The sequence below is a fragment of the Acanthochromis polyacanthus genome, chromosome 23 (assembly GCF_021347895.1).
Source record: "Acanthochromis polyacanthus isolate Apoly-LR-REF ecotype Palm Island chromosome 23, KAUST_Apoly_ChrSc, whole genome shotgun sequence".
In the NCBI taxonomy this organism is placed as follows: domain Eukaryota; kingdom Metazoa; phylum Chordata; class Actinopteri; family Pomacentridae; genus Acanthochromis; species Acanthochromis polyacanthus.
Window position 1 is genome coordinate 858,253 of NC_067135.1, and position 209,036 is coordinate 1,067,288.

Below are 209,036 nucleotides of genomic sequence, written 5' to 3' on the forward strand. Positions count from 1 at the left end.
TATATATGTCAGTACAATTGTGTCCCACCAGTGGCGTGATCATGGATGTGTCCAGGCAGCAGCTGACCTCTGCCTCGTAATTAGCCTGAAGACCAGCTATAAAGATAAACATAGATATTATCATTATCATCAACATATGGTGCATGTGTTTAACCTTTAAGCTATGTAGGGATGCAAATGTAGTCGAAGCTAAGTAGCTAAGCTAATGCTAACGTGTTCAGTGTTCAGAATCAAAACATCTCTAAAAATTACCTGTTTTCTCAAACGTAGTCGCCGTTCCCTGTGACAACCATGAAGACAGATAATCACAGAAGAGCTCATCTGAAGAGCAAATGTCCAATAAGGTTCCTGTTTTTGTTTGCCATGTCCTTCCAGGGCTCAGTAGGAAAAAGTCTGAATATATGGAATGAAACTTTGAGTAGATGGAATGAAAATCTGAACATTCTATATTCCGACTTTCATTCCATATTTTCCGACTTTCATTCAATATATATCGACTTTCATTATATATATATCGACTTTCATTATATATATATCAACTTTCATTATATATATATCTCAACTTTCATTATATATATATCGACTTTCATTATATATATATCAACTTTCATTATATATATATATCGACTTTCATTATATATATATCAAGTTTCATTATATATATAATTTCCTAAACGGCATGCCATATACACGTATATATGTGTATATATATATATATATATATATATATAGTGTCTTCGGTGCATCAGGTTTAGTCCAAGTGTCCAGCTCTGACCAGGCGTGCTGTAGTTCCGGTGGCCTCCAGCAGGGGGCGGCTGTCCTCAGTGGTCATCCGCGGGTAGCTCCGCCTCTAAAGCCCCCACCTCCTCCTTCTCCTCCTCCTCCTCCTCCTCCTCCTCCCGCTCCAACTCTCCGGAGTTTGTCCATCGCCGCGTCCGCGCAAACAAACCGTCTTTTCTCCGGATCTATCGCCTCCTTCGAAGCCGAACCTCCACCGTGTCCGTGTTGGACTTTTACCGGAGCGACAGTCATTCCCGGCAGCAGCTCACGGAACCGGACCGTGCCGGAGGAGGAACAGGGCGTCCCGTCGAAGTCACCATGGAAGTTCCTGGTATGCAGGTAAGACGAAGGTGGACGAGCCGACATTTTACCGGGTTCCAGCTCCACTTGTGGCCCGCAGGCAGCGGACCGAGACGGGTTCGGGTCCCTGGAGGAGGCGGTGTTGGGCTCCGGGCCTCTGGTGTTTGTTTTACCGGGTAGAGTTGCTGTTTGGATCTGGAAGTTTATGTGGAGTTTACGGTCCTTTACACCGGCTATAAAGCCCTAAACTCAGCCTTAATGTGTGCAAATCACCCGTAATGTTTTTAACGGCTGCAGGTTGACTTAGTGTTTGGATCTGAGGTATTTAAATGTGTTTAAATGTCTTTTTTAGTTTTAGAGTGATAAATGTTCGGACTGTGGTGCTCCAAATTGGTTCTCTGTTGTCTATGTGTCTTTAACTGTCTTTTATGTTCACATATTGGCTGATAATGAGACATAACTGCTAGAAATGGAGTTTAAATTGACTAAATCATGTTTTTATGGCTTCAGATGTCCATATATTCTTCATATACTTCAGTACTTTAAAATGGGGTTGTTGTCACTTTATGGTGTTTAAATCTCCTTAGATGTCCACATATTCCCCTTATAGTCGTTTACAGTTTGATTTTTGTGTTTAAGAATAAGCTTAAAGTCACTTTATAGTGTTTATATGTCTGTAGGTGTTCTACGACATTCACATAATCAGTTATAATGTGATTTAGGGACTTTACAGTCAGTTTACAGTGACTTTATTGGTCTTTTTCCTTCTTAGATGTCCATATATTGTTCTTGTAGTACTGAGAAATTTGCTCAGAATGAGCAGGAATATGTTTGGAGGAGCACGGTGGTGGCAGTATCATACTCTGGTTTTGTTTTGGGGCCAGTGGAACCGGTGTTTCTGGCAAAGTGAATGCAGTAATGTGATTTGATGACTTTACATTGAGTTTGCTATGAATTTATTGGTGGTGATCTCTCCTTAGACATACATATATTCTACTTATAGCGGACAGTAGTGTGACTTTGGACTTTGAATTGCGTTTAAGTCACTTTATAGTGTTTATTTCTGGAAAAATGTGATTTAGTGACTTTTTGTTGAGTTTACAGTGATTGTATCGTTAATTTTTCTTTAGGTTTCCATGTATTCTTCTTATAGTGGACAAAAGTGTGACTTTGGTCCTTTGAATTGAGTTTAAGTCACTTTGTAGGTGTTCTACGACGTTCACATAATGACCTATAATGTGATTTAGTGACTTCACATTACGTTTACAATGACTTTATTAGTGTTTGTGTCTCCTCAGCTGTCTATATATTCTTCTTCTAACAGACAATAGTGTGACTTTAGTACTTTAAATTGAGTTTCCATCAGTTCTATGTTGTTTATGTGTCTTTTATATTTAGATATTGGCTCATAATGTGACACAGCTGCTACAAACTGAGTTTACATTGACTTTATAGTGTTTATCTGTCTTCAGACGTCCATGTGTGACTTTGGTCCTTTAAATTGAGTTTAAAGTCCCTTTATAGTGTTTATATTTCTGTAAGTGTCCTCTAACGTTCACATAATGAATTAAAATGTGATTTAGTGACTTCATGTTGAGTTTCCAGTGACTCTGTAGTGTTTGTTTATCTTTGTTGTCCTTGCTGTGACACCGCTGGGAATTTCTAGTGTTTCTATCTGTTCGGATGTCCTATAATGCTCATATGATGCATTCTAATGTGTTGGTGTCATGTGTTCAGATATATTATTCCTGTAGTGGCTGAAGCAGTGACTCCAGGTTGGTTTTATTGTGACTTTATGGTGTTTATGTCTCATAAGGTGTCCTGTAATATTTACATAATGAATTATAATGTCATTTAGCTACTTCAAATGGTCATTTTATAGTGTTTATATATAATCAGACGGCAATATATATTTCATTTAGTGACTTATGTTGTGACTTTACTGCTGTAAATTGAATTTGCACAGCTTTTTTTGGTGTTTATCTCATTGAATATCTACTTATTGTTCCTTCAGTGGTTTATCTTGTGGCTTTGGTGCTTTATTTTGGCGTTCATTTATAGATTGTTTGTCTATTTAAGTGTCCTATGATGTCCTCTAATGTGACAGAGCTACTCTGAGTTTTACTGTCACTTTATGGTATGTGTTCTGTCTTCAGGGACCTTTTATTGTTCTGTAAATTCTGTAAACTGGAGTGACTTTATAGTGGTTGTTTCTCTAAGAGTGTCCCATAACGAGCTGTAATGTGCTGTAGCTGCTCCACATGGGCTCCACCTGTGTAATATGTCCAAATGAAGCTAGACAAGTCAGAAAGGAGCTAAACATTGTTCGGAATGTCTCAAACTGCTCCAAAGGTTTACAACACAAAAGGTTTTCCAGAATAACTCCAGAATTGGTCCAAAATGGCTCAGAAATGGTCCAAACTTACACAAACTCTTCCTGAACATGACTCGTGAGCCTGCAGTGTCTGTCTGTGGTTCATAAAAGTTTATTTCTGATGGTTTATTTTGGTCTTTAAATGTGGCTGTAGACTGAGCTGCTCTCTGCTCACTTTATACTAAGTTATCTCTTATTTTACTCCTACTTGTTGTTTCCTCTCTTCAGACACCTTTTACAGACTTTTTCTTACCTGAACTCTTACGTAAAGTTGCGATGGTGACTCACTGGGTCTTCATGGGTTATTTTTAGCTCAGTCTTTATCTACCTAATTATATGGGTTACGGATAAGAAACCAGGTGTGTCACAAACCTATTTTATGTTGTGTGTTGCTCAGCAGCATTGGTTGGTTTTTTATGGGACCACATGTGGTTCACCTGTGGACTGTTTTACCTGGTTTAGCTCCTGGTCTGGCTCCTGGTCTGGCTCCTGGTCTGACTCCTGGTCTGACTCCTGGTCTGACTCCTGGTCTGACTCCTGGTCTGACTCCTGGTTTAGCTCCTGGTCTGACTCCTGGTCTGACTCCTGGTCTGACTCCTGGTCTGACTCCTGGTCTGACTCCTGGTCTGACTCCTGGTTTAGCTCCTGGTCTGACTCCTGGTCTGACTCCTGGTCTGACTCCTGGTCTGACTCCTGGTCTGACTCCTGGTCTGACTCCTGGTCTGGCTCCTGGTCTGACTCCTGGTCTGACTCCTGGTCTGGCTCCTGGTCTGACTCCTGGTCTGACTCCTGGTCTGGCTCCTGGTCTGACTCCTGGTCTGACTCCTGGTCTGGCTCCTGGTCTGACTCCTGGTCTGACTCCTGGTTTAGCTCCTGGTCTGACTCCTGGTCTGACTCCTGGTCTGACTCCTGGTCTGACTCCTGGTCTGACTCCTGGTCTGGCTCCTGGTCTGACTCCTGGTCTGACTCCTGGTTTAGCTCCTGGTCTGGCTCCTGGTCTGGCTCCTGGTCTGACTCCTGGTCTGACTCCTGGTCTGACTCCTGGTCTGACTCCTGGTCTGACTCCTGGTCTGACTCCTGGTCTGACTCCTGGTTTAGCTCCTGGTCTGACTCCTGGTCTGACTCCTGGTCTGACTCCTGGTCTGACTCCTGGTCTGACTCCTGGTCTGGCTCCTGGTCTGACTCCTGGTCTGACTCCTGGTCTGGCTCCTGGTCTGACTCCTGGTCTGACTCCTGGTCTGGCTCCTGGTCTGACTCCTGGTCTGACTCCTGGTCTGGCTCCTGGTCTGACTCCTGGTCTGACTCCTGGTTTAGCTCCTGGTCTGACTCCTGGTCTGACTCCTGGTCTGACTCCTGGTCTGACTCCTGGTCTGACTCCTGGTCTGACTCCTGGTCTGGCTCCTGGTCTGACTCCTGGTCTGACTCCTGGTTTAGCTCCTGGTCTGGCTCCTGGTCTGGCTCCTGGTCTGACTCCTGGTCTGACTCCTGGTCTGACTCCTGGTCTGACTCCTGGTCTGACTCCTGGTTTAGCTCCTGGTCTGACTCCTGGTCTGACTCCTGGTCTGACTCCTGGTCTGACTCCTGGTCTGACTCCTGGTCTGACTCCTGGTTTAGCTCCTGGTCTGACTCCTGGTCTGACTCCTGGTCTGACTCCTGGTCTGACTCCTGGTCTGACTCCTGGTCTGACTCCTGGTCTGGCTCCTGGTCTGACTCCTGGTCTGACTCCTGGTCTGGCTCCTGGTCTGACTCCTGGTCTGACTCCTGGTCTGACTCCTGGTCTGACTCCTGGTCTGGCTCCTGGTCTGACTCCTGGTCTGACTCCTGGTCTGACTCCTGGTCTGACTCCTGGTCTGACTCCTGGTCTGACTCCTGGTTTAGCTCCTGGTCTGACTCCTGGTCTGACTCCTGGTCTGACTCCTGGTCTGGCTCCTGGTCTGACTCCTGGTCTGGCTCCTGGTCTGACTCCTGGTCTGACTCCTGGTCTGACTCCTGGTCTGACTCCTGGTTTAGCTCCTGGTCTAGCTCCTGGTCTGACTCCTGGTCTGACTCCTGGTCTGACTCCTGGTTTAGCTCCTGGTCTGACTCCTGGTCTGACTCCTGGTCTGACTCCTGGTCTGACTCCTGGTCTAGCTCCTGGTCTAGCTCCTGGTCTAGCTCCTGGTCTAGCTCCTGGTCTAAGTCCTGGTCTAAGTCCTGGTCTAAGTCCTGGTCTAAGTCCTGGTCTAAGTCCTGGTCTAAGTCCTGGTCTAAGTCCTGGTCTAAGTCCTGGTCTAGCTCCTGGTCTAGCTCCTGGTCTAGCTCCTGGTCTGACTCCTGGTCTAGCTCCTGGTCTCGCTCCTGGTCTCGCTCCTGGTCTCGCTCCTGGTCTAGCTCCTGGTCTGACTCCTGGTCTAGCTCCTGGTCTAGCTCCTGGTCTAGCTCCTGGTCTGACTCCTGGTCTGACTCCTGGTCTGGCTCCTGGTCTGACTCCTGGTCTGACTCCTGGTCTGGCTCCTGGTCTAGCTCCTGGTCTAGCTCCTGGTCTAAGTCCTGGTCTAAGTCCTGGTCTAAGTCCTGGTCAAGCTCCTGGTCAAGCTCCTGGTCTAGCTCCTGGTTTAGCTCCTGGTTTAGCTCCTGGTCTAGCTCCTGGTTTAGCTCCTGGTTTAGCTCCTGGTTTAGCTCCTGGTCTAGCTCCTGGTCTAGCTCCTGGTCTAGCTCCTGGTCTAAGTCCTGGTCTAAGTCCTGGTCTAAGTCCTGGTCTAAGTCCTGGTCTAAGTCCTGGTCTAAGTCCTGGTCTAAGTCCTGGTCTAGCTCCTGGTCTAGCTCCTGGTCTAGCTCCTGGTCTAGCTCCTGGTCTAGCTCCTGGTCTAGCTCCTGGTCTAAGTCCTGGTCTAAGTCCTGGTCTAAGTCCTGGTCTAAGTCCTGGTCTAAGTCCTGGTCTAAGTCCTGGTCTAAGTCCTGGTCTAAGTCCTGGTCTAAGTCCTGGTCTAAGTCCTGGTCTAAGTCCTGGTCTAAGTCCTGGTCTAGCTCCTGATAGACTGAGCCAGTTGTTGAAGGTAAATCGGTGTTTGTCTGCCGATGGAAAAGGTGTGTTCCAGCCTCCTGTTAGGCCGGCTTTCAGGTGTGTCTACCTGTGCGACTGGCTCGCTCTGCCTGCCCTGTTCGGCTCAGGTGGGCGGGGTGGAAGTGATGTCACCACAGGTTAAGTCAACACACCTGAGAGCAGCAGGGAGGAGGATGAATGCTGGGGTGTGTTCTGATGTATTAACACATGATTTTAAACTCAATCATCCAATCAGTCTTATGAATCCAGTTACCGGAATATAAAAGCAGCTTTATCACTTTGGAAACTAGAATTAGAGCGCAGAAGAGTGAGGAATTATTCCGTTTAAACTCCACACATGTGAGAAAAGATCCCAAAGGTGTCCCACAGTGGTCCAAAACGACTCAAAATGGTCCAGAATGACAGAAACCTTTGCTGAATATGACTCCAAACGTTCCAATACACTTTAGAGCCAACTTTGAGCATCAACATTATGGGATGCATCGTAGTTAGAACAGTGAAACTGCAGTGTTTTAAGCTCTTTCATTGTCAATGAAAGGAGCATTTTTAACCACAGAAGATACCAGGATCATCTGATAGACACGATTCACTCTGGAGTAAAAGTCTTCTCTAATATAGGTTTGGTTGTCAAATTACACTGGAAAAGTTGTCAAACATAGAACAGGTTTAGGATGGATTTAAACTGATCTGGTGTCAGTTTTTACCAGAACTCTGATGTTTCTCCTAAATGTTATGTTTTGGAGTATTTTTTCTTCTCAGCAGGTTATTGTTCTTTGTATTTAATCTGTAAATCGCTCTAGAAGGTGAAGACTTTGTCAGTCTTCTATCAGAGGAGCCAAACGGAACTCAAAGAAGAGTAAATATTGCTTCTATTCTTATCTTGTGGCCAGAAGCACGACTACATGAGCCCTAATGTTGTCTGCTAAATGTGTTGACATTAACAAGTTTGTCCTATCAGCTTCAACAGCGATAGTTTATCAGGGTGTTTAGTATTTGTTCAGGAAAGCTCAACGTCCTTACAGGTAGTTTTATGCATTAGCTTCATATTATATTCATATAAAAGTAAGAAAAGAGCACAAATAAAGAGATGGTCCAGAATGACTGATGACTGTGAGCGTCCAGGTTTTCCTGTGTTATCAGTAGTTGTGAAACCGTGATGTGATATCAGGCAGCTGACGGCTTTGTGCTTCATGACTGATGCTGTCACCGGATTTCACATCCTTTTTCACACTGTTACATAATGCAGACTGGAAAAAAACAAAACAAATCAGTCTTGATGTCATTTTGAAACCACTCCATCATTACACAAGTTTCCCAGCTGATTCCCTGATTTACGAGGATTTCACGGATGATAACTTCGTTGTTCAAACATTCGCTGCTGCTCGTTGTCGTATCGCCTCTGTCAGGGTTTCCCTCAACGACGAGCAAAAACACACAAACCACATTCAGCTGTGTCAGAGCAAAGATTAAGGAATACAGGAGTCACAGTTTCATAGACGGGTTAGTAGGGTTAGTAGAGTTAGTAGAGTTAATGTTTGTGGGGTTAGGCCTGGTAGGGTTAGTAGAGTTAGTAGAGTTAATGTTTGTGGGGTTAGGCCTGGTAGGGTTAGTAGAGTTAGTAGAGTTAATGTTTGTGGGGTTAGGCCTGGTAGGGTTAGTAGGGTTAGTAGAGTTAATGTTTGTGGGGTTAGGCCTGGTAGGGTTAGTAGAGTTAGTAGAGTTAATGTTTGTGGGGTTAGGCCTGGTAGGGTTAGTAGGGTTAGTAGAGTTAGTAAAGTTAATGTTTGTGGGGTTAGGCCTGGTAGGGTTAGTAGAGTTAGTAGGGTTAATGTTTGTGGGGTTAGGCCTGGTAGGGTTAGTAGGGTTAGTAGAGTTAGTAAAGTTAATGTTTGTGGGGTTGGGGTTAGTAGAGTTAGGATTTTTCAGTAAGTTGGTTAGCATGATTATGGTGTTTAGTAGGGATTTGGTGTTTAAAATATCATAAAATCGTCATAAATATCCTAAGAAGTCCAAAATGATGTCATGAAATTCCACTTCTGATCTTGAAGGCGATTGAAACGTTAAGATTTCCAGTTTGCTAACTTGGAAAAACTCCTGTGAAAAGCAGCAACAATCACAGATGAGAGGGTGGAAAATGTAGATTATTGCTTCAGAAATGACTGCCTGATTATCAGAAATGCTCCAGATTACTGTTTCAGGAGGGATCTCCTTTCTGAACATGGATCTTCACGCTGTGCCACACAGGTCAGGATGAGGCTAAATGCTGCTGTTCAGCCTGTTTGGATCGATCACGACGGTGATTGATCACAGGTGTGGCACAATGTTGGGATGGAAAGAAAGTCATTGAGTTTGTTTAAAGCTGGAAAGCTCAACTTTGAGAGTCTGATTATATTATCAATAAGATATCGAAATATCTAAAAACTGGAACTTTGTCTGGTCAGACTCTAACCATCAGATTCTACTGATGTTGGAGCCTCAGCAGCTGGAGACCAAAGACTGGATTTTAGTGCAAACATGGATTGGATCCATTCAATCACTTGGATCCTCTGTGGGACTTTAAATTCTGCAGATATTGAACCCTTCAGTGGTTTATTTTTCTTTTTAAGGGTTAAAATACAGAAAGAGTCTCAGCAGTAACCGTGACACAGACTTCTGTGGTGGTTCATCACCTCCAAGCACAGTTCATGGATTCCACAGTGTTTTAAGACAACATTCTGCTTACGTTGCTGCTTCACAGACTAAACGACGTCTGCTGTCCTTTTTGGATCAGAAACCCTCGTTAGCATGCTAGCGCGCTAACATAAGATGGTGGAAACGGTATCCATAACACCTGTAAACCTTATCAGGATCAGAGGGGGCGTTGGTCAGATTTCCGTCAGTCGTTATCCAGATGATAACGTCTGACGTCTTTTCCAGCTGATCCATGCACTGAGAGGCTTTTATGGCTGGATGTGTTGGTGGCTTTCTGGGAAACTTCAGACGGGTTTCCTCCGTCAGAAATGCGTTTTATTGACGCCTGCTGGCTGGTTTTAGTTTTACTTTTGGTTTCTTGGAGGTCAGTGGAGACTTTAGCTGTGATGGTTTAATTTAACAGAAAGACGACGAAGCAGAAAATATTGACGACCGATTAGTGATCGGTTTTACTGTTTGAAGCTCGTCCTTCATTAGTTCACTTATTAATGGGAATAAATCCAATAATCAATAATCACTAGCATCCCGAGTTATCAGTTACAAATATCGATGTTGATTATGTCAACTTATCGAGTTGGTTCTAAAAAAACAGAGAAATATTACATTTTTCACTTTTTTGCTGTTTGTTTTAAAAGAATCATATTTTCTCTGTTTTGTTAAATTACTAATAATTAATAAAATCACAGGTTAAAGTACTCATTTCCATTTTAATAGTCAAAAATGTAAATACATCTGTTTTCTATTTGACCGTTTGCTCTTTAATGACTGTAGTAAAATGAACAAAACATGTTTAACAAATATTTTACTGTTTGTGAGAAAAAATGTATGTTAATAATAATAGTCCCAATATTTATTTCTTATTTTACAGATTCTTCCTGTTTTTTTTAAATTACAGATAATATCTGGAGAAATAACTGGAAAAAAGTATTAATTTACAGAATGAAAGTAAAAATACTAAATATCTAAAAATATCAATATTTACCAAATATTTGCTGTTATTTAAAAGACAATATATTTAAATTAAAGACTCAAAAATAGTAAAGAATTTTTAATGTTATTTTCCTGATTTTTTCCCTGTTTTGTTTAATTATAGATCATTTATATTAATACAATTTATTTAGAAATCATGTTTATTAAAATTTGATATTATATATATATAAAATAACAGAGAAATGTCTTAATTTACATGTGAACTGTAAAAAGTAACATCCACATCAGAATCACTATTTTACAACATTTAACTATTTTTACTGCATTAAATTCAGCAAGAAAATAAAAGATGTTTAAAGATAGCTGAACAGTTCCGTATTTGTTTGGTAAATGACACATCAGAGCTTATTAAATAAACACTAAACTGTATTCATTTACCCTTTAACTGTTAAATACCCCAGAAGGTGTAAAACTGTCAATAAATCCAAAATAAGCAGTGTCGCTGTATTTAATGGTCTGTCTTTATTTTCTCGATCGTTTTTGCACGTTGCTGTCGTCCATGTGTAACTGTTGTTTCTGGCAGCTTGTTGTCAGAGCTTCAGTGTGTTTAGCAGTATTTTAGTTGTGTCTTTGTTGTGTTTTAGTTGTGTAGTCGACTCTGTGAGCCACGAGCTGAAGGAAAGCAGAACGTCTGGAGTCCAGCAGGAATCCTCACATTCACACAAAGCTTTTCTCTGATTCTGATGGATCCTCCTCCTTCAGACTGAAAGTGTTCCTGGGCGCCTCTGACTTCTTTCAGTCGTGTGACTCAGTGTTTCTGTGAATCACAGCAGAACGGTTTTACTCTCCTCTGTTCGCTGGTTTACATTTTCCACCCCAGAACATGTAAACAGAGAGGCTCAGATCACACCTAAAGGCCACGGAATTATGAAATAAAAGAGGAGTGACAGAAATGACTCGATGATGACAAAGGAGACTGGTGGATTTTAGCTTCTTTATTGTGATAATTCTGCTGTTTTTCTTTCTTACATAAAAGAAAATCCCATTTTCAGAGTGTCAGTGTTTCTTTTTCAGACCAAACAATGAATGAATTAAAAATAATCCTCAGATAAACACTAATTAAAGCAGTCTGTAGTTGCAGGTGCAGCTGTTGTAAAACTAGTGCAGCTTATCTTGTAAATGTGGAGGAACATCCCAGTTTGTTTCCTTTATGCATCAGTTCAGACAGAATTCTGGGATGATGTGGAGCTCTGGATGAATTTAAAATGTTTTCACACCTAGAATTCTTGTATTTTCACCTGAAAAAGTGGAATATTTTCAAAGGTTGGTGCTATAGTGGCCCCATAAAGTTCCTCCAGATGTACATCTATTGATGGATCCATATTTCTACTAAAATTAATATTGTCCTTAATGACTTGAAGCGTGTCCGAAATGTCTCAAAAGTCTCCAGAAATTAATCAGAGATGCTCAAAATGAATGCAAGTAATGCTGACAATGATTAAAAATGTCCAACATGTGTCTTAAAATTGTTCAGATTTGCTCCAAATCTGCCCAGAACAACTCAAAATGTGTCTGGAGTCGCTCAGAATTCACTGATGGCTTCATGGCTCCACTGAGGACCGCAGAGTTTGTAGTTTTTTACTACATTTTTAAATGAGCCACATAGGTTGAAATAATTCTCATGAAATGTTTTGATTTTCTGTATTTTTTGGTTAATTTTCCTGACAGAGCTGCAGGTCACACAGGATTAGTTCAGGGACTGTTGGAGAGACGAGAATCTGATGAATTTTTCTGTTTTTACAGTTTCTGATAAACGGTTTTATTTTGGAGGTTTAGCATGCATTTTAATCCTCCTATTAGGATAATATCTGATAAATGTGGCTTCTTCTATGTGATTAGGGGATAAAAATAGTTTTGCAGGAAATCAGGAAACGTGTTCTTCAGAGTCTGAGCTCAGCTTTAGGTTTTGGCTCCAGAATAAATAAAATGTGTTGTTTTGGAAAAAAGTTCTCATGAGGAACGATTCAGAGGTCAGTTTGTGTTTCCTCCATGAGCAGCTGTGACCTCTGACCTCACACACACACACACACACACACACACACACACACACACTTTCCAGAGCTTCGTCCAACTTTCTGCTCCGTGTTGCGTTCACTGACCTCTGAATCTGAATGGTAAAACTCAGGTGTGTTTGAGTCCACCTGGAATACTGAATGATGTAATCATCCCGTCCGTACGTCAGCTCAGAGCTGGAAGCTGCTTACAGGAAGTAGGATGTCAAAATAAAAATTAAAATAATAAATCATTGAACAGCTTTTTCCAGTTTTATTACAAATCACAGAATTATTTTATTTTGTTGCCCCTCATTGCACTGCTGCACTTTAAATCACTATTTACTTGTTTATATTTGTTTAATACGTGTTTTATGTCGTTGTTTGTTGTTTTTATTGGAAGTGCCACCAAAGTTTTGTTGCAGAAATGCAGACAATAAATATCTTGGATATTTTAATTTACTAGTTAATTCTACAAAAACCGGCTAAAATATGTAAATAATGTCCACATCAAAAATCTGTAGATTTTTTTACAAATAGCATTTTTTGTCAAATAATCCTTTTTCTACTAAAACGTCTAGTTCTTTTATAGATATTTGAAATGTGAGAAAAATATGTTTAAGGATTTAAAAAATGTGAAATATTTCTCTTGTTTTTCTGATTTTTCATTAAAATCACAGAAAAATGCTTTAATTGATGTTAATTTTTAAACAACAAAAACTGTAAATAAAATCTGTAACAAAAACTTTACTGTTAATTTCTGTATTTAATTCTGCAGAAATGTTGTTTTACAGGTTTTTGTCATCATTAAAAAGAAAGATTATGTTTATAAGGATGTAAAAATAGTCACTGAAGCTTTTAACTCTAAAAAAATTTAAATGGTAAAAGTAATAATTTCTGCATTAACTGTACAAAATCAGACAGTGTTCACCTCAAACGTCTGTATTTCTACAAATAACATTCGACTTTTCTGGACTTAAACTGGCAAAACCTTTTCTGACTTTCCAGGTGTATGTTTTCACATATTCTGGAGGTCTCAGTGTATTTTCTGGCCTCCTTGCAGCTCTTTTTTATTATTTTCTTTGCATTTATGGAGTTTAAATGAGAGCATGCGTGTAGCTTTATCCCGCAGCTTTTTGATGTTTTTTCTTGAGAAATGAGCCTCAGAACAGTTTCTGATCAGCGCAGCCTCAAACTTTCTGCTTTTTGCTCCAGATTTGATCTTAATCTGTGATTTCTGAGCCTTTCTGCCGCTGCCTTTGGTTCAGTCGTGCAGGACCAGTTCCTCTTTTACCGCTTATTTTAACGTTCGCTCTTTTCTCAGACTTCACATCAGAACTTCTGCTTCTGACAGACGGCAGTCCTCATCCTGTAACGTTCTGTAGACCGGATTTTAAGTCAGTTTGGTGTCTCCTTTCTGTCGCTTTGTTTCGTTTGTTGTTTTGTTTCTCGTTTCTGTCGTTTTGTGTCTCGTTTGTTTTTGTGTCTCATTTTTGTCAACATCTTGGTCAGGTTTTCCTTAAACTAATTCCACCTTAAGTGAATCAGCTTTTCTTGGTTTCATATTTAAAGAATCCTTTAATAAAACCTTCAGAGCATCAACTTCTTGGCGATAAATCAGGAAAATTCACATTTCCAGATGTGTTCATTTCTTTCCTCCAGATGAATTATTTTGCAGCTGTTGTTGTTTTTTATTGAATTATTTCCTACTTTCTGTTTGTTTGTTTACTTCCTGCAGAACCAGAATCAGTAACAATGGATGGATATTTACCTTTGCTGATTCGTTAAAGCTGAAGGTCAGAGCGTTTCTGTTGCCGTCCGTCGGTGTTTACAGGGTAAATAAAACCCACGACTTTATCTGAGACAAACACCGACGTCTGTCTGGAAACATTTGATCCACATTTATAATATTAGAAAAGTTCATGGAAACAGAAAACACCTTTTAACTGCAGCTTTAGTCACTGAGCTGCTGCTTCCACATGTTTGCTTTGTTTCTTCTTCTGCTCCATTAAGTACAGCCTTGTGTCCCCACAGCGCCACCTAGCCGTTAACAGAACTAACGACAGTAAATCACACAATGAACTTGTATTTACCTCAAAGTTCAGTGACTGAATCCCGTTTTCCTGTAAACAAACGGAGCAGTTTCTAGTTTCCTGATTCATTTTCAGCCAATAAACTGAAACATTGCATCAAATATAAAAACTCTGAGCAGAAACCAAACCTGGATCTTCAATTTGTCGTGTTTTTGTAAAACTTTTCCCAGATTAAAGCAGAAAATAATCCGATTGTTCAGACTGCAGTTTGTGTTCAGATGTGAATAATTTGAGATGAAGGTGATCTTTGATGATAAATCCTGTGATTAAATGAAGCCTAAAATATCAAATTAAAGCTCTAAAACTGATCTATTAAAGCAGCATAAGTGACATTGTTCTCTGCCTCCTTATTGAGCAGTTTTACAGTTAAATCTCTGATTTGTAGTTTTTTCTTATTCTGAGGTTCAGTCTAACGGTGGGCTTCATGAATCCTTCACTGCTGCAGAAATAAACCAACGTTAGCTCTGGTTGATGTTTAACTTCCCCTTTTATTACTCTTTAACGCCACGTTATCAGTCTGGGAGTTAAAATAAGAATTTCTGCCCAGTAATCTATAAATCTGATGTTTATATTTGAAGAAGGAACACGTCTGGATGCTGCCAGGATTCTATGTACACTGCTCAAAACATTAAAGGAACACTTTGAAAATCCGTCATATTTCAATGTGGGGAAAACAAACTGGATCTTAGCATTGATATGGACTGGATAATGTGTTAGGAATGAAAAGTGCCACATTGTTTGATGGGATGAAAATGATCAACCCCCCAGGAGGACTAAATTCAAGACACCCCAAATCAAAGTGAAAAACTGATGTGGCAGGCTGGTCCATCTTTCTGAAATTCCTTGGCAGCAGCTCACAATGGTATTCAGTAGTTTGTATGGCCTCCATGTGCTTGTATGCAGACTGACGATGTCGGGACAAGCTCTGAATGAGACGATGGATGGTGTCCTGGGGTATCTCCTCCCAGAACTGGACCAGGGCATCGCTGAGCTCCTGGACAGTCTGAGGAGCAACCTGATGGTGTCTGATGGAACAAAACATGTTTGATCAGAGACATTCACACCAGTGGTCTGCTGGAGGTCATTTTGTAGAGCTATTGCAGTGCTCATCCTGGTCCTCCGTGCACAAAGGAGCAGATACCTGTCCTGCTGATGGGTTGAGGACCTTCTACAGCCCTGTCCAGCTCTCCCAGACTAACTGTCTGTCTCCTGGAATCTCCTCCATGCTCTTGAGAATGTGCTGGGAGACACAGCAAACCTTCTGGTGATGGCACACATTGATGTTTCATCCTGGAGGAGTTGGACTGTCTGTGGAACCTCTGTAGGGTCCAGGTATCGCCTCATGCTACCAGAAGTGACTCTGACCCTAGCCAAATGCAAAACTAGTGAAAAACAGTCAGAAAACATCAGGAAGGAAAAAACATCAGTGGCCTTCACCTGTAAACTCATTCCTGTTTTGGGGGTTGTCTCATTGTTACCCCTCTAGTGCATCTGTTGTTAATTTTATGAACACCAAAGCAGCTGAAGCTGACTAAAAACCTCCTCAGTTACTTACTTGACCAGATCAGTATCCCACATGTTTGACTAACTTGATGCAATACTTAGATTAAAAAGTGTTCCTTTAATTGTTTTGAGCAGTGTATTTATTTCAGGATTAATCCCTGAAAATCAACCACAATCTGATTATTTGTAGTAAAGTTTGTATTTATTTAACTAAACTTGCTTCTAAAATCCCCTTTTCATGATCGTAGCGAACAGTTTCCTGACTTTTCTTGATGAAATGTTGATTTACTGCTGTTTTTTTGCCTTTTCTCTGTCATTTTATGGTCTCTCTGCTGTTTTTCTGCTTGTTGTGATCTTTTGTCGTGTTTCTGCGTCACATTTAAACTTTCATTCCTCTTTGCTCGTTCTGTTTCAGACTCGGTAAAGTTTTACAGTGTTGCAGCTGCTGGTGAATCCAGATGTTGAGCAGCAGCGTTTGCTTTTATTGGGTGTGGTGTTTCTGTGGTTCTTCTGTTCTGTTTTTAGCCCTCACAACAAACAAGCTTTACAGACGATCTGTTAGACGACTCAAAGTATCCTTCTCTTCTTTCACAAAGTACACCTGAAAGAGTCTGTTCAACTACACACAGTAACAAGAAGGTTTATTTATACCAGGGGTGTCCAACATGAGGCCCGTGGTCCAAAAGTGGTCCTCCAGAGGGTCCAATCCGGTCCTCAAAGTGTAAAAATTACAGAGAAGACATTAACTGCAGATTGTAAATTAGTAAAACGATAAATTTAAAATCATTTCTAGACCATGACAAGTTGTTTGGATCATAAAGTAAAATACTAGATGTTTCTCCTCCTAAACGTCATGGTTCTATCTGCTGGACTGATGAAGTTCTGAGGATCAGAAATGATGAAAAAGTCCCTTAAAAAGTGATAAAATTACTGCTAACTCTGTAAGTATTCATAGTGTGGAGGTAAAACTGAATTAAATCAGTAAAGTTATTGCAGATAAAGATAAATTTGATGTGAATCTTCATGAATCTTGGTATTTTTATGACGTCAACACTAAAACTTCCACTTTTTTCTTTTTTTAACACCAAACAAATAATAAAAATTCACCATTAGTCCCATGAAACGTGTTTTATTTTGAAGTCAGAACAACGAGGCTGATTTAATTTAAACGTCATTCGATGTTTAGTCATCTTAAAGGCAGAAACTGTAAAAACAGCAGTAAAACTCTGGTTTATGAACTCTTTAAAGCGTCTGTGTTCCTGTTGAATGCAGCTTTGAGCTTCAGCAGCAGTGAGTCCTCAGATAATAACTGTTCAGTTCCTGTTATCTCTAACCGTCAGGTTTCCTTCTGCCTTCATGGCTCACTGTGTTACTGTGTTACTGCCTTCGACTCAGTAAATCGTCAGGCCCTTTGGCTGGTTCTGAAAAATACATCCGGGTGCTGAGACTGCTGCGTGACAGTATGTCTGCCACGGTACTCAGTGGCAGTGGAGACGAAACGGAACCCTTTAGAGTTGACACTGGAGTCAAACAGGGATGTGTCATCGCTCCAACACTATTCTCCATGTGCGTTGCAGCCATCCTCCATCTTACAAGCCAACGTCTGCCCCAGGGAGTCAAAATCATGTTCAGAACCGACGGCCAACTTTTCAACATCAACCGATTTAGAGCTAAAGGTCAAACCACCACCGTATCCGTCATGGAGCTGCAGTATGCAGACGACAATGCTCTCGTAGCCCTTTCAGAAGAGGACCTTCAGTGCATCTTGTCTGCTTTTGCCAAAGCATACAAACGGCTTGGTCTGGCCGTCAATATAAAAGAGACACAAATACTCCACCAACCACCACCAAACTGCAGCACACCTGCAAACATATCTCCAAACATCTTCAGTAACATCCAACTGGAAAATGTGGACCACTTCCCATACCTTGGCAGCCTCCTCTCATCAAAGGTTGTCATCGATGATGAAATACACCAACACCTCTGCTTTTATTTTGAAACGCACAGGAAACATGTACAGGAAGTGATCAAACACACTTCACACTCACGGTCCTGACAACATAAGACTAAACCAAACTGAGTAGTCTGACGGAACCACAAAAACACTACGAACCCTGGAACACCAACATAAACCACAGTAATGACATTTAAACTCCCATGATGCATTGCAACACAACAGTTCAGTCAGAGACCGACTCTACGGCTTTATTCATTGTTTTTTGTCTCGCTTGTGTCGTTAGTCCATTGTTTTGTCGCTTTGTGTCTCATTTTTGTAGTATTTTGTCTTGTTTTTGTTGTCTTACTTTTGTTGTTTGTTGGTTTCTTGAACTCCATGCAGTAATGTTGCTAGCAGAGAGCATGCTGGGAGTTTCTCTGGTACGGGGCACCATGACACGGACTTGTGTGGTGGTCAATGACCTGATCAGTTCTCTTGGTGTCCACGGACGATGATGATTTAATAAAGTTGCTTCATGGTTTACATTACAGTCTGTTGGTACAAACGTCTTCATGTATAAGCCTCATTTGTTTTAACGATGAATTGATTATTGATTGGTCAGGAGGCCGGCTGTTGGATGAGACAGTGAGTCATTTCAGAAAGGAAAGGTGTGAAGCTTTTGGATTCACAAAACAATATTCAGACACGATTTTTATGTAAATAATGTGAGACTAAAGCTAACGTTGGTCTCTGTTAGCTGAGTTTTCACAGAAGCTAAAACATGAAGTTATTTTTGGCTCTTTTTGTCCTGTATATACTTATATGGAAGAAAAATGTCCATTTAGTTAATTTTTGATAAGTTTTCCAACATCAGTGTCCTCATAAATAAATGTTTGAATGTTTTTCCCGGTATCAACAATAATGACCTCGTCTAGTGGCTATAAATGGATTTCTGTCTGATTTAATGCTCAGCTGTTCAGATAATTAAATCTTCTGTGTGACTGTAAAATCTTACCGACTCTTCTCCTCCCTCAGAGTTCTCAGATTGATCCAGAAGAGTTGTTCACCAAACTGGATCGGATTGGAAAAGGATCTTTTGGAGAGGTGGGCGTCATTTTTCACGTTTACTACGAACCCTGGCTGGTTTTTAGGGTTTTTACTGGATTTACTGAAGCTACAGTCCAAGTTTAGCTCGAGAATTTCACTCTTCTTCTTCCAGTTTAGTCCAGTTCTTTCATTTCTTTCCCTTATTCCTGCGTTCATCTTGTTATCTCACGTCTTCGGCTGTCGTCAGGTGTTTAAAGGCATCGATAATCGCACCCAGAGCGTCGTGGCCATAAAGACGATCGACCTGGAGGAGGCGGAGGATGAGATCGAGGACATCCAGCAGGAGATCACGGTGCTCAGCCAGTGTGACAGTCCCTACATCACCAAGTACTACGGGTCCTACCTGAAGGTCAGAGATGGAAGCTTTCACTATGACTCAGGAAATGCAGGGGCTGATGGGAAATGTAGGAGAAATGTTGTTCTTACTGAGTCTGAGTGGTTTAGTGCAGCATTTTGGCTTTTTTCTCATATTAAACATTACATTACAAGTATTTTTTTTCATTTCCTGCTTCTTTATTGATCTGGTTCTTGGTCCTTTAGGGCAGCAAACTGTGGATCATCATGGAGTATCTTGGAGGAGGATCAGCGCTCGACTTGGTGAGTCTTTAACCAGGTTTTAACTGTTTTAACTTTAACACTTTGTGACATTTGTTTAAAATAAAGTGAAGAGTTGAATCTGTCAGAGGGTTTAACTTTTATTCTTACAGAGTTCAGCTGGAGTTTAGTCTTTATGATGGTATAATTCTGCTTTATTTGGTGGATTTTCACTCTTACAAAAGTTTATGTCCAAATAAATCAACTACAGTTCCAGAAGTATCAGTTTTTGGAGGTTTTCTGAGGAAGCTTGAGTCTCGGTGATGCTTTAGTTCAGGAGAAATGATTTAAAGAGTCACATAAATGAGAACATCTCCCAGTTTCCTGTTGAGTCTTGTCTGGAGTTCAACAGAACTGGGAGTTCCTGCAGCCTCCGGCTCTCTGAGATCGTCATGACCTGACGTGTGCTTTTACACGTGTGTGTTTCTACACGCGTGTGTCTGTGCAGCTGCGAGCCGGTCCGTTCGACGAGTCTCAGATCGCCACCATGCTGAAGGAGATCCTGAAGGGACTGGACTATCTGCACTCTGAGAAGAAGATCCACAGAGACATCAAAGGTGAGGACTATCAGAGAGCATTATGGGAGTTTATGTAGCAACGGTCACCATGACAACGACTAACGGGTTGTTCGTGAGTTTAACAGTCATTGAATAACCTTAATATTCTTCACCTGTAGATTATAGTTTTAGTTTTTAACTTGTGTGTTGTTAGCTGCTGTTGTTGCCGCGGTTCATCCATTAAAATGTGAAATATGTGAGAAAGAAAGAAGCAGAATGCGTAAATGTTGTTTGTCTGCAGCTGCCAACGTCCTGCTGTCGGAGCACGGTCAGGTCAAACTGGCCGACTTCGGAGTGGCCGGTCAGCTGACGGACACTCAGATCAAGAGGGAAACCTTCGTAGGAACGCCGTTCTGGATGGCGCCAGAGGTCATCCAGCAGTCAGCCTACGACTCCAAGGTGGGTGGCTGCAGATGTTCACCCCTTCACAGACACTTTAGAGTCAGAAACAGACTCAGAAAGGTCCACTACTGAGGACTAAACATCACACGAGAGTTTAAATACAGCAAGTCTGAAGAACTCCAATTCAAACTGTAAATTAGACTTGGAACCACTTAATGTGACAGAAAAGAATTCTATGAGCATTTTAACTGTTTGGAAGTCTTCTGACAGCTCAGTCCTTGTATCATTTCCCACGGATGAAATCTTTCATGAAAAATTACTTTGCGGTGAGGACAGGCGTGTGTTGGCATATGTGCATTACAAAATGACAAGAAATGGGACAAAAACAACCAGAACCAGACAGAAAATGTCCAAAAACGTTGCAAAATTAAATTAAAAAAACATCTTCCAGAAAAGTCTGTCTGGTTTCTTCTGAAGCTCCTACGACTAGCAGGTGGTGTAGGAAGAACGTTCTCTCATCATTTTGGACCATTTCTGAGTCTTTTTGACCAATTCTTGAGTCATTCTGGGAAACCTTTTGTTGTTTTTGAAAGCTTTGGAGCCAGTCTGGATCAGTTTGAGGCATTTGGAACAATGTTTAGCTCCTTTCTGACCTTTGCAGCTTTCATTCTGGACAAATTCTGAGACATTTTGGACAATTGTTGAGTAGCTTGCTTGAGCAGTGTAGGAAGAACGTTGTCACATCGGCTCTGGTTGGAGGTCATTAATGGTAACAGAAGTCTTTGTCATGGTGGCCTCTTGCTAGCTAAACCCCCACAATGCTCTCTGCTTGTCAAATAAATGGATATGAGTGAGAAATCAGAGCTTGATGTTACATAATTTTCTATTTATAAGCTTCCTGCTGTGCCAGAAACAATACTGCACCCTTCTGTATTTATATCCAGAAAGCAGAAGCTGACTTTTGTCCACTTCTGTCTGTTGGGTAACATCAGCGTTTACGAGCTGCTGGGTGGAACAGCAGACTCTGATTTAGTCCTGTCATCACTGTTTTCTCCACATCTGCTCATTAAAAGCCCCCCAGGTCTGTAAATTACCCCTCATGACTCTGGGATTCCCCCTGCTGCTTCACACCGCCGTGTTGCCGTAGCGACCGGATCCACGTGGATTTGTTGTCGGCTTTGAGGTCGTTTGCATGATTTCCACCGTCGTCTGCCTTCTATTTGCATCTGATGTGGAGCTTTGTGACGGTGAGCCTCCAGGTGTGGGCTTTAGGGCTTCCCTCGTCTTCCTCTCTGCTGGAGCTTCAGACATTCACAGTATTAATGCTGCACCTGCTGCAGTCAGAGGACGGCTTAATGCCCGCTAACAAAGTCAACAAAGCTCCTTTATGGAGTTGCATAACGAGGCAATGTGCTTTTGTTTTAACTGGCCTGCAGAAGGTGTGTTTTCCATCAGGGCGTGTCGGCTTCATGAGGTTTGATTCATGTTGGCTCACAACCAGCCAGCAGCAAATTAAAGGATCATTTATACCAGGATCAGCTGATACACATTCATCCTACTGTGGTAAAAATAGTCTTTATTAAGGGCGTATTTTAAGACTTCAAATGCTGCAGTTCTGCTGTTCAGACTACGATACATCCCATAATATCGATCCTCAAAGTTGGCTCTACAATGCACTGCAAAATTTGGAGTCACATTCAGGAAAGGTTTCTGTCATTTTGGACCATTTTTGAGTCATTTTTTTAAACATTTTGGACCATTTTTAAAACATTTTGGACCAATTCTTGAGTCATTCTGGGAAACATTTAGATGTTTTGGAAAGCTTTGGAGCCAGTTTGGAGAAGTTTGAGGCCTTTTCAACAATATTTAGCTTCTTTCTGATTTCTTTAGCTTTAATTTTGGACAAATTATGAGACATTTTGGACAATTGTTGAGTAGTTTTGGCCAAATTGAAACACACTGAAGATGAAAGTCAAAGTTCTCTAAAGTAACATTTCTGCAGGACAACTTTAGTAAATTTCAACCACTGCAGTTTTAGCCTGTAAATATCTTAAATTTCCACGATTGATTATTGTATTTATCGTGTAATTTGTGACTAATTGGACACTTGTATCGAGTTTAAAGTCCTTCATTAAGGAGGCAGGTGGAGCAACATGTTGGAGGTTTCTGCTTTCAGTCTTTCTAAAGGGAAGGAAGCCGAAGCGTAACTTGTTGAAATAGTGGAGACGGTTTGCAGACACCAACAGTTACGTAACCGGAGAACAAACGAAGAAAACACGACCGTCCTGCTGCAGTTTGTTCTTCCTGTTTCATCCAACGATCATCTCAACATCGAGACTCAAACAGCTCGTCCTGGTCTGGAGGTTTAGTTCTTCAACTTTATATCTGGTGAATCTTCACCACTTTGGAATTAAACGTTTAAATACTGCAGCATCCTGATGGAGAAAAAGTAACGGCACATTAAAAACACTCATTTATGAACTTATTTCATCCACCTTTAAAAAACATAAAAACTCTGAGTTTCTAGCTTCTTAAATGTCACTCATTCCATATAAAATTAACCAAGTGTTCTCAACCCATTGTTAATCTATGGCAACTTTAGTAGATCTGATGAACTTTAAAATGTTTAAAAGTGAGAGGACCAACTCCCTGTTGGTGTGAAAGAGCAAAGACACTCTAATTAACATCATATGATAGATTCCAGATGTTGAATATTTGTATGTTCAATTTACCGACATTTTCAAATCATTTTGTGTCCATTTGATGCAGATATTTGCATGGGTATGTCCATCCAATTACAGAAAACACCAAGTCTCTGTTGACATGACTCTACACGAGCAGAAACTGCTTCAGCTTACATGTAAAGACACATTTATGACTAAACCTGCTTCACTTTGACATTAAAGAGTCTTTTTTGGTAAATTCTTGTCAAGAAAGCCTAATTTGATTGATGTTAAGACACAACAAAGGGGAAAACTTCCTGTTTGTGGTCTTATTGAATGTTTTATGAGTCAAACTGTTTCTGGGCTGAGACTTTCAAACCCCCAACATGCTACACTCCTGTTCTACACGACGTCAAGACGAGCTGGTTTTGTTTCCGTTGTGTAAAGTTTGCGCCACTGGAGGTTTTGGTGGGATTGTGTGTTGCTATTGCTGCCATATGGTGGATGTGTAACGGAGTTAAACAGTAATGTGACCTGAGCAGATGGTTGGACAGATACCGTCTGGTCTGTAGCTCAGAGAAGACCAGGAGACATCCAAGCAGGTGGACAGATGGTCAAACAAAAACACAACTTTCTACCAAACACCTCACTCTACTCAGCCATAATCGGACGTCATTTGATCGATTGGTTATATATTCTGAATCAGCGACATGATGAGAATTAACAGTGGAATTTTCAGGTTTTTATCTTTAATAGTTCCTCAGATATTGTTGTTCAAACAGAATCAGATTTCAGTGTGAGAAAAACCTGCTGAAAGTGGGTTGATGTGCAGTTTTAAGAGTTGAATGAAGAAAATATTTTTAGAAAATTCATTAAGTGCAACTTCAACTCATTTTAGAGCAACTTCGACTCCTTTAGAGCAACTTTAACCAATATAGAGCAACTTTAATTAATATAGAGCAACTACAAGTGTGACTTTTCATCATTAACATTAAATTGTCTGGATGATCCCAGACTTTAGAACGATATTGTACATCTTTATAAATATCCATATTTTTAAAACAATCTGTTGAAACCTAGACGTTCCAGCAGAAATAGTTCTAAAAAACTGCTGATTTGAGATGGAATGACCCCAGAATTAAACCCAATCTTCCGTTTGTCTTCCCTCCAGGCCGACATTTGGTCTCTGGGCATCACGGCCATCGAACTCGCCAAAGGAGAACCTCCAAACTCCGACATGCATCCAATGAGAGTCCTCTTCCACATCCCCAAATCTCCTCCTCCCACGCTGACCGGGGATTTCTCCAAGAGCTTCAAGGAGTTCACCGAGTCCTGCCTCAACAAAGACCCCGCCTTCGTAAGACAAACGCTCTCAGTCTGCTGTGATAGTAGCACTGTTTTATACTTTACTTTAGGATGTATTTCTATTTAATGCAGCCTTATACTTCACTACAGTCGAGGGGAAATATTGTACTTTTACTCCACTACACTGATGTCACTGCTGTATACAGTCATGGAAAAAAATGATCAGACCATCCTTGTTTTCTTCAGTTTCTTGTTCATTTTAATGCCTGCTACCACTAAAGGTTTATTACCTGAAGAATACAATGAACAGGACTTTAAATGCAGCTGATTCCATCATACTTTATGTCCTGTCTGACCTGCTTCAGCTTCATTGTATTCCAGGCTCTATAAGAGGACATTTCAAAGGTCTAGAATGGTTTCCTGCTGACATTCAAGCCACAGAACAACTCAGAAGCTGTCAGCTCTCACATAACACCTAAAACTAAAGAATTATGTGAAGCCACAAAGGCAGCCATCATGAGTGAGAGACAGGTAGAGAAAAAACTGAAGATCTCCAAGACAGCCGTTCATTACACCAAGAAAACCAAACCCAGCATGGTTCTACCAAACTGCTGGCTGGTCAGGAAACGTCTTTCTACCACCAGATGACCGTCACTCATCTGTTCCTTCAGGAATCATCCTCAGACCTCCAGGAACCTTAAAATGAGTGGACACTGTGGAGAAATGGGACTTGTTCTTCAAGGACAGTTGGAAAGTGACTTGTTGAAGCTGGTCTGAAGTCCCACAGGGCAGGAAGAAGCCCTTCATCAAGGAAAGGCAAAGGAAAGCCCGGTTACTCTTTGCTGGGATCACAAGGATTGGACTGTTGATGACTGGGCTAAGGTTCTCTTCAGGGATGGATCCAGTTTTCAGCTGATGTTCACTCCAGACAACTTACTGGTTAGGAGGAAGCCTGGAGAAGCTCCAAACCAGACTGTCTGCCCCTACAGTAAAACATGGGGGTGGATCAGGGACCATCTGGGGTAGTTCCAGTCTGGGTGGAACAGGGAGAACGCAGTTCTGTGAAACGACAAAAACGAGACACAAAATCAAGAAAACGAGACACAAAATGACAAAAATGAGACACAAACCGACGTGACTGAAACAGACAAAAAAGAAAACATGGAATCCTAGAAGCTGTTTTGTCAGAACAATGCCATAGCTACTGATGGAAGAACTGAAGGGATTTCATGCAAAATGTCTCATATCAGCTCTGAAATTAAACTCTTATCAGATATTTTTGTTGTTGTCATTATACTTGTCCTGTAGTGGTACCAGGCATTAAAATGAACCAGAAAATGAAGAAAACGAGGCTGGTCTAATTAAGAATAGTGCAAAAATATTGTCCAGGTGCAGTTTTAAGTCAGTTTCAAGAACAGATTTTCACTTTTGTTTTTGCTTTAAACATTTCAAGCATAAAACCTCAATATCTAGTTGAACACTGGGGTGTTCTTACTTTAATTTCAGTCGTTCTAATGTTGTTTTTGAGTTTTTCTTTCGTGTTTTTCATGTTCAGGAGCTTCTGTGGTTATAGCTGCATGTTGCTGCCCCCTGGTGGATGCTGAGGATTCTGGTTTTAACCCAGCTGCTGTTCTCTGTTTTAAAAAGCTGTAAATATTGTGGTGGTTTCAGACATCTGCAGTGCAAACCCGGTTTTGTTTTATTCTTTTCCTCTGCAGCGTCCGACAGCCAAAGAGCTCCTGAAACACAAGTTCATCGTGAAACACTGCAAGAAGACGTCGTACCTGAGCGAGCTGATCGACAGGTTCAGGAGGTGGAAGCAGGAAGGACACAGCGACAGCAGCTCCGACGACTCTGAAGGGTAAATCACTGCTTTAGCTCCAGCAGCAGCTTGGTTTTTATCTTTGTTTCACGTGTTCATGGAGAAACGATGTGTTTGTGTGAAGCGAGTCCAGCAACAAGGAGAACAGCGAGTCTCCAGAGTGGTCCTTCACCACCGTCAGGAAGAAGAAGCCGGACGGACGGAACGCCCTCAACGGAGTGGTCAGTACCGATACGTACGGATTTAAGAAGATTCATGTGGAAGCAGTAAATGATGGAGTTATTCTTTCTGTCCAGGGTCAGGATCAGCTGAGTAAATCTGCCAGTCTGACTACAGTCATCTCTCCTGTCTTCACTGAGGTTAGTACTTAGTTATTTTGCTTACATCTGTCTGTCTGTCCATCTGACAAAATCCACTTTTTCCTCTTTCAAAAAAAACAGACACAAAATGACTGTCAAAAGATGCAAAAGAACAAAAATGCCACACTAAATGGCCATAAAGAGATGCAAAATGACCGATAAAACAACCAAAACGTGGCACAAAATAACTGAAAATCGATGCAAAACAACAAATATGACACACAACAACCAAAAATAAGACAGAAAATGATCAAAATAGGACACAAAATGACTGCCAAGAGATGCAAAACAACCAAAAATGCTCAAAAAAATACAGAAAAAAGCACAAAACAATCAAAATGAGATGCAAACCAACAAAACCAAGTTTTAAAACACAGGGTTCCCACGGTCCTTGAAAATTCTGAAAAGTCCTGGAATTTAGTTTTCAATTTTCAGTGGGAACCCTGAAAACAATCAAAATGACATGAAATTTAACAAAATTAAATGTAATTTACCGCAAAGAGACACAAATAAGACACAGAATATCCATCCATCCAATGAGCAGCCTTGGAGGAGGACTAATAAAAGTGTTCAACTGGAGTTCACACATGCTGACGCTTATTTATGACAGTGTTCTTTATTAAAAAATATAGTTTTTTTAGTTTACTTTTTTGTACCAAGTTTGTGGTATTTTCTTGAAAATTTCATCCATGTACAGCAGAAAGTTGCCTCCAAGCTGTGTCATTTTTAATGTTTTATGACCATCAGTGACTCTGGTACATTATTGTAGTTTTATGACAGCTTTCTCCAGTCAGACCTAAGCTAAGCTAACAAGCTGCTAGCTGTAGTTTCGCACAGCCATACAGAGTTTATTTGACATTTTTTATCTTCTTCTTCTGTAGTTGAAACAGCAACACAAGGAGCACTCTGAGCAGCGATTGGCCATCGAGGAGTTGGAACGCAACATCCGATTGGCTGAAGAAGTGTGTCCAGGCATCACGGACAGGATGGTCAAACACATCATTGCCAGGTACCAGAAGTACGTCTGTCCTTCTCAAATGTCTAATTCATGGCGGCACTTCTGTTCTTTATTTAGTTTTCTTTTTCAACAAATCAGAAACTAAACTCGACAACATCTGAGTCCGTATACTCATCAGGTTATTTAGCTGTTAGCTTCCTACCTTCGTATTCTTTAGTTTTTAGGTCTGGTTGAAGAAATTTCACTCTTAGTTCTTGGAAGTTTGCTGTAGTGGGGCTTTTCTTTCAGCATACGGTAGGCTGAACAACACAGAGCATGAGTCTGTGGCGGTAAGTGAAAATGCCAAAAACACGACGTTCTTGGTTTACGACCAACTTTATTCCACCGCCATGTTCCACACCGGGTAAAACAACAAAAACGAGATCTCGCAGACTCCCACGGTAACACATTACCTTGCACAGGAAGTCAACAGTAAGAAGACCCAGAACATCTGGAGAGTTCACATTTTATAGGGAGGGGGCCGGATGTAGATACAAGAAAGAATGGTGGTTAAATTGGAGAGACACAAAATGACAAAAACCAGACACAAAACAAAAACCAGACACAAAATGACCAATAGGGCCTATGAACCAGGTCAGGTTTGGGACTACTCTTGAAAACAGTCTTCTTCCATCAGCTGGAAAACTCTTTCTTGCCTCAATAACTGGATTTTCCAAAGAATGAAAGGTTGTTGAATCAAGAGGTCTGACAAACAGTTAGAAACAGCAAAGGTGAATAGAGGTTCATTTGGGTACTAATCAGTAGCAGAGGGTAGGATGAAAAAAAACAAAAGGTGACCGAATCATGGAGTCCAGCAAACAATTTGGAATAGCAAAGGTGTGACAAGGAAAGGTAAGAGGAGGCAGTTACACATACTGAAAGATGGAAGAACAGTGGATAACTGGGAAATTGAACGGAGGAGTTCTGTTTTTGTTTGTTTGGTTCTGATGCAGGACATTTGTTTCCTCCTCGTCCTTTGTTTACCAAATGTCTCTCCTGTTTGTCTCGCTGCTCCTCAGATTTACAACAAACTGAAGGACGGTCGGTGGACAGACGAAGCAGAGACTGTGTCTCCGTACGGCTGCTGGACGATGGAAGGAGGAGATTTGCTGTGCGATGCCTCCTCGCTGTACACACATCTCCACACACACACTACTAATGTAATATATATACGCAATATTATATATAAATATATATTCACTGCTGCTGGTTGAAAACCTTTTTCTCCATCGGAACTTTTGAAATAACAATCTGAGTAGTTTTTTTTAGGTTGTGAACTTCTCTCCCTTTCCTTTTTGAATGACTTCTTCTTGAGCTTGAATGTGTTAAACTAAAGCAGACTGACCTCAGTCTGTCAGGACCATCATGTGCCTTAACTCCTTTTGCTATCAGTGATTTTCTACCAGAATGCCTTGCTGTTTTTCGTAGAGATTTTGTCAGAAGTGTAATTCCAGAGGAGGTTCTCGTCCATCAGCAGTGGTTTGTTTTGTGTCCAGACTTGCTTTGAGTCTGTAGATGTTCTATGTTTGTTCAGTAGCACTTGAGACAGATTATATGCCAATATTACAATGTTGTCTTCAGTAATGCTTTTAGATTACAGTTCCCTGTTTGCAGAATTCAGTCAACATCAGTTTCATTCCTTGAACTGAGTGGAGATTCTTCAGCTTTCCTCAGATATCCGCAGCATCCTTCAACATTCAACTGTAAACTCGTACAAACCTAAGAATTACTGAAACTATTTTATGTCCAGTGAAAACTAATGAACTTTAAGGAAGACACCGGGTTCGTGCCATCATTTCTGGAAGCTAACAGACCTTAGCTGGACAAGGCGGCTAGTATCTTGCTAATCAGTGAGCTAGCTAGCTGTTGTTGTCGTAACCACTCAAAGTAATTAGCAAAGTTTAAGTTTGCAAGTTAGGAAAAACATTTACAATATTTATTATTACTTGAATAATTCAAACAAAAAACTTCCTGAGAATAAAATCCCCAGACCCTACCCAGGCTAGGTAGCTAGTAGCTTGCTAATCAGTGAGCTAGCTAGCTGTTGTTGTAGCCACCCAAATAATAAGTAAAATTTACGTTTGCATTTTTTTTTTTTACAAATGTACAGTCCTTGCTAACAAAATGACACTCTGCAACACATTAGCTTAGCTTAGTTTAGCATAAAGACTGGACACTTGTCAGGCTATTTAGCTATTAGCTTGCTAGCTAGAAAGCAAGCTTGCTGTTGCTACCCAAAGAAAATTATTAGTTTAAGTTAGCAAATTAGGACTAATTTACAGTCTCTATTGTTAAATTACATTGTACAGCATGTTAGCTTAGCATAAAGACTGGATGCAGCGTCTTCAGGGTCGTTGCAGGTTTCAAATGTAATCAAAAACTACAGATTAGTGGGACCAGTAAAATATTATGACAACAAACTTTCACAGTTCCTGGACTAAAGTACCTGAACCGTACCTGTCTAGGCAGCTATTAGCTTGCTAACCAATAAGCTAAATAGCTATTGTTGTAGCCGTAAACAAGAATGGGAGAAATCTTGACTTTGCTTTGGGGTCTTTCATTGATTTCTGGGATTTTCTGCTGCAGTTTTTGGGTATATTAAGATTTCAGTGATGGAAAGAGCTGCAAGTAAAACACAAATATCTTTTCCAACACACGTCAAGTTTGGGAAGACGTTAACACCCAGATTCTGTGTAAGCGCATGAAGGAGCTGTAATCAGAGGTATTACTGACAGTTTGTACCAAAGACACTATAAAACTTGGTCACTGTATAGTTTTGTCTTTTTATATATCATAAGGGATACGACAACGCTTGTTGAGGGGGGAAATGTAAAAATTAAAGATGTAAGATTTTACAGTAACATACTCTTTTTGTAGCGGGACTTAGAGTTTTATGAATAAATATTTAAGTTTGATTGAAAAACTTGTTTTTTCACCTGTGTTTTTTTTTGTTTTCTTAAAACAAATGTCTTGTTTTTGTTTTGTTTTAAACCATGTTGTACTTTATTAATTTGAACACGGTTATCTTGTTATTTGTACTTCTTTATTGACAAATTCAACTGTATTCACATTTCTTTCCCTACAGAATTCATTATTTATATAAAGTTAACAATACATTATTTCACTACACCACTTAGAAAGACATCCGATAAGTTCTCCGACTCTACGAAGGCCTCACACCCACACATGAAGACTTAATATTTGAGCCTTAAAAATGCTGTTTTCAACAGTGGTGAAGCTCATTCCATCATTTTCACTAATTGGACAAACAGGGCTTAAAAATGAACACATTTATCACAGCTTGGGTTTTATTTTTATAGCTTCAACGTTGGTGTGGTGAGATGATTTAGAATGTGGTGATAAACAAAAGCAAACAGAAGATCAGAGCGTTTGTTACCAAGTAGACGATCTAAGCAGGTTAAATGTCATTTTATTTGTCGGTAAAACTTGAGATGAACATGTCTGACATGTTGCTGATATTCCAATGAGCGAGCTAGCTCGTTAGCTTGGATTCTGTCTGGAAACTCTCATATTTGGCTAATTTTTGTCTTCTAGTTTCTCATAGGTCCGATTGCTCAGGTTTTTGTGTTTGTTTCCTTGTGTTGTGATCAGAGCAAGTACTTTGGAGAGTAGTTTACTGTCGTAACTGATCAACTGGATATCGAAAGCTACAAAACCCTGACAGTTCTGTACAACCAGTGAGGCATTCCTACCTCAGGTAATGGTTTTGATCCTGACCAGCAGACTTGGTAAATGTAAGATTCCAACACTCAGGAGCAGTCAGCTAACTGGTTAGACTAAGAACTGATCGATATCGTGATGCACGGAACGGCTTTGGTTACATTTTTGCCAGAGAGCTGATTTACGGCGACAATCGTGTTGAATCGACAAATGGAGCTCCGACGTACGTTGAGGACCCGCTGTACATCAGGATATCTTCTAAGCTGACCACCACGGACTAGACAAGTAGAATTAACAACAACCAAGTACCCGAAGTGTGTGACTGCAGAACAATATAATCGCGGCCAATGGCTGGAGTCGAGTCCATCATAGAAACCATCCAGTGGGTGCACTTACCTCTCTTTACCCCTGAATCTCCTTCTGAGACTTGGAATCTAACACCAACCAAACGGCCTTCGATCCAAGCTCCCTTAGTGTAAAAAATAAGTTTTTGGTGTATCAACAGCTCAAGATTTGGTTTATTTTAACTTTTACGCTCAGCTTGAAGGCTAACACATGAACTTATAAGTATTAATTTCCAGAAGTTTGAAAGCTTGCACCTGTAATGTGGTGACTAACAGCAGCCATTTATCAGAATTTGAGGTTTTTGTTAAAACAAGGCAAAAAAAATACATTTCATCTGCCAGTACATGTCTGAACAACACATTTATCACATCTGCTGCCTTGACTACAGCCTGCAGTGGATGGTTTTAAACCATCCTGTAAGTTCTGACTGTGATCACACCATGAACCCTCGTAAAGTTTCTTGTATAACATGTTTTTGTCTTTATCTACAGTGTGACTTCAGTTCTCTTCGCTGGTCCTTTCGTCTCCTCCCCTTCGCTCCTTTCCTTCTTCTCCTCTTCACTCTTGAACTCTGGTTTTGTCGCCTCCTTCGCTGCTCTGTTCGCCGCCTCTTCCTCCTCCCCCTCTTCCTCCTCGTCCAGTTGGAGGCTCCCAGAAGAAAACCTCATCCTGCCGAGTCCGGCGGACCGTACCACCTTCCCCAGCTGGGGGGGTGGGCAGTAGTACGGATAGAAAACCTCCGGGTCCGAGTCGCTGTAGCTTCCCGTGCTGCCGCCGATCATGCAGAGCGAAGTGGGCCGTTCAGGTAGAGGGGAGGAGTTTAGTGGGAGGTAGGTGGGTCTGGAGGGGCGGGTCAGGTGGGGGTAGTAACCGAGGGGACGGAACTCAGAGGCGGGGTTAAAAGCGGGGTTTGAACCCCTGGAGAGCTGGAACTTGACGTCTGGTTGGCTGGCGACACGGCGAGGCAGCCCTGGAAGGAAGTTGGAATCGTCGCTGTAATGCCCCGCCTCTGTGTGTCCGACGCCCAATAGCCTTGCTCCGTTGCTACCCGGCTGGTAGACCCGAGCCAATCCCAGCCCGCCTGATCCGGAGGGGCGGAGGTTCCTCCTGATGGGGGAAAGAGATGGCGAATTGTGGCCAAACAGGTGGAAAGATGGCCGCGGCAGGCCGTCTGTCGTCACATAATCCCGCCTCCTTGCATGTGGGAAACGCTCCAGTGAGGAAACGGCAACGTAGTCCGTCAGGTAAGGGTGTCGGCTGAGCGGAGAGGCACCGGCGAACGGGAAGGATGGCAGGACAGGGTGGTACTGGTAGGCGGGGCTGTTGGGGTACAGAAGAACCAGCTGTTGGGCGGCGTCTGGATGCGGCTGTGGGTTGGGCCGACGTCTGGACCGGTTACCGTAGACACCGGCTAACCTTTGGGCTTGTCGCTGCGCCCCGATCCGTCCCACCCGTACATCCTCCATTAAAGACGTGGAGGCAGATCTGGTCTTTGGCGAGGGCGTTGATTGGTGGAAAGATGGAGAGATGGGCGTGACCTGAGAGAGGGGGCGGGACCTCTGATTGACCTCTACAGATGATTGGCTGCGTTTAGCCCCTCTGGCGGTGATTTCGATGTCGTTGTCGTCTCGGTGATGTGGATCCAACACGTCCTGACTGCGGACCGCCAGACCTCGAGTCGACCGGGGGAACGGGTGGGCGTGGTCGTACAACTGAGGAGGAAAGAACCAACGTTTAGAGTCTTTACCTCTTAGTGAGGTTTCAGAACTCAAACTATAATAGTTTTTACCTGTTTGGAGACATCGGTGAGGAGATCAGGGGAGGATCGACAATGTCTGGGGTCAAAGTCGGACTGACAGTAAGTCCTGAATGGGCAGAGAGGAAAAAACAGACCAGATGATGAGAACATGGGTTTGACATTTAGCATCCTGTTGGTGGATCAGTGCACAATGAGGTCTATTACAGGTTGTATTTTCAGCAGTTTGAAGGCCAATTCAAGCTTCAGTATCTGTTCTTCCACTGTGTCCTCTCTTTGTTTTGGTTTTTAAATGAATTCTCACCTCTCGAAGTGCAACGGCTTCTTCTCCCCTGATCCCAAACACTCCAGCAGCTGTTTCTGGGTCCGACCGCTGCCACAAAATCACATTTAATAGTCTTTATTATCAGGTATACAAATACAGTGTTTGACTACAAGACAACACTGGAATTACTCACTGGATCATTCCATATAAAGCAACCAAATCTGAATAAATTCAGCCTGACCTCCTCAGAATCAGCCAATGTTCAATCTGCAGTACATTTAATGAAGCTATGCAAAGTTTGACCTTCATACTATGAATGTTATCAGAGTTAAAGGACAGTTTCATCATTTCTGAGCCCTAAATTCCTTCTGTGACAAAATCATTTTCCAATAACAAACCTAATCATCTTTATTAGTGACTAATAGATGGTTAGAGGTGGACATACTGAATGTGGTTCATTGTCACTAATTTGGAGTTGATGGCAAAAAGATTCAGCAAAGTGTTACATTTTTAGTAAACGGAAAGACCCAAAGAGATTGTTCTCTGTAGGTTCTGAGTGTTTACATTTAAAATGTTTAGAGAACAAGAAAATCTTCACAAACATACAGATATCTAAAGTAGAGACACAACAAAATGTTAATATGGGCTGTAATACAGGTTTGTTGACATCATTCTGGACCTTTTCTGGAGTTTATCTGCCGGTGTTCCCTAAAGTTCATAGTCTGACCCAGTAGGGAGGATTAGCTCTAAGTGACCACATCTGGCTGCTCTCTGCTACGGTTATTTACTGCAGGTTTGTAGAGATGTTTGTATTTTCAGTCAGACTGGACCTATAGATGTTTCCCTGACTCAGTACAGATTGAGATGAGGATTAATCCTGGGTTTGTGTTGTACCTGTATCTGAAGCTGGAGCCTTTACAGGACAGCAGGGTTTTGGGTATGGCCTTTGGTTCCTCAGAGAGCCTGAAGAAGGCGTGATACTCGACACACATCTTCCAGAAGGACTTACAGACGTCACGGCTGGCCATGGCGAACTCCAGAGTGTCCTTACAGGACGGCTGCATGGACACGAGACAACTCTTCAGACATCAGGGTTACATTCAACAGAAAAACTCCTCTGACTGGTCAACACGTGGATCCTTCTGGTACCAAGACTTCACCCATTTACTTCCTGCAAGTTGCAACTTTTTTCATCACTTTTTCACAGTTAGAACAACAAGCACCCTTTCTGTTGATCCAGTCTGAAGACAACATGGAGATACTGGTTCAGGTTCTCACCCCGACTTGGTCGTGCAGCTTGATGAGGAAATGTTTGCGTTTGAAGCTCAGTTTGCGGATCTTGGCCCAGCTGAACGTGTTGATTTTTGTGTTTCCCTGAAAAACAGAAAATTAATCAGTGACTGGCCGGACAGTCTAACGGTCCATCAACAGCCTGGAGTTTAACAGGGAACACATTCTAACTCTTGTAGGAGTTCTGTGGAAACTTCAGGGATCATCTTTATCAATCCTCCATCAGATGCTTTGAAGCTTCATGTCAGTCCACTGGATATTATCTGAGATTCAGGCTATGTTCTGAACCATAAACTTGATCTTTCTACTTTAAGTTTGTACTACAGATGCCCATACAAACTACTTAATGTTACACAACAAGTGTAGGTTTGTGATTTAGTGATTAGAATTGTATTTAACAGTCACGGTTTAAACCGTTGAAAGGGCCGATAATGTGACGGTTGTTGTAAATGTTGGAGCCATGTTGCTCCTGATCAGCACTAATCCAGCCGTTATGTCCGTGTCGACGTTTACGCCTCTTTGTATAAAAGTGTGTTTTCTTTAAAAACTCTTGATCTTGCACCTGGAAGACCAGAACTCCAGAGTGTGTGACGGCCAGGTTGATCCTCATTCCTTCCCCGTCGTGAGCAGGATGCGGTCGGATGCCGTACATGTCCAGCTTCCTGGCCACCTCCAGCAGGTGGATGTCCGAGTCTGCCGGAGAAACTCCTCTATGGAGAAGACAATCAGTCACAAGCAGGACTTTCATCTTAGTGCTTCGGGGACAGAGAACCTTTTTCAACCTTCACTGACTTTGGGTGCAGCTCTTGACTTTCTGTATTTACACTATTTACAGCTGAACTTCCACAGATCCACACTGTACATTAAGATCTTGATGCTTTGTCTCCTACCGGTGTTTCTTGTGGAGCTTGATGATCTTGTGATCCAGATATTCCTGGTTGGGGACGTAGTGCTTCATCTCCAGGTGGTGACAGTCCAGCTCCTCGTCATAATCCCCTAACTCTGCTGTAAGACACAAGTACGAACGCAAACACACACTTTATTCCTCAAACCGTGCACCCAACCCTCACTTCAGTATAATTAGGTTGATTTTTCTTTGACTGTATGTAGACTATGTGGACCACTTTTGGGTCATTTTGCACCAATTCTTGAGTTATTCTGGGAAAGCTTTTGCTGTTTTGGAAAGTTTATGTGGAAATTAGCGCTGTAAAGAATGTTTTTTCTGCTCTTTGTGCTCAGAAATATACATAAATAAAAAAATTCTCAAATGCCTCACCACTAAATGACACCTGAACATGTTAGATACATAAACAGTGAGCTTACACTGCAGGATGTGAGAAACCAGCAGGGCGGCGCTGTTGTCGTTACAGGTCAGACTGCCATTAGACAAGTCCTGCTTTATCTGTAAGGCAAAAAGATACCTGCACACACAACACAGTTACACACCTGTAGGTATCAGACAGAGGCTGTAATATAAACATTATGGGATGGATTTCACCTGGTGAGGCCTCGCTTCAGCTGTCCGGGGTCTGGTGGGAAGAATTTTACTATAAACCTGAAGAACAGATCACTGGTGTCTGATGGAGAGGAAAAAGAAAAGGAGGACAGTGACTGGATGTCAGACTGACGTCCACAGTGGTGGAGAATGGTCTGACTACACCTCGTTATCAAAACAAATCAATAAAAACAGTGAAAAATGCATAATCAAAGATCTGAGAGCTGAAAAAGGTAATCCAGCATGGACAGACTGATGTCCACATGCTGCAGAATGGTCTGACTGCACCTCATCATAGAAATAAAAATAATATTAAAAACGTGAAAAGATGCAGAATCAAAGACAGAAGAGTAGAAAAAGGTCAAAATGATGGTAAATGTCTAATAATGTCTGGTCAGGCTGTAGAATGGTCTCACTACACCTCATTATTAAATCCTGGTTATTTTGCAGCAGCAGGGATCTGACAGAGCTTACTTTGGGGGAAATTCTGCTTTAGCCACTAAAATTCCAAATTCAGATACACTTTTTACAGTGTACAGTTTGCCATAATTTAAATAATTGTCATGCAAACTGTTAACTTATTAAACATGAATCTTGTGAGACTGAAGTGGCGATTTAGTTGTAAATTCAATAATGGAGATTTATTTCTGCTGAGAACCTCTACACACCTACATGTGCTTATTGAGTGGAGTTTTTCTTCATGAGCAGAGAAATGAAACTTACATTTGATCTGTTTGACCAGCGGCTTCAGCAGCTCCAACCAAACCTGCAACAGAAACACGTTCAGGCTTCCAGCAGACACTAGAACCTCCGTTATATCTGCGTCTCGGCGTTTCTTACGTAGTTTCCGCTGTGGTGTCTGAACTCCAGGCCGAAGTATTCCTTCTCCAGCAGCTTCAGGTGGCCACACACTTTGTTGAAGAAGTCGCCTCCTAAAACCTTTTGCTGCAGAGAGAATTAAAGTGGAGGTTCGTTAGAGGAATAATGGGATTTTTTAATTGAGAGGCTCTTAAAAGTGAAGTCTGAGGATTCTCAGGGGACTCTGAGGAAATGTGCTGCAGCTCAGTTCCTTTATCCACCAGAACTTTGCACAATTAAGGACGATGCGGTGACGTTATAGCCGGTACGGGTAGAAAAAGCTGGATGGATGTGGTCTAAAACAGGAACGTAGCGGTGGGTTTTTTATGAGCAAAAAGAAGCTACAAACTAGATTTTACACCTCATTGAGCTCTCAGATGCATTGCAGTGAATTAAAATACATTTCTGGGACATTTTTTCAATGCAAGCTCATTTTTACCTTCATACTATGAATATTTTCAGTTTAGACCCTTGAGGTACACAGACTTGGGTCCAGATTTATTGCTAATGAACTGGATGGAGTTTCTCCATCATTTCTGCCTTATCTCTTCATTTTGGACCGTTTTTGGGTCACTGTAGACCACTTTTTTGTAGTTTTGGACTACTTTTGAGTCATTTTAGGTCACTTTTATGTCATTTTGGACCAGTTTTTGGTTTTATAGCGTTCATTCTGGACAAATGAGACATTTTGAACAATTGTTCAGTAGTTTTGGCCAAACTGAAACAGAAACACATCCAGGGTACCAATGATTGTTTGTAGGACTGTATGACATTAAACTGCTGCAATTTAAGGAATACTTAACATATAAATCTACATTTTAACCAACATCTGTATAAATATCTGTGATACAGAAATCTCAGCATTTCAGCGATAGTTTACCAAAACATTTTAACATTTAATACATAGACGGATGTTGGAGGTATCTGTGATTAAGTTCATAATTCAGCTGCAGATATTAGTCATTTTTGCTGATATATCTTTTTTTTGCTTTATCTATTTAAAGATTATTTTCTTTTTTTCAACCATAATTTAAAAAAGGAGCAAAAAGGAAAGAAACTAGCAGAATACGTTCCATTTTACTGTCACTGTTGGTGATTTTTCTTTAGTTGTGACTCATTTCCGGTAAAGTTGAGCAGCTTAAATCCATCCTGATCTCTCTGACTGGATGCGTTTCTGCTGCTTCTCCTCCTTTGCTGTCAGGTCTTTAATTACTGTGATGCTGTTTGTTCGTCTCTGCAGATCCAGCAGGTTTTTTTGTGTTTCTGTCTGCTAGCCGGTGTTTAGCGCCCGGCGGGTCGCTGGACGTCCTTCATTAACTCGTCACCGTGAGCAGCTGTGACCGATTATCAGCCGAACACGAGGATAACTGATAATTACTGGAACAAGCGAACGCCTCCAGAACACAGAGACGAATAAACTTTCCAGCTGGATGGTAGTTCATCTGTGGAACACTTAGCTTAGCATTTAGCATGTCGTAGCCTGAAGGACAGACCGAGGCTGTTAGAGAAACAGATTCTCAGTCATCCATGTCACAGTGACGGTAGGAGCTTCAGTAGAAACCTACTGGACTTCTCTGGTAGCTTCTTGAAGACGTTCCACCTCTCATCTTGGATGTGAGGTGGAAGATCTTCTACCAGAGAAGTCCCCAAGAGAGTCAGAAGTCCAGTTGAACCTCTTAAACCTCTTGTAGATTCTCTTTCTGTTTTCCTCTGTTTCTACCTCTCATTAAAGATGAATTTATTCAGCATTTGCAATTTTAAAACTCTAACATTAGCATTTAATAACAGAAACTGGTCTATTTTCACCACTGAAGAAGAGCAATCGTCAATTTACTTATTATAGATTTATCTTTAAATAACAGGAAAATGTCCTTTTTTGATTTAATTCCTCAACACTGTTCATTTATTTTAAAAGTCCAGTTTTTATTTAGTATTAAATTGCAGACTTGCATCGTTTTTCTCCTTAGATACGCCATTAAAAATAGGAACTGTCCATTTTTATTTTACTGAAATCTCCATTTAAATGCAGAAAATGTCTTGTTAGTTCTTTGATTTATGCTGAGTTGTCATCACTCTATTTTACCTCCATTTTTTATCGAGTTAAAGTTGCATTAAAAGTCCTGTACAGTCTTGATATTTTTAGTGTAGCACTACTTTAACTATTTCTGAAACATTCCAACCTCCAGTCATTTCTCCTTCAAATAAACCGTAGATCTGTCTGTAGATCTGTACGTTCTTGGCTCCTACATGGACTTTACGTCTACACCGTCTGCTTTTCTTTGCCTGCCTGCTGTGGATCATTAATTGGAGTTTTGCCCTGAAGGTTGGAGGATCGGGGTCAGATCAGAGAACCTCATTCTTGTTCCTACTTTTGTCTTTGTGAGGACCGTCGCTGACATAATGGACTCTGTAGGCCTTTGAGCTTTGGTTACACTCGTTTGGAGGACATCCACAGCTGGACTTGGCTTCATCTGGCCAAGAACCCAACCATGAACCCTTAAACCAAACTAAATGTTCTTCCATGTTCTAGTACCTCCTGCTCTAACTGCCACATGGGTTTAGTCAGTAACTCCCTCATTGCCCTCCTCGTTACCAGATAATCTACGGGTTTATTTCTGCCCTCGTCCCTCGTCCATCCTTTTCCTTTCTTTCCACCTTCGTCTCTGTTGCCTTCCTCTTGTAAAGATGCTGCGAATGTCCTGGAGGCTGCTGGGAAACTGAAAGTGGAGCTGCTTTGCTAACACAATACTGGAAAACACACACACACACACACACACACACACACACACACTCTGAAAGTCTTCCTTCAGATTGCTGCCTGGAAGGCGCCGTCACCATGTTGACCTGGATCGTGGAGCACATGGCCGTTCATAGACAGCAGCTGTTTACACACATCTGGAAAACATCTGGTTCATTCATTTAACGTCCTGCAACGAGTACGGAGCCGATAATCGCTGTATAATGTTCAGCACTGAGTGAGATCTGATCAGTCATGTTCATGTGTTGCTAAGAAACGACTCTTTGGTGAGAAAATCAAACGGTAAACACAAACTGTTGGAGCTGGAAAGTTGTTCAGTATTCAGCAAAGTTTGCTTCGTTTTTATCGGACAAATCCAAATTTTAGAAAGAACTACGTGACTGGAATGTGATGAAGAAATCGCACACCGTCCTGGATGATCTACGCTGAGTTTCTGTGGCTTATCAGTGAATAATTTGGGCTGTTATTTCTTAAAAGCAGCATAAAATACTCATCAGAGTCTTGTAATTACTTGTTTTGTTTGAGGAAAGGATGTAAATCTGAAGATTTTTAGTCAAAGTAAGAAAATGAGCACATTTGATGCCTGAATGAGTGAATTTTGGGGGTTTTAATCAGAATATTTCAATAAATCTGGTATAAATAATATGATGAGCTGTACTCTTTTTGAGGAATGAAAGCTAAACTTACAGTAATGTTCTACACATTGTGGCATTTTTCCATTAAAAAAACTGCTGGAATCAGGAAATGCATTTGTTAGAGAAAAAATATGTTAAAAAAACATTTTTTTTCCTGAGTCACTCATTTAGATGATTCAGTGTTAAATAAACGACTTTTTAAAATACATTTACATTGTACACTGTAAAAAAATGCTCGTAAATTTTATCGTAAATATCTGTAAATTCTAAAACATTTTGATCCGGCTGTTTATTTGTTACATGTACAATTATTTAGTTTATGTACAACATTCAATACTGTCATTTTTTCATTTATTGCTAAAATAAAATGTTTTTTCACAATTAAATGTCCAAACTGTTGTGTTGATAATGGAAACATGTTGTAATATTTCTCACATTTCTGCATTTATTACATGTAACATTTACAGTTTGTAGTTCTGTTACAGTAACGGCCGTGTGCTTTAATATTTAAGACTAGATCAACAACATCAATACATTTCTTTACCGTAAATGAAGAAAAATGTTTTCCTGTCGTTTTACAGTGAGGTTCTGTGACCACAGCTGCTGCATAAATAACAGCTTATTTTTACAGTGTAAATAACTGGTGGTGAGTAGTTTTACAGTGTTTGAGGTGAGCTGGTGTAGAAGATTTACCCCTGTAGAATTAAGACATGTTAATGAGTCATTTTAAGGATTATTTTAATGTTAAAGCACCTAAATACACTAAAAAAGGGAAACTACATCAACTAAAGTGCAACATGGATTTTAAATTGTAATACTGGCGAAATATTCAACACTTATTTTACTGGTGTTACGATAAAATAATGTAATTTACATACAGATATACAGAAAAATAGATGTAGGTTTAGTTCAACAAACATGTCAGCTTTTAGTTTTTTAGTGTACATCTGCTCTGTCAGCTAAAAAGTCGGTTTATTTCTGACAGTTACTTTGGTAAAAGCTTCATTATTCTCATAATTCAGATGTTAACAGCATCTCCAAAGCATCATAAAATAAAATAAAAACAGTGTTTGTGCTGTGAGATGAACGTTCAGTCTGGCTGTTAAATGATGGTTTAAAGCTGTCTGGGTTTGAGTTAAAGCTCAAATATTGGACTGAAAAATCCACTGAGAGTAAAGACAGAAAGAAAAATATAACAGAATAAAGTCTAAAAATAGGAAATCTACACAAAGCAGCTGTAAAATAATGCAGATAAATGAGGAACCTGTGGATGTAAACGCACCGTGCGCCTCCAATCCGTGCGTAAAATGGATATTATCATTATTATTATTATTATTGTGACTCACCTCCACCTCGAACGTGCGCTCGCTGTCGTCCAGGAAGACGACCCGCAGCCGGAGCTTGGTCTCCTTGGAGACCCGGGACTTTACCGGGAGGCTCCCGAGTCTCCGCCGGTGTCGGTCCCCCATCGGTCGGTGTGTCTGCCTCAAGACCGCTCCGTTCAATCCATCTTCCACCACAGTTAAATCCTCGTCCTCTCCTCCGTTACCGTCATCCTCCTCTTCCTGTCCGGTTCTCCGCGCGCTCTCCCGGTGCGTAAAATGGCACGTTGACGTTGTTTCCTGAACGATCAGCTTCTGTCCTCAGTCATCAGTGGGTGTGTGGTGCTTCAGGATTTCATTTTTTAAAAATATTCCACCTCTGGTTGATCTTTTATCGTCTTAATATTTTATAATATTCCGTTTATTTCTGTGAATTAGGTTCATATTTTATTTTTTTTAAAAGATCAACCAAATCTTTAAAAAGTTCTGATTCTTCATCTACAGTAACTTTAATTTATTTAATGAAGCAAAGTTTGAACTTCATAATATGCATATTTCCAGATGTCCAGGACCTTCCAGTCCACAGAGGGTCCAGATGAAGTTCTGAGGATCAGAAATGATCAGAAATCTGATCCTCAGAACTTCATCAGTCCAGCAGATAGAACCAGGACATTTAGGAGGAGAAACACGTCCGAGTTCTGGTAAAAAAACTGCAACTAATAATTTAAAAAGCTGGAAAATCACCAAAAGAAGAGACCAAACTGACAAAAAAGGGGCCAAAGGTACCACAAAGAAACACAAAATCAGCACGAAAACAGGTGAATATACCACAAGGAGACACAAAATGTCTAATGAAAGATGCAAAATCACCACAGAAAGACCTGTTTCTGTTTCAGTTTGGCCAAAACTAGTCAACTATTGTCCACAATGTCTCTTTGTCCAGAATGAAAGCAGAAAAAGTCAGAAAGGAGCTAAACATTGTTCTAAATGCCTCAGACTGATCCAGACGCTCCAAAGCTTTCCAGAACAACAAAAGGTTTCCAGAATGACTCAAGAATATTGTGGACATGATTCGTTTTCTCTGGTTTTGTGTCATTTTGGGCAATTTTTGGGTCACATAGAGAAGTTTTAGTCTTTTTAGACCACAATTGAGGGAAAACTGAAAATAATTTTCCAGCATGAACATTTTCTGAAAGGCTCCTCTTCATTTGAGTCGTTCTTTGTGATCATTTTGGACACATTTTCTGTCCTTTTAAAGATTTCTTTGTCATTTTAGACAAGAACTGAATCATTTCTTGACAAGTTTTTTGTCATGTTGCACACATTTTGAGTCATTCTGGACAAATCTGGACCAAAGTTTAGTCATCTTGGAGTGTGTGTCCGTGTGTGTGTGTGTGTGTCTCCTCTGTATGAATAATATGAATTTCACGGTGGCTGGACGCTTTTAGAGAACTGACCTGTCCTAAAGTAGGCTAGTAGTGCAGCGCCTGCAGCACGGAGCAGCGCTACAACACACACACACACACACACACACACACACACACACACACACACACACACACACACACACACACACACACACACACACACACACACACACACTTTCTGTTTTCCTCTTTTTCCTTCTATGATTCTCACACAAACACCAACAGTAATGATACTAATGATAGCAGCAGTATAACTGAGTACATTTACTTCAGTATATTTGAAGTATCTACTTGAGTATTTCCATTTTGCTGTATTTTACTCAGTTACTCTTTTACTTTTACTGTATTCTGATATTTTTATTTACTTTACAAATAAAGAAGAACATAAACAAATATATAAAATCAGATTTATTGACCCACTAAAGGAGGATTTTCAGTGTAATATAGGTTAAGAATGCATAAAATAACAGTATTTATAGTAACAGGGCGAAAACCATTTGCACTGAGTGAAGATGTACAGAGTAATTTAAAAGTGTAACAGATATGAAACCTTTTCAAATATTAATTTTCATGCAGAAATGTGAAAGCGTTCATGTTTTCAGCTTCCTATCATTTACTCACATTTATAAATAATTAAATGTAGAATGATTTGTGTGTAGCTCCAATAACCTGACAGCCAACAGACAGAACAAAACATGTAAATAACAACAATAAACATGTAAATAATAATGATAAACATGTAAATAACAACAATAAACATGTAAATAATAATGATAAACATGTAAATAACAATGATAGATAAACATGTAAATAACAATGATTAATAAACATGTAAGTAACAATAATAAACATGTAAATAACAACAATAAACATGTAAATAACAATGATAAATAAACATGTAAGTAACAACAATAAACATGTAAATAACAATGATAAATAAACATGTAAGTAACAATGATAAACATGTAAATAACAATGATAAACATGTAAATAACAATGACAAACATGTAAATGACAATGATAGATAAACATGTAAGTAACAATGATAAACATGTAAATAACAATGATAAACATGTAAATAACAATGACAAACATGTAAATAACAATGATAGATAAACATGTAAGTAACAATGATAAACATGTAAATAACAATGACAGATAAACATGTAAATAACAATTATAAACATGTAAATAACAATAATAAACATGTAAATAATCATAAACACATAAATAACAATGATAAACATGTAAATAACAATGACAGATAAACATGTAAATAACAATAATAAACATGTAAATAACAATAATAAACATGTAAATAATCATAAACATGTAAATAACAATAATAAACATGTAAATAACAATGATAAACATGTAAATAACAATGATAGATAAACATGTAAATAACAATTATAAACATGTAAATAACAATAATAAACATGTAAATAATCATAAACATGTAAATAACAATAATAAACATGTAAATAACAATGATAGATAAACATGTAAGTAACAATTATAAACATGTAAATAACAATGATAGATAAACATGTAAATAACAATTATAAACATGTAAATAACAATAATAAACATGTAAATAATCATAAACATGTAAATAACAATAATAAACATGTAAATAACAATGATAGATAAACATGTAAGTAACAATAATAAACATGTAAGTAACAATAATAAACATGTAAGTAACAATGATAAACATGTAAATAACAATGATAGATAAACATGTAAGTAACAATGATAAACATGTAAATAACAATGATAAACATGTAAATAACAATGACAAACATGTAAATAACAATGATAGATAAACATGTAAGTAACAATGATAAACATGTAAATAACAATGATAAACATGTAAATAACAATGACAAACATGTAAATAACAATGATAGATAAACATGTAAGTAACAATGATAAACATGTAAATAACAATGACAGATAAACATGTAAATAACAATTATAAACATGTAAATAACAATAATAAACATGTAAATAATCATAAACACATAAATAACAATGATAAACATGTAAATAACAATGACAGATAAACATGTAAATAACAATAATAAACATGTAAATAACAATAATAAACATGTAAATAATCATAAACATGTAAATAACAATAATAAACATGTAAATAACAATGATAAACATGTAAATAACAATGATAGATAAACATGTAAATAACAATTATAAACATGTAAATAACAATAATAAACATGTAAATAATCATAAACATGTAAATAACAATAATAAACATGTAAATAACAATGATAGATAAACATGTAAGTAACAATTATAAACATGTAAATAACAATGATAGATAAACATGTAAATAACAATTATAAACATGTAAATAACAATAATAAACATGTAAATAATCATAAACATGTAAATAACAATAATAAACATGTAAATAACAATGATAGATAAACATGTAAGTAACAATAATAAACATGTAAGTAACAATAATAAACATGTAAGTAACAATGATAAACATGTAAATAACAATGATAGATAAACATGTAAGTAACAATTATAAACATGTAAATAACAATGATAGATAAACATGTAAATAACAATAATAAACATGTAAATAATCATAAACATGTAAATAACAATAATAAACATGTAAATAACAATGATAGATAAACATGTAAGTAACAATAATAAACATGTAAGTAACAATAATAAACATGTAAGTAACAATGATAAACATGTAAATAACAATGATAGATAAACATGTAAATAACAATGATAGATAAACATGTAAATAACAATAATAAACATGTAAATAACAACAATAAACATGTAAATAATAATGATAAACATGTAAATAACAACAATAAACATGTAAATAACAATGATAAACATGTAAATAACAACAATAAACATGTAAATAATAATGATAAATAAACATGTAAGTAACAACAATAAACATGTAAATAACAATGATAAATAAACATGTAAGTAACAACAATAAACATGTAAATAACAATGATAAATAAACATGTAAGTAACAATGATAAACATGTAAATAACAATGATAAACATGTAAATAACAATGATAAACATGTAAATAACAATGATAAACATGTAAATAACAATGACAAACATGTAAATAATAATGATAAACATGTAAATAATAATGATAAACATGTAAATAACAATGATAGATAAACATGTAAATAACAATGATTAATAAACATGTAACAATAATAAACATGTAAATAACAACAATAAACATGTAAATAACAATGATAAATAAACATGTAAGTAACAACAATAAACATGTAAATAACAATGATAAATAAACATGTAAGTAACAATGATAAACATGTAAGTAACAACAATAAACATGTAAATAACAATGATAAATAAACATGTAAGTAACAATGATAAACATGTAAATAACAATGATAAACATGTAAATAACAACAATAAACATGTAAATAACAATGATAAATAAACATGTAAGTAACAATGATAAACATGTAAATAACAATGATAAACATGTAAATAACAATGATAGATAAACATGTAAATAACAATGATTAATAAACATGTAAGTAACAATAATAAACATGTAAATAACAACAATAAACATGTAAATAACAATGATAAATAAACATGTAAGTAACAACAATAAACATGTAAATAACAATGATAAATAAACATGTAAGTAACAATGATAAACATGTAAATAACAATGATAAACATGTAAATAACAATGACAAACATGTAAATAACAATGATAGATAAACATGTAAGTAACAATGATAAACATGTAAATAACAATGATAAACATGTAAATAACAATAATAAACATGTAAATAATCATAAACATGTAAATAACAATAATAAACATGTAAATAACAATGATAGATAAACATGTAAGTAACAATAATAAACATGTAAGTAAAAATAATAAACATGTAAATAACAATGACAAACATGTAAATAACAATGATAGATAAACATGTAAGTAACAATGATAAACATGTAAATAACAATGATAAACATGTAAATAACAATAATAAACATGTAAATAATCATAAACATGTAAATAACAATAATAAACATGTAAATAACAATGATAGATAAACATGTAAGTAACAATAATAAACATGTAAGTAAAAATAATAAACATGTAAGTAACAATAATAAACATGTAAATAACAACAATAAACATGTAAATAACAATGATAAATAAACATGTAAGTAACAACAATAAACATGTAAATAACAATGATAAATAAACATGTAAGTAACAATGATAAACATGTAAGTAACAACAATAAACATGTAAATAACAATGATAAATAAACATGTAAGTAACAATGATAAACATGTAAATAACAATGATAAACATGTAAATAACAACAATAAACATGTAAATAACAATGATAAATAAACATGTAAGTAACAATGATAAACATGTAAATAACAATGATAAACATGTAAATAACAATGATAGATAAACATGTAAATAACAATGATTAATAAACATGTAAGTAACAATAATAAACATGTAAATAACAACAATAAACATGTAAATAACAATGATAAATAAACATGTAAGTAACAACAATAAACATGTAAATAACAATGATAAATAAACATGTAAGTAACAATGATAAACATGTAAATAACAATGATAAACATGTAAATAACAATGACAAACATGTAAATAACAATGATAGATAAACATGTAAGTAACAATGATAAACATGTAAATAACAATGATAAACATGTAAATAACAATAATAAACATGTAAATAATCATAAACATGTAAATAACAATAATAAACATGTAAATAACAATGATAGATAAACATGTAAGTAACAATAATAAACATGTAAGTAAAAATAATAAACATGTAAGTAACAATGATAAACATGTAAATAACAATGATAGATAAACATGTAAATAACAATGATAGATAAACATGTAAATAACAATAATAAACATGTAAATAACAACAATAAACATGTAAATAATAATGATAAACATGTAAATAACAACAATAAACATGTAAATAACAATAATAAACATGTAAATAATCATAAACATGTAAATAACAATAATAAACATGTAAATAACAATGATAGATAAACATGTAAGTAACAATAATAAACATGTAAGTAACAATAATAAACATGTAAGTAACAATGATAAACATGTAAATAACAATGATAGATAAACATGTAAGTAACAATGATAAACATGTAAATAACAATGATAGATAAACATGTAAGTAACAATGATAAACATGTAAATAACAATGACAAACATGTAAATAACAATGATAAACATGTAAATAACAATGACAAACATGTAAATAACAATGACAGATAAACATGTAAATAACAATGATAGATAAACATGTAAATAACAATGATAAACATGTAAATAATAATGATAAACATGTAAATAACAATGATAGATAAACATGTAAGTAACAATAATAAACATGTAAATAATCATAAACATGTAAATAACAATAATAAACATGTAAATAACAATGATAGATAAACATGTAAGTAACAATAATAAACATGTAAGTAACAATAATAAACATGTAAGTAACAATGATAAACATGTAAATAACAATGATAGATAAACATGTAAATAACAATGATAGATAAACATGTAAATAACAATAATAAACATGTAAATAACAACAATAAACATGTAAATAATAATGATAAACATGTAAATAACAACAATAAACATGTAAATAACAATGATAAACATGTAAATAACAACAATAAACATGTAAATAATAATGATAAACATGTAAATAACAACAATAAACATGTAAATAATAATGATAAACATGTAAATAACAATGATAGATAAACATGTAAATAACAATGATAAATAAACATGTAAGTAACAATAATAAACATGTAAATAACAATAATAAACATGTAAAAAACAATGATAAACACATAAATAACAATGATAAACATGTAAATAACAATGACAGATAAACATGTAAATAACAATAATAAACACATAAATAACAATGATAAACATGTAAATAACAATGATAGATAAACATGTAAATAACAATAATAAACATGTAAATAACAATAATAAACATGTAAATAACAATGATAGATAAACATGTAAATAACAATAAACACGTAAATAACAATAATAATAAACACGTAAATGACAATAATAAATCAACATGTAAATAACTAATAAATAAACACGTAAATAACAATAATAAACATGTAAATACGCCGTAAATGTGGGAAACATTTCTCCGGATTTTCGATGCTCTGACATTATTATTAACCGTAAAAACAAAAAAACAAGTAAAACTGCCACAATGAATTCTATTCCCTCTACCATTTAAATGCACACTGTTAGATAAATTATTTACTGATTTAGACAAACGTTTTAAGTTTCTAACATATTATTGTGTGTAATTTAAATCAACTTCCTCCTTTAGTTGATTTAAACTAAATTCAATGTTGTAAGTTAATTAAATTCACTCAATACATTTATTTTTCTTTTTCCTGAACTTTAAAAATGTGTGTTTCTGCTCAAGTTTATTAAAAAATAACTACAATCCACTGACTGTGGAGGAAAAGATCGTTGCTGTTTGAACATCATTTCAGTAAAAAGATTGATGTAAACTTTGAATCTTGAGCCTAAATATTCATTTGTAGAGATCAGGACAATAAAGCACAATCCAGTCTGTAATGCAGAGTTTATATTCTACTCATCAGATCATTTGGAATGAATGGAGATCTGCTTTGAGCTTCGTGAGTAAAGATGATGTTTGGAGGATCAGATCCATGAACAGGACGCTGAGAAAAGAGTTGTAAGCAGACAGCAGAGAGGGGAACGGTTTAAGTTTGGACCCGTTCACACCAGCAGATGGAGATAAAGACCTGGAGATGATCTGAGGCAGCTCATGATCACATCCACGAAATCTGATCAACACACTTTAACTGGAACCACAGAGGACCAAAACTCTGACCTTTAAGCATCTAAACCAGCTCGACACGCTGATTTAATGATTCACAGAGAATCACAGCAGGACGCCTCCTTTCACTGCAGCTTTCCTGTGAGATAATATCAATATTCCAGGAACAATGACATGAGAATAAATGTAATGCTCAGTTTAATAACGGTGAGATGCAAGTATAGTACATTACTAAAATAAAAATAAAAAGAGTGGAGAACAGTGAAGGGAATTTGCACCACATTTTACAGAACATTTTCTAAAACTCTTCTGCATTCTGTGTATTTTCTTTACATATTGTAAATATTTTATGACCTCACTCCCAGTTTTCAGTGTGTTTTAGTTCTTCAGTGAATAGATTGTGTGCTGTAAGTGTTCTTTGTTTGCTGGTAGATGTGGGTTCCTCGCTGTAACCTTTAAACCAGAACCAGAACCCTCCGTCCTGAACCCAAACGTCCTCACTGGGATGGTTTTAAAGCAACAGAATGAGCTCACAAACATGTAAAAGCTGCTCACACACACCAGTAAAGCCGAGCAGGTATTGTGATCCTGCCTCCAGTCGCCATCTGCTCACTCACTCTTCATGTTTCCATCCTTCCTCACCCGTCTCACTTTCCCTCTCACACCTCACCTGTCTGACACTCCAGCATCTGGCGTCTTTATGCTGCTGCTTCCCTCCTGAGACCCCAACGCTCTTCACTGCAGCAGCAGTTTTAGCTGCAGTTTTAGCTGCAGTTTCAGCCGTGCAGCAGCGCAGGGAAACATGCAGCTCATGGTTTAAAACATCTAAACACACCTGGAAGGAAATAAAAACCAAGCCAGCTTCATGATGAGTGTTCAGTTTAAGTCTTTACCCCTCAGTTCAATAATTAGGTCAACAGAAGATTTAATTCTAACATGTTTTACTGCTTTGGATAATTGTTTCCCAGCTAAAGTAGCTCCAGCTCCTTCAGTTATGATGCTACATGAAGTCTATCACAGCTGGAAACCATTTCCTTTTAAAGATTAAAGATAATTTGTATAAAGTTTCACTTCATGATGCTGCCTCCACCGTGCTTCACATCATGATGCTGCCACCACCGTGCTTCACTTCATGATGCTGCCACCACCGTGCTTCACTTCATGATGCTGCCTCCACCGTGCTTCACATCATGATGCTGCCTCCACCGTGCTTCACTTCATGATGCTGCCTCCACCGTGCTTCACATCATGATGCTGCCTCCACCGTGCTTCACATCATGATGCTGCCTCCACCGTGCTTCACATCATGATGCTGCCTCCACCGTGCTTCTCATCATGATGCTGCCTCCACCGTGCTTCACATCATGATGCTGCCTCCACCGTGCTTCACATCATGATGCTGCCTCCACCGTGCTTCTCATCATGATGCTGCCTCCACCGTGCTTCACATCATGATGCTGCCTCCACCGTGCTTCACATCATGATGCTGCCTCCACCGTGCTTCACATCATGATGCTGCCTCCACTGTGCTTCACATCATGATGCTGCCTCCACCATGCTTCATCATGATGCTGCCTCCACTGTGCTTCACATCATGATGCTGCCTCCACTGTGCTTCACATCATGATGCTGCCTCCACCATGCTTCATCATGATGCTGCCTCCACCATGCTTCATCATGATGCTGCCTCCACTGTGCTTCACATCATGATGCTGCCACCACCGTGCTTCACATCATGATGCTGCCACCACCGTGCTTCACATCATGATGCTGCCTCCACTGTGCTTCACATCATGATGCTGCCTCCACCATGCTTCATCATGATGCTGCCTCCACCATGCTTCATCATGATGCTGCCTCCACCATGCTTCATCATGATGCTGCCTCCACCATGCTTCATCATGATGCTGCCTCCACCATGCTTCATCATGATGCTGCCTCCACCATGCTTCATCATGATGCTGCCTCCACCGTGCTTCACATCATGATGCTGCCACCACCGTGCTTCATAATGATGTTGCCACCACCATACTTCATATCATGAACATCATGGAGAAAAAAATCTCCAGTCTGAAGTGTCAGACCAAAAACCTTCTTCCAGGTGACTTTAGAGTCTCTCACATGTCTCCTGGTGAACTCTAGTCCAGATGTGACTGGTGAAGAACAGATTGTAGTTGTTTTCTGAACAATCCCTTCCATCTAAGTCACTGAACAACAAACAGGATCAGGACATCCTTTTACTGCAGGATAGAGAGAGTTTAAAGATGTGGCGGTTTAAAGGTCAGAAGAAGAACAAATGTAGAAATGCAGAAGTTAACATCCGTGTTTGACCTGTGAGGGAAAATCCAACATGCAGTGTGTTGATAAAGAGACAGAATGTGGAAAAACCAGGATCTGCTCTCACTTGTCCTGATTTGAAGCAGTCTGATGAAGGATCTGCTGGAAACAGGCGGCAGGTGGAAGCGATTAGAGCCTCATGGAAAGTCAAACAGTGTTCCAACCAGTCAGTAAACTCCACCCGCCTGCTCCGCCCTGCTGCTCAAATCAAACACCAGCTTCACTTCTTGTGAGCTTTTATCACATCAGGAGTGTTTTAATATTTCATAACGTCCATGCTGGTGTGAGCGACGCCTTCATGTGACGGTTTTCATCCAAAAGTGGAAGAAAATCAGCGTTTTGTTGAAGGAATGGATGCAGTGACGTGATTTTACAGATGAAAACACGATGATGGTAATGAGTGTAAGGGTCAGACTGTGGGAAACTAGAGATGGAGTGATAATGAGAGAACAGTGATTGGATCAGTGATGGATGGATCTCATCTCTAATCAACATAATGGAACCGTGATTGAAAGAACAGCTGATGTGGGAAAACTGACACAAAGATTCTATCAGCTAGAAAAACACACAATAAACACAACAAACACAACGAAGCAGAAACAGACCGTCTGTACCTCTGTTTGTTCTTTCTTCTGGATTTTTACTTCTTTGAGTCGTCATTCCTTCTTTCATTTTTTCCTTTCAGTGTTTTTCTTAATTTATTGATTTATGTCTTTGGTTTTTCAGTTTTCTTTCTTTCTTTTTTGAACATTTTTCCCTCTAAATATTCTTCTTTGAAATAAATAAATATACACACTGATATTAACAGTAAATAAAACAGAGTCTCACAGGTCACAACTTAAATGTCATTTTAGTTTTTTCTTCTTTTCAAACTCTTTATTTTGTCCTTTCAGATCCAGATGTGCAGCAAAGTCTCAGTCCAACATCTGTCTGGCTCAGACAGTGTGGAGGTTTAAAGATGAGACTGAGGACAACACGGATCCTGATCAGGTGAGTTTAATAACACGTAAAACACGCTAACCTGAACCTGTAGCTGCTACTGAGAACACACGGAAAACACACAACAGTCTGTTTGTGTTGAGACGTTTTAGTGCAAGAATATTTTGTAGGAAGGCTTTAATAAAGCTTCAAGTCATGATGCTGGGAGTGATCAGGAGAATAAAGTACTCTGTTTGAGGACTTTAAGGATCACTCTGACTCTAAAGCCTCTCAGATGAGACAGAGCAAAATGATAAAAATGAGACACAGAATGACAAATACGAGACACAGAATGATAAAAATGAGACACAACATGATAAAAATGAGACACAAAATGATAAAAATGTGATGCAAAATGATAAAAATGAGACACAAAATGACAAAAATGAAACACAAAATGATAAAAACGAAACACAAAATGACAAAAACGAAACAAAATGATAAAAACGAGACACAAAATGACAAAAACGAAACACAACATGATAAAAATGAGACACAAAATGACAAAAATGAGACAATTTATAATACACAAAATGACAAAAATGAGACACAAAATGACAAAAACAGGACACTTAAACTATTCAAAGACGCCACAGAAGCTCTGATTCACTCAAACTCCTGGATCTTGATGGAAACACACATTTCAGCCAGCAAGTGATGGAACACTTTCCAGCAGTTTGTGTGAAATCTGACTTTGTTCTGCATGTCGGAGCTAAACGTGTGGAAGAATTCCCATTTTCTGGCTGTGAAATCGTCCTGTAGGATTCCTCTAACGGGCTTATTCCTCATCCACAGATTAGCCTCCTCCTGTCAGCTTCCAGAGGCAGAGAAAGGGAATAATCTCAGAGTGTGAATTAAATCACATGTTCTGCGGCTGTAATTAGGGATTTTTAATCTATGTTCTGGGTGTGAAATAGGGCGCTCTAAACTCCTAACTGGCTTATAACTGCTCTCTGCTGTGTCAAAGGAAAATCCTGTTTTCTGCCCTCAGAATGAAAAGATTCTACCTCTTCAGTTAATGTCATTTTCTGTCCTTTCTGCTGCGGCTCTAAATGATTCATAGAGGACTGAAATCCACCACAGAGTCCCATCACTCTCTGGAAGTTTACAGGTTTATTTAACGTAGAGAGTATTTGTTGATTTGTTTGGCAAATGACAAAAACGAGACACAATATGACATAAGAGGCACGAAATAACCACTAAAATACAAAACTGATCCCAAGGAGACTCAAAACGACAAAAAGAAGACACAAAATGACAAAAACAAGTCACAAAATGACAAAAGTTGCACCATTCCACCAAAGTTAACAGGTTTGTTTGACGTAGAGATTGTTTGCTGGTTTGTTTGTAAAATCTTTCCAGGGTCAAAATCTGCTTTAAGCAAACGTTATCTAATTCCTCAAAACAATAAAGAAAGATGAAGTTTGAAGATGTTGTGGAGCAGCAAGGCATCATGGGAGTTGTTGTCTTCACCACTAATGGAGATGAAAATCTTTCTGACTCCAGCAGAAGTCATGTTTAATGTCACAGTTATTCTCACATACACTGCTCAAAAAAATTAAAGGAACACTTTGAAAATCCATCATATTTCAATACGGGGAAAAACAAACTGGATATTTACATTGATATGGACTGGATAATGTGTTAGGAATGAAAAGTGCCACATTGTTTGATGGGAATGAAAATGATCAACCCCCCAGGAGGGTTAAATTCAAGACACCCCAAATCAAAGTGAAAAACTGATGTGGCAGGCTGGTCCATCTTTCTGAAATTCCTTGGCAGCAACTCAAAATGGTATTCAGTAGTTTGTATGGCCTCCATGTGCTTGTATGCAGACTGACGATGTCAGGACAAGCTCTGAATGAGACGATGGATGGTGTCCTGGGGTATCTCCTCCCAGAACTGGACCAGGGCATCACTGAGCTCCTGGACAGTCTGAGGAGCAACCTGATGGTGTCTGATGGAACAAAACATAATGTTCCAAAGGTGTTCTATTGGATTCAGGTCAGGTGAGCGTGGGGGCCAGCTAATGGTATCAGTTCCTTCATCCTCCAGGAACTGCATGAGTTCTCTTACCACATAAGACTGGGCATTGTCTACACCAGAAGGAATCCAGGACCACTGCACCAATGTAGGGTCTGACAATGGGTCAAAGGATTTCATCCTGATACCTAAAGGCAGTCAGAATGCCATTGTCCAGCCTGTAGAGGTCTGTGTCCCTCCATGGATATGCCTCCTCAGACCATCACTGACCCACCACCAAACCAGTCATGCTGAACAATGTTACAGGCAGCATAACGTTCTCCACGGCTTCTCCAGACCCTTTCATGTCTGTCACATGCGCTCAGGGTGAACCTGCTCTCATCTGTGAAAAGCACAGGGCACCAGTGGTGGATCTGCAGATTCCTGTGTTCTATGGCAAATGCCAGCCGAGCTCCACGGTGCCGGTCAGCGAGCACAGCGGCCACTAGAGGACGCTGGGCCCTCAGACCACTCTCATTACATCTCTTTCTGATTGTTTGATCAGAGACATTCACACCAGTGGTCTACTGGAGCTCATTTTGTAGAGCTATTGCAGTGCTCATCCTGGTCCTCCTTGCACAAAGGAGCAGATACCTGTCCTGCTGATGGGTTGAGGACCTTCTACAGTCCTGTCCAGCTCTCCCAGACTAACTGTCTGTCTCCTGGAATCTCCTCCATGCTCTTGAGAATGTGCTGGGAGACACAGCAAACCTTCTGGCAATGGCACGCATTGATGTTTCATCCTGGAGGAGTTGGACTGTCTGTGGAACCTCTGTAGGGTCCAGGTATCGCCTCATGCTACCAGAAGTGACTCTGACCCTAGCCAAATGCAAAACTAGTGGAAAACAGTCAGAAAACATCAGGAAGGAAAAAACATCAGTGGCCTTCACCTGTAAACTCATTCCTGTTTTGGGGGGTGTCTCATTGTTACCCCTCTAGTGCATCTGTTGTTAATTTTATGAACACCAAAGCAGCTGAAGCTGACTAAAAACCTCCTCAGTTACTTATTTGACCAGATCAGTATCCCACATGTTTGACTAACTTGATGCAATACTTAGATTAAAAGGTGTTCCTTTAATTTTTTTGAGCAGTGTATTTATGTAATGTCAATTCTTTGTAATAAATTAGCTGCAAATAATGTTAACTAGCATCGTGTTAACTGTTAACTTCTGTATATTCATGTCCTGTCACAATGTCCTGATCAAATAGCCACAGTTAAAGTTAGCTAGTACAATGTTAGCTGCTAACATATGTATATACACAAAATGACATTTAATTCTAATGAAAAAGCCGCAAATAATGTTGGCTAACGTGTTGTTAATTGCTAAATTAGCATTAAATGAGTTGACTACCCATACCGCTAATGTAGCTAACGACACCATTACAGACAATAAAATAGAAATTTATTTGGGTTTCTACATTTCAGATAATGTAAGATTAATTCATTAACTGCTCCTCATAATTTAAGGAATAAAAAAACTAAGACATGCATGGCAGCAAATGCAGATCAGCTGTAGTTCCTGGTTGTTCCACCAGGTGGAGCCTCTTCCTGTTTCATCCTGTCGAGGCCAGAGGAGGTTAAAGCAGAGAGCATTGTGGGAGTTTAGCAGCACCGGACACCTTGACAAAGACTTCTGTTCTAATTAATGACGTCCAGTCAGAGCTCCCATCATGAAGTCTTGTTCTCATCTATTAAGACTCTTACAGATCAGAAGAACTGTAGGTTTGGGCCTCATTTTTAAGTTTTGCTTTTAAAGTTGTTGTTTTGTGTCTAATATTGTTCGTTTTGTTTGACATTTTAGTAATTTTATGTTTTTTGTGGTCATTATGTGTCTCATCTTGGTAGTTTTTTTGTCTAATTTTTAAGGTTTTACATCTTTTTTTGGAGCTTTACATCTCTTTAAAGTCGTTTTGTATTTAATTTTTGTAGTTTTGTGCCTCATTCTTAAGGTTTTACATCTTTTTGTTGTTTTTTGTGTCTTTATGGTCATTGTGTGTCGCTTTTTGGTTGTTCTGTGCGCCATTTTAGCAATTTAGTTCCTTATTTTGGTTGTTTGGTTGTTTAATGACTCCCGGCCAACGCTGACATCAGTGAGACAGCCAACAGCATTTTATAGCAAGAAGCATGCTTTAGCTACAAATGATAATTGTTCAATCTGCATAGAAATAATACTCACTTGACCTGCTTTGTTGTGACGATGAATAGATTATTAATTGATAATTCTGTCGACTGTTGGGAAACAGTTCAGTAACTGAGCATAGAAAATATCTCGCATTGATCTGGTAGTTTTTAGGAATGTTAATGTTTCATATTAGACCTTTAAAGTTTCACTATTTCAGCTTCTTCCTGTGTTTCGCGGTTCTGTTTTCCATTTAATAATCAGTCACTTTGAAAACGTTGTGATTCTGAGGCAGATTCTGCATTTCCAATTTATAATGGTGTTAATGAGTGTTTATCTGCTACAGACACCAGAGATAATTACATCCTCTTCACTCTGAATCTAAATATGTGTGTCAGATCTGTGAGCTCAGATTTTTTGGCGATTCTGCGCTCGCCGCTTTAGGGCAGGTGGAAACCATGGCCCAAATCATTTCTGCCCACCCAGTTTGGGGGAAACTAGGCCAGTTGGACGGAGAGCAGCCGATCTGGCGTCGCTGCCAGTATTTTATCCTCCACACCGACACAGAGAGGCGTCCACACCAAGCTCATCTTTGAAGGTTTAACAATCGTACGACAATCAAAAACCTCTATTCCCCTGCTCGCAACGCAACACGGAAACAAATGTTTTTACATTAAATCCACTCTGCAGGTTTTTACAGAACGTTTTTGGAGATCTCTGCCTTTTAATCTCTGCTGTTGTCAAAGCGAAACCCTTCAACCAGCGCTTCACACCCACTTCCATTTCCTCAGTGTGAAATGGGCTCTCCAGTCGTCTTAACTGGCTTACGGCCGTCCTCCTCTGTTTCAAACACAAATCCTATTTTCAGCTTTCATCGTTGGAGAACAGACATGAGGATGTCTCTGTTTCAGTAACTCGTTTAGCCTCACACTCTCAGCCTGTTGCTGCAGCTGCATTTGGAGACAAATCCCTTTTTCTGCTTTGCCCTCTCAGACAAAAAGCACTCGTCTCATTTCCTAACGCCGCCTGTTGCTGCAGATAAAAGACACTTTGTGGGTGTGTGTGTGTGAGGCCTTTGTGCTCGCTCTTTTCGTTTTCGTTTCACCTCCTTCCTTCCTCTTTTCCTGCTTCTTTCGGCTTTTTCCAAGAACAAATTTTGGGACAAAGTCACTGAAAACAGGTGAACACAGCTTCAGGTTTCTGGGAGCTATTCTTACCGGTTACCAGGACGAATACAGACAGACTGGAACCAGATGAAAAGTCTTCACCGTCTTTTTGCTTTCTAACACTGAATAAGAATCAATTTCATTTAGTTTTTTTCACAAGAATTTACAAAAAAGACAAAAACAAAGTGTAAAATCAGTAATCAGTCCTATAAAGTGATCTATTTTAATGCAGCCAGTCGGTGTTAGAAATCACACAGTTAGTGAAATAAAGATCATCTGAGAGCAGTGAAGGCGTCTCACTGATTGTAGTTTAAAGACTGCTGTACCTGGAAGCTCCAGCCTCTGGTGGATCAGAACACCTGAGTTTAACTACACCATGAAGACTGAAGAACAATCCAAGAAACTCTGAGGAAAAGGTTAAAGAAAAGCAGAAGTCAGGGGATGATACAAGAACATTGGTCTGTTCTTCACCAGTCAAAGCTTCAGGGAGACAAAGAGAAAGACTCTGTTGGAGAAAGCTCCAATTAAATCTGGACTAGAGTTCACCAGAAGACATGTGGAGACTCTGAAGACACCTGGAAGAAGGTTCTTTGGTCTGAGGAGACCAGGATGGAGCTTTATGTCCAACACTGACCTGACCACATATTGTTTATGGCAGACACCAAAACTTACATCAGCATCATGATATGAAGCATGGTGGAGGCAGCATCATGATGTGAAGCACGGTGGAGGCAGGATCATGATGCAGCATGGTGGAGGCAGCATCATGATGTGAAGCACGGTGGAGGCAGCATCATGATGTGAAGCACGGTGGAGGCAGCATCATGATGTGAAGCACGGTGGAGGCAGCATCATGATGTGAAGCATGGTGGAGGCAGGATCATGATGTGAAGCACGGTGGAGGCAGGATCATGATGTGAAGCATGGTGGAGGCAGCATCATGATGTGAAGCATGGTGGAGGCAGCATCATGATGTGAAGCACGGTGGAGGCAGCATCATGATGTGAAGCACGGTGGAGGCAGCATCATGATGTGAAGCATGGTGGAGGCAGGATCATGATGTGAAGCACGGTGGAGGCAGCATCATGATGTGAAGCATGGTGGAGGCAGGATCATGATGCAGCATGGTGGAGGCAGCATCATGATGTGAAGCACGGTGGAGGCAGCATCATGATGTGAAGCATGGTGGAGGCAGGATCATGATGCAGCATGGTGAAGGCAGCATCATGATGTGAAGCACGGTGGAGGCAGCATCATGATGAAGCATGGTGGAGGCAGGATCATGATGTGAAGCACGGTGGAGGCAGCATCATGATGTGAAGCACGGTGGAGGCAGCATCATGATGAAGCATGGTGGTGGCAGCATCATGATGAAGCATGGTGGAGGCAGCATCATGATGTGAAGCACGGTGGAGGCAGCATCATGATGTGAAGCACGGTGGTGGCAGCATCATGATGTGAAGCACGGTGGAGGCAGCATCATGATGAAGCATGGTGGTGGCAGCATCATGATGAAGCATGGTGGAGGCAGCATCATGATGTGAAGCACGGTGGAGGCAGCATCATGATGTGAAGCACGGTGGAGGCAGCATCATGATGAAGCATGGTGGAGGCAGCATCATGATGAAGCATGGTGGAGGCAGCATCATGATGTGAAGCACGGTGGAGGCAGCATCATGGTGTGAAGCACGGTGGAGGCAGCATCATGGTGTGAAGCACGGTGGAGGCAGCATCATGGTGTGAAGCACGGTGGAGGCAGCATCATGATGTGAAGCACGGTGGAGGCAGCATCATGGTGTGAAGCACGGTGGAGGCAGCATCATGATGTGAAGCACGGTGGAGGCAGCATCATGGTGTGAAGAGGAAGTGATGAGGAAGATGAACTTTTAGTCGTTTGGCTTCGTTCAGCTTCGTGTCACTTTTAGCTGTGTGCGATTCTTAAAGATGCAAAGTGTGTGTCTTTGCTTTTTACTCGGCATCTTAATGACGCCGCTGCTGAATCAGCAAATCAGTGATGGAAGGAGAGAGGATGAAAGATGGAGGAGAGAGGATGAAAGATGGAGGAGAGGATGAGAAGATGGCTCAGAGAGGACAGATGATCAGGAAGACACAGAATTCTAAATGAAGGATATTTGGTGGTTTTCAGCCACTCTGATGCGTGTTTGGTGTAAAACTCCCCGTTGATTCGGTTCTTTGTGCATTTTCGTTGCATGTTCTGTATGCACAGTTGCACACCGTGTGTGTGTGTGTGTGTGTGTGTGTGTGTGTGTGTGTGTGTGTGTGTGTGTGTAAACAATAGAGTTGATTAGGCGTTGCGTGGCAGTGACAGCGCTGAGGGGAGATGATTAATGATGCTCTGTTTAATGTGATTAGTCCATTAATACCTCCTGTGATGGCTCAGACTGGCTACCACTGGGAAAAGGTCAGCACACACACACACACACACACACACACACACACACACTGCGGCGGATCATTAAGGAGGTCAAAGGAAGGGGTGCTGCTGTAGTTTTCTCTCAAAGATTCTTCGTCGATTTTTACGCTCACCTCAAACTGGTTCCAGAAAGATTTTTTTTACTCTAAATAGATGCACAAAAACCAAATTACACAAAATCAACCAAAATTGGAGACAAAACGACCGAAAAGAGACGAGATTGAACGACGATGTAAATGACTATAATATTTTCTAGGTTGAATGATGTCCTGAAAGTTGGAAAATGACTCTTAGATGTGATGCTTGTCCTGTTTCCTCATTAAGTCTGGATGATAATAAGTGTACAGACGTGGCTGCAGACTGAGCGTCCTCCACCTCCCTCTGCTGCCTTTGTTCCTCTACATTCTTCCATCCAGGTGAAATTCCAGAGCAGAGTGTGTGAAAGAGAAAACCCCTCAAAAATCACATGTTTCTGCTTCTTCCTGGCAGCGTGGAGGAGGAAACGCCACCGCTCTGCCAGCCGTCTCCATGGAGATCAGAGTGTTTATCGACAGAAACCTGCACAACGCCGACACCTGCAGGAAAACAGGTTTGATTTGCAGCTTTTATTTGCGTCAGCGCATTTTTATGTGAGTGTGTGTCCACCTGCATGTTCATCGAAGTGATACTGTGATTCAAAGTACTGAACTAAACGAGGCACAAAACACGACAAAGATGGAGAAAGGGAACAAAATGGGACTTTAAGTGACCGAAATATGGTGTAAAACAACCACAAAGAGACAGAAAATTATGAAGAAGAAGGCAAAAAAAAAGAGCAAAAGCAGATGTGGAGTAACCAAAATAATCACAGAGTCGTTATACAACTAAGACAAAATATTACCATAAAGACCCACAAAATAACCACAATTACCAAAAAGTAACCTAAATGAAACACAGACAACCATAAAGGCATGAAAAACTAAAAAAAAGGAGACACTAAATGATTAAAATATGTTGTAAAAGAGACACTGAACTACCAAAATGAGGCACAAAAAGAGCAAAAGCAGATGCAGACCGACCAAAATGAGACACGGAACAACTACAGAGACAATGAGCTGACCAAAACTAAATCTGACATCAAGTAAATGACATGTAAAATATAAAAAATGCGGCACGAAACGACCACAAAGACGTAAAAATGGACCAGAATAAGACAACCCAACCGAGACATAAAATTACCATAAAGAGACACAAAATGACACAAAACCACCTAAACGAGGCACGTAATGACCAAACTAAGCTACCAAATGTGACTTTCCCTGTTATCAGTGCGTTTGTTGGGTCTCTCAGCATAAAACCAGTGAACTAATCATCTGTTAAAGTGATCAATCGCATCCAGTACCGGTTTGGGTTCTTTTCTGCGGTCCAGCTGAGAGCGTGAGCGTTAATCGAACCGCCTGAGTTAATATGTTGTTCTCATTCTCTATTAGGCGCCGCTGACAGCTGATGATTGATCTCCTCATCATTCCTCCTCCAACACCCTGCGGTGACGGTTGGTGCGTCCAAACCGCCGTTTGTGTGTCTTTAAACCTCGCTTCTCCATGAAATAACGCTCTCCGGCGGTTTGAAACCTCAACATGTTGTTTTTTTTGGCCGTTCGTCCGGATTAAAACATTAAAACAAGTGAAAATGGAGCAGCTTCAGAGCTCTGGACGGACCACTGAACAGGCCGACCACGCAGGGGGTCCCAGAGAAACACATCCACCAGGAGATACAGAACCACCAAGACAGACTCAGAACAATTAAAATTAGATGTAGAGCAAGCAAAATGAGACGTAAAACACTAGAAATGCAGCACAAACACATGAAAATGGACCAAAATGAGACAAACTGATCACAAAGAGGAGTTAAACAACCCAAATGAAACATAAAAAGTACCATCAAGAGACACAAATGAGGCATGGACGACGAAAAACTAACAAGAGTGACTAAAATATGCTTTAAAAGAAACAAAAAGAGACATTGATTTACCAAAATTAAGCAGAGAAAGACAACCAAAATGAGACGGAATGAAGCTCAAATGAAATAAGATTCAAATAACTATAAAGACATGGAAAGTGAGTAAAATGGGACATAAAGTGACCAAAATATGCTATAAAATGATCAAAAGAGGCAGAAAAAGACCAAAAGCAGATGCAAACTCCCAAAATGCAACACAAACACATGAAAATAGACCAAAATGAGACAGCATGATCACAAGAGACGTAAAACTACCAAACTGAGACAAACCATGGCCACAAAGAGACGTAAAACTACCAAACTGAGACAAACCATGGCCACAAAGAGACGCAAAACTATCAAACTGAGACAAACCATGGCCACGAAGAGACACAAAACTACCAAACTGAGACAAACCATGGCCACAAAGAGACGCACAACTACCAAACTGAGACAAACCATGGCCACAAAGAGACACAAAACTACCAAACTGAGACAAACCATGGCCACAAAGAGACGCACAACTACCAAACTGAGACAAACCATGGCCACAAAGAGACACAAAACTACCAAACTGAGACGAACCATGGCCACAAAGAGACACAAAACTACCAAACTGAGACGAACCATGGCCACAAAGAGACGTAAAACTACCAAACTGAGACAAACCATGGCCACAAAGAGACGTAAAACTACCAAACTGAGACAAACCATGGCCACGAAGAGACGTAAAACTACCAAACTGAGGCAAACCATGGCCATAAAGAGACGCAAAACTACCAAACTGAGACAAACCATGGCCACGAAGAGACGCAAAACTACCAAACTGAGACAAACCATGGCCACGAAGAGACGCAAAACGATCAAACTGAGACAAACCATGGCCACGAAGAGACGCAAAACTATCAAACTGAGACAAACCATGGCCACGAAGAGACGCAAAACTACCAAACTGAGACAAACCATGGCCACGAAGAGACGCAAAACTACCAAACTGAGACAAACCATGGCCACGAAGAGACGCAAAACTACCAAACTGAGACAAACCATGGCCACGAAGAGACGTAAAACTACCAAACTGAGACAAACCATGGCCACGAAGATACGCAAACTACCAAACTGAGACAAACCATGGCCACGAAGAGACGCAAAACTACCAAACTGAGACAAACCATGGCCACGAAGAGACGCAAAACTACCAAACTGAGACAAACCATGGCCACGAAGAGACGTAAAACTACCAAACTGAGACAAACCATGGCCACGAAGAGACGCAAACTACCAAACTGAGACAAACCATGGCCACGAAGAGACGCAAAACTACCAAACTGAGACAAACCATGGCCACGAAGAGACGCAAAACTACCAAACTGAGACAAACCATGGCCACGAAGAGACGTAAAACTACCAAACTGAGACAAACCATGGCCACGAAGAGACGCAAACTACCAAACTGAGACAAACCATGGCCACGAAGAGACGCAAAACTACCAAACTGAGACAAACCATGGCCACGAAGAGACGCAAAACTACCAAACTGAGACGAACCATGGCCACGAAGAGACGCAAACTACCAAACTGAGACAAACCATGGCCACGAAGAGACGTAAAACTACCAAACTGAGACAAACCATGGCCACGAAGAGACGCAAAACTACCAAACTGAGACAAACCATGGCCACGAAGAGACGCAAACTACCAAACTGAGACAAACCATGGCCACGAAGAGACGCAAAACTACCAAACTGAGACAAACCATGGCCACGAAGAGACGTAAAACTACCAAACTGAGACAAACCATGGCCACGAAGAGACGCAAAACTACCAAACTGAGACAAACCATGGCCACGAAGAGACGCAAACTACCAAACTGAGACAAACCATGGCCACGAAGAGACGCAAAACTATCAAACTGAGACAAACCATGGCCACGAAGAGACGCAAACTACCAAACTGAGACAAACCATGGCCACGAAGAGACGCAAAACTACCAAACTGAGACAAACCATGGCCACGAAGAGACGTAAAACTACCAAACTGAGACAAACCATGGCCACGAAGAGACGTAAAACTACCAAACTGAGACAAACCATGGCCACAAAGAGACGTAAAACTACCAAACTGAGACAAACCATGGCCACAAAGAGACGTAAAACTACCAAACTGAGACAAACCATGGCCACAAAGAGACGTAAAACTACCAAACTGAGACAAACCATGGCCACAAAGAGACGCAAAACTACCAAACTGAGACGAACCATGGCCACAAAGAGACGCAAAACTACCAAACTGAGACAAACCATGGCCACAAAGAGACACAAAACTACCAAACTGAGACAAACCATGGCCATAAAGAGACGTAAAACTACCAAACTGAGACAAACCATGGCCACGAAGATACGCAAAACTACCAAACTGAGACAAACCATGGCCACGAAGAGACGCAAAACTACCAAACTGAGACAAACCATGGCCACGAAGAGACGCAAAACTACCAAACTGAGACAAACCATGGCCACGAAGAGACGCAAAACTACCAAACTGAGACAAACCATGGCCACGAAGAGACGCAAAACTACCAAACTGAGACAAACCATGGCCACGAAGAGACGCAAAACTACCAAACTGAGACAAACCATGGCCACAAAGAGACACAAAACTACCAAACTGAGACAAACCATGGCCACAAAGAGACACAAAACTACCAAACTGAGACGAACCATGGCCACAAAGAGACACAAAACTACCAAACTGAGACAAACCATGGCCACAAAGAGACGTAAAACTACCAAACTGAGACAAACCATGACCATAAAGAGACGTAAAACAAGTGTTTGACACTAACGTGTCTATGTCCCCCGCCACAGTGTTTAACAGATGTTATTGGAAGGAAATGTTAGTAATAACAGACAATGAGTGAGTGAGTGAGTTGTTGTTTAACGCAGTTTTGGCAGTATTTCAGCCATTAACAGCAGGTATAACAGACAATGAATAATGAAAATCAACAACAAGAATGAAGAAACAAATATCAGAATTAAACTGAAAACAAGTTGTGAAAGGTTTTATTATTTTGGAAAACACATGGCCTTAAGGCAGAATTCATATGAAACACAAGGATTTCAAAGTCAAAGTCAACAAACGCTCGGTGTGACCTTGAAAATTATGCGAAGGTCACCCAAATCGACTGGTGTCGGGGATCATCCTAATACATGTTGACATCACGTTTGAAGAAGATCCGACAATTCCTTCATGAGATATTGCGCAGACAAGGATGCGGGACGTACGGACGTACGGACGGAGGTGAATACTAGGTCCCCCTTCGCGCGGCGGGGGACAACTACCAAACTGAGGCAAACCATGGCCATAAAGAGACGCAAAACTACCAAACTGAGACAAACCATGGCCACAAAGAGACGCAAAACTACCAAACTGAGACAAACCATGGCCACGAAGAGACGCAAAACTATCAAACTGAGACAAACCATGGCCACGAAGAGACGCAAAACTACCAAACTGAGACAAACCATGGCCACGAAGAGACGTAAAACTACCAAACTGAGACAAACCATGGCCACGAAGAGACGTAAAACTATCAAACTGAGACAAACCATGTCCACGAAGAGACGCAAAACTACCAAACTGAGACAAACCATGGCCACGAAGAGACGCAAAACTACCAAACTGAGACAAACCATGGCCACGAAGAGACGCAAAACTACCAAACTGAGACAAACCATGGCCACGAAGAGACGTAAAACTACCAAACTGAGACAAACCATGGCCACGAAGATACGCAAACTACCAAACTGAGACAAACCATGGCCACGAAGATACGCAAACTACCAAACTGAGACAAACCATGGCCACGAAGAGACGCAAAACTACCAAACTGAGACAAACCATGGCCACGAAGAGACGTAAAACTACCAAACTGAGACAAACCATGGCCACGAAGAGACGCAAACTACCAAACTGAGACAAACCATGGCCACGAAGAGACGCAAAACTACCAAACTGAGACAAACCATGGCCACGAAGAGACGTAAAACTACCAAACTGAGACAAACCATGGCCACGAAGAGACGCAAACTACCAAACTGAGACAAACCATGGCCATAAAGAGACGCAAAACTACCAAACTGAGACAAACCATGGCCACGAAGAGACGCAAAACTACCAAACTGAGACGAACCATGGCCACGAAGAGACGCAAACTACCAAACTGAGACAAACCATGGCCACGAAGAGACGTAAAACTACCAAACTGAGACAAACCATGGCCACGAAGAGACGCAAAACTACCAAACTGAGACAAACCATGGCCACGAAGAGACGCAAACTACCAAACTGAGACAAACCATGGCCACGAAGAGACGCAAAACTACCAAACTGAGACAAACCATGGCCACGAAGAGACGTAAAACTACCAAACTGAGACAAACCATGGCCACGAAGAGACGCAAAACTACCAAACTGAGACAAACCATGGCCACGAAGAGACGCAAACTACCAAACTGAGACAAACCATGGCCACGAAGAGACGCAAAACTATCAAACTGAGACAAACCATGGCCACGAAGAGACGCAAACTACCAAACTGAGACAAACCATGGCCACGAAGAGACGCAAAACTACCAAACTGAGACAAACCATGGCCACGAAGAGACGTAAAACTACCAAACTGAGACAAACCATGGCCACGAAGAGACGCAAAACTACCAAACTGAGACAAACCATGGCCACGAAGAGACGTAAAACTACCAAACTGAGACAAACCATGGCCACAAAGAGACGCAAAACTACCAAACTGAGACAAACCATGGCCACAAGGAGACATAAAATTACCAAACTGAGACAAACCATGGCCACGAAGAGACGCAAAACTACCAAACTGAGACAAACCATGGCCACAAAGAGACGCAAAACTATCAAACTGAGACAAACCATGGCCACGAAGAGACACAAAACTACCAAACTGAGACAAACCATGGCCACAAGGAGACGCAAAACTACCAAACTGAGACAAACCATGGCCACAAAGAGACGCAAAACTACCAAACTGAGACAAACCATGGCCACAAGGAGACGCAAAACTACCAAACTGAGACAAACCATGGCCACGAAGAGACACAAAACTACCAAACTGAGACAAACCATGACCATAAAGAGACGTAAAACTACCAAACTGAGACAAAGGTGATTAAAAGACAAGAGAAACTGACCAAAGGGGATATGAAGTGACCAAAATATGCTTCAAAATGACCACAAAAAGACACTGAATTACCAAAATGAGGCACAAAAAGATCAAGAGCAGACGGAAATTAGATGCAAAACACCAAAAAAATTAGGGAAAATAGCAGAAAACAATCAATATAAGACTCAAAACAGCAAAACAGAGTTTAAAAACAAAATGAGGTGAAATGAACAGATTAGAAGCAGATTTCCTGAAAAGAGACAGAAAATCTTCTCCTTCCTGCCCTTTGACTTCCTGCCGTTGGTTCTTCCGGCCGGTTTCATGCTGTTTTTGTGTATTTCTGGTGTTTCTTGTGTCGTCTGAAGCTGGTTTTTCTGTAAAAACACTTAATCCTGCTGCTGTGAGGAGAATAAAGAGGTTTAGAATCAAACACACTTTGTTGTGTGGACACCTCTCCTGTGCTGATAAGACGAGGCCGTTTTTTAGGCTAAAATCTCGCCTGCTGCAGGTTTCACCTTCAGCCTCCGTGGTTTATGGAGCTCTCCTTGGCTGAGGCCTTGCAGGGTCTGGGGAAAGCCTTGGCAGCGTGATGCGACCAATAACTCAGCTCCAACAGCGCTGTTAGGACTCAATTATTCTGACGCTTTGTTTGAGCGCCACGCAAAGAAAACCTCCGTCCCACTTAAAGGCCTCACTTCTTCTTCCCTCCAGAGTCCAGAGTGGGAAATTAAAGCTTTAAAGTTGGCAAAGTTATAATCTATGTGAGGAAAGTTAAGATAAAAAATCAAGTTAAACTAAAATGAGAAATAAAACAGCAACGGAAAAATGTAAAATATCAAAAATGGCACAAAAAAATACAAAGATGAGATAAAAAATGACCACAAGGAGACATAAAATGACTAAAATGTCAAATGTAGCCACCAAAATTAGACACAAAACAGCGACAATGAGGTTTATTATGCCAAAAATAGGCACAAAACTACAAAAGTGAGATGAAAAATGACCACAAAGAGACACAAAATGACTAAAATGGTGCACAGAAGAACCAAAAAAGAGGCACACAACAAAAGTAAAGACACAAAATGACCAAAGTATGACACAAAATGACGATAAAAGATGTAGAACTCAAACACGGGGCACAACACTACAAACATTAAACAGAAACTGACCTTAAAGATGCAAAATGAGAAACAAAACAGTGAATAAGGCATGTGAAACATCAAAAACAACCACAAAACTACAAAAGTGAGATAAAAAATGACCACAAAGAGACACAAAATGACTAAACTGTGACAAAAAAGCAGCAAAAATACTTAAAACTTTGAGAATGAGCCACAAAACTGTAGAATTTTAATACAAAACAACCTTAAAGAGATGCAAACCAGTGATAAAACATGTAAAACTTCAAAAATAGGCACAAAACTATTAAAGTGAGATAAAAATTACCACAAAGAGACAAAAAATGACTAAAATGTCAAATAAAACCACCAAAATTAACACAAAGATGTAAAAGGACAACAATCACAGACAAACCCAAAAAGAGACACACAATGACCGTAAATAACGGCCTCAGTGAGACACAAACAGTGATAAAAACATGTGAAACATCAGAAATGGGCACAAAATTAGAATGAAAATGAGAAGCTGTCCTTGGAGTTGGCCAAGTTTTTATCTATACGAGGAAAGTTGAGCTATACGTTAAATATCTGAGTTTCAAAGAGTCACTGGCGCTTATCCAATCACACAGCAGCTCCGCTTTATCTCCTCCTCCTGCTGCTTTCTCTGAATCCGTGGCTATCTGAGCGCTTTTATCGCGCCGTCGATCCGCTCGGCTCACACGTGCATTTTAATTAACACTCAGATTTAAAGAAGGATGTGATGTACACCCCCGCTGGTTAAAAGTCTTTTTTATTGCTTAATCAATGTTGAAATTAATATGATTTAACTCCGAGCCCTCGTTACACACACACACACACTCGTCTGCTGGGTTATTAATTCTAGCACTAATTAACCTACCGCTAATGATTTGGCCTCTGTGTGTGTGTGTGTGTGTGTTCATGTAAATATATGTTAATTTGATTCCCAGATATGATGGATTATAGCGGCTTACGATAACGGCAGCGAAACTTCTCTTCAAAGCCGCCGCCGCTTCGTTTCCGTAATTCCGTTTGGCACTCGGATCAATAAAGTTTCCAGAGTCAAATCTAAAACCCGAGCCGCCGTCCAAATGCGTTTCCTTCTTCCCGAGCCATGTCCCGTCCCTTTAATTCCATTATTTGTGGTTTTTGTGTCTCCTGGGGACCTTCCTCTCTTCAAACCGGCTCTGCCTTTGATTTCTCCATTGAAGGTGTTTCTTCTCAGGTTTGTTCCGTTTAATGTTCACTTCTTAACCACTGGATCTCTCACCGTCACCGCTACGACTCGGTCGACCGCTGCCCCGCACAAGTTCCTTCAAACGTTTTATTTTTCGTCCAGTAAGACTCTTGTTTTTCCATTTCAAAGGTTCTCCAACTGGGATTTGAACCAGCAGCTCTCCTGGATCTGATTTCCTTTGGAAGGTCTCATGTTAACGGGCTGATAGGAGTTTAGAAAGTCTGCAGACGGAGAAGCAACACGACCACAGTATGGCACAGAAAGAGACACAGCAAACATAAAGACACAAATGACCACAGTATGGCACAGAAAGAGACACAGCAAACATAAAGACACAACACGACCACAGTATGGCACAGAAACAGACACACAATGAACATAAAGACACAAAACGACCACAGTATGGCACAGAAAGAGACACAGCAAACATAAAGACACAAAATGACCACAATATCACACAGAAACAGACACAGCAAACATAAAGACACAAAACGACCACAATGAGACATAAGACAACGGCAAGAGGCTCTAAAACATCAAAAAGTAGGCACAAAACTATAAAAATTTGATTTAAAAATTACCACAAAATGACCATGAAGATATATAACAAAAAACAAACAAATGTTGAAAATGGCGCACAGAACAAGCATAAAGGGTAAAAAAAGACTGTGAAGAGATGCAAAACAACAAAAATGACACAAACAACCAAAAAATACCGACACAAAACGACAGAATAAAGTTTAAAAACGATCAACATGAAATGAAGAAAATGAGGAGCCAAACTGCCGTAAACAGACACAAAGTCACCAAAAACAACCCAAAATCATCTCTGTTCAAACTCCTTTCTGTAATTTTACTTCTTCCTGTCAGTTCTTCTGTTTGGTTTCATGTTTTTGTGTATTTCAGGCGTTTCCTGTGTCTGAAGCTGATGTTTGTCGCATTTTCCTGCAGAATTGTGAGTCTCCTTTCAGTTTTATTTAGTGACGGGTCCACAAAGTAATGGAACAAATATCTATTTATAGTATGAAGTGTGTATTATCGGGAGAAATGTCTCAGATTGGATCAGCAAAAACCAAATATAAAATAACTTTGATGTGATTGGAGGCAGAAACCATCTTAATGTGGACATCTGTCCTGTTTAAAGGTGATTCCTGGACAGAAAACCAAGACATCATCTTTGAGATGAAGCTTTATTTGTACAGTAGAAGAGATGATGGTGCATTTTAGTTTAGTCGATTGTTCATTTTTCTCCTACGTTTGTCCTTCCTGTTTCTACTTTCCAACCCAGATCTGGTGCCTCCTTCACCACATCTTTCCTTACCTTCCTTGCCTCCTCGCCTCCTTACCTTCCTTGCCTCCTGCCTCCTGCCTCTTTGCCTCCTGCCTCCTTGCCTCCTTGCCTCTTTGACTCTTTGCCTCCTTGCCTCCTTGCCTCCTGCCTCCTTGCCTCCTTACCTTCCTTGCCTCCTCGCCTCCTCGCCTCCTCGCCTCCTCACCTTCCTTGCCTCCTTGCCTCTTTGACTCTTTGCCTCCTCGCCTCCTTGCCTCCTTGCCTCTTTGACTCTTTGCCTCCTTGCCTCCTTGCCTCCTGCCTCCTGCCTCCTTGCCTCCTGCCTCCTTGCCTCCTGCCTCCTTGCCTCCTTACCTTCCTTGCCTCCTCGCCTCCTCGCCTCCTCACCTTCCTTGCCTCCTTGCCTCTTTGACTCTTTGCCTCCTCGCCTCCTCGCCTCCTGCCTCCTTGCCGTCCTTGCCTCCTTGCCTCCTTGCCTCCTTGACTCTTTGCCTCTTTGCCTCTTTGCCTCCTGCCTCCTGCCTCCTGCCTCCTGCCTCCTGCCTCCTCGCCTCCTCGCCTCTTTGACTCCTCGCCTCCTCGCCTCCTCGCCTCCTGCCTCCTTGCCGTCCTTGCCTCCTTGACTCCTTGACTCTTTGCCTCCTTGCCTCCTTGCCTCCTGCCTCCTGCCTCCTCCGTCCTTCGCCCTGAAGAAGAGGACTATTGATTTTCCACACCTTGTTGGGGTAGCGTCAGAAACACAGCGAGTCTCTCTTTATTTATGGCTGTGTGCTGAGCGCTGCAGTGACAGCCAGGATGACAATAGGAGGCTGTCAGGGTGATTGATGCTCCTGATTATATGTTAATAATGAAATAAACAGTAAAAAGCACGTTCAATAGAGCGGCCATTAATGAGGCTACAATCCTATCTATCTATCTATCTATCTATCTATCTATCTATCTATCTATCTATCTATCTATCTATCTATCTATCTATCCATCCATCCATCCATCCATCCATCCATCCATCCATCCATCCATCCATCCAAACATCAATATAAGTCCTATAAAACTGAAATATCTTTTCAGTTTTCCTCTTGTGACCCATTTTCTCTTTGGTGACTCCTCGATCCAGTCGATGTCGATTTCAATCCGTTATATAAAAGTTTTTGATCTTAATTGTAGAAATGCCTCTTTTTGTGGTAGCTTGGCATCTTTCAGTGGACATTTTGTGTCTCCTTGCGGTATATTTACCTCTTTATGTGATGATTTGGGTTTTTTATGCTGATTTTGTGTTTCTTTGTGGCAGTTTGGTCTCATTTGTGAGCTTCATCACTTCATCTGGACCCACCTCTACGGAGTTCAAAGACCTGGAGGTCTGGAAATATTGACAGGATGAAGGTAGAACTCTGATCATTGATAAAGTTACTGCAGATGCAGAACCAGATGTTCTTTGGGGTCATTTTGCTTCTTTTAGTAGAGATTTTGTGTCTTTCTGTGATATTTTCACCTATTTTTGTGTTGATGTTGCATCTATTTGTGTTAGTTTGGGCCTTTTTGTGGTAATTTCGTGCCTTTCAGTGGACGTTTTTTGTCTCCTTGTCATATATTTACCTCTTTTTGTGTGATTTTCAGTCTTTTTGTGTAGATTTTGTGTTTTTGCAGCTTTTTAAATTATTTTAGTGTCAGTTTTTACCATAACTCAGATGTTTCTCCTCCTAAATGTCATGGTTCTATCTGCAGGACTGATGAAGTTCTGAGGCTCAGAAATGATGGAAAAAGTCCATTAACCTCCACAGAAGTCTTTGTCATGGTGCCCCATTGATCCTTAAACCCCCACTTTGCTCTGTGTGTGAAATTTCTCTAACTCTGAAAATTATCACAGTATGAAAGTAAAAATTTGCAAGGCCTCACTAAATATGCAAAAGTTATTGTAGATAAAAAAAATCTGCTGATTCTGAGGAGGTCAAAGGAGGGATTTTATTCTGATTTGGTTGATTTTTTTTTTTTTACCCCCAGGTTGTCTAAAAGAACACGTTTATACAGAACCAGTAAAGATCTGGCAGCTTGTTGTAAATACACCAATAATATCATTATTAAGGATTTATCATTTCATATTCAGTCATTTTAACAAGAATTTACTCTGATTAAAGACAAACTCTCACATTTGTTTGACGTCGAATCACAGAGAAACAGGCTGACTTTCACATCAGCAGTTTATAACTAAACAAAGTTCTAAAGTTTAGAGAGGAGAAAGAGGAGTGGAGGGAGAGAGAAAGGGAGAATTTTGGTAAAAACAGAAAGCAGGACACAACGGTAACCGACGGCAACCATCATCAATCAGAGTTTGAAGACATCGCTGGTGGCAAAGACGACAGGAACAGAGGGAGAGGGCGGCATCGGGATGAAGGGATGGAAACGCTGAAGGAGAACGAGTTAAATATAAAAGAGAGGGGAAGCCAGGAGAATGAGAGGAACACGGAGAGAGAGTTGTGTTTTTGGCCTCTTTAACTGTTTTAAAAGAGGAATTAGGACAATGACTAGTCACCTTGAGACCTGCCCTCTCTCTCCTAATCTCTCTTCTTACTCCTGCCTCCCTCTGCATCCGGTTTTCTTTCTGTTTTTCCATCTCTTAGCGCCCACTCACATTAAAAAGGACGAAGCTGGAGGCCTTTTCAGACGGGAGATGCCCAACATCACTCTGGTAAAGTAACGGCATCCAGCCATTCACACAGAGGTCGCTTTTACACGCAGAATGACCAAAATGTGGCCAAAATATGGCACAAAATGACCAAAATGCAACACAAAATGACCAGAATGTGGCACAAAATGACCAAAATGCAACACAAATGACCAAAATTCACACAAAATGACCAAAATGCAACACAAAATGACCAAAATGCGGCACAAAATGTGGCACAAAATGACCAAAATGCAACACAAAATGGCCAAAATGCAACACAAAATGACCAGAATGTGGCACAAAATGACCAAAATGCAACACAAAATGACCAAAATGTGGCACAAAATGACCAAATTACAACACAAATGACCAAAATTCACACAAAATGACCAAAATGTGGCACAAAATGACCAAATTACAACACAAATGACCAAAATTCACACAAAATGACCAAAATGCAACACAAATGACCAAAAATCACACAAAATGACCAAAATACAACACAAAATGACCAAAATGTGGCACAAAATGACCAAATTACAACACAAATGACCAAAATTCACACAAAATGACCAAAATGCAACACAAAATTACCAAAATACAACACAAATGACCAAAATTCACACAAAATGACCAAAATATGGCACAAAATGACCAAAATTCACACAAAATTACCAAAATACAACACAAATGCCCAAAATGCAACACAAAATGACCAAAATACAACACAAATGCCCAAAATGCAACACAAAATTACCAAAATACAACACAAATGACCAAAATATGGCACAAAATGACCAAAATTCACACAAATGACCAAAATACAACACAAAATGACCAAAATGCAGTACCCGTGGGGCTCAAATGTGATGGAGATATCTGGACAAAGCGCCTGTACATGATGATTTGGGAATGATATCGAACTGAATGACCTTTTAAGGAGGGAAGTGGAGTCAAGATATGTTTAGCCTTGTTCAGCTGAAACGTGGAAAGTTCGAGCAAAGCCATGAATATATGAGCAGAGCTGGATATGTGGTCTCAGTAGCCATTTATTGGCATTAAATGTGGTACAACGATTGGAAACTTTTGACACTAATCATCTCTGTGGGTTTAGCTCCAGTGTGGCGTTGATCATTTCATCCTGCATTTCTATTGGCTGGTCAGTGGACGTAGGCCGTCCTTGAACCCGACTCACAGTGAGACGTAGGACCACCACCAAAGACTTCAGCACCATTCTCTGTCCGTTGTTGTCTTTGGTCTGGGACGGTGTGTGGAGATCTTAAGACAGATTAAAAGACGAGCAGCAGACATCTGAAAACGCTAAAACATCCTCTACCAGGGCTGTTAAAGCATGTATTTGCACCCAGCAGAACAAGCTGCAGCACAGCAGCGCAGATGAAGTTAAATGATGCGACGCCGCTGAAGTGGAAGCTTCCTCCACTTAGGACTCTTTGGTTCCCTCAGAGGTCAACGCTCTCTGCAGCGCTCATTTTTAGCATGTCACAGTTCAGAAAAGTTGGATTCCACCGAGCACATTTACTTTGCTTTTACGAGTGAATCCACTAATCGAGCCAAAGCCGCTGCTATTAATTGATCGGAGCTGGAGTTTTTACTACATCTGGACCGAGTCCTTGAGTCTGTCGCTGTGGATTCTCACCTCTGCTCGGTCTCTGTCCCTCCATCTCCCTCTTCCTCTCCTCGTGTGAATCACTCATTCATTCTCTCCTCTAAACTCTGTTCTTTCTGGATGAGCAGCTTTTATGAGCGGAGTGATAAAGAGAAGGGGGGATGAAGGGCAGAGAGGGAAGGAGAGGTGGAGGACGGAGGGAAAAAATAAAAAGAGACGGGATGGAAAGGAGAGGAAACAGGATGAGCTCCGTCTTTATGACTGCATGTCTAACCGACACTTTTACTGGATGGAACCTCTTCTGATTAAAAATGATCCAAGATTACGTAAAACTTGTCCCAAAATAATTAAAATTTGTGAAAATTTTGAAAACGATTGTCTGAAATCACTCAAAATTGTCCCAAATTACAACAATGTGAAATGATCTGTTCTTCAAAATGTAAAAAATGTGCAAAGTCTTCAGTTGAAAGTTCCTGTAAGAGTCTATCTATGGATGGATCCATGTTTCTACTGAAATCCAGTCTCTGGTCCACATTTCTCTAACATCAGTAGAACCTGATGGATAAGGTCTGGTTGTTTGGTGCCTCATCTTTGATTGTTTTTCTTTGTTCTATGTGTGATTTTTGTCCTTTTCCGTCTTCATGCTCATTGTGGTGGTTTTCTTTGACATTCTAGTCATGTTGTTTTTCTTTGTGCTCATTTCTTTTAATCTCACTTTTGTAGTTTTCTGTCTGTTTTGATGCTTCACATGTTTGTGTCACTGCTGTGTTTCTCATTTTGGTCATTTTGCGTCTCTTTTTAATGTCATTTTGTAGGTTTGTACCTCCCTCTCACAGTTTCACATCTTTTTAACAACATTTTGTGTCACATTTTCGTCATTTTGTGTCTCTGTGATAATCTTTTATCTCACTTTTGTTTTACGTCACATTTTATTCATTTCATGTGTTTTTAGGGCTGTTTGGAGTCTTTATTTGGTTGTTCTGTGTGTCGTTTTGATGGTTTTGTGTCTATTTCTGGTCATATTTTGTCTCAGTTGTGACGTTCTATAGCTAAGGAGCATTGTGGGGGTTTAGTCAGCAAATGGCACCAAGACAAAGACTAGTGTGGACGTTAATGACCTCTGACTGATCAGACTCAGCCATAGAGCTCTGTCCAGTCGTATTCTGCAGGGACAGATGGAAGTGTTGAACCAGCTGCCTGTTTCACTGTCCACTGATCTATTTTCCTCCTCATGTGAGTGTGTTTTTATGGAGTGTTTGGGGTGTCCATAGAGTTTTAATTTAGCGGCTGATTGTCGGCAGCGTGAAACAAAGCGCCGCTGTCACTCCGTCCGGCTGCAGTCTGACACTTGGTAATTGTGTTGTTGGATTAGATTATTAAAGAACACAACTGGAGCCGCCGTCGTCAACGTCAGCGCTGGAGGTGCAGCCGAGGATGATGGGAAATAAAACACACACACACGCGTGTCATCATCCCGGCTTACTGTACATCATGGCAAACACAAACTTGCTTACATGCACACAATGTCAGCGGTGCACACACTGTAATGAAGGCTGGGGGCTGCTGAGAGAGATGGATGGTCTGACTTTAAGCTTGTATAAATAAAAGCTAAATAAATCCTGATGGCCTGGAGTGATGGATACAGCAGAGAGAGTGTGTGTGTGTGTGTGTGTGTGTGTGTGTGTGTGTGTGTGTGTGTGTGTGTGTGTGTGTGTGTGTGTGTGTGTGTGTGTGTGTGTGTGTGATGCTTGTATACACAAACACTTTGGAGGAAAACTGAAGCGTTTGTGTTTGAGAGCAGAGTTTGAAGACGCTCTCTAACGGCCCGCGGCGTTTTTTCATTCATGTTTTTGTCCCAAAGTGAAATAAAAAAGCAAAGGATAAAAGCTGCAGACCAATGTCACCCAGCGCTAACGTCTGAAGTGTTCTCCCTCCATCCTGCTTCAACGCCCTTCTACTTTCTCTTTATTCTGCATCTTTTCATGTCCTGCTCCGTCCAGCCTTCAGTGTTTACACCATCAGGAATAATAAGACTCCCACAACTCTGACATATTTGAAGAGAACTTTTTGTTTTTTGTTTGTTTTTTACTGCATTATTTGTGACATATCACAAAAAACGTCTCTTTTGCCATTTATTACTCCACTAAGGAACACAACGGAGTTATGTGACGATGGTATACGTCTGTCTGTCCGTCAGCAGCGTTACTCATAAACAGACCAACAGATTTGGATGAAATCTTCAGTGAAGGTCAGAAATGACTCGAGGACCACCTGATTAGATTTAGGCAGTGATCCAGTCACCGCCTTGGTCGGTGAACCAGCAGATGTTGTGCGTGGGGTAGCAGCAGATGTTGGTCATTTTGCATCTCTTTGTGTCGTTTTTGTCGTTCTGTTGTTCCACCACAAACAGATGAAGTTAAACACTGATGCTTGTTCCATCAGTTTATGGACTCGTCAGGAAATAATAAAGCAGAAAGAAGACGCAGAGTTTTGTCTGTACGTGACGGTTAACGTGAAAATTCAGTTTCAGGTTGTTCATAATTTAACCGATTAGCTGGTAGAAAGTGAAGACATGCATGTAGCAGCTTGTAATAAACTGGATTCTGATGTCAGTAAACGTTTCACAGATCAGCTGCAGTTCCTGCTTGTTCCACCAGGTGGAGCCTCTTTCTGTTTAACCCCGTACTTTCACATCTTTTTGTTGTTGCTTTGTGTCTCATTTTGTGTCTTTACAGTGGTTGTATGTCTCTGTTTGGTTGTTCTCTTATTTTGGTCGTTTAGCGTCTCATTTGTGATTATTTTACTTTGTTTCATGTGTGATTTTTGTCGTTTTACACTGACATGGTCATTTTGGTGGTTTCATTTGACATTTTAGTCATTTTGTTCCATATTTTGGTTGTTTGGTGCCTCAAGGAAACACCAAAAAAGTTTAAAAATCACACCTTTTCCTGACTGAAAACAAATCCCTGAAGATTTCTTTTCCATTTTTCTTTTGTAGACAGACAAAGTTTGTGTATTTTCTTTATTTCTTTGGTTTTTAACAGTTGCCACTGAGCTGATTTTTCCAGCTGCTTCTATTCCATTTATTCCAGCATGTAGCCTATATCGCCATCTCAAAATGTTGTTTATGTTCAGTCTAGATGCTGATTGTTGGTGTTTTTCTTTTTGGACTTCTGATAGCGATCATCATAATGGAGCTCTGGTTTCCAATGAAGGAGTTCATCTGATGCTGTAATCAGCTGCAGAACGAGCTGCATTCTGCTGCTAATGTGGAAAAAAATCTCTTGACCCACAGCCAACCGTGTCAGGAAATGTAATTTGGAGATTTCCATGTTTTGAAGCTGCTCTTTGTCTGAGAATGTTCTGGTAGTTTCTAAACATTCAGAGAAACCATTTTAATGTGTGAAAGCAGAGGAAGGAACAGAAGTTTGCCTCCAACATCTCAGATCTGCTGCTCAACTTTACTTTAGTTTCTGTTCAAATCCAGGTGACTTTTCCTCCAGTGCATGCTGTCAGATGGAGTTCCTGCACTCCCTGGGAGTTTCCCTCCACGGATAAATGACTTTATTTCCGTCCACGCTGTCGCTCATGTGGTTCTGAGAAGGAATCAGTGGAAGTTGGAATAAAACAACCATTCTGACTCTGAGAACTGGACCGAAATGAAATGTTTCATAGAGTCTGAAAAGGAGTAAAACTTGATTAAACACTCAAACCTGTACACCACCGCTCTAAAATCCAGGATCACCCAGACAGCCGACAATCAGCCGCTAAATTAAAACTCAATGGACACCCCTAATACTCCATAAAACACACTCCAGTTTTACGCTCACATGAGGAGGAAAATAGATGCTCCTTAGCTGTAGAACGTCACAACTGAGGCAAAGTCTGACCATAGAGACACAACATCATCAAACTGACACAACACAACCAAATTAAACCAGAAAAAGACACAAAATGACCAAAATTTGATGCAAAGTACCATAAAGAGATAGAAAACTACCATAAAGAGAAAACTACCATAAAGAGAAAACTACCACAGAGAGACAGAAAACTACCACAAAGAGACGCAAAACAACTATAAAGAGACAGAAAACTACCACAAAGAGACAGAAAACTACCATAAAGACACAGAAAACAACCATAAAGAGACAGAAAACTACCATAAAGAGATGCAAAACAACCACAAAGAGACACAAAACAACCATAAAGAGACAGAAAACTACCACAAAGAGACACAAAACAACCATAAAGAGACAGAAAACTACCATAAAGAGATGCAAAACAACCACAAAGAGACACAAAACAACCATAAAGAGACAGAAAACTACCACAAAGAGACACAAAACAACCATAAAGAGACAGAAAACTACCACAAAGAGACGCAAAACTACCACAAAGAGACGCAAAACTACCACAAAGAGACACAAAACAACCATAAAGAGACACAAAACAACCACAAAGAGACACAAAACAACCATAAAGAGACAGAAAACTACCACAAAGAGACACAAAACAACTATAAAGAGACAGAAAACTACCACAAAGAGACAGAAAACTACCACAAAGAGACGCAAAACAACTATAAAGAGACAGAAAACTACCACAGAGACACAAAACAACCACAAAGAGACAGAAAACTACCACAAAGAGACGCAAAACAACTATAAAGAGACAGAAAACTACCACAGAGACACAAAACAACCACAAAGAGACAGAAAACTACCACAAAGAGACGCAAAACAACTATAAAGAGACAGAAAACTACCACAAAGAGACAGAAAACTACCACAAAGAGACGCAAAACAACTATAAAGAGACAGAAAACTACCACAAAGAGACAGAAAACTACCATAAAGAGACAGAAAACAACCATAAAGAGACAGAAAACTACCATAAAGAGATGCAAAACAACCACAAAGAGACACAAAACAACCATAAAGAGACAGAAAACTACCACAAAGAGACACAAAACAACCATAAAGAGACAGAAAACTACCACAAAGAGACGCAAAACTACCACAAAGAGACGCAAAACTACCACAAAGAGACACAAAACAACCATAAAGAGACACAAAACAACCACAAAGAGACACAAAACAACCATAAAGAGACAGAAAACTACCACAAAGAGACACAAAACAACTATAAAGAGACAGAAAACTACCACAAAGAGACAGAAAACTACCACAAAGAGACGCAAAACAACTATAAAGAGACAGAAAACTACCACAGAGACACAAAACAACCACAAAGAGACAGAAAACTACCACAAAGAGACGCAAAACAACTATAAAGAGACAGAAAACTACCACAAAGAGACAGAAAACTACCACAAAGAGACGCAAAACAACTATAAAGAGACAGAAAACTACCACAAAGAGACAGAAAACTACCATAAAGAGACGCAAAACAACCATAAAGAGACAGAAAACTACCGCAAAGAGACAGAAAACTACCACAAAGAGACACAAAACTACCGCAAAGAGACACAAAACTACCACAAAGAGACACAAAACTACCGCAAAGAGACAGAAAACTACCACAAAGAGACACAAAACAACCACAAAGAGACAGAAAACTACCATAAAGAGACACAAAACAACCACAAAGAGACACAAAACTACCATAAAGAGACAGAAAACTACCACAAAGAGACGCAAAACTACCACAAAGAGACACAAAACTACCGCAAAGAGACAGAAAACTACCACAAAGAGACACAAAACAACCACAAAGAGACACAAAACTACCGCAAAGAGACAGAAAACTACCACAAAGAGATGCAAAACAGCCAAATTAAGACGGTAAACATCTCCAGACTGCAGCAGGTCGCGCTGGTCTCAGACTAGGGACTGAAACCCAAACTTGACGTGGACTTCATTGGTTCTAGGAGTACATCATGGAGCAGCTCAGTTGTATTCTGGGATTTATTCTTGGATTTGCTGTGATATTGATTGAATCTTCTGTTTGCAGGAAACTCTGTGGTCCTCACCTCTGATTGGCCCAGAGCAGTGTGACATCACCCTGGAGGTGGCGGTGAGTCTTTTCCTTTCCCTCCACGGAGACAAACAGCAGCGACACGAAAAAAGGCCAGAATGGGTTTTAGTGAGCATCGGACTCTTCCTCCTCCTCCTGGGGACGAGCAGCGATTTACAGACAAGTTTTTCCACTTTTGTCCTCGCCCTCTCTCCCGTCACCTTCTGTTGCTCTTCCTTCGTCTTCCTCCTCTTCCTCCACATCCCAAAGTCCGACTCCAAGTTCACTCTGGTCGTTATATCCCCACTGAGAGAGATTCACCTCCACTAAGAGCTCATCTCTCTCTGTCTTTCTCTGAGTCCGGCTTCAGTCTGATCATTATTAGTCCTCAGAGACTAATTATTGCCCTCGTGTCCCTCGGACGCTCTCCGTTAAAGCTCCATTTCATACTCTGTCGTCGCTTTTCCATCCTCAGCTGCTGCCCCACAGTTCCTCCTTCACCTCCGCCTTCCCACACTCGTCTTTGTCGTGGTGCCATTTGCTAACTAATCCTCCACAATGCTCCTGAGCCAAAGAACGTCACAACCGAGACAAAATCTGACCATAAAGAGACACAAAACCACCAAATTAAGGTGCTAGACAGACATAAAGAGACACAAAATGACCAAAAAGACACAAAACCATCAAATTAAGGTGCTAAATGGACATAAAAAGACATGTAAAGACCAAAATAACAGACAAAATAGCCACATAAAGACACTGAACTGCCATAAATAGACATAAAATAACCAAAATGTGACACAAAACTACCATAAATAGACACAAAACTACCTAAATGACAGACAAAACAGCCACATTAAGGCACTAAATGAAGCTAAAGAGACAGAAAATGACAGAAATGATTAGTCCTCAGACTAATTATTGTGTCCTTCGGACGTTCTCTTTGTTTTATTCTTTTTTTTTTTTTTTACAAATTATTAATGAAATGTCAGAAAATGAGAATCTTCAAAATGATCAACAAAATATTCAAAATTAATAAAATGCAAGAAAATTGTAAAAATACGAAAACAAAAAAAACCAGAAGAAAACTGAAAAAAATCAGCAAAAAGAAAGAAAGAACTAAATGTGTCTGAATAATATTATTAAAATATTAAAATCAAACTATTTTTAAAAATCCAAAATCATGAATAAAATATTAAAGTATTTTAAAAAGTAAATGAAATGTTACATTCTATTTTTTTTTTACAAATTATTAATAAAATGTCAGAAAAATAAACATCTCCAAAATGATCAAACATGTTCATGAAGTGCTTCAAAAATGGAAGAAAATAGTGTCAAAAAGATGAAAAAGTCCAAAACAAAAAGAGAAAGTCCTAAAACTGTTCCAATAATAATGATAAAAGAATAAAACATGCTGCTGCTGCTTGTTGTGTTTTTGTTGAATTAAACCGATCCTAAAAGCAGACACAGAGCTCAGAGGTTAAGGGAGGATTTGTGGATGTAAAGCAACATGAAGCTGAGCTCCAGCAGAACATCTAAACTCTCCTTCCTCCTCCTTTCATTCAGCCTTTCTCAGAGTAATGGGATTACATGGATTACAGGAGGCGTCTGTCTGTGATCCACACCACTCAATCCCATTTAAACTCAGCCTGGATCCTCTCATCTCCTCTCACTCCTAATCCTCTTCTTCTTCTATTGTCACAGAAACCATCACCAGGAGTTGTTTAGCTTACTTTATTGTCCTCCTTCCTCCTCGTCTTCTAGACCTTCTCTCATCAGAACCTTCAGACTGCAGTTTATTTCATCGAGTTTTACCTTCAAACTGTCAATATTTACAGTTTCAGACCTGAAAGTCCACAGAGGAGGTCCAGATACAGGCTCAGAAACGACAGAAAAAGCCCATTAAAGTGGAAGAAAAGTGGACTTTTCCCATCATTTCTGATCTTCAGAACTTCTCCAGTCCAGCACATAGAACCATGAGGTTTAGAAGAACAAACACCATTATTTCCACAACAGCATCAAAATACAAAAATGGATCGTGTCTATTAGATCAAAAAATGCTCCTTTCATTGTCTAGAACTTGTTCACAAATGCGCACATTATTTTCTGAAATTAAGTCAAACTTTGAGAGATACACATTTAATTAAAAATCCTTCATTATACTGAGTTTTAAGGGCGATTATCTCGTAAATTAGGTTTTTATTTTACATCGATTATGAGTTGGACAAAAGCTACAAACTACCGAGAAAAGGACTGTTGCATTGTGTTTGCATCTATAACACATCAAAGTTATATGAGCCTTAAAGTTTACCCAGAATGCACTGCCTAAAAAGATTAAAACTTCACTAAAGTGACTCAAGATTTGTCCAAAATGACTCAGAACCTGCCCAAGCGGACTAAACTTTAATCCACATTCGTCCAAAATCACTCAAAATTTGTCCAACATAACAAGAACATCTGTTTTTTATGACATATTTGAACTTTTCAAAGTAGTTTTGATAGTTTTTGGGGTGATTTTGTGTCTTTTTGTGGTGACTTTGGTCATTTTACATGTTTTTCGTCCCAAATTTGAATTTTTGTTGCAATTTCACTTGTTTATTGGGTGCTTAGACTGCTTTCCAGTGTAAATTATGCTGTCTTTTTGATATCATATTTGAACGCTTGAAGCGACTTTTGACTCTCTTTGGGTTCATTTCACCTGTTGTGTGGTAGCTTTGGTCTTTTTTTGTGGTGATTTTGGGTGTTTGTCCTGACATATTTGAACCTTTCAGAGTAGTTTTGGCTCTTTTTGGGGGGATTTTCCAGCTTTTTTAAGTCATTTTGGTCTCAGTTTTTAGCAGAACTCAGATGTGTTTCTCCTCTTAAATGTCACATTTCTATCTGCTGGGCTGATGACGTTCTGAAAAAGTCCATTAAAATGGACTCTTTCCATCATTTCTGATCCTCAGAACTTCATCTGAACCTCCTCTACAGTTTCTAAGGACCTGGAACTCTGTAAATATTCTGAATGTATAACTTGATGGACTAAAGTTCCTGCAGATGAAGAGCCATCTGGTTCTTCTTCCTCCTCCATCTCTGGTCTCAGGTCAGTTCCTGCGTCCTTCCCGCCACCAGAGCTCGCATGTGAGCCACAACTGGACACATGTGTGCGCGCACGCACGCTAATTGGCTGAGAGACTGAAGAGGAAAAAAAGTGGAGAAGAAAAATAAAAACTTCCCGTTGGAGATTCAAGCGACTCGTGAGAAAGTTTATGAAACAGCAGAGAGAGATGTGACCGATACCCTCTCACACGCACACGCACACGCACGCTCACACTTCAGAGGGCGGGCGAAGGTCTCCCTCCACCAATCAGCTCCTCAGCTCTCCCGTCCCCCGCCTCTGATTGGCCCGTCGGCCCGTCAGCCGTGCGTCCAGGAGGCGGCGCCGCTCCGCTCTGACCTGGAGTCCGCTCCAGTCCGCTTTACGCACAGACCGGACAGCCCGGACCCACGCACGGATCCCGGAGTGGGAGAGGAGAAAGTGCTGAAAGCAGCTCCGTGTTCCCGTGAACTCTGCTCCGGTGCTCCATGTCGCTCCCCGGCTCCCCTCCGCTGCTGTCGCCGGGATCAGGCGCCCCAACTCCGGTCGCGCTCTACCGCTCTGCTCCGGACGCCTCCTCCTCCACCGGCACCTCCAGCCCGGCGCACACCAACTCCCACTCCCACTCCCTGTCCCCGTCCCCGCGGCTCTCCGGCAGCATGCTCGGCGCCTTCCTGCCCGGCCCGGGGGGCGCGCTGTCCGGCTTGGGGAACGGCGGAGGCGGCGCTGCCCTCGGAGCTCTCTCCGGGCTCGGCTCGCTCAGCTCGGCCGGTCTGACCCCCGGATCCCCCGGCATGGCGCAGTCCGGCCCGGGGCTGTGCAGCGAGTGCAGGCTGGTGGAGGTGCACGGAGTGAAGGTGGCCAGCTTCAGCGTGGACGGCCAGGAGCTGATCTGCCTGCCGCAGGTGTTCGACCTCTTCCTGAAGCACCTGGTGGGGGGGCTGCACACCGTCTACACCAAGCTGAAGCGGCTGGACATCAGCCCGGTGGTCTGCACCGTGGAGCAGGTCCGCGTCCTGCGGGGGCTCGGAGCCATCCAGCCCGGAGTGAACCGCTGCAAGCTCATCTCCAGGAAGGACTTCGAGACGCTGTACCAGGACTGCACCAGCGCCAGGTCGGTGGACCTTTGTTCTGCTTCTTTAGCTCCTTCTTTATTTTTTTCTGTAGCTCCGTGTTTATTTAGGTCCTAATTAGCTCTCAGCACCGCTTAGCTCTCCTCAGCTGCGTCTCTGAGCTCCACGTTTCCTCCGCGACTTTCCCAAACACGTTCTGCTGCGTTCCAGACTTCATTTCTGCGCCACATTCCAGTTTTTCGGTGTTTGAGGAACTTTAAGCTGCAGTTTGTTGTCATTGAGTCCTTTTAGACGGATCTGGTTGAAGGAAAACTCTCCATTTGAGTCGTTTTAGAGAAGTTTTGGATCATTTTGAACACATTTTTAGTCATTTTAAACGTGTTTTTTTTGGTCATTTTAGAGACGAACTGAATGATTTTGGACAAATGTGATGCAGGGAAAACTTGAAATAATGTTCCACTGAGTTCATTTCCTACATTTTCCTTCCTCTTCACTTGACTCGTTTTACAGAAGATTTTAGTGATTCTGGAAACATTTTGGCAAAAGTTTATTCAGGTTTTTAGGATATTTCTGGACAGATAGATACTTTATTTATCCCCATAGGGGAATTGTTGATACATTTGGTTGTAGCTTTTTTCTTTTTTTTTTCTTTTTTTAAATATAAATTCACTCAGACCTGCAGTGTGTGTGTGTTAAAGTGTGTGTTGTAGTGTGTGTTGTAGTGTGTGTGTGTGATTAATGGTTGTCATCCTGCTCTCATATCAGCACTTTTCCTTCTTTTACTCCGGAGCTGAAAATGATGCTTTTTACTGTATCGACTGTGTGTGTTTTTATTGTGTTTAATGTGTGTGTGTGTGTGTGTGTGTGTGTTTATTGTTTGTTTTAATGCGTGTGTGTTCAGTGTTTTCATGGACTAAAAACACAACTGCAGTTGAAGCTGCAGGTTTTGTGTGTTTTTGTTTCTTGTGTTTGTGTGTAAACAGACCCTCAGTGTGTGTGTGTGGTGTGTGTGTGTGTGTGTGTGTGTGTGTTGTAGGTTTACCTGTCTGTGTCAGACCTGCTGCTTTGAGGTCAGACTCTCTTTAAATGTGACTTTATTTCCAGAAACGTTTCCAGATGAACCTGAACGTCACGCTTTAGTTTCAGAAATGATCGAATTGTGTTTTTCTTCCTGGATTAAAGTCCTCAGTGTGGACGAAGCGTCTCGTTTTCTTCTGTGTTTTCCAGCTGTGAAGAAGCTTTTTCTATTTTTATTTCCACCAGACAAAGATTCTCCTCATGGCTTTGTGAACATGTATTTTAGTGATGAGGGGATTCAATGTAAAACGGCGTAATAAACGGCTTTATTTAGGCCTCAGCGCTGCAGATTTCGGTCTGTTTAGAAGCACTGAACGTCACTCTGCTCCTCACAGTGAACATTTTCATTTTAGTTCTGCTATCAAGAGAAAAAAACAAGTTTTTGCTTCATATTCTGAGATATTTCATGTTTTTTTTCTCACCGTCTTTAGCGTCTGGAGTGACTTTAGATTCATAAAATGAGTGTATTTCTCTGTTTAATGAACACATTTATTGAGCGTTAAAGTGAGCAGAAAAGCAGCGTTTTAAAGCTTTCTGTGATGTCTGCAGGTTTCAGTCTGTTTAAAGAACTAGATGTCATTTCTGCTTCAGAATCTATCAGGCTGGTGTCTCCAATCATTTTCTGATCCTCCTGAAGCTGGTTTTAGTCTGAGTCATGTCTGTTCTGGCTTTATTCTGTTTAAAACACTAAATGTCATTTTTACTTCAGTCCCACTGCTCTTCACGTCCGACAACGTTTGTTCCCCTTAAAGATGACAAATCAATCATTTTTGCTTCATATTCTGGGATATTTACCTTTTTTCCACCGTCTTTGTCGTCTGGAGTGACCTTAGAGTGATGAAACAGTTTTATTTCTTCATTTTATTTACATTAAACACGTTTACTGGAGCAGATTTCAAAGTAAAGCTGAGCATTTTTAAAGTCTGTTTAGAAGCATTAACCCTCGTTTTTCTGGCTCTGTCAGGCTGTCGCTGGTCTCTGCACTCGCTTTCTGCTCCTCCTGAAGCTGATTTTAAAGTTAAACTCCTAAAGGTTAGGGATTTGTGACGGCAGAAGGACGAGAAGCTCTAAAAGCTGCATCCGTTCTTCGTCTCTGTTTTTGAAAAGCTGCAGCTCCTGATCGCTGCTGAAACAAACGTTATTCTCCTCAGTCACAAATCAGAAGAAGTTTAAAGAACTGCTGCTCGTAGATTCACAATATTAGGTGATAAATGTCTTTAAATCTGCTTTAAACCGTCCAGAATCAGTTTGTGAAATCAGACCAGTTAAATCCAGTTGGTGGGTAAAAACAGAAAAAAGCTTTTAAATGACAGACGTTATTTAGATGCTTCACAGAAATGAACCCCGTCAAACCCACCGCTGCACAAACACAGGGAGCTTTTTAAATACTCATTTTCTATTTCATATGCGTTTTTTCTTTCTTTGCTTATTTCCTTCTATATTTGAGATTACATGTGGTTATTATTTATATTTTTTACATTTATTTTGCTCATGTTTTTCTATATTTGGGTATAAATTTATGAATTATTTTATTCTGTGTGTGTAATTTCATTTACAGCTAAATTCATGGATCTGGCTTCATAACTTGGTTTGTGTTCAGGATTTTAAGTCTTTTTTTTTCTCTCCACATTCCTGGATCCTTTCAGACGTTCATTCTAAACGCTGCAGAGGAGAAGCTCGTCCAGCTCTACATCCTCTATCAGCTTAAACTCTTTATTTTGGTGTCTTTGGGTCAAACGTCGTCATTTAGGCTCGTCTAAAGTCACAAACATTCAGACAAATTGTTCAAAAATGATCAGAAATGTGTCCGAATCCTGCCCAGAAAGTTGATTAAAATCTAAATTCAAGCTGTAGAAACGTAATGGATCCTGCTTTAGAACATTTCAGACAGTTTGTTTAAAAACGACTTTAAATGCAGAGGAAACGATCGTTCCACAAAAACTCATTCAATCAGAGAAAAACACGATTTCATTTTAGTTCAGTTCTTTAACTCCAGATTGAATTGACACTGATAAATAAAGTTCTATTTCCACATTAATTAAAGTGAAATCTGTCAGTGTTTAATGAGCATAACAGAGTTTAAAAAACAAGTTATTAAAGTAATTTTACCAAATAATGTCAAGTTGAATTTAGTTTTAAAGCAGCAAATGCAGAAATTACAGTTTAAATTACACGTTTTTAAAAATAATTTAATGCATTTGGGTCATTTTTGTCATCGTTTTAGACAGTTTTACAGCAGTTTTTCTTTGATTTCTTTTACCTTTACATCTATAAACCGGACTGTAAATGACTCATGTTCAGTTTATTTGACGTTTGAGTAAAATGCAGAATAATGTGTGAAACTTTGAAGGCTTCCAGTCTGTGGTGGCAGACTCTCAGCTCTCAGACATTTCCATGCTGTTTTCTTTAACCTGGACGTGTTTGGAGCAGATGATTGACGGCAGTTTCCACTCGCTGGTCTAATAATTAACCGGATTCTGTTCTAACGGTCGGGTTTATGAAGAGTGAGGCGTTCAGGGCCGTCCGTGCAGATCAGAGCTGCGTTCTCCTCCTCTTTGGCGTGTCGATCCGTTTCACACGCGGCGCTCCACGTCAGGGCTGATAATGGATCATGTGAATGCACACGGAACAACACGGCTGGAGATCTATTGTTGTGGAACACACACTGTTGACATTCTTCTGATGCCTCTGGCTCTTTAACGCCTCCTTTATTCTCTGGGAAAGAAAGGCAAAAATTAAATGCTCAACTAGAAATAAAGAAAGCTCCCGCTGAGCCGCTGCATACTTGGTCTTCCCGGTAACCGACTGTTTGTGTTTCAGCCCAACGTCCAACAATTACCACCTCATTAAAGGAGTCAAACTCAGCGTTCATTCAGTCTGATTCACCTTTCAGACAACACTTTGATGCTTGACCTCATAATGTTGAGCCAACTAAATATTCAGAGGAATTTAAAGTCAAAAATGGAAGTTGAGGGAGCTTAAACTGTCTGTTAAAAGGAAACTATTGTTGGATTTGTTCATGTCTTTAATGCACCCGACGATGAGCACAAAAAAGTCCAAAACTGCTGAAGGAAATGAAATGAAAGCAACTTAATTTATTAAAGTAGAAACACGGTTATTCAGTATCTGACACTGAAGAATTCCTTTGAAATGACGTGGAAACACCCGCTGGAACAACTTTCTGCTATCAGTCTTTAAATAATGACTTTATTGTAGAAGAAAATCTGACTGGACCAAGCCTCTGTAGTTTGTTGGTTGAACTGAATTTTATTCAAACTTATCTGAACTCAGACAGACCTCCTGTACCGATTTAGATGACTTCTGGTTTTTAATGTTCTTTTTAAAGATTATAAAAGCTGAAAACTACACAAGAAAATCAGTTTGGAGCAGCTTAACGTTTAAAATTTCCGTCAGTTTAAAAACTTGTTTGTAACGGAAGTTCTTGACGTAAAAAAATAGTTGGAACAAATTTTAGTGAATTATGAACTTCCAAACGTGTGTTTATGCTGCCAGACATTAAAAACACCTTTAACTATAGAAGAAAAGTTAATTCTTTTAATGTTGGCTGAACTTAATTTTATTCAAAGTTGTCTGAACTCATAAAGTTTGATTTTAATTTTTAGCTAACTTCTACAAAAGAGAAGAAAAGTTTCTGTGCTTCCGTCTGAAGTTGGAGAACATGATTTAACGTTTAAAATGGGTTCATATTTAGTCATTCTGCCAGTGACACATTCTAATGAGGTGTTGTCAGTTTGTCAGACGTTCTCACATGTGCTTTAAAATAACTCTGATCTCAGGCAGACATAAAGACGAGCCTCTAAAACTCTGGACTGATGACTAAAGCTGCACAAAGACGGAAATAAGCAACACATCCAGAAATGGTGATTTAATGAACGTCAGTCTGAGCCCACAGCCGCTCAGAAATAGAACGAGACGTCCTCCAACAGTTACTGAACAATGATACTCGCTCATCAGTTTGTCGACTCCTCAGGAAAACAGACTCGCAGTTTCAGGTTCACTGAATGGCTTCTGTTAATAATTTAACTGATTAACTGGCAGAAAGTAAAGACACACGTGTTGAAATAAGTAATAAAACGGATTCCGATGTCAGAAAATGTATCTTAGGTCAGCTGTAGTAGGTAGCCATTTAAGAACAAGATGTTTCATTAAGACAGCATCCTCCTTTTATGTGGTACGACTAATGTGAAATATATGAACCGATAAGAAGAAGGCTTTGATGTCAGTAAATGTATCATAGAGCAGCTGCAGTTCCTGGTTGTTCCAGCAGGTGGAGTCTCTTCCTGTTTAATCCTGTAGAGACCAGAGGAGGCTGGAAAGCAGAGAGCATTGTGGGAGTTTAGCAGCAACGGGCACCATGACAAAGACTTCTGTTCTAATTAATGACCTCCAACCAGAGCTGCCGTAATGAACACTTGTCGTCTACTGAGCCTGTGCTGCAGTGAAGTGGTGTTAAAGGCAGATGTTGTCAGAAACAGCTGTATGAGCGGATGGACTAGTGTTATTGATTAATTGCTTATGGATTAATAACACTGCCGACTATGAGAAATAGTAAACCTCAAAGATATTTAGTTTGTCAGAAGAGCAGCAGATGTTCACATCTGGAACCAGAAGATGTTTGCAGTTTGAACTTTAGAAATGACTTCAGTGGTTGTTTTGACTCCTATTTGCTGCTCTACTTGACTTTTAAACACTTTTTTCAGTCCTTTTTACACTGATTGAATGTGGAGTTTGTGGTGTTTTGTTCGCCCGTTGGCTCTCGTACACCACGTGGTTCCTCCTGTACAAACCCAGTTATATCAGTGGATAAAAGTTTCGTTTATTTCATTCTTAATTTTAGAAAAACTGTGAACAACCTGGGATGAAAACCGGTGTTATCAGCACTGGATAGAATGGAAGCTCCACATGCTGCAGGAATACAGCCATGGCCATAAGTTTGGACACAAGTACCATGACGCTTGTGAATCTTAGAGAATACCACAAAATTGTCACTTACAATATAAATACCAGTCATAGCCATCAACCAAAATGAAATACAGATATTTCCAATGCATAAATTTGATGTTTGACAGCAAATAGTATATGAAAAACTTTCGTCAGTCAATGATTTGTGTCCAAACTTATGGCCATGGCTGTATGTGGACAGACACTGCCTAAAAATATATAGTAAAAACTTACATCAATAGTAATTTATTCTTTTACTCAGTGTGACCAGAAATTACACTAATACCGTTATGTAATAGATATTTGAAAATTAAGTCTACGAATTTAAAATGTTTCATTATTTTGTTTACAGTTTTGTTAAATTACAGATATGGTAAGATCAGAGGAAAAAAACTATTTACCTTTTACCCCACAATGATTGTTGGTCACACAAGTAAAGATGACATTTTTATTAAAGGTTTCCTATCTTTGTTCCCTGTTTTACAAAGTTACACATAATATCCTGAAGTCTGTACTGAGTAGTTTACTGCCAGAACTCACTCATTTAGTTAACATCTCTCTTCAGACTGGAGCTTTTCCAAAGGCTTTGAAAATGGCTGTCATCAAACCTCTTCTAAAGAAGAACAGTCTTGATGTCACAGTATTAAACAACTACCGGCCAATATCAAATATACCATTCTTAGGAAAAGTCCTAGAAAAAGTTATATACCAGCAGCTCACTACCTTTCTATCAGTTAACAATATTTTTGATATTTTCCAGTCAGGCTTTAGGCCCCTTCACAGCACAGAGACTGCTCTAATTAAAGTAACAAATGACATCCGTCTAAGCACAGATGCTGGCAAAGCCACAGTCTTAGTTCTTTTGGACCTGAGTGCTACCTTTGACACAGTGGATCATGGGATCTTATTACAGAGGTTAGAGAGCTGGGTGGGAATCTCTGGTACTGCCCTAAACTGGTTCAGGTCCTACTTTGAGGACAGAACTTTCTCTGTTGAAATTGGTAACTTTGTCTCAGACCAAATGCCTGTGACATGTGGAGTTCCCCAGGGGTCGATCCTGGGACCGCTTTTGTTTAATCTGTACATGCTTCCTCTCGGTCAGCTAATATCCATGAATAATGTGTCCTACCACAATTATGCAGACGACACTCAGATCTATGTGTCACTCACTGCAGGAGAACATGAACCTGTAGATTTACTTTGTCGCTGTATCGAACAGATCAGTGTTTGGATGCAAAACAACTTTCTCCAGTTAAATTCAGATAAAACTGAGATAATTGTTTTTGGCCCAAAACAGCAAAGAGAACGTGTTATCAGTTATCTAGAGTCTCTCTCTCTACAACCAAAAAATCAAGTTAGAAATCTGGGAGTAATTATGGACTCGGACCTGAAGTTCACCAGCCACATTAAGTCAATAACATCTACAGCCTTTTTCCATCTGAAAAACATTGCAAAAATCAGAGGAATAATATCTAAACCAGACTTAGAGAGGCTGATCCGTGCATTTGTTTCCAGTAGGTTAGATTACTGTAACGGTCTGTTCACTGGACTCTCCAAACAAGGTTTAGGACAGCTACAATCCATCCAAAATGCTGCAGCTCGAATCCTGACTAGAACCAGGAAATATGACCATATTACTCCAGTACTCAGGTCTCTGCACTGGATTCCTGTAGCTCAGAGAATAGACTTTAAAACAGCTCTGCTAGTGTACAAGTCTCTTCATGGTCTAGCTCCAAAGTATATCTCTGATTTGTTAGTTCCATATGAACCATCTCGAACTCTGAGAAGTTCAGGACGAGGTCTCCTTGAGGAGCCCAGAGTCAGGACTAAACACGGTGAGGCTTCCTTTCAGTTTCATGTGGCTGGAGTCTGGAAACAGTCTTCCTGAAGATCTGAGAAAGGCCTCTGATGTAGCAATGTTTAAATCCGGGCTGAAAACAGTTCTGTTTAACTGTGCATATTACAACTAAAAGTATTTTATCTGCACTCTTTGCTTTTAATGTGATTAATAATGTTTTTATTTCTCTATTTATCTTTTATCTATTGTGATTTTATGAAATTGTAAAGCACTGTGAATTGCCTTGTGTATGAATTGTGCTCTATAAATAAATTTGCCTTGCCTTGCCTATCTGGTAAAAACAGGTGAAATGTCCATGTTAACTGTACAAAAACAAACCCAAAGGAAAACTGGACCAAACTGAGATAGTGGGTCTGTAAAACGACTTTACAGGTTTTATTACCAGCAGAACGTAGTTTTGGGAGTAAACCTGAGACGTGTTTTCTGTATTTTAGACTCTAGAAGGATCTAGAAGGTGTTTTCCGTGGGTTCTTTGTGCTCTCTTGTCCTGCAGATGATTCCTCTCTTGGTGTTTTCTGCCTCCTGTCACCTCGTTGTGTGTCTGAGTGTGCGAGCAGCGAATCGATAGTGAGTGACAGGAGGGAGGGCTGCTGATGTCGGAGTGTTATTCTGGGCTCTCCTTATCACGACGACAGCCTGTTAGAGCCCACACACACACACACACACACACACACACACACACACACACACACACACACACACACACACACACACACACACACACACACACACACCAGGACAGAGTGTGTGTGTGTGGCTCGGCGGGGAAAAGAAAAGTGTTTTTGGTGTGTCGAGGCGTTGCAGCTCGGCTCTCAGCGTGAACTCCTTCCATCAGTTTCTTGGCCTCCACGCAGCATTAAGTTGCTCTAATGTTCCTCTAATGTTGCTCCAGCGTTGGGAGCATGCGGTCGGTCGTCGTGCCTCCCGGCTGAGGTGTGCGACGTCCAAACAGAGCTATCGGTTGTCGTGCAGCTCGGGTTTCGGTTGTGTGTTGGCGGCCTGCTGTGTGTCTGGTTTCAGCTGCGCTTTGTGCTGCTGGTTAATTGATAAAGGTTAAAGCAGGCTGAGGTCATCAGAGTGAACAGATCAACAGCATCTTAACACCTCCATTAGACCGTTAGTTTACACCCGCACCAGGAGCAGTTTAACCGGAGCTGCACCGACCCATCCGTTAGTTACCAACTGTAACCAACTAGTTAGTTACCAACTGTTGAGGCTTTTTAAAGAAATAAGTCTAAATTCTGTTAAACAGATTCTCTGGTTTCTTTCTCTTCTTTGACGGTAAAAATGAATATTTCTGGTTTGAGTTAAATATTTAAAAAGAAGTTCCTTCAGATTATCAAGCAAACTTTCATGTTTTGCAAGAAGAAGAAAAAGAAAATTTAAATTCAGATTCGTTTGCGTTCGGTGCCTTGAAATGAATAAACTTGATTCTGTAGTTTTGTCAGAAGGGGGCGCTGTAGGGTGTAATGAAGAGTAGAGAAAGCTGGAAACAAAACCTGTTTTTACCAGACTTCTACAAACAAAAAACAACCAAACGTTGTCGTTTATCATAGAGAAAAATGGAGAGAATTGTTCAGGAACTTTCTTGGGAAAGTCATAGCTATTCCTTCATGTCAGCTGGTCCGTTTCCATCTCCCATTAAGCTCATTAACTTTTTTACAAACGTCAACAATCATCTCCAGTTGGTGTAAAAACTTTTTGTGAAGGTTTTTAGACTTCTTATGGAGGTTGGTAATAGAAACACGCTGGTGTCGTAGAATGAGGAGTCAGACCGTTGTAACAGAATGGTCTGACTGTGTGAGACAGACTTCGTCTGCATGAATTTTCATTTCTTCCGTTGGAATTTCCCCCTTGCTAATTTGAAGGAATGTCATGGAATTCTTCAGTTGTTTTCAAAGATGAGGTGTAATCAGACCATTCTACACTGCAGGATGGTCTATGTGAGACAAACTCCGTCTGTATGGAAGGTGGTATTTCTAAGTATCACCTTCTGCTGAATAAATGGATAAGTAGCCATCGATAATTTAGCCTATGGGTATAATTCTGCCGTTGGACGCTCATTTCACATGACCTTTTGTTGTTTCTTCCTTCATTACATCAACCAACAACCTTCAGAACGACAAACTTTCACACCGATCATTTCATGTAACATTTCAGGTCCTAGTTTTGCTCACCGTTGTGACATGGATGAGGCTTAGTGTGCACGGTCCTCTGATGCTAGTTTGATGAAACGTCATTGCTGCATTCTTCAGTTGTTTTCAAAGATGAGATGCAGTCAGACCATTCTACACTGCAGGATGATCTGACTGTGTGAGATAAATTTCATCTGAACGAAACACTTCAAGTATCAGCTTCTGCCACTTGTGTGATTGGTAATGGAAATAAAGTGAGAAGTGAGACGACTTTAACAGCGTAAAAAGGGACATAAAAGAGTGAACATGTATGTTTAGAGTGTTGGTTATTTGGTCTGACTTACTGAAGGCAGACATTTGTTAGTTTTCTAAGAGTTCCTAGAGGATGAGTGTGTGTTTTAGTGTAAAGTGAGCAGCCTCCTCACACTCTGGAACGTTTGTCGCAGCTCCTCTCCGAGCTCCGAGTGTTTGTGGTCTCAGGAGGAGGTTTCATGCTTCACTTCCCAGCCAGGCCGAGAGACAGCCACTGAGCATGCTCGCTCTCTCCCCCCGTTTTCTGGATGAAAACAGATAGAAGAGAGTGAAGGATCACAGAGAGAGAGAAAGAGGTGAAGATCAAAGCAAGAAATATGACCCTCTGTCACCATGGAGAAGAACTGATCCTCTCCCCGAACAAAACAGCACGAGGTTGAGAGGCAGGTCAACATGTGTGTGTGTTGGGAAATAGATAATGTTTCACAAAGGCTGCTTCACAGAGCAGCTAGGATAACACCGAAAGCCCAAATAGACACGTTTAGTCGTGTTCCACCAACAACATCAGCATCTGGCCAGCTGTTGTCCAGACAGTCTGCTGAGCTTCACTCTGTAGAGGTGAAATTATTACCAAGTTAATCCGTTTGTTCCACACAAAAGCAGCTGCTAAGTCATTCTTCAAGCTAAAAGCATTCCCACTATTATATTTACAGGGTTTTTTTTTTGTCATGATGCAAAGTCAGACATGCAAAAGTCTTTAATCTGAAGGAAGGACGTAAAGAACGACTACGTAGTTCCTTAAATGTACCTTTTGGAGACTTCACAAGGAGCTTAGAGAAGAAACGCCAACACATCCGACGTAAGGATGCTAATGATTGAGTTCTGTTAAATATTTGCTGCTGCATTCACTCTGTAGAAATGAAATCATGACTTGATTAATGAATTTTAGCAACAATAAAAAGTTTTTTTTGTTTTGGTAGTTATTTCCACGGTGAGTCATTTCAGAATGTAGCATTCTGCAAATTTCCACTTGTTAATATTTGTGGATTTTCTTTGATGCATCTCAGTCTTCTTGGGTCTTTGAGTCATTATTTTGTGTATTTTCTGGCTTTGAAGACAAACTTAGATCTTCAGCTTCCCACTTATGGATATTTGCAGTATTTTGTATTTCTTTTCATAGTTTGAGGTAAACTCTGTATTTTATGATCTTTTTTGTCGTCTTGTGTGTTTTCTGGCTTTCTAGACAAAGTCTGAGGCAAAAGTTGTCGCCTTAACTCTGCAGCATCACGCTAGCTAAAACAACTCTTTTCCAACATTTGCTTTTTAAAGCGCTTTTTAAATCTTGGGGCGAGCAAAATAGCTTGAAGATGTATTAATTAGTACAGCATTCCTCTGATTATAGTTTGATGACATAATTAAGAAGAACAAGAAGGCCATGATGTCAGTAAATGTAGATCAGCTGTAGTTCCTGCTTGTTCCACCAGGTGGAGCCTCTTTCTGTTTAATCTTGTAGAGACCAGAGGAGGTTAAAGCAGAGAGCATTGTGGGAGTTTAGCAGCACCGAGCACCATGACAAAGACTTCTGTTATAATTAATGAGGTCCCATCTGAAGACTTGTTTTCATCTATTAAGACTCTTACAGCTTAGAGTAATTGTAGTTTTGTGGCTTATTTTGAAGTTTTACTTTAAAAGTCATTGTTTAGTGTCTAATTTTGGCTGTTTTATTTGACATTTTAGTAGTTTTATGTCTCTGTGGTCATTATGTGTCTCATCTTTGTAGGTTTTGGCTCATTTTTGGTGTTTTACATCTTTTTTTAATCACTGTTTTGCATCTGTTTAAGGTTGTTTTCTATTTAATTTTTGTAGTTTTCTGCCTGATTCTGAACGTTTTACATCTTTTTGTTGTTTTGTGTCTCATTTTGGTCGTTTTGTGTCTTTATGGTTGTGCGTCTCTTTTTGGTTGTTTGGTGCCTCAGTTTTAATTGTTTTACCTTGTTTTGTGTTGTGTTTTTTGTCGCTTTACGTCTGCACGGTCATTTTGATGGTTTTATTTGACATTTTAGTCATTTTGTGTCTCTTTTGAGGTTTTGTACCTCATTCATCTTTTTGTTGTTGTTGACAGACTTGTGTGGCGGTTAATGGTGGTTAATAATAAGTTTGCCCAAATTCCACCCAGTACTTCTTATATCCTGCAGTTTAACTCATGGGTTTATGTTGAACTAATGGTTTAAGTAGCTTAAGTAAGTTATTATGACGTAAAATAACAATAAGAAAAGTAAATCAGTCAACAGATGTTTGAAAAGACGGAGACTGGACTCCTCTGGTGAACGCTGAAAACATCAGAGTTAAAACTTGATTCATGCTTTAGCTTTCGTCCATCTAAGCTTGAGTTTCCATCCTTGGTTTATTATTCTACCTGCTGCCCCGTTTTCTAGTTCAATAGGTGGCGCTGTTACAAAAAACGAGTTCAGAAATGCGATCTTGACACTAGATATGTGCCACACGAGCTCAGTTTTACGGTTAAAATCACACGTCCTGGTTTGAAATAACATTGAAATAACATCCACAGTATCTAACAAAGAAGATAAACGGATGAATGAAGGAGTGGAAAGAGAAAGAAAGAGGAAATGAGAACCACAAGAAGGAAAAATAAACAACAATAGGGACCGGTAAAGAAAAGGTGGAACAAAGAGGAGGAGGGAGGAGGTGAAAAATGACGAACAGATGGAGAGAATAAACTGAAGAGAAGAAGAAAGAGGACGGAAATGAGGTGAAGGAGAAGAGGGGCGAAATAGGATTAAAGCAGAAGAGGAGGATGGAGAAGAAGGTGAGATACGAGGATGGAGAGATTACCTGGTGAACGACAGGAGAAGCTGTTGTGACACTCCCTAATGTGATTTCTAAACCAATCTGCTAAGTGCACCTCAGAGACCCAGAGTGTGTGTGTGTGTGTGTTAAAGTGTGTGTGTGTGTGTTAAAGTGTGTGTGTGTGTGTGTGTGTGTGTGTGTGTGTGTTAAAGTGTGTGTGTGTGTGTTAAAGTGTGTGTGTGTGTGTGTGTGTGTTAAAGTGTGTGTGTGTGTGTGTGTGTGTTAAAGTGTGTGTGTTAAAGTGTGTGTGTGTGTGTGTGTGTGTGTGTGTGTGTGTGTGTTAAAGTGTGTGTGTGTGTGTGTGTGTGTGTTAAAGTGTGTGTGTGTGTTAAAGTGTGTGTGTGTGTGTTAAAGTGTGTGTGTGTTAAAGTGTGTGTGTGTTAAAGTGTGTGTGTGTGTGTGTTAAAGTGTGTGTGTGTGTGTGTGTGTGTGTGTGTGTGTGTGTTAAAGTGTGTGTGTGTGTGTGTGTGTGTTTGTGTGTGTTCGTTAGTGTTTGTTTGTGTGTGTTTGTATTTGTGTGTTAGTGTGTGTGTGTTAGTGTGTGTAAGTTTGTGTGTGTGTTTGTATTTGTGTGTTAGTGTGTGTGTGTTAGTGTGTGTGTGTTAGTGTGTGTATGTTTGTGTGTGTTTGTATTTGTGTGTTAGTGTGTGTTAGTGTGTGTAAGTTTGTGTGTGTGTTTGTATTTGTGTGTTAGTGTGTGTGTGTGTTTGTCGGCGTCACATCATCTGCTTGCAGACATCAGCCTCATCTCTGCCTCCATCTCTTCCAGTCCATCCTCACTCAGCAGATACGCTTCAATCTGAAAAAGCTTTTTACTTTCAGTCGCTCAGTTTTAAATGTTGGAGTCGAGCTCTTCTTCCCTAAATATTCTGGTTTATTAGCATTTGGAATCTGCAGCAGCTGAATTTCAATCTGTTTTCTTTCTGTTTTTGTCGTCCATCTACGCCCAGCTGAAGGATTTTTAACGTTTAAAGTAACGATTAATCTTTAAATCCCATCAGTGAGTTAATGAACGCGACTGTTTAGAGACCAGAGAGCATTGTGGGAGTTCAGCAGCAACGGGCACCATGACAAAGACTGATGTGGTTATTAATGACCTCCAACCAAAGTTGTTGTCTTCAAAACGTTCAGTTAAAACCTGTTTAGTCTGTGGTTAAAAAACATTCCATCAGCATTTAGATTTCTGTCCCTCTGCTCTATGGACAATTAATCGATTACTGATTGATAAATACAGTGGATGAATGTTTACAATTTAAAAAGTAACTCTGGAGAAACAATAAAAAACAACCTTAGAGTCATGGCAGTGTTCTTTCAGTCCACTGGAAGCAGCCACCATGTCAGCTATTTAATTAACTCATAATTAGTGCAGGCAGTGATTAAAATATTTAATCATGATTAATCATAGAACAGCATGTGATTAATCATGAGTAGTCGCGTCGTTATACACACAATTAATTCTTTTTTATTTGACAAATACTGCTATATGAACAAAATACTGTACATTTGGTTTGCAGACACTTTAAACAAATAAAGAGCTTTAAATAAAGAGCAGTCCTTCCTTTGCACAGTAGCAGTTAAAATAATTCTTGTAAATCTCCACCTAAACATTACGGTAATCAAATAAAAACAAAACCTGAAAATACACAAAATAATGACTAAAAGATCCTAAAATACAGAATGTGCATCAAGTAATGCAAAAAAAATAATCTGCAAATATTCACCAATGGGAAGCGTTACTGTTTGAAAAATGTCTCAACAGTTGCGTTTTTGTAGCTGCAAATTGATTAATCGAGTAATATTTTCATTTGTACAGACTGAATGTAGCAGAAATGGTTGAATCTTTCACTTCTCTCTGTTTGTGTTTCTTCACTCTGAGCTCCTGGAGGTTCATTGAAGGAACGTCTGTTTCTGTCCTTCCTTTTTCTTCCATTCCATGTTTCTGCTCATGTGTCCATCCTCTTCCTCCTCTTGCTCCTCTTCCCTCCCCGTCCTCCTTTTATTCATCTTGTTGTCATTTCTCCTCCTCCCTCCTTCCTCCACCTGGTCTTATCTCTCTATTTATTGTGACAGCTTGTCAGAGGTGTGTGTTGGAGAGCGACCGGGAAAAAAGAGACAGATTTACAGTTTAGAGCGAGCGGCATCCGCAGAAAGTGCAATATCAAAGAGAGCGAGGAGGAGGAGGTCAGAGGCTGAGAAGGAGATGAAAGGGGAGCCGAGGGTAAGGAGAGGCCAGCGAGGGGATGACGGGTGACGACAACGTGTTATTAATAAAAACAGCCAGAAAACCTCATTATCATCCCGGTGTGTGTGTGTGTGTGGAAATAATTACAGCTGAAATCAATTAAACACATGACAAGAGCATACATGCATGTATCTGTGCACGTCGCCCACCAGCGTCATGCAGAAACTTTACCACGACAGCGTGTTATTAGCACAAACTTTGTGTAATTTGTAATTAGCAGCGTGAAAACATGTCAGCGAGTACGCAAAAAACCTCAACTTACTTTCTTCTTCTGCACGTTTTGATGCGCGTTTGTGTGTGTTTGTGTGTGTGTTGGCCCCCCCGTGCACGTCAAAGTCCTTCCCAGACAGCGTGTTATTAATGAAAACGTATAATAATCCATTTAAAAACATGTCATCATGATTAGAATAATAACAGTGGTTAAACTGACTGAGACGTTTATGGAGGAAGAAGTTCTCACCGTTCAGTCTGTGTGTGTGTGTGTGTGTGTGTGTGTGTGTGTGTGTGTGTTTGTGTGTGTCTGTGTGTGTGTCTGTGTGTGTGTCTGTGTGTGTGTGTGTGTGTGTGTGTGTGTGTGCAAACAAACACGCTAGCGCTTCAGTCGACTTCCCAAACTCCTGTTGTTTCTTCCTTTTGTTTACGTATAAAGAGATTGTGGACAAGAAAATGAAGTTTTAACAAACGGCGTTCACCCAATAAAGTTTGGAATTTGACAACTTAATCATCAGAATTATGGATTTTTTTTATTTTTTATTCTCTCGTCATGAAGGCATGAAGGCTTCACCTGAAGTTTTGTGGTTTTAATGTGTGTGAAATTCAAAAGATACGGGCTCTTAAAGGCTTTTTGCTTTTGTCTACAGACGACTGAAGTTTTCTCCTGTCAGTGGGCTCAGACAATCATTTGTTAAAGTCGTTATTCTGGTGATATGCAGATCTATGACGGCACTCAACATCTAACTTTAAAGTTAGTTCTGTCCTGCCACTTCTTCAAACCTGCACCAACATTTTTTTCTCATGGCCCAGAGAATCCCCGACCTGCTGATGTAAACCTGCCAATAAACCAAAGGTAAACTGCTATGCAGACGATGCAGTTCTATATATGCTAAGACACCAACACAGGATGCAGACGTCTTCATGTTGTTGGCTTGTTCATCTATTAAAACTGGAAAGAACACTCTGTGTTTCTCAGTTAGGAAATCAAACCAAAAATATTTTAAAGTTAATACACAAAACCAATAAATCAGTTCAGGTATCTTGGAGTTGTTTTGGACCCTCAACTTCTAAGTTTATACTGCTGCCACTGCTGTTTTTTTTGGTGTCGTTGGTCCTCTTTGTCTACTTTTACTGAAAATCCCAACCAGGATTCATGTTTTACACTTGATATGCTATACATCAGATGCTATCTATGTTAACTGGAGGGTCTCCAATCAAATAAATAAAGCTGTGATAAAACACCCAGGCTTCACCTGAAGTGCCTCATTTTACTTCTGCATTCTTGACCATAGCGTGTTTGGCAGAATCTGCTGACATGTAAAGCCTAAATATTGTTGCCCTTTAGGGGAAATTAATGAAAGATGTCTCCAGAAAGTGTCTTTCAGTTGGTTTTATTTCAGTTTTAGTGTCTGCAGCTTTAAACAGGATTCTGCTGGCCCCGCCCCCTTTCAGGAAGAAGACTCTCTCTGTCACTGATTGACTATTCTCTAACTTTATTCTATTTGAGATGTGTATGAATTATCAGCACCGTCATTGTTTTTATCTCCTGTGTTAGACGTTATAAGGAAACATCTTGTACTAGCTGCATTTCATCCCTCTGCTGTATGTTTGATTAATTTTCCTTTCAGTTCTATAGCAATTCAAAAAAAAATACACACCGTTCTGAAGTTCCACGTTTTCCATGAAAACTCCCACTTTTATCCATGTGCTAACATAACTGCACAAGGGTTTTCTAACCATCAATGAGCCTTTCAGCACCATTAGCTAACACAATGTAGCATTAGAACACAGGAGTGATGGTTGCTGGAAATGTTCCTCTGTACCCCTATGGAGGTATTCCATTAAAAATCAGCTGTTTACAGCTACAATAGTCATTTACCACATTAACAATGTCTACACTGGATTCATCATTCATTTAATGTTATCTGCATGGAAAAAATGATTTTCTTTCACCAATAAGGACGTTTCTAAGTGAGCCCAGACTGTTGAACGTAGTGTAACTATAGAAGCTGTTGCAGTTCAGATAAAAACTCTAAACCTTTCTTTTCAGTTGCTTTAAGGAGCTCAGAATGTTGAACTTTTTACAGAACTCGATGCAATCAAATTATGTTGATGAACTTTTAAATGGGACATTTTGAATAAACACATTTGATTCATACATATTATGGCTATATTACGCTATGTAGGTAAAATGTTGAAGTGGACTGATTGATAGGAGATAAAAACTGGGGTTCATAAGGGTCTAGATGTTGGTATGATATAATTATATGGGCATTTTTGTTGGCATTATATGTGTAAAGTTAGAAGCAGCTTACATGTTGTGTTCATGTTGAAAGTAGGGCTGGGCCGAATAGTGTTTATGGACTGTTAATTAATTTAGTGTTAATTCCCAAACAGCAGAGGTCTTCAGCATCTTGTCTTGTGTTTATGCAACAAAGTGAAGCGTGACGTCAGAGTCAGCAGCAACCCGGCCACTGGGGTGGTGGTAAGAAACACGACGGGATGAGCCGAAGTGGGCCGAAGGCAAAGGGAAGAGACGAGCTCCGAATATTTTCGTCTGGGGGGAGGAGGGGGTGATCACATAGACATATGTGTTTATGTTTACGTGATCACAGGACGAGATGAGCCGATGTGGGCCGAAGGCGGGCGGGGGGCAGTAACGCTGAATGTTCTTTCTGCCCGGTAACGTCTGACGTGGTTGGGGTGGGGGGGCGCGTGAATATTCGGATACCAAAATTAATATCCGGATACCACCGCAGCGAACGAATATTTGGATATTCGGGTCCAGCCCTAGTTGAAATTTAACAAAAATGAGGGTTACTGTACCCTTCCTTGTCTGGTCACACTATTCTACTGATTTTAGAGCCTAAAAAATTGGTGAAATGTGGACCAAAGACTGGATTTTGGTAGAAACATGGATCCATGGGAACTTCATGAAGGCACTACACCATGTTTGTTATAAAATTCTGCTTCTTTCCACAATATGGATGTTTTTAAGTGACCCTAAACTGTTGAACGGTGGTGCAGACTCGATGCTCGTAGTGAAAGAATCACGTCTCCTTTACCGCTGGTTAAAATTCAGTAGGTGCCGTAGATTCATCAACATGTTTTTACATCAATTCTACAGTAAAATGTGTGATTTTTTTCATCTTGACTCTTTGAACATTTCCATACATTTTAGTTTTATTTAACTTCTAACCGCCGGACGCTTGTTTGTTTCCTCGTTTGCATCTTCTCCTCGTGTGAAAACATCGTTTCTGCAGCTATGAGCTTGTCATTCAGTAGCAGTGCAGCACACGCGTGTGTTAGTGTTTTCTACACATGTGCATGCTTTTTGTATGTGTGTGTTTCTGTGTGCAGACATGCTGTCGTTTTGATAGCTTGTCATTGAAGCGATTCAGTCCACTGTAATTTTCTACTCAAAGGAAACAATGCAACAATACATGCTTCACTGTCAGAGAAAAAACCGTGTGTGTGTGTGTGTGTGTGTATGTGTTCATACAACCGGCCTTCGTTTGTACATCTTTCTTACTTCTGTCCTTTCTTGCACTTCTTTCTTGCTTTCGTTTTTTTGTTTTTTCTCGTATCTATTTTTCTGTCTCTCTCTTCACCTCCTGCGTCAGACTTTGACATATTGGTGTCACCAATAAATCACTGCACTCCACCTTTAAAAGGGGAGGACGACAGGTACAGCAAAGCAGACGAGATAGAGGGATAGATGCAAGGATCTTCCTTGGAAAAAAAGCAGAAAGATGAACTTCTCTGCAAGAAAAGTCTCTCCTGTTATCAGTTTTTAAGCCACAAAACAACGTCTTCCATCTGTTTGTGATTCATTCATTAATTCATATTTTTCTTTGAAAAGTTCATCATAAACAAGAAATTAAATGCTAAATATGGTTTAAAATAGCATAGATTCTAAAGCAATATTTTCAAAAAGGAGAACATAAGAAAAGATCCAGTAACCGATGAGGATAAAGCTGAAATATGGTTCCATCTACAACCCCAAAACTCCAAAATATGCTGCTTTAAAAATGATATTAGTCTCAGCGTGCTTCAAATTAAAGTCCACAGAATAAACACGTGAATGGCCTGCAGGAATATAATAAAGAAAAAAACAGAATTAAACTGCAGCTAAAGCCAGTAAAATCACACGCTGCAACCTGACATAAAAGCTCAGTCGAAGCAATAAAACCACAAAGTGTGACATGAAAGCTCAGTCGAATCCACATAAAGACCAACACGGTTCATTCATTAACCGACTTTTAATCATGGTGCCGGACAGAATAAACCCCCACAGTCTGGATCTGTTTGTTTTTCAGTCTAACAGGTCTGATTTCTGGACTTTTCCTGATTTAACCAACGCGCTTTTTGAAACAACACTTGGATTTTTCATCCATTACATTTAAATCAATATATTTTAAATCCACTTTTAAAGCTTTTCTTTCAGGTAGAAGTTAAGCTCATCGAAACTGTAATAATTTCTGAAGTTAATCACTTAAATTCATTAAAAATCACCAGATAAACACGAAACACTAAAACTGTTTTATCACTAAACTGGTACACTTCAGTTTCAGAGCAGTTAGCAGCTAAGCTAGTGGACTGAATGTTCAGTTAAAAACATAATTAACTCATCAAATTTATCTAAATTTGTTGTCGAAATTTTTACTAAAATGAACCATATACATAAAATATCAGATTTTAGCTAGCGTGTGCAGTCAATCAGCAGATAACAGGTAAAGCTAGTAGAGCAGCTAGCAGGCTAAACTAGCGTTAATTTAAAGCACTAAATTGTCTTAGTGACCAGAATTGATTTAAACTTATTTTACAGTTAATTGAACATTTCACCACATTAAAGAACTCTAAATCTAAAATAGTCAAATTGTCACAGTTTCCTAAACAAAAATTTTAAAATTGTCTTTCCTAAAATGCAGATAGCTAAGCTAGCAGACTGTGTCAAAAAACACAATTGGTTCATCAACTTTAACAGATTACTTCCTTAGATAGTTGTTAGTAATATTAGTAATGATTAATATAAACTGAAAACGGAAAATAATTTAACTCTTAGCAAATCTTTCCCAGAAGATAGCAACAAGCTAACAGAAAAGCTAGCAGGCTAAACTGGCACCTATCTGAAGCTGTTATTGATTTAATCACCAAACTTTTTCCAAATTTATTTCAGTGTTAGCTTTAAGAAATGCATGTAAAATAGTCAAATTAAAATACAGTTTCCTTATCAAAATGTTAGTGTTGTTTTTCTAGTTATGCTGTTAGCAGTTAAGCTAGCTGGCTCAGTGTTCAATTAAAATATGCAATTGGTTTGTCACATTTAAAATGATTTTTAAAAGATAACTCTAAGTCTTAATGTTTAGTATAAACCAAATAGGCTGTATAAAGAGTATTAGCTGTAAGCTAGTAAAATACTTGCAATTTTCCAGAGAATAGCAGAAATGTTAGCTGGGTCAGCTAGTGTTAATGCTACACACAAATTCAAAAATTTAATAATCAAAATTCCAATTAAGAAATTCTCGAAATTCTCATTTTGATTCATACAAAAATGTCAAATTCCTGACAATTTTATTGTGATTGTTTTTGAGATGTTGACATTTTTGTTAAAAGCAGGTATCAATTAAGCTAGCATGCTAAGTGTTGTGTTAAAGATGTTTAACCAAATTTAGTATTATATGTTTAAGGTAGTTTTTTAATCTAACAGTGTTATTACAAAACTCAAATATGTCAACGTTGTTAAGCTATTAGCGAGTAAAATATTTGGACATTTCCAGCAGGTAGCAGAAACATTAGCAGGGTCAGCTAGCGCTTATCCAAGCACCAGTTCATTGAGTTAATGAACACAACTGTTATTTCAACCATTCAGTTTATGAAATTAAAATATAATGACAAACCCTTCATTACATTGGATATGCTTATAGTGTCAGATGTGGAGGTTTTCTTGAAAAGCAGGTAGCAGCTAAGCTAGCAGTTAAGGTAGCAGTTAAGGTAACAGCTAAGGTAGCAGTTAATCTAGCAGGCTCCCAGACCACCACAGTTTATTGACACAAAGACTGAAATCTATTCAAATTGATTCACTTGAAGACCAGCAACCCCACTTAATTTAAATTTTAATCAAACATTTGAGATCTTAAACACATTTGACACACCAGCTTCACACCAGATAGCCGTTAAGCTAGGAGTTTAGCCGCAAATACTAACTGACACAAGTCACTGATTCAATCACTGAAAGTAATCAAAATCCATTTTCCTCAAATGAAAACGCTTCAAACCTTAATCAGATGTATGAAATCTGGAGTTGGTTGGACGCAGCTAGTGGTTTAGCTCGGCGCTAATCTGAGGCCGCATTAATCATTGATTCGCTGTCTGCCTGTAATTGATATGTAAATAGCATGTTTAACCCCCATTTACATGTGTGTGCATCTCCACAGATGTGTGTTTGTGAGCGGTGGTGTGGGAGTAGCAGGAGGCATGCTGGAGGAGGGGGTCGGCTCCCAGTTACAAAAGAAGTTAATTAAAAATGAAAAAAGAGAGGACGGAGGGACGGGAGTGGACGGAAGCAGTCGGGGGTGGACGGAGGGAGAAGGAGGGAAGTTTTATTGAAAACGGGTGGACAAACAGAGTGTAATTGGCTGGGGCCGCGGGGGCTAAAGAGAGGTTCAAAGTGAGGAGAGAGCAAATTAACAGATAGAAGAAGGAAGGCAAAGAGATGGCGGGGGAGAAGGACGGGAAGAAAAAGGAAAGTGTTGACTCAGAGGAAGACGAGATCGCTGCAGAAAAGAGGGAGACAAAAGTGTGAGGACGCCTGAGCATCAGGACGATAAACGTTCATCAATATTTACACGACCAGACCGTACAGGATGTCTGGAAGAGTGTCTAAAACATCAGCATGTCCAAATACCGCTGCAGCCAGCATGGTTCTGTGACTGTTCTGCACTGCAAAAAAAATCTGTAAAACAAATCATCTGTAAAAAAAAAAATTACTGTGTATAAAGATGTACATTTTTGCTGTGAACATTGCAGTTTTTTTAACAGATTACTTGAAACTTACCCAAAATGAGTAAAGAGTGTAGAATAACAAAAAAACTGTCCAGAATGACTCAAAATGTGTTCACAATAACTTTAAACTCGTCCATGACTTGAAACCTGTAGAAGTTTACTAAAAATTGTTCACCTGACCTCTTAAAATGTAAAAAATGTGCAGAATTTTCAGACAAGGGTGGCATTATGTCTCCATATAGTTCCTGGAAGTGTGTATCTATGGATGGACTTTTGAGGCTCTAACATCACTGATGTGATTCCAGCTGGTAGATACTTTGGTGAAACAGAGATGTGGAGCATGAAACATGAAAATCATCTGCTTCAGCCAAACGGTTAGAGTTCACACTTTGTCCATCTTCATATGCATCTAAAACATTAATATTCCGTGTTAATGGAGCTGAAGGTCACCATATGTGACCGTATATTTCCAATAAAAGCCAGCAGCTTCATCCGCATACTTCCGGTGCGATGGGATGGCTGCTCCTCAGGTAAATAAGGAGCCGGCTTTATTAGCATTTGCTGTGTGTAGATGTGTGTGCACGGCCGTTTGCTGACTCAGGCTTATCAGATCCTCCAGGGATGGAAGAAAAAAAGAAAAAAGAGAGAGGTGAGAAAAAAACCCTGAGGATGGAGGTATTCTCTGCTGCTGTCTGATTGAATGGAAGCCCAAAGGTCATGACCTCTTTCTAAACACTGCACGGTTCTCAGCATTAATCAAATAACACTCACGTGAACACACACACGTACACTTATACACGTGTTCCATGCCAAGAGGGGACCGGCTTGGTGAACTGCCTACAGCGACCTGGTGTTTCTGGTTATTTTGACGAAAACAAAATCACATTCAAAAATTTGTTTTACCGCCTTTTTTCATAATATAACTGTACATATGCATTTTTAAAATTTTATTTAAAAAAAACAGTCAAGAGGGGACCATCAAACCATCACACTTCTGCGTTGACCTTCACACTCCGAACACGCATACGTTTAAAAACACGGGGAAAAAAATGATGCAGGATTACGCATGCAGATGCAAATGGTGTGTGTGTGTGTGTGTGTGTGTGTGTGTGTGTGTGTGTGTGTGTGTGTGTGTGTGTGTGTCACACATGCGCACACACACACACACACACACACACACACACACACACACACACACACACACACACACACACACACACACACACACACACATACAAACCCAGCACCAGGTGAATTTAGATAGGATTATACACACATACCACGCTGTATAAACAGTGTCAAATGCCCAGTGTGTGTGTGTGTGTGTGTGTGTGTGTGTGAACATGTTTCTTGCTTTCTGTAACTTCTCTGTGTGTGTGTGGTTGTAACAGTGACATCTGCACCGTTGGCTAAACAGCTTGCGAATATGCTGATAAAAACAACGCCGGCAGCCAAATTTACAACACCTATAAAACACACACACACACACACACACACTGGTACACTCAGAGGGCGTATTACGGCCAGATTTACGGCGTGTCTGTGTGTGTGTTTGGGTTTTATTGCAGTTTACAGGACGGCGAGAGCGTCTATGTAAGCAACAACGACTATCTGTGTGTGTTTGGTTTGAAAAGGACGTCCAGAATTTATACCGGGAGACTTTTATTCTGCTTCGCTCCCAATTAAACGACACGTTGGAGTTCTGCAGGATGCACTTTAATGTTTCATGTTTTCCTTTGAATCGTCGCAGATTTTGTGTTTGGTGTCAAATAGTCAGTCCCTCCAGGATCTTGCAGGCTTTTTCCAGATTGTTGCAAATCTAAAATGGCTGAATTTGTGGTGGATTTTCTAAAATGTTACGATGTTTTAGGAATGAATTTAGCAGCAACGGGCACCATGACAAAGACTTAGTGGGTAGTTAATGACCTCCAACCAGAGCTGATGTGAGAACGTTCCTCCTACACCTCATTCAAGTCATAGGACCTTTAGTTAAAACCAGCCGGACTCCTCTGGAAGACGTTTCAAGAAATGTTTCTGGAGTGACCAGTGGAGGTGGTTGTTAGTCTAGTTTTTGTTGTTTTGTTTCTCACTTTAGTCATTTTTTTGTCTAGTTTGTCTAGTGTGTCTCATTTTTGTAATATTTTGTCTTGTTTTTGTTATTTTTTTGGTCTGATGTGTTGTTTTTCTCATGTTTTTGTCATTTTATTTCTTGTTTTTGTGTTATAACGACTTATATTTGTAATATTTTACACTGTTTTTGTTGTTTTTTTGTCAGTTTTTTTCTGACTGTTGTCTCTTTGTTGTTTTGTGTTTCCTTTTTGTCTTGCTTGTGTTGTTAGTCTATTTTTGGTCATTTTGTTTATTGCTTTTATCATTTTTTGTCTCTTTTGTTGTTTTTCATGTTGTCTGTCTCACTTTATGTAGTTTTGTGTCTCATTTTTGTAATATTTTGTCTTGATTTTATAGTTTTTTTTGTCTGACTTTTGCTGTTTGTCGGTGACCTGAACCACATACATTGTATGTTCGTATTAGTGTGCAGAGACCATTGTGGGAGTTTAGCTAGCAGTGGGCACCATGACAAAGACTTCTGTTACTGTTAATGACCTCCAACCAGAGCTGATGGGAGAATGTTCTTCCTACACAACCTTTTGGTCTTAGGAGCTTCAGGAGAAACCAGACGGACTTATCTGGAAGATGTTTTTAATCTACAATCGCTAGGATTTGGATGAGTCTTGCTAACATTAGGCACCATGACAAAGACTTACAGGGTGGTTAATGACCTCCAACCAGTTTAATGTTTCATATTTAGTATTTATTTTGTCCATCGCCAAAAGACATTCAGGTTATTGAAAGACGACGAAAAGAAATTAGAAAATATTCACACTGAAGGAGCTACAACCAGTTTAGACAGTTGTTCTTCAAATCTTATTCAAACTGAGTAACTGATTACAAAAAATCATTGACAACAAATCAATTCAGAATATGAACCTGTTGCAAAGAGACACAAAAAAGTGAATTAAAATGCTGTATTTTAAAGTTCTGAAAACAGCTCTTTGTTATGTCATTTTGAAACCTATTTATCAGCACACTTATGTAGAGTTTCACATTAAATGTTCATTCTAGGTTCTAATTGACGAGCTTCAAAAGCTTTATTTAATCACATTTTCCTTTGTTCCCTGAATCCCACTCATGGGATGGATTCTGGATTTGTTCACGTCAACAACATGACACGTTGTTGTATTGAACGACATTTCCATATGACGTAGCGTGGACCATGGCATGATGTTTACTTTATCTCCAGTTGCTTTTGTAGCAAAAGCCTTTTATATCTATGGTCACCATAGTGATACAACACCACAAGCACGAGATACAGTTGTTTCTATGGTTACGGTTTTATTAATCAACCTGTTAAAGTACACCGGCCCGCGGGCGGGCTGTTTTGATATCTGCATAAGCATTTTTCAAAATAGAACGACACTGCAAACGCGATTATACAAACACTATACACACATAGAAAGCTGAGATTCTCATGAATCCGCCGGTATAAACCACTTTCAGATGTGATTACCACAGCGGGTAATATAAACACATTTGTCCAACAAACAACAAATCACGTAAAGGTGTACAGCTCACCGTTGGACGCACTTTGGACGCTCGTTCCTGGTCAAAATGAAGCTAATCCACAAAAACCGGCCAGAACCCAAGCTTAGCCATCCAGAGAAAACAATCCAGTATAATACTTTGTCCAAAACATGTCTTGAAATAAGTAAAAAATCCAGAAAGCGATCGGCTCCGTGCGCGTGCACGCGGCGTGTGGTGGCGCTGTGCGTTTCATATTCACTGCATTTTTGTAAATAAGTTTATCAAACATGCTTATATTTCCTTCGTTCGGCATTCAAAATGGATACTGAAGGCTTCACTTCCGCTTCAAACCGAACTTCAACCAATCAAGTGACTCTGTTCCGCCTACCACGGCGAAACAGCCAACCGTGGCCGAGACTGACAGATTTGGATTACATCACTGATTGACTTCTCAGCAAATCACGTCGGAGGAAACGTTAGATTGACAGGCCTGGTAGCCAATGAGCTTGCTGAATGGCTTGAATATAAATCCCGCCTCTGCTAGCGGGTTTATCTCATTTCTCAAACGTGAGCTCCCGGCTCCACCTGCAGGTTCTCTCTGTTCCTCTCAATCTGTGTGTCTGATCGACACTGAAGCCTATCTGAAGTGATTTTTTTGAGTTCTTTATGAGTTTTTGGAGTGAAAATAATGTGAAAATGGGCTGAAAACGAACATATACCATCGTGCAGAGGGTATACAGAGGCTGTCCAAAATTGACAGGGGTGGGGCATATCAGTACAAATACATGTGTGAAACACTCATTTCTTGTAGTATTGCTCTGAAATTTTGACCTGAACTATGTAAGACCCCAGGCTTTTGCAATATTGTGTTTTCAAGCTCTTACAGTGCTGCCACACTGATTTTCAGGTGTTTTATTAGGGAAAAAATGTAGGCGAGAAAAAAATTCATCCTAATTCAGTGTGTGCCAACATGAAATACTCTGTGCCAGTAGCACCTAGAGTAATTCTGACTGCACTGGGTGACAATTCAGGTTGTTTGCTTTCAAATGAGACCCCAACCATGCATGTACTCCAAACAGCTCAAGAACAGCATTCAATTTACTTTCTGTAGATCTTCAGTAGAAATTTCGGGCGGAAATTGCCTGTACTTTAAAGCGTCAAGCAGGAACATTAGCGTACGTAGTGAACGTACATTTCCATATGACATAGCATGGACTTGAGTTGTTTCCATGGTTACAGGTCTAATAATGTGTGCGGGTACATTTTTAACACATTGTAGTAGTGCCTTTTTGTTTCTATGGTTACCATGGTGATACAGTCTAACATGTACCCGGTTACAGTCATTTCTATGGTTTCACTTTTGATAGTGTAACATGGACCTCAGCTAACCCTAACCCTAACCCTACATGTTTAAAACAACATAGCGAGGACATTATTTCTGTAGCTACAGTGTTGCATCGACCCTTGTTTCCATGGTTACACTGACTGGTTACAGTCATTTCTTTGGCTACAGTTTGAGACTGTGTAGCGCTGACCTCGGCTACAGTCGTTTCTATAGTGACGTTTTTGATGCAGTGTAACATGGACCCTGGTTAGAGTTTCTGATACATCGTTGCGTGCGTCTCTGTTTCTCAACAAGTCCTCCAACTCATACGACCACACAGGTCTTATGTAACGTGCACCGGAATACGACCCATGAGAGCGTATTTACATTAGCGCCCCTACGGGGAAAAGGAACGCATTATGGGATTTAATTTGCGAAACGGCTTTTTCCTCACTTTTGCAACACGGGTTTAGGGTTAGGGTTAGGGATAGTGTTAGGTAAAAATTTGTTTATGGTGACGTTTCACCTGCGACACCAGAGTGTCGATATTTACTCAACCGCTAGAAATCGCTTAACGTCAAAACGTAACACTCGGTCGTAATACGGGCGTGTACAGACGACCTATGTGGTCGTTTTTTGTTTGAGGACAGGCTCCTGTTTCTATGGTTAAAGTTTTATTAATCAAGCATGAACCGGAGCTAAAGTTATATTTTTGTAACCAGTAAAGTAGTTTTGATACCTTAAAACATATTAATTACAGTTATTTCTATGGTTCCAATTTATGTCAAAAACAGTACAAACACCAGCTGCAGTCGTTTCTATGGTTCCAATTTTAATAGTCAAGCATGAACATTAGCTAAAGTTATATTTTTGTCACTTATAAAACGATGTAGATTCAGTAACACACACTAATTAGTCGTTTTTATGGTTACAGTTTGTATAAACAACAGTAAAAACACCAGCTACAGTCGTTTCCTTGATTCCAGTCTATATCCAGTAAACGTTCTAACTGTAGTTGTGTTTCTGGTTCTGCTTCGGTGTAACGTGGACTCTGATGTTTCTATCGTCTCCTTTCTGCTTCCGTCAGAGCTTCTCTGTGGTTTTTAAATGTTAAAGATGTTAGTTGTTGCTGTTCAGTAGATCAGTTCATTGTTAAAACAGAAATCTGTGAGAACCAGTGTGATTTTAACCTCTGTAGTTTGCATTGAGACTGAAAGCAGAGGGTCTGAGGTAAATATTAAATCCTTCCTCCCTCTAATGAGAGCTCCATCAACCATTCAGCGACCTCTGACTGAACGGTCTGTAGATGAGTGGGAGTGTGAGAACATTCAGCAGGAAATGAGCGTAAACATGATCCGTTCTCTCTGGATAAATCCAGAAGCATTCAGAAATAAATGTGTGTTTATGCTGCCTATAAGAGGAGCTCCAGCCTGGAATAAATTTAGCCTCAGACTCAGCAGAGGCTCTGAGAACGCTGTCGATCTGAAGCTTTTAATGGAGAAACACATTCACTGCTCACTTAGAACTTAGTGAGGATTCACTGAAACTGACTCAACAAATAACCTGACTTTTCAAACCACTTCAGAAGTACATGTTGTCTTCATTCTGTTTGTATGATAAATATTTGTCTAGAGTCTCCTACGACCCCCACAGAATTCATATTTCCTCTGAAGTCTACACTAATTGTAGTAGATTTAATGAAGCAAAGTTCTACCTTCATTCTATGAGTATTTTCAGAGTTACAGGTCCTTGAAGTTCATAGAGTTTCAGCCACATTTTATGCATTTTAAAGACTTTTTTCATCATTTTGTGATTGTTAAAATACAATTATATTCTAAAGTCATTTTCCCCAGAGTGAATCATAGTGTTTTTAGGCAGTGCATTCTGGGTAAACTTTAAGGCTCATATCAGCATGTGTGATAGGTGGTTGGTCAGAACAAGTTCTAGACAATGAAAGGAGCATTTTTACACACAGAAGACACCAGGATCATCTGATAGACATGATTCACTCTAGTTTTTGATGCTGTTGTGGAAAAAATGGTTCTTACTTTTCCTCCTAAATATCATGTGTCTATCTGCTGGATTGATGAACTTCATCAGTAACTCTAAATCATTCCTAGCATGAAAGTAAAACTTTGCTTCATTAAATAAAATTACTGTGGATTAACGATCAGCTGATTCTGAGGAACTTTTCTCAGATTTGGTTGATTTTTCTCCATGAAATGACCTAACTGGTTGAGCAGTTTGAGCAATAATCAGAGCTCTAATATGGTTCTAATTGAATTATTGGTCTGGTTGTAAACAGGAGTTTTGTGGGAATGGAGCTGCTCTGAACATGAATCATTTCTTTTTGTTTTTAATAAGACAGAAGAGTTTCTGTGGGCTTCTCATGTTCCTCCCCCATCCCTCCACAACTTGGAATTAGACAATGAAAACAATGAATTTGGTGTCTGTTTCTTTGCTGCCCTCCCCCATCCTGACCCCGACGGCCACAAACCCCCACCAATCCCTTTTTATTCCTCTGTTTTTAGTTTCTCTTTCTGTACTGGGATGCCTCTCTCTTTCCTTATCGCTGTCCCTCTGGTTTTCTGTCTTTCTGTGTGATTTCATGCCCCAGCTGCTCCATTATCAGTCTGTCTGAGGTTGTGTTAACGGCAACAATGCAGCTACACAAGCACCGATAGATGGATGGATAGATGGACGGACCTACTCTGCTAGACGACTAGATGGACGGACTGATAGATACTCCGATACAGAAGTTGAAGCCGTCTAGTTTTGCACCTTTTTTAAACAGGTTGCCATTTGAAATAGACTTTCTCTAAACTGCAAAGTCACCTAAACAGGATCCCTGAGGAACACCGGGTTAAACAAGAAGGACTTCCTGTCTGCAAAATATCAGACTTTCTCAGCTGTTAAACGAAGCAGAAAATTAATAGCCTTATGCTGAATTTAAGTAGAGATTTGGTTAAAAAAACTGAATGTATCTCTATTAAAAGGGGCCCTAATGAGGAGCCCTGAGGAACACCTGTTTCAATAGAGTTTCATATTTTGTTGTTGCATTGTCAGAATGATTTAATCATATTTGTCTCGGAGAAATTCGTTAACTTAAATGCAAACTTCGGGGACAAAGGAATAGTTTAAAACATTTTAATCAGTAGCTGTAAAAATCTTGGTTTAAATTGATAAAAGACACATCAGACTATTCTATTCTTTCAGTTTATGCTCATTGTAGTAGATTTTAGGTGAATTAAAGTGAAACTGAACAGCTTCATGTAGAATGTAAGTACAGATTAAGAGGATAATCTCCATTAAAAGGAGCCCTAAAGAGGAACCCTGAGGAACTCCACTTTAAACGAGACTCAGTTTATCTGGAAACAATTAAACTTCTGACTGTTCGTGGTTCATATCTAAACAAAATGATGAACATCTGACTACGTTAAGTCATTTTTAAACCAGACTTTTCTACAATGGAGATTACATGACTTCTAATGATGAAGAATTCATTTTTGACATGTGTGACCTGAAAATAAATCCATCTTCTGGAAGGTTCCTCAGAGTTTTCTTTAGCCTAAAAGCTCCACAAATGTTCCACAAATGTTGGAGTTGTGTTCTGTTTCTCTTCTCCTGTTGCTAAATAACATCAGACTGAGCAGAGCTGGTTTCCTTCAGACCTTGGAGATCTATCTTTCTCATCTGCCACTCTTCATTTTTCAAGTCTTGATATCTTTTCTATCTTTTTTCTGTTCTATCATTTTTCTGTTCTATCTTTTCTTTTATTCTATCATTCTTTCTTTCCTCTCCTCTTCTTCAGTTTTTCTTATTTTTAAATCTGTTTTATTCGCACACTTGATTTTTTCTTTCTTTTGTTTTTCTGTCTTTCATTAGTTCCTTCTTTTGTTCCATCATTTCTTTCTTTCTTTCTTTCTTTCTCCTCAGTAGATGGACAGACACTATTTCTTCCCTTCCTTCATTAATCAATCCCTCCCACAGCTCGTCTTTCTTTCTTTCCTCCCCTCATTTTTCTGCTGTCAGACATCTCTGTTTTCTTCTTCTCTCATGAGGCTCTTCATTTTTCTCTTCTTCCTTCTCTTTTATTTTCTGTCTTCTCCTCCTCCTCACTTCCTTCCTTCCTTTTCTCTCCTCTCCCCTCAGTCGTGTGTGAGACACAAATCTTTCCACTGTTGTTGTTTGGATTCCTGCAGGATTTGTCAAATCTCGGCCATGTTTGTAGTTTTTAGAGAGTTTTTTTCTTGCTAATGTGTCGGTATGTAAAGAGAGAAGGAATGTCTGTTCCAGTGTGTTTGTCTTTACAGAGGACATTTGTGTGTGTGTGTGTGTGTGTGTGTGTGTGTGTGTGTGTGTGTGTGTGTGTGTGAAGTCGTCTTTTAACTCAAACAGCTTAAAAGCAGCATTTCCTGCTTCGGAGGATGAAAGCTGCATGATTATTTGTCAAGTGTGTGTGTGTGTGTGTGTGTGTGTGTGACCCACTTGAGGCCTCGCTGTTCGTGTGAACTCTTTCTTGATCTGAGTGTGTGTAGGGGGGGAGAGTGAGGCCGAACATGTGCGCCTGGTTGTGTGCACCTGTGTGTGTGTGTTTTCCTAATGGGGTGTAGATTAGTGTGTGGTATGTGTGTGTGTGTGTGTGATGCTTTGTTTGGGGTGACCTACTAAAGCCACATTCTTCAGCTCTGCTCTGCTTCATGCTATCGGCTGCATTATTCCCGTTCACTCGTGTTGAATGTGAAACTCTGGAGGCCGTGTTCAGTGACAGAAATCGCACGTGTGTTGTTTGTAATCCACGGTCACGGAACCAAACGAAGGAAAACCCCGTCTTTGAACAGAACCGCATCAAACGTCCCGTCCTGCTGCTTTAATAATGACGTTTTTTTTCTCACATTTGTTGTATTTTTATTCCTAAAAGCTGCAGAATGATTTCGTCTTAATCAGTTTTAATGACAGCTGAGAGCTTCAGAGGATTTTTTTTACTTAAACAAAAGCAGCCGAGTACTTGGATACCACTGCAGAGCTATAGCTATATAAAAAACAGATTTAGTGTTTTTATTGTGACACCTGGATGGATTTAAACTGATCTGGTGTCCGTTTTTTCCAGAACTCAGGTGTGTTTGTCCTCATTAATGTCATGGTTCTATCTGCTGGACTGATGAAGTTCTGAGGATCAGAAATGATGAAAATGTCCATGAAAAGGCACCAGATTAGGTCCCACCATTATGAATGAACCTGAATCAACTTCCCATCCGATAAACTGCCTATACGAAAAAAATAGATGAACTGAGAAGAAGAAGAAGGCTGAGCATATCAGTAAATGTATCATAGATTATCTGTAGTTCCTGAATGTTCCACCAGGTGGAGCCTCTTCCTGTTTAAACATGTTGGTTTTCCATGATGTTGATGATTATTGTTAATCAATAAGTTTCGTTAATTAAACAAATACTAATATAGTAACCAATAAGGCAATATGTGAAGGTCATGCATGTCAGAAAATATATCATAGATCAGCTGGAGTACCAAAGACAAATATCACCTCATAGTTGTCATTTGAATAGAAAATTTGCCACAATTTTCAGTGTTTTTAAAGGTCTCTAATGTGCTCAACTTGGTGAACTAACGTAGATTAACAGAATAATTCCTAAATGGATCTTTAGTGTCAGGAAGAATCCAGTTTATTCCCTTCTGTTGGTCTTTCTGGGAGTCAGATTGATCCAGACATCAGCTTATAAAAAGTGTTTCACTCCTGTAAGAACGATCCAAACACTCTGCTTCTGTTATGCAAAACACTTTCTCACAACTTCCTCACTTACTAGATTATAAACACTCTAAACAACCCAACTGCATCTCATCTTACTTCCCGTTTTTCTGCCTTTTATTTCTTTATTGGTGGCTGTGAGTGAGTGAGGGCGTATTTGAAACTGAAATTTGACACAGAAGACATGAGATGAAACAGCTTCAAACTGCACTGAAACAGAGAATTTGTTAATTAAAAAGTGTCTTTATCGGGAGCCCTGAGGAATCCCGTTTTAAATCTGCCACTGGACACATCGAAGTATCATGTTTTACTGTAGTTTATGTCAGCAAAACTGTGTTTAGTGTCTCCCTTCCTTGTAGCTGTGCAGATATATACAGTGATAGAAGTGAAGCAGCGTCATTTACGTTGGAGTTCCGCTCCATGTAAATCGATTTCCACTGTAAATCGAAATTCCATCAGAAGAGTCTGACTTATGAAGGGCAAAAACAACCAGAGAATGGAAACAAAGCCGTCTGATAGCGCCACGTCACAACGTATTCATTCGCTCTGCTCATCAACTACTTCCAGTAACCAGTTCTGATGTAACGATGAAACGCCGTAGGTGGAGGACGTCATAAACCCAGGACTTCCTGTATTTCTCCACAGGTAGTTGATTAGACATCAGCAGCACTTATTAAACTACACATGAAGCTGTGTTTCTAGTTTTCAGGACTTCTAAGTGGTTTAAGGTGAATAAAAGGTGGAACTTTATCAGATTCTGGGGACTTTTCAGCAACACAAACATCATCTAAGTGTAAGCTCCAGAAATCCAGGCTGACTGCTTCATTTGCATAGCAATTTACTGCGTGTTGTAAAATAAAAAGGAACAAAGGAGGAAAATTATCAGTCAGCTGTAATTAATAGTGGACTAACGCTGAGTCGGTTGGAGAGGCTGACTCAGCAGGACTCTCTGGACTCCCAGAAAACAGATTAACTCTTCTACGACGCCGTAATGAGGCCAATAACGGCGGCTTTATGAAAAACTAACTTTGGTTTAGTGAGCCGCTGTCTGGGAAACGCAGCCGGACAGAAACGCTCACGTTTTCTTCCAGGAAAGGAAACGAGTGTCAGCGACAGCAGAGCTGATGTGTCTCACTGGACTGGTGTTTACTGGAAACACTGGAAACACTGGAGAACTGAGGCTTTATTCATGTGGACCAAAAGATCACACTGATGTGGGTCAGAACCACCAGGACACACTGAAATAATCAGGGCTTACTTTAACTGACTCTGAAGACTTCATTAGTGTCATTGACCGTATCGGTTTCCTCCATATTATGTGAAGTATCAGTTTAAATATTTAGTAATACTTTAATGTGAAATATTTAACTCTCACGTGCAGTTTTACTATTTCCTGTTTTATTCTGCTCTGATTGAGTTCTTCTTTTTGTCATGCTTCTTTTTTATTCATTTTTATGTCATTGTCATTTTTTCTGAGCAGTAAATGGCCCAAGAAATTCATGTTACATTCTTATAAATCATCCTTTATCTAATGAATTATGTTAAATTATGTCTTTTTTCTCATAAAGGATCCTAAATCTCGTCTTATCTCATAAATTATTTTAAATCTCACCTTTTATGTCAGAAATGATCCTAAATCTTGTCTAATGATGATGATTTTAAATGATTTTAAATGTTACACTTGATGTTAAATCTTATATCTTGTAAATGATCTTGAACCTCATCCGATAATTTTTCTCAAATGTTATTTTCTATTATATAAATTATCTTTCACCTCATCTTATGTGTTCAAAACTCTCTCAAATTTTGTCTTGTATCTTGTAAATTATCTCATTTTTATAAATCATCTTAAATCTCATCCTATTTCTTTTAAATTATCTTCAATGTCATCTTTTTTCTTGTTGATTATTTTAAATCTTGTTCTTAAAATATCTCAAATCTCATCTTATTTTTAATATCTTAAATCTCATCTTATTTCTAATAAATTAGGTTAAATCTTGACTTAGATCTTGTGAATGATCTTAAATATTATAAATGATCTTAAATCTCGTCTTATAATTTTTCTTAAGCCTTGTCTTTATCTTATAAATAATCCTAAATCTTGTCTTATATTGTATAAACTACATAAGATCTGGTAAGCTTTCTTTAATCTGGTCTTATTACCTCCGCCAAGGAGGTTATGTGACACCCGGCATTTGTGTGTCTGTCTGTCTGTCTGTTAGCAAGATAACTCAAAAACGCCTGGGCAGATTCACATGAAATTTTGAGGTGATGTAGACTATGGTAAGAGGAAGAGCTGATTTAATTTTGGTGGCAATCCGGAAAGGATCCTGGATTCTGGATCACTTTGAACTTTTTAGTATGTGGTCCAAAATATGACAAAAACATCATAGGTTAGTATGTCATCCAACAAATTGGAGCAAGGTGTCCAGATAGCTCAACTGGTTAACAAGGTGATTCATAAACAGAACTGTGTCAGAGACGCAGGTTCGATTCCAGCTCATGATCCTTTACTGCATGGGTTTCCTGTTTTCCTCTCTATCGTTGGTGGAGGTCTGCACTCTCTGAGTGCTTTTCTAGTATCTTATGAATGATCTTGTATCTTATAAATAATATTAGATCTCATCTTTTAACCCATAAATGATCATAAATCTGATCTTATATCTCCTCATCATGGACTACCTCCTGGCCCCTGATGTTCAGTTTAAAGTCTGCTGGTCTATGCTGGACCCGGTCTCTGGTTTAAGGCTGATCCTGGACCAGGTTTGTGTTCTGGTTTAACCCTTTAAGCTGCAGTCAATTCCAGCCATTTTCAGTACAAAAAATCGCTAATATTCTATTTGTAAATAAAAATATGACGAGAAATACAGGGAATATTGAACGTGCATCGCGAGGTGCATTTCCTTGAAAACGACCTATTCGTGGAGTGTATACTGTCTTCAAGACATGTTTTGGACAAAATAGTTTACTGGCTTGTGTCGTCTGGATGTCCAAGGTTGGATTATGGCCGTTTTTTGTCGAATATTTTCATCTGTGTGTAATAATGAACCCGGAAATGTGAGTCGTGCTGTGTACGTTGAAGCTGTGAATAGAGAACGGATGGATGAATATTCATTGTTTGTCGGACAAATGTGTTTTTCTCACCCGCTGTGGTAATCACATCTGAAAGTGGTTTATACCGGCGGATTCATGAGAATCTAAGCTTTCCATCGGCGTATAGTGTTTGTATAATCGTGTTTGCAGTTTCAGACATTTAGCAAATTGCTTATGCAGATCTCAAAGTGTACCGCGGACGGGACACTGAAGCGCAACTGAAGCGCAACGGGTTAATACTGATCCTGGACCAGGTTTGTGTTCTGGTTTACGGCTGATCCTGGACCAGGTCTATGTGGTTTTAAAATCCAGATAATGAGCGTTAGTGTCGTCTTTTCTGACACCAGCTCCACTCACCTGGAGTCCTTTAATGCAGGACGATGTGCTGAAGAACCTGGTCCTGGATCTGGTCCTGGACCTGGTCCTGGATCTGGTCCTGGACCTGGTCCTGGACTTGGTCCTGGACCTGGTCCTGGACTTGGTCCTGGACCTGGTCCTGGATCTGGTCCTGGATCTGGTCCTGGACCTGGTCCTGGTCCTGGACCTGGTCCTGGACCTGGTCCTGGATTTGGTCCTGGACCTGGTCCTGGACCTGGTCCTGGATCTGGTCCTGGACCTGGACCTGGTCTTGGACCTGGTCCTGGATCTGGTCCTGGAACTGGTCCTGGAGCTGCTGAGGCCCTGGTGGCTCCGTCCACGTCGTTGTGAATTAAGCAGATTGTGTTCTGGAGCAGAAAGTTCTTGTGTGTCCGCTGAAATGAGGGGTAGCTTCACTCTGAGTTAATTCTGAGAGAACAAACCTGAGAATGAATCGGCTGCTTTTAGAGAAATGTTTGTTTACTTTGGTTGAAGCAGCATCAGGATGAAGTCCATCAGGATGAAGTCCATCAGGATGAAGTCCATCAGGAAGGAACAGAGATTTATCACTGATTAAGAAGCAGCTCGTTCACTTCTGTCCTCCTGGACTTAAAGTTTCTGTAGTTTAATGTGAATGAAGCCTGTGTTTAAAAAATATATGAGGACCTTATCTGAATAACTCCATTATGATGCTAATTATGACAAAAAATCACCCAAATCTAGCAGAATAAAATGGTGAGCACTGTACAAAAAACTGTTAAAATAAATCTGACAGCAGGAGTGTTATAAAATATGATCAAATCTGTAAATATCAGTTTTTAATTGGATTTAAATTTTAATAAGCTAATTGTTTGGACACATATTGTAAAATAATTTGAAATGCTGATTTTAATTTTAATGTTGACATTATTTGCAATTTTAATTTAAGAGTTTTTTGGTTGTTTGTTTTATATTAAATTAGCATTTTTCCCACCGTGTGATGATCTATAAATTAACAAAATGAGAAATCTGTAAATTAATAGTTAAAAATCGATTTACTATTTTTTATCCTAAATAGAAATATTTTTCCTGTTGGCATGTTTACCGTTTTAGCTTGTTTGTTATTATTGTTGTTGTTATTAAATTAGCTTTTTCCGCTGTGAGTATTTAAAATTGAACAAAACAGGAAAAATATGTGAAGCAACAGTTACAAAAAGATGAGCTATTTTTCATGCTTATTATAAATATTTTTTCTTTAAAATAATAACAAATATCTGTAGAAAACCAATTGTTTTTGCTGATTATATCTTAGAGATAATCTTAAATATTATCTGCTGTTCTTTAAACATTTAATCATCTTAAATGTTGAAAATAATCTTGAATCTCATCATGTTTCTTAGAAGTGATCTTAAATCTGTTTTTTCCTGTCGATCATCTTAAATCTCGTATCTTCTAAATGATCTTAAAGAGGAAATGAATCGGCTGCAGGTCTGAAGACGTCCGGATCAGAATCTGTACTTAGAAATGTTAGCGTGACGCAGCAGCAGCGCTGATAATCACACTCCTCCTCCTCTTCCTCCTCGTCTTCGTCTCATTGACGGACTGATAACGGAGCTAACGTCCTGATCAGGTGAACTCAAACCCATGGACAGCCTCATGGAGCCGTTGGAAAGCTGCAGATCAGATCACAGATATGATACCTCCATCTAAGTTCATGTCTTTAGTTCACTGTAGGACGGTGTTTGTACCCATCCAGCTGCTGCTCCTGGCTTTGCTTTCTGTTTTAAAGCCTCCTCCCTCCAACAACTAGCCGCTGAATATTTAACCTGTGAGGATAAAAGCTGCTGTTCTCATGCCAACAACAACAAAAAAAAGCAAATGACAAAGCAGTTTTATTGTTGCAGCCACTAGAACGCTGATAGATTGCCTCCCAGTTCCTCCTGCATCTCCGCTCTAATTAGCCAGATTGCTTCTTTCTCCTGTTTTCTGTTTGGGAAATGAGACTGTAGGGTTTCTGTCGCCTCCAGGCCACCGTAGCTCCAGGAGGTTTTACAAGATTTATCCAGACGGCTCCATGTAGAGGTCAGGACGGGTACCAGCTGGTTTTTGGGGCTTTCCTCGTCAAGAAATTCATTCCTAGTTGGTGAAAATGCTGCAGAGCCTCATAGAAACTTTACTTATTATTTAACACCAGAAACCAGTTCTGACCAACATGTTGGAAGAATTTTAAGGCATTCAGGACGATTAAGAGGTGTTTTGGGACCTGGAACTGGAACCTTGTCTGGTCCAACTTGAACCATCAGATTCTACTGATGTTAGAACCTCTAGTTGGAGAAATGTGGACCAAAGACTGGATTTTAGTAGAAACATGGTGTCGTGGGCTCTGTCCTTTAAAATAAATTATGGACTAGTCAGCTGGTTTCCTTTTTAAGGTGATGCTCTTTATTGTGTAATCCATCCAAAATGTGCAGCAAAAAAAAAAATTCCAAAGTTACAAAATTCACTATTTACATATATACACAAACATCTTCTAAGCACCTACCATGTGCACTGTTCCAGTCCTAAAAACACACACAGCTCTGTGTGGTTGAGTGCCCCTCTATATAGTAAGAAGCCCCTCCCTCCAAAGTAATTGAAACAAAATTCAGTCATTTCTCCACTCACAGAAAACAAACCAAACTCAATATACTTTGGGATTTATACAAATATCATAATAAACAAAAATACTCAAAATGAAGCTTCAAAACCCCCTACAACGAAAAATAATATTATTTTACACAAAACCCAGGAAGTTACGTAATGTCACGAAATGCCGCCCCTACACGCCCCACGTAAGACGCGGATAAATACGGAAGTGTTGTGTATGCTCAAGTTGGCTGAGTAAAGCCGTGAACGGAGCACGGAAACCCCACAACGGACACCACCCGACAAAACCACGAACGGAGGACCACTCCAACAGCCGCCGAGTGTGCACCCCCGACGGCCGCCGAAACCAACCGCGCAAAACCGAAAAACAAAGAGGAAAAAAAAAAAACGGCCAGGCAAGTAAAATCGACGGTACTGAGTGTATGTGGACATGTTTGCTCTGTAGCCTCTTATGCTTACTGCGTGTGCTGACGGGGCTGCTCCGTCACACCATCCTCCCCCTCTCCAAGGTTGTAAGGCAACCGAGAAAGGTAGTCAGCCACCACATTGGTTGCACCCTTCCGATACCGCACAGCAAACCTGAATGGCTGCAAGGACAGATACCACCTTGTCAGCCGACTATTATGGTCCTTCATGCTGTGAATCCAGGTGAGCGCCCGATGGTCCGTCTCGAGGTCAAACTCCCTTCCAAGGAGATAGTAGCGGAGACTCTCGAGAGCCCATTTGATAGCAAGCCCCTCTTTTTCGACCACCGAATACCTGACCTCCCGCGGTAGCAGTTTCCTACTCAAGTAGAGAATGGGTCGCTCTTCACCTGGTTCACCTTGAGCCAGAACCGCACCAATCCCAACTGCAGACGCATCAACTTGGACCAAGAAGCGCTTGGTAAAATCTGGACTTTGGAGAACAGGAGATGAGCACAGAGACTCTTTCAAGGACTGAAAGGCCGTCTCACACTGATTAGTCCAGGTCACTGGGTTTTTTCGGTCTTTACCGGTCAGAGCGGTGAGTGGAGAAGCAATAGTGGCAAACCGGGGTACAAAACGTCTGTACCACCCAGCAAGACCCAAGAAAGACCGCACCTCTTTCTTGGTTCTGGGTCGAGGACAGTTCCGTATTGCCTCCACCTTATCAGCTTGGGGTCTTACCTTGCCCTGCCCAAGCTGGTAGCCCAGGTACCTCACTTCTTCTCGAACCCATTCACATTTCTTTAAGTTCAGGGTGAGGCCCGCACTCTGGATCTTCCCCAAGACCTTCTTCAAGTGACCTAGGTGTGCCTCCCATGTCTGGCTATAGATCACAACATCATCTAAATATGCCGCACTGCACTCTTCGCATCCTTGCAGAACTTTATCCATGAGCCGTTGGAAAGTGGCAGGTGCTCCGTGGAGGCCAAACGGCATCACCGTAAACTGGAAGAGTCCTGCAGGAGTACGGAAGGCCGTATAAGGACGGCTGCTGGGGTCTAGAGGCACCTGCCAATACCCTTTGCATAGGTCGAGAGTTGTGATGTATCTCGCTGATCCGATGCGTTCCAACAGCTCGTCAATTCGGGGCATGGGGTAGGCGTCAAACTCTGAAACTGAGTTGAGCTTACGGAAGTCAATACAAATCCGCAGTGTCCCATCCTTCTTGTACACTATCACAACTGGGCTGCACCATTCAGAGTTAGATGGCTCGATCACGCCCAGCTGCAACATGGCCTCAATTTCTTTCTGCAGCTGCCCCACCAACTTTTGAGGCACACGATAGGGCCGTTGGCGGAAAGGACGGGTATCTTTAAGTCGGATAGTGTGTTCGATCACCCTTGTCTTTCCAGGCGTCGCAGAGAACAAAGAGGGCATTTCAGCAAAGAGCTGTCGAAGCTCTACGACTAGTTCCTCAACGAGGTGGGATAGGTCAAGGTCACCCTCCACTTCAGCAATAAGTCTTACATCTGGACCATCCTCTTTGTCCACCTCCTCCACACCCTGGGGCAGGAGGGCAGGGCCAGACACAGCCCGCTCCTTCCATTCCTTTAACAGATTGACATGGTACGTTTGTTTAGCCCTCTTTCTCTCGGGGTGGTGGATCTCATAGGTTACAGGTCCCATGCGTCGAATGACGACATATGGACCCTGCCACTTGGCCAAAAGCTTACTATTGGAGGAGGGCAGTAGAAGCAGAACTTTTTGGCCCGGCTCAAAGTTCCGAGTCCGAGCCTGCTTATCGTACCACAGCTTCTGTTTCTGCTGAGCCTCTTTTAGATTGACCTTTGCTTCTTCTCGATACTGAGCCAACCGGTCTCTCATCTGGAGGACAAATTGTACAACTCCTCGTTCGTTGGCTTTGGGGTCCGGTGACGTCCATACCGCAGTCAATAGATCCAACGGCCCCTGGACATCCCACCCATACAAAAGTTCGAAGGGAGAAAAGCCGGTTGATGCCTGGGGCACCTCCCTGTAAGCAAACAACAGGAACGGGAGCCAGCGATCCCAGTCTTTCCCTGAATCATCCACAAACTTCCGGAGCATTCTCTTTAAAGTCTGGTTAAACCGCTCCACTAATCCATCGGTTTGTGGATGGTACGGTGTGGTTTTAATGGCAGTGATACCTAGTTGTTTGTGGAACAGATGGAGTAACCGGGATGTAAAGTTCGTTCCCTGGTCGGTTACTATTTCCTCAGGTATTCCGACTCGCGAGAAGAGCTGGATCAAGGCTCGGAGCACACTTGGGGCAGTAATTGTCCTTAGTGGGAATGCCTCTGGAAAGCGCGTGGCATAGTCACTCAAGACCAGAATGTACTGGTGACCCCGGCTGCTCCGTGGCAGTGGCCCGACGATGTCCATAGCGATCCGACGGAACGGCTCAGAGATGATGGGTAGCGGCTGGAGTAATGCCCTGTCAGATTTGCGGGGACAACTAGTTAACTGACACTCAGGACATGTGCTGCAATATGTTTGTACATCAGTGTACATGCCTGGCCAAAAAAATCGTGCGCTAATGCGAAGGAACGTTTTATGGCGACCCAAATGTCCGGCCCATGGGAATGTATGTGCAAGGTGCATAATTAACTGTCTGCAAGTCGCCGGAATCACAAGACGTTTGCGATCATCATTACAGGCATACAGAACATCATTATCCAAAACAAACTGTTCCTGACCCAAAGAGGAACAGTGTGGGCCCTTCACCACTTTCTCATACAAAGATTTTAAAGAAACATCCTGCCTCTGCAAGCTAGCAATGTTCCCCGGCACCTCCCACAACCCATCTACCGTTAATCCGTTGACATCATGCCCTACACCCCCAAGTTCTTTTTCAAAGCGTCGCTGCCGCTTGGACTTATGAGGCCCCTTAGTTCCCCCCTCGAACAGACTATCATCCAAGTCTGGCAGAGGTTGGAGACCAGTAGCCTGAACCTGAGACCGGGTAACAACAGGACTTGCCACCTTGCCCCTCCCCTTCTCAACAAAGTCACTCTCCCCCCCCTGCAACAAGTCCATTAGCAGAGGAAAATCAGTCCCAAGAATTAAATCTTTTGGTAGATCATCGACTACAGCTACTGTCAGAAGATACTGTTGTCCATTGATCTCAACTGAGATCTCTGACTTTGGGTAAACGTGACAATCCCCGTGAACGCAAACAATGTCGGTCTTGGTACTATAGTCTATGGTGCTCACAGGAACCAGACTCCTCTTGACCAGGGAGGTAAAACTACCACTGTCTAACAATGCTACAGTTTGCTGTCCATTGACCACCACTGGTTTCTCCGTTCCCTGCGTTTGTCGGCTCCCCACTAGCTCAATTTCAGGACGAGGAGCATAACAGGCCCCTGTGAGTTTAGCCTTACGCATCGGACACACTGACGCTTTATGTCCAGACTGCTGACAATAGAAGCAGATCATAGTCTTACCAGGAGCTGGCTGGAATGTGGTAGAACTGGGAATACCTCTGTTGTCCTGGCTGGATACTCCTCTGAAGTGTCGCTGTGGTGCAGACGGTCCTGGAGGTCCTGGTGGTAGACGCTGACTGGAACTGGAGAAGCGCGAAATCCCCCGATGGGCGTTCTGATACTGCAAAGCCAATTTTGCAGCTGTAAGACCATCCTCCGGTTCGCGCTCCTTGACCCAGGTCCTGATGTCTGGAGAAAGGACACACAGCAGCTGCTCCAGAATGATCAGCTCTCCGATGGCCTCCTTGGACAGTTGATCCGGTCGAACCCAGCGTCGGTAAAGTCCCTTAAGGCGATGATAAGTCTCGGTTGGCGTTTCCCCGGTAGGCACAGTCGAAATCCGGAAACGCTGGCGGTACGTCTCTGGAGAGATGTCAAATTTGATGAGCAGCGCCGCCTTCAGCGACCGATAATCATTCGCGTCGTCCTCATCCATTGCCGAATAAGCTTCAAGCGCCTTTCCAGAGAGAAGTGGCACCAGCCGACATGCCCACTCTGACTCTGGCCACCGCCATGTTTTTGCGATGCGCTCGAATCTCAGGAGGTAGTTCTCAATGTCCTCGCCAGTTTGGTAAGGGAGAATCTTAGGATCACTAAAATGTCTCCATTCTGGTCTTCGTTCCTCCTCCGTGTCAGCGTGGTCGAAGGAGAAAGCCTCTGGTATACCCTGGTTTGGTTGACCTCGCCGTACACTGTCCATACTTGCCGTTGCTATCTCGTCTGGAGAGAGTGATGCCAGGGGAAGCTGTGGGGGCTGAGATCCTGGAGGTGGTCTTCGACCTTGCTGTGGAGAGGACTGGGCTCCTGGCATAGCTGCCTTCAGTCCACGTAGCTCCTCCAATAAGCCCTCATCTCTCTTCTGCTGTCCCACAAAAAAGTCTTTCAGTATAGACACCAGCTCACCCAGAGGTCGACTGGAAGATACTTCATCTGGGTTCCCCGATGACCCCGGCCTTGCAGCAGCAAAGTCTTCCTCTTCATATTTATGTGATCTGCGACCTTTTTGCTTCCTTCGACTAGCCATAATCCCACTTCTGACACCATATGTCGTGGGCTCTGTCCTTTAAAATAAATTATGGACTAGTCAGCTGGTTCCTTTTTAAGGTGATGCTCTTTATTGTGTAATCCATCCAAAATGTGCAGCAAAAAAAAAAATTCCAAAGTTACAAAATTCACTATTTACATATATACACAAACATCTTCTAAGCACCTACCATGTGCACTGTTCCAGTCCTAAAAACACACACAGCTCTGTGTGGTTGAGTGCCCCTCTATATAGTAAGAAGCCCTCCCTCCAAGTAATTGAAACAAAATTCAGTCATTTCTCCACTCACAGAAAACAACCAAACTCAATATACTTTGGGATTTATACAAATATCATAATAAACAAAAATACTCAAAATGAAGCTTCAAAACCCCCTACAACGAAAAATAATATTATTTTACACAAAACCCAGGAAGTTACGTAATGTCACGAAATGCCGCCCTACACGCCCACGTAAGACGCGGATAAATACGGAAGTGTTGTGTATGCTCAAGTTGGCTGAGTAAAGCCGTGAACGGAGCACGGAAACCCCACAACGGACACCACCGACAAAACCACGAACGGAGGACCACTCCAACAGCCGCCGAGTGTGCACCCCCGACGGCCGCCGAAACCAACCGCGCAAAACCGAAAAACAAAGAGAAAAAAAAAAAAACGGCCAGGCAAGTAAAATCGACGGTACTGAGTGTATGTGGACATGTTTGCTCTGTAGCCTCTTATGCTTACTGCGTGTGCTGACGGGGCTGCTCCGTCACACATGGATCCATCTTTATCCGGTTCCTCATTACATCACTGATTAGACGGCATAAATAATCTAAAAACGAAATTCTACAATTCTACAGTTTCATTTAGCAGACGCTTTTGTCCAAAGCGACGTACAACACAAGCAAGAATTCAGACATAAGGAAAAACCTGTAGGAAGTAAAAAAAGTGCTTCAAGTGCGATTGGTCAAAGGTGTTGCCATCAAGTTGCAGAAGAATTGCCAAACCCCCCCCCCCACTCCCCTTTTTGTTTGTTTGTTTGTTTGTTTTTTCAAACTTTGTCAGCGCTAAATAAGTGCTGGGTTTTGGACCACCTGACTTATTCTACCCCTAAGGTGGAGTCAGATTAAGTGCTTAGGTGTTCTCTAACAACTGAGTCTTCAATTGTCTCTTAAAAGTAGAAAGGGACTCAGCAGAACGCACAGAGTTTGGTACTTAAATGTAATTAAATGAACTCTTTCCTTCCTCTGTGTGATTATTAAATGCAACTATGACATCCAGCTATGAAACTCTGAACTCTGAAACTCTGAGTGACTTTGTGTCCATGAAGCTGGTTAATGTTTGTGAGTCCAGATCAGCTGTTAGAGGATTAAAATGGTCTAAAGGTGTGAAAAGGAGCCGTTAATAAAGCTGATATGTTGCTGCATCTCCGTAAAACTTTACTGCTCTTTGAATGTTTATCATTTTTTACAATAACCAGCCCAGTGTGTGTGTGTGTGTGTTTTATGACGGTTTTATAACGTGTGTGCGTTTCCCTACATGGACAAACCAACCACCACCAGGGTGTAATTGAATAAAAGCTCATCTGTGTGTGTGTGTGTGATAATAATACATTCTGGAGATTCAGAGTGTGTGTTTATGAAAGGAGAGCTGTGTGTGTGTGTGTGTGTGTGTGTGTCCGCTGTGACCAGTGTAAACTAATATTGATTCAGCTGTTGGTGTTATACACTAGTCATAAAACTGGACTTATTGTAGGATCTAGGCTTACCGTGTGGGTTCTCGTGTGTGTGTGTGTTCTTGTGTGTTGTGGATCCGTGTTGTGTGTGTGCGTGTTGGATTTAGAACATGTGTGGATTGGACATGTCAAACGGGGCTTTTGTTCACTCTAAACATTTCTACGCTGAGAATCGATAGAACAACAGTCGGACTTCTTCATGTGGTTCCCAGCAGCGTTAGCGTAGCATTAGCGCCCCCATCTGGTGGGTCAGGAGTTAATCCTGCTGTCATTTAACGTGTCTTCATGCTGGTTTTGTGTGTCCTTACGTCTTTACGTTTGCTTTGTGTCCATCTGTAGTTGTATTGTGTCTTTCGTAGGTGTCTTGTGTCTCTTTTTGTGGTGATTTTGTGTCTCTTTGTGGTTCGTTTTTTCTCACTGTGCTCATTTTCTGTAATTCATGGTAATTTTCGTTGAACTGCTGACACACATTTAACACCAAGTTGCTTTGGGGTTCTGTTTTGTGTTGTTGTTGTTTCGTTGTCACTGTACAGATTTTTGTGTCATTTTGTGGCTGTTTAGAGTTTTTTTAGTTGTTCTCGGTCTGTTTTTGATGTTTTATGTCCCCTTGTAGGTGTTTGAAGTCATTGATATGTCTTGTGTTGTGTTTTTGCCTCTTTGTGCAATTTTTGTGTATTTGTTGTGGTTTTGTGTCTTTTCGTGGTGACTTTGTGTCTCTTTGTAGTCATTTTTTTGTCTCTTTGTGTTTGTTTTGTGTCTCCTCATGGTAGTATTTTGTCTCTTTGTAGTCATTTCCAGCCACTTGTTGTGTTTCCGGTAGTTTGGTTCCTCCGGTGTGTTCAGGATCTCCAGCGGTTGTCGTTCAGGTTCCAGCTGTGAGCGTTTCCCTGCAGACCGTGTCCTTGTTAAACTCCAGCGTTTCCCTGAAGCCGGTTTTCTGGGGCTGAAAGTGTTTGTCTTTTGGTGTCCTTGTGTGTCTGTTGTTAGTGTGCGTCCACATGTGTGATGTATGGGGACGGTGAGTAATACTGCATGTGTCATTCCCAGTCCCCCGAGTTTTCTTCCTCTCTTCTTCCTCACCCATCTGTCTTCCCTCCCTTTCTTCATCTCGTCGCCTCCCTCTCTTTTGGGTGACATTCCTGTCCGGCGCTCACGGTGTCATCCCGGTTTTTCTGCTGACTCCGAGCTTCGCTGACACTCCAGCTGTTGAGAGCCCGGCGTTTATTGGATTGTCTGTGTCCTCTATTTGGATAAGGAGAAGGGAAAGAGGGACGAGGAGTGACGACAGGAGAGGCTTTAAAGGACGAAAAGATGCAGAAGGAGAACAAAAACTGAGCCGGGAGGACAAACGCAACAAGCTAATGACCCAAAATAACCATCAGAAATAGAGTACTATGTGGGACATTTGGGATATATTCAGGATCTAAATCATCTCTGGTTTATCTGGAATTTTTATAGCACAAAATAGATATTTATCCAGATAACTGATTGATGTAATACTCTAAGAATTGTTCATTGACCCACTGTCAGCACATTTTTCCACACATCAGAGATGAAAAATGGGATCCAACAGTGAACAATCTGCTCATAAAACCAGTAAGAAGTACTAACAGTTCTCAGTTACAATATTCTGTCATAATATTTCTATTGTAGAACGATCAGCCTGACCTCAAGCATACCTCATTTTAAAGTCTGTTTTCCTCTAAATAGGACCATAATTTACTAAATATGCACCATTCTATACTAAAAGAGACTTAAATCTCTTTATTGAGACCGTAAACTTGTGAGGAAAATGAAAACTGAAGCAGCACATGAAGTTAGAAGTATCATCTTTTTCTCATTCCAACGTCTTTTTGCATGTCGCCCCCTGCTGGTATTAGAAATAATGCTGGTTGAAGTCACTTTTCCATCAGTTTGTTGACTAGTTTTTAATTCAAATGTTAATATTCTTATTGGTCCATAGAATTGATCAAACTCCACAAGTCTGTAATTACCTACCGAGTTTTTGTGGTACAACGTGTTCAAACTTGCTCAATCTGAGAAGAAGGTATTTGTAGTTGACTATTTTAATGTTTGTTTTCTTCAAAATAGGACCATAATTTACCAAATAAGCATCATTCTGTGCTCAAAGAGACTTAAATCTACTGATTGAGACCATAAACTCATTGAGAAAATGGTCAAATAGCCTCAAATTTCAACGTGAAACAAAAGCTGACAATATTTTTATAAATTCATCTCAGAACGTATTTGATTTATCAATTTAAAATTTCATGGACTCCTTTTTAAATATCCATAATTTAGCATAAAAAAGATTCAAGTCGTCCACTAGCGATTTCAGATGGAATAAATCAGTAACTACCAAAATGATAAATGCAGTAATAACAAAAATAAAGCAGAAAATCTGCAGATATTCACAGGTTTCTCACCACATTTAATGCCTGTAAGAGTTAAATTTCTGGAGATGTTCGTCTTTATAGGAATAATGATTTTTGAGAAAGAAAATGCCAAAACATTCCAGATCTGAAAACATGAGAAATTATAAAAATTCAGCCAAAATGTTTGACTAAACTTAGTTTCAGCAATTCAATGAGAAAATAAAAAGCTGATTAATTAATAATATCATTAATAATAAAAGTTGCAGCTCTGAATACAAACATGATTTATATAATCGAAATATTAATATTTTTTAATTTTAAATTGCTTTTGTTTTACCCATAGTTAATCATTTTGCCTTTATTTTATATTTTTAGTTAACTGATATTTGATTAATTTGAAACTGGACTGTGTAGAATCCGTTCTGTATATTTGTTAGTATTTTTCTCTAATTTTCTGTATTTCTGTTAAAGCAGAGAGCATTTTAAAGTCCGTTTTTTTTTTTGTATTTTAGTTAATATTTTTGTGTATTTCTGGTAGTATTTTTGTGTATTTGTTGGAACAGAGAGGGATTTGAATGAGGTGTGTATTTATGTTGGTATTTTTCTGTATTTTTCTGAATATTTTCTGTATTTATGTTGGTATTTTTCTGTATTTTATTAGTCTTTTTCTGTATTTATGTTTGTATTTTCTGTATTTATGTTCGTATTTTTCTGTATTTTTATGAGTATTTTTCTGGATTTATGTTTGTATTTTTCTGGATTTTTATTCGTATTTTTCTGTATTTGTGTTGGTATTTTTCTGGATTTTTATGAGTATTTCTGTGTATTTGTTGGAACAGAGCGTTTGAAGGTGGTGTGTGTTTATTTTAGTATTTTTGTGTATTTGTTGGAACAGAGCGTTTTTAGGCGGTTATTGAGCTCATAATGTTGGTCGCTGTCAGCACAATAACAGAAAAATTTACGTCTGTTGGTGCTAAATGAAGTTATCAGTTTTAGGCGTTTTACAGTCGGATGACGGCAAAAAAGAGGCGACGTGAGCTGCATCCCGACGAACCCGAACGCCTCGCAGACGCTGCGTTCAAGGGTTCAACTCCCCATGGAAAACACGGCACTAAAAACAGACAGTAAAACAGACGAAGGAGCTTTTATTTTCCTCCCATTATTCACCATCACATGTACGGCTCCCAGGAGCTGCAGAACGTTCAGATTAATCTCAGACCAACAGATCTGTGTAAAACACGTTACGGCGTTGATGGAAAACACGAACAGAACGACTTCAAACCGCCTCTGGTTTATCAGGAGATGATTTAAGCAGCAGAAATGACAGAACTAAAGTTAATGATGACGTTAAAGTAATAAATAATCATATTTTAGCTGATATTAGTCACATCAGGCTGATTATTTTAGTAGTTTTTATGTTTTCAGAAGGACAGAATCAGTCTTTAATGTCCACAAATATCATTCCTCGTGTTTTAAACATGAAATTATTAAACATCCAGACACACACCAATAATAATCTCTAAATAAAATTAAAATATTTAATTAATAATTCAAATAACAATTTTACATGATAGGCTTGTCTTAATGTGTATTTTTTTAAATTTGTCTTATTAAAAAAATGCACTGTTTAAAAATATTTTAAAAGTTAAAAATCAGCACCAAGGATGCTAGAAAATATACGTTAAATAACTGTAGAAATACCATTCATAAATATCTGTAAAATAATATTTTCTGTTGATTTAAATATGTATCTTTAAATATTATTTAATTCTTTAAAATGTAAGTTATTACTTCACTAAATGTGATCTGTAATTCCAGATAGACATAAAGAACGTAGTTTTGTGATTTCAAACACTAATGACACACAAAACAACAAAAACAACGTTGAGGTCGACGTGATGAAATGATTTGTGCTTTGAGACCGAAACGTTAAAACCTGCAGCTTCAGGTGATGGAGGACGAGGACAGAACGGACTGATCTGAAGCAGGACCAGGACCAGAGCTGAGGTGGAGCTCTGGTTCCTCCTGAAGTGTTTATCTCTGGGCTGAACAGAGGAGCAGACGGAGAAGGTTGGAGGTGTGTGTTCCTTTAAGCTTCAGCGGCTTCAGAAGATGGACTGCAGAGACCTGAGACAGCAGAGAGAGGAAGACGGCAGATAAAAGATGGCAGAGGGAGGAGAGGGATGGAGGGAGAGCAGATGCTCCTGAAGAACAATGGAGGGAGAGAGAATGATGGCCAGAGAGGAGGAAAATGGAGGGAGAGGGACAGATGAAGGATGACAGGCATGGGAGGCAGCGGGCGAGAGAGGCCCACAAACACTGGAGGACAGGGGAGAGAGAGGGAGGTGTGAAGAAGAGAGAGATGACAGGGCGATGAAGAGGAGGAGGAGAGAGGTGAGCGTCCTTGCACTGTCAGGGCGATCGATGGCACATCATTTACATTACACTGACTTAACTGCAGAGAGAGGGGGGGGGGAGATAGAGGGGTGAGGAATGGGAGGAAATTAACTACAGTTGAGGAAAGATGGAGGGATGGAGGAAGAAAGGGCAGAGGAATTGATCTGATGAAGGTTTGGGCAGCCTCTTCCTCCTCTTTCTTCTTCTTCTTCTTGCCTCCCCTCCCTCCCCCGTTCATGTGTCACCCTTCTCTCCTCGTTACTATCATCCCTCCATCACCTCCTCTTCATCTTTCCTACATCTTTCTGCTCAGTGTGGCCACTAACCAGCTAGCGACGCTAGCAGCTAACCAGCTACCGACGCTAGCAGCTGGTTTAGCTAAATGCTAACGTCAGATACAGTTTCATAATAAAGTTCATAAAACCAATGTAATCTAAATTTTGATATAACACATATAAGAAAAGAAATTGCATGAAGCTTAGGTAATGACACCATGGGTGGTTGGTGTCATTTTTGAGTGGATGTGCAGACAAAAAAAAAAAAAATTTGATAGAACATGACAAAAAATGGGTCAAAAACAACCAAAACAAGACAGAAAATGACCAATAATGTTACAAAATGACAAAAAAAGGACAAAAATTGGCAAGATAAGCCAGAAAATGATCAAAAATGTCGTAAAATGTCAAAAATGGGACAAAAGCAACCAAAACATTTGAAAATGACAAAAAGGACAAAGACAACAAAAAACAAGACAGAAAATGACCAAAAAATGGGACGAAAGTAACCAAAAGCACATTATAAAACCAGAAACACACAAAACACAACAACTTCCTGTGAAGAAACACAGGAAGTCCTCAGTTTACAACGTCCTTGACCTCCAGCGTTTCATCGTTACATCAGAACTGCTTACATGTAACTAGTTGATGAGTGGAGTGGATGAATACGTCGTCACACGGTGCTATCAGACGGCTTTGTTTCCATTCTCTGGTTGTACTCCACCTTGGATTGTCTACATTCACTAACTTTTTACCTTCATTATGGCTCCCAGCGTAAGTCAGACTCTTCTGATGCTTGGAAGAAAAGGAAAGCGTCTCCATGGAAGTGAGATTAGACAGAATAAAACACTGGGAACAGAAACACCGACCAACATGGGTCAGGATGTAAAAACAGGTCAACATGTTGTAGTGACCCTCTGATGAATGAGTGAGACTTTATCTGGTTCTCTGGTCGTTTATTAAACCTTCACACAGGATACTGTGGACCGTAGCCAACGCCAGAATAACTAGAAAAACCCCATAACTTAGCTCCAGAATAACTAGAAAAACCCCATAACTTAGCTCCAGAAGAACTAGAAAAACCCCATAACTTAGCTCCAGAATAAGTAGAAAAACCCCATAACTTAGCTCCAGAAGAACTAGAAAAACCCCATAACTTAGCTCCAGAATAAGTAGAAAACCCCATAATTTAGCTCCAGAATAAGTAGAAAAACCCCATAACTTAGCTCCAGAAGAACTAGAAAAACCCCATAACTTAGCTCCAGAATAAGTAGAAAACCCCATAACTTAGCTCCAGAATAAGTAGAAAAACCCCATAACTTAGCTCCAGAAGAACTAGAAAAACCCCATAACTTAGCTCCAGAATAACTAGAAAAACCCCATAACTTAGCTCCAGAAGAACTAGAAAAACCCCATAACTTAGCTCCAGAATAACTAGAAAAACCCCATAACTTAGTTCCAGAAGAACCAGAAAAACCCCATAACTTAGCTCCAGAAGAACCAGAAAAACCCCATAACTTAGCTCCAGAATAAGTAGAAAAACCCCATAACTTAGCTCCAGAAGAACCAGAAAAACCCCATAACTTAGCTCCAGAAGAACCAGAAAAACCCCATAACTTAGCTTCAGAATAAGTAGAAAAACCCCATAACTTAGCTCCAGAATAAGTAGAAAAACCCCATAACTTAGCTCCAGAATAAGTAGAAAAACCCCATAACTTAGCTCCAGAAGAACTCGAAAAACCCCATAACTTAGCTCCAGAAGAACCAGAAAAACCCCATAACTTAGCTCCAGAAGAACCAGAAAAACCCCATAACTTAGCTCCAGAAGAACCAGAAAAACCCCATAACTTAGCTCCAGAATAAGTAGAAAAACCCCATAACTTAGCTCCAGAATAAGTAGAAAAACCCCATAACTTAGCTCCAGAAGAACCAGAAAAACCCCATAACTTAGCTCCAGAAGAACTAGAAAACCCCATAACTTAGCTCCAGAAGAACCAGAAAAACCCCATAACTTAGCTCCAGAAGAACCAGAAAAACCCCATAACTTAGCTCCAGAAGAACCAGAAAAACCCCATAACTTAGCTCCAGAAGAACCAGAAAAACCCCATAACTTAGCTCCAGAATAAGTAGAAAAACCCCATAACTTAGCTCCAGAAGAACCAGAAAAACCCCATAACTTAGCTCCAGAAGAACCAGAAAAACCCCATAACTTAGCTCCAGAATAAGTAGAAAAACCCCATAACTTAGCTCCAGAATAAGTAGAAAAACCCCATAACTTAGCTCCAGAAGAACCAGAAAAACCCCATAACTTAGCTCCAGAAGAACTAGAAAACCCCATAACTTAGCTCCAGAAGAACCAGAAAAACCCATAACTTAGCTCCAGAAGAACCAGAAAACCCCATAACTTAGCTCCAGAATAAGTAGAAAAACCTTCAGCTGAGTCATTTTGGACTAATTTGGTCAAGGAAAATTTTTTTAATAGTTTTGGACAAATTTTTAGTCATTATAGAGATATTTTTTGTCATTTTACACAAGAACTGAATGTTGTGGACAAATTTGGGGTAGTTTTTGTCAGGTTTGACAAATTTGAGTAATTTTGGCCAAATGTAGACCAAAGTTTAGTCCGCTTGGACAGGTTTTGAGTCATTTTGAACAGATCTTGAGTCACTCTGGAGAAGATTTAGTCTTTTTAGGCAGTGCATTCTGGGTAAACTTTAAGGTTCATATCAGCATGTGTGATAGGTGGTTGGTCAGAACAAGTTCTAGACAATGAAAGGAGCATTTTTTGATACCAGGATCATCTGATAGACTTGTTGAATGATCAGGATCTTTCCCATTAGTATGAATGATAGATTCAGCTCTGTAAGCGTCCAGCGTGTCCGTCCATAGCTGTTTCGTCGTCCTCCTCCTACCATATGGGACATTCCTTCTCGATGTGGCGCATTGAAAACTTCCTGTTGTTATAGTTTGTTCTGGAGACTTCAAAGAGCCAAGCAGAGAACATGGAGTCTGTTCCAGTTTTACGTCTTAAATGCTAACATGTGAGAGCGCCGTGCACGCTGCTATGAATTATCCCCAACCTGTGTGTGTGTGTGTGTGTGTGTGTGTGTGTGTGTGTGTGTGTGTGTGTGTGTGTGTGTGTGTGTGTGTGTGTGTGTGTGTGTGTGTGTGTGTGTGTGTGTGTGTGTGTGTGTGTGTGTGTTTGGTTTGCCCACATGCCGAGGAAGTAAGGTAATGACGCTGAAAGCCATCGCACACACACACTCACCACGTTAGCCCATCGACCTGTACAAGTTGTCTCGTCAGCGGTTGTGCGTCGCCCTGCGAGTGTGTGTCGCTGTGTGTGTGTGTGTGTGTCGCTGTGTGTGTGTGTGTGTGTCGCTGTGTGTGTGTGTGTGTGTGTGCACTGTTTAATATTTAATAGGCACTGGTTAAAAATGCACGAGTGTTTTTGTCTCTGGTCCCGTCGCACACCTGTTCCTCTGGAGGCAGAAAGAGATAGAGAGAGGAAAGAGTGATAGATGGATGGATAGAGTGGAGGGAGAAAGGAAAAGACAACTGATAGAGATGCAGAAGAGATAGAGATAAAACTGGACTGATTAGAGATGTGACAGATTAAAGCAAAAAAGAAGATAAACACTGAATGTATGTATGAGATAAAGACGGACTGACAGAAGATGTACAGAAATAGATAGATGGATAGAGGAAATATATATATATATATATATATATATATATATATATATATATATATATATATATATATACATATATATATGAGAGAAAGAGATGGAAAACTAGATAAAGGTTGTACAGAAAAATATCAAATACATGGAGATACAGAGATAGACGTAAAGATGGGAAGATTTTTGGGGATAGAGGATGAATACAGAGAGAGAGCTAGAGGATGTATGGGGATAGCAGAGAAATGGAGATGAAGAGAGAGATTTAGATGAATAGTTATTGATGGAGAGATAGAGGACGTGTAGTGATGATGATGAAAAGACATAGGGCATATAGAGACGTATGCAGAGATAGAATATGTATAAAGATAGAGATAATAGTGAGAGAGAGGAAGGATGTATAGAGATAGAAATGAATAGAAGATGTGTAAAGATAGATGACATAGAGAAATGATGTACAGAGATAGTGATGTATAAACAAAGATGGGGAGATCATTGGAGGATGTATAGAGATGTGAGATAGAAGATATTCAAAGATAGATATGTTTGGAGATAGATGGAGGATGTATAGAAATGGAGAGATGGAGGATGTACAGCTCCCCTTTCTCCACCAGTCAACTCTGCATCGCCTTCACTATACTGTTATGCTAACTTACATACTGTTTGAATTTTACTGCTAGCTATATATGGAGTATGTTTAATGTCAGAGCCGTACATCATCAGAGTAAACTATGAGTCAGTTTTCAATGTTAGCTTATACTTTGTCTGTGTCACATATCCTGTCATACATGTATCCAAATGTGTGTTGTGTTTTCCTTGCTTTCCCACCCCTCCCTCTTCTCCCATCCCTCCCCCTTGCCCTCCTCTGTCCCTCTCAACCCCCCCGGCCAGCAGGCAGATGGGTCCCCCCTATATAGAGCCGGGTTCTGCTCGAGGTTTCTTCCCTGTTAAAAGGGTGTTTTCCTGCCACTGTCTCCTTTGGGCTGCTCTGGGGGTCAGGCATATGGGTTCTGTAAAGCGTCTTGAGACGATTTGACTGTAATTGACGCTATATAAATAAAATTGAATTGAATTGAATGTGTAGAGATAGAGAGATTCATTGATAGATATTGACGGAGAGATAGAGGTTGTGTTGTGATAGATGAAAAGTTATGGGATGTATAGAGATAGATGGATAAAATAGGATGTAGAAAAATAGAGATATGGTTAGAGAAAGAAAGGATGTATATCGATGGAGTGACATAGAGGATGTGCAGAGATAGATGACATATAGAGAGATGGTGTACAGATATAGAGATATTGATGTATCAATATAGATAGGGAGATTTTTGGAGAATATAGAGATGGAAAGAAAGAGGATGTATAAAGATGGAGATATAGCTAGAGATAGATAGATGAAGGATGTATAGAAATGGAAAGACAGAGATGGATGGAGAATGTGTAGAGGTCGACAATATATAGAATAGAGAGACATAGAGGATGTAAAAAGAGAGATATGGTAAGAGAGAGAGATATAGATGAAAAATTTATAGAAATGGAGAAATAGATGATATTTAGAGATGAAGTGATGGATGAGATAGATTAAGAGAGATGGAGGATGTATAGCTAGAACAGTTGAATTTCTGGTAGATGATAGATATCAATAGAAATAGATAGACAGAATGTGTACTGATGGAGAGAATGAATAGAGATATAAGGATGGATAGAGGATGTATAGATGGAAAGACGATGGATAAATGGATGAATGTTTACATAAAGATACAAGAGATAGAAAGATAAAGATGGATAAATAGAGGATGCATAGATGGAAAGATGGAGGAACATGATGGTCGGATGATGGAGATAAAAACCAACAGATGGACTGAAAGAAAAGAGATGGAAGGTGGACAGCTGGATGAGCAGATAAAAGGATGGATGGACTGATGATAGATAGATGGATGAAGAGGTGATCTAAAGGTAGATGATGGAGGATGAGCTGATAGAAAGATGGATGGATTGAGTTACAGCTTGAAAGACAGGAAGTGGAGGGATGAATAGTAACTAAGCAGTAATAGATAAATGGAGGGGAAGGAGAAAAGAGAGAAAGAGGTGTCATCAGTTAATCAATAGCGTTTCCCTCTTTCCCTCCACTCTGTGTTTTAAGGCGGTATTTTTTCCTCCTTTATTATTTTCGCTCTACTTCCCTGATCAATCAATACTTATTATTACTCACCTCTCTCTCCTTTCTGACTCTGTCTTTCTTCATTTTCCACCCCTTCACCTCTCAGCTCTGTCTTTCTCTGCCACCACGTCCAGAGAAAGACAGAGCTGAGAGGAAAAAAGAAAAAACGAGGAAGGCTAGAAGACCGAAACACAATGAAGTCATTCATCTGTCCAATCAGAGAGGCGGAAGGCCGGAGCAGAGCAAGCATCCATCTCTCCTCCGTGATTATGATGCCGTGTGCCGCCACATACATCCCATCTCTCCGGTGTCTCTTTAAAAAGAATAGATTGTTATTCCACCGCAAACAAAGACTGAAGACACAGCCGGAGAAAGAGGATAGAGGACGGAGACACAATTTATGACGGCTCACAGGAGAAATGTGTAAATGTCCGATCAGGATGGAAAAGAGAGGCTGATCAATAAGGACATGATGTGACCTCAAGCTGGGGGAGGACAGGAGTGAAAGGGAAGACTAAAGGGATTATAGATGGAGCAGATGATTGGAAAAGAGAGGAGATGGTGGTGGAAATGTGTGGAAAAAATCAACAAAACAACAGAATTTATCAGTTAGAAACGGTAAAAAAAAAAACAGAATAAAATGGTGAAATATTCAGCTTCAAACCACAAGTTAAGGAACAAACCTTCAGCCCACAGTCCAACACATCAACAGTTATTAAATAAACGCCTAAAAAGATGTTCAAAAATGATATATAAGCACGTCTCCTTCAAAATAAAAGCCTCCAAAGGTATTTTTCAGTTCTCTGACAGCAGTAATGTACTTTAAAGATTTTTTAAACCATTTTTCTGCCCGTACAACGTCAAAAATGCTCAAAATATTACAAAGCCAAAGGTGAAATCTTTACAAGTTTAGTCATGTTAAAACAAAAACTAGTCCTGGAGGCAGGTTTGAAAGACATAATTTCACTATTTTCTATTTCTGTCAGTCAGAAACTGTAAAAAAACAGAATAAAATGTTCATAAATGCAGCCCACAGTTCAACACCACAGCTTTGATGCCTTTTAGATCAGCAGCTACCAAATAAACGCCGAAAAAGATTTTCTAAAATTATATGGAAGCACATCTCCTTCACAATAAAAGCCTCCAGAAGTTTTTCTCAGTTCTCTGACAGCAGTAATGTTCATCATGCCAACCAAAATAAGACAACTCAAGATTTTATAGTAACATTGCAAGCTTCAAGTCATTTTGGACAAACTTTGAATATTTTTGGACAGGTTAAGGTGTTTTGAACAATGTTTAAGTCAGTTTTGGCCAAATTTGAGGAAGTTTTAAGTCATTTTAGACAACTGTTGAGTATTTGTGGACAGATTTTTAATATTTTGGATGACCTTTGAGTCATTTTATGCTAGATTTGAGTCATTCTGGACAAGTATAGAGAAACTAAAGATGTTAACACTGAGTTTTTTTACTTCCTGTGTCTCAGTTTAGACTAAAACAATGACATCAGCGTGGGACTGTGAGCTATTGATTATTGATTGATGATAAAGAAGGATTACTGGTTAATTATTCTACATTTGCATCTGTGATTGGTCATTTTCTGCATTAAAGGACACAGATAGGAGGAGGAACATGTTTGTGTTTTATGAAGCTGAGGAGGAACCTTTGAGCTTCTAGGGGACGGTTATTGTGGTCGCACGAGAACATTAGTGCTTCAGGTTTTTATTAATTAGCGTTAATTAAGCTCAGGTGTGTGTTTCTGTTTCTAGAAACATGTCTGCCACCGTGGAGTGAGTCTTCCTCTCTGACACCCGCCTGTCCTCCCAAACCGCCGTTTCCATGGAGACGCAGCCGTGATCAATACTCCGTCATTGGCTGTGATGGCCGGTCACATGCGTGCACGCACACACACACACACACACACACACACACACACACACACACACACACACACACACACACACACACACACACACACACACACACACACACACACACACACACAGCAGTTTATCAAAGGCTGATGGATCAATACCAGGTCAACACGCTTTAGCTCAGATGTTTCACCTCCTCCTGCTTTCATCTCCGTCACGTCTCCTCCTGGTTTCTCTTTTCATCTCCTCCTGGTTCCTCCTTTCATCTCCCCCTGGTTCCTCCTGGTCCCTCCTGGTCCCTCCTGGTCCCTCCTGGTCCCTCCTGGTTCCTCCTGGTCCCTCCTGGTTCCTCCTGGTTCCTCCTTTCATCTCCTCCTGGTCCCTCCTGGTCCCTCCTGGTTCCTCCTGGTTCCTCCTGGTTCCTCCTGGTTCCTCCTTTCATCTCCTCCTGGTCCCTCCTGGTTCCTCCTGGTCCCTCCTGGTTCCTCCTGGTTCCTCCTTTCATCTCCTCCTGGTCCCTCCTGGTTCCTCCTGGTCCCTCCTGGTTCCTCCTTTCATCTCCTCCTGGTTCCTCCTGGTCTCTCCTTTCATCTTCATTTTTGAACACTTTCTTGGTCATTTTTCAGTAACTTTTGTGCATATTTGTCCTTTTTGGAAAAGTTAGTCATTTTGGACACATCTTCTTTGCTCTTCAGTCATGTTTGTGTCATTTAGGGTGAGTCACTTTAAACATGAATATCTCCATGTTTCCAGACTTTTCCTCTCTCCTCTGCTCATCATCAGTAGATGTTTCTCCATGCTGGATGGATCTCCAACTACTGGCTTTTTTCATTTCCGTTCTTGTCTGAATCGTCTCTGATCGGTTTCTAGGATCTGTGGACGTTTCTCTTTGTGTGTTCGGAGGTCAAACGTGTCGCATGAAAACGCTGGTTTCTATTTTCAGGTTGGATCAGAGGGAGGTTAAAGAATGAATGTAGGTCAATGGAGGAATGGATAGAGTGTGAGGTTGTGTGATTGTACAGTTGTGTTTTTGTGTTACTGTGTGTGAGCTGCTCTTTGTCGTGGCTCGGTGCTGCTGCAGAGTGGACGCTGACGAGGATTAATGCCCAACATATGGCGACCCTACGGGACTCTGCAGAACAAAGAAGGAATATCATGTGTCCTCTGCACACGCTTCAACACACACCTGCTACTGGAACATGCGTGTGCGGTACCAGGGTTTCTGTGTGGAGCTGGAGGAGGACGAGGAGGTGAAGCAGAGTTCAGGGGGAAAGTGAAGGTTCATGCTTTCTTCTTCTCACATCCAGATCGAACAGTTTCCTCTTTTAGCACTCTGGATGTTACTTCACACGTCCTGGAAGACGGACGGATGGATGGATGGATGGATGAATGGACGGATGGATGGATGAATGGACGGATGGACAAATAGATGGATGGACGGACGGACGGATGGATGGATGGATGAATGGACAGATGGACGAATAGATGGACGGATGGACGGATGGATGAAGGATGGATGGATGGATAGACGGATGGATGGACGGACGGACGGACGGAGGGATGGATGAAGGATGAATGGATGGATGGATGGACGGATGGAGGAATAGATGATGGATAGATGGACGGACGGACGGGCGGATGGATGGACGGACGGATGGATGGACGGACGGATGGATGGATGAATGGACAGATGGACGAATAGATGGATGGACGGACGGATGGATGAAGGATGGATGGATGGATAGACGGATGGATGGACGGACGGACGGAGGGATGGATGAAGGATGGATGGATGGATGGATGGATGGATGGACGGATGGAGGAATAGATGATGGATAGATGGACGGACAGACGGATGGATGGACGGGCGGATGGACGGACAGACGGATGGATGGACGGACGGATGGATGGATGAATGAAGGATGGATGGATGGATGGATGGGCGAATGGATGATGGACGGACGGACGTCCTCCTCCGCTGCATCTGCCTCCTCCTCCCAGATCATAATAGTACGGCCTACTGATGAGGATTTATTAAGGCTGATTCCAATATTTGACAGAAAACATTCTGATAACTGATTAATCAGCTGATTAATTTAAAAAAAGTCTATAATAGATAAAATAACTTATTTTTTGGTCCCTTAAAGCTACAACATCAAAGATATGAATTCTAGGCAGAGCATTTGACTGTTTTAATTCTTGTTCATTCAGTATTTGATTAACTTTACAACAGAGAGGAATTTTCAAAAACATGCAACAAAGCATTAAATCTCTAGGAAATTATAGAACTTTAAAAAGAGTCAATCTGTAAATGAGTTATGACATCCATCTGTTCTGGTACTTCTTTAGCTTCTGTAGATTATATATATATATAGAGGCCATGTTCTAGGATCTTCTGACAGTCAAACAGTCTGAATTGTTCATCATTTTACTGAATAAGCATCCTCCTCCTTAATGATCCTCAGCAGTTACCTGTTACCTGTCCAGGTGAACCTGTGGTAGACTGTTACCTGTCCAGGTGAACCTGTGACAGACTGTTACCTGTCCATGTGAACCTGTGACAGACTGTTACCTGTCCATGTGAACCTGTGACAGACTGTTACCTGTCCAGGTGAACCTTCACCCTCAGTCAGCTGGGACAGACTCCAGCCCAGGTGGTGTATAGACGATGGACAAATTGTTAACTTACCTGTTGGCTCCGCCCACTCCTGTACTGTTCCCTGGTAGCTCCTGTAGTTACTGAGCAGTGAGGACTGAAGCATTTACTGTTTGATCAGAGATTAAAATGTATCAGCAAAACTCCCACTGATGATGATGATTTTGAAAAGGGCTCTGATTGGCTGATTTAATCGGCCAGACGATAAATCCGACCTCCTGGTTCAGGTCTATTTCCTGTTTCTTTCTTTCTGGTACAGGTTTATTTCCTGTATTTTCTGGTACAGGTTTATTTCTATCCAGTAGCCCTCTCCTCCTCCTCCTCCTCCTCCTCTTCGTCTCTCTGTAGGTGTAAATGACTTTGGACGGCCATCTGTTACTGAGCCTCCCTGCAGAGAGTTGGCCTGCATGACAAACCTGCTTATTGTGTGTGTGTGTGTGTGTGTGTGTGTGTGTGTGTGTGTGTGTGTGTGTGTGTGTGTGTGTGTGTGTGTGTGTGTGTGTAGTTTCTGCTACTGTACTCTGTTTGTTCATGCCTACGTGCACATGCATAATACAGCAGCGAGCATGTGCTGGGGTTCTGCTGCATGTAGAACATGTTCTGTTAACGTGTTGACGGAACATGTTCTGTTAACGTGTTGACGGAACATGTTCCGTTAACGTGTTGACGGAACATGTTCCGTTAACGTGTTTACGGAACATGTTCCGTTAACGTGTTGACGGAACATGTTCCGTTAACGTGTTGACGGAACATGTTCCGTTAACGTGTTGACGGAACATGTTCCGTTAACGTGTTGACGGAACATGTTCCGTTAACGTGTTTACAGGTTACAGTTTCTTCTTCCTGCCTGTAAATCTGATTCATAGTCCCTTCAAAATAAAAGCCTCTGTGAAGGATTTTCAGGCTCTCTCGGGTCGTTATTCGTTCCAAAGGATGATATATTTCCGTTCATTGAGGCAGATTTTCTGCTCTGAGCTTCTGAGAGCAGCACAAAGAGTCGATAATCTCCTGATTCTGACGTGATGAGACCAGAGGATGGAATTAACTTCATTTCTCCCAAAGCAGAGCTATTTCAGCTTTAAACACATACAGGAGGATAAACGTGCACGAAAAGGCTCAGAATCAGGCATGAATATAGAAAACATACACCTACCTTTTTACATGTTGTACTTAAATATGATCTTATTACAAATAAATAAAACGGACTTAAAATGATCATTTCTTCTCATTGCTTATTTTTTTTTGCATTAATGGTGTGAAGAGCATAGTTTTAGCTTCTTTTGTCGGGTTTATTCTGTGTCTTTTCCACTTTTTTTATACGTCTTGTGTGCATCTGTCTTTTTCACAGTTTTCTTTTCTTATTGTTTAAAAATGTATTTTGCTCTATTTTTAGCTTTTTTATTGGATTTGTTTTAAGTTTTTCCATTTTTATTCTTGTCTGCATCATTATTCATTTCTGTAACTTTTTATACATTGTAGTTGTTTTGTTTTCATTTTTTAGTCATTTTTAATGATATTAAACTGTACAAAGTCTATCAGTGACCCAATCACCTGTAAAATAAAATTAACGTCTACAATAAACTGATCAGTTATTAACTATTCAATCAATCATCGACTGTTTTGCTGATCAATTAATCAATTTGAGGCATTTTTGAAGAAAAAACGGTTTAAATTCTGTCCACAGCTTCTTAAATGTGAATATTTAACACTTCTATGACAGTAAACTGAAGATCCTGAACATTTTTTTTGGTACAATATTTTTATTGACTTTTTAGTTTTTAACAAAGAAACACACAAACATTACAACATATGACCAAAAAAGAGTAAACTTTGGCCACAACAAAAACATCTTCACCTATATACCTCCTACATGTCACACCATTGCATTCTGTTTTCCAAAATATAATCTTGAATGTCCACAGCAATGTTATACATCTAAAATATGTGCATGTACTGGTTACACTCAGCTCAGTACTTCAATAGCTGCTGCAACAAGATCATACCAAGGGGACAAAAATGAGATCCTAAGGATTCATAAACAATCCAGAATAAAGAAATAAAACTAGACTGGTTATATAAAAATAAAGAAATAAACCAACTAAAATAAATTTGAAATAAATAATAAAAATGAAAATCAATTAGAAAAATTAGAAACCGGAGAAAAATGGGAACTTCCAACTCCAAACTCCTCAGATTCATAACCCAGGAAGGACTTTTTGCCCCTCTTGGGGGTTGCAATCAATAGTTCCCTTTAAGATGACCTTTGTAAGTCATTTAGCAGCATACCTAAAAAAGGGAGTCCAAATATCAAAAAAAAAAAAAAATCCCCAGTTCTACATTTGATCCTGTCAGTCAGGTATTCCATAGGAATAATATTAAAGATCAGTCTGTTCCATCCTGCAGTGGGGGGAGGTGTATTATCATTCCATTTAAGTAAGATGTTCTTTCTAGCAGCAAATGTGAGAATACTGAAGAGCCTTTTGTGGTAAAAACCCTAAATTTGAGGACTTGGTAAACCAAGCAGCAGAGTCTGAGGCTCCATGTCAAGATCAACATTAAAAATTAGATTTAGTTTTGCAACCGTTTTATAACAATAATCTTCAATATGGATGAAAGTTGAATTTTTTTTTTTTTACATTTTCAAAGATTTTAAAAACCAAACTGATTGATTGATCCTGAAACTAATCGTTCATGAAGACTTTAGTTTATCAGGTTTATTTGAGCAGAAAATAGTTAAATTTAGTCTAAAATGACCCATAAATTACCACATTTTTCTAGATTTTTATCTGCAAGATGTCAAATCCTCTCTGGTTTCTAAAACAACTGATAAAGTGGAAAATTCTGCTTTTTGAAGCAGATTTTAACTATTAAAAAAAATAATTTAATAGATTTTCCATATTTAATTCCAGATTACATTCAGTAAAATCACAAAAAGTATAAATTTCCCTGCAGATTGGAAATGAATAAAAATCACTATTTTCACAAATAATCATTTGTTTAGCTGTAAAATCAGTTTGATTGTATTTAAATCAGATGAAAATGATAATTTAGCAGATGTTTGCAGTTATTTAAAGGAGAATGACGTATAATAGGGACTGAAAAGAGGATAAATTCTATTTTAACCGTTTTTTAAAGCAGATTTTCCCTGATTTGACATTTCACAGATAATATCTACAGAAAAACAGTTTTAATGTGTAAAAACTGGTCATTCTGAGAGTAGATTTATTCAGACGTCCAGCTGTTCATCAGAGAGCATGCTGCTCATTGTAACACCTGTGGACACGTTGTGGTCATTTTAACACCTGTGGACACGTTGTGGTCATTTTAACACCTGTGGACACGTTGTGGTCATTTTAACACCTGTGGACACGTTGTGGTCATTGTAACACCTGTGGACACGTTGTGGTCATTTTAACACCTGTGGACACGTTGTGGTCATTTTAACACTTGTGGACACGTTGTGGTCATTTTAACACCTGTGGACACGTTGTGGTCATTTTAACACCTGTGGACACGTTGTGGTCATTTTAACACCTGTGGACACGTTGTGGTCATTTTAACACCTGTGGACACGTTGTGGTCATTGTAACACCTGTGGACACGTTGTGGTCATTGTAACACCTGTGGACACGTTGTGGTCATTTTAACACCTGTGGACACGTTGTGGTCATTTTAACACCTGTGGACACGTTGTGGTCATTTTAACACCTGTGGACACGTTGTGGTCATTTTAACACCTGTGGACACGTTGTGCTCATTTTAACACCTGTGGACACGTTGTGGTCATTTTAACACCTGTGGACACGTTGTGCTCATTTTAACACCTGTGGACACGTTGTGGTCATTTTAACACCTGTGGACACGTTGTGGTCATTGTAACACCTGTGGACACGTTGTGGTCATTTTAACACCTGTGGACACGTTGTGCTCATTTTAACACCTGTGGACACGTTGTGCTCATTTTAACACCTGTGGACACGTTGTGGTCATTTTAACACTTGTGGACACGTTGTGGTCATTTTAACACCTGTGGACACGTTGTGGTCATTTTAACACCTGTGGACACGTTGTGGTCATTTTAACACCTGTGGACACGTTGTGGTCATTTTAACACCTGTGGACACGTTGTGGTCATTTTAACACCTGTGGACACGTTGTGGTCATTTTAACACCTGTGGACACGTTGTGGTCATTTTAACACTTGTGGACACGTTGTGGTCATTTTAACACCTGTGGACACGTTGTGGTCATTGTAACACCTGTGGACACGTTGTGGTCATTGTAACACCTGTGGACACGTTGTGGTCATTGTAACACCTGTGGACACGTTGTGGTCATTGTAACACCTGTGGACACGTTGTGGTCATTTTAACACCTGTGGACACGTTGTGGTCATTTTAACACCTGTGGACACGTTGTGGTCATTTTAACACCTGTGGACACGTTGTGGTCATTGTAACACCTGTGGACACGTTGTGGTCATTGTAACACCTGTGGACACGTTGTGGTCATTTTAACACCTGTGGACACGTTGTGGTCATTTTAACACCTGTGGACACGTTGTGCTCATTGTAACACCTGTGGACACGTTGTGCTCATTGTAACACCTGTGGACACGTTGTGCTCATTTTAACACCTGTGGACACGTTGTGCTCATTTTAACACCTGTGGACACGTTGTGGTCATTTTAACACCTGTGGACACGTTGTGGTCATTGTAACACCTGTGGACACGTTGTGGTCATTTTAACACCTGTGGACACGTTGTGGTCATTTTAACACCTGTGGACACGTTGTGGTCATTTTAACACCTGTGGACACGTTGTGGTCATTTTAACACCTGTGGACACGTTGTGGTCATTGTAACACCTGTGGACACGTTGTGGTCATTGTAACACCTGTGGACACGTTGTGGTCATTTTAACACCTGTGGACACGTTGTGGTCATTTTAACACCTGTGGACACGTTGTGGTCATTTTAACACCTGTGGACACGTTGTGGTCATTTTAACACCTGTGGACACGTTGTGCTCATTTTAACACCTGTGGACACGTTGTGGTCATTTTAACACCTGTGGACACGTTGTGCTCATTTTAACACCTGTGGACACGTTGTGGTCATTTTAACACCTGTGGACACGTTGTGGTCATTGTAACACCTGTGGACACGTTGTGGTCATTTTAACACCTGTGGACACGTTGTGCTCATTTTAACACCTGTGGACACGTTGTGCTCATTTTAACACCTGTGGACACGTTGTGCTCATTTTGACACCTGTGGACACGTTGTGGTCATTTTAACACCTGTGGACACGTTGTGGTCATTTTAACACTTGTGGACACGTTGTGGTCATTTTAACACCTGTGGACACGTTGTGCTCATTTTAACACCTGTGGACACGTTGTGGTCATTTTAACACTTGTGGACACGTTGTGGTCATTTTAACACCTGTGGACACGTTGTGGTCATTTTAACACCTGTGGACACGTTGTGGTCATTTTAACACCTGTGGACACGTTGTGGTCATTTTAACACCTGTGGACACGTTGTGGTCATTTTAACACCTGTGGACACGTTGTGGTCATTTTAACACCTGTGGACACGTTGTGGTCATTTTAACACTTGTGGACACGTTGTGGTCATTTTAACACCTGTGGACACGTTGTGGTCATTGTAACACCTGTGGACACGTTGTGGTCATTGTAACACCTGTGGACACGTTGTGGTCATTGTAACACCTGTGGACACGTTGTGGTCATTGTAACACCTGTGGACACGTTGTGGTCATTTTAACACCTGTGGACACGTTGTGGTCATTTTAACACCTGTGGACACGTTGTGGTCATTTTAACACCTGTGGACACGTTGTGGTCATTGTAACACCTGTGGACACGTTGTGGTCATTGTAACACCTGTGGACACGTTGTGGTCATTTTAACACCTGTGGACACGTTGTGGTCATTTTAACACCTGTGGACACGTTGTGGTCATTGTAACACCTGTGGACACGTTGTGCTCATTGTAACACCTGTGGACACGTTGTGCTCATTTTAACACCTGTGGACACGTTGTGCTCATTTTAACACCTGTGGACACGTTGTGGTCATTTTAACACCTGTGGACACGTTGTGGTCATTGTAACACCTGTGGACACGTTGTGGTCATTTTAACACCTGTGGACACGTTGTGGTCATTGTAACACCTGTGGACACGTTGTGCTCATTTTAACACCTGTGGACACGTTGTGGTCATTGTAACACCTGTGGACACGTTGTGGTCATTGTAACACCTGTGGACACGTTGTGCTCATTTTAACACCTGTGGACACGTTGTGCTCATTTTAACACCTGTGGACACGTTGTGGTCATTTTAACACCTGTGGACACGTTGTGGTCATTTTAACACTTGTGGACACGTTGTGGTCATTGTAACACCTGTGGACACGTTGTGGTCATTTTAACACCTGTGGACACGTTGTGGTCATTTTAACACCTGTGGACACGTTGTGGTCATTTTAACACTTGTGGACACGTTGTGGTCATTTTAACACCTGTGGACACGTTGTGGTCATTTTAACACCTGTGGACACGTTGTGGTCATTGTAACACCTGTGGACACGTTGTGGTCATTTTAACACCTGTGGACACGTTGTGGTCATTTTAACACTTGTGGACACGTTGTGGTCATTGTAACACCTGTGGACACGTTGTGGTCATTTTAACACCTGTGGACACGTTGTGGTCATTTTAACACCTGTGGACACGTTGTGGTCATTGTAACACCTGTGGACACGTTGTGGTCATTTTAACACCTGTGGACACGTTGTGGTCATTTTAACACTTGTGGACACGTTGTGGTCATTGTAACACCTGTGGACACGTTGTGCTCATTTTAACACCTGTGGACACGTTGTGGTCATTTTAACACCTGTGGACACGTTGTGGTCATTGTAACACCTGTGGACACGTTGTGGTCATTTTAACACCTGTGGACACGTTGTGGTCATTTTAACACTTGTGGACACGTTGTGGTCATTTTAACACCTGTGGACACGTTGTGGTCATTGTAACACTTGTGGACACGTTGTGGTCATTTTAACACCTGTGGACACGTTGTGGTCATTGTAACACCTGTGGACACGTTGTGGTCATTTTAACACTTGTGGACACGTTGTGGTCATTTTAACACCTGTGGACACGTTGTGGTCATTGTAACACCTGTGGACACGTTGTGGTCATTTTAACACCTGTGGACACGTTGTGGTCATTGTAACACTTGTGGACACGTTGTGGTCATTTTAACACCTGTGGACACGTTGTGGTCATTTTAACACTTGTGGACACGTTGTGGTCATTTTAACACCTGTGGACACGTTGTGGTCATTGTAACACTTGTGGACACGTTGTGGTCATTTTAACACCTGTGGACACGTTGTGGTCATTGTAACACCTGTGGACACGTTGTGGTCATTTTAACACTTGTGGACACGTTGTGGTCATTGTAACACCTGTGGACACGTTGTGGTCATTTTAACACCTGTGGACACGTTGTGGTCATTGTAACACCTGTGGACACGTTGTGGTCATTTTAACACCTGTGGACACGTTGTGGTCATTGTAACACCTGTGGACACGTTGTGGTCACTGAGCCTCGCTTTGTGTCTGTTGTTGTTTTTTGCTGTGACGTTTTGGGAGACTTGTAAAGCTTTCTTGTTGTTTTATGTCATCTTTTGGCCATTTTCATAGTTTTTTGGTCTTTTTGTGGTACTTTTACACGCGTGGACAAAATTGTTGGTACCCCTCAGTTAAAGAAGGAAAAACCCACAATTCTCACTGAAATCACTTGAAACTCACAAAAGTAACAATAAATAAAAATTTATTGAAAATTAAATAATCAAAAACAGCCATCACTTTTGAATTGTTGATTAACATAATTATTTAAAAAAACAAACTAATGAAACAGGCCTGGACAAAAATGATGGTACCTCTATAAAAGATTGAAAACTATTTGACCAGAGTGACATGATTAACTCAGGTGTGTCATTTAATTGACATCACAGGTGTTTCCAAACTCATAATCAGTCAGTCTGCCTATTTAAAGGGAGACAAGTAGTCACCCTGCTGTTTGGTGAAAAGGTGTGTACCACACTGAACATGGACAACAGAAAGCCAAGGAGAGAATTGTCCCAGGACATCCGAAAAAAAATGATAGACAAACATCTTAAAGGTAAAGGCTATAAGACCATCTCTAAACAGCTTGAAGTTCCTGTGACAACAGTGGCTCATATTATTCAGAAGTTCAAGACCCACGGGACAGTAGCCAACCTCCCTGGACGTGGCCGCAAGAGGAAAATTGATGACAAATTGAAGAGACGGATCGTTGGAATTGTATCCAAAGAGCCCAGAGCAACCTCCAAAGAAATTAAAGGTGAACTCCAAGGCCAAGGTACATCAGTGTCAGATCGCACCATTCGTCGTTGTTTGAGCCAAAGTGGACTTCATGGGAGACGACCAAGGAGGACACCACTGCTGAAAAAAACTCATAAAAAAGCCAGACTGGAATTTGCAAAAATGCATGTTGACAAGCCACAAAGCTTCTGGGAGAATGTCCTTTGGACAGATGAGACCAAACTGGAGCTTTTTGGTAAGGCACATCAACTCTATGTTCATAGACTCAAAAACCAAGCATACGAAGAAAAGAACACTGTCCCTACGGTGAAACATGGAGGAGGCTCAGTAATGTTTTGGGGCTGCTTTGCTGCATCTGGCACAGGGTGTCTTGAAAGTGTGCAAGGTACGATGAAATCTGAAGACTATCAAAGCATTCTGGAGAGAAATGTGCTGCCTAGTGTCAGAAAGCTTGGTCTCAGTCGCAGGTCATGGGTCTTCCAACAGGACAACGATCCAAAACACACAGCCAAAAACACCCAAGAATGGCTGAGAGAAAAGCGTTGGACTATTCTAAAGTGGCCTTCTATGAGCCCAGATCTGAATCCCATTGAACATATGTGGAAGGAGCTGAAACATGCCATTTGGAGAAGACACCCATCAAACCTGAGACAACTGGAGCTGTTTGCTCATGAGGAGTGGGCCAAAATACCTGTTGACAGCTGCAGAACGCTCATTGACAAATACAGAAATCGTTTAATTGCAGTGATTGCCTCAAAAGGTTGTGCAACAAAATATTAAGTTATGGGTACCATCATTTTTGTCCAGCCCTATTTCATTAGTTTGTTTTTTTAAATAATTATGTTAATCAACAATTCAAAAGTGATGGCTGATTTTGATTATTTGATTTTCAATAAATTTTTATTTATTGTTACTTTTGTGAGTTTCAAGTGATTTCAGTGAGAATTGTGGGTTTTTCCTTCTTTAACTGAGGGGTACCAACAATTTTGTCCACGTGTGTATGTCACATTTGGATTATTCTGTGTCAACTTCTGGTCATTCAGCCTCGTTTTGTGGTCATTCTGTGTCACATTTTGGTAAATTTCTATCACAGTTTGGTCATTTTTTTGGGCACATTTTGGTTGTTAATGTCACATCGTGGTGATTTTTAACACTTGGTGGTCAAATTTTGTTGTTTTTTTATCACATTTTGGTCATTCAGCCCCATTTTGTGTCATTTGTAGTTTCTTCTTGTCACCTTGTGGGAGGTTTGGGAAGTTTTGTAGTTTTGTGTGTTCTTGTTGTTGTTTTTGTCATGTTTTGATCATTTTCATCACTCTGTGGTGGTTTTGTGTCATTTAGGGTTATTTGAAATGACAATGGGATGGTTTTGTGTAACGTTTTGGTGATTTAGCCTCATTTTTAGAAGGTTTGTGTCACAGTTTGGTCATCTGGTTGTTTTTCTGTCTGTAGTTTTGGGAACTCCAATTTAAACAGAACAAACGGAGCTTTTGGTCACTGTTTTTGGTTTTAAATTGACTTAGAGCACCAGATTCTGTGTCTTAATTGGATTTCCTTTTAATGAAACATTTGCCGGATATCATTCTTTTCTTATGATGTTTGACAGTTGTTGTAAATAAATATATTAAACCTCTTTAATTTCTGTTCTGGAGCAAAACTCGATGAATTTCCACAGTTTTTCCTTAAAAACTAATCAATGACTTCTGTCGACGTCTCATGGGTTCCATGTCGTCGTGTTGGGTTTTCAGTCTAACGGCGTCTTTTACGTCCTGATCGATGGCTTTCTCTCAGTAAATCGCTGCTTGTCCTCCTCCATCCCCTCCAGCTCTCGTCCAGGCCGTCCTCCAAAGCGATGCTCTGGAGCCGGGATCCAGGAAAGCCCCAGGCTGCTCCACCCGGGCCTCCCCGGCCTGCTGTCGCCCAACCTGCTGTCCCACACCGGTACGTTACCGCCGTTTTATCCTTTAGAAAAGCTTCATTTCAAAACGACTTCTCACTGAAATCAGGATTTAGTTCCATGTGCAGCTGCTTCATTCTGATGGATTCTGTTCCTTTGCTGCATGTCTGAAAACCAGGAAACAATTCCAAATCAAATTTAATTCAAGTTCAATTCAGTTTTATTTATATAGCGCCAGTTACAGTCAAATAGTCAGTAGACGCTTTCCAGAACCCAGATGAACGCCCAGAGCAGAAATAAGGAGACAGAGGACAGAAAAACAGCCTTTGACAGGAAGAAACCTGGAACAGAACCTGGATCTATATGTGGGAGAACATCTGCTGCTGGAAGGAGGTAGAGAGGAACAGAAGAGGTAGAAGTAGATAGAGAAGGCAGAGAAGGGCTCAGTGCATCCAGAGAGGTCCCCCAGCAGCCTATAGGCCTATAGCAGCAGAACGAAGGGACGTCCAAGAGGAAGACTCCAGCTGAACCCCTGTGGGTCACCCAGTCAGCCCTAACTATAAGATTTGTCAAAAAGGAACGTTTTAAGCCTGGTCTTAAAAATAGAGAGGGTATCTGCCTCCAGAACCCAAACTGGGAGCAGGTTCCACAGGAGAGGAGCTGATAACTGAAGGCTCTGCCTCCCATTCTACTTTTAGAAATTCTAGGAACAACAAGTAAGCCTGCAGTTTGAGAGCGAAGAGTTCTACTAGGATAATAAGGTACTATCAGATCTTTAAGATATGATGGAGATTGGTTATTAAGAGCTTTATATGTCAGAAGAAGGATTTTAAATTCTATTCTGGATTTAACAGGAAGCCAGTGAAGAGAAGCAAGTATAGGGGAAATCTGATCTGTCTTTAACTCCATCAGAACTCTGACTGCAGTGTTTTGGATCAGCAACCTGTTAATAAGGAATTCTAGTTTTTACAGCGTTAGTCTGTGATTAAAGGAGTTTGTGGAGCAGACTGGAACATGAATCTTCTCTGACAGGATTTAGTTTCATCTTCTCTGTTCTGTCTTTAAATATGAGCTCATATTTCTGCTGCAGCTTCACAAACACCTGAAACACCACTTATTGAGGTTTAATACATGATCAGAGTTTAACTGATCACAGTTTGATAAATACGGACGTGATTTATTTCCCTTTACAACCTCTTAACAGTTAGTTTTATTCTGCATCTACCAGATTATCTGAGGGATCCTTTTTGTGTCTATGTGCTATTTTCACCTATTTCTATATTAATTTTGCATCTCTTTCTGGTAATTTTGGTGTTTTTGTGGTGTTTTTGCATATTTTTGTGGACATTTGTGGTATATTGACCTCCTTTTGTGGTGATTTTGTGTTTCTTTGTGATGGTTTTGACGCCTTTTTGGCATTTTGGTCTCTTTTTGTGGTAATTTTCGGTCTTTCAGTGCACCGTTTGTGTCTCCTCATGGCATATTTACCACTGTTTGTGCTGATTTGAGGCTTTTGTGTTGATTTTGCATCTATTTGTGGTAGTTTTGTGGGTTTTTTGCATCCTACCCATTGGTTTTAACAGTCGTTGAATTTATTCTTCTCCTTTTCTTTAGTGGATTCATCCTTTATCTTTTCTTTCTTCCACCTTTTGTTTTTACTCCTTATTCCCTCTGTTCTCTCCTCCATCCTTCATCTAGCAGCAAACAGGATTAAAAACAGACTAAATGAGATATTTCCAGCCTTGTAGCTGCTGAGATGGAGGGAATAAAGGAGGGAAAAGAGGAAGGGATAATAGAGGGATGAATGGAGGGAAGTGGCCAGAGGAGATGCTGAAACCTAAAAACGCTGCCAAAGACAAAAATGGAGGGAAGGAAGGAAAGAAACGGTCGGAGGAAGAAGAGGAATAAATGTGTCGACGATGGAGGACAGAAGAAGAAGAAATGTGTGAGAGAGAGGAGGTGAAGGGAGGATGAGGGTGGATGGTGGTGATGAATGACTGCTCTCTGGGGTCTCACTCCTCCATCTGTCCATCCTCCTCCTCCTCCTCCTCAGCGTTCACTCCTTCCTCCTCCATCTTTTCTTTCTTCCTTTAGTTCCTCCTCTTCTTCATTTCTTTCCCTCCTTTCTCACCTTCCCTCCTTCCTTCTCTTTCTTCTTTTTCTTCTTTCTCGCCTTCCTTCCTCCCCCACTGTTCTACTGCTGTCACTGTTTTCTTCTCCTTCCATCTTCCTCACTCCTTTTTAGGGTTTTATCCTCCTTCCTCTCCTCCTTCCTCTCCTTTTCTTCCTCTGATAATTCATGTCTTCTTATAGACTCTAAATCATATTAAAACATTTTTCTGGACCCAGTTCTACATTAAATCTTGTGTATTTTTCAAACTAGTGAAAGTAAATATAATAAATCTAAAATAAACCTTGTATTTTTACAGATTAATATAATGCTTATATTTATTTATTGTACAGTGATGATAATGTATTAATTCAACCTTTTTTGCTTCTGGAATTCTACCAGTTAACTCTGATTTAACACATAATCTGGAAAATTACAGAAATATGTTTACAGAATTGAAGTGAACAATTTAATTTATTAATTGGAGATTAAATATTGGTGAAATTATGATTACAAATAATAAAAAGTAATGAAAACATCATGAAAACATATATGCATATATAAAGTGTAATTTAATAAAAAAATTTAAATGTATTCCAAAAAACAGCATAAATAAAAATTGAAGAAAAATAATGAAAATATACGTAAATATATAAAAAGGCATTTTCAAGAAAACATTTAAATAAATAAATAAATAAATAAATCATTTTAAAGTGTTGGAAAATATTACATTTTTCAAAATAAATATTACACACACACACTTCTATATAAAATAAGTTTTCCATAAATAAACAGCCCATGCAGCTGCAATCAGACGTTTTGTGTCTGGGTCTTTTTCTGCTCATTTTGTGTGTTTTATTTGTTGTTGTTTTTTGTGGTACTTTTGGTCCTTTTTTTTGCAGTTTGGGCTCTTTTTTGGGTCAATTTGCATCTTTCAGTGGAAATTTTGTGTCTTCTTGTGGTGTTTTCACCACATTTTGTGGGAATTTTCACAATCAGCTTTTTAAATGATTTTAGTTTCAGTTTTTAGCAGAACTCAGATGTTTCTCCTCCTAAACGTCACGGTTCTATCTGCTGGACTGATGAAGTTCTAAAAAAGTCCTTTAAGAAGTGGTAAATGTGGACCCACCTCTGTGGATCTCTGCAGATATTTCCAGCATGAAGGGAAAAGTTTGTTTGAACAAATAAAGTTCCTGCAGATCAATGATCAGCTTCCTTCCTCTTTCTTCTCTTCCTTTGTTTTATATTCACCTCCTTCCATCCTCTCTTCCTCCTCCGTGTGCAGATAAATAAAACATGCGTGTGTTTAGTGACATATGGACTCGACCGACTGCTGCATACTAATGACACACACACACACACACACACACACACACACACACACACACACACACACACACACACACACACACACACACACGTGTGTTTGCTGAACATTAGTGGAACCCTGAGAAAACATTTGCTCACTTATGATCACTCATTAGCGCACACACACACACACACACACACACACACACACACACACACACACACACACACACACACTCCTGGCATTCAGTCACACACTCAGAGTCGGTGGTCTTTGCCGTCCTGCGTCCATGGAGACGCCACGTTGCCGGGGGTGACGGGCTGTTGTTTACGACCTCGCGGGCGCCACGGCGATGGGGGGCATCGGCCAATCACAGATGGACATTTATCACGCTGGTAGAAAACATGGAGGGCAGAAGAAGGAGAGATTCTACAACGTCTTCTTTCAGATGTTCCTTCAACCTTCTTGTTGCTGGTTTGTGTCTTCAGTTGCATCTTTTCCATCTGAGGAGTGGATGAAAATACAAAACAAGCAGGAGAAAAGATAAAAAATACTGTGGAAAGAAGGTGGAAAAAGAAACTGAGAGGAAAGAAACTGACAAGAGAGAAACTGAGAGACAAAAGAAAACCCAAAGACACATTTCAAAAAGGTGAAAGAAAAATGCACAAAAAACACACACAACAATGCAACACAAGAAGGAGTGAAGACAAGAAACCTGCAAAAAGAAGGTGGAAAAAAAACATGAAAGAAGAAACTGAGGGAAGACGATGAGAGGAAAATGAACAATGAGAGAAAATGAGGAACAATGGAGCAGGAAAATGAGGAAAAGAAAGCTAAAAAATGGACAAAGATGCAACAAAAAGTGAAAGCGATGACAAAAAAACTGCATAAGAAAGTGAAAGTAATACTTAAAAGAAGGAAAGATGGTAGAAAAAGCTGCTGAACAAAAAGTAGGAAAAGAGAAAAAACTGCTGAGCAGCAAGAAAATGGAAAAAAAATAAGAGAAAATGGGGAAAAAAGCAGATGTGAAGACAAAAAAGGAAAGTGGAAATAAAACTTATCCAGAAAGAAATAAAAGACGAGAGGAAAAGAAATGATTCAAGAGAAAAACAGGAGAGAAAAAAGAGGATAAATCATGAAGATGAGAGAAAAATACAAAAAGATTCAGAAAAAACTGCAAAAGGACGATAGAAATAAATGTTTATGTTTAACTGAAGGGATGAATGTGAGGAAAAATAAAGATGACTAGAAGAGACAAACAGTAAAGGAAAAGAAAGAAGATAAAACAAGAAGAAGAGAGAAAAATAACACAGGTAGGAAAAAGCTGAATAAAATGGATACAAAGGAAAAAGAAAAAACAATAAAATGATGATTAAAGGTGAAGAGAATTTAACCAACAGTTGGAATGACAAAACACTGCAGAAGGAATAAAATGTGAAAGAAGAAGATTGAACGTGAGGAAGAAGAGCAGCGATGTGGTTTCTCTGTGATCCTCCAGAGCTGCTGGATTCTCTCTTCCTTTCCTCATTTGACTTGTTAATTCAGCTCAAAGCTTCTCCTTGTTTCTCCTGAACACTCGACACTTTATGTCATAAACTCTGAGCAGATCCTGAACTCTGAGGAAACGAACACGCTGGACGGAGACTTTTTACCGTTCACACGTTTTTATTCCACTGCTGAAACCTCAGAAGGTCAAAGAACAACTTTAGACTGAAATTTAACTAAAAAAATCCATAAAGGCTGCACGTCTTTTCAAAGTCTGTATTTTCCCTTTAGAGTGAATGTTCATTTTGTTTCCCCACAGAGCTGGAAAGTCTTTTTAGTTCAGAGATGTTTAGTGGATTTATCCGGCAGCATGAAGAGAACAAAACTCTACCGTTACTTTACATGAAGTGGTTCAATAATGGGATTTAAGAAACTTCAGCTACACAGACACCGATGTTTGATGTCAACAGAATAATGTAAAAATAAACCAACAATGGAAATCTGTCAGATGACACTTATTATTTCTATTATTTACCAAAAGAAAGCAATCTGCAGCCCTCAGTACAGTAAAACTCCTTTATTTCACCAGTTTGTAGCTAATTACTGCTAGTAAGAGAGGATTTCTGGTTTTGTTTGGGTTTTTGGGGGAAATAGTCTCTACGTCACTACATCAGTTCTACAAATCCAGTCTTGCTGTTTCTGCTTTCCCTCTACCCATCACCTCCGTCCACCTGTTGATTTAATGAGGCTCTAACCTTTAATTTTGTCTCTAAATTGGCTCCTAACTTTGACTTCTTGTTGCTGTGAAGAAATAATTCAGCTCCGACCTTAAACTAGAAGCTCTAATCTGAGACTGTGAACTGAAAATAAAGTGAATTAAATGAGTAACATGCAGTCAGTGATGTTAATAAGGGAACACAGAACCAACAACTCTTAGTATTCTTATTTTTACTGTATTTATTGACTTTACTCTTGAACCTCTGACTTTAAACCGACAATAGAACGATAACCTGGACGTTAATGGATAAAAGAACCTGTAATCACCATATTTAACAGTGAGATTCTTTACCATTGACTTTTTCATTGACTTTAAACAGATAAAATCTAGAAGCATTTATATTGACGTTCCTGAACAACAGAAAATCTAACAATGGTAGACAGAGAATGGAGCCTCTAAGCTTTGGCTTTAATCAGGTAAAGAACTGATTGATTGTACTAAACCTACCATGAACCATTGATTTAATAACATCCTTTATCAGACAGTAGAACCCATAACTACTGATATTAACGACTAAAGGAACCAACACTCACCATCGTTAACAGTCTTTTGACATGGAATAATAATTTAACGCTGACTTTTTTGTTGATTTTTAAACCAACTAAAGCACCTCAAACCATTAAAATCGACTTTCTGGGACAATAGAAGTTCTGACAAACTATAAACATAAAATGAAGGTACTAACCTTTAAATTTACCTGTTGGAAGAACCCGCTGACAACGAGTATTTTAAAAAGGCGAAATCTACTGACTTTAACACTGAATTTCTGACTTTAAAGATGCAATAGAACCCCACACTGTTCACTTAATAAGACCATAAAATCATTTTCTAGCTTTAATTAGTTAATAGAACCCAGAACCGCTGACTTTAATGGCAAACAGAACCTAGAACCTCCATCTTTAACAGTGTTTTGACAGTGAAATACTTTACTATTGGTATTTTTATTGACTTTGAACTTGCAAAAGAACCTGGAACCATTAATATAGACTTTCCTGGACCATAGACGTTCTAACAAGCTATGGAGCTGCTAACCTTTGAAATGAATTGGACCCTAAATCACTGATAACATTGGTTTTAGAAGGTGTTGCCTACCGACGTCAGAGGCAAAAAAACCCTAAACGTTCATTTCTATCCTTTATTATGCAATAGAATCCATAACCATTGACTGTAAGGAAGAACAGAATCTATATTCACCGTCCTAAACATCTTTAGAGTTTGATTTTACAGAAGATACAGCCCTTAACCAGAGTCAAGGGTTGTATCTTTTGGTTGAACCCATAACCATTGACTTTATGGACAAAATCCAGCAATCAGTCATTATTCAGGGTAACAGAACTTTTTTTTTTTTTCTAATGTTTTGATCAAATGCTGAGGTTCAGCTACCCTCACAGTTCATTTAAAGAAAACTGAATGAGACGTCGGTATTGATTGACATATTGGCCAAATGTGATGCTGAAGCCTTCACACCACAACACGTTCTACAGTCTTTACCGGAACGATGCCTTTACAGTCAGCGTCTATTAGAAAATAGCACAAAATGGCCGCTGCAGAATGGCAGCAAATGGGAGCTAAAGACGGCGAGCTAAGTGCCGTAGCGCTGAAATCTATTTGACTCAGCACCAGAGCAGATCGACTGAGTGCTCAAGGAAGAAAGAAAACACAAAAAGGCCAGAACAGTGTGTTTCTAAATTCAGAACACAAAGAGCAATTCCTCCGTTTTCCTGTTTGTTTTATTCAAAGTGTCACTCTGAGAGCACTTCGTCAGATGGAGGTGCAGCGGATTAAATATTTAGCAGCCAAATGGGTGGGTTTCACGCGAGCTCAGAGGGGCTCCAGCCCAAGATCAGCCTCCAGCCGAAGCTATTAAAGAGTCGGAGCACTGAGGAGGCTCATCTGGAGGACGGTGGTCCAAGCTTTTACCAAGAAAAGTCCTCAGAAGAAGAAGAAGAAGAAGAAGCTTCGTGTTCATGATGAATAAAAAACCGAAACATCCAGACTGGTTACCGGGAAGACTTTAACAGCTTTCATGCCAAAAAAGAGGCTTTTTTGTGTTTTTATTTAGTACTGAAGAGGAAATCTTTGATGGTTTGTCTTGACATTCATGCAAACAGTAACTGGTTATAAATAATTCAACACGTTTAATGTACATTCACGCTTTCTCCAACTGAACTTCTACCAGGCTGTTAAGTTTCACATTTAGACCAAAAATGAGCTCAAAATGCTGGAAGAATTAAAAAGTAGAGAATCTGGACACAAATCTATGAACTTCAAGGACCTGTAACTCTGGAAATATTCATAGTATGAAGGTAGAACTTGCTTCTTTAAAGAAAGAACTTTAGAGAAAGAAACATCTGGTTCTTCATCTCCAGGAACTTTATCAATGATCAGAGTTCTACCTTCATCCTGGGAATATTTCCAGACCTCCAGGTCCTTGAAGTCCACAGACATGGGTCCAGATTTATCACTTTTTAATGGATTTATCACTTTTTTCTATCATTTCTGAGCCTCAGAACTTCATCAGTCCAGCAGATACAACCATGACATTTAGAAGAAGAAACACATCTGAGTTCTGGTAAAAGCTGACACCAGATCAGTTTTTACCAGAAGGTGTCACAGTTTGAACACTGAATCTGGTTTCTGTTCATTTTCTCTAGAATCAACTTACTATCAATATTATGGGACAGTTTGAACAGCAAACACACTTACCTATAAAGTTATGAGGTTCAGAAATGATGGGAAAAGTAAATTAGGAAGTGCAGCCTCTAGAGGAAAAGTAGGATTTTATGGAATCATCTCCTGTGTGTGACGTTACGCCGACGATTCCCTCCTTTTCTGCTCTCATCTCCTCATAGTTCTCCTTCATGTCAGCTCCTCCTCTTACTCCTCTTTTCTGTCCGTCCTTCTAAAGTGTTACGATGGTCAGGGAGGAAACAGAGACGGTAGCCGAGTAGATAAAACACACACACACACTGCTGCATATGATGTGTGTGTGTTTGCAGCAGTCTGTCAATCAATCACACGCTAATTCCCAAGGTTCCGTGGTCGCCATTAGCGACGGGGGTCGATGCTCGGTAACCGTGGACACGGCGGACAGCATCGATCTGCAGAGTGTTTGATAGTCATGATGGAGGACAGGATGGAGCTGCTGCAGCCGGGCGGAGCGGACACGTGCACGCGCGCGCACACACACACACACACACACACACACACACACACACACACACTCGCATTTACGGACACATGCACACACACTTGTACGGATACGCACACACACATGCACATTGACGGACACATGCACACGTTTGTCTGTATACACTGTAAGAAAATAGCTTTTTTTTAAAAGAAGGGTTAAATATTTAGTTTAAAGACGCATAAAACAGCAGAACAGCCGCTTATTTTGGACAGATGTCAAGTCATTTCAGACAAATTCTGAGTCATTTTCTACATTTCATGTGATCTTGGACAAATTTCAGGTCAAAATATCAAAAAACTGGAACCTTGTCTGGTCCAACTTTAACCATCAGATTCTACTGATGTTGGAGCCTCAACAGTTGGAGAAATGTGGACCAAATATGTGGACCTTGTAACTGTGTCTGAGCTGTAGGACATGAAATTTAAAGCCATCACTACTGCCGAGGACATTACTGGAGACGTGAAGAATGCTAAACACTTCTGCTACGCACAGGAGACCAAACTGGCCTGGGAGGAAGACTGTCTTCTGACATCACTGAAGAGCAATGTAAAGTCGCTGAGGCAGACTTAATCATCTTTCAGTTCCCCATGTACTGAAACATAAGGTACTGAAACGTCTTTCTGCAGGGAAACCAACCAAACTGCCCTTGAAGGTCCCTGTGAAGTCAAACCGTGAGGCACGGCGGTGGATTTACAACGTCTTCAGATCGTTCTGACCTGGGTCCGACTGGTTTTGTGTTTTAGTAGAAACATGGATCCATCCATAGATATACACTGACAGAAGCTTTATGGAGACACTAGACCAGCCTTGTTCAAGACTTTACACTTTTTTTCCATTTTCAATGACCAATATTTATTTATTATTGTTAATCTGCCAGTTTCTAGTAAGTTTGATGTTTGAAGACAGTTTGGACAAACGTTGAGGATTTAGGAAAGTTTTACTAATTTTTGACGCATGTTCAGTCATTTTGGACACATTCTGAGTCAGTTTGGACCAGTTTTAAGTCAAAATAACAAACAAATTGAACCTGACACTAAATAAACTGTTACCATCATGGAACTTTTTAAATTCTAGATGTGAACAGGAATTCCTGATTGACTTTTTCTAGAGATACCGGACCCTTCATAGCTTCCTTTTAGTCCATCCAACCATCCATCCATCCATCCATCCATCCATCCATCCATCTATCCATCCATCCATCCATCCAACATCCATCCATCCATCCTCCATCCATCCAATCATCCATCCATCCAATCATCCAATCATCCATCCATCCATCCATCATCCATCCATCCATCCAACATCCATCCATCCATCCAATCATCCAATCATCCAACCATCCATCCATCTATCCATCCATCCATCCATCCATCCATCCATCATCTATCCATCCATCCATACATCCATACATCCATCCATCCATCCAATCATCCAATCATCCATCCATCCAATCATCCATCCATCCATCCATCCAACATCCATCCATCCATCCTCCATCCATCCAATCATCCATCCATCCAATCATCCAATCATCCATCCATCCATCCATCATCCATCCATCCATCCAACATCCATCCATCCATCCAATCATCCAATCATCCAACCATCCATCCATCTATCCATCCATCCATCCATCCATCCATCCATCATCTATCCATCCATCCATACATCCATACATCCATCCATCCATCCAATCATCCAATCATCCATCCATCCAATCATCCATCCATCCATCATCCATCCATCCATCCAGTTCTAAATTAAATTCCTCCCTCCATCTCTCCATCTTGTTTTCTTTACAGCTTGCAGACAGTGTACTGTGTGTAATGGACATTCCTGCAGGGCCTTCAACCGTGACAGCTTCAAAACCAACTGACCTACACACACACACACGAAAGTGAACTGTACACACACACTCAGCACAATGCAAGGGCTCACGTGCACATTCACACATATAATAGTGGTTTCACACAATGAGTCACACACACACACACACACACACACACACACACACACACACACACACACACACACACACACACACACACACACACACAGGGTCATCTCTCTCACTCTGCTGGTTGTTGTGTATAGAAGTCAGTTCCAGGTCAGTGCACAGAGCCAGGGATCTTAGTCCATACAAAAGACTGTGTGTGTGTGTGTGTGTGTGTGTGTGTGTGTGTGTGTGTGTGTGTGTGTGTGTGTGTGTGTGTGTGTGTGTGTGTGTGTGTGTGTGTGTGTGTGTGTGTGTTGCGGGTGTGTTCTCTGTGTGTGTTTAGTTATTTTGTGTGTATGGGTGAAAACATGTCAGACCTGAGGCGTCTAAAAGGCACTCAAACGATTCGTCAGAACGCTCAAAGACAGTCTGGTGTCTGTGTGTGTGTCACAGCTCGCTGCAAAGCATCATGGGTAGAGACAGGTAACAGCTGTGAGGAGAGCTGTGATTGGTCGGCTGCAGGACCATCAGAGTGGACAGGTTTCAGAGCTGCTGATGGAAACACCGATGGACAGCTGTGAAGGTGGAGATGTTTGTCATGACGATGTTAACGGTGTGTGTGTGTGTGTGTGTGTGTGTGTGCGTGTGTGTGTGTGATTCAGGTCTGACAGCAGCAGCCATGGCCGAACTCCAGAAACTCCAGAAGATGAAGATGATGATGAGTCTGCAGAATGGCAACGAGTCCGACAACGACGACCTGCACTCTAACACAGGTAAAACACGCAAAACACGGATAAAACATGCATGAAGCGTGCGTGAAACAAACACAAACATTGCATAAAATAGGCACCAAACACGGCTGTACTGGTACCACAGAGGTTAATAATTATCATTAATGTATTTAATCGTTATAATTTCATCGATTCCTCTTCTTCTTTTTTTTAACGTACTTTTTTTTCTATCAGATGTTTATTTTGCACGGTTTTTAAATAAGTTTTGTTATTATTATGAACAAGACGGAAGATTTCAGCATTTGTTGGAACCTGAGTGTTCATTAATTTCTCCTTTAAACCAAAACCAGAGAAAAGAAAGAAGATAAAACTGAATTATTCTGAGAGAAAAACGGACTTTTTCCATCATTTCTGAGGATCATAGTGTCAGTCTGGACCTCATCTGTGGACTAACTCTGATAATATTCCTATTTTGAAACTTCATCAAATAAAGTTGGTGTAGATCCAGAATCAGGTGAAGCTCTGGTTGATTTTTCATGTTTTTTTTCTTCTGTTTGCGGCGTCAGAAGCTGAAATCGACTACAACTTGTTGCTAAATCCGACATAAACTGGTTATTTTCTGTTTTTCCCGTGAAAACAAAGACACGCGTGTTTTCCAGTTCACTCAATCTCTGCTGCGTCTCTGAATTATTGAAAAGCCAGAAAACAAAAAGCAGAAGAAAGCGAGCGTCCTTCTGTTTCTCAGTCTTCAGCTGACCTGGCAAATGGGCCGATAGAGTTACTGTCGTTTTTTATTTATTCCCTCCTTTCATTTCATTCCTTTCATTGTCCGACCTGATTCTCTTTGTGGAGACGCTCACGCCGGCCTGGGAAAGAGCCGAGGACAAAAGAGGAATAAAGGCAGCAGGACGGAGGGAAAGAGGACGGATATTTGGGACGACAGGAGGAAAGGAAGACATGTCTGCTGCTGAAAGTCGATCGCTCGCATTTATTTTGATAGAAATGAGAGAAAACAGAAAAGACGGATGAATGAAGGGATGACGTGTCAGAGGAAACCATCGCTTTGTTCTGCCAGGAAAACCATAGAGAAAATAACACTCCAGAGTTTAAACTTACTGCATTTATTCACATTTTATAAGAATATTCCCACTGTCTGCCTTTTCTCCACCACAGTTCACAGATAAATCTTCTCGTCTGACAGCTGTAACAGATAACGCACAACTTCTGGTCCAAACCCAGAGCTTACCTGTTTTGTTATTTGTTCTGTGGAATAGAACACTTTATTCTGCTCATCTCACTTAAAAAAAGGTCAAAAAATAAGTAGTTTGCTCTGATCAAAATCTTTAAAAAAATAAAAAATTCTGTGTGCTTCTGTGAATCCGTGAATCTGTGACCGACTCTTCTGGGACCAACGGTCTGGAGGTAAAAATTCAGCAAATGTTTGATTGAACTGCAGGCGGTGTTTAAACAGAGCAGAGAGGTTCAACTGTAAGACAGAAAAGATAGAAAGAAAATTATAAATATCATTTTACAGATTTATTTACTGTTATTTTGATGATTTTCAGAGCCTTTATAGTATCCCATCATTTGAAATGTTTATTCATTCTATTATTTTCAGTGTCTTCTGAAGAATATCGATGATTTTATTGAAACCGTAACGTTTCTGAATTTGTCCTTTAAACCAAATCCAGAGAAAAAAGAGATGATAAAGCTGAATTATTCTGAGCTGAGAGAGAGGAGGAAAAGAAAAGGGGATGGAGGAGGTAGAGGAGAACATCTGTCTGCTCTCCTCCCTGGTGGAGCAGCTGAGATGAATCCAGATGTCAGCTCCTCTCTGGAGTTCAGCAGCGATAATAGAGAGAGACTCTCACTAATTCAGACTAATGGAGGGAGATGAAGATGGATGAGGAGGAGGAAGCGCTGTAGATAGAGGAAACCTTTCACTGGTTGTTAAACGTTCAGCAGGAGTTTAGTTTCCTCTAATTTCACAGATACACTGTAAAAAATAAAGCAAAAATGGTGGAATACTGTAATGTTAAAAAAACGTATTAAAAATAATAAAGTACAATAAATCATAAACATTTTCAAAGATCATTTTACAGATTTACAGATATTTATAGATTTCTCTTTTAACATGTTGTTCAAAGAGTTCAAGTAATTTTGGACAAATGTTGAGTGATTTTGAACAAGTTTCAAGAGATTTTAGACACATTTTAATTGTTGGTGAGTTTTAGTCGAGACAGTGGCAGGCGGTATCTGCACTTTCTTCTATTTTCTGGGTCCAATATTTGTAAATTACAGTCATTTTGGGCACATTTCAAATAATTCAGGGTAATTTTAGCTCATTTTTCACTGATTTCAAGTCACTGTGAACACATTTTGAGTAATTTTGAACAAGTTTAAAGACATTTTAACCACTCTCTACTGAAGATTTTGCTCTTTGTGTTTGTTTCCCCAGGAGGCAGCGAATGTTCCTGGGATAAGGAGCGCCTGACCAGCCCTCCTGCTGGAGCTCACAGTGGAGCTCCAGGAGGAGCAGGAGGAGGAGGAGCAGGAGGAGGAGGAGGAGGAGGAGGAGCAGGAGGAGGAGGAGCAGGAGGAGGAGGAGGAGCAGGAGGAGGAGGAGGAGGAGGAGCAGGAGGAACCGGGAGTCGGCCAGCGTTATCAGCCGTCAGTCAGCAGCAGCTCCAGCAGCAACAACAGCAGCAGCTTCTGGCCAACAGTGAGGACACACACACACACACTGTCTACACACACACACACACACACACACTGTCTACACACACACACACACACACACACACACACACACACACACACACACACACACACTCTCTCTCTCTCTCTCTCTCTCTCTCTCTCTCTCTCTCTCTCTCTCTCTCTCTCTCTCTGAGGCTGGGTGTGTGTTTAAGAGGCGGCAGTATTAGTTAATGTACGCCATTTAATCTGTCCCATCTCCTGTATTAACACTCTGCCTGGATTAATCAACACACACTCTACTAAATGACTCCATTCATCAACACACACACACACACACACCGCTGCAGACACACACACACACACACAGAGGCGATAAACACTCACACTGATTATCTGTCACCTCGTCGTCACGACAACAGCCATCAGCGTTATTGTTTCATTGGAGTGAAAGCAGCAAGTTTTGGGGAGTTTTTTACATTTCTTTTTTGTTGTTATTTTGAGCAGAGAGTTCAAGGTCAGAGGTCAGAGTTCAAGGTCAGACTTTTAGAGGTCAAAGGACGAGTTCATGGAAGGTCCTCAGAGAAATGGAAAAGAGGAAACCATGAAGAGAAAACAGATAGAGGAGGGGAAAAATTGAGGAAAAAGAATGATGACAAAAAAAGACAAAAAGAGTAACAGAAAATATCTGAGAAATAACGATAGTTTTACTGATTTAAATGCAGTAAAATAGTTTTATTTCATGATCACATGTTATAAATGAATAGCTCATCATTTATTTAAAAATCAGATTTTTGGTTTGGGTTTTCTTTTTTAAATATCGTGTAAATGAATACTTGTTCTATTTTCCCTTAGACTTTACCAGTTATTTTCTGTAATAAACATAAGAAAAGAATAAAAAAAAAACTCAAGAGCTGTAAAATAACTAAATATGTATTCAGTTCAGTCTTTAATCCACATCATTTTTATTTTAAAAACATTACAAATATCTTGAGGATAATGGGGATTTTTTTTTGCTAATTTTAATGATATAATAAAAATGAACTAAATTTTTTTTTTGCAAAAATACGGACCTTTGATTTAGACGTTATTTACAGTGTTGGACTTTTTTTTCCTCTTGTTTGTTTGAATTAATGTTTATTTTTTCTGTAATTCTTCTAGGTGTTATAATTCAACAATGTAAAATTATGAATATTAAATCATTTACTATTTTTCCTCAAATTAATGTAAATATTTAAATTATTTGAAATATAACTTTCTGTTGCTCATTTAAATACAGAAAAAAACAGTGTAATGCCAGGATTAAATTACTGCTTATTGAAAGAATTATAATTCATAAAACTACAGATTTTTGATGTGGTTAGACATTTTTTCTTTTCTTTTTCAAGGATAACTGTGAAAATAGCAGTTAAAAATGACTTAAAATCAATTTAATCCTAAATATACTTTCTTCAAATAAAATGAAATATTTTTAAATAAATATTTCATTTTGCTTTTTCAAATATGGCAAAAGCAGTCAAAAATGCTGTAAGTGAATAAATTGCTATTTATAAAAAAACTAATTTAAATTTTTTTCCCTCATTTCTTAAAGTCAACATTTAAATTAATATTTCTTCAGAAATTTTCCAGAATATTTTCTCTAATTTACCACAACAGAGAAATTTGTACAATAACACTAAATTGTTTTAAAATATGTAATTAAAAACTGTTGATTTTTAACGATGTAGGACGGATGAGGAGGAGAATGAAGCTAAAAAACGGCAACAGAGAAGCAGCTGGAGGACGTTAGAAAAAGGACAAAACGAGGTCCTGACCTCCTTTTCTTTGGGTTCGTCGCCCTCTGACCTCCTGACCTCCATATTTCCCTCCTCTGCTCTTTGTGTCGTCGTTTTCCTTGGTCGTGTCGACTTTTATTAGCGGGGCGTCTGAAAGCGAGACGACACCTCGAGGTGAAGTTCAACACGAGTTCACAGACACAAAACGATCGAGTGTCTCTGAGAGTTTCTGTCTCACTTTCACTGCAGCCGATCGAGTGACGGACAGAGAGAGATGCAACAGTTAAAGGTGAACCCTCTGAAGACCAAAGTCTGCTATGAGAGGCTTATTTTTTTAAAAATGAACAAAATTGCACCTTGAATTTGTCCTTTGTGTTTCCGTTTTTTTTTTTTTGGAAAAGAACCAAATCTGAGCTTCAAATCAAAATGTTTCAGCAAATTCACTTTATTTAACATAAAATTTAAAAATTTGCCCAAAGTAAACCATTTGTTGGAATCAGATTCTGCGTAAAACAAAAAATTCTGAGCTCCTCAGTGCAACCGTGAAGCCAAGAATGAATCAGCTGTGACCAACAGTCAGGTGGTAAAAATTCAGAGAGTTTTCAGGTTACACTGCAGGAAGTGTTACCACAGAAATCCAACCTTCTAGATGAATAAATTAATTCAGTATGGTTCTGAAACAGGAAACAGAGGAGGAAGTAGTTGGAGATCCATCCAGCATGGAGAAACATCTTTCTACTGACGATGATCAGAGGAGAGAAGAAAAGTCTAGAGAAGCTTAAAAATGAAAGTCTTCATCTTCAAAATGACTCAAAATTTGTCCAAAAACTTAAAAATAATACTTGAAGTCACTTTAAATTTAATCAAAATACTTGAAAAGTTACTTCAAATGACTGGAAACGTGTCCGAAATGAATGAAATAGTTGTTTACCTTTAGTTTATTTTCTTCACAAAATGACAAACCTGTCTGAAAATATCATGAGATGAAAATAAAAGGGGAACAGTAAAATAAATGCAGCTTGGATAAAAAAAGCCATGACAGTGTAAAAATGAAAGTTTGCATATTCAAAATGACTCAGATTTTGCCCTTGTCTGGTTCATGTCTCGGTTTAGGGTTCCAGGTCTGGTTTAGATCTGGTTTATTGCATTAAGGTCTAGTTTAAAGTCTGGTTTAAGTCTGGTTTAGATTTTTAGGTCTTGTTCAGTCTAGTTTAAAGCGTCTGTGTCTGGTTCAGACATGGTTTAATTTTTTCAAGTCTGGTTTAAAAGGTGTGAGAGTGGATTAAAGCCAATGAGGAGAAGCTCGGTTTTGTTGCCGTTGAGTTTGAGAAAGTTGGAAGAGGATTTCCTGTAGACAGTCACAGAGGGAGGTGTGTTTGGTAGAAAGCCAGAGCTGGGTGTCATCTGTATAGCAGTGAATCTGACTGTTGTATTTATGGAATATATGGCCGAGGGGCAGAAGATAAATGATGAAGAGGACCAAGAACAGAGCCTTGAGGGACACCGGAGGAGAGGGGAGATGGTTCAGTAGAGTCCAGGGAGGTCAATCTATGGAGGAGGATGATGGGAAATGGTGTCGAAATCTTCACTCAGGTGGCCTAGGATGAGAATGAATAAGAATCTGCTGCAATTAAGAGGTGATTGAACTAAGTATAATAGATAAGATGGTCCAGACCAGGACAAACCAGTTTGTTGATCCATGTGATGGATGAGTGGAGGTGATTGCAGCAGGTAGCAGCCGACAGGTGAGGAGGGAGTCCACAGGTAGAGGAACAATCACTACCAACAGTCTGAATGTTGGTCAGTAAGGTCAGGGTGTCATCAATCTCTCATCAGCACAGACCTTAGTCAGTTAGAACGCTTGACCTGAGAGATGTTTGTAGTTAAAAGTTTATAAGGTGAACAGCGTTGCGTTCACTCAACCAGAAATATTGACCTGAATTTTGGATCAATTTTGAGTCGATTTATTCAATTCTGGAGCATTCTGGACAAGTATAGGAAAAATAAAACTGTAAATATCTGTAGTATGTGCAGACATTCCTGTTTCCAACATTGGTATCTGTACTAAAGCAAACATGGAAGTAGTTAAACATCTTTAATATGTGGAGACCATAGTGAAATATGTGAAAAACTCTCTGGAAGTAAACTATCGACACATTTCTAGACTGACTTGCCCAAACAAAAACTAATGAATCTCTTGTTGTCGTCACTTTAGGGTTGGACCTGCCCTTCATGATGATGCCACATCCTCTGCTGCCCATGGGGCTGCCGCCCGCCTCTGTTGCCATGGCGATGTCGCAGATGAACCACCTCAGCACCATCGCCAACATGGCCGCTGCGGCCCAGCAGATACACACTCACGTACACCGCGCACCCGTCATCAAGGTAAACATAGTTTAAAACAAATAAAAATAGAAACTTCGGAGGATCTCAGCAGGTTCCCTGAGGAACTTCTTACCATTTCCATATCAATGCTCTTGAAGGAGCTGTTCCTTCACATTCCTTTGGGGGGTGTGGATGCTGTTACCAATAATTAACAGGGTCATTTATAAGAAATTTAATTTTTTGTGTTCAAATTCAATAAAACTGTTCATTCTGTATTTGTAAAACCTCAACTCGTAGCTCCAGCTGTTCACTGTCCCACAATAACACATTATTCATTTTTTATCATGACTTTTTGTCATGTCTAATTAAATGTGTCTTTTTCAAGCAAAAAAAAAAATCAGCTTTTCTGTTCTGTATCACAGTACTCTTTGAATTCTGAGACCGTTAAATGCACCAAACCTGACATCTGACGACATGAAATAATAAATATATAATAATAATCCACTGGGTGTTCAGATCCTCACATTCTGGCGGTGCATAAAGATTATTGTGTTCAGTCTAACAGCAGAACACTTGGTGACATTTTAGAGTTTAACAGAAGCAGCTGTAGAAAGTAAATAAACCTGGTGGACTTTGAGACTGCTCCTTGTTCTGATTGGTCCCATGGAAGTGTCAGGGGGTGTGGCTACACAGAGCTGGACCACTATTGGTTGGTTACTTGGGTTAAAATATTACTGCCTGTAAAGCCAGAAGACTGTGTGGGGGGATTCTGAGGAATAACAGAGTTAAAAGTCTTCAAATCTTAACAGATTTTTAAGTTTATATCAACCATAGAAAACAATAAAACATAGTTCCGGCTTCCACTCATTCATGTCTTCCTTCTTTCTCCAGGAGAGAGTGTGTGACAGTCCTTCTCTCTCTCCGTCGGTGGATGAAACCAACACTCCTCTGCAGTCTCAGCCCAGCAGCTCGGCCTCCAGCTCGCCTGAAAGACTCGGTAACAATCACAACCGCACAACAAACCACAGGAACACACTCACCTTACCTACCACCTCACCAGAACCCTACTAACCCTCTAACTATAACACTACTAACCTTACCTACCCTACTAACCCTCTAACCCTACCCTACTAACCTTATCTACCCTAGTAACCTTCTAACCCTAACCCTACTAACCTTACCTGCCCTACTGACCCTCTAACCCTAACCCTACTAACCTTACCTGCACCATTAACCCTCTAACCCTAACCCTACTAACCTTACCTACCCTACTAGCCCTCTAACCCTAACCTACTAACCTTACCTACCCTACTAACCCTCTAACCCTACCCTACTAACCTTACCTACCCTACTAGCCCTCTAACCCTAACCTACTAACCTTACCTACCCTACTAGCCCTCTAACCCTAACCTACTAACCTTACCTACCCTACTAGCCCTCTAACCCTAACCTACTAACCTTACCTACCCTACTAGCCCTCTAACCCTACCCTACTAACCTTACCTACCCTACTAGCCCTCTAACCCTAACCTACTAACCTTACCTACCCTACTAGCCCTCTAACCCTACCCTACTAACCTTACCTACCCTACTAACCCTCTAACCCTACCCTACTAACCTTACCTACCCTACTAGCCCTCTAACCCTAACCTACTAACCTTACCTACCCTACTAGCCCTCTAACCCTACCCTACTAACCTTACCTACCCTACTAGCCCTCTAACCCTAACCTACTAACCTTACCTACCCTACTAGCCCTCTAACCCTAACCTACTAACCTTACCTACCCTACTAGCCCTCTAACCCTAACCTACTAACCTTACCTACCCTACTAGCCCTCTAACCCTAACCTTGCCGACTCATCAGTCAGTGTTTCCTCTCTGCAGGACTGGTGTCGGCTGATGCAGACGTTCCCCTGAACAACTCAGCTCCCATCAAGAAAATCACAAAGGACAAAGGTTGGAACACACACACACACACACACACACACACACACACACACACACACACACACACACACACACACACACACACACACACACACACACACACACACACACACAGTAAGTTCAGTAAATTCAGTAAATTTATTTCAACCTGCACACAGCTCTTTTGACAACAGACATAACATTATATCTTGGTTTGAAAAGGGGATGGATGAAGCAAAAGCTTTTAAATTCCAACCCACACACATGTTTGTACTTCTATCTTAGTGAGGACATCCATAGGCGTAATGCATTTCCTAGAGCCTTACCCTAACCTTAACCATCACAACTGATTGCCTAAACTTAATCCTTACCCTAACCCTAACCAAACCTCAATTCATACCTGTTCTCTAAAAACAAGTCTTCACCCTCAAACATGGCTGTTTCAAAGTGAGGACCGGCCAAAATGTCCTCACTTTGTAAAAATGTCCTCACTTTGACAGTTAAATGCAGAAAATGGTTCTCACAATGTAGCAAGTACAAGAACACACACACACACACACACACACACACACACACACACACACACACACACACACACACACACACACACACACACACACACACACACACACACACACCTCAATCTAAACCTTCACCCATTTTCTTTTGACAAGTGATAAATTTCCTCACTTAGGAGGGCTTTCCTCATCTGCTGTATTTATACGACACACACCAACACACACTAATACACACTAACACACACTCTGTAACACACACCAACACACACCAACACACACTGATAGACATTAATACACGTGGACAATCACACAAACGGTGAGTGGGAAGCATCAGGATGTTGTCCCTCCTATTGATCAGCTGTCTGAGCATCAATCAGAGGATGGACGGATGGACGGATGGATAGATAGAGGAGTTAGGTAAAGGAGTGGGGCTAAAAGGGGTCATGGGGTCAGTCACTAAAAGCCTGTGGGACCTCTCCTCTCCTCTCCTCCCTCCATCTCCTCTCCTCTCCTCCATCTCTCCTCCATCTCTCCTCCTCCTCTCCTCCATCTCTCCTTCTTCTCTCCATTTTCCATCCTTCTTGAGTCTCTGCAGACATCAGCAGCTGCAGCCTTTAAATCAATAGAGGAAACAGCAGAGGAAGGATCACATTAAGACCTTTTTTTATTCAGAAAACATCAGAAAGTCTCCCATCAGGACCGCTGACTGGGTTACATCAGGATAGTTTTAGGGTTAAATGGTTTCAGGAAGTCTTCCTCAGTCAGCTGCACATCATTTAGTTGTAGCTTTAATTTATAATCACACGAAAACAAACTAAGCTGTAAAAAAAATTCACAAAACAACGACAAAAGCGCCAGGAAAAGCAGTAAAAAATAGAAAAATAAATACAAATATCACTAAATTATTGATATTTGTGTGAATTTAAATACAACTAAAAAAATATGTTGAGACACTATCAAAGAGTAAATGGCCATTTATAGAAATACAGATTTTTAATAGGAACATTATTTACAGTTTTGCTTGTTTTATTTATTTATTTATTTTTATTCTAATAAAAAGAATAAATTAGTCAATGTACAAATTAATATTTTTTCCTGTGATTTTGCCAGATATCTGTAATTTAACAAACCAAGGGAAAACATATATAAATTTACGTGTATTTTTTTTGACTAATTATTTAATAATTTTTAATAACCAAGCATCCCTTCATCACTACAACAGATAAACACATTTTCAGATAAAAACTTCAGCCAGATGTGACTCAAGATTTGTCCAAAGTGACCCAAACCTGTCCAAGCTGACTGAGCTTTGTCCAAAATCACTCAACATGTGTCTAACATGTGGTCTTTGTTGGACTCATGTTGATTAATATGCTCTGTCCCATCCTAAATAAATAAATAACATGAAAAAAGCTTCTAAAAAAATGCTCGGTTCTTGTTCAAAATGACAAAAAAAAAGCTCTCGAAAATAACTATAAGTGTCTAAGATGATCAAAAACTTCAGTTCTTTTCCAAAATGACAAAGAAGATTCTCCAAAAAAAAAAACCTGCAGCAGTTCAATGTCTTTGAAATAGAGTCACAGAAACAAATGTTTCTGGAGAAATCTTGAACAATTTTCAGTCATTCTGAACAATTTTAAGTTGTTTTAAGTTCCAGTCTTTTTAGGCAGTGCATTCTGGGTAAACTTTGAAGGCTGATATCAGCATGTGTGATCGGTGGTTGCTGGTTTAATCTGTAAAGCACTTTGTGTTGCAATTTCCTGCATGAAAAGTGCTATATAAATAAAGTTTGATTTGATTTGAACAAGTTCTAGACAATGAAAGGAGCATTTTTACACACAGAAGACACCAGGATCATCTGATAGACACGATTCAGTCTAGTTTTGATGCTGATGTGGAAACAGTGTGTTTATTTCTCCTCCTGAATGTCTTGTGTCTGTCTGCTGGACTGATGAAGAGATGAGGTTCAGATCCTCATCACTTCATCGGTGTTCATCTGGATCCACCTTTATGGACTTTAAGGACCTCTAGATCTGAAAACGAACCCAAAACTCTGAATTATTCCTTTAAGAGATACTTTGCGGGGAGTGTTTTCTAAAAATCCTTCATCAGTCTTAACTGTCACTTTGTGAACGTGGATGCTCGCTAAGGTAGGAAAGGCAGCGGAGCGACGTTGGAGGAATCAATTAGAGCAAACACACAGCGCCTCCAGAGCTCCTTAGTATTCAGACGCCGGCGTGAACCACTAATTGGCTGGATTAGAGACATCCTGATTTGTGGGAGTGTGTTCATTGAGAGTGCGTCACAGTGTCTGCTCAGCCCTTAATGCCCAACACACCGACAACTGGAGGAAGTCTGCTGTGAAATTAACGCTGATTAAGATGCACTCAAACATCTACATCTCCATCCCTACACCTCCTCATATCGAACCCTCATCTCCATCTTTTCACGCTTCTTATTCCATCTCTACCTCCTGGTTTCTCTCACGTTTTCTCCTTCTTAACTGGTGTTTGGTTCCAGTGGAAACCACTCATTTCCAGCTATTTGTGGACAATTTTAAATCATTTTGGATTAATTTCGAACATTTTTCAACCATTTTTCCAGGTTCCACAATCTGAAGAATAAATCTGTTCTCTAGAACCAACTCTGAGCATCAGTATTATGGGATGGATGGTAGTTTGAGTCCTAGAAACAGTCATTGGTTCCCTGGATGTGTTTCTGTTTTCTGATAATCCAGAGAAAACTTTACAAAGTGCATTCTGGGTAAACTTTAAGGCTCATATCAGCATGTGTGATAGGTGGTTGGTCAGAACAAGTTCTAGACAATGAAAGGAGCATTTTTACACACAGAAGACACCAGGATCATCTGATAGACACGATTCACTCTGTAGAAAACCTGAGACCTGAACCAGAATGAAACCACTGCAGTTTTATTGTTCAAGCTGTAATACATCCCATAATACTGATGCTGAAAGTTGGTTCTGAAGAAAATGAGCATAAACCAGATTTATTCTTGACATTGTGGCACCTGGATGGATGTAAAACTGATCTGGTTTCAGTTTTTACCAGAACTCTGATGTGTGTTGGTCTGAGGCTAAGTGAGCAGCTAATCTGGTCTTTAGCTTCTTATTCAGCGTACAGATATTAAATCTCTGTAAAGGATCCAGCGAGCAGTCGTATCTGTGGAGGGACGATCATGAAACAAACAGGAATCCTTAAAGTTGTGTCTAATGTTCCTTACAGAAGAGTCTTCGCTGGCTCAGACTCTGCCACCTGGATTTCCTGCTCCCTTCCTATTCGCTGATGGCCTTTCATCAGTGGAGACTCTGCTCACCAACATCCAGGTGAGTTTAGAGCTTCCAGAACAACAGGGCAGCTTCATATCTAAAGAAAGGTTTACTGTGATGCACCTGCCTGCAATGGGAAGGAAAGGTTTGATTCTAAGAAGATAAGTAAATGAAAGACGACCTCAGGTTAAAGGTTTTACTGATATTTTTGGTCATATTTTTACAGTTTCTGATTTGCCGTTCTACTAAATCTGGGGATGCAGACATCAACTTTAAGCCATTTCAAAATCATACCACAAACACAGTAAACAGAGTTTTTTCTGAGAGTTTCTCAGCTGAGACTGATGCCAACAAGTGATGACCCTGAATTATACAGACCAGATCAAAAATACCTTTCAGACATCAGACCAAACTATGACATTTTTTATCCAGTTTGGGACGACACGCTAACCTCTGACATTTGTGAATGATGTACTAAACTATGAGAAGCTGACAGTTTTTGGATGACAGTCTTTTTGGTCCGTCTGTTTTTCACCTTGATTTTAATTTTCATGGAAAACCAGACCATAGTCAGAACACAGTTCCTTTTGTTGTCACTGAATAGTGTACACACAAAATGGGCAACAGTCAAACTGGTTCCTTCACACATCAGTTAAAAAACCAATCGTCAGTGGAAACATAAAAAGAGGTCCGTTGTCGAACATTTACACAGATATAGTGGATAATAGCAGTAGATAATACAGACACAGTCCAGTTACACGTAAACACATGAATATTACATGTTTTTAAAGAAAATGTATTTTCATGTAAACATCAGTGATATTTTCGGATGTAAATAGAAGAGTGAGTCTAATATTTCCATCGAGCAGCAACCTGAAGTGATGATGGAGATATAAAAGTAATTATTAGCCGTGTTTAGACGAATGTAGTCCTGATACCTACTGCAGTAAAACCCAAGGATTTCTGAACAACTTTCTCTCAGTATTTTATCATCGGTATCTGCATGTTGTTGAACAGGTGTTTATCGTTCCCCCTGTGTTCTCAGGGCCTGCTGAAGGTGGCCGTGGAGAACGCCCGAGCGCAGGACAAACAGATCCAGGCGGAGAAGAGGGAACTGAAGATGGAGCTGTACAGAGAAAGAGAGATGAGAGAGAGTCTGGAACGACAGCTGACGTCTGAATTACAGAGCAGAGGTAAGAGTGGAATAGAGACTAAAAAGAACTAAAAGCAAAGCCAAAACAGACAGGACAACGAGGAAAGATGGCTCACCTGTAGCTGACTCCATCTCCACCACAGCCTCCATCCAGAAACGACTGAAGAAGGAGAAGAAGGCCAAGAGGAAGCTGCAGGAGGCGCTGGAGTTTGAGTCCAAGAGGAGGGAACATGTGGAGGACGCTCTGAAACACTCGTCCTCGTCCTCCCCGTCTCCTGAGCCGCTGCACGCTGCCAACAACAATAACAACGGTGAGTTAGCACGTCTGGTAGCGTGTTTAGCACTGTAAACTTTGAAAAGAGTCAGAGTGAAGTAGATCATCCAAAAATCTGTCAAAGGTTAGCATGTCGTCAAAAGAACGTGATGGTATACGATGCAGAATGAGCAGTGAAGATGGAAGCAAATGTCCCTTCAAATATTGTCTACCCAACACCTTCAGTGAGATGTCTAGTTGTGGTACTCTGTGGTATACTTTACCCTCTCCAAAATGGTGGTCACTAGGGAGGTGTTACTGCTGCTTCCAACACTGTATATGTGAACCAGAGACCTCCTTCTTCAGAGCTGGACTCTTTATCCTCCACAGCCTGCAGTCCTGGTTTGATTTTCTGTCTGTGATTCAATAACCTGACCAGAGAAGACAGTTTGAGAAAGGAGTGAAGGATGTCATGTATCCGATAGTATTATTATGGTGTGGACAGGCAGCTTCTCCACCATTCACACCCTGAGTTCATAAAGAAGGACTCTCAGCTAGAACTGAGGAGACTTCTGTAATGGAACGTAAGGATTGTTGTTGTTCAACAGATTGTGTTTCCACTCAGGTATTCCAGTTGGTTAACCAGCTGCATCATTATTACATTTTAGAGTCTTACATTTATCCTGTGCTGTTCTAGGTTTAACAAACATCTTGTGTCTACATGCTTTCAAAGAGGAAAACCCACAGCTGTACATGTAGTCGTGGGTTTGGTTTTATGACCCTCTGAGACTCTGTCTTCGTCTTTCATAACAGATGCTGCTGTAGCTGAGGACAAACCTGAACTTAATGGAAACCAGCAAGACAGCGGAGCTGTACAAGGTACCTGGAAACACCAACACACACATGACACCACGCACATGTGTGTTCAAAGGCACACACCAACACATGGTGGGCACATGTGTGCTTAGAGCAGACACACGGCCTCCCTTTGATGTGCACCTTAAAACTGTACATGTATGTTCAGATCCTCCACTGTTCATCTAACTAACGATAATTTATCATTCTTACACACAGCCGCAAGCTCAAAGGGAAATGTGTTTTTCCTCAACATGAGGAAGATTTTACAAGTAAATACAGGAAATATGCTAACTGGTTTGGTTGAATTATTTCTTGGATTGCAGTGTTAATTTTGGTAAATATAATTTAACTCATCAACTTCTAACATCACAGTTACATTCAGTAGATGCTCTTATCCAAAGTATCTGAGATGATGTAAGGTTGGTGGGACAGCTCTAAGGACACCACTGGACTACTGCTCCCTGACCAGGATTTGAACCACCGATCTCCTGTACCAGAGTCAGTGTTGGTCACTGAGTTAGCCAGCAATGGTCCCTTCAACATCCACATGAAAGTCCAGAGAGTCCACAACCATCAGATTCATGGAAATACTCAACATGTCAACCTTTCCACCCACTACCAGGACCTGGTTCCACTCTCACTACTTCTGAACACCTTCACTATGGGATGAAGCCAGAGTACCTGGTGAGAAGATACAAACCCCACAACACCTGAAGGACTCCAGGCTGACAGTCCATCCAGGACCATCCAGCTGTGAGGCAACAGTACAAACCGGCCATCTGACAAAGCTAACATCCAAGTACTAAACAGGCCCAGCCATGTTTAGCTTCTGAGATCAAACAAGATCCAGCGTTCTCTCAGTCTGCACCCATCAAACCTAAATATTTCCTTCTCCCAGTCTGCTGCTGGTACCTCCAACTTCCCCCAGATTAAAACCAAAGCTGTCATTTACAAAGACTGCACAATAATGCAGGTTCATTAACAGCTCTACAACAATCAGCTGCAGCAACACCGTCTATCTCTGGAAGCCCTCAAGTATGATTGACTACCACTAACTCCTGAACACCTGGACATCAGTCAACACATCCACCTCCTTCCTGTCATTCTAAACACACTCCATCTACAACCAGATAACTTCTTCAACACCTAGCTGTCCTCCTGAACCTACCAGCTTCTATCACAGTTCTGTCCAGACTCATGACAGTAATAAGAACTTCTACCTGCATCCTGTTCTCCAACTCCATCACAGCTCTAAACTGATCTGTCTACTCTCAAACTAGCTGCTGCCACCTCCAGTTTAAAAAAAAAAACTACGCTAAAGCCTGGCAGTAAATAACGACAGATCTACCACTTTGTTCCATCTAAAATACTGAACTCAAAGTTTCACCGTTTGCTGATGACATCCAGTTCTACATCTTCACCAGTCATCCATTTCAACTCTCACCAACTATTACAGAAATAAAGTCATGGTTTCAAACAGTTACACTACTTCCTTCCTCCTCATCCACGTATTCGTCACGTCCAGACTTTACTGCAACAATCATCTAGAAGACTCAAGAAACTTCAACACATCCAGAGTTCTGCTGTTTCTGTTTCTATCTGTGTCTTTCTCCATTTTATGTGTTCTTACCTACTTTTTGAAGCATCTCTGAGTGGCTACTATAAGCATTACTATTGCTAATCATGAAAAAATGTAAAGGTAAACTCACCTGATGATGTTACGGAGGCTTCTGTGCTGCAATGTTAATCCAAACTTTGAAAAACAGAAAAGGAAACAACAGTTTTATTTAGTCAATTCACAACTTTAATGTATTTCTGAACTTTTTTCCATTAAATACTGAATACTTCCCCTGACTCCATCATTATTATGATTATTATTATTACTGTTCTTTTCCTGACCAAACTTGGGATGTTGGCGACTGTCTCCTGTCCGGTGTCTGGCTAACCCTAACCCTATAAGGTGGCGTTTATGAACAGAAGTGTGTCACCAACTTACCAAAGAGGAGACTTTAGAAGCGACCTTCAGAACCAGGGGGAGAGTTGAGGTTTTTTCTCTGAATCCAGGAGGTAAACGTCACCCAAACCAGGAGCACAGTTCAGAAACACAGTTCAGCATGAATGTAAAAACAGTCCTGGAGGCTTTAAACAGCTTCCTGTTCATTGTGTGCAGAGGTGTGAAAGTTTAGTCTGATCTGAAGGAGACCAGGTTGGACTTTTCACCGTGTGAGGTGTTGGAACAGAGGAAAGTTGTGATGTAGTTACAGTGAGGTGAGCATTATTATTATTAGAGCAGCAGCATTAGCGTTAGCGTTAGCATGCGTGTGTCGTCGTCTCGCCACCAGCTGGGATCAGTCCTCCCTGACATTGAAACCTTCTCTTGAAGCCGTGTGTGTGTGTGTGTGTGTGTGTGTGTGTGTGTGTGTGTGTTTTGAAGTGAACATCTACAGAGTTGTGTGTTTGTGTTTGATCCACACTCTGGTGAGACAGGAACTCTAATTAGCTTCACTCCTCTTTAGACCCTTTTAGATCCCCTCTCTTCTGCAAGCCCAGCACAAACACACACACACACACAGTAACACACACACACCTGATTTCATTAATGTTGATTGGCCCAGTAGGACCTCCACACACACCTCTCCCCTGCCTCTCACCTTCCACTCTTAATTAACGAGTGCAGAAAAGTGCTGAACACAAAGAAAGACGTTAGAATCAGAACGAGAACGGAGGGAGGAAACGATAAGCAAGGGAGGGAATAAAAAGGAAAGATCTTTGGTTGTTGAAGAACTACTGGACTAATTGGAGGAGTTAGAAAATACAAAGAAGAGGATGAACGGAGGACAGACAGAGGGTTTACCAGTGGGCTGGACCTGAAGACAAGATATGTGTACAAACGTTGGCCCCGTCCATTCGAAGACGAAACGAGGTCTAAACGCATAAGTTTCTTGCCGAATCTGCGTATCATCCTCACGAAGACGGCGTTTTGGGGGTCTGTAAACGATCATTTTTGAAAACGGGTTCCAGAATGGAAAGATTTTGAAACGCCGTTTACGCAGCTCCGTGTGTACGGGCGATCCGCTGCTTTTCAGAAACGCTTGCGTCATAGTTTCGTATCTTCATTGATATGCATGCACCACATGCGGCCACGACAACAACAATGGCGGCGTACAGTGTAGCAAATGTGCTGATGAAGCTCTCTGTTTACAGCTTTTGCCACAAGTGCGCGTCCCCACAGTTTTTTTTCTTCTGTTTGCGCGTGTTTCCATCATATCGTAACAGCGCCCCTAGAGGTCTGACATGTGTTTTACAGCGTTTCCATGCGTATCGAGTGCATTCGTGTAGACGCACACAATTTCTGAGACGCCTTCGTCTTTATGGCGATCGTTTTGAAGCTGTTCAGCGTTTCGTCTTCGTGTGGACGGGGCCTTTAAAACACACTAAATACTGACTCTGTCTCCATTGTTTACCCTGAAATAGTCTCATGTTAAGAACTAACCGATTACAGACAAACACAAAAAGAACAAAAACGAGACACGAATGACACAAACGAGACAAAAAATGACGAAAACAGACAAACACAAGCGACACTAACAAAAACACAAAACAACAAAAATGAGAAACACATCAACAAATACAACAAAACACAAAACGACACAAATATGACAAGAAACACAAGTGGGACAAAAATAAAATGCAAAACAACAAAAATGAGTAGCAAAACGAAAAAAACGAGAAAAATGACAAACATCGGACAAAAAACAAAAACAGACAAAATATTCCACAAATGAGACACAAAACAACAAACAACACAAAAAAACAAAAAAATAGACAAAAAGTTACACAAATGACAGAAACAAGACCAAAAATTACAAAAGCTAGAAACTTGACAAACAACCTGTTCCCACGAGCAAGACAAGAGGGGAAAAAGGAAGAAGAGAAAAGATAAAAGATGAGTGGAAAAGAGAGTAAAACGAGAAAATAAACTAAATATACGCAGGAAGAAATGAAGGAAAAACTGCAATAAATCCACTGAATAGAGCTGGACAAAACAACGGGGTAGAAGAGGAAAGAAGAACTGAAGATGAAGGAGAGGAGGTCCTGGAAAGGAGGGCAGCAGAAGGAGGGATGAAAAATGTGACCTTGTTCCAGACCTGCTGACATTTAGTCCACCTGATGATACTGTTAACGAGGCGAACACAGGGCTAACAGACAGACTGTTAATGAGGCTAACACAGAGCTAACACAGAGCTAACACAGAGCTAACAGACAGACTGTTAATGAGGCTAACACAGGACAAACACAGGGCTAACACAGGGCTAACAGACAGACTGTTAATGAGGCTAACACAGAGCTAACACAGAGCTAACAGACAGACTGTTAATGAGGCTAACACAGGACAAACACAGGGCTAACACAGGGCTAACAGACAGACTGTTAACGAGGCTATCACAAGGCTAACACAGGGCTAACAGAGAGACTCTTGATGAGGCTAACACAGGGCTAACACAGGGCTAACAGAAAGACTCTTAACGAGGCTAACACAGGGCTAACAGACAGACTCTTAACAAGGCTAACACTGAGCTAACACAGGGCTAACAGAAAGACTCTTAACGAGGCTAACACAGGACTTACAGACAGACTGTTAACAAGGCTAACACGGAGCTAACACAGAGCTAACAGAGAAACTGTTAACAAGGCTAACAGGGAGCTAACACAGGGCTAACAGAAAGACTCTTAAAGACGCTAACACAGAGCTAACACAAGGCTAACAAAGAAACTGTTAATGAGGCTAACACAGAGCTAACACAGAGCTAACAGAGAAACTGTTAACAAGGCTAACACGGAGCTAACACAGGGCTAACAGAAAGACTCTTAAAGAGGCTAACACAGAGTTAACACAGGGCTAACAGAGAAACTGTTAACGAGGCTAACACAGAACTAACACAGAGCTAACAGAAACTGTTAACAAGGCTAACACGGAGCTAACACAGGGCTAACAGAAAGACTCTTAAAGAGGCTAACACAGAGTTAACACAGGGCTAACAGAGAAACTGCTAATGAGGCTAACACAGAGCTAACACAGGGCTAACAGAGAGAGACCCTTAATGAGGCTAACACAGAGCTAGCACAGAGCTAACAGAGACTGTTAAAGAGACTAACACAGGGCTAACACAGAGCTAACAGAGAGACTCTTAATGAGGCTAACACAGAGCTAACACAGGGCTAACACAGAGCTAACACAGAGCTAACACAGGGCTAACACAGGGCTAACACAGCGCTAACAGAGAGACTCTTAATGAGGCTAACACAGAGCTAACAGAGACTGTTAACGAGGCTAACAGAGGACTAACAGGACGAACAGAGGACTAACAGAGAGGTAACAGAGAGCTAAGGGGAAACAGAAAAACAGAAAATGACACAAAAGAAAACAAAAATGAGAGAAAAAATTACACAAATGACACAAACGAGACCAAAAATGAGAAAAGCGAGAAACTGGACAAACAACACAAGTGAGACAAAAAACACAAAACAACGAATAAAGCAAAAAACTAAAAGGCAAAAAACACAAGTGAGACAAAACGAAAACACAAGACGACACAAATAAGAAACAAAACGGCAAAAACCAACAAAAGTAGACAAAACATTAGAAAAACGAGACACTTCTGGTCTGATTGATTCCTAGATGTGTGACTGTTGTTCATGTTGATCACTTTAAAGAGGAGAACCTGAAGCAACACTTGAAGACGACTAGAAGAAGTCAGAGTTGAAGTCTGGAGGGATCAACACCACGACTCTGTAAGGTCAGTTTATAAAGCTGCTGCCTACAGGAGGAAAGAAAGGACGGCAGAGGACAGAGAGAAGAATGGGTCGGGATAAAAATAATACGAGGAGCAGATAGAGGACAGGATGCATGTAGAATAGAGGGATGAAAGAGGAGGACGGAGGAGTGATAAAAATAGGGAAGGGCAGGAGATGAGAGCGATGGAGAGGAGAGGAGGCAGGAATACCGAGATGAAAGAGAAAATTTAAGAAAGTTCTTCATTCTGACGCAGCGACACGACCGTCTGTTTGACATCTAAGAAACAAAACCACGGACAGAGGACGGAGGAGGAGGAGAGGAGAAAGAAGAGAGGATGTAGAGGTATCAGAAGGCAGGAGGAAGCAGGAGAGGGGAGCAGAGGGGAGTAGAGGGTAGGAGGGCAGCTTTATGGTTGCTGTTATGCAGAAATGTAAACACTTTGCAACGTTGGCAGAAAACAATGACACCGCAGGGAGAGGAAGGAAGGTGTGTTTCTGCTGGATGTGTGTGTGTGTGTGTGCATATGTGTGCATGTGTGTGCTGGGCGTGTTGTTGGCGTGTGCACATGCTCCTGTGTGGGCGGCTGCAGCTACAGCACTACGGGGAGCAGAAGGAGGCGACGGAGGTGAAAGAAACAAGGAGGGAGAGATGTGAGGTTTCTATCAAACAGACGAGACGTATTAAACTCCATTAAATAAAACTAAAAGCTGCATCCTGTTCAGGAATCATGATCAACGTATGAAGGAACGGGAGCTCCTCTACCTGGAAACACACACAGGAAGTCCTCAGTTTCATTGTTACATCAGAACTGGTTATGTGGAACTAGTTGATGAGTGGATGAATACGTCGTCACACGGCGCTATCAGAATGATGACGACGACACTGCAGCTCTTCTGGCAGAACTGGAGAAGATCAAGAAAGAGTGAGCTGAAGAGCAAGAACGCAAAGAGTGAGAGCAAAAGGCAGAAGAGGAGAGGATTCGAATGGAAAACATCTTGAGTGGCAATCCATTGATTAATTTGGCAGGGCAGCAACAGCAGATGAGCCAAACTTAGAATACTTGGGGCGGCATGGCTCAGTGGGTAGAGTGGCCGTCTTGCAACCTGAGGGTTGCCGGTTCAATCCTCGGCCCGTCGTGCTCATGTCGAGGTGTCCCTGAGCAAGACACCTAACTCCTGATTGCTCCTGGTGGGTCGTGGTTAGCACCTTGCATGGCAGCTTCCGACATCAGTGTGTGAATGTGTGTGTGAATGGGTGAATGTGACGTATCATGTAAAGCGCTTTGGGTACCTTGCAGGTGTAGTAAAGTGCTATATAAATACAGACCGTTTATCAGACGGCTTTGTTTCCATGCTCTGGTTGTACTCCGCCTTACTAACTTTTTGTTAGTGAATGTAGCACATTATGGCTCCTTCATTATGGCTCCCAGCGTAAGTCAGACTCTTCTGATGGAGTTCAGATTTATGACAAAAACCCCGTCATGCGGTGAAAATCGACTTATGTCACACCGTAGGAATGGAACTCTGACACAAGTCAGTTTTTGCCACAAGTTGAAACTCCATCCTACGAAATGCCGATGCAAGTCCTTGACTTGACTGTGTGACGACGTATTTGTCCACTCTGCTCACCAACTGGTTCCACGTAGCCAGTTCAGACTTATGCCGAAAATCAACTTACGTCTCGCCGTAGGAACGGAACGAGGACGTACGTGAAGGACTTACGCTGGAGTGACGGTGTGACCTAAGTTGATATTCGCCGTAAGTCGGAACTGAGAGCCATAATGAAGGACAAAAAGTTAGCGAATGTAGCACAATCCAAGGTGGAGTACAACCGGAGAATGGAAACAAAGCCGTCTGATAGCGTCGTGTGAGGACATATTCATCCGCTCCACTCATCAACTAGTTCCACATAACCAGTTCTGATGTAACGATGAAATGCTGGAGGTCGAGGACGTTATAAACTGAGGACTTCCTGTAGTTGTCATCAGTATGTGAATGTCTGGAGGTCATTAACAGTAACAGGAGTCTTTGTCATGGTGCCCATTGCTGCTAAACTCCAACAATGCTTTCTGTTTTAACTGCAGTCTGAATGACGCCTCCTCTGGTCTCTACAGGATTAAACAGGAAGAGGCTCCACCTGGTGGAACAACCAGGAACTACAGCTGATCTACATTTACTGACATCCTGTAGAGAATGCAGGTTTTCTCCATCTTCTAGGAATTGTGGACCTGAGTACATCCTACCCTCTAACACTACATTTCAGACAGTGTCCTACTGGAGTTTTACTACAAAGTTCCTGACCATCTGGAGAACATTGAGGAACAGCTTGGATGACAGGCTCATTTTTCTTAATGCAGTGCAGAGCAATTTATGTAACATTAACGTACTTGAAGCAGGTATTATCTACAACCATGCTGTCGGACTGCATCAGCAGACACTAAACATTTAATCACTCAGATCAGTTTAGGAGCAAATAAACTAGATCAGGAAATCCCTGGTTGGTTCAGCACAGTAAAAAAATGAGGGAAAACCCATTTGTGACTCCAAAAGGAAACATCTTAAGTCTCATTCAGGTAAAAACTACCAAGACGTGATGGAAAAACCACCAGCCTGACCAAACAATCATCCACAACCACTCAAATACGACAACAGCTTTTCCACTCTGATGCCCCCTACTGGTCTTGCAGTGCCAGTGCCAGAGTATGAGAAGGTTCTTGCCCTTCTAAATGTTCACTTCAGGTGTTTATCTGAACTATTATTGACAGCTAATCTAACCTGGGCTCGTCTGGAATCTAACAGACCTTACTGTCAGTTTCTTTGTGTTTCTGTCCAGAGTCCCGGCCGTTCCTGAAGACCCCCATGATGTTCTAGAGAGACAGACTCCGCCTCCAGAAACCCCGTCCCCCTTCCTACACAGAAGAACTCCACCAGCCCGCTTCCACGGCAACCATGGCTTCCACGGCGGCCGGGATCACCACGGCAACAACCTCCCCCGGCGGGATTCTGTCTTTGTTGCTACCGAACGACGAGACTACTAAGAGACGCTCCTCACCGGGACTCACCGTGGGGACATCGTCTCTCTGCTCTGTCTTCTACTTCTTTTTAGACAAACTTCACTCCGCTCATTCCTCTTTCTGTCCCTGGACTTTCATCATCCTTGTTTTGTTTGAAAACTGAGAATTTAGAAATCATTCCTGAGGAAGACGTAACCGGACGTTGGAGAACATCACCACGAGTCTTTGTAGGCAGACATGATTGGGAAACACCAGAGGACGAACTTTTTAAACGGTCCTCAGAGACTTTTCATTTACCTTCCATGGAAGTATCTTCAGCGCCCCCTGCTGGACGTGGACTCCCTGTGGATGGTTTTAATGTGACCGGAGGAGCTCAGAACCAGAACGAAGGGTTCTAAAAGACAAAAAAAAACAAAAACAAAAGGAGTGTTAAAAATGTTGGGAAGGAAAAAAACTGAAGAAAAAAGGAGGAAAACAAGTTGGGAGGCTATTTCTGTCTCTCATGTTTCATTCATTTCTTGTTTTTTTCCGTACAGGGACTGAGAAGAATGCATGGGAAAACTTTCTGTTGTCATTTGGCTTATTTTAACCTTCTCGTTACCTCCTCCTCCCTTCTCTTAGAAAACTCTGCTTCTTTTCTCTTTTCTTTATCTTTCTATAAAACAGCTCCACTCTTTTTTGCATGACTCCTCTCCTTTAGACTTGTTTTCTCGTGTTTTCCACCGCCTTCGTTTCCTCTCTGTAAGGAGGCATTACTCTGAAAATGTTGGATGCAGCTTTTCAATGTATGAAGTATTTTCTATCACCCTTAAAACCTGTGGAATCAGTTTATGAAACGACGGAAAAGTAAAAAAAATGACAAAGAAAGAAAAAAAAACAAAGCATTTTTTAATACAATGGAGTGATTTCTAGACACGATATTATCCTAAAGGTACGTTGAATTCTCTTCCTCCCCATCACCGGGGAGATGGACGACAGTTTCTGGTGTTTGTTCAGTCCCTCCACAATTTCACGGCGTTTTTCAAGATCTTTGTGACCTAAAATGCCTGAATTAATGGCAGCTTTTCTTAAAAAAAATTGCGATGTTTAACCATATTTGTTGCAATGAAATTGCGGGAGACAGTGACAATTACTAAAAAGTTGTGTATTTTTCAGCTTTTAGAACACTTTTCAGGATTTCAATTGACGATATTTATTCCTCCAACCAGAGCTGATGTGAGAACGTTCTTCCTACACCACCTTTTAGTCGCAGGAGCTTCAGGAGAAACCAGACGGACTTCTCTGGAAGATGCTTTTAGAGATGTCTTCCAGAGAAGTCGACAGGTTTCCACTGAAGCTCCTACGATCACCAGGACCTGGACGAGTTTATCAACCAACGGGCACCATGACAGAGACTTCTGTGGTCATTAATGACCTCCAACCAGCACTAATTTCTAGAATAACCAGAGTGTTTTTATTGTGAAACGACAGATTTAACCAAGCGATTTTTTTTTTCCTTTTAGTGAGCTCTTAATTCACGATAAATTTTTTTAATTCCAGTATCCAGTTCCTTGTTAGATCCACGATTAGACGACACAAATAAAACAAAAGCTAAAATCAGTCCCTCCAGGATTTTGCGAGTGTTTTTTCCAGATTGTTTCTCCCTAAAATCCCTGAATTCGCAGCAGCTTTTTGCATGTTTGGAGGTAGAAAAGTGTTTGTCAGTTGATGGTTTTCGTTTGTATTCCACCACAATATTCCTCGGGTGTAAAACAGTTTAGCTCTGCTTTGGTGAAGAACATCAGGGAATTGTTTTTCAGGTCTTTAGCAGTAATTTTTGTTGGTAAATGAGAGACATTAGAATAGGAAATGTCTGCATGTTCAGACCAGAAACAGGAAGTGAATTCGGTGACGTACGTGGGTTATGTTTGGACTGCTATGATTGGTGGAACTCACAGGAGGCGGGCTGAAATTAAGGAAAAGTTGTGGTGGTTGGTCTAAATTGGAAGGTTGCTCAGAATTCATGGAGATTGTTTGGATTTATGTGAATTCCTGGAAGGACTGACTGTTGAAATGAGAGGCAAAGCGCTCGGTTTGATTCAAATATTAAGACTTCCAACAACAGGTTAAACTCTAATTCAATGTTTTTCTTTTTTTGTTGGATTTGAGAACTCATCTGCAGCCGTTAGTTATTAAAAGTGCTGCAGGTGTGAAAATCGAGCACTCTGCTGCGACACCAAACACCAGAAACCTTTTATTCCCCTATTTTCTGACCTACTAAGAGTGCAGACTGTTGTGTTGAAGTTTTGTTTCTTCCACTGCGTGTTTTATTCGTTTATTTGTCGATTACTATTTGAAATGTGTACGGGAGGACCGAGGGAGGGCGGGGCTTAAAGGGATATTCTGTGTAGATAGAGACGACATTTGGCGTTTTTCTGGTTTTTATTTTTATTAAACTTCTTTATTATTTTTTCTCCTGATGATCTCTCAGTCTGTCACTGTTCTCTGGGTTTGAGCTGACTGCAAATATACAGTATTATAATGACTGCTGCCTCCTCTTCTTATTGGTTCATATATAGCTGATTTGATTAAATCAGTGAGTGCAGTTAACTGATTAATCATTAACAAGACGTGTGCATCACTGAGGAATGCCAGGCTACACACATGAAGGAAAATATCCATTATTAGTTCAGGCAAAGCTAACTAATATTTGAAAGGTGCTCTCACAATGTCGCCCAATGAACATCTGCAACCTTTTAATTTTGGATAAATATATCCCTGACTGAACTTTAAACACAAAACAAATGAAAAGCTTCCCAATGCAAAACTGACACAAGCAAAGAAAGACTGGAATTACTCAAAAATGACCTCATATAGCTGAAATTAACAGCAGATGCAAAATTAGTCTAATCTGATGCAGTCCATAAGAACTGTTGTTTTTTGCTTTAGATATTCAAATAGCAAATACATCTAGATCATGAATGTGTGTAAAAATGCTCCTTTCATTGTCTAGAACTTGTTCTGACCAACCACCTATCACACATGCTGATATGAGCCTTAAAGTTTACCCACAATGCACTGCATAAAAAGACTAAAACTTCTCTAAAGTGTTTTAAACATTGTCCAAAATGACCCAAAACTCGTCCATGCTGACTAAACTAAATTTGGTCCAAATTTGTCCACAATTACTGAAAATTTGTCTACCATGACAAAACCTTCTACCCAGAAGTCACTTTTTAAAGTTTTCTCTGATGAATTATCAGAAAACAGAAACACATCCAGGGAACCAATGGTTATTTCTTGGACTCTGTCATTGAACTGCTGCAGATTTACTGTTCAAACCACCATACATCCCATAATACTGATGCTCAATGTTAGTTACAGAGAAAATGAACAGAAAGGAGATTTATTCTTTAGAAAACAGTGAAAAAGTCCATCAGTTTCTCAAATCAAATCAAAGCTGCCATCTCGTAACATGTAGTTCTGTCTGACCGAGAACCCAAAAATATGAAATGTATTCAGAGGGAGGATGCTACAGATTATTCCATTTTAATTTGGCTGTTTTGCTTTAAAGTTACTTCATTCATTAAAATCCTGTGACTACAACAGAGAAACAGGTGGTTCCACAGTGACTGGAAACTGGCACAAAACTACACAGAAAATGTCCAAAATGACTCAAAAGTTGTTTCAGTTAGTCGAAACTAGTCGAAAATGACCTAAAAATCGTTGTAAATGACTGAAAATGAGTCCTTATTCTAATGATTCAGTGTTCAGACTGAGACACCTGGAGTGGATGTAAAACTGTCAAAATGACTCCAAAAATTGCTTAAAGTTAGTTAAAAATCATCCAAAATGACTCAAAAATAATCCAGAAACATTTGAAGCTTGTCTAAAGTGAATTTAAACTTGTTCAAAAAGACTTCAACATTGACAAAATGACTGAAAACTGTCCAAAAATAGTCAAAGTTTGTCCAAAATGGGTCAAAACTGTGCCTAAGATGTCAAAATTGTTGTTGTCAAAAATCAGTTTAAAAACGATGAATAAAATGTCCAAATGACCACAAAATGCCACGATTTAAATTGAGACACCTGGATGGATGTAAATTGATCTGGTGTCAGTTTTGTGTTCCTCCTCCTGAATGTCCTGGTTCTATCTGCTGGTGTCCATCTGGACCCACCTCTATGGACTTAAAGGACCAGTAACTCTGATAAATATATTTTTAACTTCTAATTTCCTTAGAATAATTTCCCATGCTGTGATAAGCGCTGACTGCTGTTTAACTACTGTTTAACCCAGAGCCTCAGACTGACTCTGTGATCCATCTGCTGATGATGTAAACAAACAACGTTGATTCTTATTTCTGATTCTTTGTGTCCAGACATCAGCAGTATACGGTGGCATTCTGCTGCTGTCTGAGGACTCCTCTCCGTAAACATCGGCTCTGTCCATTCAGACGCTGTATTTACTCTGCATTACCGGCTTAATGAGCTGAAGCTTCCCTCTCTAATGGATCTCCTCCTCTCCTCCTTCACTTCCATTCTCTCACCTCTTCCTCAATCACTCCCTCCGTCACTCTCCTGACCTTTGCTTTCCGTCCCTCTCATCTCCGTCTCCTCCTCCATCTCTCTCCCTTTACCAAATAGCTGATGTCACTTTTTCCATTTCCCCCTAATGGAGGCAGAAACTCAGAGCGATGGACGGCAGGAGCAGATGAAGAGGGATGGATGGGAGGAGAATGAGGAAACCAGGAGGGATGGATGGGAGGAGAAGGAGGAAACCAGGAGGGATGGATGGGAGGAGAATGAGGAAACCAGGAGGGATGGATGGGAGGAGAATGAGGAAACCAGAAGGGATGGATGGGAGGAGAATGAGGAAACCAGGAGGGAACCAGAAGGGATGGATGGGAGGAGAATGAGGAAACCAGAAGGGATGGATGGGAGGAGGAGACCAGGAGGGATGGATGGGAGGAGGAGGAGGGAACCAGGAGGGATGGATGGGAGGAGAATGAGGAGACCAGGAGGGATGGATGGGAGGAGAATGAGGAGACCAGAAGGGATGGATGGGAGGAGGAGACCAGGAGGGATGGATGGGAGGAGAAGGAGGAGGCCAGGAGGGATGGATGGAAGAAGGAGGAGGGAACCAGGAGGGATGGATGGAAGGAGAAGGAGGAGACCAGGAGGGATGGATGGAAGGAGATGGAGAAAACCAGGAGGGATGGATGGGAGGATAAAACCAGGAGGGATGGATGGGAGGAGAAGGAGGAGACCAGGAGGGATGGATGGAAGGAGAAGGAGGAGACCAGGAGGGATGGATGGGAGGAGAATGAGGAGACCAGGAGGGATGGATGGAAAGAGAAGGAGAAAACCAGGAGGGATGGATGGGAGGAGAAAACCAGGAGGGATGGATGGAAGGAGAAGGAGGAGACCAGGAGGGATGGATGGGAGGAGAAAACCAGGAGGGATGGATGGGAGGAGGAGGAGGGAACCAGGAGGGATGGATGGAAGGAGAAGGAGGAGACCAGGAGGGATGGATGGGAGGAGAATGAGGAAACCAGGAGGGAACCAGAAGGGATGAATGGGAGGAGAATGAGGAAACCAGAAGGGATGGATGGGAGGAGGAGGAGGGAACCAGAAGGGATGGATGGGAGGAGGAGGAGGGAACCAGGAGGGATGGATGGGAGGAGGAGGAGGGAACCAGGAGGGATGGATGGGAGGAGGAGGAGGGAACCAGAAGGGATGGATGGGAGGAGAATGAGGAAACCAGAAGGGATGGATGGGAGGAGGAGACCAGGAGGGATGGATGGGAGGAGAATGAGGAGACCAGGAGGGATGGATGGGAGGAGAATGAGGAAACCAGAAGGGATGGATGGGAGGAGGAGACCAGGAGGGATGGATGGGAGGAGAATGAGGAGACCAGGAGGGATGGATGGGAGGAGAATGAGGAAACCAGAAGGGATGGATGGGAGGAGGAGACCAGGAGGGATGGATGGGAGGAGAAGGAGGAGACCAGGAGGGATGGATGGAAGAAGGAGGAGGAGACCAGGAGGGATGGATGGAAGGAGAAGGAGAAAACCAGGAGGGATGGATGGGAGGAGAATGAGGAAACCAGAAGGGATGGATGGGAGGAGGAGACCAGGAGGGATGGATGGGAGGAGAATGAGGAAACCAGAAGGGATGGATGGGAGGAGGAGACCAGGAGGGATGGATGGGAGGAGAAGGAGGAGACCAGGAGGGATGGATGGAAGAAGGAGGAGGAGACCAGGAGGGATGGATGGAAGGAGAAGGAGAAAACCAGGAGGGATGGATGGGAGGAGAAGGAGGGAACCAGAAGGGATGGATGGGAGGAGAAGGAGAAAACCAGGAGGGATGGATGGGAGGAGAAGGAGAAAACCAGGAGGGATGGATGGGAGGAGGAGACCAGGAGGGATGGATGGGAGGAGGAGGAGGGAACCAGAAGGGATGGATGGGAGGAGAATGAGGAAACCAGGAGGGATGGATGGGAGGAGAATGAGGAAACCAGGAGGGATGGATGGAAGGAGAAGGAGGAGACCAGGAGGATGGATGGAAGGAGAAGGAGAAAACCAGGAGGGATGGATGGGAGGAGAAGGAGAAAACCAGGAGGGATGGATGGGAGGAGAAGGAGAAAACCAGGAGGGATGGATGGGAGGAGGAGACCAGGAGGGATGGATGGGAGGAGGAGGAGGGAACCAGGAGGGATTGATGGAAGGAGAAGGAGGAGACCAGGAGGGATGGATGGGAGGAGAAGGAGGAGACCAGGAGGAAACCAGGAGGGATGGATGGAAGGAGAAGGAGGAAACCAAGAGGGATGGATGGGAGGATAAAACCAGGAGGGATGGATGGGAGGAGAATGAGGAAACCAGGAGGGATGGATGGAAGGACAAGGAGGAGACCAGGAGGGATGGATGGAAGGAGAAGGAGGGAACCAGGAGGGATGGATGGAAGGAGAAGGAGGAGACCAGGAGGGATGGATGGGAGGAGAAGGAGGAGACCAGGAGGGATGGATGGAAGGAGAAGGAGGAGACCAGGAGGGATGGATGGGAGGAGAATGAGGAGACCAGGAGGGATGGATGGGAGCAGAAGGAGAAAACCAGGAGGGATGGATGGGAGGAGGAGGAGGGAACCAGGAGGGATGGATGGAAGGAGAAGGAGGAGACCAGGAGGGATGGATGGAAGGAGAAGGAGAAAACCAGGAGGGATGGATGGGAGGAGGAGGAGGGAACCAGAAGGGATGGATGGGAGGAGGAGACCAGGAGGGATGGATGGGAGGAGAATGAGGAAACCAAGAGGGATGGATGGGAGGAGAATGAGGAAACCAGGAGGGATGGATGGAAGGAGAAGGAGGAGACCAGGAGGGATGGATGGAAGGAGAAGGAGGAGACCAGGAGGGATGGATGGAAGGAGAAGGAGAAAACCAGGAGGGATGGATGGGAGGAGAAGGAGAAAACCAGGAGGGATGGATGGGAGGAGAATGAGGAAACCAGGAGGGATGGATGGGAGGAGAGGGATGGATGGGAGGAGAAGGAGAAAACCAGGAGGGATGGATGGGAGGAGGAGACCAGGAGGGATGGATGGGAGGAGGAGGAGGAGACCAGGAGGAAACCAGGAGGGATGGATGGAAGGAGGAGGAGGGAACCAGGAGGGATGGATGGGAGGAGAAGGAGGAGACCAGGAGGGATGGATGGGAGGAGAAGGAGGAGACCAGGAGGAAACCAGGAGGGATGGATGGAAGGAGGAGGAGGGAACCAGGAGGGATGGATGGGAGGAGAAGGAGGAGACCAGGAGGGATGGATGGGAGGAGAAGGAGGAGACCAGGAGGAAACCAGGAGGGATGGATGGAAGGAGGAGGAGGGAACCAGGAGGGATGGATGGGAGGAGAAGGAGGAGACCAGGAGGGATGAATGGGAGGAGAAGGAGAAAACCAGGAGGGATGGATGGGAGGAGAATGAGGAGACCAGGAGGGATGAATGGGAGGAGAAGGAGAAAACCAGGAGGGATGGATGGAAGGAGAAGGAGGAGACCAGAAGGGATGGATGGGAGGAGGAGGAGGAGACCAGGAGGGATGGATGGAAGGAGAAGGAGGAGACCAGGAGGGATGGATGGGAGGAGAATGAGGAGACCAGGAGGGATGGATGGGAGCAGAAGGAGAAAACCAGGAGGGATGGATGGGAGGAGGAGGAGGGAACCAGGAGGGATGGATGGAAGGAGAAGGAGGAGACCAGGAGGGATGGATGGAAGGAGAAGGAGAAAACCAGGAGGGATGGATGGGAGGAGGAGGAGGGAACCAGAAGGGATGGATGGGAGGAGGAGACCAGGAGGGATGGATGGGAGGAGAATGAGGAAACCAAGAGGGATGGATGGGAGGAGAATGAGGAAACCAGGAGGGATGGATGGAAGGAGAAGGAGGAGACCAGGAGGGATGGATGGAAGGAGAAGGAGGAGACCAGGAGGGATGGATGGAAGGAGAAGGAGAAAACCAGGAGGGATGGATGGGAGGAGAAGGAGAAAACCAGGAGGGATGGATGGGAGGAGAATGAGGAAACCAGGAGGGATGGATGGGAGGAGAGGGATGGATGGGAGGAGAAGGAGAAAACCAGGAGGGATGGATGGGAGGAGGAGACCAGGAGGGATGGATGGGAGGAGGAGGAGGAGACCAGGAGGAAACCAGGAGGGATGGATGGAAGGAGGAGGAGGGAACCAGGAGGGATGGATGGGAGGAGAAGGAGGAGACCAGGAGGGATGGATGGGAGGAGAAGGAGGAGACCAGGAGGAAACCAGGAGGGATGGATGGAAGGAGGAGGAGGGAACCAGGAGGGATGGATGGGAGGAGAAGGAGGAGACCAGGAGGGGATGGATGGGAGGAGAAGGAGGAGACCAGGAGGAAACCAGGAGGGATGGATGGAAGGAGGAGGAGGGAACCAGGAGGGATGGATGGGAGGAGAAGGAGGAGACCAGGAGGGATGAATGGGAGGAGAAGGAGAAAACCAGGAGGGATGGATGGGAGGAGAATGAGGAGACCAGGAGGGATGAATGGTAGGAGAAGGAGAAAACCAGGAGGGATGGATGGAAGGAGAAGGAGGAGACCAGAAGGGATGGATGGGAGGAGGAGGAGGAAACCAGAAGGGATGGAAAGGCAACTGGCCGGGAAAACAGATTGAAGAATCCCAGAGAGGATGTGGAGAAAATGGAGGTAAAAGTAAAAACATAAAAATGAAGATAAATGAAGGAGAACAGGTAGAGAGACAGCAGAGGGTGATGGGGAACACTGACCCTTCAGGAAAAGTTTAATTATCGATTTAAAAAGAATAAATCTACCAGAAAAAACAGCTGGTGCTCCATCCAACAGGTCCCTTCAAAATAAAATCATTTCCTGTTGACCAGAAAAGCAGCAAAACACGCTGAGACGAAGGAAATATAACGAGCAAAACAACTAAAAATCCACCTGAGAGGAAAATAACTGAGAACTGAATACAGAAACACAAACTCAAACTACCTACATGTTTTATTGGCACTTTTAAGATCAGTCACATCAATTTATTGTAGCAAAGGAGGAGGAGGAGAAAGGAAGTAGGTCCTCACAAGTGTGGTGGGCAGCAGTGTGTGCGTTGATGACCTCCTCCAGCCGTCTGATAATGAGCTTTAATTCAAAACAAAAAAGTATAAAATCACACTTCTATTAAGTCCTACTAAGATCACTGATATTCCTGCTTCATATGAACATGTCTGCATTTATAGACATTATTCTACAAAATAAATCTGTCATTTCTTTGTATAAACAGCTAACTGATGAAATAGTTTGTTCCCATAAAAAGCTGCTCAGGATTTCATTTAGTCCACTGATGAATGTCAAATAGAAAAGATTTTCTCTTTTCACAGTTGAATAAATATGATTAAATGCAGTACTGATGGTTAAAATGTGGAAAAGTGATAGAAAACAGCCAGAGTTCTAAAAATATTTGGTTCCAAACGGTGTAAATCTGACATTTAAACGTCTTATTTGACACTTTTTAACTGCAGCCTTCCAGCTAGCATGTAGTGTAGCCTGGATGGGAGGCGTTCCTGGAGCATCCGTAAATGACTGTATCTGTCATTAAACAGGTGTTTAGAAACTGGTGACTCAATATAGTTTCAGATTGAATAATTTTGTAAATAGTTAGTCTGAATTGAGGTAGATTAATGACGACTAATTAGCAGCTGGTTATTACGGAGTGGATGGAATCACAGTAAAACCAACATGATCGACTGGTTTACTGACATTTTATAGAAAGATTCACTCAGAAAATTTCAAAAACAACTCACATAGATAAAATATTTGGTTTCAAACTGTGGAAATCTGACATTAGAACACCTTATTTAGCTCTTTTAAAAATAGTTTCTGATCAAACACCTGTCTGAGTGGAGTGGTTTCTGTGTCTGTTTGTGGTAGTTTTGTGTCTGTTTGTGGTAGTTTTGTGTCTCTTTGTGGTTGTTTTGTGTCTGTTTGTGGTAGTTTTGTGACTTCCTTCACCGTTCACAACTTTCTTGTGTGGTTATCCGTTAGTTAATAAATATTATAAAATGCTGAACAGAGTTTTTATCGTACAACAACAAACAATGGAAGAGCTTTTGTGCTACAGATAACTAGTCTCTCTTCTGCCCCTTAGTGGACACCTTTCCTCACACAGGACAGGTCAGTGAGTGTGTAAACGCTGTCTGTAGTAATAAACCAAACGAGTGTGAGCAGATGTGAGGCTTTAAATCAGTGTTTACTCTGAACAGGAAGTTGAGCGTTCTCCTACTGATCTGCTGCGACAGTAAACGCCTCGTCCTCCGTGTCTCTCATTCGCTTTGTCCTTCTCCCTTTCAGTTTCACCCACATGCGTGTACAAACACACACACGATGACTAGAATACATCCACACACACTGACAGTAAACAGTTGTCATTGGTCGGCATCAGTCGTTTATTCCTGGTGGAGCGAGGGATTTGTTTTTGTTCTTCCTGTCATTTGCCCATTTCACTTGATGGATGGAGGGTGGTGACGCACAACACCTGCCACACACGCACGCACGCACGCACGCACGCACGCACGCACGCACGCACGCACGCACGCACGCACGCACACACGCACGCACGCACACATTACTGAAGTCCTGCTTTGGGTATTTTTGGTAAAAGAATTTCAAACTAATGTTGCTGCTTCTAAAAATAAAAAAGTATAAATGAGTTCAGAAACCAGTCTCCCTTTAAACTGTGAATGATTCAGACCCTGAAAACTACAATATTCCACTTTTATTGGTTGATAGAAGAATTAAAGAAGAGCAGAGTTTTAACCCTTGCAGACCCACCTCTGTCCTCCAGGACACATCCTGACTTAAAACAACATAAACGAGACACAAACTTTTAAAACCAGACGGACAAACTCAGTGTACCTCCTCAGCTTTTCTATGCAGAAAGGACCATGGATCTGATGTGGTCTGAACTGCACCTCAGTCAGAAATGAATACTTAATCATCGCTACACTGGACTCTGCAGGCTTCATAAAATAATGACTGAATACAGACACATATTCAGATTAATGCTCTGAGCAGCTCCTATAAGCTGGTATACTGAGAACACAGGCTTGTATTTTGAATTAATCGTTCATTTGTTGTGACAAAAACAAAGAGCCAGAGTTTGTGATCTAGAGTTTCCAGTTAATGATGGCCCTGATGCAGTAATCTGTTCTTTTTCAGTGTTTCACTCTAAAATTACACTTTTTCTACTGGTAAAAAGCAGAATTATTTTATAGATAAAAATGTGGTTATTCATGACTGAAAACGGTCAATATTTGTCTCGTTTTACAGATTTTTCCTGTTTTGTTAAATCACAGATATCTAGTAAAATCACATGAAAAATATTTTAATTTACAAGTTAATTGTGCAAAAACAGGCTAAAAATGTTCAGTACTATCACCAGTTTTCCTGTAATAAGTCAGATATTGTCTGTAAGTCAGTAAGTAAAGCTGTACTCATCTTCTAGTGGAACATGAGGACGTTTTCTGTCTGTTTGAAAGGTAAAACTGGAGTCCTGGCGGTGGATAAACGACGATGAAGCCAGAGGAAAAGGCAGACAAACACAGACGCTGACGTAAACACAGACAACAGGATGTGGAAGAACTATTCCTGGGGGTGGGAATGTGTGTGGCCCAACGGCATCATGGGAATAAAAGTCTCTAACTGGACACAAACCCAGACTAGAAAAAGCATCTTTTAGTGTTTTTTCCAAACAGAGAGCAGCTTGGCAGGAGGACGAACACTTGACCAGAGGGAGGAACGTGAGAAAGACGGAGGAATTAAAATAACTGTGAGAAGAAATGGATCTGCAGGGACAGAGATGTTGGAGCTGGACGTTCCTCTGACCTCTACAGAGACAGCAGCAGCAGCAACAGCAGCCTTTAATCTGAAAAGCAGATGGACAGGAAGGACAGCAATCTTGTGCTGTCCGTCCACCTCTCTGGAAGAGGGAGAACTTCATTTGGCTAATCTTTGTTGTGGTCCTCTTTCATCCAAATAAAGCTCAGGCTGAGGAGGAACAGCAGAAGTAAAGGGAGTTTGGCCGAGCTGCGTTCTTTCAATGCCAGGAATCACTTTGAATGGAGCTGAAAGGAAGAAGTTAGCGCCGCTCGACTTTGGACTAAAAACTTTCCTAATTTGTCTAATTATTTAGGAGGATCTCATCAAGCTGAAGCCTCAAAGAGCGACTCAACAACCTAGTTTAGCTTCAAGACTAGTTAAAAACACAATAAAACTAAAACAGGCAGTAAACGTAGAGTTAAACACATCTGACAGATGATTTAAGATGATTTTAGAGGACAGAACCCCTACATTTCACCATCTAATGGTGGAAATAAATGAATAAATACCCCAAGAAAAGGAAAATCTGGACTAATGTGCAGTTAATTAATGTTTATTTATCTATAAACTGACTGAAAATCAATAGAAATGCCCATTTTATTCTCTATTTTCAAATACAATGTCATAAATCATGTGCAGATTTAAATATCTGATCATTTATGGCACATAAAATCATTTATAAATGTAAACATTTTGGCATCTGGTCGGGTATTTCTTCTGATGAATGAATCAGTTAAATGTTTTATTGAATTTCCTGTAACCTGACTAATTAAAGCTCTACCTGTAATTGATTTAGAACGTTAATCCCATCCAAACATCCAGCTAACTGTTGGGCATTTTGGCTCAAATAAATAAATAAAAAGAGAAAATAATGACCTGTACATCAAGTTTTTAATTAACTGTGCTGAGAAACTACAATTCCATCTGAGAAGATTTAATTCCAGTTTTGACTGAAGGTGTGATTTAAAGGGCAGCAGTTCATTATTATTATTATTATTATTATTATTATTACTATTGTTGTTGTTGTTGTTATTACTGTTGATTTATCTGTTATTTTCTTCAAATTTGTTGAACCAAAAGTAAAAAACATCAATAAGTTTTTGAAAAAGGTCAAATTCCAGCATCCCAACTAAGGCTCTAAATATCTCACATGAAGTGGAATAAAAGAGATCAAATCAGACTTTCATCATGGAGTATTTGGCTTTTCTGCTTAATAAGTGATTAAAACAATTCAATCAGTAATAATTATGATTTAATGATTTATAAACAATGAGTCAGATTTAAGGATGAAACAAACAGAGAAGTAACCAGGATATTTCCTGGATGAGGAGGGTTAAAGACAGGCTACAGACAGAGCTACAGACAGGGTTACAGTCAGAGCTACAGACAGGGTTACAGACAGAGCTACAGACAGGGTTACAGACAGAGCTACAGACAGGGCTACAGACAGGGTTACAGACAGAGCTACAGACAGGGCTACAGACAGGGCTACAGACAGGCTACAGACAGAGCTACAGACAGGGTTACAGACAGAGCTACAGACAGAGCTACAGACAGGGCTACAGACAGGCTACAGACAGAGCTACAGACAGGGTTACAGTCAGGGCTACAGACAGGCTACAGACAGAGCTACAGACAGGGTTACAGACAGAGCTACAGACAGAGCTACAGACAGGGCTACAGACAGGCTACAGACAGAGCTACAGACAGGGTTACAGACAGAGCTACAGACAGGGTTACAGACAGGGCTACAGACAGGGCTACAGCCAGGGCTACAGACAGGGTTACAGACAGGCTACAGACAGAGCTACAGACAGGGTTACAGACAGGGCTACAGACAGGGCTACAGACAGAATTACAGACAGGGTTACAGACAGGGCTACAGACAGGGCTACAGACAGGCTACAGACAGAGCTACAGACAGGGTTACAGACAGGGCTACAGACAGGGTTACAGACAGGGCTACAGACAGAATTACAGACAGGGTTACAGACAGGGCTACAGACAGGGCTACAGACAGGCTACAGACAGAGCTACAGACAGGGTTACAGACAGGGCTACAGACAGAATTACAGACAGGGTTACAGACAGGGCTACAGACAGGGCTACAGAAATGGCTACAGACAGAGCTACAGACAGGGTTACAGACAGGGTTACAAACAGGGCTACAGACAGGCTACAGACAGGGCTACAGACAGAGCTACAGACAGGGTTACAGACAGGGCTACAGAAAGTATTACAGTCAGGGCTACAGACAGGGTTACAGACAGGGCTACAGACAGGGTTACAGACAGGCTACAGACAGGGTTACAAACAGGGCTACAGACAGGCTACAGACAGGGCTACAGACAGGGTTACAGTCAGGGCTACAGACAGGCTACAGACAGAGCTACAGAGAGGGTTACAGACAGAGCTACAGAAAGGGCTACAGCCAGGGCTACAGACAGGGCTACAGACAGGCTACAGACAGAGCTACAGACAGGGTTACAGACAGAGCTACAGACAGGGCTACAGACAGGGCTACAGACAGGGCTACAGACAGAGCTACAGACAGAATTACAGACAGGGTTACAGACAGGGCTACAGACAGGCTACAGACAGAGCTACAGACAGGGTTACAGACAGGGCTACAGACAGGGTTACAGACAGGGCTACAGACAGGGCTACAGACAGGGTTACAGACAGGGTTACAAACAGGGCTACAGACAGGCTACAGACAGGCTACAGACAGGGCTACAGACAGGGCTACAGACAGGGTTACAGACAGGCTACAGACAGGGCTACAGAAAGGGTTACAGTCAGGGTTACAGACAGGCTTCAGACAGGGCTACAGACAGGGCTACAGACAGACTACAGACAGGGCTACAGACAGGGTTGAAGACAGGGCTACAGAAAGGGTTACAGACAGTCTACAGACAGGCCAACAGACAGGGCTACCTACAGAGCTACAGACAGGCTACAGACAGGCTACAGAAGAAACTACAGACAGGCTACAGACAGGGTTAAAGACAGGGCTACAGACAGGGTTACAGACAGGGTTAAAGACAGAGCTACAGACAGGTTACAGACAGGCTACAGACAGGGCTACGGACAGGGCTACAGACAGGCTACAGACAGTTCTACAGACAAGGCTAAAGACAGGGCTACAGACAGGCTACAGACAGTGTTACAGACAGGGCTACAGACAGGGC

The 209,036-nt window shown here is 40.7% G+C and overlaps 4 protein-coding genes and 1 long non-coding RNA gene across 9 annotated transcripts; 2 read left to right on the top strand and 3 right to left on the bottom strand.

The window, feature by feature from the left end:
* Positions 1-871: 871 nt before the first annotated feature.
* Positions 872-30,370, top strand: stk26 (serine/threonine protein kinase 26). 2 transcript variants are annotated; one of them, XM_022216079.2, is made up of 12 exons: positions 872-1,119; positions 18,737-18,805; positions 18,996-19,157; positions 19,349-19,405; positions 19,851-19,959; positions 20,201-20,358; positions 24,136-24,321; positions 25,988-26,130; positions 26,216-26,312; positions 26,388-26,450; positions 27,332-27,468; positions 28,467-30,370. In XM_022216079.2, exons 1-12 carry the CDS (start codon positions 1,099-1,101, stop codon positions 28,480-28,482), a joined length of 1,218 nt encoding a protein of 405 aa, XP_022071771.1. In that variant the 5' UTR covers positions 872-1,098; the 3' UTR covers positions 28,483-30,370. The 2 variants fall into 2 exon arrangements, with proteins under 2 accessions (XP_022071771.1, XP_022071772.1); XM_022216080.2 differs by having other exon boundaries at positions 27,332-27,459.
* A 77-nt stretch (positions 30,371-30,447) lies between these two features.
* On the bottom strand, positions 30,448-42,203 carry LOC110966653 (FERM domain-containing protein 7). The gene is made up of 12 exons (XM_022216084.2): positions 41,877-42,203; positions 37,120-37,224; positions 37,003-37,045; positions 36,283-36,361; positions 36,108-36,205; positions 35,675-35,789; positions 35,347-35,494; positions 34,773-34,868; positions 34,389-34,552; positions 33,534-33,602; positions 33,263-33,338; positions 30,448-33,185 (listed from the first exon to the last, which is right to left on the bottom strand). Exons 1-12 carry the CDS (start codon positions 41,997-41,999, stop codon positions 31,959-31,961), a joined length of 2,343 nt encoding a protein of 780 aa, XP_022071776.1. The 5' UTR covers positions 42,000-42,203; the 3' UTR covers positions 30,448-31,958.
* Positions 42,204-85,842: 43,639 nt separating this feature from the next.
* dachb (dachshund b) lies at positions 85,843-206,825 on the top strand. 4 transcript variants are annotated; one of them, XM_051943669.1, is made up of 13 exons: positions 85,843-86,597; positions 158,258-158,373; positions 169,803-169,913; positions 172,330-172,593; positions 176,559-176,728; positions 177,560-177,665; positions 178,555-178,626; positions 182,358-182,458; positions 183,447-183,594; positions 183,698-183,865; positions 184,621-184,686; positions 190,381-190,463; positions 193,295-195,999. In XM_051943669.1, the coding sequence occupies exons 1-12, from the start codon at positions 85,972-85,974 to the stop codon at positions 190,428-190,430; spliced, it is 1,998 nt and encodes a 665-aa protein (XP_051799629.1). In that variant the 5' UTR covers positions 85,843-85,971; the 3' UTR covers positions 190,431-190,463; positions 193,295-195,999. The 4 variants fall into 4 exon arrangements, with proteins under 4 accessions (XP_051799629.1, XP_051799627.1, XP_051799631.1 ...); XM_051943667.1 differs by lacking the exons at positions 190,381-190,463; positions 193,295-195,999 and adding an exon at positions 185,288-186,512; XM_051943671.1 differs by lacking the exons at positions 190,381-190,463; positions 193,295-195,999 and adding an exon at positions 205,506-206,825 and having other exon boundaries at positions 85,844-86,597.
* LOC127532294 (uncharacterized) lies at positions 126,123-130,893 on the bottom strand. Its single transcript, XM_051943666.1, has one exon. The coding sequence runs from the start codon at positions 130,866-130,868 to the stop codon at positions 126,369-126,371; it is 4,500 nt and encodes a 1,499-aa protein (XP_051799626.1). The 5' UTR covers positions 130,869-130,893; the 3' UTR covers positions 126,123-126,368.
* LOC127532295 (uncharacterized) lies at positions 183,893-186,972 on the bottom strand. The gene is made up of 3 exons (XR_007939664.1): positions 186,662-186,972; positions 186,375-186,418; positions 183,893-184,238 (listed from the first exon to the last, which is right to left on the bottom strand). It is a non-coding gene; the product is annotated as an uncharacterized LOC127532295 (long non-coding RNA).
* Positions 206,826-209,036: the final 2,211 nt, after the last annotated feature.

What these genes read in the sequence shown, in the direction of transcription:
- LOC127532294 (XM_051943666.1), bottom strand. Translation starts at nt 130,868, where the DNA reads ATGGCTAGTCGAAGGAAGCAAAAAGGTCGCAGATCACATAAATATGAA.
- dachb (XM_051943667.1), top strand. Translation starts at nt 85,972, where the DNA reads ATGTCGCTCCCCGGCTCCCCTCCGCTGCTGTCGCCGGGATCAGGCGCC. An exon ending in GCAGCAGCTTCTGGCCAACA is followed by an intron (nt 172,594 to 176,558) that starts GTGAGGACACAC and finishes TCGTCACTTTAG; the next exon opens with GGTTGGACCTGCCCTTCATG. An exon ending in GTCTGAATTACAGAGCAGAG is followed by an intron (nt 183,595 to 183,697) that starts GTAAGAGTGGAA and finishes TCTCCACCACAG; the next exon opens with CCTCCATCCAGAAACGACTG.
- LOC110966653 (XM_022216084.2), bottom strand. Translation starts at nt 41,999, where the DNA reads ATGGGGGACCGACACCGGCGGAGACTCGGGAGCCTCCCGGTAAAGTCC. An exon ending in GACACCACAGCGGAAACTAC is followed by an intron (nt 37,046 to 37,119) that starts GTAAGAAACGCC and finishes TTTCTGTTGCAG; the next exon opens with GTTTGGTTGGAGCTGCTGAA. An exon ending in AAGCCGTTGCACTTCGAGAG is followed by an intron (nt 33,339 to 33,533) that starts GTGAGAATTCAT and finishes CTGCCCATTCAG; the next exon opens with GACTTACTGTCAGTCCGACT.
- stk26 (XM_022216079.2), top strand. Translation starts at nt 1,099, where the DNA reads ATGGAAGTTCCTGGTATGCAG. An exon ending in TCAACAAAGACCCCGCCTTC is followed by an intron (nt 24,322 to 25,987) that starts GTAAGACAAACG and finishes TTTCCTCTGCAG; the next exon opens with CGTCCGACAGCCAAAGAGCT. An exon ending in TCTCTCCTGTCTTCACTGAG is followed by an intron (nt 26,451 to 27,331) that starts GTTAGTACTTAG and finishes CTTCTTCTGTAG; the next exon opens with TTGAAACAGCAACACAAGGA.